This window comes from Hyla sarda, chromosome 5 (genome assembly GCF_029499605.1).
Source record: "Hyla sarda isolate aHylSar1 chromosome 5, aHylSar1.hap1, whole genome shotgun sequence".
Classification (NCBI taxonomy): domain Eukaryota; kingdom Metazoa; phylum Chordata; class Amphibia; order Anura; family Hylidae; genus Hyla; species Hyla sarda.
Genome location: NC_079193.1, coordinates 22,920,584 through 23,186,525, shown reverse-complemented (window position 1 = coordinate 23,186,525; position 265,942 = coordinate 22,920,584). Strand labels below are relative to the sequence as shown.

Here is a 265,942-nt window from a genome sequence, read left to right as displayed (position 1 = left end):
CCTGACTACAATCCTTGCTGCCTGCCCCGACCTTCTGCTACGTCCGACCTTGCTCTTGTCTACTCCCTTGTACCGCGCCTATCTTCAGCAGTCAGAGAGGTTGAGCCGTTGCTAGTGGATACGACCTGGTTACTACCGCCGCTGCAAGACCATCCCGCTTTGCGGCGGGCTCTGGTGAATACCAGTAGTAACTTAGAACCGGTCCACTAGCACGGTCCCTGCACTTGGAGATGATGTCGGACCAGTTTCCTACTGAAAGGTCTAAGGTGGCTTTCGTAGTCAGCCTTCTGTCTGGGAAAGCTCTGTCATGGGCCACACCGCTCTGGGACCGCAATGACCCCGTCACTGCCTCTGTACACTCCTTCTTCTCGGAAATTCGAAGTGTCTTTGAGGAACCTGCCCGAGCCACTTCTGCTGAGACTGCCCTGCTGAACCTGGTCCAGGGTAATTCTTCCGTTGGCGAGTACGCCATCCAATTCCGTACTCTTGCTTCCGAATTATCCTGGAATAATGAGGCCCTCTGCGCGACCTTTAAAAAAGGCCTATCCAGCAACATTAAAGATGTTCTGGCCGCACGAGAAATTCCTGCTAACCTGCATGAACTCATTCATCTAGCCACACGCATTGACATGCGTTTTTCCGAAAGGCATCAGGAGTTCCGCCAGGATATGGACTTTGTTCGCACGAGGCGTTTTTTCTCCCCGGCTCCTCTCTCCTCTGGTCCTCTGCAATCCGTTCCTGTGCCTCCCGCCGTGGAGGCTATGCAAGTTGACCGGTCTCGCTTGACACCTCAAGAGAGGACACGACGCCGCATGGAGAATCTTTGCCTGTACTGTGCCGGTACCGAACACTTCCTGAAGGATTGTCCTATCCGTCCTCCCCGCCTGGAAAGACGTACGCTGACTCCGCACAAAGGTGAGACAGTTCTTGATGTCAACTCTGCTTCTCCACGCCTTACTGTGCCTGTGCGGATATATGCCTCTACCTTCTCCTTCTCTACTATGGCCTTCTTGGATTCCGGATCTGCAGGAAATTTTATTTTGGCCTCTCTCATCAACAGGTTCAACATCCCGGTGACCAGTCTCGCCAGACCCCTCTACATCAATTGTGTTAACAATGAAAGATTGGACTGTACCGTGCGTTACCGCACGGAGCCCCTCCTAATGTGCATCAGACCTCATCACGAAAAAATTGAGTTTTTGGTCCTCTTCAATTGCACTTCCGAAATTCTCCTTGGACTACCGTGGCTTCAACGCCATTCCCCAACCCTTGATTGGTCCACAGGAGAGATCAAGAGCTGGGGTACTTCTTGTTTCAAGGACTGTCTTAAACCGGTTCCCAGTACTCCCTGCCGTGACCCTGTGGGTCCCCCTGTAACCGGTCTCCCTAAGGCTTATATGGACTATGCTGACGTATTTTGTAAAAAACAAGCTGAGACTTTACCTCCTCACAGGCCTTATGACTGTCCTATTGACCTCCTCCCGGGCACTACTCCACCCCGGGGCAGAATTTATCCTCTGTCCGCCCCAGAGACTCTTGCTATGTCTGAATACATCCAGGAAAATTTAAAAAAGGGGTTTATCCGCAAATCCTCCTCTCCTGCCGGAGCTGGATTTTTCTTTGTGTCCAAAAAAGATGGCTCCCTACGTCCTTGCATTGATTACAGCGGACTTAATAAAATCACGGTAAAGAACCGCTACCCCCTACCTCTTATCTCAGAACTCTTTGATCGCCTTCAAGGTGCCCACATCTTTACCAAACTGGACTTAAGAGGTGCTTATAATCTCATTCGCATCAGGGAGGGGGACGAATGGAAAACTGCATTTAACACCAGAGATGGACACTTTGAGTATCTAGTCATGCCCTTTGGCCTGTGCAACGCCCCTGCCGTCTTCCAAGACTTTGTTAATGAAATTTTTCGTGATCTCTTATATTCCTGTGTTGTTGTGTATCTGGACGATATTCTGATTTTTTCTGCCAACTTAGAAGAACATCGCCAGCATGTCCGCATGGTTCTGCAGAGACTTCGAGACAATCAACTTTATGCCAAAATGGAGAAATGTCTGTTTGAATGTCAATCTCTTCCTTTCCTAGGATACTTGGTCTCTGGCCAGGGACTACAAATGGACCCAGATAAACTTTCTGCCGTCTTAGATTGGCCACGCCCCTCCGGACTCCTTGCTATCCAACGTTTTTTGGGGTTCGCCAATTATTACAGACAATTTATTCCACATTTTTCCACTATTGTGGCTCCTATCGTGGCTTTAACCAAGAAGAATGCCAATCCTAAGTCCTGGTCTCCCCAAGCGGAAGACGCATTTAAACGGCTCAAGTCTGCCTTTTCTTCTGCTCCCGTGCTCTCCAGACCTGACCCATCTAAACCCTTCCTATTGGAGGTTGATGCCTCCTCAGTGGGAGCTGGAGCGGTCCTTCTACAAAAAAATTCTTCCGGGCATGCTGTTACTTGTGGTTTTTTTCTAGGACCTTCTCTCCGGCGGAGAGGAACTACTCCATCGGGGATCGTGAACTACTGGCCATTAAATTGGCACTTGAGGAATGGAGGCATCTGCTGGAGGGATCAAAATTTCCAGTTATCATTTACACCGATCACAAGAATCTCTCCTATCTCCAGTCTGCCCAACGGCTGAATCAGGCCAGGTGGTCGTTGTTCTTTGCCCGTTTTAACTTTGAAATTCATTTTCGCCCTGCCGACAAGAACATTAGGGCCGATGCTCTCTCTCGTTCCTCGGATGCCACGGAAGTAGAGGTCTCTCCGCAACACATCATTCCTCCTGACTGTCTGATCTCCACTTCTCCAGTCTCCATCAGGCAAACTCCTCCAGGGAAGACCTTCGTTTCTCCACGCCAACGTCTCGGGATTCTCAAATGGGGTCACTCCTCCCACCTCGCAGGCCATGCGGGCATCAAAAAGTCCTTGCAACTCATCTCTCGTTTCTATTGGTGGCCGACTCTGGAGACGGATGTTGTTGATTTTGTGCGGGCCTGTACTGTCTGTGCCCGGGATAAGACTCCTCGCCAGAAGCCTGCTGGTCTCCTTCATCCTCTGCCTGTCCCCGAACAGCCTTGGTCTCTGATTGGTATGGACTTTATTACAGACTTACCCCCATCCCGTGGCAACACTGTTGTTTGGGTGGTCGTTGATCGATTTTCCAAGATGGCACATTTTATTCCTCTTCCTGGTCTTCCTTCAGCGCCTCAGTTGGCAAAACAATTTTTTGTACACATTTTTCGTCTTCACGGTTTGCCCACGCAGATCGCTTCGGATAGAGGCATCCAATTCGTGTCAAAATTCTGGAGGGCTCTCTGTAAACAACTCAAGATTAAATTAAACTTCTCTTCTGCTTATCATCCTCAATCCAATGGGCAAGTAGAAAGAATTAACCAGGTCCTGGGTGACTATTTACGGCATTTTGTTTCCTCCCGCCAGGATGACTGGGCAGATCTTCTACCATGGGCCGAATTCTCGTACAACTTCAGAGTCTCTGAATCTTCTGCTAAATCCCCATTTTTCGTGGTGTACGGCCGTCACCCTCTTCCCCCCCTCCCTACTCCCTTGCCCTCTGGTTTGCCTGCTGTGGATGAAGTGACTCGTGATCTTTCCATCATATGGAAAGAGACCCAAAATTCTCTTTTACAGGCTTCATCTCGCATGAAAAAGTTTGCCGATAAGAAAAGAAGAGCTTCCCCCATTTTTGCTCCCGGAGACAAGGTATGGCTCTCCGCTAAATATGTCCGCTTCCGTGTCCCCAGTTACAAACTGGGACCACGCTATCTGGGTCCTTTCAAAATCTTGTGCCAAATGAATCCTGTCTCTTACAAACTTCTTCTTCCTCCTTCTCTTCGTATTCCCAATGCCTTTCATGTCTCTCTCCTTAAACCACTCATCATCAACCGTTTCTCTCCCAAACTTGTTTCTCCCACTCCTGTTTCCGGTTCTTCTGACATCTTCTCCGTGAAGGAGATACTGGCCTCCAAGACGGTCAGAGGGAAAAAAATTTTTTGGGTTGATTGGGAGGGCTGTGGTCCTGAAGAGAGATCCTGGGAACCTGAGGACAACATCCTAGACAAAAGTCTGGTCCTCAGGTTCTCAGGCTCCAAGAAGAGGGGGAGACCCAAGGGGGGGGGTACTGTTACGCCGAGCGCTCCGGGTCCCCGCTCCTCCCCGGAGCGCTCGCAACATCCTCGCTACTGCAGCGCCCCGGTCAGATCTACTGACCGGGTGCACTGCGATACCGCCCCCAGCCGGGATGCGATTTGCGATGCGGGTGGCGCCCACTCGCGATGCGCACCCCGGCTCCCGTACCTGACTCGCTCTCCGTCGGTCCTGTCCCGGCGCGCGCGGCCCCGCTCCCTAGGGCGCGCGCGTGCCGGGTCTCTGCGATTTAAAGGGCCACTGCGCCACTGATTGGCGCAGTTGGTCTAATTAGTGTGTTCACCTGTGCACTCCCTATGTATACCTCACTTCCCCTGCACTCCCTCGCCGGATCTTGTTGCCATTGTGCCAGTGAAAGCGTTTCCTAGTGTGTTCCTAGCCTGTGTTCCAGACCTCCTGCCGTTGCCCCTGACTACAATCCTTGCTGCCTGCCCCGACCTTCTGCTACGTCCGACCTTGCTCTTGTCTACTCCCTTGTACCGCGCCTATCTTCAGCAGTCAGAGAGGTTGAGCCGTTGCTAGTGGATACGACCTGGTTACTACCGCCGCTGCAAGACCATCCCGCTTTAAGGCGGGCTCTGGTGAATACCAGTAGTAACTTAGAACCGGTCCACTAGCATGGTCCACGCCAATCCCTCTCTGGCACAGAGGATCCACCTCCTGCCAGCCGAATCATGACAGTAACAATCCGGTAATAAAAAGAAATTCTCCAGGCTTACTCTGCTAATTCTCCCGTGTGCTTAAATCCTGGTTTTCATTCTTTCATGACTCCTAATTCCCTTGCTTATGTTGTTCACACTTGGTTATGTTGATTACATTGCATGCAGTTCACTGAGGAGGAAGAGAGGGTGCTCACATATCATGTGGGAACTTCCTCCCTCACTCCTCAGAGATGACAACTGGCTGCTCTGTGCACTGAGGCTCTATGGCATGCCCCTGGCTCACACAGCAGGCTGATTGACAAGCAGGGAGCATACATAGAGCACTGCTTGTCCTGCCCACACTTCCTGTGTTTTGTCCCAACCAAGACACATAGGCAATAGCTGCAGGGACAAAACAGTGGTGGGACAGTGGGGGGGACTCCTGGTGGTAAGAATTATGGAGCAGTTTTTGACTCAAAAATATACACATTTTTTTAAACAATGTAAATTACAGATATACATATAATGTTATTATCTACATTATATAAATTGTTTTTGCAAATGACAGTGCCCATTTAAGAATTGTATCTATTGTAAGAGGTATTTGTGCTCTTCTTGTGCACGCAGAGAATGTCTCTTCTATAAGGTTTTATCATCATGGCCCGATGCTGAACTTGGCTGGACTCCACGTTGCTGAGTCTGTTTGATGAAATATTCTGGCACGGGGTTAATGTTTACCTCTAACAAGGTGTTCTATCTATCAGAGGAAAGTTGGGAAATGAAATTCTATAATCGTCAGGAATGTGGGAGTAAATGTGCAAGTAAAGACAAGAAGTGATGTGCGGAGGGAACCCGGCCAGACCAGGGGGAAAGGAACAACTGGAAAGAACTGGATTTCTGCTCGCTGACTTAACATTTACATTATATAGCAGATCTGTCTCTATACCGCTCCATATCTGGGGAAACTTTTTCATTTTTTTTTAACACTTTCAATCACCAAGGGTCATTGATGTCTGAATGCTCCAATAAAAATGTCTGTGTAGGACATATTTTGTAAAGGGATATTTCAGATTACAAGTGTTTGCAAAAGTTTAGGATGAAATTGCGCCCACATGTATAGACCAAGGACTATACAATTTTTGGTAAAACTGTGGTAATACGAGCAAATCATGCGCTGCAAAAGGGCATGGTTTGATCATTCACCTCCCACAATGTAGGACCATACCATGGGATGGGGGGGGGGGGGCGAGGTCCAACTGCTAGGCCCTCCCCTGATCTCCAGAAAAGTACCTGTCATTAAGTAAACTTTTCTAAACAAACTCAGGCTATGTTCCCTAGCCTAAAGGACTCATAAGGGACTACATATAGGAATACATAGGGGATAATTGTACTATAAGTGATAGCTGGCATTGGTTTACTAAGGATAGAAGTTGTCGAACCAATCTAATTTGCTTTTATGAAGATGTGATTAGAATCTTTGACAGAGGAATGGCTGGGGATATAGAAGGGTGGCTGTGGATATAGTGTTTTTGGATTTTGCGAAAGTGTTTGATACTGTCCCTTATAGAAGTCTGATAGGTAGGTTAAGGTCTTTGGGTTTGGAAATTTTAGTTTGTAACTGGATTGAAAACTGGCTTAAGGATCGTACCCAGAGAGTGGTGGTCAAAAATTTGTACTCTGATTGGTTCCCAGTTATTAGTGGTGTACCCCAAGGTTCAGTACTGGGCCCGCTCTTGTTTATATATTATCTATAGAGGATGTGCATAAATTACAATATGATTTGGATAGACTAAGTGTCTGGGCATCCACTTGGCAAATGAGGGTCAATGTGGATAATTGTAAAGTTATGCATCTGGGTACTAAAAAGCTGTGGTGGCTGGGAGCGGTCACTGGGGGAGAGAGCAATAGCTGAGCTGCCTGAGTGACAGGCAGGGAGCAGCAGTCACGTGTCCTGGCTGCAGTCTGAAATTTCGGACTCATGCCAAGCGAGCATGAGTCCGAAATCAATAAGAGACTAGCACTAGGGAGACCCCTAGTGGTGGGTTTTGAAAAATGAAAATAAACATGGAAATATAATTTTTTTTTAATAACGTACATTTAGGAACATGTTAGTAATAGCTTACTTTGCAACATATAAAAACTTTTTTTTCATGACATTTACTCTTTAATCCTTAGTTAAAGGGGTTATCGGATTAATAAAAATGTATCACTTAGCCACAGGATAGGGCGTATAAGTGTCTGATCGCAGGAGAGCCATAATCTCTACAACATCCCACAATCTCTACAACAGGGCCCAGCGCAACAGGCGCTATGACCCACACTCTATTCTGAGATGTACTAGTCATTGTAGTTACAGCCGGCTCTGCCAATCCCCCTCCCAGGCAGGACATCCCTGCAGCTGGTGAGTGGCTGCAAATGTGACATGTCAGGCACCAAAAGTAGGAATAAGACCGGAGATGGAGGACAAGAGAGCGATTGCAGCAAAGCATTTCTCTTACTTTGGAAGACCTGGCGTATCAGTGCACTACATCAGTTTCAGTGAGAACTGTGTAATGTCACCTGTGGTGGCGCTGCAGAGAAATCAAACACTTGTTGCCAAATTCATTCACAGAGACTAGATTTTCAAAAAAGAAATTGTCCAAAGTGGACAACCCCTTAAAATATTGACAGACCACCATTCATATCAGGCTATAAGATTCCTGCTTCTTCCAAAGTTCTTACCTGGTATGCAAAGTTGAAAATGAGACTTGCAAAAATAATCAACCCCTGAAAAAAATTATATATAATATATTGAAAAGAAACTGACAGCTAGTTCACCCGATATATTAGGTTAAAGTATGGATGAATAGCTTTTAAAATAGGGGTTTCATACATATTTAGATAAAGTATTTCCAGATTTCTGCCTGTTACTTATTAAGTTTCCATTGTGCTCCTGTGTTCGTTGAAGTCAGGGCGCCGGATCACTTAGCTCCCCTGCCTCATCAATATTTACTCCTCCACCTTCTCTGATGTGAGAGCCTGCAGGGGGAGTGCTCTGCTCCTCACTACACCTGAATGTAGCTAGGCAGTGGCACCTGCGTGTAATGAGCAGAGCACTCAGCCCCCCCTACGCAGGCTCTTACGTCACGGAAGGGAGCGGGCCTGGGAGTGAATATTTACTTTACCGAAATATGTAAGTAACCCCTCTTTTTACAGCTATTCATTTGCACTATAAGGCAGTGTATTGGGTTTAGTGGGGTGAATTAGCTGTCAGTTTCTCTTTAAGCTTCTTACTCATATATTGGGTCATCAGTGAATTTGGGGCCCATCTTCTTATGACTAATCCTCACCAAAGGAGAACTGAATCTGTCACGTTTAACCGAAGTAGATAAAATGTTAATGTAAAATCTTGGCTACCTTTACCAAACTTCTCAAAACATTTATGCATTTTCCTCTTTTAAGTTTCTAACACACTTTTGAATTTCTGAGCTAGAAATGTCAGCGTCCTACTTCTCTATTCATTTCCGTATATCCGTTATTTATATGTAATGTACACGCTTATAACTAAGTGAATGTGAATTCAGGAGGATAATATTCACTATAGTTGCCCCTGTTATGGGACCATGTCATGTGTGTAATACTCACCTATTACGATCATGATATGGTTTGCTGACATTGTATATGCAGTACAAAAGTTCTTGGCTAACATCAAGTGTATTATCAGAGACAAGCAGATCAGAGAAGCATTAGAGATGAGCATGATCAGAGAGTCCCTGATTTTCCCCTCTCACTGGATATTTTGCGTACATGGTCCATTTAGCACCTGAAGATGGTTTAAAGGGGTACTCCGCTGCTCAGCGTTTGGAACAAACTGTTCCGAACGCTAGCGCCGGGAGCTCGTGACGTCATATCCCCACCCCTCATGACATCACGCCCTGCCCCCTCAATGCAAGTCTATGGGAAGGGGCGTGATGGATGTCACGCCCCTCTCATAGACTTGCATTGAGGGGGCAGGGCATGGCGTCATGAGGGGTGGGGCTATGACGTCAGGAGCTCCCGGCGCCGGCTCCAACGTTAGGAACAGTTTGTTCCAAATGCTGAGCAGCAGAGTACCCCTTTAATGTAATCAGTGAAGTAAAGAAATGACTTATGAAGGGGCACCGGGCTATCTGAGGAGGCTATTGTCTCAGTAATATAATTAGTTCCTTCTTAGATAACTTTGGGTATAAGTACTGTGAGATTTCCATTAAAGGTCCGTCCTGTCTTCACTCTTAGGACTGATTCCCCCTGGTTATTGAGAGAGGACAAGAGCTTTAACCTACCATTTACTCTGAAAGTCCAAAGGACAATAGAGCTGGGATGGAGGGACCAACACTGGGAAATGGGGCTTCCGTCACACCATCGGTTTAATAAGTTTTATGTATATTAATAGTCGGCCAAATAACATCACATGGTCGTAGACATGGAAACCTAGTGCCTAAAGGAGTCCACCACAACCGTGAGGTGCCTCTTGGCCAGTCAGACTGAATAACTTGTATATTGGATGAGTATGCGATCCAATGAGAAAAGGCATATGACTATAAAGGTGTAGAAGTTGCCCTATTGGGGTTCAGGTGCTTTACAGGGGGTACCCCTCTAATACTCTAGAAGTTATTTCTTTAATGTATCACCTATCCACAGGATAGTTGATATATATCTATTGGTTTGGACAATGAGTAATGGGACTCAAATTGATCACAAAAATGGGAATTCTTGTCACTGGACTGAGTGAGTAGAGGTCGAGCATGCACTCTGCTGCTTTATTCACTATTGGACTGACAAGAATAGCTAAGTACAATCCTGTGTATTGGTGATCTTGTAGTCTTGAGATAGCCCCTTTAAGTTATGCCTCTGAGTGACAGCATCATGAAGGCCGTCCTTCTTAAAGGGGCCTGTCTCATGACAGTTTATCGAAGATCCATAAGCTTTGAAAATAGTTACACTGTACCTAAAGTAGCAATTCTAAAGCCACTGGGGGCTACTATTCCAATTGTAAAGAGGACTTGTCCACACATTGTTGGACTGGCACATAAGTGAACTGGGGGATCCCCCAGTAGGCCCTGGCAATGATCAAAAAGAAGTCATACTATTCAGAATTTACTTTGAAGCCAACCAATTGTCCCTAGAGTTTATTTCTTCTTGGTTGATGAAAAAACAAATAAATCTTATTTCTAAAGTGTCTGGTGATCAATAATAACAACATTCTGCGGTGGCCCAGTACGGGATGGTGTTTCCCCGTACCTCTCCTACCCTGTCAGGCAGTGTCCCTTCATGTCCTCAGGGCCCCACTCCAGTGTTACCCACAGTGTACATATGTTATACATTGAAAGTGTAATGTTTCTTTAAATGCTATGACCATGTGATTGTTACCCAGGAGGCCTTAGTGACCAGGTCACCCCCCAAGTGACCTATATAACCAAGGGAGGGGCTGCAATCTCTATCTTAGCTCATTGCTATTCCAGTGCAATCATCTCAGTGTTTGTGTCCAGAACATTGGAGGCCTCAAGCCTAAAGTCTGCAGCCACAAATCAGCTCAAGTAATCTGAAAGTCATCTAATTGTCAAGTCAGTCAAGTCAACTCTTCTATATAGTCACTGTGGCCTACACTAAAGTGTCTCTACATACTGCAAGTCTCAGAAAGCCTGCGAGGTCCCCCTGTGTCACTGGTCACCTCCTTGGGATATTGGCTGTACTGCATAGACTGTATCACCTGTCTACCCTCAGTAAAGAGACCGTTGTCCATAACTTGGCGTCTGTGTCTTCATTGCCCCTGTGCCTAGTCCAGGAACAGCAGTATTACCTTCGAGTGGTTAAGGCTAAACCGCGCCCTGGCATCACGACAAGAAGGGGTTAGTAACATCTGCCCCTTGGGTTATAACAGCTACCCTGCATTGCATCCCATTGACACCACAATTCAATTACATGTGCACGTGACATGATGTATATAGATCAGTGGTGTACCTCGCATAGAGGCAGACCATGTAACTGCTATGGGGCCTGTGGGACAGGGGGGATCAACTGCAATTGTGTGGTCTGTCTTTATAACCCCACCTTACCCTGCACTGCTGATTGGAGTACTCATAAGCCACCCTGAGCTTGGCCATGGTGCCCGGATATGTGGTCCTCCCAATATGCAGAGAGCAGCTCCTGGCGCACACACAGGAGAGAAACTTGCCCCTTGCTGAGCGACATGCGCATCATTTCTTCCCTCAGCACAGCTAGAGCACATCCTCTACGTGACTGCACAGCGCAGTGGGCAGAACAGGGATCAGGACAAGCAAGTCTCCCAAATGGGAGGGTAACATTTTCTATAATGGCCCCATGAATTGTATGTATGCTCCTTGCATAGGTAAAGGGGGCCCATCAGGAGCCTCTCTTTTGGTGGGCCCAACACTGTGTCCATACATCCTTAGTAACAGGCCTGTCAGTGATGATGGCATCAGATCGTATAGAAAGACATCTTATTGGCAAAGGAAATGATAGCACCTGGCTGTCTATTAATGTATGTGCTTCCATGACAAAAACTACCGCAGTGGAAGATGCTCCAGTGTTTTTTGTTTTTTTTTTGTTATTTCAAAATGGTGGCTCATATTGAATATTTGAAATAGGCTCCTAAAATACTGCTATGAAAAGTAAGTAAGGGAAAATATCCAGCAGGAATTTTAAGCTGATATTAGTAAGTGATGAGTTAAGAATAATAATTTTAAACAACAGGACGTTTACTTTGACCCCCCACTAGAACTGTAGACTACCAGCGTGCATTCTCATATATATATGCATGGTTATGTTTTTCTTGTCACTTAGCAACATGCACCGCAGTAGGGAGGGGACCGCTGGCTGGATCTTTACATTCCTTCGGAAACCATTGGATTCTCTAGTTATCTTGTAGAAGTGTTGATGATGCACATGACCTCATTATTTAGGTATAACGAGGACCAGATCCTAAACACAGAGGAAACATAATTAAAGGAGATCTCCTGCGAAAATTAACAGGATAGGGGATAAGTACCTGATTGCGGGGGGAGGGATTTCAATCCTCTGGGGCCCCCTGCCATCTCTAGGATGGGACCCTGGTGCTCTCAGTGAGGAGAGCATGTAATCTACCGGGGGTCGCAGGGGGCCCAGCGGTCGGACCCCCCACGATCAGCTACTTATATACTATCCTGTGGATGTCCCATTCATGCTTGGGTATATTTTGTCCCCCATTTCCTCCCAGGGATTGGATCCCCATGGATCACCTTGTTAACCTCTAATCTCTGGATAACAACTTAAGATAGGAATACCCCTTAAATGAATTGTTTGGTTGGGAGTCTGGAAGGCTTGAGCAAGGAGGATCAATACTGATACTCATGTGGTCACCTGCTAGTCTTTACTTATTTCAATCAGTCATTGTCCACACCAATGTGCCATACACACAGTATCTCACGTCATTGCGGCTTCAACCTATAAAAATTTCAGTGTAACTTCGTCTTCTACACTGTAGTACATATTCACATTGTTAGGGTTCTCATTAGGTCGGTGTCTCTAGTTTACTAAAGACTTTCTGATCACGTCTGGCTATGTGATCTGCTGCATCATTCTTGGCTGGTTCAAAGCTTGTAACATGGAAAAACACAAATTATTAGATAAACAAGTTGTGAGATGCCCAGGAAAGGAGCCAGAATACCAAGGAAAGTCTCGTTATAGATACTTGTAATAATGCAAACAGACCTTAAAGGAGTACTCCGTAGGAAAATTTTTTTTTTAAATCAGCTGGTGCCAAAAAGTTAAACAGATTTGTAAATAACTTCTATTAAAAAATCTTTACCCTTCCAGTACTTTTTAGCAGCTGTATGCTATAGAGGAAATTATTTTCTTTTTGAATTTCATTTTTGTCTTGTCCACAGTGCTTTAAAGCTAGAAGCATGAAACTTTGTTTTTAGGCTAACCATTAGAGATAAAGAGACACATGTTTTAACGTTTTCTGAAATCCCCCCCCCCCCTGAAAGGGTGAAACAGGGGTTCAAAGTTTGTATGAATTAACCCCTTGCCGCAGAACCCTGGGTATACTCGGCGATGCAGCACGGGAGGGTTATGAAGCGAGCTAAGGAGATGAGCTTGCATCATACCCGCATGGTCCCAGCTGCTATCAGCAGCCAGGACCCGTGGCTAATGCCGGACATCGTCGTTCTGGCAGATGTCTGGCATTAACTCTTTAGACGCGGCGATCAACGTTGAAAGAATTCAAGTTGTTTGGATGCCCGTAGACTTTGCCCAGAGCGGCCTCATTCTATAGGATCGTAAAAAGTAGATCTAAGTTACCCCAAATTTAACGCGAGCGAAGCCGCGGGCAAAAGCTAGTCTTCTCATAAAAATTCTAGAATTTTTGAGATCACATATGTGTTACCAACAAGTCATGGGTCACCAAACCTCGTGGGTCTTGACAGTGGTTCATGGTGGACACAAGACGTGAAGCTATTTGTGCTACTAACAAGTCAATGGCTGGAAACATTTGAGTTCCCCAGGAAAAACAATTTATCTTCTTGCCGCAGGTTAATAATGTACAGTGTATTATCAAATGACTGATGTAATGTCCGAAGAGCCGGTGGAGGATCAGGATTGTGCGGTTTCTCCCTTATTAATCATTGTTCTCTACAATCTCTTCTGTTTACGTAATAAGCCGAGTTTTGAATGGAACCCAAGAACATGTTCATCACTGCGAAATTCCTCCTTTGGCCTTTTTTGTTCTGAATTGACCTAAAATATTATCAGTACGTAATAAATAAGTCATTGGCTGAAATGTCCTGAGATAGAGGCCGGAATTTAACCTGGATAATCAATGTAACATTCAGAGGATGCCTGGAAAATATCAATGTATATCATGTATGTAATGTGTGGAAGAAAAGTGGTGCAGTTGCTCCTAGCAACCAATCAGATTGCTTCTTTAATAAAAAAAAAAAAGGCCTCTGAAAAATGAAAGAAGCTATCTAATTGGTTGCTATGGGCAACTGCACCGCTCTTCCTCTACACAGGTTTTGATGATTCTGCCCTATAATACTCTTGATATATTCCATGTTTGACAAAATTTAAAAAGGCAAAATTGTGACATTTCAGCCCAACCTCTGGGACTGCCTGGGAATCACAGCAGATGTTATAAAGCAATTCACATCTCCTTTGTTACTGGGTGGGGACAACCCGCATGGATCTCTCCAGCACCATAATGGGGACCTATTTTGATCCTTGCTATGTAGCCCCATATATTCTATAGCCATCAGTGCGCACATGACATTAAAGGGGTACTCTGCTACTCAGCGTTCCAAATGCTGGAGCCAGGAGCTCATGATGTCATAGCCCTGCCCCCTCATGACGTGATGCTCTGCCCCCTCAATGCAAGTCTATGGGAGGGGGCATGACTGCTGTCACGCCCCCTCCCATAGACTTGCATTGAGGGGGTGGGGCGTGACATCATGAGGAGGCGGGCATGACATCATGAGGGGGCGGGGCTATGTCGTCACAAGCTCCCGGCACTGACTCCAGCATTTGGAACAGTTTGTTCCAAACGCTGAGCAGTGGTGTACCCCTTTAAACTACTGGATACCTAGGACTAGTCTAGTGGTCTCATTGGCCCTCATTTACTATTCTAAACCCGACTTGTTTTGTCGGGTTTTTTGGCGCATCTTTTTCTGCGACATGTCGCAGACATCGTGCGCCAGTCTGCGACATGATGCAACATTTTTTCCCGACGGACCCGATGTGGATTCTCCCAAACCCAAAAAAGGGGCGTAACCCGACATTTCTGAGCTTTCCCACGTATTTATAAAGGTTTCCAACCCGAATTTGTTGAATTGTTGTGGATTTTTTCCCGACAACTCAGAGGAGTTGGAAACCAAAACCAACAAATCCCACGTGCGACAAACAGGATGCGACATAATAATAAATACCAGGGGAAAAAAGCAGTCGGGTAAGAAAGCAAGATAGACTTACAACCCGATTTTCTAAGTAAATGAGGGCCATTGTGTGGGTTAGGGGCATGTTTTTTGGATTTTTGTCTTGATCCCCATTTATCCCATGGTGTAGGTAAAAGCAAAGTACTGACTGTGTTTATTGTCAATAGGGGTCATGTTGGATTGGTGTTCAGTGTCCAGTGTTTGGCTTTTAGCCATTTGCCTGCTATCCTAATGGTAGCAAATCACCTTTATGACCATATCTGCCTGCGATTTCATGAAAATATTTGTTCAAAGACTTATCATACGTAAGATAATACACAAGATCCAAGGGTATATATACCATCTGGCTGTTATGGTATCCTTTGAGAGAGGGGGCCCATCCTGGTTGGTCCCATTCCTTTTTCTATTGGTAAGAAACTGTGTGGTCCTCTTCTCTTTATGGAACTGCATTGTCAGAAAATTAATGGAGGAGGGTATTGATCAATGGGCCATGGAAAGCAAAAGGCGATAAACACCAGACCCTTCTGTCCTGGAGAGCTAAAGAAGACAACATAATAGGAGGCCCATTTTCATATTTGCTATGGGGCCCATTTTCTACTATGCAATCACTCTCAGAACCAAGTATTGACATATCTATGAAATTTTAAGGGGTACTCTGCTGCTTAGCGTTTGGAACAAACTGTTCTGAATGCCGAAGCCGGGAGCTTGTGACGTCACAGCCCCGCCCCCTCATGACGTCACGTCCCACCCCCTCAATGCAAGTCTATGGGAGGGGGCATGACAGCCATCACGCCCCCACCCATAGACTTGCATTGAGGGGGCAGGGCGTGACATCATGAGGGGGCAGGGCTATGACGTTGCAAGCTCCCGGCGCAGGCTCCGGCGTTCGGAACAGTTTGTTCCAAACGCTGAGCAGCGTAGTACCCCTTTAAGTATTGAATCTATACCATATATATATATATATATGTATATATATATATATATATATACACAAAATATATATTGTGGTGTTCCGGTACCGTATTGCATACCGTACCTTGTATGGTGGTCCCCAAAGTCAGAGATTCTACATTCAGGGAGGGTTCCCCCAAGTGGGACAGCCCCTAGTCACCTTCTCCTTCTCTAATTTCATAGTGCTATTATGTATATATTTAATAATGTGTATATTTAATAAAGTGTATATTAGTCTACTTACCTTGTTAGCATCGTAGGACCTTCGGACATGTGACCATGTTAATTCCTCTATGGTATGTTGGAGGACCTTTGGAATTCCTTGGGTTACATGTTTGCCCATGGCTCTCTGTACAGAAGATTGACAGTTGTTATGGACCAGTGAGCTTAAGTTCATCCCCTTCCAATATAAGGGAGCTGTAGCTAATGATCGCTCTTTTGGGTTGCTGCTCTTTTGGATGCTGGACTAGCAGGACGGATCTGCGCAACTTTCAAAGACGAGCAAGGCCAGAAAACCTGCCGGCCTCAGCCTAAACTAAACCATGAGTTAAAATCTCAATCCCCGCTAAAGCTAGCGTGATTACTGGACCAAATCTAAACCCCTAAATCCAGTGGATCTCCGCAACAATTATCTTCCTAAGCTCAATAGACTCACGAGATCCCAACCACTTGTCAAGCTCTAATAGACCTTGTTATATGGACTGTTCCTGTTCATTGTTGCCTAAAATCTTCAGTAAAAGTTCCGACAAGTTTCTGCAAATCTCCGGTTGTGGATAATCATTTCTTTCCTATCTCCCTATCGCTTTTGGGAAGAGTGGTGGTAGGACAAGCATACAGAGAATAGCGCTCACCCTGGCCTCACGAATAGAAAGGTTTAAGCAAGCACTCTTAGTAACCACACAGCTACACTCCCTACACCCAACTCCCCCAGGCTATCACAATATTATCCCCCGGTATGCTGGCCAGGTGAAAGTATGTGGCTTAGTTCTTGTGAAGATGTGGAAACTGTTCTGGCCAATGACTCAGAAAACAGATAAAACTAAATCTCTCAACACGTGGTCAGTAACAGGACGTCAATACTATTATAATCCGGGCTGTACAGCACAAGAGGCTAGAAAGAGCTGAAATATTGGCAAAGACAAAAAAAAAAGTAATGAGTCAGCAAATAATACAGGAAAACTATTGCACGGAGAACACACAATTGGTGAAGAAAGTATGACAAGTAATCACATATGAAATTCGGAAGAAGAGTCAGGGCCAGAGGTCAGGAGATGAATTGCTTTGATGCTACAATAGCCAGATAAGAAGCAAGTGGACATTCCTTAATCTAGGGAACACGTGTGAGCGGAAACCGGTTAGTTCAGCCAAGTTATGTGTATGGTCCATTTACACTTTACACTACTTTTACAATCCTCCTAAGGGTGCACGCACACCACCTTTTTGCCATACAGTTCCCATGTAGGGTTTCAAGTTAAAAACCGTACGGAACCATATAGAAAACCGTATGCATTGACTTAACATTGTAAACTATGTGTCAAACGCATCATCCGGTTTAGTCCGTTTTGCATCTCATACGGTTTTGTCCGTTTTTTTTACCCGTACCCAAAACCGTAGTCTATCACGTTTTTTGGTGTGTGTGAAAAACCGTATTAAACCGTATACTTTTTTTTTTTAACATGGGAGTCAATGGGAACCGTACAGAACTGTATGTGCGTACGGTTCCATCCAGTTTTCACCATACGGTTTTTGACTTTGCACAGTTTTTTTTCTTGGAACTTCAATAGAACAAGTGAAACTTTATTCGAAATGGAGTGAAAAGTAAAAAAAAGTTTTTTTCTTAAAAAACGGATGCAACCGGACATCATTTTTCAAACCATATACGGTTTTTAACTGAATACGAATTGAAATATGTACACAAGTTTTGATACAGTTTAGTCAGGTTTTGAGGAATCCGTTTTTCATCAAAAACCTGATACAGGAACTGTATTGCAAAAACGTGGTGTGAATGCAGCCTTAGAAGGACTTGGGGTGAAGCATTGAAAGAATGGCCCTATCAGTAGCTCTTCTTCAACCAATGTTGCCAATACGCTGGTTTTGGGAGCTATACATAGACAGCACTGTGTGCACTTTGGGAGTTATTTCTAACATATAGCTACAGGGGGGGAAAGTTTTTTTAAATTAATTTCTAATTAATGCATTAATTCTCTTTAAAAATCTCCAGTCTTCCAGTACTTATCAGCTGCTGTACGCCCTGGAAGAAGTCATGTAGTCTTTTCACTCAGACACTCTCAGCTCTCTGCTGCCCCTTCTGTCCATGTCAGGAACTGTCCAGACTGGAGAAAAAATCTATTTAAAAAATCTTAATCCTTCCAGTACTTATTAGCTGCTGAATACTACAGAGTAAATTATTTTCTTTTTGGAACACAGTGCTCTCTGCTGACATCCCGACCACAGTGCTCTCTGCTGACATCTCTGTGCATTTTAGCATATGTTTGCAATGGGGATTTGCTCCTATTCTGGACAGTTCCTGACATGGACAGAGGTGACAGCAGAGAGCACTGTGGTCAGACTGCACAGAACTACACAATTTTCTCTAGTGTACAGCAGCTGATAAGTACTGGAAGGATTAAGATTTTTTATAAATAAGTAATTTACAAACCAATATAACTTTCTGGCACCAGTTAATCTGAATAGAAACAACAACAACTGAGTTCCTAGTAAGGCATTATAATCCAAATAGATAGCCCACACTATAAGTCCAATGAACTCTGTAACACACACTGGTTTGTACACATATTGTAGGGCAGTACAATGCTAGCACCGCGCCGATTAAGCTTCACATGGCAAGTGAGTATACATAGAATACATGACTCACGATTTCCTTGGAATTATTCTTCCGATTTGATTGCATCGTTTCTTATTGCACAAAGGTTCGTCTCACAGGACGGAATGAAACGGCATAAAATCAGCAAAACATAGCAGCGTTTTCGGTGATTTCACCAGTCATGGCACAACGTTTCAGGGGCGGACCCCCTTATTGATGCGCATTGAGTGCTGGGAACACGAACGTGTAAGTAAAAGTACCACAGCAGCAATTAATCAGATAACCTTAGAATTTTTTTTTTTTTAAATGCACATATAACTTACAGAAATACATTAAAACTGCAACTTTCATTCATACCTTTTGGGATTAAGGTTTCAAGCTCTGTAATCCAAAATGTTTCTCTCTGAAGCAAGCGTTTTCTATTAAAGGGGTACTCCACTGCTCCAGATTTCAGAACATTTAGTTCCGAAAGTTGGGTGTGGGGTCGTGATGTCACGGCCACGCCCCCTCAATGCAAGTCTATGGGAGGGGGCGTACGCCCCCTCCCATAGACTTGCATTGAGGGGGGGTGGGGTGATGTAACAAGGGGGCGTAGCTGTGATGTCACGACCCCACAGCCCGCAGCCAGCTTTTGGAACTAAATGTTCCAAACGCTGGCGCAGTGGAGAACCCCTTTAAGATTTTCATTAGTGTGAATAGGGGCCTGTTCTAAAATCTGCCATCTAAGATCTGAAATTTGATGGCCTCGTTTCCTTAAAATGTCATGCAACGGTTGTTTCCCAATATTTTGTGAATATTATTTCTGATGTCTGTTGTTCACTTTTAAGAGCTTTCCTTATTGCCGCTTTATGTTCATTAATTCGTGTTTTTATATTTCTAGATGTTTGACCTATATACCCTCTACCACACGGGCATTTTAATAGATATATAACATTGTTGGAATTACAAGTATGAAAACCCTTAATGTGAATTTTATGTCCTTTGGTGGGATGATGTACCACCTCACCTTTAATAATGTTATTACAATAATACAAGATAAACAGGGAAATGTTTCTCTGCTTCCGAGCCGATAAAAATGTTTGTCTATCTTTCTTTTTGATGGCAATATCGCTTTTAATTAATGTATCACCCAACGACTTCTCTTTCTTATGTACATACATAGGCTAATTAGAAAACAATGTTACAAACTTTGGGTCAGCTTTTAACCCCTTCAGGACGGAGCCCATTTTGGCCTTAAGGACCGGAGCGTTTTTTGCACATCTCACCACTGTCACTTTAAACATTAATAACTCTGGAATGCTTTTATTTATCATTCTGATTCCGAGATTGTTTTTTCGTGACATATTCTACTTTAACATAGTGGTAAATTTTTGTCGATACTTGCATCCTTTCTTGGTGAAAAATCCGTAAATTTGATGAAAAATTTGAAAATTTTGCATTTTTCTAACTTTGAAGCTCTCTGCTTGTAAGGAAAATGGATATCACGAATACATTTTTTTTGGTTCACATATGCAATATGTCTACTTTATGTTTGCATCATAAAATTGACGTGTTTTTACTTTTGGAAGACACCAGAGGGCTTCAACGGTCAGCAGCAATTTTCCGATTTTTCACAAAATTTTCAAACTCAGTATTTTTCAGGGACCAGTTCAGGTTTGAAGTGGATTTGAAGGGTCTTCATATTAGAAATACCCCATAAATTACCCCATTATAAAAATTACACCCCCAAAGTATTCAAAATGACATTCAGTCAGCGTTTTAACCCTTTAGGTGTTTCACGCGAATAGCAGCAAAGTGAAGGAGAAAATTCACAATCTTCATTTTTTACACTCACATGTTCTTGTAGACCCAATTTTTGCATTTTTACAAGGGGTAAAAGGACAAAATTTTTACTTGTATTTGTAGCCCAATTTCTCTCGAGTAAGCACATACCTCATATGTCTATGTAAAGTGTTCGGCGGGCGCAGTAGAGGGCTCAGAAGGGAAGGAGCGACAAGGGGATTTTGGAGAGTACGTTTTTCTGAAATGGTTTTTGGGGGGCATGTTACCTTTAGGAAGCCCTTATGGTGCCAGAACAGCAAAAAAAAACACATGGCATACCATTTTGGAAACTAGACCCCTCGGGGAATGTAACATGGGATAAAGTGAACCTTAATACCCCACAGGTGTTTCACGACTTTTGCAAATGTAAAAAAAAAAAAAAAACATTTTACCTAAAATGCTTGTTTTCCCAAAAATGTTTTATTTTTAAAAAGGGTAATAGCAGATAATACCCCTAAAAATTTGAAGCCCAATTTCTCCCGATTCAGAAAACACCCCATATGGGGGTGAAAAGTGCTCTGCTGGCGCACTACAGGTCTCAGAAGAGAAGGAGTCACATTTGGCTTTTTGGAAGCAAATTTTGCTCTGGGGGCATGCCGCATTTAGGAAGCCCCTATGGTGCCAGGACAGCAAAAAAAAAACCCACATGGCATACCATTTTGGAAACTAGACCCCTCGGGGAACGTAACAAGGGGTTAAGTGAACCTTTATACCCCACAGGTGTTTCACGACTTTTGCATATGTAAAATAAAAAATTTTTTTTTACCTAAAATGCTTGTTTTCCCAAAAATTTTACATTTTTAAAAAGGGTAAAAGCAGAAAATACCCCCCAAAATTTGTAACACAATTTATACATACACATATACACACACACACACACACATATATATATATATATATATATATATATATATATATATAAACACACAATGATTTTTTTTCCATTTTTGCCATAGAATTTTGGGTAAATGACTGATGTCATTACAAAGTAGAATTGGTGGTGCAAAAAATAAGCTATCATATGGATTTTTAGGTGCAAAATTGAAAGGGTTATGATTTTTAAAAGGTGAGGAGGAAAAAACAAAAGTACAAAAACGGAAAAACGCTCGGACCTTAAGGCGTTAAAACTTTTGGACACTACCATCAACTTTGATAGCGGCATCTAAAGGGTTAATGTCAGACATCAGCCTGATTGGTGATGTCTGGCATTAGCCGAGGGTTCTAGCTAATGATTTATACAACACAGTGGGAGCAGGCACTATACATACACCTTGTGTCCTTAGGTCTCATTTACACGGACGGATCCCCAGCATATTTTATGCTGCGGATCCCCCGACAATGCACACATCGCGGCTGCTCTCGGCCTAGTTCAGAGAGCAGGAGGAGCGGCCATGATGTGTGCGAGTAGCGGAGGATTGCCATTATGAGCAGGCACAGATGGAGGCAGCACTGTAGGGTCCATTGTCGGCGGATCCGCAGCGTAAAATACACTGTGGATCCACCCCTGAATGAGCCCTTAGGATACGCTCACACGTACAGGATCTGCTGCATATTTTCTTCAGCTGATTTTGCTACCTATTGAAGCTAATGGGTTGGAAAATCAGCTGCACAAAATATGCAGCAAAAATATGCAGCAGATCCTGTACATGTGAATGTACCCTTGAGGGGTTAATGAGGGGTTAATGTGTTCACATGTTGTCCTTCCAGAGGGGTCACTTTCCCTCCTCCAGTGTTCACAGGTCACCAACAGGTCACATTACCAGAAAAATTTATGGAAAAATCGCGGCAAAAATTGCGCTGTTTTACCGCGATTTACGAAAAATCGCGGTAAAAGCGCGCAATTTTTGCCGCGATTTTTCCCAAAAATTGTTGTGATAATGTGACCTGTTGGTGACCTGTGAACACTGGAGGAGGGAAAGTGACCCCTCTGGACTGCTACCATACACATCACCCAGCCCCGGGATATACTGCTGATCAGGGGGAGAGAGGGAGGACACAGGACATCACTCACCTCACATGAAGGGCCGCTCTGCTGTGTGACCTGTCAGCTCTCAGCCCGTCCTCTCCTGTACTGGGGGCGGAGCCATCAATGTATCGGGACATCCCTATTTATTTTAAATTGGGGGGGCCCAAGGGGGGGCACGACATGATCTAGGGGGGGGGCCATGGCCCCCTCTGGCCCCCCCCTAGCGACGCCACTGGTTGTACCCCTTTTCTACAAATTGACTTATCATTATCCTTGTGGATAATTTTTTACAAAAGAACGTAAAAAAATTACCAAGATGCTTGCAAGATACTGCAGATTTTTTGTTACAAATTGAACATATCCCTATAATGTTACTTTTTAGTGTACACTTAACGTACAGAGTCTTTATACAAATATCCTTCAAGAGGAGGGTATTGAATTGGTATGGGAAGCCCTATCTCAAAATGCCCCTCTTGACAATAGAATGTTATCGTTCCTCATGACATTATTAGAATTTGTATTATCTAAAAAATATTTTCGCTTTGATAGTGAGTATTTTCTGCAAATTTATGACGTTTCGATGGGGTCCCAGTGGCCTCGTCGTTAGCCAATATTTTTATGGCAACTTTCGAGGAACGCTACATTTTCTTGCCGGGATTATTGAGCACATCGTCTACGTGGCTTCGCTACATAGACGACGTCTTCTTGTTATGGCATGGAAGTGAGGAGGCATTATTACAGTTTGTTGAAAAATGGAGTAATTTACACAGTACGATCAAATTTACATTTAACTGTGATACCACCACTATACATTACTTAGACGTAGAAATTACAAAAACACAAGTTGGATTTAAAACTACACTAGTCATGAAACCTACGGACAGGAATAATTTGTTACATAAACACAGTTATCATTTCTTCAGTATTTAAAGGGTATCTCTCATCAAATAAACTTTTGATATATTTTAGATTAATGAATGTTGAATAACTTTCCAATAGCATGCTAATGAAAAATATGCTTCTTTCTATTGTATCTTTCCCGATCAGTCCTGTCAGCAAGCATTTCTGACTCATGCTGGAGTCCTAAACACTCAGAGCTGCCAGCCTGCTTTGTTCACAGCCAAACAGGCTGTGAACAAAGCAGGCTGGAAGCTCTGAGTGTTCTCCTTTGTGAACAAAGCAGACTGGCAGCTCGTAGTGTTTAGGACTCCAGCATGAGTCTGAAATGCTTGCTGCCAGGACTGGTAGGGAGACCCCTAGTGGTCATTTCTTCAAAGTGGAAAATTAAATAGAAAGAAGCATATTTTTTAATAACATGCAATTGAAAAGTTATTCTGCATACATTAATCTATAATATATCAAAAGTTTTTTTTGATGAGAGGTACCCTTTAAAGGATTACCTAGAAGTCAATTCATCCGGGCACGTCGGATAACTAGTACAAACGAGGAATATGATACAGTGGGTGAAAAAATAAGTAAATTTGTAGAACAGGGGTACAACCATAATGTTATTGTAAAATAAAAGTATAAAGCAAGAGAAATGACAAGGCAGCAATTACGTACACGTACAGAAAAAAATAACAAAATTGTGTAATGTATGTGGGCAAATACGATAAGAGAAGTAATTTAGTGAAAAAAATTATTAAAAAATTTTGGGGATTATTTACAGCTGACCCAAACTATAGAACATTTTTTTCTATGTACATAAGAAAGGGAAGTCATTGGGTGATACATTAATTAAAAGCGATATTGCCATCAAAAAGAAAGATAGACAAACATTTTTATCGGCTCATAAGCAGGGTACATTTCCCTGTTTATCTTGTATTATTGTAATAACATTATTAAAGGTGAGGTGGTACATCATCCCACTAAAGGACATAGAATTCACATTAAGGGTTTTCATACTTGTAATTCCAACAATGTTATATATCTATTAAAATGCCCTTGTGGTAGAGGGTATATAGGTCAAACATCTAGAAATATAAAAACTCGCATTAACATAAAGCGGCAATAAGGAAAGCTCTTAAAAGTGAACAAGAGACATCAGAAATAATAACCACAAAATATGGTGAAACAACCGTTGCACGACATTTTAAGGAAACAAGGCCATAAATTTCAGATCTTAGATGACAGATTTTAGAACAGGTCCCTATTCATACTACTGAAGATCTTAAAGGGGTTTTCCACTGCCCCAACATTTGGAACATTTAGTTCCAAAAGCTGGGTGCGGGCTGCGGGGTCGTGACATCACGCTCCCTTGTTACATCACCCCACAACCCCCTCAATGCAAGTCTATGGGAGGGGGCGTACGCCCCCTCCCATAGACTTGCATTGAGGGGGCGTGGCCGTGACATCATGACCCCGCACCCAACTTTCGGAACTAAATGTTACGAAATCTGGGGCAGTAGAGTACCCCTTTAATAGAAAATGCTTGCTTCAGAGAGAAACGTTTTGGATTACAGAGCTTGAAACCTTAATCCCAAAAGGTATAAATGAAAGTTGCAGTTTTAATGTATTTTTGTTAGACCCATTATGCTGCATTTATAATGAAGTTATATGTGCATTTAAAAAAAAAATTCTAAGGTTATCTGATTAATTGCTGCTGTGGTACTTTTACTTATACGGTCGTGTTCCCAGCAGTCAATGCGCATGAATAAGGGGGTCCGCCCCTGAAACGTTGTGCCGTGTGTCACGGATCGGCAGGCTGGAGGTGGATCCTCTGTGTCAGAGAGGGTTTGGCGTGGACCGTGTCGGTGGACCGGTTCTAAGTAGCTACTGGTTTTCACCAGAGCCCGCCGCAAAGCGGGATGGTCTTGCAGCGGCGGTAGCAACCAGGTCGTATCCACCGGCAACGGCTCAACCTCTCTGACTGCTGAGATAGGCATGGTACAAGGGATAAGGCAAGAGCAAGGTCGGACGTAGCAGAAGGTCGGGGCAGGCAGCAAGGATCGTAGTCAGGGGCAACGGCAGGAGGTCTGGAACACAGGCTAGGAACACACAAGGAAAGGCTTTCTCTGGCACAAGGGCAACAAGATCCGGCAAGGGAGTGCAGGGGAAGTGAGGTATAAATAGGGAGTGCACAGGTGGAAGCTAATTAAGCTAATTGGGCCAGGCACCAATCATTGGTGCACTGGCCCTTTAAGTCTCAGAGAGCTGGCGCGCGCGCGCGCCCTAGAGAGCGGAGCCGCGCGCGCCAGCACATGACAGCAGGGGACCGGGACGGGTAAGTGACTTGGGATGCGATTCGCGAGCGGGCGCGTCCCGCTGTGCGAATCGCATCCCCGACGGCCATGTCAGTGCAGCGCTCCCGGTCAGCGGGACTGACCGGGGCACTGCAGGGAGAGAGACGCCGTGAGCGCTCCGGGGAGGAGCGGGGACCCGGAGCGCTCGGCGTAACACCGTGACTGGTGAAATCACTGAAAACGCTGCTATGTTCTGCTGATTTTATGCCGTTTAATTCCGTCCTGTGAGACGAACCTTTGTGCAATAAGAAACGATGCAATAAAATCGGAAGAGTAATTCCAAGGAAATCGTGAGTCATGTATTCTATGTATACTCACTTGCCATGTGAAGCTTAATCGGTGCGCTGCTAGCATTCTACTGCCCTACAATATGTGTACAAAGTTGAAGGGGTACTCCCGTGGAAAACTTTTTTTGGTGCCAGAAAGTTAAACAGATTTGTAAATTACTTCTATTAAAAAATCTTAATCCTTCCTGTACTTTTTAGGGGCTGTATACTACATAGGAAATGCTTTACTTTTTAGGTTTTTCTGATGTCATAACCACAGTGCTCTCTGCTGACCTCTGCTGTCCATTTTAGGAACTGTCCTGAGGAGTACATGTTTGCTATGGGGATTTTCTCCTGCTCTGGACAGTTCCTAAAATGGACAGCAGAGGTCAGCAGAGAGCACTGTGGTCAAGACATCAGAAAAATCTAAAAAGTAAAGCATTTCCTCTGTAGTATATAAACCCTAAAAAAGTACTGGAAGGATTAAGATTTTTTAATATAAGTAATTTACAAATCTGTTTAACTTTCTGGCACCAGTTGATCCACAGGAGTACCCCTTTAATCTAAACACATTTTTTTCTCTGGAGTACTCCTTTATTACTGATGTTAAAACTCTGACAATGTTGAGCTCCCCTCTCCTTTTATATATATATATATATATATATATATATATATATATATATATAACTTCATGGTTGGCTTAACCCCTTAAGGACGCAGGACGTAAATGTACGTCCTGGTGAGGTGGTACTTAACGCACCAGGACGTACATTTACGTCCTAAGCATAACCGCGGGCATCGGAGCGATGCCCGTGTCATGCGCGGCTGATCCCGGCTGCTGATCGCAGCCAGGGACCCGCCGGCAATGGCCGACGCCCGCGATCTCGCGGGCGTCCGCCATTAACCCCTCAGGTGCCGGGATCAATACAGATCCCGGCATCTGCGGGAGTTCGCGATTAAAATGAACGATCGGATCGCCCGCAGCGCTGCTGCGGGGATCCGATCATTCATAACGCCGCACGGAGGTCCCCTCACCTTCCTCCGTGCGGCTCCCGGCGTCTCCTGCTCTGGTCTGTGATCGAGCAGACCAGAGCAGGAGATGACCGATAATACTGATCTGTTCTATGTCCTATACATAGAACAGATCAGTATTAGCAATCATGGTATTGCTATGAATAGTCCCCTATGGGGACTATTCAAGTGTAAAAAAAAATGTAAAAAAAATGTAAAAGTAAAAGTAAAAAAAAGTGAAAAATCCCCTCCCCCAATAAAAAAGTAAAACGTCCGTTTTTTCCTATTTTACCCCCAAAAAGCGTAAAAAACATTTTTTATAGACATATTTGGTATCGCCGCGTGCGTAAATGTCCGAACTATTAAAATAAAATGTTAATGATCCCGTACGGTGAACGGCGTGAACGAAAAAAAATTTAAAAAGTCCAAAATTCCTACTTTTTTAATACATTTTATTAAAAAAAAATTATAAAAAATGTATTAAAAGTTTTTTATATACAAATGTGGTATCAAAAAAAAGTACAGATCATGGCGCAAAAAATGAGCCCCCATACCGCCGCTTATACGGAAAAATAAAAAAGTTATAGGTCATCAAAATAAAGGGATTATAAACGTACTAATTTGGTTAAAAAGTTTGTGATTTTTTTTAAGCGCAACAATAATATAAAAGTATATAATAATGGGTATCATTTTAATCGTATTGACCCTCAGAATAAAGAACACATGTCATTTCTACCAGAAATTGTACGGCGTGAAAACAAAACCTTCCAAAATTAGCAAAATTGCGTTTTTCGTTTTAATTTCCCCACAAAAATAGTGTTTTTTGGTTGCGCCATACATTTTATGATATAATGAGTGATGTCATTACAAAGGACAACTGGTCGCGCAAAAAACAAGCCCTCATACTAGTCTGTGGATGAAAATATAAAAGAGTTATGATTTTTAGAAGGCGAGGAGGAAAAAATGAAAACGTAAAAATGAAATTGTCTGAGTCCTTAAGGCCAAAATGGGCTGAGTCCTTAAGGGGTTAAAGGGGTACTTCCGTGGAAAACTTTTTTTTTTTTTTTTTAAATCAACTGGTGCCAGAAAGTTAAACAGATTTGTAAATCACTTCTATTAAAAAATATTAATCCTTCCAGTACTTTTTAGGGGCTGTATACTAAAGAGAAATAAAAAATAAAAAAAATGCATTTCCTCTGATGCCATGACCACAGTGCTCTCTGCTGACCTCTGCTATCATTTAGGAACTGTCCAGAGCAGCATATGTTTGCTATGGGGATTTTTTCCTGCTCTGGACAGTTCCTAAAATGGACAGCAGAGGTCAGCAGAGAGCACTGTGGTCATGACATCAGAGGAAATGCATTTCTTTTTTGGATTTCTCTTTAGTATACAGCCCCTAAAAAGTACTGGAAGGATTAAGATTTTTTAATAGAAGTAATTTAAAAAATCTGTTTAACTTTCTGGCACCAGTTGATTAAAAAAAAAAAGTTTTCCACGAGAGTACCCCTTTAAACCTGAGAAAGATCTGAATGCAGCAAACGTGTTTTCTTCCTCTCTCCTAAGATGTGAGTCTTGTGGAGACACGCTCCTCTGTATTTATATATTTAATATATGTATGCTTTATGATAACCATGCCCAGTCATCCATCAAACCATCAGCATATCAATGATCACCATGTAATTAATCTTCGCCACATTGTACAAAATGTAAGGGAATGTATTGCCTTAGGCTGCAGTTAGGGGGAAAACTGGCAAGGTGTCCTACAGATATAAGGGGAAACTACTACCCAAAAGGACTTGCAGGTACTGGTGGACAGTAAACTCTACTTTAGTGATCAGTGCCAGGCAGCGGCTGCAAAGGCTAATAAAGTCATGTGATGTAAAGAGAGTCATAGAGGCTCGTGACAATGACATAGTTTTGCCTCTGTATAAATAATTAGTCAGACCACATATGGAGTATTGTGTCCAATTCTGGGCCCCTGTATATAAGAAGGATATGGCTGACCTGGAGAGGGTGCAGAGGAGGGCGACAAAGATAATAATGGTACGGGGGGATTACAGGACCAAGACAGGTTATCACTTGGGGTTATTTAGTTTTGGATAAAAGACGATCTGATCACAATGTACAAATATATGAATGGACAGTACAGAGATCTTTCTAGTGATCTTTTTATACCTAGGCCGGTAACCATGACAAGGGAACATCCTCTACATCTAGTGGAAAGAAGGATTCACCATCATCACAGACAGGATTCTTTACTGTAAGAGCAGTGAGACTATGGAACTCTCTGCCGCATGAGGTTGTGATGTCTGACTCAATAAACAAGTTCAAGGGGGACCTCGATGTTTTTCTAAATAAAATTATAACATTACAGGTTATATTGATAATAGATTTATGGAGATAGGATGTTGATCCGGGGATTTATTCTGATGCCATATTGGGGTCGGGAAGGAATTTTTCCTCTGTCATGGGGCAATTGGCATTAACCTCATGTTGTTGTTTTTTTCACCTTCCTCTGGATCACCATAGTAGGGTCTTAAGTTGAACTCGAGGCACTCTTGTCTTTTTTTTCAACCTTACAAACTGTTAAATTGTTGCCATATCCACAGGATGTGGGTCCCAGCTTAAAGGGGTACTCCGCTGCTCAGCGGAACAGAATGCTGGAGCTGGTGTCGGGAGCTCGTGACATCATAGCCCCGCCCCTTCATGATGTCACGCCCCGCCCCCTCAATGCAAGTCTATGGGAGGGGGCGTGACAGCCGTCACGCCCCCTCCCATAGACTTGAATTGGGGGGCGGGGGGCGGGAGGTTATGAGGGGGTGGGGCTATGACCTCACAAGCTACCGACGCCGGCTCCAGTGTTCGGAACAGTTTGTTCCAAATGGTGAGTAGTGGAGTACCCCTTTAAGGATGAGCTCATAACTCAAGAACAAGAGACTTCAGCCCTATCTGTTCAGGTTGGGGGGGACTCTCATTATAGATATACTGTAGATGAACGTACTAAAGTTGGATATGTCATACATTTTTTTCTATCCCTGTGTCATCCTTTAATGTCTGAAAAAATGGTGATTATTATAATCATTGCTTGGTTTATCAGATATAGTGAGATTTTCTACGTGTGCACATATTTGTCAGATTTGTCAGATTTTTGAGCATAAAGCAGCCACTAGGGGGAGCATACTGAAGACCAATGTATACCCCCTTGGTGACCTGCTGTAAATGAACAGTTTATATATGATGGTCTAGGAGAGTATTTTATTTTCCCAGATAAAATTGGATTATTATAGCTGTATAGACTTTAACTTTACAGTTGACTTAACATATATCCTACCTAAAAAAAATAATCCTGTAATCGTACAGGAGCTGCTGGTAAACCAAGATGTGGTCAAGTCAAAGCACCAGAAGGAGTTCTTAGGAATAACCCTGTTTGAAGGGGTACTCCGGTGGAAAACACATTTTTTATTTTTTAAATCAACTGGTACCAAAAAGTTGAAAAGATTAGTAAATGACTTCTATTTAAAGATCTTAATCCTTCCAATAGTTATGAGCTGCTGTATACTACAGAGGAAGTTGTGTAGTTCTTTCCAGTCTGACCACAGTGCTCTCTGTTGACACCTCTGTCCGTGTCAGGAACTGTCCAGAGCAGGAGCAAATCCCCATAGCAAACCTATCCTGCTCTGTACATTTCCTGACACGGACAGAGGTGTCAGCAGAGAGCACTGTGGTCAGATTGGAAAGAACTACACAACTTCCTCTGTAGTATACAGCAGCTCATAACTATTGGAAGGATTAAGATCTTTAAATAGAAGTCATTTACAAATCTGTTTAGCCTTTTGGCACCAGTTGATTTTCAAAAATGTGTTTTTCACCGGAGTACCCCTGTAATAGTATCTGGACAGTAGCCAAAATTCTAGATAAAGACCTATGCATGTGGTTTAGCTTATAGCAGAGATTTCAGTATAAGTCATTGTGAAGATAGATTGTTCTTCTAGAATCCATCGCAGAAAACCACGAAAATTCCTTGAGTCCATGAATCATATTTAAAGGGGTACTCCGGTGGAAAACTTTTTTTTTTTTTTAAATCAACTGGTGCCAGAAAGTTAAACAGATTTGTAAATTACTTCTATAAAAAAAATTCTCAATCCTTCCAGTACTTATTAGCTGCTGAATACTACAGAGGAAATTCTTTTCTATTTGGAACACAGTGCTCTCTGCTGACATCATGACCACAGTGCTCTCTGCTGACATCTCTGTCCATTTTGGGAACTGCCCAGAGCAGCATATGTTTGCTATGGGGATTTTCTCCTACTCTGGACAGTTCTTAAAATGGACAGAGATGTCAGCGGAGAGCACTGTGGTCATGATGTCAGCAGAGAGCGCTGTGTTCCAAAAAGAAAAGAATTTCCTCTGTAATATTCAGCAGCTAATAAGTACTGGAAGGATTAAGATTTTTTTAATAGAAGTAATTTACAAATCTGTTTAACTTTCTGGCACCAGTTGATTTAAAAAAAAATAAAAGTCTCCCTTTAAAGAGACATACAACAATAAGAGTAAAAGTGGACCAAGGATGTGGCCTAGGTACTGGAAATCATACGCTATATACTGTAAATGAAATTCTATTTTATCTTAGAAGCCGATTGCCAGCGGAGGCCTCTAGGGGACGCTGTTCTCTTAATCACATTCATAAATAGCCCAAGTAATTGTCTGGCAGTAAGAAGGAACAAAAGAGCAAGCGTGTGATATAAATAGGCAACGAGGCCGATAGAGGAAATCGTCTCAGGCCAAACACACAATACTCTTGGAATTTGAAGTGAACAATAGAAGATTCGGGTTAGAGAGGGCTCCGAGGGGCCAAATAATCCTGCACCTTACAGCTCTATAAGAGGGTCACACAGGCTGAACCGGTGCGATTGATGAGTTACAGAAACGAAATAGAGAGTAAGACCTCTATCAGAGCCAAGTCATAGGCTGAGGATGGAAAAGAAGTTCTAAAACTGCTTAAAGATCATAACAAGTATAAAAAGAAAAGGTTTGATGTGTATTGAAATAATAAAACTAAAAGTTTTAAACGAAAGCTCCTAATAAATAATTTCCCACAGTCAAGGTCGACTCCATGAGTAGCAGGGCCATTGGCATATTTATCAACACTTAAAGGGGTACTCCGCCCCTAGACATCTTATCCCCTATCCAAAGGATAGAGGATAAGATGTCCGATCGCTGGGGACCCCAATGATCTCCCTGCTGCACCCGGCGTTCATTTAGAACATCAGGTGCAGCGCCAGAGGCTCATGATGTCATGGCCACGCCCCCTTAATGCAAGTCTATGGGACGGGCCGTGAAAGCCGTCACGCCCCCTGCCATAGACTTGCATTGAGGGGGCGTGGCTGTGACGTCACAAGCAAGGCATGACGAGGTGATGTCATGAGCTTCCACCCCACATCGCCATTCATCCGGCACAGAGTAAAGTTCGCTCAATGCATTGGATGTCTGGGGTGCCGTAGCCGAGATCGCGGGGGTCCCCAGTGGCGGGACTCCATGATCAGACACCTTATCCCCTATAGGAGATAAGATACTAGGGGTGGAGTACCCCTTTAAATGGTCAAAATCAAGACATTTAATACATTACATTTCACAAAACTTTTGACATGGAGACATGTTTTCATAGGTTAGGGTCTAAGTGTATAGACCCCGACCAATCACTAGAATACACTCTGACCAACAGTTTTGATTTTGTAAGGACGATTCTATGAACATAATAAAAAAAATTGAGCAAGTATACTGTAGCTAGCCAGGGAGAAAACCGGCCAGCCTCTCATTTCCCCTAACTCATTCTAACGATCGGTCAGGGTCTGAACAACCAGACTCCGACCACTCAAAATTTTTGACATGGCATAAACCCCACCCCTTTCACAGTCCTGACTGTTCAAGACTGTTGGCCAAAATGGAATGGGTTGCATTGGGCCTCTTGTCTAGGGCATGTGTAGTCAAATTGGCATCGGTGCCTTACAGTGGCGTTGCGACCCGGGTGCGGGGGGTGCGGCCCGCACCGGGTGACACCAACCTAATGGGGTGACACCAAGACGCTCCGCAGCACCCACACCCCCTCCCCAGCTACACTGACACCCCCCTATGTGCCCGACCGGCCTCCCATCCGTCAGCACCCCCCCGCCTGTGCTGTGTGTGCGGTGCATACCGTCCGTTAGCACCCCCCCACCCCTTTCAGTGCGCCCGTCCGTCATCACGCCCCCCCCCTCACCTTCACCAGCACTGTGCCCGTCCTCCGCTCCCACGTCTGCGCTGGCCTGACGTCACACCGCATGGCCGCGCAGGGGGACATTAGTTACGTCACTCGCATTGCGCCCGGTGAGAAGGATCGCTGCGCTGGATGGGTGAGTGTGTATGTCTGTCTCTATCTATGTTTGTGTGTGTGTGACTCTGTGTGTCTGTGTGTGACTGTGTGTTTGTGTGACTCTGTGTGTGTGTGTGTGTGTGTGTGACTCTGTGTGTGTGTGACTGTGTGACTCTGTGTGTCTGTGAGTGTGTCTCTCTGACTGTGTGTGTGTGTTTGTGTGTGTGTCTCTCTGTGTTGTATGTGTTTTTTTTTTTGTGTGTGTGCATGTGTGTGTGTGTGTGTGTGGGGGGGGAGACTTTGACGCATTGTGGGGACCTGCAAGGGAACCTGCGGCCTAATGTGGGGAGTCTATGCTACCTAATGTGGGGAGTCTATGCTACCTAATGTGGGGAGTCTATGCTACCTAATGTGCGGAGTCTATGCTACCTAATGTGCGGAGTCTATGCTAGCTAATGTGGGGAAACTGCTACCTAATGTGGGGAAACTGCTACCTAATGTGGGGAAATTGCTACCTAATGTGGGGTAACTGGTACCAAATGTGGGGAATCTATGCTGCCTAATGTGGGGAAAAGATGCTACCTAATGTGGGGAAACTGCAACCTACCTAATGTGGGGGAACTGCTGCCTACCTAATGCTCCCCCCTGGCAGTAGCACCCTCATCATCCGCCAGCAACTACCCCCCCCCCCCCCCAGCAGCAGCACCTCCATCAGCAGATCCTGATGGTGGATGATGGCGGTGCTCCTGCCAGGTCGACGATCCTGCCGATGGATGATGGGGTGATACTGCCAGGGGGGATGGCCAGTAGCACCCTCATCATCCTTCAGCAACACCCTCCCCTAGTAGTAGCACCCCGATCATCCACTAGCAACACCACCAATACCCCCCTCCCGTGGTAATAGCATCAGCTAACGGATGTTGAGGGGTGTTACTGCGGTTGTGGTATTATATTCAGAGGGTGCACTGTATGGCAACGTTATATTCAGAGGGCGCACTGTATGGCAACGCTATATTCAGAGGGCGCAGTTTGTGGTAGTATTATATTCAGAGGGCACAGTGGGTGGTAGTATTATATTCAGAGGGCGCAGTTTGTGGTAGTATTATTAGAGATGAGCGAACTTACAGTAAATTCGATTCGTCACAAACTTCTCGGCTCAGCAGTTGATGACTTATCCTGCGTAAATTAGTTCAGCCTTCAGGTGCTCCGGTGGGCTGGAAAAGGTGAATACATTCATAGGAAAGATTCTCCTAGGACAATATCCACCTTTTCCAGCCCACGGGAGCACCTGAAAGCTGAACTAACTTATGCAGGAAAAGCCATCAACTGCCGAAGTTTGTGACGAGTTGAATTTACTGTAGTTTGCTCATCTCTAAGTATTATATTCAGAGGGCGCAGTGGGTGGTAGTAATATATTCAGAGTGTACAGTATGTGTTGGTATTATATTCAGAGGGTACAGTATGTGATAGTATTATATTCAGGGGTACAGTATGTGGCAGATTTATATTCAGAGGGTACAGTATGTGATGGTATTATATTCAGAATGTACAGTGTGTGGTAGTATTATATTCAGAGGGTACAGTATGTGTTGGTATTATATTCAGAATGTACAGTGTGTGGTAGTATTATATTCAGTGGGTATGGTGTATGGAAGGTTTATAATCAAAGAGTATAGTGTATAGTAGTATATTTATATTTAGAGGATACAGTGTCTGGCAGGTTTGTAATAATTATTGTTTTCATATAGAGGATGAGAATGCGCTGACATAGTGAGGAGATGTCTGGGCGTCACATTCTGCAGACAGAAGTTTTAGCTGGACCAGGCGGTATGTACCATCTGAATTAGATAAGGGAAGACTTATTCTCCTCACTATAGAGAAGACGTCCCCTGTAGTCACTGATATCATTGTGTATTCTCCTCACTATAGAGAAGACGTCACCTGTAGTCACTGATATCATTGTGTATTCTCCTCACTATAGAGAAGACGTCACCTGTAGTCACTGATATCATTGTGTATTCTCCTCACTATAGAGAAGACGTCACCTGTAGTCACTGATATCATTGTGTATTCTCCTCACTATAGAGAAGACGTCACCTGTAATCACTGATATCATTGTGTATTCTCCTCACTATAGAGAAGACGTCACCTGTAGTCACTGATATCATTGTGTATTCTCCTCACTATAGAGAAGACGTCACCTGTAGTCACTGATATCATTATGTATTCTCCTCACTATAGAGAAGACATCACCTGTAGTCACTGATATCATTGTGTATTCTCCTCACTATAGAGAAGACGTCACCTGTAGTCACTGATATGATTGTGTATTCTCCTCACTATAGAGAAGACGTCACCTGTAGTCACTGATATCATTGTACATTCTCCTCACTATAGAGAAGACGTCACCTGTAGTCACTGATATCATTGTACATTCTCCTCACTATGTCCTATCAGAGCTGTAGTCGCTTGTCAGTTCTACAGTTATGATGAGTGAAACTACAACTCCCAGCATAACCTCACCACTGCTCAAAGGGGTACTCTACTGGAAAAAAAATTTTTAATCAACTGGTGCTACAAAGTTAAACAGATTTGTAAATTACTTCTATTTAAAAATCTTAATCCTTCCAGTACTTATTAGCTGCTGTATAAGCGATTCACAGGAAGTTATTTTCTTTTTTAATTTCTTTTCTGTCTGACCACAGTGCTCTGTGCTGACACCTTTGTCCATGTCAAGAACTGTCCAGAGTAAGAGCAAATCCCCATAGCAAACCTATCCTGCTCTGGACAGTTCCTGACATGGACAGAGGTGTCAGCAAATAGCACTGTGGTCAGATTGGAAAGAACTACACAACTTCCTGTGGAGCATACACCAGCTTATAAGTACTGTAAGTATTAAGATTTTAAATAGAAGTAATTTAAAAATCTGTTTAACTTTCTGGCACCAGTTGATATAAAAGTAAATGTTTTCCAGTGGAGTACCCCTTTAAGTAATTCTGGGAGCTGTATATTTAAATGGTGAAAACTTCTTTAACACTTTCCCATTCTGTGGCAACTGGTATATCTGATTATTATACTGGAATTTCTCACAATGCGCTACACCAGTGGTGTCTGTCACAACAGGCTAAAAACTTACTGGGGGGAGGGGGAGGTATGGGGGTGACACCATTTTCTACCGCACCGGGTGACACCAACCCTAGCAACGCCACTGGTGCCTTAAAGGAGTAGTCCAGTGGTGACCCACTGGATAAGTTTGAGATCGCGGGGGGTCCGACCGCTGGGGCCCCCTGCGATCTCCTGTATGGGGCCCCGACAGCCCGCGGGAAGGGGGCGTGTCGACCTCCGCACGAAGCGGCGGCCGACACGCCCCCTCAATACAACTCTATGGCAGAGCCTTCGGCAATCTCCGGCTCTGCCATAGAGATGTATTGAGGGGGCGTGTCGGCCGCCGCTTCGTGCGGAGGTCGACACCCGCTATCTGGCCGGAGAGCCTGGCCCCCGTACAGAGAGATCGCAGGGGGCCCCAGCGGTCGGACCCCCCGCGATCTCAAACTTATCCCCCATCCTTAGGATAGGGGATACGTTTTTCACCACTGGACTACCCCTTTAAGCCTCGTGGGTACTGGCATCTGTCCAGGTTTGCTTGGCGCTGACACCAGTCATGGTTTTTGGTCCTTTAGGCTCACTTATGCATGGGACTGTGTAGATCCAAACACAGTGGTCACCCGTTACATTTGTGGTGGCAACTTGGCAAGATAATGAGTGATAGAAGTCCCCAATGTTACGTGGTAGAGTGGTACTAACCCAGTGTTCCTCTGTAACCCTTAGCTTTTGCCAAGGAAGCTGTTCTTTTATACAAAGTGCAGGAATGAGACCTCATGATGCTACAATACAACTTAAAGGGGTACTCCGGTGGAAAACTTTTTTTTTTTTTTTTTAAATCAACTCGTGCCAGAAAGTTAAACAGATTTATAAATTACTTCTATTAAAATCTTAATCCTACCAGTTCTTATTAGCTGCTGAAAACTACAGAGGAAATTATTTTCTTTTTGGAACACAGAGCTCCCTGCTGACATCTCTGTCCATTTTAAGAACTGTCCAGAGTAGGAGAAAATTCCCATAGCAAACCTCTCCTGCTCTGGACAGCTCCTAAAATGGACAGAGATGTCAGCAGAGAGCACTGTGCTCGTGATGTCAGCAGAGAGCACTGTATTCCATTTCCTCTGTAGTATTCAGCAGCTAATAAGTACTGGAAGGATTAAGATTTTTTTAATAGAAGTAATTTATAAATCTGTTTAATTTTCTGGCACCAGTTGATTAAAAAAAAAAAAACTAAAATCCACCAGAATACCCCTTTAACTTAAACTTCTGGTGCAATTCCAATAAAATGTGTGTTGTTTTTTTTATAAAGCTTAAAATGCTACAGCTTCTCAGTCAGAAGAATGCACATTTGGTCACTGTTCCTTTAATTGTTGCTTTTTCAGCAGATATTTCTGAATGAAGCAGTCTCTAGGTACTTCTTAGCAATGTACTGTATGTGTTATGACTAATGCAGATGTATATGTTGTCTGGTTCTAAAGTTCCCAGTCCGATGTTACTGAAAATACTGTAAAAGATCTTTACAGGTTGGCTCGCTGTGGTGCAAGGTGCAAAATGCAGACATTGCTCAACTCACTCTACAGTGGATTCTGACACGCAACACTAAGAAAGCCGAATCCTCCATTTGACCCACTAAAGATCAATGTCCTTCAGAGGGGCCCGTGTTCAGCATTCTTCTCTCTTGCAAATATAAAGTTCTCCCTTTCAGAGACAGGAATATTGTAGAACGATGGGATGGGAACAGGAGCAGGATCAGTGATTTTATTATAGATCTTATGTAGAAGACATGTGGCCTAGATGTAGGAATGCCTAGCAATAGTAGTGCCTAAGAAAAGTATACTTTGCTGGATGACTGGAAATTACGTACAGAACTAGGAGATATTAGTCTGGCAAGAACCAGGCCTAGACTGGCTTTAAGAGGTTCAGGTTTTCCCCATATTCTAGGATAGAGAGGTTGGACTAGGGACTTGCAATGATTGGTTAGGAGTAACATGAGACCAAACACCATTCAGCTTCACACTAGGCAAGACCTTAGTGTTTGCATTAAAGGAGTACTCCGGCGCGCACTTTTTTCCTTTTATCCCGTCCGGGCTGCAAAATAAAAGAAAACACACTTTCTCTTACCTGCCAACGAGCCCCCGGAGCTCTGGTACACTCCGGTACAGGTGTTCGGTCCCCGGGATGTATTCTTCTTACTTCCTGTTAGCCCGGCATGTCACACGGAGCTTCAGCCTATCACCGGCCGCAGCGATGTCCCGCCTCGGCCAGTGATAGGCTGAAGCTCCGTGTGACGTGCCGGGCTAACAGCAAGTAAGAAGAATACAGCCCGGGGACCGAACACCTGTACCGGAGTGTACCGGAGCTCCGGGGGCTCGTTGGCAGGTAAGAGAAAGTGTGTTTTCTTTTATTTTGCAGCCCGGACGGGATAAAAGGAAAAAAGTGCGCGCCGGAGTACTCCTTTAAATGAAGTGCAATGCACATAAATACATTTTCAAAACTCTCCAGTGCCTGAGACATCATTGCAAAAAAAAAGAAAATACCCAGCAAGGAATGCAAAATGCGAACACAGCCTTAGAGCAGGAGTATTACTACTATATATCCTGATCCCATAGAGATAGCAGCAGTATACAGATAGAGATGGTAGGGGAAGTGTATAACTACTATATATCTTGATCCCATAGAGATAGCAGCAGCAGTATACAGTTAGAGATGGAGGGGAGGTGTATAACTACTATATATCCTGATCCCATAGAGTTAGCAGCAGCAGTATACAGTTAGAGTTGGAGGGGAGGTGTATAACTACTATATATCCTGATCCCATAGAGTTAGCAGCAGCAGTATACAGTTAGAGTTGGAGGGGAGGTGTATAACTACTATATATCCTGTTACCATAGAGATAGCAGCAGTATACAGGCAGAGCTGGAGGGGAGTTGTATTGCTACTATATATTTTGATCCCACAGAGATGTTAGCAGCAGTATACAGACAGAGCTGGAGAGGATATATATACCTACTATATATATATATATATATATATATATATATATATATATATACTGATTCCATAGAGTTAGCAGCAGTATACAGATAGGAGGGGAGAGGTCTGGGAGCTAGCATGAGCAATCTGATAGGTCATAATGTCATCCTGTAGTTTACAGGACCTCTTTTTTTTTGGGGGGGGGGAAGGGGGGGAATCAGGCTGGGAATCACATTACCCACTTACAGTAATTACATGTACAGATTCAGCTGTGCTGGAATCGTATGGGACCAGTGATGCTGGGTATACATGATATGGGCAAAAAAGAGTTCGTCTTTGATGAATTTCTGCCTGACCACAAGGACTTTAAGGGTGGTGGGAGTTCTAATCTTACATATACAACAGACCACTGCCTTTATAATATTTTGCATATTATGATTATTAGTAATAATTTATATAAGTGTTGCTGTGTATACCTGGTGACGCACTATAGATTATTCTGATAACTTGTACACACTTGTTGCAGCCAACAAATCTGTTATCACTCCGAGGGGCCGCTCACACCTCTTATTATGCACCTTTCCTGTTGACAAGGCCACAATCAGGGCCCGTCATGGTCTTTATGTGTATTATGAGTCGTGAGCTATGAACAATATCCTGGTAAACTAGGCTAATCCTCTGCACAGGTCATCCACATAAGCGCCCACGCTGCCCCCCTCCGGGTCCTGTCCTGTGTGCCGAATAGTAAATAATTTCCAGCCATGTAAATTGAGCAATTGCACAATGTCAAGAAATTCATAAGAACCCTCACATTCCCTACCGTGCGGCAAAGAGTTCAACACAGCACCAGCCTACGCCCAGAACACCTCAGAATGCAGCATAGAATTGTTATATAATGAAGACAAAACACAATGGAAACGACCAGTCGGGATAGTTGATCATCCTGCAGCGGTTTATTCTGGATAAAAAACATTTTACTATATAAACCTAGATTTTTTTCAGTAAAAGAGAATAAAGGGGTACTCCACTGGAAAACATTTTTTTTAATCAACTGGTGCCAGAAGTTTAAAAGATTTGTAAATTACTTTCTGTGATGCTCTGTCTGTTGGGTGGAGGGACCCAGAGCCAGGGGCTTGGTCGGGCAGTAGTGGGACTGCCAGGCCACTGTGGCGCTCCCCCCCCCCCGTTGGGCATGGGGTCTCGGGGGCAGCAGTCGCTGCCGGGGGCTATGCCAGTGTCAGGTTAGGGACCCACTCTAACGAGGTGGCCTTGACGTGGCGAGTGGGCTTGTACTTTTTGAAGAAAATGTATACTAACAACCTGTTAGTTTTTGAAATTATGCTGAGAAGCAAGTAGATCAAATTACAAATGGTGGATGTGCGGCTGTGTTTCTCTCTTTGTGTTGTACGTGTGTAGTCTCTCCCTTCTTCCATAGCCTGCTCTCCACTCCACCAATTTGGCCCAGGCATTTTTAATTAGCAGGAAACTGCATAAGGGTTTCCTCCTACCATTCTCCCAGCCCTCTGGCAGTGAACACATGGTAGGTTTCATGCTGGTGTGGATCTCTGTGGCGGCCATTGTTTCTGTGATGCTCTGTCTGTTGGGTGGAGTGACCCAGAGCCAGGGGCTTGGTCAGGCAGTAGAGGGGCTGCCTGGCCACTGTGTCGCTCCCCCCATTGGGCATGGGGTCTCGGAGGCAGCGGTCGCCGCCGGGCGCTACGTCAGTGTCAGGTTAGGGACCCACTCTAAAGAGGTGGCCTTGACGTGGCGAGTGGGCTTGTACTTTTAATCAAAATGTATAATAACAACCTGTTAGTTTTTGAAATTATGCTGAGAAGCAAGTAGATCAAATTACAAATGGTGGATTTTCGGCTGTGTTTCTCTCTTTGCGTTGTTAATTTACAAATCTGTTTAACTTTCTGGCACCAGTTGAGTTAAAAGAAAATGTTTTCCAGTGGAGTGCCCCTTTAATAACAAAAGGTGGTGTGCATCTAGTGAAGATCATCAGTAGGAAAGATACTTGTGAAGGGTATAAATGGTTGGCACCTTACCAAGGCATGCTATGCTGAGGGCACAACGTCTGTATGTGTATGTATATTATGGTCCGCAGCCTCCAGGTCCCTCCGGTCTCCAAGAGTTGATCTCCGATAGCAGATCCACGAGCAGGAAGGTCAACATAATCCAAAGAAGTGGGACATCAAACAGGGAACCGGAGGGCTTAGTGACCTGGAATAATTTTATTGATTGTTTGTGTGTATACAGTATCCCCTTAATGATGCAGGACGTAAATGTACGTCCTGGTGAGGTGGTACTTAACGTACCAGGACATACATTTACGTCCTATACATAACTGCGAGCATCGAAGCGATGATCGCGTCATGCGTGGCAGGCCCCGGCTGCTGATAGCAGCCAGGGACCTGCTGGTAATGGCCGACATCTGCCATCACGCGGATGTCCGCCATTAACCCCTCAATACAGTTCATGGCATCTGCAGCATCGCGGTCCCTAAAATTGATGATCCGATCGCCCACAGCTCTTCCGCGGCGATCCGATCATCCAGCATGGCAGCCGGAGGTCCCCTCACCGGCCTCTGCTTCCTTCCACAGGTCTTTTGCTCTGGTCTGCGATCGAGCAGACCAGAGCAGAAGATGACCGATAATACTGATCAGTGCTATGTCCTATACATAGCACTAAACAGTATTAGCAATCGAGTGATTGCTATAAATTGTCCCATTTTCCCTATTTCACCCCCAAAAAGTGTAAAAAATAATATTTTATATACATATTTGGTATCGCCACATGCGTAAATATCCCAACTATTAAAATAAAATGTTAATGATACCGTACGGTGAACGCAGTGAACGGGAAAAAAAAGTCCAAAATAGATATGATATCAATAAAAAATGAAAAAGTTATAGGTCTTCAAAATAGGGGGATATTAAACGTACTAATTTGGTTAAACAGTTTGCGATTTTTTTTTAAGCACAACAGTAATAGAAAAGTGTATAATCATGGGTATCATTTTAATCGTATTGACCCAAAGAATAAAGAACACGTCATTTTTACCGTAAATTGTACTGCATGAAAACAAAACCTTCCAAAATTAGCAAAATTTCGGTTTTCTTTTTAATTTCACCACACAAATAGTATTTTTTTTGTTGCGCCATACATTTTATGGTAAAGTGAGTGATGGCATTACAACGGACAACTGGTCGTACAAAAAACAAGCCCTCAAACTAGTCTGTAGATGAAAATATAAAAGAGTTATGATTAGGGGATAAGTTGTCTGATCGCGGGGGTCCCGCCGCTGGGGACCCCTGCAATGTTGCATGCGGCACCCACCTGTTTCTTGTCCGGAAGCGCTGGAGGGTCTCGGTCGCAACCACGGGAACGGAAGTCCACGACGTCAGGACTCCGCCCCCATGTGACGTCACGCCCTGTCCCCTCAATGCAAGTCTATGGGAGGGGGCGTGACGGCGTAAGGGGTTATATACACCGTATCTTTCTCATTTCATTTATTCCTGACAAAGATCCCGGTGCAGGCTGGCAATGCTTTTAAATGTGTTTTATAAATACTGATCCCGTTTGGATTCCATGTACTGCTGTTTTGAATAGTCAAGCGCTCCATTTGACGTCCCACTTCTTTGACATATGTTGCCCTTCCTGCTTGTAGATTTTTTCAGTCCCCATCATTCAATCCCCATCATTCCCAGACAATTTTTGGCAGTCTGGGAATTAGGTAAGTTGTAGTTTAGCAACAGCCAGCCTCCGGTTGTTGGGTAATTACAACCTCCATCATTACCAGACAGCCTTGGGCTGTCTGTTTAAAGGGGTACTCTGCTGCTCAGCGTTTGGAACAAAATGTTCCGAATGCTTAGAGCCAGCGCCGGGAGCTTGTGACGTCATAGCCCCGCCCCTAATGACGTCACACCCTGCCCCCTCAATGCAAGTCTATGCGAGGGGGCGTGACAGCTGCCCCCTCCCATAGACTAGCATTTAGGGGGGAGGAGTGTAATGTCATGAGGGGTGGGGCTATGATGTAACGAGCTCCCGGCGCCGGTTCTAAGCATTCTGTAGTAAAGAAATGGGGAGCTCGCCATATATTTACATAATACAGTGGGTGCTACTACTCAGTAAGAGAAACACCTTCAACAGCCAAGAAAGAGAATACTGTATAGAGTGCACACCGCAAAAATAATAATATACTCATATAGTATACAAATTTCTATCTTTATTGATAACATGATTTTATGAAACAGCACAAAACAAGGGCTAAAATCAATTAAAAAGCTCAACAGAGCATGACCCAACATGGGAGAGGGGCCATGAACCCCCTCTCACCAATATCCCGTCCCTGGATATGACACACTAACTGTGGTTCCAAATATACACAAATAACACATATGTGGTGATGCTGGTTTAGTATATATTGACATTATTTGGAATGTATTTAGTGCAATAGCAGTAGGCATATCTAAGGCAATAAATAAAGTGCAGAATAAGTAGCAGGCAATATCCCCAATCAACAGCAACCACAGACGTAGAATCCAGTTGATTCAGTGTAGGGATGGGACCCCAGAACCCCACACGTTCCGTCACTGGTTGTGACTTCCACTGGTTTTGTTCCAAATGCTGAGCAGTGGAGTACCCCTTTAACAATTGTTTTTATTAAGAATATTTCAATTTAACAGTAAAACATTCACAGCATGAAAAAGGCAAAGCCCAAGAAGCAATATCCATAGCATTCATATAAAGGCATAAGCATATCATGAGTCTAATAAGAGAAAAGTCCATGTTGATGCTTTGCTGGAGTCATCTACGAGTAGTTTCTTTTCTTCTTGCTTGGATAAGAGTCCATGCTGTATAATAAGCTATAACTTGTACATAAACTATGGCATATCTGCTGTCTGGAAATGATGGGGGTTATAGTTTAACAACAGCCAGCCTTCAGCTAAACTACAACTCTCTGGAGGCTCACTGTTGCTACAACTCCCACCATTCGGAAAGCTCGCTCAACTCTAGTCGACAGGTGGTTGTAGTTTAGCAAACTACTGTATACACCTTCAACGATCCTAAAGAGTTAAAGGGGTACACTCGGGTGGAAAGCTTTTTTTTTTTCTTTTTAAAGCAACTGATGCCAGAAAGTTAAATAGATTTGTCAAATGTTTTCTATTAAAAAATCTTAATTCTTCCAGTACTTATTAGCTGCTGAATACTACTGGGGAAATTATTTTCTTTTTGGAACACAGAGCTCTCTGCTGACATCACAACCACAGTGCTTTCTGCTGATATCACGAGCACAGTGCTCTCTGCTGACATCTCTGTCCATTTTAAGAACTGTCCAGAGTAGGAGAAAATCCCCATAACAAACATATGCTGCTCTGGACAGTTCCTAAAATGGACAGAGATGTCAGCAGAGAGCACTGTGCTCGTGATTCAGCAGAGAGCTCTGTGTTCCAAAAAGAAAAGATTTTTCTCTGTAGTATTCAGCAGCTAATTAGTACTGGAAGGATTAAGATGTTTTAATAGAATTAATTTACAAATCTGTTTAAAGAGGTTATCCAGGAAAAAAAACTTTTTTTTTATATATATATCAAATGGCTCCAGAAAGGTAAACAGATTTGCTAATTACTTCTATTAAAAAATCTTAATCCTTTCAGTACTTATGAGCTTCTGAAGTTAAGGTTGTTCTTTTCTGTCTAAGTGCTCTCTGATGACACGTGTCTCGGGAACCGCCCAGTTTAGAAGCAAATCCCCATAGCAAACCTCTTCTAAACTGGGCGGTTCCCAAGACACGTGTTATCAGAGACGAGATAGACAGAAAAGAACAACCTTAACTTCAGAAGCTCATAAGTACTGAAAGGATTAAGATTTTTTAATAGAAGTAATTTACAAATCTGTTTAACTTTCTGGAGCCAGTTAATATATAAAAAAAAATGTTTTTCCTGGATAATCCCTTTCACTTTCTGGCACCAGTTGATAAAAAAAAAAAAAGGTTTCCACCGGAATACCCCTTTAACTAGTGATAATTAACCCCCTTCCTTGCTGGACTGAGCTGTACCCAAGGCTGTCAGCTGCGAGCACAGCTTAGCCCCGACATTGCCAGATTCGCGCAAGAGGCATCTGTGACAAGGATAGCCTATCTGAAGGGGTAAGGTTTTTCCTTAAGAAGAGTGTAATAAAATGTGTGGTGACTTATAGGCCATTTACACAGGAACACGTGAGCTAAAAAGATTTTCTATCGGTGGAGGCCAGGAGAAGAGGCTGTGTGAGGTGCTTTACCTGCTGATCCATGCAAGACCTGGACTAGTGTCACAGAGAACACTCAATGAGAGAATATAAACTGAGGTATAATGCACTAATGTGTGAGGAAGCGTCTCGCATACATTGCTGATATACACATAGGAGAACAACCAGGGGTCAAGTTCTGGGGAAGAAAGTGTGGGAACTCACCCCTCAAGATTTCCACTCAAGTGCTGGTCCTGCAGGACTCATGATAATAGGAACAGTGGTCCTGCTGTGGAAGAAGTGCAGGAACTCCATTCCCATGTGTTCCTGCAGGACTTGAGCCCTGAGAACAACTTTAATGAAAGTACACAATAACAAGTGAAACGGAGCACTCACCCGGACAGCAGAAACTTCGGGCCCATGCGATTGTCCACTTCGGACCGATGCGGGGAGGCGGCAGGTTGGAACCCGGGGAGTTCAGACGCCTGCCACGGATCGTATCACGCCAAGTGGCGCCAACCTGCCGCCTCCCCGCATCGGTCCGAAGTGGACAATCGCATGGGTCCGAAGTTTCTGCTGTCCGGGTGAGTGCTCTGTTTCACTTGTTATTTTGTATATCCATGGACTTTACTTAATTCACATGAGCACCACCCTCCATACTCATATTCAGACCCTCAGCGACACCTCCTATATAATTCCAGTGTTTCACATCTACACATTGCATGTATGTCTACAGTGCCGGCTCCTTCTCTCACTTCTTGTTACGTATTTGATAACTCTAATGAAAGGCCTTGTGCGAGATCCAATGATTTCATGACCTGTTAGAGTGTCATGAGACCCGCACCCTGGTGAACCTACTAGACAGGGCTCAAGTCCTGCAGGAACTCATGGGAACGGAGTTCCTGCACTTTTTCCACAGCAGGAACACAGTTCCCATTAGCAGGAGTCCTGCAAGACCAGCCCTTTAAAGGGGTACTCTGCCCCTAGACATCGTCTTCCCTATCCAGAGAATAGGGGATAAGATGTCTGATCGCGGGGGTCCTGCTGCTGGGGACCCCCGCGATCTCAGTTGCAGCACCCCAGACATCCGGTGCACGGAGCGAGCTTTGCTCGATGCCGGATGACTGATGATGTGGGGCAGAGGCTCATGACGTCACAGTAATGCCTCCTCAATACAATTCTATGGAAGGGGGCCTGACGGCCATCACGCCCCCTGCCATAGACTTGGATTGAGGGGCCGTGATGTCATGAGCCTTCGGCGCTGCACCCAATGCTCTAAACGAACACTGAGTGCAGCAGGGAGAACATGGTGGTCCCCAGCAGCGGATAGGGTATAAGATGTCTAGTATCCCTTTAAGTGGAAATCTTGGGGGAGTCCCCACACTTTTTTTCCCAGGACTTGACCCCTGCTACTAGGTTACTAACAGTGTGGGTGTAAGTTATTCCCGGACGTGGAGTGCACAGGATTATCTATTTTTCTCTCTAACAGAGAGGCATGAACTTTTAGGGGGATCCCCTGGTCACTATCCTGGAATTGACACCCTAGTATGAGGACATGCTGGAGATAGAAGTATTGAGACATAGTTGTGTATAAGCCAAGGTCAGGGCTGGGGAATTCAAGCAGAATAAAAAAGCATTCACAGGGTCATGGCCGGCTGTGTACACACATGAGCACTGGCTGTGTCTTACTGGACTAATGGGACTGATAGGAATTGGGAGTATTAAAGGGGTAGTCCCACTCCCCACCCCACCATACAATACTACCATTTAGAGACCCCCCCCCCCTCCTCCATCATTTCCCCGCTGGCACCGGCCACAGAGAGCTGCCTGTACCTCTTCATTGCAGGCAGCTTCTCACAGCAATGTGTTGGCGTCAGCGGACTTTCTGGAGAGGGGGGGGCTCCTTCAGTGACGTCTGACATCCTCCTGCGCGGCCCCTAGGTGCAAGAGCACATCACTCGTCACCGCCGCAGCTCACTTTTTTAAAGTGGCCTCAGCGCAAGTTTCTAAAAGAGGTAATGTCGGGCCACAGCTGCGCTCACTTAGCACAGAAAGCGGATGGCAGCGGCAGGGGGAAGATCATTATTGCAGGTGGCTGGCCAGGGGTGGGGGCAGGTCGGCCCTCAATGTAAAATACCGGCCGTTGGCATGACCGGTATTTGTGATGAAAACTTACCGGCAGCAGGTTGAAAATACCAGCTGTGCTGGTAAAATACCGGCTGGGTGGCAACCCTATTTTCTGCGGAAGCCGGAAATTTAATTTCTGCCGCAGAAATTCAGGCATGTGCAAGGTGCAGCAGATTCCCATTGAAAACAATGTGATTCTGCTTCTGCAAAATTTCCGCTTCAAAATTTTGCTGTGTGAACATAGCCTAAGGCTCTAGATGAGTCGTCTCCTAACTGTGGACCTCCAGCTGTTAAAAAACGACAACTCCCAACATGCCCGGACAGCTGAAGGCTTTACGGGCATGCTGGGAGTTGTAGTTTTGCAACAGCTGGAGGCACCCTGGTTGGGAATCCCTGGTGTGGGGCAATGTTATTGAGGAATGAAGTCTGACGTTACTTGGGCAGTGCATAGTAGTATTATTTAGTCACTAAGGGGCAGATTTATCAAAACTTGTGTAGAGGAAGACTTTCATGGTTGCCCATAGCAACCAATCAGATTGCTGCTTTCATTTTTAAAGAGACCTGTGAAAAATTAAAGAAGCGAGCTGATTGGTTGCTATGGGCAACTGCACCACTAGGGTGACCACATTTCCTAACTGCCATTCAGGGACACTTACTTACACAAGTGCATTTCGTCAAACTTATACTTGAGACTGGCATTGGGCATTATATGTGGAGGCACAGGACAGCCCCCCCCCCCCCCCCCCCCAGGGGCGGATCCAGAGTCGAGTCTCGGGAGGGGCACTATTAGAGTATTTTGTGTTGGCGGACAGAAAATAAGATTACGGAACTTACAATATTATTAAATGTATCATACAGTCCTAACCTTGTTTAAGACTCTTAGGCCATGTTCATATGTCAGAATAATAATCAAATATACCAATTGCCGCAGAATGGGAAAGTGCTAAAGAAATTTTTACCATTTAAAACTACAGCTCTCAGTATGACCTAAGCAGTGGTAAGGGGATGCTGGGAGTTGTTGTTTCACCCATCATAACTGCAGAACTTACAAGTAACTCCAGCTCTGATGGGACATAGTGAGGAGAATACAGAATGATATCAGTGATTACAGATGACCTCTTCTCTATAGTGAGGAGAATACACAATGATATCAGTGATTACAGGTGACCTCTTCTCTATAGTGAGGAGAATACACAATGATATCAGTGACTACAGGTGATGTGTTCTCTATAGTGAGGAGAATGTACAATGATATCAGTGACTACAGGTGACGTCTAATCATTGTGTATTCTCCTCACTATAGAGAAGACGTCACCTGTAATCACTGATATCATTGTTTATTCTCCTCACTATAGAGAAAACGTCACCTGTAGTCACTGATATCATTGTGTATTCTCCTCACTATAGAGATCAGTGATTACAGGTGACATCTTCTCTATAGTGAGGAGAATATACAATGATATCAGGGATTACAGGTGACGTCTCCTCTATAGGGAGGAGAATACACAGTGATATCAGTGACTACAGGTGACGTCTTATCATTGTGTATTCTCATCACTATAGAGAAGATGTCACCTGTAATCACTGATATCATTGTTTATTCTCCTCACTATAGAGAAGACGTCACCTGTAGTCACTGATATCATTGTGTATTCTCCTCACTATAGAGATCAGTGATTACAGGTGACATCTTCTCTATAGTGAGGAGAATACACAATTATATCAGTGACTACAGGTGACGTCTTCTCTATAGTGAGGAGAATACACAATGATATCAGTGACTACAGGTGACGTCTTCTCTATAGTGAGGAGAATACACAATGATATCAGTGATAACAGGTGACGTCTTCTCTATAGTGAGGAGAATACACAATGATATCAGTGACTACAGGTGACGTCTTCTCTATAGTGAGGAGAATACACAATGATATCAGTGATTACAGGTGACGTCTTCTCTATAGTGAGGAGAATACACAATGATATCAGTGACTACAGGTGACGTCTTCTCTATAGTGAGGAGAATACACAATGATATCAGTGATTACAGGTGACGTCTTCTCTATAGTGAGGGGAATACACAATGATATCAGTGACTACAGGTGACGTCTTCTCTATAGTGAGGAGAATACACAATGATATCAGTGATTACAGGTGACGTCTTCTCTATAGTCTTTCCTTATCTAATTCAGATGGTACATACCGCCAGGATTTGTTCCAGCTAAATCTTCTCTCTGCAGAACTTGATGCCCAGACGTCTCCTCACTATGTCAGCGCATTCTGATCCTCTATATGAAAACAATAATTATTATAATACTGCCAAACACTGTATTCTTTGAATATAATACTGGCACACACCCTCTGAATATAATTCTGACACACTGTACCCCCTGAATATACAAGACACTGTACCCTCTGAATATAATACCGCCATACACTGTACCCTCTGAATATAATACTATCACACACTGCACCCTCTAAATATAATACTACCACACACTGCACTCTCTGAATATAATACTTCCACACACTGCACCCTCTGAATATAATACTACCACACACTGTGCCCTCTAAATTTAATACTACCAAACACTGCACCCTCTGAATATAATATTATCACACACTACACCCTCTAAATATAATACTATCACACACTGCACTCTCTAAATATAACTTGCTGTGCAGTGCACCCTCTGAGTAAAATACCGTAATGTATTGTGGCCCCTAAAAAACATACCACCCCAGAAATTCCTCATAATATACACTATACTTCTGAAAGGCAAAACACTCTGTGCCTTCACATATAGTAATAATGCCCCATCTTGTGCCCACACATATACTAATTATGACCCGTCCTGTTCCCCCCACATAATAATGCCCTCTGTGCTGTGCCCCTCACATATAATGCTCTTGTCATGTGCCCCACATATTTAATGCCCCCTGTGCTGTGCCCTTCACATATAATGCCCCCATTCTTTGCCCCTCACATATAATGCCTCCATCATGCGCCCCTCATATATAAAGCCCCCATCATGCGTCCCGCACATATAATGCCCCCATCATGCGTCCCGCACATATAATGCCCCCTGTGCTGGGCCCCTCACATATAATGCCCCCATCATGCGCCCCTCACATATAATGCCCCCTGTGCTGTGCCCTCAGGGGGCATTATATGTTTGGAGCACATGACAGGAACATTATATGTGAGGGGCACAGCACAGGGGGCATTATATGTGAGGGGCGCATGATGGGGGCATTATATGTGAGGGGCAAAGAAGGGGGGCATTATATGTGAGGGGCACATGACAGGAGCATTATATGTGAGGGGCACAGCACAGAGGGCATTACATGTGAGGGGCGCATGATGGGGGCATTATATATGAGGGGCGCATGATGGGGCATTATATGTGAGGGGCACAGCACATGGGGCATTATATGTGTGGGACACAGCACAGGGGGCAATATATGTGAGGGGCACAGCACAGGGGACATTATAAGTGTGGGGCACAGAACAGGGGGCATTATATCATATAATGCCCCCTGTGCTGTGCCCCACACATATAATGCCCCCTGTGCTGTGCCCCACACATATAATTTATATGTGTGGCACAGCACAGGGGGCATTATATGTGAGGGGCACAGCACAGGGGGCATTATATGTGAGGGGCACAGGACAGGGGGGCATTATATCATATAATGCCCCCCTGTGCTGTGCTCTTCACATATAATGCCCCCTGTGCTTTGCCCTGCAGACCCTCATTAAATATTCCCTTTTCTCTGACCCCCCTCCTCCAAACAGTGGCGCATATCCTGTTTCCCTAATCCCCGGACCCTGAGCATACCCTTACTCACAGTATGCAGGCCGTGGGGACGGGTCCTCCAGGCGCCGGTGCGATGATGTGACGTCATTGCGCTGGCCTTTAGTGGATCTCGTCCCCGCAGCTCACACGCTGTGTACTCACAGCGTGTGTGTAAGGTTAGTGAATGGTGGAGCCGGAGCTTACAGCTTCGGCTCCACCATGCTAGGGAGCGGGGGGGCAGCAATCCGCCACTGCCCCCCCCCTGACATATGTCCCTGACTTATAATACCCCTGTCCTTTGACCCTCACATATAATGCCCTGTGTCCTGTGCCCCTCACATATAATGCCCCCTGAGGGGGCAGGACAGGGGGCATTATATGTGAGGGGCACAGGACATGGGGCATTATATGTGGGGGGCACATGACAGGGGGGCATTATATGTGAGGGGCACATGACAGGGGGGCATTATATGTGAGGGGCACATGACAGGGGGCATTATATATGAGGGGCACATGACAGGGGAGCATTATATGTGAGGGGCACAGGACAGGGGGGCATAAGTGATGGGCACATGACTTTGGGTATTTTAAGTAAGCAGCAAATGTCAGGGGGGCATTATTTGTGCATTATATGGGCACATGACTGTCATGTGCCCCCACATATAATGCCCCCTGACATGTGCCCCTCACATATAATGCCCCCCTGACATGTGACCCTGACTTATAATGCCCCCCTGTCATGTGCCCCTCGCATATAATGCCCCATGGCCTGTGCCCCTCACATATAATGCCCCCCTGACATGTGCCCCTCACATATAATGCCCCTTGAGGGGGCAGGACAGGGGCCATTATATGTGAGGGGCACATGTCAGGGGGGCATTATGTGTGAGGGGTACAGGACATGTGGTATTATATATGAGGGGCACATGACAGTGGGGGGGTCCTGTCATGTGCCCCCACATATAATGCCCCCCTGACATGTGCCCCTTACTCATCATTTGCCCCTCTCACTTATAGTTTGCTCCCCCCCCCTCACCTTTCTCTAATATTAACCCCTCATATACCAACCTCATACCATCCCTACCATACACCCCCCAAGGGCTACCACAAAGCCTTTTTGGCGTTGCACGAACAGGATTCGGGTGTGTGCTTACCATTGCCACTAGTGAAAGTGTACCCCCCCTAAGAAGTGAACTTTATTAATGTACTGTGACTTATACTCCGGAGTAAGGGGTTGCGCGCACGGTGCTGTGTGGAGGAAGTGCGCATGTAAAGCAAGGGGGGAGGCGAACAGTACTGCAGAGTTACAAGTCAGCACGGGACATACCAGCGCACGTGATCCAGAGACCCCGCCCACCGAAGCCCTTGGTGCCGCAGCGGCCATTTTGTCGGAGCCTAAGGCCAGAAACCAGCAAAGAGAGACAGCCCAGAGCGGGAAAAGGCCCAGAGTGTGCCAACAGGCTAGAAGCTGTGAAGAACAGGAGCAGTACGGGACTCTGAGACATCAGATTACCGAATTGAAGTCCTGCATAGAATCGCTCCAGCTGCCGATCAACGCACTCAAATTCCAATTATAAGCTGTTGAGTTTCAGGTCACCGCTCTCAAGTTTGAAATCTACGCTCTCAAGTTCCAGATTAAAGAACAATTGTGTATTTCCCTGGGACCTAGGAATCCGAGGTCTATTTAAAGGGCCAGTACAACCAATACAAAAATGTTGGAACCTGCAGTCCCACAGTCCTCACCTGAACAGCAAGGGGGCGATACTCCAGCGGCCCAGCCAACAGGGTTTCTACCCTCAGCTAGAAGAATATTGCAGCCCTCACCAGCACTCTCGACCTCCCAAGGGCGGGCCCTGCCTATGATGCCGGCAAGACCTCCAACACCGGCAGAACAGGACCCAACCAGTCCACCCTTAGTCTCTCTATATGTGTTGGGAGCCCCAGTTGCTGCACCTGTCTTTTTGGGGAATCCTGTACTTCCCACCTATAATGGTGACCCTTTTACACTAAGAGACTTTAAAGAGAAATTCTACAGCCTTTGCATTTTATGCACTTCCCCCTCATCAACAGGTACAACTACTTCTGGGACAACTCCAGGGACCCGCTTTGGAAGAACTTCGCACCTGGCCAGTGGCCGATAAGGCCATAGTGGGACAGATTTTTGAAGGACTTTCTCAAGTGTTTGAATCTCACTCCCCCTCAGAGGTACGCCTCTGACTCTATGAACGACGCCAGAAGCCAGGTGAGACCCTCCGAGCATATGCAGTTGCTTTGCAGAGCGCATTAGAGGTGGTACAGAAGTTGGACGGCATCACGCCCGATCAGGGCAATCGAGTACTGATGGACCGTTTTATAGAGGTGGCGCTAAACAAATGGGATAAAGCCCAACTGAGGATGCTGGCCGTACAGAATCCCGACATGGCCTTCCCAGCCTTTAAGAGACTAGCGGTGAAAATAATAGAATCGGGGCCTCAGACAGAAGAAATTAGTGTCCCTACTACAGACTCTCAGGGTCCTTCGCCCTTCTCAATCTGCCACACCAACATCTAATCCTCACCCTTGGACAGCAGACTTACAAGACATTAAACAGGACATTGAACAGTTAGCCAAGGCTTTCAAAGAAATGGCAGTACGGCCAAACCCTTCCAGATCTGCAACACCACCACCTAAGAAGGCTGACCCTCGCCCTGTCACTCCACCTAGTGTTCCTCCTGTGAGACCTCCTGGAAGCCAAAGACCCGTTTGCAGTTATTGTAACAAGAATGGACACTGGAAGAGCCAATGCTGGGCTTTAAACGGGCATCCCCTGGGGTCGAGGACCGCACCCCAGGAGTAGAGATTGAAGGTCCAGAATCAACCAGCGACAAGAAAGGACTATCTATGTACGTAGCTGCTTGCCCCTATGTACAGGTGATGATTGAAGGTGTCCCGTTACAAGCTCTGATAGATATGGGGTCTCAGGTATCCACTATCCCACAGGGGGCTTTCTATAAGTACTGGGGCCCAGAAAGGTTGTGTGATCCTCAGGAAGCGGACTTTAGAGTAACCCAGACAGGGTTACTGGGAGCCCACGGTGCAGGTGGGAAAACATGTGTTAGGAAGGCAAGAGGTGATTGTCACAAATGTCAGAGATGAGGGAGCGGCCGATTTCATTTTAGGCATGAATATTATGAGGCACTGTTTTGATGATATTGTCTGTGCACTGCATGCATCTCTCCCTCACTTGTCACCCCCAGGCCGGCGAGCTGCCCAACACCACCTCAAAACCCTTCAAGCAGAACAGAAGTTCGTGAATCATCATGGAGAAATCTGCTGAGTAAGGACTCAAGATATCCGAGCCATTAGCCTACAGACAGAGACAGTTATTTGGTGCCGTGCCCGACCCGGGGTGAAAAATCAAGATTACCAAGCGCTCTTGGAGCCCCTTCTGCTGGAAGATTGTCCCTTGGTACGAGCTGCTCGAAGCCTTGTGACCGTACGGAATGGGAAGGTCCCAGTGAGGCTTATCAATCTCTCTCAAGTTGCTGTCCAGCTACCCAAATACACCCCAGTGGCTACGTTACACCATCTAGACATCAGAGATGTAGTCTCGAAGTCACAGGTGGTCCAATCTGGACCTGACCAGAGCCCTGCAGAACCTTGGTGGAACCAGCTGCAGATAGGGGACGAAGACACCCCCAAGGAACAGGTGGAAGGAGACATCCAGGTGGCTAAGAAACATCAAGAGGTTTTTAGCAAATTCCCCACAGACTTTGGCCGGACCGCTATGATCAAACATAGGATCCTCACCGGGGATAATCCACCCATTAAAGATGGGCATCGCCCTGTGGCTCCTGGGATGTATCAAACCATAAAGAAAATGTTGGTAGAGATGAAAAAGGCTGATGTCATTCAAGAAAGCCAGAGTCCGTGGGCTGCACCTTTGGTCTTGGTGAAAAAGAAAGATGGCACCATCCGCTTCTGCGAAGATTACCGGAAGCTAAACAACATAACTTATAAGGATGCCTATCCTCTCCCACGCACTGAAGAATCCTTGACGGCGTTGGGGTCTGCCGCCTACTTTTCCACACTGGATTTGACGAGCGGCTACTGGCAAGTGCCAATGGCAGAAGAGGACAGAGAGAAGACCGCATTTGTGACTCCCATGGGTCTCTTCGAGTTCTTTGGACTGTGCAATGCACCAGCTACTTTCCAACGCCTAATGAAGCAATGCTTAGGGCACCTTAACTTCCAGAGTGTTCTGTTGTATCTAGATGACGTCATAGTCTACTCTCGAACATATCAGGAACACCTGGATCATCTGAAAGAAGTTTTCCAAGTTCTTATCCGACATGGACTCAAGGTTAAGCCTTCTAAATGCCACTTGCTAAAGCCTCAAGTGGACTACTTAGGACATGTCGTCAGTGCCCAAGGAGTCCAGCCTGATCCAGACAAAGTGAGTGCTGTGAAAGAGTGGCCTACACCCAGGACGGTGCGAGAGGTCCGAAGTTTCCTGGGGTTTGCTGGATATTATCGGCGTTTCATCCCTCATTTTGCTCAAATTGTGGGACCCTTGACCGAATTACTGAGAGGTACTGCCCGAGATAATTATAATGGGAGGCTTCCCATCCAGTGGGCTGAAGAACAAGAGGATGCCTTTCAAGCCCTGAAGTATCTCCTCACGGAACCCCCTATATTGGCGTATCCTGACTACAGCTTGCCATTCCGTTTATACACAGATGCTAGCTTTGAAGGTCTGGGGGCGGTCTTATCTCAAGTGCAAGATGGCAAGGAGAGGGTGATTGCCTATGCCAGCCGGCATCTTCGAGGTGCTGAGAAGAATTATGCTAACTACATCTCCTTTAAGCTGGAACTCCTGGCCCTAGTTTGGGCTATTACTGAGAAGTTTAAAGACTATCTGGCTGCTACTCCCTTCACGGTCTACACTGATAACAACCCCTTGGCCCATTTGAACACTGCTAAGTTGGGAGCTCTTGAACAGCGTTGGGCCTCTCGGTTGGCCAACTATGACTTTTACATCAAGTACCGCAGCGGAAAAACCAATGTCAATCCGGATGTACTTTCTCACATGGCCCTGGGAGAAGCACCTCCTGCTGAAGATGTGTGGGAAGATGTAGAAATGCCTCCCTTCTACCGAAGGTTCGTGAGCCAGAATGCTCTAACTACCCAGGTGGGTGACGGACCTGAATCTCCCAAGGTCTCTGAAGATCTATCTACCTGGAAGACACTTCAGGATGAGAGCAGAGTTATCGGGGACCTCCTTGACTATTGCCTCCACAAAAAAGTGCCTACTCGGGTGCGCAAGGCCCATGGAGACTTCGAATTGAAGCGACTGTGGCGGCAGAGGAACCGCCTGTTCCTGCACAAGGGGTTGGTCTACCGAAATTCCCTGGACCTAGTCTCTGGAGACCACATACACCAGATTGTAGTTCCCAGGAGGGATGCAGCCATGGTTCTGAATGCTTATCATGACCAATCCGGACACTTCGGGGTCCATAAGACGGAGATCACAGTCAGAAGGAGATTCTACTGGATCGGGATGCGGGGAGACATCGAGAAATGGTGTGCCGAGTGCTCCGTTTGCAACGTGATAAAGAACCCCCGGAGGGACGCAAGAGCCCCTTTGCATCCCATCTGTACAGAAAGACCGAATCAAATTGTTGTCTTGGACCATGTGAAGCTGGCCCCCACTCGATCTGGCTATTGTCATGCTCTAACAATGGTGGATCAATACTCTAAGTGGGTGGTTGTGGTCCTCGTCAAGGATCTTACCGCCAAGACTGCTGCTCAACTCTTCTACCGGCATTGGATCCAACCGTTGGGGTGTCCCGAATCGGTCCTCACGGATTGGGGAACCGCCTTCGAAGCTCAGTTGTTCCAGGAACTTTGCCAGCTGCATGATTGCAAGAAGCACTCTGTGAGAGGATCAATCAAGTGTTCATCCAGATGCTCAGAGCTGCCTCTGTCTCGAAACACGAAGAGTGGCCTCAGCTGTTCCCCGAACTCCTGGAAATCTACAACAACACTGTTCACTGCTTTACGGGGTATACGCCCTTTTTCTTGATGATGGGCCGACACGGCCAATTGCCAAAGGATCGAACCTTTGGGCTACAGGCACCTTTCAACAATTCTCCTCAGGCTTCCCAAGGTTGGGTGTCAGAGCATCGGCGAAGAATTGAGGAAGCCAAGGATATTGTTGAGAAGAAAATGGGTGAAGTTCATGAGCGCCAGCAGAAAGACTATAATCGACATGCTTCGGCTCAGCCCTTGCAGCTTGGAGATAAAGTCTGGCTCAGAAAATTTCCTAGAACCCATAAATTGGACTCCTTGTGGGAAACGGAGCCATATACCATCACTGCAGTTCCTTACCCCGAAACTGACTTATATGAGATACAAAAAGATGGGTTTGAGCCACAGGTGGTTCACCGGAATAGGATAAAAGTGTGCCGGAAAGAAAATATTCTTGGCCCATCGCCTCCTACTCCTCCTGATCCACCTGCTATTTCTACTCCACCTGTGACAAGGCCTGTGAGAGAGTATGTGCCGGGAGAAGGAATTCATCCCACCATGGACGTTCCTTTGTTCCCATCTCAGCAGCCTACCATGTATTGGGGCACACCGTTCCCAGCTCCATCCAGTCGGCCGACCCTGGTCGCACGAACCAATCAGTAGCTGTTGTCCCATGTCAACCACCATTGGTTGCTACACCCAATCTCAGTCTTGTTCCAGTGACTGCTCCGGATATTGAAGCCACCAGTCCATCTGTCTTGAGAGAGCCCCTCAGTTCAACCGAAGAAGTTGCTCCCGTTTCAAGCCCTCCAGCTGGTCCCTCGGGGACTGAAGCCCTTGAAGAATCCTCAAATGAAGGAGCTCCTGATGACTCGGAGGTGGTGTTGCGGCGGTCTCAAAGGACTACACAGGGCAAACTACCCATCAGGTACCAGGACTTACATTTAGTACCTGCACACATGGTACCTCTGATAACACACTTCATTGCTCTGCCAATTAAAAAACAGTATCCTACATTACTCACTTAATGTACTATTTAAAAATTTCTCTAGTACATACACAAAAATAAATAAACATCTCACTTAAGAAAACACTTAAGGAATTGTAGCATATTGATACCCAATTCCTGCCACTGTTAGGTACACTTCTCTTCTTTATTCATTGCGTGTGTGAGATGCTCTGCCTGGCCAGTAGATGCTCTTGCTAGTACAAAAGTAAACACGTAATTTTCAGAATAACATGGATAAGTTGTTGAGAAAGTGCTCTAGGGGTAAGTAGCGTGTAGTCGATGGACCTAGCAGCCACCCTTACTGTGACCTAGCTTAGGGCTAGCCAGTTTACCTTTCGTGTTTTAGCTAACAGGTAACTAACTTATTGTTGGCATAAAATGTGTGAGATAACAAAATGTATAGTCAGCTTGAAGCTAACAGTATAGAGAGCTGAACTAATGTCTAGTAAGCTTTAAAAAAAATGTATAATAAGTTTTATAAAGTTATATAGGAAGCTAGAAACTAAAGTATAGATAGCTCCTTTAAGTGTCTAGATAGCATTTAAGTGTCTAGATAGCATTAAAATGTCTAGATAGTATTCAAATGTCTAAGTAGGATGTCTAGCTTAAATGTAAATCATCCTGTTCTATAGCATCCTGTTCTAATTCTCGTCCTAGTCCCTCTGTCTCAGGGGACAGACGTCGAGGCCAACTTGTGTTTAGTAAGGGGGTTTGTGATGTCCCAGTACCGCATTTCATTCGGTACTTATTTATCTATGGGTCCCCGTAGCCAGAGTCCCTAGGACTTAGTAATATATGTCAGTCCGCCCCTAGTCGCCTCTATTATAGTGTATATATTCCTAATTTATCCATAGAATAACGTAAATAGTATTATTTCTGTATATAAATGGTTAATTACTGGTTTCCATGGTGTCACAGGGCATTCGGGTCATGTGATGTGTTCCAAGCCTCGTTCTGGATGCGTTCCAGGCCTCATTTTGGTATCTCTAGCCTCATTTTGGGTTTTGCAATGTATATAGATCCTGTGATGTAAGCAATCCCATGATACCATGTAAAGTGAGTGGAAGACGTTCGAACCAATCAAAATCGCCACGCCCCCTGCCCATATAAGGGAGCGGCGGCCATCTTATCGCTCTTTTTCTCCTGGCTCTTGATGAGAGAAGACCTATATCTCAGTAATCGCAGTGAGTTAGGCCTGAGCCTTGCGGCAACGGCTGAATGATCTAAATTATAGAGTGTATCATCCCCTAAGCACTCTGCAGTATCACCGGACTCAATATTTCCCCTAAATCCGGACGAATCTCCACATCATTCCCTAAATTCAGAGACTATAAGTTTCATGCAAGGTCCGCAACTTCTGCCAGTTGCTAAGCAACCTAAGAACTGTTATATGAGACTGTTACTACGTATTGGATATTGCAAGCACTGCAGTAAAGTTATTCAAGTTCAAGTTAAATCTACTTGTGGACCTTCAGTCATTTCATGCACCTATCGCTTCTGAGAAGGGCGGCGATAGGCCGGAACATAGATTCAGCATACCAGCCCTCACCCTGGCGTCACGAGTGACTGGGTTAATATTAACCCCTTATATACCAACCTCATACCATCCCTACCATACACCCCCCAAGGGCTACCACATTTACTTTGTAGTAGTAGTATTATTGGACTCAGTGGGGGAGATTTATCAAAACCTGTCTATAAAAAAAGTTGCTGAGTTGCCCATAGTAACCAATCAGGTCGCTTCTTTCATTTTTGAAAAGGCCTCTGAAAAATGAAAGAAGCGATCTGATTGGTTGCTATGGGCAACTCAGCAACCTTTTTTATAGACAGGTTTTGATAAATCTCCCCTAGTGTGGCTGTATTACGATACTATAAAATGATACATCACACTAGTGAATTTACAGTGGGGAGCGAACTGTTCAGAGGAAACTTTGCACTAGTTACACGCAGAATAAAAAAGGGGGAAAAGGAAATATTTTATTACCAGTCAGGAAAGCTCCCAGCCCCCACGCCACATCCTCTGAGACAAAGCTGCGGTGGAGTCTGCTGAGGTCACTGTTATAACAATAAGCCAGCAAACTCTTCCTAAGAAAATATTGTCAGCTCGACAAATACGCATGAGGATTTCTTTTAAAAATATACTAGCTTTAGAAATACATAAACAACAACACAGTGGGATAGATTACAAAGAAAAAAGAAGAAGAGCAGTCACGTAAAAGTCATAAAACAGCGCAACAGTGTAACAAGTTGTATGACTAAAATTCCTGACAGTGGATAGTTAGGTCCATAAGGACGAATTGACCTCTTGAGGCAGTGTTTTCAAAACAGTTTATCTCCAGCTGTTGCAAAACTACAACTCCCAGTATGCCCCGGCATTTTTGTCCCAGCTGAAGCACAGGCAGGAACGAAGTCCAGGAAGTGAGTGCGGGACTAGCACACCTCTATGCTCACTCCTGTCCTATCAGACTTCTGTCTGAAAACAGAGAGGAGGGGTTACAGAGCAGCCTGCAGTGATTGGATGAAGAGACACAGGCCAGCACAGCAGACTCAGGGAGGAAGTGAATGCATGGTGAGTGAGGGCAAGCTCAGTGCTTGCCTTGGATAGCCCTGTTCTGAGCAGTGGATGCCACAACGAGTGAGCAGCAGAACAGAGGGATTTGTGAGCCGAATACAGAAGCTAGACACATAAAAAAAGATATGTAGCCCCTTTCCCCTCTCCTGTATGTCCTGGTAATGGAACACCTTCACGCTGGCATAAGAGCAGACTTGGACATCCATGGTGTGGGCATCGGGGACTGCACGTATAAATGCTCTGCTTTTGCAGACGACCTTTTGGTCTATATCTCTGATCCGTTGGTGTCTCTTCCTTGCCTGATGTCTCGCTTGAATGAGTTTGTTACCTGGTCAAATTTTAAAATTAACTTTTCTAAATCTGAAGCGCTGGATGTCTCATTGCCCGGACGTATACTGCCCTCCCTACATCTACTTTCCCATTCAGTTGGCCAAAGAGGGTCATCACGTACCTTGGGGCAGTGATGACGGCCGACCTCTCCCATTTGCTTACCCTCAACTTCTTCTCTCTGCTGGCGTGTTTCAAAGCGGATTTAGAATCCTGAAATCGCAAAGATTTTTTATGGTTTGGCCGAATAAGTATTCTAAAAATGACTCTGCTACCCCTCTTATTATATTTATTACAGACCATTCCCATCTACATCCCTTCTCCATTCTGGAAACAGTTGCAGACGTGCTTTGGCTCATTTGTTTGGGCTTCTGCCCAAGGTACTGCCTGCTGATGTCACCAGGTTCGGTGCTACCTGGCTTCTGTGATCGCTTTTCTGTTCATCTCCAGCTTATAGACTTTTGCACTGAGCTCATGTGAGCCTTAAATATTGTTCGCCTCTGATGCGTTCTGTCTCGCCGTATGCGTTGTCGTCTTGGGTCTTTTATATTGGCGGTCTCTGCCATGGCTGTGTTCTTTGTCCTTGTGTTTGTCCCTTTTTGACTGTGCTCCTTTTCCTTGGTTTCTCTCTATTTTGTTGAAGTCTTTTTTCCTTTTTGTGCTTGGTGTCCCCTGTCTCCCGATAATACTATCTACCTTAGACTGGATCCCTGTATCCAATCTCCTCTGCTTTACAGTACGGCCCTCCTTGTTTCTTGCTTCCCCATTCCTCTTCTCTGCTGCCATTAAATCCATGCCCAGGCAAAAGTTGTGGCCTATCACATAGGTTCTAATTATGGATGTATCATCTGGTAATTTCTGAATATGTTTGTTTCATATTATTTGACCCTTTCCCTTATGTTTTGACTTGATCAAGAATTCAGGCCTTGCAAGGCCAATGATGTTGTTGTACTGATTGCTTATTCTACTCTTTGTCATGTTTACGTTTATTCAATGAACTTTTTTTTTTATAAAAAAAAAAAGGATATGTAAAAAAAATCTGCGTAACCTAGTCAGTAACATATAGAAGCATTATGTTTTTCTCTGATAGTACGCTTTAAGTGAATCAACCTGAAACTAATTTTGGGAAATTCAGTCATCTCTAAACAATAACCTTCATTTCCTAAATAACAATTGATGAAATAGTACAGTGTGGTGGCCCAATACGGGAGGTGTTACCCCGTACCCTTGCTGTCCTGTCAGGCAGTCTCCCTACAGTGCCCCCCTGGACCCCTTGCATCTGTCCCCACATGTAAATATGTTTCTAATGTATTATATCATGTAATGTGTTCAGAAAGCGTTGTCGCTTTAAGACTGTTTACCATGTGACTTGTCATGTGATTGTTACCATGGAGGTACCAGTGACCAGGTGATCCCAGGGGTGACCTATGGGCTCCTTGCTAGTCTCCCCCATATAAGCCCTGGGTGGAGCTTGCTCTCTCTCATTCCTTACAAGTTTTTGCTGAGGTCAAGTCGAGTCCTAGAGAGTCCAGAGTCATTGGAGCCTCAAGTCCAGTCTGCAGCCACAAACAGCTACAAGTAGCCACAGTCACAGTATTGTCAGTCATCAGTCAAGTCTAGTCAGTCCCTGTCCTCTGTCAAGTCTGTGCGGCCTGCAAAAACTGTCTAGTCCTACTAAAAGTCCCAGAAAGACCTTAAAGGAGTAGTCCAGTAGTGAACAAGTGGTGAACAACTTATCCCCTATCCTAAGGATCTGATTGGTTGCTATGGGCAACTCAGCAACTTTTCTTCTGGACAGGTTTTGATAAATCTCCACCATAATGATTATACTGTATTGTGTTGTATCGTGCCTCAACCTGTTTGTATGTGATGCAGTTCATAAGGTGTAACTTGTAGCATTTACTAGTACAACTAGATGTCCCCTGTGAGAGCAAGATTAAGGAGGAGATTATATAAAGAGCTGGTGGCAGGAAATAAGTGCAGTGTGTGGTTCAAGCCACATGGGAGGTAGAAGTGCCCTGTGAATGACAAAGAGCATCAGACCTAAGGTCCAGAGTGATTCCAAAGGAAGGGCCTGACAGAAGGGCAATTTTACTAAATCTTGTTGTTATCCTTGTGAAAGGCAAAATGCCCTTGAGATTAGGAGAGTATGTAGTTAGTAGGAGTGACTGACAGTTAACTGTGTTATTGGGGTAATGAGATCTAGAGTTTAAGAGTTGGTTAATATGTATTACTACTCTGGAGATCCCATGTGTAGTGTGACTGCCGTGTGGTGCAGCCACCAAGGGAAAGATCCGTGAACCAATGAAAGTCGTTCTTCAGACAAGAGGAGGAGATGTTTTTAAATTGTGTAAGGTGCCTGGAAAAACCTGCTGTTGGTCTATATAACTGTTAGATCTGGGTCTGTACATAGGCTAGAGGCTGGAGTTATTCATTTGTGTTAAGAGACACTGGGTTGCTGGAGTCCAGGGTGAGTGATGAGGAAATTGTGGAGATGCTACATAGTGGATCACCTATAGAATCTAACAGGGTAGTAGATATTGAGCTGACTGAAAGAATCATTGTAGATTTACAGTAGAGCGCTGGGATAGTCCAGCCATGGAAAGGGAGAGCTCCGTGTGGACTTTCACTGAAGCATTGTAGAATGAAATGCAACTATTATGGGGTTGCATTCAGTACTGGGGAGTCTACTGGCACCTGTCCAAAATTTCTGCATGGAGGGGAGGTAACCCAGCAGGCAGGCTATATCTGTGTCTGAGATGGACTGTATTAGATGTCAGCCTGAGGAAGAATTTTATCATAAAGTAGGCTGCCCTGAAGCCTGAAGTGATACCTGAACTGTTCAGTCCTGTGGTCTGGTCAATTGGATGGGAGGTGTTGGAGTGGTCAGGGAAGGTGGGGCTCTCAAGAATACAGAAGGGTGCAAGGGAGACCCTCCTTCTGGTTAAAAAACACGAAAGTTGGATTGAAAAAAATGATTTTGTGATTTGATGTGAATTAATGGTGTTACAATCTAGAGTGCTGTGTGAAGGTAACATGACTCTGGGGTCTGTGTGAAGTCAACCCTGCCCTACCTGAGCTATAGTAGTAGAAGCAAGGCAGGAAAAAAAAAACTTGAAGTCGGCGCTGCTGACTCTTGTATGAAGGATAAGGCAATGCTAGAGTTAATGAAAAAGTCCTCAGCAGGACATTTTATTGAAAGAAAAAAAAAACGGCTCGTTTTTTATTTTCTTTCACTAAAAATGTCCTGCTGAGGACATTTTCACTACCTCTGGTAGCGCCGACTTCAAGGGATTTTTTCTTGCCTTGCTTCTACTACTAAACTCCAGGACGACTTTGTCTTCTCCTGCAACCCTTTGGCTCAGCAGCATCTCGCACCATCAGTACCCCGACGTGATCGCGGGTTATATGCACATTTACTACCATCACAGGGTAAGCGGCCATCTATAAGCTTTTGCGGGGTTTCCCCCCACTCACCACTCATTTTCCTCAGGGTAATACACGAGGCGTCGTCGTCCGTCGGTCCTGTCTTTTTTATCCCCACAGAATCTACCTGAGCTATAGCTTTTTATGGTTCCCACCTTCTCAGTGTGAGAAAAAAACCATGCCACTTATTCAACCCCCCCCCCCCCCCCCCCCCCTTCGCTCCACTATGTGAAAAAATACGGGGCTAATACACATTTTATTGAAATTACACTTCAGTGCACCACTCTGTATGGCTCCCCCCTCTGCCACGTTTTACAAATACTGTCCACAGCCAGTTTTGTGAGCCAGGTCTGGACAAATTCAAAAGTCGCTCATGATGAATTCATGATCACTGCATAAAACAACTTTATTTTGACATAGCTAAACAATCATGAGAAAATCATCTACTTGGAAAGTCACAAAAAAAAAAAAGGTAACTAGATACAATGGTAAATTCCCCCCAAAGCCCTTGTCACCTACTCTCCCCCCACCCCTAGTTTCCTGCCACCTATTTTCTTTCTACATAGTTCTTCTGTTTCTGAACAGTAGACATGTGCAATTAGTTTCAGAACGAATACTAAACTTAACAAATTTTCCCGTTTTCGGGTGTTCGTTACAATCCGAATGCACGAAAAAAAAAATCTAATATTTCCGAAAAAGAATACGAATACGAATATACAGTTAACAAATGCATTCTTTAAATGACGTATAACGAATAATGCATGTTAACGAATAACGAATGCATTCGTTATCAGTAAACCGAATGTAAGGAATGAATTAGATTTTTTTCATTGGGTTTACCTGTGGAAAACTTACCTTTCTACACAGAGAACACTGCAAAAAAAGGTGAAAACAACAAGAATCCTAAAGTAACACCTGCTATTTATTACAAAAGAGGATCAGCAAGTGAAACTAATGTGCATTTCGTTTAGTAACGAATGCTAAATTTAACAAATTTTTCAGATATCACGAAAGATCCGTATTAATGAATGCATCCGATGTTATTAACGAATGCATCCGAAAACGAAAAATTTTTTTAGCCTATGCATCCGAAAACCGAATATAACTAATTAACAGCATTCCGAATATTCACAGAACCAGAAATTTTTTAAAACGAAAACGAACGAAACAAAAAGAAACAACATTTTTGGTTCAGCACATGTCTACTGAACAGTGTCCATGTTCTCACACTGTAGCAGGCAGGGACACTACACGGACATCTGTTGGAGGTAGATGTTAGGATATACTTTTAATTATATACCTCCAATATACACGGCCAACCTTAGTGATACCTGACCTTCCACATAATGTATAAGAATATGTAAGTATTCAGACCAGGCCATCTTCTTCCTTTGCTCCATAGTCCAGTTCTGATGCTCACATGTCCATTGTAGAAGCTTCTGGCATGTGGCACGTCAACTTCAAGAACTGACTGTTTATTTGATGCCTAATGTATCCCATTCCTTGACAGGTGACATTGTCATCAGATACTAAATATTATCCACTTCACCTATCAGTCTTGTAAGGGTACTGTCCCATGTTGATGCTGCTGTATGTGAACTAAACTACATGTACACATGGCGGTCAAAACACAGGTTTTGCTATAAACATGTTTATTCTCTTTGTGTGTATTGGAACTAAACCAAAAAAGGGAGTAAAAAATAAGCAAATTGGACATAATGTCACACCAAACTCCAAAAATAAGCTAGACAAAATTTTTGACACCCTTTCAAAATTGAGGAAAAAAAAGATCGTTTCAAGCATGTGATGCTGCTTTAAACTCACCTGGGGCAAGTAACAGGTGTGGGCAATATTAAAAAATCACACCTGAAAGCCGATACAAAGGAGAGAAGTTCACTTAGTCTTTGCATTGTGTGTCTGTGTGTGCCACACTAAGCAGGAACAACAGAAAGAGGGGAAGAGAACGGTCTGAGGACTTGAGAACACAAATTGTGGAAAACTATCAACAATCTCAAGGTTACAAGTCCATCTCCAGAGATCTACATTTGCCTTTGTCCATAGTGCGCAACATTATCAAGAAGTTTGCAACCCATGGCACTGTAGCTAATCTTCCTGGGCGTGGACGGAAGAGAAAAATTGATGAAAGGTGTCAATGCAGGATAGTTCGGATGGTGGATAAGCAGCCCCAAACAAGTTCCAAAGATATTCAAGCTATCCTGCAGGCTCAGGGCTTATCAGTGTCAGCGCGAACTATCTGTCGACATTTAAAAGAAATGAAACACTATGGCAGGAGACCCCGAAAACAGAATGAGGCCTACAAAGAGAAGAACACAGTACACACAGTGAAATATGGGGGAGGTCAGTGATGTTTTGGGTTGTTTCGCTGCCTCTGGCACTGGGTGCCTTGAATGTGTACAAGGCATCATGAAATCTGAGGATTACCAACGGATTTTGGGTCGCACTGTACAGCCCAGTGTCAGAAAGCTGGATTTGTATCTGAGAACTTGGGTCTTCCAGCAGGACAATGACCCCAGACAAATGTCAAAAAGCCCCCAGAAATGGATGACTACAAAGCGCTGGAGAGTTCTGAAGTGGCAGCAATGAGTCCAGATCTAAATCCCATTGATTACCTGTGGAGAGATCTTATAATTGCTGTTGGGAAAAGGCGCCTTCCAATAAGAGAGACCTGGAGCAGTTTGTAAAGGAAGAGTGGTCCAACATTCCGGCTGAGAGGTGTAAGAAGCTTATTGATGGTTATAGGAAGCGACTGATTTCAGTTATTTTTTCCAAAGGGTGTGCAACCAAATATTAAGTTAAGGGTGCCAATGAATTTGTCCAGCCCATTTTTGGACTTTGGTGTGACATTATGACCAATTTGCTTTTTTTTCTCCCTTTTTTGTGTCACGATCCCGGCTGGTAGGAGGTGGATCCTCTGTGCCAGAGAGGGATTGGCGTGGACCGTGCTAGTGGACCGGTTCTAAGTCACTACTGGTGTTCACCAGAGCCCGCCGCAAAGCGGGATGGTCTTGCTGCGGCGGTAGTGACCAGGTCGTATCCACTAGCAACGGCTCAACCTCTCTGACTGCTGAAGATAGGCGCGGTACAAGGGAGTAGACAAAGCAAGGTCGGACGTAGCAGAAGGTCGGGGCAGGCAGCAAGAATCGTAGTCAATAAGGCAAGCAGGAGGTCAAGTACACGGTATGGATAATCACAGTAACGCTTTCACTAGGCTCTAAGGCAACAAGATCCGGCAGGGAAGTGCAGGGGCAGAGGTAAGATATAGTCTGGGAGCAGGTGGAAGCCAATTAAGCTAATTGGGCCAGGCACCAATCATTGGTGCACTGGCCCTTTAAGTCTCCGGGAGCTGGCGCGCGCACGCCCTAGAGAGCGTAGCCGCGCGCGCCAGCACATGACAGCAGTAGACGGGAACGGGTAAGTGACCTGGGATGCGATTCGCGAGCGGGCGCGTCCCGCTGTGCGAATCGCATCCCCGACGGCCATGACAGTGCAGCGCTCCCGGTCAGCGGGACCGACCGGGGCGCTGCGGAGAGAGAGACGCCGTAAGCGCTCCGGGGAGGAGCGGGGACCCGGAGCGCTAGGCGTAACAGTACCCCCCCCCCCTTAGGTCTCCCCTTCTCTTTGTCCGGTAACTGCCTCCCCTGGGATGAGGACACCGGGAAAGAATGGAGGGATTCCTCAACGGCAGGCAGTACAGCAGGAGTGGGAATGGGGAGGGAGGGCAGAGGGCGAGGCCTGGCACGGGGTAGTGTGACACCAGGACGGGGGCCATGAGGAGGCACCGAGGCTTGCCTGACTGGACTGGGAGGGGGGGAGAGGCACTTCTTATGGCAGGACGGCAGACCGGTTACAGGGGGAACCACAGGGTCACGGCAGGGAGTACTGGGAACCGGTTTAAGGCAGTCCTTGAAACAAGGGGAACCCCAGCTCTTGATCTCCCCTGTGGACCAATCCAGGGTTGGGGAATGGTGTTGAAGCCAGGGTAGTCCAAGGAGAATTTCGGAAGTGCAATTGGAGAGGACCAAAAACTCAATTTTTTCGTGATGAGGTCCGATGCACATTAGGAGGGGCTCCGTGCGGTAACGCACGGTGCGATCCAACCTGACTCCGTTGACCGCGGAAATGTAGAGTGGCTTGACGAGACGGGTCACCGGGATGCGGAATTTATTCACCAAGGACTCACGAATAAAACTCCCAGAGGCACCAGAGTCCAGGCAGGCCACGGCTGAGAGGGAGGAGTTGGCTGAAGGGAAAATCCGCACGGGCACCGTGAGACGTGGAGAAGCCGACTTAGACTCAAGAGACGCCACACCCACGAGAGCTGGGTGCGAGCGTGCGTTTCCCAGACGTGGAGGACGGATAGGGCAATCCACCAAAAAATGTTCGGTACTGGCACAGTACAGACAAAGATTAGCTTCCCTACGGCGATTCCTCTCCTCCTGGGTCAGGCGAGACCGATCCACTTGCATGGCCTCCTCGGCGGGAGGCCTAGGCGTAGATTGCAACGGAGACTGTGGGAGAGAGGTGCCCAGAGATCTAAGTCTTTTTCCTGGCGGAGCTCTTGATGTCTCTCAGAAAAACGCATGTCAATGCGAGTGGCTAGATGAATGAGTTCAAGTAGGTTAGCAGGAATTTCTCGTGCGGCCAGAACATCTTTAATGTTGCTGGATAGGCCTTTTTTAAAGGTCGCGCAGAGGGCCTCATTATTCCAGGATAGTTCAGAAGCAAGAGTACGGAATTGTATGGCGTACTCGCCAACGGAAGAATTACCCTGGACCAGGTTCAGCAGGGCAGTCTCAGCAGAAGAGGCTCGGGCAGGTTCCTCAAAGACACTTCGAATTTCCGAGAAGAAGGAGTGTACAGAGGCAGTGACGGGGTCATCGCGGTCCCAGAGCGGTGTGGCCCATGACAGGGCTTTTCCAGACAGAAGGCTGACTACGAAAGCCACCTTAGACCTTTCAGTAGGAAACTGGTCCGACATCATCTCCAAGTGCAGGGAACATTGCGAAAGAAAGCCACGGCAAAACTTAGAGTCCCCATCAAATTTGTCCGGCAGGGACAAGCGGAGGCTAGGAGTGGCCACTCGCTGCGGAAGGGGTGCAGGAGCTGGCGGAGGAGATGGTTGCTGCTGTAGCAGAAGTTGCGACTGAAGTTGTTGCACTATGGTGGACACTTCCGACAGCTGGTGGGTTAGATGGGCGATCTGTCGGGCTTGCTGGGCGACCACCGTGGTGAGATCAGAGATAGAAGGCAGGGGAACCTCAGCGGGATCCATGGCCGGATCTACTGTCACGATCCCGGCTGGTAGGAGGTGGATCCTCTGTGCCAGAGAGGGATTGGCGTGGACCGTGCTAGTGGACCGGTTCTAAGTCACTACTGGTGTTCACCAGAGCCCGCCGCAAAGCGGGATGGTCTTGCTGCGGCGGTAGTGACCAGGTCGTATCCACTAGCAACGGCTCAACCTCTCTGACTGCTGAAGATAGGCGCGGTACAAGGGAGTAGACAAAGCAAGGTCGGACGTAGCAGAAGGTCGGGGCAGGCAGCAAGAATCGTAGTCAATAAGGCAAGCAGGAGGTCAAGTACACGGTATGGATAATCACAGTAACGCTTTCACTAGGCTCTAAGGCAACAAGATCCGGCAGGGAAGTGCAGGGGCAGAGGTAAGATATAGTCTGGGAGCAGGTGGAAGCCAATTAAGCTAATTGGGCCAGGCACCAATCATTGGTGCACTGGCCCTTTAAGTCTCAGGGAGCTGGCGCGCGCGCGCCCTAGAGAGCGGAGCCGCGCGCGCCAGCACATGACAGCAGGAGACGGGAACGGGTAAGTGACCTGGGATGCGATTCGCGAGCGGGCGCGTCCCGCTGTGCGAATCGCATCCCCGACGGCCATGACAGTGCAGCGCTCCCGGTCAGCGGGACCGACCGGGGCGCTACGGAGAGAGAGACGCCGTAAGCGCTCCGGGGAGGAGCGGGGACCCGGAGCGCTAGGCGTAACATTTTGGTTTCGTTCCAATACACACAAAGGGAATAAACATGTGTATAGCAAAACGTGTGTTACTGCAATCTTTTTCTGTGAGAAATACTTCATTTTCTAGAAAAATTACAGGGGTGCCAACATTTACGGCCATTACTGTAGATAGATAGATAGTTATGAGACTGATAGATAGAGAGATATATATGAGATAGATAGATATGAGATAGATAGATAGATAGATATGAGATAGAGAGATATAGATAGATAGATATGAGATAGATAGATAGATATGAGATAGATAGATAGATAGATAGATAGATAGATAGATAGATATGAGATAGATAGATAGATAGATAGATATGAGACTCATAGTTTCAATTAAGGGCTCGTTAACATTACTTTCTGCCCCCTTAATAAATGGCCATTATCAATCCGTTTGATAATTTTTTAAAACAGGTTGCAAATGGCTGTAAAATAATTCCATTGATGTAAATGGCATTTTCTACAAATTTTTATCACCCGTTTGCTTCCTGTTCCGTTTTTTTTTTATTGTAAAAAGACGGTGAATGCAGTATTTTTTCTCCCGTCAAAAATAACGGAATAGAAACGGATATTATAAATTTTACATTGAAGTTTATGGGTAACAGATTGAAAACGGATGAGCCTATATTGTCTCTGTTTGCAACAGTTTTTTCCAAACCGTTTTTGATCCGTTATTACTTCTGAGCATGCTCAAAAGAGGTGTGAGGAACCAGAAAGTAGCCGGACAAAAATAAAAACCGAAAATAAACAGATTAAAAACTGATGCAACAGGATGTTACTGCCATCACGTCCCCTCCCATAGATATGAATGGAGGAGGTGTTGCGTCACGAGGGGGCATGGCCGTGACGTCATGTCTCGGTCTCAGAGGCAGCACCCGGCGCAGATTGCCGGGGCTGCTCCGAGATCGTGGGGGTTTCAGCGGCGGCACCCCTACGATCATACATCTTAACCCCTTAAGGACTCAGGGATTTTCAGTTTTTGCACTTTCGTTTTTTCCTCCTTACCTTTTAAAAATCATAACCCTTTAAATTTTCCACCTAAAAATCAATATTATGGCTTATTTTTTGCGTCACCAATTCTACTTTGCAGTGACATTAGTTTATTTACCCAAAAAAATCATTGTGCGATAAAATCGAAGAAAAAGCGCCATTTTGTATCTTTTGGGGGCTTCCGTTTCTACGCAGTGCATATTTCGGTAAAAATGACACATTATCATTATTCTGTAGGTCCATACGGTTAAAATGATACCCTACTTATATAGGTTTGATTTTGTCGCACTTCTGGAAAAAATCATAACTACATGCAGGAAAATTTATTCGTTTAAAAATGTCATTTTCTGACCACTACAACTTTTTTATTTTTCCACGTACAGGGCGATATAAGGACTCATTTTTTGCGCAGTGATCTGAAGTTTTTATCGGTATGATTTTTGTTTTGATCGGACTTTTTGATCACTTTTTATTCATTTTTTAAGGGTATAAAAAGTTACCAAAAATAAGCTTTTTTTGAATTTGGAATTTTTTGCGCGTACGCCATTGACCGTGCGGTTTAATTAATGATATATTTTTATAGTTTGGACATTTACACACGCGGCGATACCACATATGTTTTTTTTTTTTTTTCATTTACACTGTTTTATTTTTTTTATGGGAAAAGGGGGGGGGATTCAAACTTTTATTAGGGAAGGGGTTAAATGACCTTTATTAACACTTTTTTTTTTTACTTTTTTTTTGCAGTGTTATAGCTCCCATAGGGACCTATAACACTGCACACACTGATCTCTCATGCTGACCACTGGCGTGTATTAACACGCCTGTGATCAGCATTATCGGCGCTTGACTGCTCCTGCCTGGATCTCAGGCACAGAGCGGTCATTCGTCGATCGGACACCGAGGAGGCAGGTAAGGGCCCTCCCGGTGTCCTGTAAGCTGTTCGGGATGGCACGATTTCGCCGCGGCGGTCCCGAACAGCCCGACTGACTAGCCGGGATAGTTTCGCTTTCACTTTAGAAGCGGCGGTCAGCTTTGACCGCCGCTTCTAAAGGGTTAATACCGCACATTGCCGCGATCGGCGATGTGTGGTATTAGCCGCGGGTCCCGGCCGTTGATGAGCGCCGGGACCGACGCGATGTGATGCGGGGTCGTTAAGGGGTTAAGATGTATAAAGCCGGAATACTCCTTTAATGGCATCCTTTTGCATCAGTTTACATCCGTTTGTTAGTATGGTCCCTTTAACAGCAATGACGGGAGAATAGTGGGACGGGAGACAATGGCCATGTGAACCTAGCCTAATATTGAGTTTAAATCCAGGACTTTCTCCTTTATTTAACCTCTTGTTGTCTCAGAAAACACTGTAGCTTTGCATCATTTGACCTATGACAAGTATGAAGAAACTTCCAGTAAGTAAACATAAACTTATAGACAAGGAGCATGGACTATTTCCTTTCCTGACAAGGATGAGTCAAGAACTAGGACACTACTATCCAAACTTCTCCTTGTCTATAGGAGTGACAATGCGGCCTCCTCAGTCACAGAGAACGGACTTCGCGCACTGTAGCTGGAGCTTGTGGTCAGTGACAGGACAATGACTCACAATTCCTTTCTCTGGCCATACGGTTCCTTCCAGTAATCCTTCATTAATTTCAAGCATTTGTATCTCTGGACCTACAAGAGGATCCCCATTGGTCATAGCAGAAATACATGTACTATTGCTCACTTGAGGAAGGCAAGACCATTAGCAACAGTACATGTATTTCTGCTATGACCAGTGGGATCCTCACCTTGTTGCCTCCAGAAGGTTGTTGGTCCAGAGATTAGGGATCACTTTAGATTAGATTATACTTCAGATTAGGCTTCAGACTTCCATGGACCATTTCCTTCCCATGGTTCTATGGAAACCCTTTTGTGGCCTGTTGGATTCACTGTTGGCAATTTTCAGTTGCTTCTATCAAGGGATGCACATAGACAAGAGGGTCCCTATAGGAAATATAAAATGGGATTTTCTAGTGGTACCTAGATGTTAATACCAGACCGTAGGTCAGTCCCTTCTACCTGCTTAGGTAACATTGTAGAGTCTGGGAAAACTAGGCAAGGTGCAAAGTTCTTAATAGGTGTTAAAATATTAAATTAGGTAAAACAGGACCATGTGCTTCCTTTAGTAGACCGTAAGCGGCCTCTATGGGTTTTGTCCCTCCTTGAATCTGCCCTTGTTGCTGCTATAAACAACAGAATGTTTTAGGACATCACATTCTAAATCCATAGGCATAGTTATGGAACTACTTCCTTCTTTACAGTTATAATTGCTTTATCTCTTCTGGGAAGACTTTCTACAAGATATTAGAGGTCTCTGTGGAAATTTTTGCCCATTCATCCAGAAGACCATTTGTGAGATCGGATACTGATGTTGGAGGAAAGGACCTGGATCTCAATCTTTATTCTAGTTCATCCCATAGATGTTGAATGGGGTTGAGGTCTGTGCACTGTGCGGCCCGTCTTGTTCTTCCACACCAGACTCCCTTTCCATGTCTTTATGGACCTTGCTGTGTGCATTGGTCATGCTGGAAAAAAGCAAAAAGTGCAGAACCTCAGAACCTAAACTGTTCTAACAAAGTTTGGAGCAACAAATTGTCAAAAATGTCTTGGTGCTGAAGCACAAAAAAATTCCCTTCATGGAACTGAGCAGCCTTGACTGAGCAAGAAGAACACCTCCAGAGCATTATCCAGACACAAGAAAGTGGCATACACCTGACAGAGCAGGTGTGCAAGTGTATTCCGCACTGGGACACCAAATCCCTCCTCCACCAAACTTTACATCTGGCACAGAGCAGTCAGGCAGGTAATGTTCTTTTGGCATTAATCAAACCCAGGCTCGTCCAATGGGGGCACCTTTACATCTCTTCACTTGATGCCTGGCATTGTGCTTTTTGATCTAAGGCTGGCATACAGCTGCTAGGCCATGTGGTCTCTGTAACTTTACCGTAGTCTACACTTCATGGCTGAGCTGCTGTGGTTTATAAACACTTCCACTTCTCTTTAATACCGTTCACAGCTGAGGGTGGAAGATCTAGGAAGGAGCAGATTTCAGGAACTGAGTTGTAGCGGTGGCTCCTATTACGTCACAGCACTGGTATCACTGAGCTCTATGGAACGACCCTATCGTGTGATATTATTTCACTAATATTTGTAAAGGTGACTGCATCGGTCGGGGCTGAATGTTCTACATCTGTAATAATAGGACTGTATGAAACCCCAGAATTCAACGAAACTTCTCGGACTCAAGACCATTGACCATATAGTGTACGTCCATCTAACACAGTCTTTTAAAACTCTTGACTAGAAATATCATATTGAGAAAAATGGGCACTCACCCTTTAAAATATAGCTTTTATTTCTTCATATTAAAACCGCTCTCATGGCAAGGGGAACAGAACAGACACCGGCAGCACGCCGGTGTCTGTTCTGTTCCCTTTCCCATGAGAGCAGTTTTAATATGAAGAAATAAAAACTATGTTTTAAAGAGTGAGTGCCTATTTTATCTCTACGTGATATTTCTAATGGGGATTTTGCCGGAGTATGTTCACATGTGAGCACCACCTGATGCATTTTGTTGACCAATTTTCTACTTGGTTGCCTTTATAATTTTTTTCCTAATCTCTGTTATTTAGAACCGTAATGCTACCTGTATATTCTTCTGGGCCTACTATTGAAATTCTTGTCTTTTTGTTGAAACCCATGTGACCATTTCAGATTTCCAATGTCTTGACTGATGCTTACTGCTGTCCAGAACATGTTTTGGTGAAATAATTTGATGGTTTGAAGCCTGCTTCCATGTAGATCCTTTCTGCTACATCTTTATGTTTATGTGAATGTAACATACACTGCTCAAAAAAGGGAACACTAAGATAACACATCCTAGATCTGAATGAATGAACTAATTGTATGAAATACTTTCATCTTTACATAGTTGAATGTGCTGACAACAAAATCACACAAAAATGATCAATTGAAATCAAATTTATCAACCCATGGAGGTCTGGATATGGAGTCACACTCAAAATCTAAGTGGAAAACCGCACGACAGTCTGATCCAACTTTATGTAATGTCCTCAAAACAAGTAAAAATGAGGCTCAGTAGTGTGTGTGGCCTCCACGTGCCCGTATGACCTCCCTACAACACCTGGACATGCTTTTGATGAGGTGGCAGATGGTCTCCTGAGGGATGTCCTCCCAGACCTGGACTAAAGCATCCGCCAACTCCTGGACAGTCTGTGGTGGATGGAGCGAGACATGATGTCCCAGATGTGCTCATTCGGATTCAGGTCTGGGAAACGGGCGGCCAGTCCATAGCATCAATGCCTTCCTCTTGCAGGAACTGCTGACAATCTTCAGCCACATGAGGTCTAGCATTATCTTGCATTAGGAGGAACCCAGGGCCAACCGCACCAGCATATGGTCTCACAAGGGATCTGAGGATCTCATCTCGGTACCCAATGGCAGTCAGCCTACCTCTAGCAAGCACATGGAGGGCTGTGCGGCCCCCCAAAAAAATGCCACCCCACACCATTACTGACCCACTGCCAAACCGGTCATGCTGGAGGATGTTGCGAGCAGCAGAACGTTCTCCACGGCATCTCCAGATTCTGTCACGTCTGCCACATGTTGTAACATCTGCGCTCCGGCCAGACACGCTGGCTGTGAGCGCTCTCTTGTCATGTCCCGCAATGCGAATACCAGCCCCGCCGGCAGGACGGGGCTGGGATTCGTATTGCGAGTCGCGCCCAAATGCGAATCCCAGCACGTCACTCACCTCCTTGGTCTTTCTGTTCCCGCAGCCCCAGCACATGTGCCCCTGTCTCCTAGGGTGCCCGCACGCAGGAGCTCTTACATTAAGGGTACGTTCACACGAGCGGATTTTCGCAGCGTATTTCACTGCGGATCTGCTGGTGAAGGCCCGCTCTATGCTGTCTTTACATGTGCATGCTCGTAGCGGCAATATGCCACTACGAGCAGACACACTGCGATGTGTGAGTCGCAGTATACTCGCACATCGCGGGAGCTCTCTGCCTAGCTCAGAGCAGGGAGAGGCGCCGCGATGTGCGAATACGCCACGCACATCACTGCAGGGTGTCTGCTCGTCGCAGCGTATTGCCGCTACGAGCAGGCACATGTAAAGACAGCATAGAGCGGGCCTTCACCAGCGGATCCGCAGCGTAAAATACGCTGTAAATCCGCTCCTGTGAAAGTACCCTTAAAGGGCCAGTACTCATTTAATTAAGTGTATTTACCTGTGCTCTTGTTATAAGTATCAGCTCCTCCCTTTGTTCCCTGAAGGATCTTTGTTGCCTTTGTGCCCTAGAGAAAGCTTCTGTGTTCCTGACATCTGTGTTCCTGATCCTAGTTCCATTACCTGACCCTGCACCTGTGCCACCTGCCCTGACCTACTGCTACCTTGACCACGTCTTGCCAGTTTCCTTTTGTGCCGCGCCACATCCCAGCAACCTGTGTGGACGGGTCGTGCCAGCGGTAGCGACCTGGGTGCCGCCTGCCGCAGCAAGACCATCCCGCTTTGTGGCGGGCTCTGGTGAAAACCTTAGACTCTGCTCCCTGGCATTGCTCATGTCATCATCCACACAGGCCCAGAGGATCCACCACCTGCCGTGACCCGTTACACATGTGCTCATTGTGAACCTGCTTTCATCTGTGAAGAGCACAGGGTGCCAGTGGCGAATTTGCCAATCTTGGTGTTCTCTGGCAAATGGCAAACTTCCTGCATGGTGTTGGGCTGTAAGCATAACCCCCACCTGTGGATGTCGGGCCCTCATATCACCATCATGGAGTCTGTTTATGACAGTTTGAGTGGACACATGGACATTTGTGGCCTGCTGGAGGTCATTTTGCAGGGCTCTGGCAGTGCTCCTCCTGCTCCTCCTTGCACAAAGGCGGAGGTAGCAGTCCTGCTGCTGGGTTGTTGCCCTCCTATGGCCTCCTCCACGTCTCCTGATATACTGGCCTGTCCCCTGGTAGCTTCTTCCTGCTCTGGACAGTACGCTGACAGACACAGCAAACCTTCTTGCCACAGCATTAATGTGCCATTCTGGATGAGCTGCACTACCTGAGCCACTTGTGTAGGTTGTAGACTCCATCTCATGCTACCACTAGAGTGAAAGCATCGCCAAAGTGACCAAAACATCAGCCAGGAAGCATAGGAACTAAGAAGTGGTCTTTGGTCACCACCTGCAGAACCACTCCTTTATTGGGGGTGTCTTTCTAATTGCCTAAGATTTCCAGCTGTTGTCTGTTCCATTTGCACAACAGCATGTGAAATTGATTGTCAATCAGTGTTGCTTCCTGAGTGGACAGTGGGATTTTACAGAAGTGTCATTGACTTGGAGTTACATTGTGTTGTTTAACCTGTTCAGGACGTGGGGCGTATGCACACGCCCTGCATCCCGAGTCCTTAAGGACGTAGGGCGTATGCATACGCCCATGGTAATTCCGGTCCCCGCCGTTAGCCGGTTGGGGGCCGGACCGGGATGCCTGCTGGAATCATTCAGCAGGCATCCCGGCACATCGCCGAGGGGGGTCCTGAGACCCCCCCATGTCGGCGATCGCAGAAAATCGCATGTCAATTCAGATTTCTGCTATTCCATGCTGATGGGGTCTCTGGTGACCCAATCACCTGGAAAATAGGGATGATCGGAGTTGTCAGTGACACCCCCGATCATCCTGCAGGATAGGATCTCCTCCAATCCCCTGCCATTAGTCAGAACTGAGTTCTGACCAATGGCAGTGCAGGACAGGGGGTTGCCATGAAACCCCCCCTTTCTGCCCACCCCTGGATGTTGGGCAGAACAGGGGGGAGAAGATGGAGACCGATATCTTACCTGAAGATGGCGTGGGGACCGAAGATCATCGTGGAGACTGCAGAGATCCCGGCTCAGGTAGGGAAACGACAATGGTTGGGGTGGAAATGAAAGTGAAAGTAAAGTGATCTTTACTGTGGCAACCACTAGGAAGGCTGAACTGCAACTCTCAGCATGCCCAGACAGCCAAAGACTGTCTGGGCATGCTGGGAGTTGTAGTTTTGCAACATCTGGAGGGTCACAGTTTGGAGACCACTGTTACAGTGGTGCCCAAACGGTAGCCCTCCAGATGTTTCCAAACTACAACTCTCAGCATGCCTAGACTGCCCAGGCATGCTGGGAGTTGTAGTTCTGTAACATCTGTCCCTTCAGATTTAGCAATTTTCATGACATTTTTGAAAATTGCTGCTCTACTTTGAAGCCCTCTAATTTTTTCATAAAGTAAAAATATGTCCATTTTATGATGCCAACATAAAGTGGACATATTGTATTTGTGAAGAAAAATAAAATTTATTTGGAATATCCATTTTCCTTATAAGCAGAGAGCTTCAAAGTTAGAAAAATGCTAAATTTTAAAAATGTTCATGAAATTTTGGGATTTTTCACCAAAAAAGGATGCAAGTAACACTGAAAATTTACCACCAAAATAAAGTAGAATATGTCACGAAAGAACATTCTCAGAATCAGAATATTCGGTAAAAGCGTTTTAGAGTTATTAATGCGTAAAGTGACGGTGGTCAGAATTGCAAAAAAGGGATCAGTCCTTAAAGGGTTACTCCGGTGCTTAGACATCTTATCCCCTATCCAAAGGATTGGGGATAAGACGCCTGATCGAGAGAGCCCCGCCGCTGGGGACCCCCGTGATCTTGCACGTGGCATCCCGTTTGTAATCAGTCCCCGGAGCGTGTTCGCTCCGGGACTGATTACCGGCGACTACAGGGCGGGCGGCATGTGACGTCACGCCCCCGCCCCCGTGTGATGTCACACTCTGCCCCTCAATGCAAGCCTACGGGAGGGGGCGTGACAGCTATCATGCCCCCTCCCGTAGGCTTGCATTGAGGAGCGGAGCGTGACATCACACGGGGGTGTGGCGTCATACGCCGCCCGCCCTGTTGTCGAACACGCTCCGGGGACTGATTACAAACGGGGTACCACATGCAAGATCACGGGGGTCCCCAGTAGTGTTGAGCGGCATAGGCCATATTCGAATTCGCATATTCGTAATATTCTCGTTCTATTTTCGCCTATGCGGAAATTCGCGTATGCGAAAATTAACATATGCTAAAATTAGCATATACAAAGTTACCGCACGCGAAAATTCGCATATGCGAAATTTAGCATATGCTAATTTTCGCATATGCGAATTTTCGCAGTCTCACACAGTGGTATTAGAGCCTTCTTTACACCACACAAGCTGGAAAGAGAGAGGGATGATCACTGTGATGTGTACTGTGGGGAAAAAAAAAACGAATATTCGTAATTACGAATATATAGCGCTATATTCGCGAAATTCGCGAATGCGCGAATATGCGATATTCGCGAATAATATTCGAATTGCGAATATTCGCGAGCAACACTAGTCCCCAGCGGCGGGACTCCCTCGATCAGGCATCTTATCCCCTATCCTTTGGATAGGGGATAAGATGTCTAAGCACCAGAGTACCCCTTTAAGGTTTTTTTGAGCAGTGTATGTGATCCATGCAGTACATTAGCAGCATCCCTGTAGCAGATTTACCAACATGTCAGGCTATATTTGTTTCTGCATTAATCTGGATTAAACAGTCTACTTGTTAAATGGATTAGATCATGATGCCCATGTGACCTAATTTGACGTTCCTTAGAAAGGATTTAAGCAACTGATACTTCTACAGCCCTTGTCAAGCTACAAGTCTCAGTAAGCTCGGGAAGACTTCTAGTTCCTCTAAAGAACCTGGTAGAAAAAATCTAATGAAATCCCATTGGGGGAGATTTATCAAAGCCTGTCAAGAGGTAAAGTTGCCCAGTTGCCCTTAGCAACCAATCAGCTTGCTTCTTTCATTTTTAACAAGGCCTCTACAAAATGAAAGAAGCAATCTGATTGGTTGCCATGGGCAACTGGGCAACTTTTCCTTTGCAGAGGTTTTGATAAATCTCCCCCATTGTGAATTAAGGGGAAACCAATTCTAATGATATGTCTAAAATGTAAAAAAAATATAATATTCGAGTAAGGTTTAGGCAAGGTATTCATTCTTATTGAGGAGACTAGTGTTGCTCACGAATATTCGCAATTCGAATATTATTCGCGAATATCGAAAATTCGCGAATTCGCGAATTTCGCGAATATAGCGCTATATATTCGTAATTACGAATATTCGTTTTTTTTTTTATTTAATTTTTTTTTTTCACAGTACACATCACAGTGATCACCCCTCTCTGCTTCCAGCTTGTGTGGTGTAAAGAAGGCTCTAATACTACTGTGTGAGACTGGCGTGCGAAAATTCGCATATGTGAAAATTAGCATATGCGAATGTTCGCATATGCGCATTTTCGCGTATGTTAATTTTGTATATGCTAATATTCACATATGTTGATTTTCGCAAACGCGAAGTTTCGCATATGCGAAAATAAAACGAGAATATAACGAATATGCGAATATTCGCGAATATATGACGAATATTCGTCCATATATTCGCGAATATTCGCGAATTCGAATATGGCCTATGCCGCTCAACACTAGAGGAGACCCATTGGTACATTGAAACTTATTGGTATGTTATGCACCATGGGAAAGAGTATGCAAATTATATCTGTTTCGAAAGGAGAGAAAACTGTGACTTTTTTTTTAGGAGACTAGGAGAGCTAGTTTGCCTACAATATATAGGTGATCTACTCAATCTTCTTTAGCCAATTTTTTATTCTTAAAATCTATAAGGATCCAGAGTATATTAGCTGTCCTTACAGAGAAATGTCTTAAATGACTTCTAATAGATGTCCCAACCAATGGCTAGGGTTTCCACTGGTCAAAAATTACATACATTGGTATGATACACTCATTTAGATTCAGAGAACACAGACTTTTTAGGCAAAAAAAAATGGTTGAAACTTTCAATCTTTTGTAAAGGGGTTATCCTGCCAAAGAGCGGCACCCGCATTCTATGAATAGAATAGAACGTGGGTGCTGCTTTTTGGCCAGATAACCCCTTTTAAGCTTTTTTTCAACAATTGTTTTGATGTTTATCGTCCTTTTTCCTTATACAATTTGCCAACCAACCATTGTTGGGATGAAAATGGCCCCCTAAAAGAGCAAAAAAAAAGTTTTTCTGTTTTTGGTTTTTTTTGTTTCTTTTTAGCATCTCATTTAGCAGAATTTTTTAATCTTTTGAATCACCAATCTTTTTCCCACAGACCTGTAAGCCTTAAGACATATATATATATATATAAACTGTATCCTGTAAACTTTTCTCTGCACAAAACTTCTGTTTCTAGTCATTTTAAATAAATGATATTTATAATAATAATTTATTTAAAAATTTTGGGTTTCTGTTTTATTTTATTTTTTTATTTTTTAGCACAAACTTTGGTGCAAACACCATGCACCACAAAATAAGTTTGAAATACAGAAAAAAAATATGGAAAAATGTAATTTATCCTCCCCCCCCCCCCCCATAACAAAAAGAAAGTCCTCCTACACCTAATTTTTTTTACATTATTATTATTATTATTATTATAATTAAATGCAATTCTTAAACTATTCATACTGTACTATTTAAAAAACTAAACAAAACTAAAACGGTATTTATATGCTAAAAAGTATAAAATAGTAAACAAAGAATAAACAACATAAATCTGAACATTTTATTAAATTAAATTAGTAACAATATTAATATTCTCATAAAAGGTGATTATAGATCATGTTATCAATGCTAAAAACTATAAAATAGATTTAATTCCTGGTACAAAATTACATATTTGTAAACAACAAAGACATGATACAATTACAATTAATAATCCAAATGTAAACAAAGTAATACAGATCATCATTTATAGTATTTATACATTTTATTTCCTTTATTCATTTCACGTCACAATGACTTTATTCATTTTCTTACTTTATTATACTTTTTAATCATTGTTACTCTAATTATTATTTTCATTTCTTCTTTTGTATTCCACTATTGCTTTATCTTATTTTACTATTTTAGTTTTTACTTATTGTAATTTTACTTGTTAGGAGTTGTTGTTGTTGTGTTTTAAGTTGTTGTTTTTCTTTTTTTGCTTGTTGTATTTTTGTTTTTAGATGATTGTAAAATGTTTGTAGATGGTGGCATGTACTTTCTGTGGCTGTGGACATGAAGAGAAGCGAGGTGGAAGATCTGGGCCCTCGATTAGTCCAGATTAGCTGAGATTATGCAGATTACTTTAAAAAACAGCTAACTGCTATTGTTTTCAAGAGGCTTTTGGGAAGGTAGACAGAAGAGGCTGTAGCAGAGGAAGCTGCTACTTCTGGGACCTCAGCTACCAGACCACTGAAGCACAAGTAAGTCCTCATGTAGGGAGCTCTGCATACTATGACCAGTTCCAGAAAAGCTTCATCGGCCTATATTGTACCTTTTTTCCCCCATCAGAAAATGCCGGTCATCAATATAGACGATCTAACGGAAAAAGATAAAATGAAAATGGAAGTCGAACAACTCAAGAAAGAAGTGAAACTGGAGAGACAACTAGTAAGTGGAAAGATCAACCCGAGGAAAAGCTGAAAGAAACGTTGTAAACTTTGTCTACAGATGTAGCAGAGCTGAATTTATCCGTAATCTTTTCCGCTGGAATTGTAAACCCGGTTTAACTTTTTGAGTTATAAAATAAAAAATAAAATCATGTTTCCCTGCAGCCTTAAGAGGCAAAGTCAGCTCTGCTATATCTGTGTAAAATAGATCAGCTTCCACTAGGACGTACAGTTGTTTTTTTCCTGCATTGAGAGATATATGGAGGATTTTTGGTGCTTTTTGCAAGTGACGTGTGAGCCGGGGTAGATAGGGGTGGGGGGTTTACTGAGGGTCAGCGCCTAGGAAATGGCTCCATGCATGAGATTTCCTGGGATAGAATAGAGGCTGAGACAAGGGCGGTGTGTAGTGTATAGTCTCCGTACTACAATAAGTTGTGTAAACATTGTGTATTTATTATTTAGTAACTCAGTATTTGTAGGAAATGTGGGGGATATGTAGATAGAATATAAAGAAATAGATACATTTTAGATAAGATATAAAGAGGTCGATATGTGAGATAGATAGATAGATATGAGATAGATATGAGATAGATAGATATGAGCTAGATAGATATGAGATAGATAGATAGATAGATATGAGATAGATAGATATGAGATAGATAGATAGATAGATAGATAGATAGATAGATATGAGATAGATAGAAGATAGATAGATAGATATGAGATAGATATGAGATAGATAGATAGATAGATAGATATGAGATAGATAGATAGATATGAGATAGATATGAGATAGATATGAGATAGATAGATATGAGATAGATAGATAGATAGATAGATATGAGATAGATATGAGATAGATAGATAGATAGATATGAGATAGGGAGATAGATATGAGATAGATAGATATGAGATATATAGATGTGAGAGATATGAGATTTTGAGATTGATAGATATGAGATAGATATTAGATATATAGATAGATAGATATGAGGTAGGTATAAAAAATAGATATATAGGCATGAGATAGATAGATAGATATGAGATAGATAGACAGATAAATAGATATGAGATTGTAGATAGATAGATAGATAGATATGAGATAGATAGATAGATATGAGATAGATAGATAGATAGCTATGAGATAGATAGATAGATAGATATGAGATAGATACATAGCTATGAGATAGATAGATATGAGATAGATAGATAGATAGATAGATATGAGATAGATAGATAGATATGAGAGATAGATAGATATGAGATAGATATGAGATAGATAGATATGAGATAGATAGATACATATGAGATAGATAGATAGATAGATAGATAGATAGATATAGATATGAGATAGATAGATAGATACATACATAGATATGAGATAGATATGAGATAGATAGATATGAGATAGATAGATAGATAGATAGATATATATTTGGCATACACAGATATGAACTAGATAAATAGATACAGTATATAGACAGACAGATAGATAAACAGATAGATTTTGTAAATAACCTCCAGTGCATTACTAGTCACTGTGCATGCATTAGTATATACAGGTTTGTCTATAATGTGTGTGTGTGTGGGGGGGGGGGGTCAAGGTGATTTTGCTGATTTGCAGCCCAGATAATGCTAATATAATCACATGTAGTGTGGATCATGGCAGCAAAACACAAATCCTATTGCTATAAGAACTCAATCCTCATCCTGTTTGTGACATACGTTTTAGGAGTAAACCAGGTCACACAGGAAAAGTAGCAGCGAGCTCTGCTGATAGATTGTATCTCCTAGAATTGTATATCATTATTTCTCCCCATTGATAACAATGATCAGGTATGAACACTTACCCTCCATCAGCAGAGAATTTTCTTATGGCCAGAAGGTTTCTTCTAGAAAGGTCTTAGATATTTTGTTATGGTCTGAGGCTGCATTCACACCACGTTTTTGCAATACAGTTCCCGTATACGTTTTCAATTTGAAACCGCATGAAACCGTATACATTGACTCTCCATTGAAAACCGTATACATTGACTCTCCTTTGAAAACCGTATACATTGACTCTCCATTGAAAACCGTATACATTGACTCTCCATTGAAAACCATATACATTGACTCTCCATTGAAAACCGTATACATTGACTCTCCATTGAAAACCGTATATATTGACTCTCCATTGAAAACCGTATGCATTGACTCTCCATTGAAAACCGTATGCCAAACGATGCATCCGGTTGCATCTGTTTTGCATCCTGTACGGTTATGTCCGTTTTTCCCGTACCCAAAACCGTAGCCTACCACGGTTTTTGGTCCAGGTGAAAAACTGTATTGAACCCATATATGTTTTTGTTTTTTTTAACATGGGAGTCAATGGGAACCGTACAGAACTGTATGTGCGTACGGTTCCATCCGGTTTGCACCATACGGTTTTTGACTTTGCACAGTTTTTTTTCTTGGAATTTCAATCAAACAAGTGAAACTTTATTCATAATGGAGTGAAAAGTTAAAAAAACATTCTTTAAAAAAAATTCAACCGGACATAATTTTTCACACCGTATACAGGTTAAAATTTGTACACATGTTTTGAAACAGTTTAGTCCGGTTTTGAGGAATCCGTTTTTCATCAAAAACCTGATACGGGAACTATATTGCAAAAACGTGGTGTGAATGCACCCTAAGTCAGTGGTCTCAAAACTGTAGACCTCCAGATGGTGCAAATCTACAACTCCCAGCATGCCCGGACAGCCGTTGGCTGTCCGGGCATGCTGGGAGTTTTAGATTTGCACCATCTTGAAGTCCACGGTTTCGAGACCACTGGTCTAAGTGATTCTACCATGGAAAGTTTTACATCAGTTCATCTAAATTCATCTAAATTGATGGCAACATGTATTCCTTCACTTGTAATATTACCGATACTGTCTATTAGAACACAACAGATATTCTTGACTACAATAAAGCTATTATAAAGCCTAGTAAACCTTTAGGTTTCCCTACAGTTAACACCAATATGGACCATCTTGTATTTACAAACAGCCAATAAAAAACAAAAACTTCAAATGTGACTATGGCTAGTAACTCTTAAAGGGTACCTTTCATAAAAAAAAAAACTTTTGATTTATTATAGATTAATGTATGCAGAATAACTTTCCAATTGCATGTTATTAAAAAAATATGCTTCTTTCTATTTAATTGTCCACTTTGAAAAAATGACCACTAGGGGTCTCCCTACCAGTCCTGGCCGCAATCCTTTTTTATAAATTTCAGACTCGGCTGGAGTCCTAAATCTCAGACCGCAGCCGGGACACAGACAAGCTCAGCACTGCTCCCTGCCTGCGAATCAGACAAGCAGGAGCCAGCACTGTGCTCATAGCACAGCAGGGCATACTCCCGACTCTGCCTTACTGCATGCCCTCATTCATTTTACTATCTGAGCTCCGATCTTTTTTTCTCACTGCACATGCAGTTGTAAACAGAGAGGAGAAGATTCAGAGCTGTCAGCTGAGCTTGTCTGTGTCCCGGCTGCAGTCTGAGATTTGGGACTCCAGCATGAGTCTGAAATCTCTGGTAGGGAGACCTATAGTGGTCATTTTTTCTAAGTGGGAAATTAAATAGAAAGAAGCATATTTTTTAATAACATGCAATTGGAAAGTTATTCTGCATACATTAATCTATAATATATCAAAAGTTTTTTTTGATTTAAGGTACCCTTTAAAGTTTTGGTTCTCTATTTTGGTTCTTTGTGAATACGTATTAAATAGAAAACTCCTTAAAGCCATAAAACTGGTGATAAAGACAAGTTTCGAAAGGCTTTACTCCACCAACCTGATCTTGACTGTCCTTTTCCTTACTAAGGTTTCCAAAATGTGTGAAGAAATCAAGACTTATATTGAGGGAAACTCTGGGGAAGACCCCCTTGTAAAGGGAATTCCAGAGGACAAGAACCCATTCAAGGAGAAAGGGGGATGTATCATTGCCTAAGAGCCCTAGGACTGTTTTCTTCAGTCAAGCAATGGTGTAGATGTCTTTCTTGGCTCTCCTGGCGCATGTATACAACCCAGTGCTACAGACACTGTGTGGAAATTGGACCAAGAACTTTATTTAATTTCCTACTGAACAAATGCGAGAACTAGCACCGACCATGGGCTTGCCGCTCACAAAGAATGTCTTGAAACCAAAGGTCTAACTCGACCCTGAGTGTAACATGTTGCTATATGGGTTGCACTAGATTGTTATAATAAAATGTGTGTCTGTAACTCCAATTAATTACTTTTATTCTAGAATAAATAAAAAAAAACACTTAAAAAGGGTTGTATGGTTCTTACTGGAGTATAAGAGCTTAAAGGGGTACTCCACTGGCCAGCGTTCGGAAGTAAATGTTCCGAACGCTGTTTTTGTGCTCCGGGGGTTGGCCATGTCCCTTGTGACATCACGGCCATGCCCCCTCAATGCAAGTCTATGGGAGGGGGCGTGACGGCCGTCACGCCCCCTCCCATAGACTTGCATTGAGAGGGAATAGCCATGATGTTACAAGGGGCGTGGCCGACCTCCGCAGCGCAAAAACAGCGTTCTGAACATTTACTTCCGAAAGCTGGCCAGTGGAGTACCCGTTTAAGAAAGGTCCTATAACAAGAAGCTGATAACAAAGTGCCCCCCCCCCCCCCCGCTGAGACCCTGATAAATCCATTGTCAACTGTGAGGGTAGCTGGCAGTAAGTGTTCAGCTTCCCTGGAGAGCCACCACAGGGGAAACTAAGTATTACCCAGTGACTATACATATCAATGGTTTGTCTGTGACATCAGGACCGGACCTCCAGGGTGAGAGACAGTCTTTTTAGCGGCTTTACACTCTGTCTAAGAGGTAAGGATACTGAACAGAGGACCCCTAATAGAGTGTATGAAAGTGGGTATTCAAAACCAGATAACCCTTTTAATTTCCCAATGTGACCCTCATAGCAAAAAGTTCTGGCCAATGGTCTAATCTGGTGATCCAGAAGTCCATGGAGTCTGGGCTCATGGTGTCTGTCAGAGAAAGGGCACTGCTGTGGTAGGCCTCAACCTGGTAGTTCAGGTGGTGGTTTACTTCACTTTGGTGAGGATTTATGTTCACCATTGCTACTGCGCCGGCCTCTTGCAGGGGTAGTGTTGGGGGTAGAGTGTTGACTCTAGCGGAGGGTAGACCGCTGTTTGCCGGGTGTTTGCTGTTGGAAAGATATGGCTGGCTGGCTGAGTAGTTTCTACTATCACTGAAATTGCTGGAGCGTACCAGCCACTTTAGCTAGTTCCAATCCAAATCAACTCTCAAAAAATAGCTAAAATTTGACACTTAAAGAAAATTAATCTAAAAACCTTAATACAAAAATATCTAGAAAAGCAATAAAAAAAGATTGGTGCAGTTACAACAAAAAGGAACTCATATCAAGAGATCCTTTAAGGATCATTTAACCTCTTAAGGACCCGGGTTGTAGCTGTACGCCCTGAGTCCGCTCCCTTTCTATAAAGCGGGTCGGGTTTAACAACGGCCGGGACCCGTGGCTAATAGCGTGCGGCACTGGTCGTGGTGTCGCGCACTATTAACCCTTTAGACGCGGCATTGTGAAAGTAATCTACCCCCGGCTAGCTCAGTGAGCTGTTCGGGACCACCGTGGCGAGGACGCGGCGTCCCGAACAGCTGAAGGGCACAAGATGGGTCCCAACCTTCCTCCTGTGTGTCCGATCGCTGAATACCTGCTCAGTGCCTGAGATCCTGTGGCAGAATCATTGATCAATGTTATCCTATGGGATTACAATGATTTATGTAAAAGATCAGTGTGTGCAGTGTTATAGGTCCCTATGGGAGCTATAACATTGCAAACAAAAGTGAAAAAAAAGTGAATAAAGATCATTTAACCCCTTCCCTAATAAAAGTTTAAATCATCCCCTTTTCCCATTAAAAAAAAAATCGGTGTAAATAAAAATAAACATATGTGGTATCGCTGAATGTGAAAATATCCAAATTATAAAAATATGTTGTTAATTTAACCGCACAGTCAATGGCGTACGCGCAAAAAAATTCCAAATTCTAAAATAGCATATTTTTGGTCACTTTTTATATCATGAAAAAATGAATAAAAAGCGATTAAAATGTCTGATCAATACAAAAATGGTACCGCTAAATACTTCAGATCACGGCATAAAAAATGAGCCCTCATGCCGCCCTGTATACGGAAAAATAAAAAAGTTATAGGGGTTAGAAGATGACATTTTTAAACGTATAAATTTTCCTGCATGTAGTTATGATTTTTTCCAGAAGTACAACAAAATCAAACCTATATAAGTAGGGGATCATTATAATTGTATGGACCTACAGAATAAATATCAGGTGTCATTTTTACCAAAAAATTTAATGCGTAGAAACGGAAGCCCCCAAAAGTTACAAAATGGCGTTTTTTCTTCAATTGTGTCACACAATGATTTTTCTTTCTGTTTCGTTGTAGATTTTTGGGTAAAATGACTGAAGTCATCACAAAGTAGAATTGGTCGCACAAAAAATAAGCAATCATTTGGATTTCTAGTGGCATAATTGAAAGAATTATGATTTTTTTTTAAAGGTAAAGAGGAAAAAAACAAAAGTGCAAAAACGGAAAAACCCCGGGTCCTTAAGGGGTTAAGTATGTGGGATTGACCCTTAAAGGATTTCTTGATATGAGTTATTTTTTGTTGTAACTGTACCGATCTTTTGTACTGCTTTTCTAGATATATTTGCATTCGGGTTTTTAGATGAATTTTGTAAAAAAAAAAAAAAAAAACAGTTGCCCATAGCGACCGGATCAGATCACTTCTTTCCTTTTTGAAAAGGCCTCTGAAAAATGAAAGAAGCGATCTGATTGGTTTCTATGGACAACTAGCCAACTTTTCCTTAGCACAGGTCTTGATGAATCTCCCTACAAGTGTCACATTTTAGCAATTTTTTGAGAGTTGTTCTGAGTAGCTTCTTCCTATAAAAATTCAATGTATCATTCTTGGATAAAAAAAGAATGATATGGGGGTGAAAGTGTAAAACTTTTTTTACTTTTATTTTTACACTTTAATAGTGCCTGCAGGGGACTATTTATAGCAATCAATCGATTGCTAATACTGTTCAGTGCTATGCATAGGACATAGCACTGATCAGTGTTATTGGTGATCTTCAGCTCTGGTCTGCTCGATCTAAGACCAGAGAAGAAGACCCGTGGAAGGCAGAGAAGGCAGGTGAGAGGACCTCTGTCTGCAGTTCTGGATGATCAGATCGCTGCGGCAGCGCTGCGGGCGATCCGATCATCCATTTAAGTGACCGCAACGCTGCAGATGCTGTGATCTGTATTGATCACGGCATCTGAGGGGTTAATGGCAGACATCTGCGCGATCGCTACGATGCTCGCGTTTATGTATAGGACGTACATGTACATCCTGGTGCGTTAAGTATCACCTCACCAGGTCAAGGGGTTAAATAAAAATGACATAAAAAAATCTCTTCAATTGTGACGCCATATGGTCTTCCTGCTGCCACATCCAGATGCTGTGCAGCACTGATTCTAATAGCGACTCCTGTAATCTGCATGTCATACTGAATAACATTATTATTTCACTAACACAGCAAACTCTCTATGAGTGTTACGACAAGGCAAAGTGTTCTACACCCCTGTTGAGGCTCTCTGTAGCCCAGAAATAGCAGTTTTTAATAGCAATTCGCCGTGAATAAATTCGGACCGAACCAAATTTTTCCCGGAGAATTCAGCGAATCGGCCGAATCAAATCAAAGTTCTAGGTGGCAGCAGAGAGCACGCTCTTTTCATTGTGGAGGAGATAATTCCCAGTGGAGCATTGCATGGTCTATAAATCTCCATATACAAGTTTGGTACTCTCCTCTAGGAGACACATCATCTCCCTCTGTCCAGGGCAGCATACAATGGTGTTCTTCTGTACTCCTGCCCATCCTGTGTGTCAGATTCTACTTCAATGTCCGTCTTGGGCCCACACTCCTCCGGACTCTATAATATAAACTGTTATGCAATGGTTAATGTGTTAGAATTTTCTATGTACTTGTCACTTTAAACCTTAAACCTGTTGTCAAGGACCTTGTTGTTAGGGGAGTATGCAGAGGGGAACCATGTGACTTATCTGCCCAATGGGAATGCACTAAATTGCTCTTATTTATAGTGTAACCAGAGTGCAGTTTATGCTGAGGTACAGTAGAGAGAATTGTGGAGTCTGTGAGGTGATTCTGAAGGAAGCCTGAGGCCTAGTCCAGCAACCACGCATCTTCTACTACAAGTTAACCCCTGCGCCTTGCGGTAAGCACTACAGTCTGGGGGATTTCATTCAAGTCAAGTCCTGCAAGTCAGTCAAGTTAGTCAAGTCCAAGTAACAGTCTAGCGGGGGTTGCATACAAGTCAAGTCTGTCATATACAGCATAATCATAAGTCCCAAAGAGTGTACCATCTTTCTAACCTCCATAAAGACAGTTATCCGTAACCTTGCGTAGGAGTAATTATTTGCCCCGTGCCTGGCACAGGAGAAGCTGATCTACCTCGGGCGGTGTATAGGTCAACCATGTCCTGGTGTCACAAAAAAGTTAATTCACACATTACCCTCACCTGACACCACACAATTTCCTGTCCAGCTGTCTTTACATGGCAGGAATTACAGACCCCCATAATATACTGATAATTTATGTGTAAGTGTAACAATAAAACTGAGCCTCTTACCCTGTGAGTCACCTACCCACAGATCTATGTGAGAATGTTTCGTCCATCTCTCACGTCCTTCTGCTCTCCAATATCATGGGTGGTGGTGTCCTTTACTGTATTCAGGATTCATTGTTCCCAAGAGAAAAACACCAAAAATGGGTTAGTACATTTAGGGCGCTGTTCTCTGGGAACAGCACCCCTAAAGCAGTGTGTTCCCTAACAGGGAGCTTCCAGGTGTTGCATTTAGCTGCCTGGGAATTATGGGGGCTGTAGTTTAGCAATCACTGCAGCTTCCTGTTTGGGAAGGCACAGCCAGAAAGGGTCTGTTCACATTATGCAAAACACATTATGAGAACAGAGCCATACTTACCACCCTGGCTCCTGGCTGTAGCTCCATCTCTAATTACATCATTGCTAGAGGTGGGGTTATACAAGACAAGGTTGGAACAGGAGCTACGGTGGTAAGTGGATGTCTGGTTGCTGTATATAGTATATACAGCAATCTATAGATGGCTTTAAAATACTGTATAACCAATCCAACAAAGAGTTAACTCTAGCTCAGCCCAGCAGGGGGTTACAGTAAAGCAGTGAGGCATACCACATCACTGTCATTGCTGTAAATTTTTGCTGGGCAGGAGGTATACAATGTATTACATTCTTGTTATATTCTTGTACATAAAGGCGGTATTATAGTAGTTATATTCTTGTACACAGGGGGGCAGTATTATAGTAGTTATATTCTTGTATATAGGGGGCAGTATTATAGTAGTTATATTCTTGTATATAGGAGCAGTATTATAGTAGTTATATTCTTCTATATAGGAGGCAGTATTATAGTAGTTATATTCTTGTATATAGGAGCAGTATTTTAGTAGTTATATTCTTGTATATAGGAGGCAGTATTATAGTAGTTATATGCTTGTATATAGGAGCAGTATTACAGTAGTTATATTCTTGTATATAGGAGAAGTATTATAGTAGTTATATTCTTGTATATAGGAGGCAGTATTATAGTAGTTATATTCTTGTACATAGGGGAGCAATATTATAGTAGTTATATTCTTGTACATAGGAGCAGTATTATATTAGTTATATTCTTGTATATAGGAGGCGGTATAATAGTAGTTACAGAATTATAGAAAATATTTTTGTACATAGGGGGCAGTATGATAGTAGTTATATTCTTATACATAGAAGTACATAGTAGTTATATTCTTGTATATAGGAGCAGTATTACAGTAGTTATATTCTTGTACATAGGAGCAGTATTATAGTAGTTATATTCTTGTATATAGGAGCAGAATTATAGTAGTTATATTCTTGTATATAGGAGCAGTATTATAGTAGTTATATTCTTGTATATAGGAGCAGTATTATAGTAGTTATATTCTTGTATATAGGAGCAGTATTACAGTAGTTATATTCTTGTATATAGGGGCAGTATTATATAGTAGTTATATTCTTGTATATAGGAGCAGTATTATAGTAGTTATATTCTTGTATATAGGAGGCAGTATTATAGTAGTTATATTCTTGTATATAGGGGCAGTATTATAGTAGTTATATTCTTGTACATAGGAGCAGTATTATAGTAGTTATATTCTTGTATATAGGAGCAGTATTATAGTAGTTATATTCTTGTATATAAGAGCAGTATTATAGTAGTTATATTCTTGTATATAGGAGCAGTATTATAGAAGTTATATTCTTGTATATAGGAGCAGTATTATAGTAGTTATATTCTTGTATATAGGAGCAGTATTATAGTAGTTATATTCTTATATATAGGAGCAGTATTATAGTAGTTATATTCTTGTATATAGGAGCAGTATTATAGTAGTTATATTCTTGTATATAGGAGCAGTATTATAGTAGTTATATTCTTGTATATAGGAGCAGTATTATAGTAGTTATATTCTTATATATAAGAGGCAGTATTACAGAAGTTATATTCTTGTATATAGGAGCAGTGTTTCCCCAAAAATAAACCCTACCCCGAAAGTAAGCCCTAGCAGGTTTATGGGGTAGGGCTGCAATATAAGCCCTACCCCGAAAATAAGACCTAGTCCAGGGTTAATCTGCTGGCGGACCGCGGTCCAGATCCGGACCACGGCCGCCAGTAATGCCCGCAGACCCCACAGTAATGCCCGCAGACCCGACACCACGCCCAGCCACCACAGTGCGGTAATGCCCGCAGATTCCACATCCCCCCGACCACCCGCGTAATGCCCGCAGACCCCACAGCCCCCAAAGGCTGTCTGGGCATGCTAGGAGTTGTAGTTTTGCAACAGCTGGAGGACATTGGTTGGGAAACACTGCTGTAGGGTATGGTAGGAGTGTGGAGGACGACAGGGGAAGGGGAGGATGGGTGGCTGAAGGAGTATGGGGGGCTGCAGGAGTGTGGAGGATGCCCCCTATCCTCCACACTCCTGCAGCCCCCCATCCTCCACACTCCTGCAGCCCCCCATCCTCCACACTGCTGCAGCCCCCCATCCTCCACACTCCTGCAGCCCCCCATCCTCCACACTGCTGCAGCCCCCCATACCGTAAATAAATAAGCCCTACCCTGAAAATAAGCCCTAGTGTGTGTTTTGTGACTAAAATTAATATAAGACCCGGTCTTATTTTCGGAGAAACACGGTAGTAGTTATATTCTTGTACATAAGGGCCAGTATTATAGTAGTTATATTCTTTTTCATAGCAGGCATTATTTTAAAAACTATTTCCTGTACAGAGGGTTTAGAACCACAGAATTTTAGAATGCGTGTCCTGTGTTGCACCACAATCAGTGACTATAACCCTACATTTCACAGCCTTTTAAGCATCACTTGACAAAGTTCCATTAAGTACGATAATATCTTCACTGTAAAGGATGCCAATTAGATGGCAGCTGAAGAGATCGCCCACGTGTGGCCCTGATAATTCTACGGGTCATGCTGTAGCCTTGTCTGTAATTCCTGCTTTTTATAATAAGCAGCTGTTCCATCTGGAAGGACGCTCGGCCGATGTCTCCTAGGAGACTGAACAGCGCAGAATTAGTCAAGGTTTGGAGAAAAGTTTTGTGCAACTCCAGTAGAATAGTAGCTTAAAATGCTTATACTAATATGCGAGAAAGTAGTCATTTATACTTTTTAAATTAAATCTGAAAAGATAATGACAAATCGTAATCTTCCGAGGTCTCTTCATCAGGCATGGTTAAAGGGGTACTCCAGTGGAAAACATTTTTTTTTAAATCAGCTGGTGCCAGAACTTTAAACAGATTTGTAAATTACTTCTACATAACAATCTTAATCCTTCCTGTACTTACAGTATACTTGCTGTATACTACAGAGGAAGTTGTGTAGTTCTTTCCAGTCTGACCACAGTGCTCTCTGCTGACACCTCTGTCCACGTCAGGAACTGTCCGGAACTGGAGAAGTTTGCTATGGGGATTTGCTCCTGCTCTGGACAGTTCTTGAAACGGACAGAGAGGTGTGAGCAGAGAGCACTGTGGTCAGACTGGAAAGAACTACACAACTTCCTCTGGAGCATACAGTACTGGAAGGATTAAGATTTTTAAATAGGAGTAATTTACAAATCTGTTTAACGTCCTGGCACCAGTTGATTTGAAAAAAATTGTTTTCCACTGAAGTACCCCTTTAAAGACAAAATGCGAAGAGTCACATATCTAAAATATAATCAAAATGACATAGTGATAGTAGAAGAACCAACATGAGGAGGGGGCAGCAGAGGTAATAAATAGGTATTGCAGTTTTTAATTGAGGGTCAAAGTTTTACTGTCCTGTCATTGAGATCTGGTCTATGATGATGATGTTCCCACCAGATCCAAGGGCCACTATCCGTAAATGGGTACAGCATAGAGCAGAGTTTCCCAAACAGGGAGCCTCCAACGATTGCAAAACTACAACTCCCAGCATACAGCAGCCAAAGGATGTCCGGGCATGCTGGGAGTTGTAGTTTTGCAACAAGAGGTAATCAGAGAAAATGCCCCCCAAAATTTGTAACCCCATCTCTTCTGAGTATGGAAATACCCCATGTGTGGACTGTCAAGTGCTCTGCGGGCACACTACAATGCTCAGAAGAGAAGGAATCACATTTGGCTTTTGGAAAGCAAATTTTGCTGAAATGGTTTTTTGGGTGGCATGTCGCATTTAGGGAGTTCATATGGTGCCAAAACAGTAAAAAAAAAAAACACATGGCATACTATTTTGGAAACTACACCCCTCAAGGAACGTAACAAGGGGTCCAGTGAGCCATAACACCCCACAGTTGTTTGACGACTTTTCCTTAAATTCGGATGTGTAAATCAAAAAAAATTTAACTAAAATGCTGTTTTTTCCCAAAATTTTACATTTTTACAAGGGGTGATAGGAGAAAATGCCCCCTAAAATTTGTGACCCCATCTCTTCTGAGTATGGAAATACCCCATGTGTGGACATCAAGTGCTCTGCGGGCGCACTACAATGCTCAGAAGAGAGGGAGTTACATTTGGCTTTTGGAAAGCAAATTTTGCTGACATTTTGGGGAACATGTCGCATTTAGGAAGCCCCTATGGTGCCAGAAAAGCGAGGGGAAAAAAGCCCCACGTGGCACACTATTTGGGAAAAAAAATTACATTTTTCCATCTATAAGACATCTTCCACTATTAACCCCTTAAGGACGCAGGACGTAAATGTACGTCCTGGTGAGGTGGTACATAATGCACCAGGACGTACATTTACGGAGCGATGCCCGTGTCATGCGCGGCTGATCCCAGCTGCTGATCGCAGCCAGGGACCCGCCAGCAATGGCCGACACCCGCGATCTCGCGGGCGTCCGCCATTAACCCCTCAGATGCCGGGATCAATACAGATCCCGGCATCTGCGGCAGTGCGCGATTTGAATGAATGATCGGATCGCCCGCAGCGCTGCTGCGGGGATCCGATCATTCATAACGCCGCACGGAGGTCCCCTCTCCTTCCTCCGTCCGGCTCCCGGCGTCTCCTGCTCTGGTCTGTGACCGAGCAGACCAGAGCAGAAGATCGCCGATAACACTGATCTGTTCTATGTCCTATACATAGAACAGATCAGTATTATCAATCATGGTATTGCTATGAATAGTCCCCTATGGGGACTATTCAAGTGTAAAAAAAATGTAAAAAAATGTAAAAGTAAAAGTAAAAAAAAAGTGAAAAATCCCCTCCCCCAATAAAGAAGTAAAACGTCCGTTTTTTCCTATTTTACCCCCAAAAAGCGTAAAAAATTTTTTTTAGACATATTTGGTATCGCTGCATGCGTAAATGTCCGAACTATTAAAATAAAATGTTAATGATCCCGTACGGTGAACGGCGTGAACGAAAAAAAAAAAGTCCAAAATTCCTACTTTTTTAATACATTTTATTTAAAAAAAAATTAAAAAAATTAATTAAAAGTTTTTTATATGCAAATGTGGTATCAAAAAAAAGTACAGATCATGGCGCAAAAAATTATCCCCCATACCGCCGCTTATACGGAAAAATAAAAAAGTTAGAGGTCATCAAAATAAAGGGATTATAAACGTACTAATTTGGTTAAAAAGTTTGTGATTTTTTTTAAGCACAACAATAATATAAAAGTATGTAATAATGGGTATCATTTTAATCGTATTGACCCTCAGAATAAAGAACACATGTCATTTTTACCATAAATTGTATGGCGTGAAAACGAAACCTTCCAAAATTAGCAAAATTGCGTTTTTCGTTTTAATTTCCCCACAAAAATAGTGTTTTTTGGTTGCGCCATACATTTTATGATATAATGAGTGATGTCATTACAAAGGACAACTGGTCGCGCAAAAAACAAGCCCTCAAACTAGTCTGTGGATGAAAATATAAAAGAGTTATGATTTTTAGAAGGCGAGGAGGAAAAAATGAAAACGTAAAAATTTAATTGTCTGAGTCCTTAAGGCCAAAATGGGCTGAGTCCTTAAGGGGTTAAAGGGTACTCAGATGGAAAACATTTTTTTTTTAATCAACTGGTGCCAGAAAGTTAAACACATTTGTAAATTACTGCTATTAAAAAATCTTAACCCTTCCAGTAATTTAAAGCAGCTGTATGCTACAGAGGAATTTTTTTTATTTATTTATTTATTTTTTGTCTTGTCCACAGTGCTCTCTGCTGACACCTGATGCCCATATCAGGAACTGTCCAGAGCAGCATAGGTTTGCTATGCTGATATTCTCTTGCTCTGGACAGTTCCTGATACGGGCATCAGGTGTCAGCAGAGAGCACTGTGGACAAGACAAAAAATAAATTCAAAAAGAAAAGCATTTCCTCTGCTGCTGCTAAAAAGTACTGGAAGGGTAAAGATTTTTTAATAGATGTAATTTACAAATGTGTTTAACTTTCTGGCACCAGTTGATATAAATAAAAAAAAAAAAGTTTTCCACCGGAGTACCCCTTTTACCCTGTCAAGTAAATAAAAAAAAACACAACACATTTAAAAAAAAAAATTATTCCAAAAAAACACTCCCCCACAAGCCCTCGTTAACCATTTTATGAACATTAAACACAGTCCACCAAATCCAAAGTAGTCCACAGGATACACGGATCTGAAATGAGAAAAAAAAAGAAAATAGGTTAATACATTTGTCACCTGCCCGTACATCTCCCATGCCGCACGACTACAACTCCCACCATGCCCTTACAGTAAGGACATGCTGGGAGTTGTAGTCATGTGGTGCGGGAGATGTGTGGGTGAGTAACAAGCTTGTCATCTACCCCCCTGCTGCACGACTACAACTCTCAGCATGTCCTTACTGTAAGGGAATGCTTAGAGTTGTGGTCGTGCAAGCCAGAGAAGTGGGCGGTAATGCAGAAGTGGGCGATAGATCAGAAAATCCCTGTAACTTCAAATTTTAAATGACAGTAAACTCTGCCGCGCCGTGGCAAAGGGAGCCCAGCTGACATAACACTGCAGCCGCCTGGGACTCCAGCAGCCGGGCCGGGAGATGTGCAGGAGCCGTCCCTGTCATCCATCAGTGTGTACCGCAGCATTTAGGGATGGTAGGGATGGCTCCTGCTCATCTCCCAGCCCATCTGCAGGAGTCTCGGATGGCTCCAGAGTGATGCCAGCCCGGGCTCCTTTTAACAAAGAACGGAGCCACAGAGTTTTAGTCCCTAACGTAAGATCAAATTTCCCGCTGGGATCCGTGATTGGCTGCTCGGCCCCGGCCAGTCACGGGACCCAGCGGGAAATGTGAAATTACATTAGGGACTCCAAAAACCCTTCGGTGCCGAGGTATGTTAAAAGTAGCCCGGGCTCCATCTGATTCTAACCCCGCTACTCTATCTAACTTAATGAGGGGACGGGGACACTGCTTTACATCCCCCCCCCTTGTCTCCCACCCGTGCCGCACATCTCCCGCCCGCAACAAGACTACTACTCCCAGCATGCCCTCAGTGTAAGGGCATGCTGGAAGTTGTAGTCTTGCAACAGGTAGCAGAGAGATGGGAGATGTGCGGTGCGGGAGGGTGGGAGACAAGGGGGGATGTAAATCAGTGTCCCCATCATTAAGTTAGGGTAGCGGGGATAGAATCAGATGGAGCCGGGCGGCTACAGAGTGATACCAGCCTGGGCTCCTTTGTACAGTTGTAATATCATATTTCCCGCTAGAGCTGTGATCATGGCTGCCAGCGGGAAATATAAAAATTTGCTCTCCAAAGTCGTTTCGTAAGCCAGCTCCGGGCTTGCTTACATTTACGCCGTTTTGGAGGGCTTTCGCACTTGATAAATCCCTGACCACTGCAAAGTGAAAATAAGCTCTATTGTAAGCTCTATTGTAGCATTTTACTTACAGTCAAAAGTCGCACAAAAATTTGCTTAGGTGCTAATGTGACTTTTTGCGCGACTTTTGTAAGGAAAAAAACGAGCTCTAAATCCCTTGACAAATGTCCCCCATAGAGAGCAGAGACTCCTATCACTTTGAGAAGGGCCCCTGCCTAGTCCTCTACAGTATACAGTGATGTTTACTTTTTACTGTGTTTACTGTGTGGCCAATGGAGGTAAGTGGTGATGCAATGCTTAGCCAATTACCTACCTACACTCCATGTGCTTGGTGCTTTGCACCTGGCCCAGAGAGTTTAGGGCCAAATCTGAAAACTACATAGAGAGTAGGAACTATCATTATGACAAGAGTCCCTCCTCCTCTACAGCATACAGCAGTGTTTACTGTTTTTACTGTGTGGCCCACAAAGGTAAGTGGTGATGCTATGCTTATCCAATTAACTACTTGCATTTCATGCACCTGGCCCAGAGAGTGTAGGGCCAAATCTAAAAATACTACATAAAAAACAGGGGTTCCTATCATTTTGACAAGAGTCCCTGCTCCCCTACAGTATACAGCAATATTTACTGTTTACTGTGTTAACTATGTGGTCCACAGAGGTAAGTGGTGATGCTATACTTAACAAATTTCCTACTTACATTCCCTGAACTGAGTGCTTTGCACCTGGCCCATAGAGTGTAAGGCCAAATATGAAAACTACACAGATAGCAGGGACTCCTCTCATATTGACAACATTCCCTGCTCATCTACAGTATAGAGCAATGTGTACTGTGTGGCCCACAGAGGTAAGTGGTGATGCTATGCTTAGCACATTACCTACTTACATTCCATGAACTGAGTGCTCTGCACCTGGCTCATAGAGTGTGAGCCCAAATCTGAAAACTACAGAGAAAGCAGGAACTCCTATCGTATTGACAAGAGTCCCTGCTCCTCTACAGTATACAGCAATGTTAAGCTTTTTTGCTGTGCTTACTGTGTGGCCTATGGAGGTAGGTGGTGATGCTATGCTTAGCTAAATAACTACTTGCAGAGATTTTAGGTAGAGATGAGCGAACTTACAGTAAATTTGATTCGTCACAAACTTCTTGGCTCGGCAGTTGATGACTTATCCTGCATAAATTAGTTCAGCCTTCAGTTGCTCCGGTGGCTGGAAAAGGTGGATACAGTCCTAGGAAAGAGTCTCCTAGGACTGTATCCACCTTTTCCAGCCCACAGGAGCACCTGAAAGCTGAACTAATTTATGCAGGATAAGTCATCAACTGCCGAGCCGAGAAGTTCTTGACGAATCGAATTTACTGTAAGTTCGCTCATCTCTAATTCTAGGGCCAAATCTAAAAAAAAAAACGACATAAAAAACAGAGGCTCCTATCATTTTGAAAAGAGTCTCTGCTCCACTACAGTATACATCAATATTTACTGTTTACTGTGTTAACTGTGAGGCCCACAGAGGTAAGTGGTGATGCTATGCTTAACCAAATAACTACTTATGTTCCAAGGGCTGGGTGCTTTGCACCTGGCCCAGACGATGTAGGGCCAAATCTAAAAACTACATAGAGAAAAGGATCTCCTGTCATTTTTACATGGTTGATAAGTCCATCAAGTTCAACCTATAACCCTATTGAGTCCCTGCTGAGTTGATCCAGAGGAGGCAAACAACCCTCATATTAGAGGCAAAAATTCCTTCCCAACTCCAAATATGGCATCAGAATAAATCCCTGGATCAGCGTTCTGTCCCTATAAATCTATTATCCATATCTGTAATGTTATTATTCTCCAAAAATGCATCCAGACCCCTTTTGAACTCTTTTACAGAGTTCCCCATGACCACCTCCTCCGGGAGATAATTCCACAGTCTCACTGCTCTTACAGTAAAGAACCCTCATCTGTGCTAGTTAAGAAACCTTCTTTCCTCTAGATGTAGAGGATGCCCCCTTGTTATAGATACAGTCCTGGGTATAAATAGTTCATAGGAGAGATCTCTGTATTGTCCCCTGATATATTTATACATAGTCATTAGGTCGCCCCTAAGCCTTCTTTTTTCTAAACTAAATAACCCTAATTCTGATAATCTTTCTGGGTACTGTAGTCCTCCCATTCCCCGTATTACTCTGGTTGCCTGTCTTTGAACTCTCTCCAGCTCCACTATATCTTTCTTGTACACTGGTGCCCAGTACTGTACACAGTATTCTATGTGTGGTCTGACTAGTGATTTGTACAGCGGTAGAATTATTTCCTTGTCATGGGCATCTATGCCCCTATTGATGCACCCCATGATTTTATTTGCCTTGGCAGCAGCTGCCCGACACTGGTCACTACAGCTAAATTTACTGTTTACTAATCTTAATTGGTCATCAAATCTGAAACAAATTTGATGCAATCCCTCCCGAAACAAATCTTTGGTCTTTTGTCCCAGGCTATATAAATATCTATAGAAATTTGACTAGGTGGAGATACTAGCTATCGTCCCCTCCTCAACAAGTTTGGCGCATTTTGATATCACAAATATAGATGAGCGAATTTTTGAAAAATTTGATTAGGCCGAATCGCCAAATTTAACGGCAAAATTCGGTTTGGTTTGATATTATTCACGGCGAATCGCTATTAAAAATGACTATTTCTGGGCTACAGAGAGCCTCAATAGAGGTGTAGAACACTTTTGTAACACTTATAGGGAGTGTGCTGTGTTAGTGAAATAATACTGTTATTCAGTATGACATGCAGATTAGAGGCATCACTATTAGAATCACTAGAGCGGCACAATGACAGAGCCTGGAGGTGGCATCAGTATGAGGAGACCATATAGTGGCTGAATGACACAGCATGGAGATGGTGGCAGCATGAGGAGACCATATAGTGCCTGAATGACCCAGCCTGAAGGTGGCAACAGCCTAACAAGACTATGGGGCCTCACATTTGAAAATATTAAATATATTATTTAACATTTAAATTGAAGATTTCAAATAGATGAACCTAAAAAGTTTTATTTAATGTGCCAGCAGCATGAGGAGACCGCATGACGGCACAGTGACACAGCCTGGAGGTGGCAGCAGCGTGAGGAGACCATAATCTGGCAGAATGAAAAGCCTGGAGTTGGCAGCAGCAAGAGGAGACCATATAGTGCCTGAATGACACAGCCTGGAGTTGGCGGCAGCAAGAGGAGACCATATAGAGTCTGAATGACACAGCCCGGAGTTGGCGGCAGCAAGAGGAGACCATATAGTGGCTGAATGACACAGCCTGGAGGTAGCATCAGTATGAGGAGAACATATGGTGGCAGAATGAGACAGCCTGGAGGTGGCATCAGCATGAGGAGAACACATAGTGGCAGAATGAGACAGCCTGAGGAGAACCAGCATGAGGAGAACATATGGTGGCAGTATGAGACAGCCTGGAGCTGGCATCAGTATAAGGAGAACATATGGTGGAAGAATGAGACAGCCTGGAGGTGGCATCAGCAGCATCAGGAGTCCTGAAAGTGACCCAGTGACAGTGTGGGGCGGTGGGTGGCAATAGCTGGTGAGAATGGTGGGTGAAAAAAGGAGAACTTGGCATCAGATGTGTGGCATCAAGTGGGTGTCAGGATCAGAATAGTAGCTGAGGCAGGTAGGCATAAATAAAACGGTCTCTTTTGTAACAGTGTTAGTGTGCACAAGTAAGTATTGAGGATATGCATTATGTAAAACTTAACTTTTAATAATAGTCTTAGGATAAAATATATGTACCCAAAAATTTTTTGAATTCAAACCAAAGGAAAAGTGTGCAAAAAACACCAACTGCTACCTACACCACCAAGTATTGATGTGATGCAAAGACCTCTAAAAGGTGGAAGGGAACAACGTATGGTCCATTGTAAGCGTCTGCATCTGAGGAACTCACCGACTGTTAACTGGAGGTGTCAGATGTCACTTGTGATGAAGTGGAAGACCGTGTTTACCAATCAATGACGGCAGATGGGTTGCTGGTCGAGACTAGTGTTGAGCGGCATAGGCCATATTCGAATTTGCAAATATTTGCGAATATATGGACGAATATTCGTCATATATTCGCGAATATTCGCATATTCGTTATATTCTCGTTTTATTTTCGCGTATGTGAAAATTAACACGTGTGAAAATTAGCATATGCGAAAATTAGCATATGCTAATTTTCGTATATGCAAATTTTTGCACGCCAGTCTCACACAGTAGTATTAGAGCCTTCTTTACACCACACAAGCTGGAAGCAGAGAGGGATGATCACTGTGATGTGTACTGGGAAGAAAAAAAAAAAAAAAAAACGAATATTCGTAATTACGAATATATAGCGCTATATTCGCGAAATTCGCGAATTCGCAAATATGCGATATTCGCGAATAATATTCGAATTGCGAATATTCGCGAGCAACACTAGTCGAGACATGACCGCTTGCTAATAACAGGAGTTCAGGCCTCTTGCTGTGACTCCTGCTGCCATTCACCCCTAGCCTGCTGCGACCTCTGCCTGTGCCTGATGAATTTAGACCTCTGCCACTCCTCTGTGCACGTCCTGGCACTTCTCTGCCTGACATAATTAGTGCGTATATTAGAAGAGGACAATACGCTCCACTACACTTAAAACAGTATTTGGGAAAAAAAATAAAAGGTTGGGGGGCTCACACTATATAATGTATACCGAGGTACTTGTGATACACGTACCCTATGTGCCGATAGATACAATACAATAAAAAGAGGAAACAGACAGACCTCTAGGTATACATGGGTGATGAAATGGATTTCTGTGCAAATGTGGGCTAGGTAAAGTGAGTGCAAATGTGGTGTGGAAAAATGTATATAAAATATAATAAAAAATATATAATAATAAAAAAAATTATATACCGTATATACTCGAGTATAAGCCGACCCGAGTATAAGCCGAGACCCCTAATTTCAACCCAAAATCCCAGGAAAAGTTATTGACTCGAGTATAAGCCTAGGGTGGGAAATACCTCATCCCCCCCTGTCATCATCCAGACCCGTCATTAACATCCTCATCATCCCCTTGTCATCATCCCACACATCCCCCCTTCATCATCCCCTTGTCATCATCCCACACATCCCCTTATCATCCCACACATCCCCCCTTCATCATCCCTTTGTCATCATCCCACACATCCCCTTATCATCCCACACATCCCCCCTTCATCATCCCCTTGTCATCATCCCACACATCCCCCCTTCATCATCCCCTTGTCATCATCCCACACATCCCCTTATCCCACACATCCCCCCTTCATCATCCCCTTGTCATCATCCCACACATCCCCTTATCCCACACATCCCCCCTTCATCATCCCCTTGTAATCATCCCACACCCCCCCCCCCTTCATCATCCACACCCCCCTTCATCATCCCCACACCCCCCCCCCCCTTCATCATCCTCTTCTCATCATTCGCCCTCAGTGGTCTTCAACCTGCGGACCTCCAGAGGTTTCAAAACTACAACTCCCAGCAAGCCCGGGCAGCCATCGGCTGTCCGGGCTTGCTGGGAGTTGTAGTTTTGAAACCTCCGGAGGTCCGCAGGTTGAAGACCACTGCGGCCTTCAACATGCGGACCTCCAGAGGTTTCAAAACTACAACTCCCAGCAAGCCCGGGCAGCCATCGGCTGTCCGGGCTTGCTGGGAGTTGTAGTTTTGAAACCTCCGGAGGTCCGCAGGTTGAAGACCACTGCGGCCTTCAACATCATCCAGCCCCCTCTCACCCCCTTTAGTTCTGAGTACTCACCTCCGCTCGGCGCTGGTCCGGTCCTGCAGTGCTGTCCGGTAAGGAGGTGGTCCGGTGAGGAGGTGGTCCGGGCTGCTATCTTCACCGGGGGCGCCTCTTCTCCGCGCTTCCGGCCCGGAATAGAGCCGTTGCCTAGACAACGACGCATCTGCGTCGTTGTCAAGGCAACGTGACTATTCTGAGGCCGGGCCCGAAGCGCTTAGAAGAGGCCTCCCCGGTGAAGATAGCAGCCCGGACCACCTCCTCACCGGACCACCTCCTTACCGGACAGCCCTGCAGGACCGGACCAGCGCCGAGCGGAGGTGAGTACTCAGAACTAAAGGGGGTGAGAGGGGGCTGGATGATGTTGAAGGCCGCAGTGGTCTTCAACCTGCGGACCTCCGGAGGTTTCAAAACTACAACTCCCAGCAAGCCCAACAGCCGATGGCTGCCCGGGCTTGCTGGGAGTTGTAGTTTTGAAACCTCTGGAAGTCCACAGGTTGAAGACCACTGCGGGTGGGGGAGTTCACTCGAGTATAAGCCGAGGGGGGTGTTTTCAGCACGAAAAATCGTGCTGAAAAACTCGGCTTATACTCGAGTATATACGGGAGATATATATATATATATATATATATATATATATAATGTAAGGAAAAAATAAATAAATAAATATGTAGATATCAAGATATCTACAGATATCAAAATGTATAATTTAAATATATAATTAGAAAAGCTGGTTTAAACAAGTATGTTACTATCTATTAATATTAAAATATTTCATAACGTATAAGTCCAAGCAGGGCCCTTGCTGTGGGCTGTAAGCGTAAATATAACAATTAAAAATCAGGTATAAGTAGATTGGAATAATAGTACAATAAAATCATTTATAGTTAATACTGCCACCCGTAAGTTGGTTGGAAAAGCCGTTAATTGAATCCAAGGTATCAGTAGTTTTAGGCAGATAGTGGATAGTTCAATAGTTAGTAGTAAGTTTGTAACAAATGAGCACCGATATTGTAGCAAGTCTGAGACAAGTTTGTGCCAAAGGATAGGGAATAAGAAGTCTGATCTCTCTGCTGCACTCAGCGTTCGTTTAGAGCATCGGGTGCTGCGCCAGAGGCTCGTGAGATCACAGCCACACCCCCTCAGAAGAACTCTATGGGAGGGGGCAGGACAGCAACCTCGCCAACTCCCTTAGAATTGCAGTAAGGGGGCATGGCCGTGACGTCACAAGCAGGGCGTGACCATGACGTCACAAGCCTCCACCATCTCGCTGTCTAGCAGGAACCATTGTCAGCCAAGTTATTTCTCTTTGACAAAATTTTTATGTCAAATGGCCACAAAGTGAGATTTTCCTCTATTTTGGAGGATAGTTGTGGTCGAGGACTCCAGATGGTCATTTCAATAAATTGCCCGCCATCTATGCCGTTCTGACCAAGCTGTTAGAAGGCGTTGGGGCAGTGTTCATGTAAGAGCACACAGAGAACAGGCTCCGGACAGCCCAAACAGATCACCAGTAGAGAAGATCATTTGATCAGCAACAAGCATGAGGAGCTCTCACAGATTCCTTGTCGACCATCCAGACACGGGTGGGCCCTTCATTACACACCCCCATCTCTTCATTACACCCCCCCCCCCCCCCCCCCCCGTCTTTTCATTACAAACCCATTTCTCTTCATTACATACCTGTCTCTTCATTACACACCCTTGTCTTTGCATGGAATATTTCCCGTCACTAAACTGAAGGAAATTTGGTTTTACAGCACCCACTGTCCTGCCATTGACAGCGGCCATCGTCACCTTCATTTGCAGTGGTGTTATGAATGAGAAACCTGAACTGCTATGGACTGAAATCATATAGTTTTATTGATGAATCCAAGTTCTCTTTGGTTTCCAGTGATGGTCAGGTTGGAGTCTGGAGACCGGTGGTGATCAATTTAATCCTGCCTTTACTGTGGAACAACACACTGCCCCCTGCTGGTGTAGTGATCAAGGGAGCCATCACATATGACAGTCAGCCAACCAAAGTAGCAATACGAGGAACATTAAAGGGGTAATCCGGTGGAAAACATTTTTTTTTATCAACTGATGCCAGAAAGTTAAACAGATTTGTAAATTACTTCTATTTAAAATTCTTAATCCTTCCAGTATTTATCAGAAGCTGTATACTACAGAGAAAGTTCTTTTCTTTTTGATTTTTTTTTCTTTCTGACCACAGTGCTCTCTGCTGACACCTCTGTCCATGTCAGGAACTGTCCACAGCAGGAGATGTTTGCTATGGGGATTTGCTCCTGCTCTGGACAGTTTCTGACATGGACAGAGGTGTTCAAAAAGAAAAAAAAACTTCCTGTGGAACATACAGCAGCTGAGAAGTACTGGAGGGATTAAGATTTTTTAATAGAAGTAATTTATAAATCCGTCTAACTTTCTGGAACCAGTTGATTTAAAAAAAAAAAATTCCACTGGAGTACCCCTTTAACAGCTCAGCCATATGTGCAGGACATACTGCGGCCACCTGTGTCGCCTCGCTTGGCTTTCCAGCTACTCACTACCTAGGGCATAAATGGTTGAAAAGTAAAATAAAGCAAGTGTTTTAATGGTTGGTATAATATACACTTTAACTTGGGGTTAGAGCTAGTGGACAACTTCAGGTATTCTTTTGTGGTGGCCCAGTACAGAAGTGGCCCTTCTGTACACTGTTGGTCCTATCAGGGGGACTCTCTCCCAGTCCCTTGGCCTCCACACTTCTCAGAACTCTCATTCCCCTTATAGAGTTAATGTATTGCATTATGTGTTAATGTATCTTGAAATCCTGTTGTTAAGCCTTGTGTAACAAGGAAGGTGACCAGGTGACTTCTTGTTGACCCATGGACCCCTCCAAATTGCTCCCTTATATAGCAGGGAGGAGCTAGCCTAGTCAGATTAGTTCTGAATTCCATTTTTAGCTGAGGTACAGTCAAGTGAAGACCTGAGAGTGTCTGGTGTTCCTAAGGGAGACCAAGGCCTATTCACGCAGCCACTACCTGTGGAACCCCCTGCAGGTGAAAGTCAAAGCCTGGTAAGCCTAAATACAGGGGAGAAGTCTAGTCAGCATACACTGAGCATCTCCTTGGGCCTGAACTGAGCTGTAAAGACTTTAACATCTGTCTGCCTCAGTAAAGTGCCGCTGTTCCGCAACCTTGCATTGGAGTGATTATTTACCCCGTGCCTGGCCCAGGAACCAGCGGCCATACCTCAGGTGGTATAGAGGATAACCATGCCCTGGTGTCACGTACACAAAGTTTTAATACCATCTGCCCTAAGGGTAACAACATCTGCCCTTCCAACACCCTCACCACACTTTACCCTGCCCCATAGAAGTCATGTCCATAGGAATGCACTAAGGGAGTAATTGCTGGTGACTCTTGATGACTATATCAGGAGGTCATCCAAGATGTCTGCAATAAACACTCTCCAATACAAACCAGAGTGGGACCTAAAGAGGAACGTCATGTCAATCAAATTGCTGGAAGGTGTCATCCTCCGACTTATGTCCATTCCTCCTCCAGTACCAAGCATTGCAGGACAGTCAATGTAAATGACGACTAAACTGCGGCATGCATGGTCCTTGACAACTCGCTCCGTTTAGTGGGAACAATAAAAATCCTAAAGTTATTTTTGCAAGATATGACAGCTGTGGCCGGATGACCGAGGACGACGATAAACCACTATGAGACCATTGTATCTCCACAATTATAGCATAGTAAAACAGAGCATTGCCGAAAAATACGGCTTCAATGAAAAACATACAGTGGAAACTTTACAGGACGCAGCATTTAAGGAAGTGTGGATTATAACCCTCATCCTTTGCTGGTTTTTGAGGTACCATCTGGAGCCTGAAGCCTTGGGAGTGACCACCGAGATCTCCATCCTGCTGACATGCTGATCTGTGCAGAACGGCCTTTATGGCTTCCTGTGGATAGAATGACCGGGCTGTCCTTTTATCATGTGTATTCAGCCGTATAGTGATGGGGGGGGGGATTCATGCTGCGGCCTCTTCAGGTCCCTATTAAAGTCATGCGAGCTCATAAATGTTAATACCAGCCATATGTTCTATGAAGCAGGGTTAGGACCAGATGAGGAACATGTGGTAGCCTGGGGGATGTAGGGTATGGGGATGCGTAGCTGTGCGGTAACTAAAGGGTGCTTGTTAACCCTTGCTATTTGTGACGCTAGGGTGAGGGCTCCTCAGTAATGCTTGTACTACCGCCACCCTTCCCAAGAGTGATAGGGAGGTATATAATAATGGATTGTCCACAACCGGAGAGTTTACTGAAACAGGATCAACTTTTACTGAATATTTTCTGCAAGCTTCAATAACAGAATAGTCTGTTAACAACTGCTTTCCTTGGAGATTGACAAAGGTTGGGACTTTAGCATTTAGAGTCTTTAGGTATTGTGCGCTGTTACACTGGATTTAGGGGATTTAGCTGCGGTCCAGTAGTCACCCTAGCATTAGCAGGGGTTTAGATTAGAACTCACGGTTTTAGTTCAGTTGAGGCCGGTAGGTTTTCAGGCCTAGCGTGTCTTTGAAAGTTGCGCAGAACCATCCTGCTAGTCCGGCATCAACGAGAGCAGCAACCCAAGAGAGCGATAATTGGACACAGCTCCCTTATATGGGCAGGGGCTGGACTAGTGCTCATTGGTCCATACTGATGTCAATTACCATTACAAAGGCTTGTTGGTAACACGTGACCCAAGGACCTACAAAGGTCCTCCAACATACCGTAGAGATTATTAGCATGGTCACATGACTGAAGGTCCTGCGACGCCAAACAAGGTAAGCACTATACATTACTATAAAATATATACTATTATTAAATATATACACGTATTAACATTAGAGAATTAGACTTGAGGAGAGGTGACTAGGGGCTGTCCCACCTGAGGAACCCTACCTGAACGTAGTTACTCTGACTTTGGGGACCTCTACACTAGGTACGGTATGTAATACGGTATCGGGACACGACAAACATAAAGGGGTGATTGTGGTCTGCAAACTCCAGTACGGAGCTGATATGGTCAAAAAGTCACAATCGGACTTACCGGTGCAGAGGTGGAATCCGCAACTGGGCCCTCATGCCCGCGGGGGGCCTGATGCCCGCAGGGCTCAGCCACATAAGTCTAAAGCAGTGTTTCCTGACTAGGGTTCCTTCTGCTGTTGAAAAACTACAACTCACAGCCTGCCCGGACAGCCAACGGCTGTCCGGGCAAGCTGTGAGTTGTAATTTTGCAACAGATGGAGGCACCATAGTTGGGAAGCACTTCTCTATAATGATAAATTCACCATCTATCCAAGTTTTATCTATACACTAAGGTGATTTCCATTGGTGACCCGGTAAATGTCTATCTGGTCTCCCATTTCTGTCCAGGCACCGCCAGCATCTCCTTGGATATGGACTTCACTATCTCGGTGATGTGTTGTCTCAGGTAGGTCAGATCCTGTGGCTGGGGGGAAGATACATAGTGTGGGAGTTTTACCAAAACCTGTGTAAAGGAAAAGTTATCCGGTTGCCCATAACAGCCAAACAGATCGCTTCTTTCATTTTGCAGAGGCCTTGTTAAAAATGAAAGCAGCGAGCTGATTGGTTGCTATGGGCAACTGGGCAACTTTTCTTCTGGACAGGTTTTGATAAATCTCCGGACAGTAGTGTTACAGTATACAAAAAATTGTATCAGCTCACCATTCGCTCCATGCATCCGTGTCTCCAGCACAACCTCTCCTCGTGGAAGCTTGGAACAAACACTGGGGCCGAGTCCCCGGGTGGATCAATCAGTAGGAATGAAGGTAAACTTCCGGCTCCTGACAAGGATAAAATCCAAAATTTATTCCAAACATATTAAAATCCAAGTGCAACATAACAAAGAGTAAAAACACACAAACGAAAAGCACCGATGCGTTTCGACTTGTTAACAATGACTATGACTCCATCACCATGACTAAGACTTGTTAACAAGTCGAAACGCATGGGTGCGTTTCGTTTGTGTGTTTTTACTTTTTGTTATGTTGCACTTGGATTTTAATACATTTGGAATACATTTTGGATTTTATCCTTGTCGGGAGCCGGAAGTCTACCTTCATTCCTACTGTTTGATAAATCTCCCCCATTGAGCTCTTGATGTAGCCCCACCAGGGCTGGTGCAAAGATTTTTACCACCCTAGGCAAAACCTCATTTAGTCCCCCTCAAACCCTTACTGGGATCTGACCTCAGTTCTCCCCTTGTATTCGTAACGCCAGGGCGTGGTTTATCCTCAATACCACCTGAAGCTATACTGCTGGATCCTGGGCTAGGCACGGGAGCAATAAGGACTCTGACGCCAAGTTACTGACAATGGTAGCTTTACTGAGGGCAGACAGGTGGAAAAGTCTATACAGTTCAGCCAGGACCCAGGGAGGTGACCAGTGACTCAGAGACCTTACGGACTTGCTCGGACTTGTAGTAGATGGGGTCAATTTAATGCAGGCCACGTTGACTTGACAAATGATGACTGTGACTGACGTGACTGATGACTGACAATACTGAGACTGTAGCTTACTTGTAGCTTGTGGTTGTAGACTGGACTTGAGTCCTCCTATGACTCTGGACACACACCTAGACTCGACTGGACCTAAGAAGGAAGCAAGAGAGAGAGAGAGAAGCTCCACCCAGGGCTTATATGGGGGAGATGAGCAGGGAGCCCATAGGTCACCTTTTGGCCGTCTGGTCACTGATATCTCCTGGGTAACAATCACATGACAACTCACATGGTAATCTTCTTAAAGTTATAACACCTCTTTACACATTTTATAATACAACAATTGGTGAAACATATGTACAACAAGTGCAAGGGAGGCCATGGGGACACTGCAGGAGGCTGCCTGACAGGGCAGAAAGGGTACGGGGTAACACCTCCCGTACTGGGCAACAACAACTACTTTAGCTGCAGGACTTTAGTGGCAAAACCCTTCATGAATTACCTTGTATGAATGGAGCATAGTGGGGACTGTTACAGAATTTAGTCTGCCAAACCCTCGAGAGGATCATACTGGTGCCGCTGATTGGTAACAGCGGTTTTAGATGTATTGGTATACGTCCGTGATATAAATCTGAACTATGGACGCGTTCCAGATTAAAAGTCTTTAGTGTTTCTTCTGTAGTGTATCTGTATTGTTTTTTGTAAAGTAAATAGTGATGAGCGGTTGTCTAGACACAAAGGGGGACATTTATCAAAGCATTTAGTAGTTTTTTTTTTCTTAAAATTGTCGCACAAAAGTCGCCCGTGCGACTACGCTCTTTTTTCTGCGACTTTTTGGTTGTTCAGTGTCCTAAGCAAAAAATAAAAATCTTGCTTAACAAAGTAAAAAGTGATTTTTGCCTTGCAGTGGTCAGAGATTTATCAAGTGCAAAAGTCCCAAAAAAGTTGCATCGCATGAAAAAACCTATCGTATATACTCGAGTACAAGCCGACCCGAATATAAGCCGACGCCCCTAATTTCCCCCCAAAATCCCAGGAAAAGTTATTGACTCGAGTATAAGCCTAGGGTGGGAAATACATCATCCCCCCTGTCATCATCCAGACCCCCGTCATTAACACCCTCATCATCATCACCCTGTCATCATCACCGCCTGTCATCATCCCCCCTTCATCATCCCCCCCTTCATCATCACCGCCTGTCATCATCCCCTTGTCATCATCCCCTTGTCATCATCCCACAACCCCCCCTTCATCATCCCCTTGTCATCATCCCCACCCCCTTCATCATCCCCTTGTCATCATCCCCTTGTCATCATCCCCACCCCCCTTCATCATCCCCCTGTCATCATTCCACACCCCCCCCCCCTTTATCATCCCCTTGCCATAATCCCCCCCCCCCTTCATCATCCCCTTGCCATAATCCCCCCCCCCCCCCTTCATCATCACCACATGTCATCATCATGGTCTTCAACCTGCGGACCTCCAGATGTTTCAAAACTACAACTCCCAGAACGTCCCTCTGCGTCGTCATCAAGGCAACGTGACTATTCCGGGGCCGGGCTCGAAGCGCGGAGAAGAGGCCTCCCCGGTGAAGATGGCAGCCCGGAAAGACTATCACACCGGACGACCTCCTTACCGGACAGTCCTGCAGCACCGGACCAGCGCCGAGCGGAGGTGAGTACAGAACTAAAGGGGGTGAGAGGGGGCTGGATGATGTCGAAGGCCGCAGTGGTCTTCAACCTGCGGACCTCCAGAGGTTTCAAAACTACAACTCCCAGCAAGCCCGGACAGCCGATGGCTGCCCGGGCTTGCTGGGAGTTGTAGTTTTGAAACCTCTGGAGGTCCGGAAGTTGAAGACCACTGAGAGCTGAGAGTTCACTCGAGTACAAGCCGAGGGGGGTGTTTTCAGCACGAAAAATCGTGCTGAAAAACTCAACTTATACTCGAGTATATACGGTACTAAATTTACTGCAACTCAGACATGGAGCAGAAAAAGCCGCTACCAAAGCAAAAAAAAAAAAAAAGTGCTTAAGTGAAAGAAATGTATCAACAGGCTGAAAGCAGTTGATAAATAAGTTGCACATAAGCAAAAAAAATAGTAAGAAAAAAATTACAAAAAAAAGGAATACATAAGCAAACATTAATAAATGTCCCCCAAAGTTGATTTACACTTTTTATAATGCAGATGCAATGTGGATGATATCTAGAACACATACAGATAAAATATAGATTAAATCCAGAACACATACAGATGTGATATAGATGACATCCAAAAAATAGACAGGTGCAATATAGATCAAATCCAGAACACATACAGATAAAGAGTAGATTAAATCCAGAACATAGACAGATGCAATATGAATAAAAATACAGAACACATACAGATGTAATATACAGTAGATTAAATCTAGAACACATACAGTTTAACTTGTTGGACATACCGTATTTTTCGCCGTATAAGACGCACTTTTTCTTCCCCAAAAATGGGGGGGAAAAAGTCGGTGCATCTTATACGGCGAATACACCCCTATCGCGGCGGTCCCTGCGGCCATCAACGGCCGGGACCCGCGGCTAATACAGGACATCACCGATGGAGGTGATGCCCTGTATTAACCCTTCAGACGCGGCGATCAAAGCTGACCACCGCATCTGAAGGGAAAGTGACACTAACCCGGCTGTTCAGCGATTTCACCACGGTGGTCCCGAACAGCCCGACTGAATAGCCGGGTTAGTGCTTACAGGACACCGGGAGGGACCTTACCTGCCTCCTCGGTGTCTTCTCCGTTCAGGGATCCCCTGTATGGCCGGCGCTCTCCTTCCTCGTTATCACGTCGTCGCGTATGTGCGTCAGCGTGCGTAACGACGTGATGGCGGCGACGGAGAGCGAGGATACCCGGCCGGCAGCAGAGACGTTCCAGAGCAACGGGGACACGGCGACAGCGATGGTAGCGACATCCAGGGCAGCGGTGACGGGTCCGGAGCGGCGGGGACACGTGAGTATTACCTCCTATGCAGTGGTCTTCAATCTGCAGACCTCCAGATGTTGCAAAACTACAACTCCCAGCATGCCCGGACAGCCGTTGGCTGTCCGGGCATGCTGGGAGTTGTAGTTTTGCAACATCTGGTGGTCCGCAGGTTGAAGACCACTATTGGGTTCAAAATCTTTATTTTTTTAGATTTTGCACCTATAAATTGGGTGCGTCTTATACGCCGGTGCGTCCTATAGGGCGAAAAATAATCTTTTTTCAACCATACTAACTCTGCAACTATGTAATATAGATTAAATCAAGAACATAGACAGATGTAATGTAGATTGAATCCAGAACACATACAGATGTAATATAGATTAAATCCAGAACATAGACAGATGTAATATCCAGTAGATTAAATCTAGAACATAGACAGATGTAATGTAGATTGAATCCAGAACACATGCAGATGTAATATAGATTAAATCCAGAACATAGACAGATGTAATATGGATCAAATATAAAACACATATAGATGTAATATAGATTAAATCTAGAACACATACAGCTGTAATATGGATCAAATACAGTGGTCCCTCAACATACGAAGGTAATCCGTTCCCAATGGACCATCGTTTGTTGAAACCATCGTATGTTGAGGGATCCGTTCAATGTAAAGTATAGGACAGTGGTCTACAACCGTTGGCTGTCCGGGCATGCTAGGTGTTGTAGTTTTGCAGACCACTGAAGACCACTGGTATTGGAGGTTATACTCACCTGTCCCCGCTGCTCCGGACCGTCACCGCTCGTCACCGCTGCCCTGGATGTCGCCCTCCATCGCTGTCACCGCGTCCCCGAGGTGTCCCCGACGCTCCGGCAAGGCTTCTGCTTCCCCGGGACCCTCGCTCTCCGTCGCCGCCATCACGTCGCTACACACGCCGCTCCTATTGGATGACGGGACGGTGTGCGCAGCGACGTGATGACGACGATGGAGAGCGCCGACGATGCAGGGGATCCTGAAGAGGACGCGCCGGACCCCCGAGGACAGGTAAGTGATCGTCAGCGGACCACACGGGGCACCGTAAATGGCAATCCGGGGGCAGCTGAAGCAGTCTGCGCTGCCGGATAGCCGTTCATGCGATGGCCCCGACATACAAAAGCATCGTATGTTGAAATGATCGTATGTCGGGGCCATCGCAGGTCGGGGGGTCACTGTACAAAACACATACAGATGCATACACTCTCTCCATAGACTTCAATAGGCTTTTTACATCCACAAAACATGTGGTAGTAGCTCATGTTGCATTTTTAACCCCCTAACAACCAGGCCAATACAAACATGTTATTTTCCATCCATGTAGCTCTATAAGGGTTTGTTTTTTTGTAGACGGAGTTGTATTTTTCCATTTCACCATTTTTGTTACATATAATTTATCAAATAGTTTTGATTTTTTTGTTTTGTTTTTATGTTTTTCTGGAGGGAAGGCAAAGGACAGCATTGTTAATTCAGTTGATAGTTCAGTCTCCTCGTCCCTCCATACACATCGTGAACATGGCTGCCAGACATCCCTGGTGGCAACTTATCTCTCCGAGAACAAAAGGACGGGGCAGTTGAATTTCAATATGGCTAATTCTTCTCTGCCATGGCACCTCACCTGCCATCGGAGAACAACATACACCAGAGTTTCCAACCAGGGCGCCTCCAGCTGTTGCAAGACTACAACTCCCAGCATGCCGGGACAGCCAAAGACTGTCTTAACCTATTACAGTCGCTGCGCCCTGGTCATTAGCGGACAGCATTGTACATGTACATTGTGATGGATTTACTGTCTATGAAGTGAGCGCTGAAGCTGCGCTCGCTTCATAAACTGCGGGTCCAGGCCAAAGCCTGTCCGGGCATGCTGGAAGTTGTACTCCTGCAACAGCTGAAGGCACCCTGTGTTGGGAAACACTGCTTTATGCACTTTATGGGCGCTTTCCCCAGGGGAGAGCACCCAAAATGTACTTACTCTTTTTTTTTTTTTTTTTGTGTGTGTGTGTGGGGGGGGGGGGTTCTTTTCTTCTCATTTCAGATACATGTATGTTGAGCATTACCAAAGGCTGTCCAGGCAACCAAAACCTGTGCAAAAGAAAAGTGGAGCAGGTGCCCATAGCAACCAATCAGATTGCTTCTTTAAAGAGGCTATCCAGGAATCGAAAAACAGAGATAATTTCTTTCAAAGACCACTCCCTGTCTGTCTCCAGGTTGGGTCTCCAAGTTGTAATACCACACCCAAAGTGGAGACAGACAGAGAGCGGTCTTTGAAAGAAATTATCTCTGTTTTTGTTTTATTCCTGGATAACCCCTTTAATTGCTAAAAAGGCCTCTGAAAAATGAAAGAAGCGAACTGGTCCAAAGTTGCTCAGCCACATAAGTCTAAAGCAGTGTTTCCTGACTAGGGTACCTTCTGCTGTTGCAAAACTACAACTCACTGCCTGCCCGGACAGCCGTTGGCTGTCCGGGCAGGCTGTGAGTTGTAGTTTTGCAACAGCTGGAGGCACCATGGTTGGGAAGCACTTCTCTATAGTCATATAGAGGGAGATTTAGCGAAACCTGTGCAGAGGAAGAGTGGTGCAGTTGCCCATAGCAACCAATCAGATTTCTTCTTTCATTTTTAAAGAGGTCTGTAAAAAATGAAAGAAGCGATCTGATTGGTTGCTATGGGCAACTACACCACTCTCTCTCTCTCTGCACAGGTTTTGATTAATCTCCCCCATAGATTATATAACATAAATCCACCATCTATCCAAGTTTTATGTATACACTAAGGTGATTTCCATTGGTGACCCGGTAAATGTCTATGTGGTCGTCCATTTCTGTCCAGACGCCGCCAGCATCTCCTTGGATATGGACTTCACTGTCTCAGTGATGGGGGCGGGGGGGGAGAAATACATAATCGGGGAGATTTATCAAAACCTGCGCAAAGCTACCTAGTTGCCCATAGCAACCAATCAGATCGCTTCTTTCATTTTGCAGAGGCCTTGTTAAAAATGGAAGAAGCGATCTGATTGGTTGCTATGGGCAACTGGGCAACTTTTCCTCTGCACAAGTTTTGATAAATCTCCTTTAAAGGGGTATTCCGCCCCTAGACATTTTATCCCCTATCCAAAGGATCGGGGATAAGATGTCAGATCGCCGCGGTGCCGCTGCTGGGGACCCCTGGGATCCCTGCTGCGGCACCGCGCTATCATTACAGCACAGAGCGAGATCGCTCTGCATGTAATGATGGGCGGTACAGGGGCCGGAGCATCGTTACATCACGGCTCCGCCCCTCATGATGTCACGACCCGCCCCTTTCAATACAATTCTATGGGAGGGGGCGTGGCGGTTGTCACGCCCCCTCCCATAGACTTGCATTAAGGGGACGGGCCGTGATGTCACGAGGGGCAGAGCCATGACGTCACGCTGCTCCGTCCCCCGTATCGCCCGTCATTACGCACAGAGCGAACTCGCTCTGTGCTGTAATGATAGCGCGGTGCCGCCGCGGGGATCCCGGGGGTACCCAGCAGCGGGACCGCGGCGATCTGACATTTTATCCCCTATCCTTTGGATAGGGGATAAAATGTCTTGGGGCGGAATACCCCTTTAATGCTTCTGCTTTAGACCTTAGGCTTCTATCACATCACTGTCATGTTCCTGCTTTTTAACAGCCGTTTTTCTGCTGAAAGAGGTCATGAAAAAATAGACAAAATAACGGAACATAACGGGTGATAATGGATGACCAATGTCTGTTATTTTAACGGGCATTCTGTCCAAATTACAGACATGTTCCATCCGTTATCACCCGTTATTTAATTCGTTATAGTCCGTTATTTGAAGTCCATATTCTGAGCATGCTCAGTACAAATAACGGATCATAACGGACGTTAAAATAATGGGCACTAACGGATGTCAATTGGGAACATCCGCCTCCTATAGACTTCAATGTTAAAATTTTAACGGCCATTACTTAACCGTTTTTTTTTTGGGACGGGGCAAAAATTAGCACATGAATGTCTTTTGCAACGTCAAAAATAACGTCCGGGACATAACTGGTTCTTCAGGATTGTCAAAAAATCCCATTGACATGAATGGGATATTTTGAAGGCCGTATTAGGGACTTTCAGACGGGAGATCATGACGGAAGATTTTGCAGGGTGACAGTAGTGTGAAAGTGGCCTAAGTTTTCTCACTCCCTCCCCCTCCCTCCCCTGATACAATGGCTTTAGACGAAAACCCAGGGGCCCGGCCTTGTTGTGTGTAGACAGGGGGAGGTTCAGTCACTGAACACTATACAGGAAGTAATGCACGCTGCTCCAAGGAACCTTGTTTGCTGCCTACAGTGAGTGCTACATGCTCAAATTTCACTTTTACTAATACAATTTCTGCTATACTATACTATAATATACTGATATACTGGTGATAACACAACAAAGGCAAATTGCATTGGCCATGTAACCTTTCACTGCACATCTACATATACGGCACTGCTCAATGTGTGATCTACTGACACTGTGTCCTCTGTTTACAGGTCATAGTCCTGGGCACAGATCACGGCTGCAGACATGGCACTAAGACTGTGCTCCTTCCAGCTCCTAAGAAGCAGGCCCGGATCACTGTGCAGGCTCTTCTCACTCACAGGCCCTGCCAGCCAGACGGGGAACCAGGCACTCTGCACCCTGTATACCCCGGAGCACAACGCCATCAGGGAGTCACTGAGAAAGGTACGGGATTAGCCCCAGATAATGTTACCTGGTTACGTTGTTCACACCGGTCGGATTAGCTGCAGAGAAATGTTTACACAGAAAATCCCCAATTGGTAGGAAAATTCACGAACGAGATCTGCCAAAAAAACAAAAAAAAACATAACAATACATTGTAGCCAGAGCAGATTTTAACTTTAATTCAATCCGCAACAATGCTTAACAGAAATTTGGGTCAATTTCATGCAGAAAAATTTGTTAAAATCTCATCCTCTTGATCTGCATCATTTCTGGCCCATGTGAACTTATCCTAAAAACTTTTCTTACAGTTTGTAATATAGCGGTAAAGTAACCGGCTTAGGTCTGGGGTACTTATGCAATGCTAGTTATTTTTTTCTAGTAGTATGGTGATATGATATATTTTTTATAGTATATATATATATATATATATATATATATATATATATATATGACATGTTAACGTAGGTAAGATCATTTTCCATGCCCAATAATACCAAGTATACAAGGAAGAAACGTACTACCACACAATGACTGGATAATACCACCATACTGTACCAAATAAAACCACTATATACAGTCCAGTATTCCCCTATACAGTGCCCATATAGCGGTAGATACCAGCTGTACACAGGATCTGTATACCATACAAGTGATTATATACAGGATCATATAGAGATATATACCTATATTTGTTCATTTTCCCTTTTCTTATCAAACCAGCCCAGACCATCATGCTGATTTCTTTCAGCCGCCAGTTGTCTTTGCAGAATCTTCCAAACAAACATTTTAGGCTGCGCATTTTTCCTGTAGCTTCCCACCCTTTTCACAACCTACACAAATTTCCCATACATAAAGCCCCAACTGGTAATAATGTCCTTTGTGATGTCCCATACAGTATAAAAGTACCCCCTTTTGTGCTCCACACAGTGATATTGTAGAGACCACACTAGTGCCCGTTCAACCAATCACTACCTTTAATTACATTTTAATTACTTATCATCGATGCCCGGACGGGTCACCAATCTGCCAGCGCCAGTCAGAACAGGACGACCTATCCTGGAACAGGAACGTCATCCCATAAACTTGTTGGATCCTACCTGATAGGTACCCAGTGAGGTATCGCTGCTTATATCCAGACCAATTGTGCATGCCCCAGAGCCTTTTCATAATCTCATGAATATTAAGTATAAAAAAGAAGAAACAATCCGACTTGATCCCGAAAGCTTAAATGTATTCTAAAGAAAAAATGGATGCCGTTCAGTGGTAAGAGGATCCTTAGAAGAATATCAAGCATCTGTAAAAAATGAATAGAACAATATACAATTAAAAGCAAAAACTCACTCAGTGGCCCTCATTTACTAAGAGTGTTGTGTAGGTTTCTTTGTGGGTTTTAATTCCTTAAAGTTTATTTTCCACGGTATTTAATAAGGTTTCCCTACATTTTCCACTTTCCCTTCACTTTGCTTTTTTTTACGCATGCTCTGATCTGTAGGGTTTTCCTCAGCTCAAATCCACCATATTTTATGTGGAAACCTTAGTAAATATGTTGGGTTTCTGTGAAAATGTCGGGAACACGCCCCTTTTCTGAGACCACGCCCCCTTTTCCCGGCACCTCAGGACATAAATAATATAATCAGAGCTGCACGTGAGGTAATGTCTAATGCGGTATGTCTTTTTTGTAGCTGGGTGTGTAAATTCACAACCTTTGACAACATATTTACAGCTAACACAAGTACAACATGGAAAACAGCCCTTAGAATTTACTGTTAAAAATCTCTGAGTGGTCTTGGCCTTCACTGAAACATCAGTTTTCACAATACAGTTCCTAAGATTGGGAGCCCTACGATAAGACATCAACGGTGGTAATTTGAAGGCTGCGATTTGAGGGAAACCATCTCTAATAAGGTGCCAATGTTTATGAATAATTTGTGCTATTTTACATGAATGGTTGTTGTAAGTGGTCACTAGTGGAAGTCTCTCTGTTTTAGAAAAATCCTCAATCGCAGGTTTGCACTCTCTCTCTTTAATCCTATGTACATGTCTCTCAATCAATTTCCTCGGATACCCACGTTGACTAAACTGTTTGGACATTTGGTAAGGGCCCTATCCAGCTTATCCTCTGTATCAGTAATTCTTTGAGCACGAAGCATTTGGCTAAAAGGAAGTGAATCAATCATGGCACGCGAATGACAACTCTCATATCGTAAAAGTGTATTGCTATCGGTAGGTTTAGAATATAAATTTTGGGGTCAAACCGCGGTCCATGATTGTTACTGAAACATCCCGAAAATTGACTGTAGAATCTGAGTAAGTCAATGTATAATGTATGTCCGGATCAACCGTATTAAGAAATGAAGGAAATTGTTGTAACTCTGGTTCACCCCTTTCCCAGATGAGGAAGATGTCGTCAATGTATCGCCGCCACCCCAGAACATGTCTGAAGTGGTGGGATACAAAGACGACATCCTCCTCAAGGTGGGCCATAAACATATTTGCGTAGGTGGGGGCTACATTGCTCCCTATGGCCACACCATTGCACTGTATATATATTTTCCAGTACATAAATAACTACTAAAACCCACCTCCTTATATGAGGGGGGGGGGGGTTGTTTGAAGTCCCATGCAAGTCAATTGGACTTCCAGTATATCTCCTGATCCCATTACCTTTAGACTGCAGAGATTGCCCGGGAGTAGGGAGTAAGATCTCTGATCGCGGGGGTCTTGCCACTGGGGACCCCCGTGATTTCGGCTGCAGCACCTCAGACATCCGGTGCATGGAGCAAACTTTGCTCCGTGCCGGATGACTGGAGATGCGGGGCAGAGGCTCGTGATTTCAAGGGCATGCCCTGCTTGTGACGCCATGGCCACGTTCCCTCAATGCAAATCTATGGGAGGGGGCGTAATGGACGTCACGCCCCCTCCCATAGATTTGCATGGAGGGGGCGTGGCTGTGACATCATGAGCGGGGAGTGCCTGTGACGCATGAGCCTCCGGCACTGCACCCGACGCTCTAAGCAAATGCCGGGTGCAGCAGGGAGATCGTGGGGGTCCCCAGTGGCGAGATATAAAGATGGAACATGAGGACGGAATATAAGGATGGGATATGAGGACAGAACATGAGGTCAGGATGTGAGGACGGAACATAAGGGCGAGATATAAAGACAGGAGATGAGGACGGGATGTAAGCACTGGATACGAGGTTGGGATATGCGGTTGGCATATGTGGATGGGATATAAGGTACAGATATGAGGTCGGGATATGAGGACAAGAACAACTACTGTTATGGCCGAGAAGTCATATTTTTCGTACATGGGAAAACTCATTTTATTAAGTTATTTAAAGGGGTACTCCACCCCTAGACATCTTATCCCCTGAGGAAAGGGGATAAGCTGTCTGTTCATGGGACCACAGGGAACCCCCGCGATCTCCTTCACGCCATCCCGGCATTCTGAAATTTAGGATAACTAACAGATTGATGGGCGTCTGATGGGCGTCTGAGAAAAGAAGATATATGTCCGGATGAATGGACTGGCAGCACACTTCTGGGGCCAATGCTCCATTCATTCTTTATAGGGCTTTTGAACATTGGCAAGCGCTGTAATGTTACAAATAATTATTGTACTTAAAGAGTAGAAGATGTTTGGAACAGTAACTAAATAAATGTATTGTAAGCTAAAAATACAAAGGAAATAATAAGGTCAGACTAGATATGACAGGGGGGTCTTGTTCTCTCGGTAAATTTCTATGTTTCTATGAAATCAGCTTTAAAGTTATGGCTGTGTCAGGTCTAGTTAGACCTCTATGCACCCTCCGATCAGTCACATAACCACCTAGTGCATCCATTAACCCCTTAAGGACCGGAGGTTTTTCCGTTTTTGCATTTTCGTTTTTTGCTCCTTGCCTTTAAAAAATCATAACTCTTTCAAATTTACACCTAAAAACCCATATGATGGCTTATTTTTTGCGCCACCAATTCTACTTTGTAATGACGTCAGTCATTTTGCCCAAAAATCTATGGTGAAGCGGGAAAAAAAAATCATTGTGCGACAAAATTGAAAAAAAAACGCTGTTTTGTAACTTTTGGGGGCTTCCGTTTCTACGTAGTACATTTTTTGGTAAAAATGACACCTGATATGTATTCTGTAGGTCCATACGATTAAAATGATACCCTACTTATATAGGTTTGATTTTGTCGGACTTCTGGAAAAAATCATAACTACATGCAGGAAAATTAATACGTTTAAAATTGTCATCTTCTGACCCCTATAACTTTTTATTTTTCCGTGTATGGGGCGGTATGAGTGCTCATTTTTTGCGCCGTGATCTGAAGTTTTTAACGGTACCATTTTTGCATTGATAGGACTTATTGATCACTTTTTATTCATTTTTAAATGATATAAAAAGTGACCAAAAATGCACTATTTTGGACTTTGGAATTTTTTTGCGCGCACGCCATTGACCGAGCGGTTTAATTAATGATATATTTTTATAATTCGGACATTTCCGCACGCGGTGATACCACATATGTTTATTTTTATTTTTATTTACACTGTGTTTTTTTTTTATTGGAAAAGGGGGGTGATTCAAACTTTTAATAGGGGAGGAGTTAAATGATCTTTATTCACTTTTTTTTTTCACTTTTTTTTTGCAGTGTTATAGGTCCCATAGGGACCTATAACACTGCACACACTGATCTCTTACACTGATCATTGTTATCCCATAGGGACCTATAACACTGCACACACTGATCTTCTATGTTGATCACTGGTTTCTCATAAGAAACCAGTGATCAACGATTCTGCCGGATGACTGCTCATGCCTGGATCTCAGGCACTGAGCAGTCATTCGGCGATCGGACAGCGAGGAGGCAGGAAGGGGCCCTCCCGCTGTCCTGTCAGCTGTTCGGGATGCCGCGATTAGCCGCGGCTATCCCGAACAGCCCGACTGAGCTAGCCGGGAACTTTCACTTTCACTTTTAGCCGCGCGGCTCAGCTTTGAGCGCGCGGCTAAAGGGTTAATAGCGCGCGGCGCCGCGATCGGCGCTGCGCGCTATTAGAGGCGGGTCCCGGCTTCACTATGACGCCGGGCCCGCCATGATATGACGCGAGGTTACTGTGTAACCCCGCGTTATATCAGAAGAGCAGGACCAAGGACGTACCGGTACGTCCTTGGTCCTTAAGGGGTTAAAGAGTACTTCTCATGATCTTGTTAAATTGTATAATCTTCCCAGGTCACTGCCCCCATCATGATAAACCACCCCCTGCCTTTATTTTTATTATATTGTTAGTTTTCTACTTTGATATTGCTCTGTATTTCCTGCTCAGTCAGATTCACAGACTGGGAAGGGGTGTTCCCCAGCAGGCGTTACATCATCTAAAGCCATACAGGGGAGAACTTCCTCCCTCACTCTGCTACACACAGCCCAGAGCAGTTCAGTGTGAGATCAGCTATGATTGGCTAAGGCTGCACACATTCGCCCTCAGAACTCCGTGGGGGGAATGTGGCAGCTTTTTTTAAACACAAATAAACCATAGAAAACATCTAAGTACATTAGAAAGAAAGCCGTATGTAAAACCAGAGAGAACTGAAGAGGTCTTCTCTACAGGATTTTGAGCTGACGGTAGTTTGTCTCCATAACAACAGAAAGACTGAGCAGATGAAATCCAACATCGATCCCTCGTCAGTCGCTCGCCCAACATCATCTGCCATCAGAGATATGTCGGGAGGTCACCAAACACATTACATGGACAGCTGATCATGCAAGACACATATGTACTGTGTATGTTCAGCTTGAGACCCATAGAAGACATTAGGAGGGGGGGCGGGGGGGGAATACTTTCTGACTGTAGCATATGCAGCGAGCAGTCTCATGTAAACATGGGATGTTACTTGCAATGCAGGGCGGGGAGGCTTTGAAGTCTATCAGGGACATGGTGATGACATCCATCGGCATATCCTGACTTTCTCTACAGAGGAAATTGTAATCATTGCTGGAGTAATGATTTTCCCGCAGAATACACATCATGCGTTCCGATGGCCATTGTGTTTCTAAATATGAAGGTTCTCCGGTTGGGATGACCGTGGGAGATTTTTCATAGACATCGGTGTCTGAGCATAACAGGGAAAAAATGTAATTTATTTTTACCAAAAATCGTTGCATTAGGCCATAGGAGATAGATAGAGCTATGGTTTAATGCCTTCTTGCTCTTTCTTGCACTGTCTCAGTGCCGGTTCTGTCTTGAGGTAATGACCTGAGAAATCTGAGTCATTTTGGTTGCTCGGCACTTTGGAGAAGACTTTGAAAAGTCTAGTAGGTAGTGATTCCCTAGCAACCAGACTTGTCAGATAACCCGCAAGCAATCAGATCGCTTCTTTCATTTCTAACCAGGCCTCTGCAAAATGAAAAAAAAAAATGCCCATAGCATTTGGTTGCTATGGGCAACTGGGCAAAATTTCCCTATATATACATATATATAATATATATATATATATATATATATATATATATATATATATATATATATATATATATCCCATATCTATCTATTTATCTATCTCATATCTATCTATCTATTTATTTATTTATCTCTCTCATATCTATCTATGTATCTATCTATATCATATCTATCTATCTATCTATCTATTTCGTATCTATTTATATATCTATTTCATATCTATTTATCTCATGTGAATATATATATATATATATATATATCATATCTATCTCATATCTATTTATCTATCTATTTTATATCTATCTATCTTACAGTATATCTATCCTTCCCATATACAGTGGGGCAAAAAACAATTTAGTCAGCCACCAATTGTGCAAGTTCTCCCACTTAAAAAGATGAGAGGCTGTAATTTTCATCATAGGTTATAACCTCAACTATGAGAGACAGAATGAGAAAAAGAATCCATAAAATCACATTGTCTGATGTTTATAGAATTTATTTGCAAATTATGGTGGAAAATAAGTATTTGGTCAATAGCAAAAGTTCATCTCAATACTTTGTTATATACCCTTTGTTGGCAATGACAGAGGTCAAACATTTTCTGTAAGTCTTCACAAGGTTTTCACACATTGCTGATATTTTGGCTCATTCCTCCATGCAGATCTCCTCTAGAGCAGTGATGTTTTGGGGCTGTCGCTGGGCAACACGGACTTTCAACTCCCTCCAAAGGTTTTCTATGGGGTTGAAATCTGGAGACTGGCTAGGCCACTCCAGGATCTTGAAATGCTTCTTACAAAGCCACTTCTTCGTTTACCGGGCAGTGTGTTTGGGATCATTGTCATGCTGAAAGACCCAGCCATGTTTCATCTTCAATGCCCTTGCTGATGGAAGGTTTTCACTCAAAATCTCACGATACATGGGCCCCATTCATTCTTTCCTTTACACAGATCAGTCACCCTGGTCCCTTAGCAGAAAAACAGCCCCAAAGCATAATGTTTCCACCCCCATGCTTCACAGTAGGTAAGGTGTTCTTTGGATGCAACTCAGCATTCTTTCTCCTCCAAACACGACGAGTTGAGATTTTACCAAAAAGTTCTACTTTGGTTTCATCTGACCATATGGCATTCTCCCAATACTTTTCTGGATCATCCAAATGCTCTCTAGCAAACTTCAGAGGGCCCGGACATGTACTGGCTTAAGCAGGGGGACACGTCTGGCACTGCATGATTTGAGTCCCTGTCGCCAAAGTGTGTTACTGATGGTAGCCTTTGTTACTTTGGTCCCAGCTCTCTGCAGGTCATTCACTAGGTCCCCCTGTGTGGTTATGGGATTTTTGTGATCATTTTTACCCCACGGGGTGAGATCTTGCATGGAGCCCCAGATCAAGGGAGATTATCAGTGGTCTAGTATGTCTTTCCTTTTCTAATAATTTCTCCCACAGTTGAGTTCTTCACACCAAACTTCTTGCCTATTGCAGATTGTCTTCCCAGCCTGGTGCAGGTCTACAATTTTGTTTCTGGTGTCCTTTGACAGCTCTTTGGTCTTGGCCATAGTGGAGTTTGGAGTGTGACTGTTTGAGGTTGTGGACAGGCGCAAATTTTGATAGAATTCTTCATCACCTTTTCTATGGTTAATTCTACCATAGAGCATTTTCTACTGTAGAATCAAATTACTAACTGCATTGTTTGTTTTTTTTGCGGAAAAAAAATGTGCAAACGGTATTTTATTGTGCAAATATACACCACCTCGGAGGACACGTACCAAAGTGTCTATTTTGGCACAGTAAGGACTGCTACTCCCATCATGGGACAGACTCTGCCCATGATGGGAGTTGTAGTCCAGGGGCTGAGGTGCAGATCGCAGCAGGTCATTATTCAGAGACCGGCTGCGATCCGCATTTATTAACTGTAAAAGTCGGCGGTACATGCGGCTTCACTGCGCTGCCGCCGACTCCTATATACACTGTGATAATTCATAATCCCCGCTGCCGGGAGACGGGAGCTCTGATTGGTGAAAAGCTATTAACCAATCAGAGCTCCCGTCTCCTGGCGGGGATTATGAATTATAAGAACTGTATATAGGAGTCGGCATGCAGTGCAGTGTAGACTCATGTACCCGCGGCTTGTATAGTTAATAAATGCGGATCGCAGCAGATCTCTGGAGAATGATCTGCGGCACTTACCAAACAGCTGGAGGCACACGGGTTGGCGGCGGCGGTGGCGGGTAAGTGGAGGAGGTGGTGGCAGCATCTGCATCAGAAGCAGCAGTGAAGTTCTTCACTGCTGCTTCTGGTAGTTTCAAAACTACAACTCCCAGCATGCCCAGACAGCCTTTGGCTGTCTGGGCATGCTGGGAGTTGTAGTTTTGCAACATCTGGAGGGCCGCAGTTTGGAGACCACTGTACAGTGGTCTCCAATCTGTGCTCTTCCAGATGGTGCAAAACTACAACTCCCAGCATGCCCATACAGTCCAGGCATGCTGGGAGTTGTATTTCTGTAACATTGGCCCTTCAGATGTTGCCGAACTACAATTCCCAGCATGCCTTGGCAGTCTGGGCATGCTGAGAGTTGTAGTTTTGCAACATCTGGAGAGCTACGGTTTGGACACCACTATGCAGTGGTCTCCAAACTGTTCTCCTCCAGTTGTTGCAAAACTACAACTCTCAGCATGCCCTTTGGCTGTCTGGGCATGCTGGGAGTTGTAGTTTTGCAACACCTGGAGGCACACTGGTTGGGAAACATTGTCTGTTTCCTAACTCAGTGTTTCCCTACCTGTGTGCGTCCAGCTGTTGCAAAACTATAACTCCCAGCATGCACTGACAAACCGTACATGCTGGGAGTTGTAATTTTGCAACAGCTGGAGGTGCATAGGTTGGGAAACACCGAGTTAGGAAACAGACAATGTTTCCCAACCAGTAACAAACCCAGTGTTTTGCAACCAGTGGGCCTCCAGCTGTTGCTTAACTACAGCCCCCCATGATAGGAGTTGTAGTTTAGCAACAATTGGAGGCTCCCTGTTTAGGAACACACTGCATTATGTGCGCTCTTCCCAGGGGAGAGCAAAAAAAAATGTACTAACCTATATTTCTTGTTTTTCTTTTCTTCTCATTTCAGATACGTGAATGCGGAGGACTACGTCAGATTCGATGGACTGTGACGATGACCAGCGTTTTTTTTTTAATTTCAATAAAATGGTTAACGAGGGCTGTGGGGGAGTGATTTTTTTTAAATAAATTTTTTTTCAATGTGTCCGTGTTTTTATAATTGAATTTTCAGGGTTAGTAGTGGAAGCCGTCTTATAGACAGAATCCATTACTATGCCAGGGCTTAGCGTTAAGCCCCAAAAACAGCTGGCACTAACCCCCAATTATTACCCTGGTACCCACCGCCAAAGGGGTGTCGGGAAGAGCCGGTACGAACAGGCCCGGAGCGTCAAAAATGGCGCTCCTGTTTTAGGGGCTAACGCTAAGCCCTGGTGTTACGCCTAGCGCTCCGGGTCCCCGCTCCTCCCCGGAGCGCTCACGGCGTCTTTCTCCCTGCAGCTTCCCGGTCAGTCCCGTTGACCGGGAGCACTGCCCTGTCATGGCCGTTGGGGATGCGATTCGCACAGCGGGACGCGCCCGCTCGCGAATCGCATCCCAGGTCACTTACCCGTTCCCGTCTCCTGCGGTCATGTGCTGGCGCGCGCGGCTCCGCTCTCTAGGGCGCGCGCGCGCCAGCTCCCTGAGACTTAAAGGGCCAGTGCACCAATGATTGGTGCCTGGCCCAATTAGCTTAATTGGTTCCCATCTGTTTCCTGGCTATATCTAGTCTCCTCCCTTGCACTCCCTTGCCGGATCTTGTTGCCCTTGAGCCTAGTGAAAGCGTCTTTGTGTGTTTATACCCTGTGTACCAGAACTTTGCTATCTCCCCTGACTACGAACCTTGCCGCCTGCCCCCGACCTTCTGCTACGTCCGACTTTGCTTCTGCCTACTCCCTTGTACCTCGCCTATCTTCAGCAGCCAGAGAGGTGAGCCGTTGCTAGTGGATACGACCTGGTCACTACCGCCGCAGCAAGACCATCCCGCTTTGCGGCGGGCTCTGGTGAAAACCTGTAGTGTCTTAGAACCAGTCCACTAGCACGGTCCTCGCTATCCCTCTCTGGCACAGAGGATCCACTACCTGCCAGCCGGCATCGTGACAGTAGATCCGGCCATGGATCCCGCTGAAGTTCCTCTGCCTGTTGTCGCCGACCTCCCCACACTGGTCGCCCAGCAAGCCCGACAGATTGCCCAACAAGATCACCAGCTGTCGTACTTGACCACCATGACTCAGCAACTCCAGTCGCAGCTACAGCAGATTCAGTCTCAGCTACAGCAGCAGCAACCATCTCCTCCGCCAGCTCCTGCACCTCTTCCGCAGCGAGTGGCCACTCCTAGCCTCCGCCTGTCTTTGCCGGACAAATTTAATGGGGACTCTAAGTTTTGCCGTGGCTTTCTTTCCCAATGTTCCCTGCATCTGGAGATGATGTCGGATCAGTTTCCTACTGAAAGGTCTAAGGTGGCTTTCGTAGTCAGCCTTCTGTCTGGAAAAGCCCTGTCATGGGCCACACCGCTCTGGGACCGCGATGACCCCGTCACTGCCTCTGTACACTCCTTCTTCTCGGAAATTCGAAGTGTCTTTGAGGAACCTGCCCGAGCCTCTTCTGCTGAGACTGCCCTGCTGAACCTGGTCCAGGGTAATTCCTCCGTTGGCGAGTACGCCATACAATTCCGTACTCTTGCTTCTGAACTATCCTGGAATAATGAGGCTCTCTGCGCGACCTTTAAAAAAGGCCTATCCAGCAACATTAAGGATGTTCTGGCCGCACGAGAGACTCCTGCTAACCTGCATGAACTCATTCATCTAGCCACTCGCATTGACATGCGTTTTTCTGAGAGGCATCAAGAGCTCCGCCAGGAAAAGGACTTAGATCTCTGGACACCTCTCCCACAGTCTCCACTGCAATCTACGCCTAGGCCTCCCGCCGAGGAGGCCATGCAAGTGGATCGGTCTCGCCTGACCCTGGAAGAGAGGAATCGCCGTAAGGAAGAGAATCTTTGTCTGTACTGTGCCAGTACTGAACATTTTTTGGTGGATTGCCCAATCCGTCCTCCACGTCTGGGAAACGCACGCTCGCACTCAGCTCTCGTGGGTGTGGCGTCTCTTGATGCCAAGTCGGCTTCTCCACGTCTCACGGTACCTGTTCGGATTTCCACTTCAGCCAGCTCTCCCCTCTCAGCCGTGGCCTGTCTGGACTCTGGAGCTTCTGGGAATTTTATTCGGGAGTCCTTTGTGAATAAATTCCATATTCCGGTGACCCGTCTTGTCAAGCCACTCCACATTTCCGCGGTCAACGGAGCCAGGTTGGACTGTACTATACGTTTCCGCACGGAGCCCCTTCTTATGAGCATCGGATCTCATCACGAGAGGATTGAACTTTTGGTCCTCCCCAATTTCACCTCGGAAATTCTCCTTGGACTTCCCTGGCTTCAACTTCATTCCCCAACCCTGGATTGGTCCACTGGGGAGATCAAGAGTTGGGGGTCCTCTTGTGCCAAGAACTGTCTAAAACCGGTTCCCAGTAACCCTTGCCGTAACTCTGTGGTTCCTCCTGTATCCGGTCCCCCTAAGGTCATTAAGGACTCTGCCTGCCACAGGAAATGCCCCTCCCCCCCTCCCAGTTCCATCAGGCAAGCCTCTGTGTCCCCTCATGGCCCTCGTCCTGGTGTCACACTGCCCCGTTCCAGGTCTCGCCCTCTGCCCTCCCTCCCCATTCCTACTCCTGCTGTACTGCCTGCCATTGAGGAAACCATCCATTCCTTCCCGGTGTCCTCATCCCAGGGGAGGCAGTCACCGGACAAAAAAAAGGGGAGACCTAAGGGGGGGGGTACTGTTACGCCTAGCGCTCCGGGTCCCCGCTCCTCCCCGGAGCGCTCACGGCGTCTTTCTCCCTGCAGCTTCCCGGTCAGTCCCGTTGACCGGGAGCACTGCCCTGTCATGGCCGTTGGGGATGCGATTCGCACAGCGGGACGCGCCCGCTCGCGAATCGCATCCCAGGTCACTTACCCGTTCCCGTCTCCTGCGGTCATGTGCTGGCGCGCGCGGCTCCGCTCTCTAGGGCGCGCGCGCGCCAGCTCCCTGAGACTTAAAGGGCCAGTGCACCAATGATTGGTGCCTGGCCCAATTAGCTTAATTGGTTCCCATCTGTTTCCTGGCTATATCTAGTCTCCTCCCTTGCACTCCCTTGCCGGATCTTGTTGCCCTTGAGCCTAGTGAAAGCGTCTTTGTGTGTTTATACCCTGTGTACCAGAACTTTGCTATCTCCCCTGACTACGAACCTTGCCGCCTGCCCCCGACCTTCTGCTACGTCCGACTTTGCTTCTGCCTACTCCCTTGTACCTCGCCTATCTTCAGCAGCCAGAGAGGTGAGCCGTTGCTAGTGGATACGACCTGGTCACTACCGCCGCAGCAAGACCATCCCGCTTTGCGGCGGGCTCTGGTGAAAACCTGTAGTGTCTTAGAACCGGTCCACTAGCACGGTCCTCGCTATCCCTCTCTGGCACAGAGGATCCACTACCTGCCAGCCGGCATCGTGACACCTGGCTTAGTAATGGATTCTGTCTACAAGACGCCTTCCACTACTAAGCCTGAAAATTTAATTATAAAAAACACAACACATTGAAAAAAAAAATTATAAAAAAAAACACACTCCCGCAACAGCCCTCGTTAACCCTTTTATTGACATTTTAAAAAAAAATACGCTGTTCATCTTCACAATCCACCAAATCTGACATAGTCCTCCACATTCACGTATCTAAATTTCAAAGAAAAAAAAAGCGAAAAGTTTAGTAAAATTTTTTGTTTCCACACACCAGCAAAAACGCTAGTAAAAAACACAAGAAAAACTGACAAAACACAGGAAAAAGCTGGGACAGTTTTTCTGGCATTTTTGCTGATGGACAAAAAACCTCAATGGAATCCGACCTCAAAGCAATAGAACAAAATCCCTACGTCCACTTTTCCTGTGAGGTAGAGAAGGAGTGTACGGTAGAGCGAGGGGGGGGGGGGGGGCGTTTCTATATTTGCACAAGATTTATCAAAGGAGTGCACAGCCTTAGTAAATTCTGAGCAAGAGTGTACAATAGACAAATAATGATAAATTCCCCCCAATGTGTGTGTATATGTGTGTATGTTCCAGCATCACGTCCAAATGGCTAAAGATATTAACATGAAACTTAGCGCACATTTTACTTATATGTCAACAACAAACATAGGAGAGGTGATTTAACCCTTACTCACCCCATTTGCCAGGGTCTGGGTTTTTGTTTAAAGTCCCATACAAGTCTATGGGAAATATATGTTACTGCATAACTTCCAAACGGCTGGAGATATTTCGATAATACTTGGTCACATGTTACTTATATGTCCACTTAAAATATAGGATAGTTAATTTAACCCTTAATTACCCCCATTTGTGAGGGTCGGGGTTTTCATTCAAAGTCCCATGCAAATCAATGGGAATGTATGTTCCAGCATAACTTCAGTACGGCTGGAGATATTTCAATACCTGGTACACCTATTACGGGTCGGGATATGAGGACAGGATATGAGCTCGGGATAGGAGGTGGAGATAAGAGGTCGAGATAGGAGGATGGGATATGAGGTCGGAATAGGAGGACGGGATAGGAAGTCAGGATAGGAGGTCAGGATAGGAGCACGGGATAGGAGGACGGGATAGGAGGTCGGGATAGGAGGTCGGGATAGGAGGTCAGGATAGGAGGACGGGATAGGAGGACGGGATAGGAGGTCGGGATAGGAGGTCGGGATAGGAGGTAAGGATAGGAGGTCGGGGTATGAGGACGAGATATGGGGTTGGGATATGACAAAGATTAGGAAGGAAAAACCGGGCAACGCCGGATACTCAGCTAGTCAATCTATATATCCCAGGTTTTTTAAGCATTTTACAGTCATACCGTATCCACAGGATAGACCACCAATTCCTTAATGGTGAGGTACCAACAATGGGATACAAACAAGAAAACCCTCATTCGTTTACTGTTAGGATCTTTTGTAGCGATTTAAATTGTTATTGGTCGTACGTCTCCCCTATAAATGGAGAATTAGCAGCCAACAATGATTAAATTAAAGGGCCGCATGTATGATCCCGTAATCTTCCATAGTCCTGGCTACATAATCATCAAGCTGGTTGAAGGCTTTATAAACAATCGTCAATAGGCGAGATCTCTACTGGTTATCATGCAGCCATAACCCCTGAAAGGTCCTTTATACAAAGGTCTGCATAGGAGCTGAATACACTAAACAATACAACCATGGGAAGGCTGCTTTATCACTTCTAAGGACCGTGAATACGTCCAAGCTGCAATTCCAGACACAGCCTATTGACACGAAAGGCGCTGTTTTTGTTTTCTTTTCTGGACAGCAACTTTAAGATTTAAATTGTATATAGATCCTATTTAGTAAGGAAATAATATTAATTTGGTTCCTTTTAAATTCTTAATCAACAGATAATAGACACAGAAATTAACCCCTATGTAGACCAATGGGAAAAAGAAGAACAGTTTCCAGCTCATCATGTGTTCAAAATCCTTGGACAGGCCGGGATGTTGGGAGCAAACAAGCCTATAGGTAAGAAGTCCTAGGAAAACGTATTATATAGTGGTAAAAAAAGACGAATTTATAGATCAACCTTAATAATTATCAACTGGCCCCAATATTATCTATCTATTTATCTATCTATCTATACCGTCAGGCTAATAAATCCATCACTTTTTTTGCACCTTACTTTGGAGTGCTGCGGAATATTTTCTTATTTGTTATCTATCTATCTATTTTATATCTATGTATCTATCCCATACATATCTATTTTATATCTATCTATCTATCTCATATCTATCTATCTATCTGTCTCTCGTATCTATCTATCTATCTAGCTCATATCTATCTATCTCATAGCTATCTATCTATCTGTCTCTCGTATCTATCTATCTATCTAGCTCATATCTATCTATCTATCTAAAAAACCACAAGAAGGTAGCAGCGCTCCTATAAAATGAGGTGTGGCTGGTTGCACATCAGAGCGGAGATCCTTGGTTGCAGGGCTCCAAGTCAAGATACAAAAAAGAAGATCACTGCGGCACTCCAAAATGATGAATAAAGTGGGTAGTGTTTATTCCATCAAGAAACACATGGCATCGCCATGTGTTTCTTGATGGAATAAACACTACTCACTTTATTCATCATTTTGGAGTGCCGCAGTGATCTTCTTTTTTGTATCTATCTATCTCATATCTATTTTATATTTATCTGTCTATCTGTCTACCTGTCTATCTATCTATCCACAAAATGAAGACTGCAGCAGCACACAAATGAGGTGAATCAAGTGGCTGAAACGTAGCCTGGAATAAAACCACTCGATTCACCGCATCTGTGTGCTGCTGCAGTCTTCATTTTGTGGATACCTGGGAGCTCCTGACCTGAGCTATTTTGCCGCTTGCACCAACCATCTTGATTTACTATCTATCTATCTCTGTCCCTTTTTCCTTTTACTTCTTTTCCCCTCTCCATCTCGTTCTCTCTCTTTTTTTTTTCTTTCTTTCTGTCTTTTTCTCTCCATCTTTTCTTTTCCATTTTCCCTCTCTCGTTCTTATTGCAAAGTGTCAGATGTGGTATAGAAGTTGTTTTCTATAACTCTGAGTCCATTTCACTCAGAATTTAATCATCTGACATGATCAGTTTTATTTATGAAGGGTTTTTACTATTATAAACAAGTTCTAAATATATTTATGAGATCCCAGTAATATCTGAAAATCTGATCCCCACCCAGACTTAAGGAATGTTACAGTATAATGTTCTGTGTTATCAAACAGTCCACCTATATTTGAGTGGATACTATATGAGAGTACTGGGGCTGAGTCAGGCCTTGTAGCTTTCATGGAATGTGCATGAAGAAACTTCTATCTGACCGACCACAACACAATGTGCATGATCCCCGTGGGGACGTCGTCCATGTATCGTACAGCCATAAAGTACCATACAGACACAATGGACTGTGGAGAGTGTTCAGCAGAGATGATCGAGATTTTATATGATATGAACCATATGTGACGGAAGGTTTTGTAAAATACAAATCTTCCGGTGAATTTAGAGAAATGTAATTATTTCACTTTCTCTTATTTTACAACTAATAACATGAGCTGTATTCAGCTGCTGATGTAACTGCAAACATATAAACCTGACAAATTCAGGGGCGTTCTACCGCACAGCTGCTACAGGGAGGAAATGCTGAGAGTGCACAAGATTACACGACTAAGAGGATTATACTGAGCGTAATATCATCAGGAGATGACTAACCCAGTTATTACTCAGTCAGTCCAAATCTATCTATCTCATATCTATCTATCTATCTATCTCATATCTATCTATATATCTGTCTATCTACAGAGAAGGATAGAAGCAGCATCTCCAAGGTAGTAAAAATGAGGTGGGTGCACGCAGGTATAGAAACCTGGCTGATGGATTATAGCAAACTAGCAAAGGATAAGTGCAGCAAACCAGATAGTTGAATCCAAAAAATAAAGTTGTTTATTCCATGGTGCAAAAAAAAGTAGTTACAACGTTTCAGTAGCCTCCCACCACCATTTTTAAGTCTCACTGGAAAAAAACACTTTATTTTTTGGATTCAACTATCTGGTGTGCTGCACTTATCCTTTACTATCTATCTATCTATCTATCTATCTATCTCATATCTATCTCTCTATCTATCTATCTATCTCATATCTATCTATCTATCTCATATCTATCTATCTGTGGTTGCCCAGTACGGGAGATGTTACCCCGTATCCTTGCTGTCCTGTCAGGCAGCCTCCTTCAGTGTCCCCGGGGCCCCTTGCACCTGTTTCCCCCCTGTACATATGTTCTGCAGTGTATTGTATTATAAAACGTGTTGTATCTTTAAGAGTTATGTCATGTGACTGTTACCCAGGAGGTACCAGGGACAAGGTGATCCCAAGAGTGACCTATGGGCTCCCTGCTAGTCTCCCCCATAAAAGCCCTGGGTGGAGCTTCTCTCTCTTCTGCTGAGGTCCAGTGCAGTCTTGTCTAGTGTGTGTGTCCTGAGTGTTGGAGGCCTCAAAGTCCAGTCCTGCAGCCACCATCAAGTCAAGTAAGATAAAGTCACAGCTTTATGAGTCAAGTCACGTCAGTCCCTGTCATCTGTCAAGTCAATTTGGTCTGCATTCAATTGTCCAGTCCTACTACAAGTCCCAGCAAGCCCTTAAGGTCTCTTTGTCACTGGTCACCTCCTTGGGCCCTGGCTGAACTGTATAGACTTTACCAACTGTCTACCCTCAGTAAAGCTACCGTTGTCTTATATATACCTTCGGGTGGTTTTAGGCTAAACCTCGACCTGGCGTCACGAACGCAAGGGGTTAATGCCATCTGCCCCTAGGGTAATAACATGTGCCCTCATCACACCCCGCTACCACATATCTATCTATCATTACAAACCTTTAATTCAGGATATTTGATAGTCCAGAATATGGTCCGCACAATTACAATTCAATGTGAAAGTTCACAAAATCCGAGAACTAATTAAACTAAGGAAATATATTACAGTATTATTTTTAGGCTTTTAGCATATACTAGAGCAGTGTTTCCCAACCAGGGTCCTTCCAGCTGTTGCAAGACTACAACTCCCAGCATGCCCGGACAGCCTTCGGCTGTCCGGGCATGCTGGGAGTTGTTGTTTTGCAACAGCTGAAGGCACCCTTGTTTGAAAACAATGTACTAGAGACTTCCTACTTCTGCCCATTAATTTGCATTGAATTAATTAATAACATTCTCTAGATGTCTTTTTGCCTCCTGTACTTCTTCTTATCAGATGTGCCAGAGATGGAAACTACAACATATAGATTTATGTTTTTGACTCTGGATAATTCCTTAGGAATTAGTGCAGCTACATCTGCCTAATGTTAGGACCTCTGACGCCAAGAATTACTCAAGTATCTCCAGACTAAATACCCTATAAACATGAGATAAAATACTGAGCTGCACTGATCACGCGCTACGTCACCACCAGTTCTTTTGAGCCGCACACATAACAAGTATCATGTTTCCTACTTAATAGATGAAAATTGTAAAAATTAGAATCAGGCTTTGGAATTCTGTACAGCAAAAGAACAATTAAAAAAAAACTGCATCATAGGACACACAAGTTTTATAGTATACTTGATACATGACTAATATCATCCAAAGGTTTCACGGGTTGGTTCAACATACACAGACTCCTCTTGGAAATTGTCTTTACCACAGGGTCCCCCACCCGAAAGCAATTTGTCCCCTGTACGTAGAACCCCCTGCAGTTTGCCTCCTGTAGATAGGACTCCCCTGTACATAGTTTGCCCCCACCCCCGTATGCAGTTTGCCCCCTGTAAGTAGTTTCCGCCCCTGTATGCAGTTTGTTCCTGTAGATAGGACCCCCCTTGTATGCAGTTTGCCCCCTGTATGCAGTTTGCCCCCTGTTTGCCCCCTATATACAGTTTGCCCCCTATATGCACTTTGCCCCCTGTTTGCAGTTTGCCTCCTGTATGCAGTTTGCCCCCTGTTTGCCCCCTGTATGCAGTTTGCCCCCTGTATGCAGTTTGCCTCCTGTATGCAGTTGGGCCCCTGTAGGTAGGATCCCCCTGTGGGTAGTTTGTCCCCCTGTATGCAGTTTTGCCCCCCCTAGGAAGCACCCCCCTTGTAGGTAGTTTGCCTCCCATTTTCAGTCCCCCCCCCTGTATGCAGTTTGCCCCACTGTATGCAGATTTCCCCATGTAGGTAGTTTGCCCCCCTCCAGCCCCCCCCCCCCCCTATGCAGTTGGCCTCCTGTAGGTAGTTTACCCCTTGTGGATATTTTGGCCTCCTGTATGCAGTTTGCCTCCTGTAGATAGTTTTCCCCCTGTAGGTAGTTTTCCCCCATGTGGGTAGTTTGCCCCCTGTTAGTAGTGTGGTAGCCCTGTGGGTGTATGTTAGTGGTGGTATGGTATCGATATAGGAGGGGTTAATGATAACCCTATAGTTCGTGACACCAGGCTGAGGGCTAGTATGCTGAGTCAATGCTCCAGCCTATCGCCGCCCTTCCCAGTAACGATAGGTGCATGAAATGACTGAAGGTCCACAAAGAGATTGAACTTGAACTTTGACTGAAGGTCCACAAAGAGATTGAACTTGAACAACTTTACTTAAGTGCTTGCAGTATCCAAGGCACAGTAACAGTCTCATATAAACAGTCCTAATCTTGCTTAGTGACTGGCAGTTGTTTCGGACCTTGAGCTAGTCATACAGTCTCTGAATTTAGGGTAGATATTTGCAGATCCGTCCGGATTTAGGGGTACTATTAGGTCCGGTGATGCTGCAGAGTGTCTGGGGATTGATACACTCTAGACTTAGAATTGTTCAGCCGTCGCCGCAAGGCTCAGGCCTAACTCACTGCGTTAGTTGCTGCGCAGATCCTTCTCTCATGACAGCCCACGAGGTAAGAGAGATCCTTACTGCTTGGCTGCGCAGGAACAAGAGAGAGAAAAGATGGCCGCCGCTCCCTTATATGGGCAGGGGGCGGGGCGAATCCGATTGGTCCGAACATCTGCCATTCACCATTACAGAGAGTAATGGGATTTCTTATATCACAGGGCCTCCAAAGGTCCTTAAGCTTAATACCATAGAGTTCACCTAGTCACATGACCCGCAGGTCCTGCAACGCTATGGCACAGGTAATTAACCATTTATTTTCAGATATATCATTATATTTACATTAACCTTATATAGACCACTGGTCTATTAGTAGAAATAGAGGCGACAAGGGATTAAATAAGTGACAGGGATCCCTACGTCCTAGGGACTCTGGCTATGGGGACCCAAACATACATAGGTACCGTATAGGATGCGGTACTGGGACACCACAGTAGGATCCCCCCATGAATAGTTTGCCCCCTGTGCATGCTGTGAGTTGTAGTTTTATAACAGCTGGAGGCACATTGGTTGGTAGAAACTGGGATAAACATTGCTTTGTGTCCTATCTGTGATTTCTTGCATTTTTGCATTTGCTGATAGATTAAGATGCCATTCATACATTGTTTTCCATGGACCGTGCTGCACCGTGCACACAGCAGAATGCCTGCGGCGGAAATTCCAGACTCTGCAAAAATAATGCACATATCCTTTTTTCTGCAGAATCTGAAAATGCATTGCCGTCTATGGAGGTGGCGCATTGCCTAGTGGTCCTATCGCCAGCATGTTCTGGCTGGAAATTCTGCCATGGTAATGGGGCCTTGGAGTAGGGATTCCACCATTTTAGCCAAATGAAAGCAAAAATCCCATTGTAGATTCTAGGGAGTTTAAAGAGAATCTGATACCCTATTCACCCACACTAAACCCAATAAACTGAGTTATAGTGCAGGTGAACAGCTTTACAAAGAGGGTTCACTTATTTAAATCTGTTCAGTATATGCAGAGTTCAGGCACTGTAATCTTCAGCTGCATTGCGCTCTAGCGCACAATGGAGGCAGGGAGCCAGCTCACCAAGTTCCCCTGCCACCTCCATATTGTCCTTCCGCACCGCCCCCGTCAAAAATATGCTAATGAAGGTCATGGATGAGTGCACAGAGAGCATTTTAATGAAGTGGGTGGGGTGGACAGAGAATAGAGAGGAGGCAGGGGAGTTGGGTGAGCCGGCTCCCTGCCTCCAATGCTGGAGCTTAATGCAGCTGAAGATTACAGTGCCAGAACTCTGGATATACTGAACGGATTTAAGTAAGTGACCCCTCTTTGTAAAGCTGTTCACCCGCACTATTTGGTTTAGTGCGGGTGAATAAGGTGTCTGATTCTCTTCAACAAAATAAACTTTCCTCCATAAACTCCATTGTTTTTTGCTTACACAGTAATTTGTCTGGAAATGATTGATGTTCTTCGTCTCCATCCCACACAACAGCCTAGAGGTGTTCTACATAAATACTTCATCTCATCTCGGGGAACTTTTAAGAACTCCTGTAGCGTCTTCTAAAAAACTTAGTGTCAGGAAAATTGATGTACAAAAAACTAAGGCCGCCCCCACAGGCTGCACCTCATCGCATTTTTCTTGTTTTATATACAAAATGACTAGTTTTATATAAAGGGACTTTTATTTTCCTTGAGAATTCCTTTAAAGGGGATACAGTTTTCAAGAATATTTATGTATAAACAGGCCAAAGATTGGGTCAGCCGGATCTATATTGTCTGCATGTTAGATATCTCACTACCAATCTGTGGTCGCCACGTGGTGTTAGTAGATTTACCTGATCACTTTGTGACGCCAGGGCACCGTTACCCTTTACACCGTCTGAAGTTGGAGACAACTTCTCCTGGGCCAGACACGATGAGCAAATAAACACACCGGTGTCAGGTTACGGATAACTATCTTTACTGAGCAGATGCAAATGGAATTGCATAGACAGCTGGTCTTTGTTGCAGCATAACCCCTTGGGAGCCCTGTTGCTGTTATGAGACTTATAGTAGTTGAATGAATGAATTCTTGTTGCTAGGGTCCTGCCAATTTACTGTAGCTTTCACCGCAGGGGCATGAATCTCCTACACAAGTATTTTCTTGCAGGATGACCAGGGTAGAGATTATAGTAGAAGTAGGCCTCTCCTCAGAGCACACGACACGCAGCACACCTGAGCTAGCTGTTGCTCAGGAGCCACACTAGGGTGAAACTAACAGCGGACTGACTAACTCCTCCCCTGCACCTCACTATACACGGGAGACTTTGGGGTTCTCATTGGCAGGCAGGGTCACATGGGGTTCACTGCAGGGTCTCATGAGTAACACTGTTAAAGGCACAATTAATATAACAGAGGGCCCAACACCTAGTGCTTCCAAGCTACCCGAGACAGTCCAAAGCCACGGGACAGCCTCTGGTGCTGGGTCACCACATACCAGCAGAATACAGACGGGAGGGAGTGAGGTTAAAGGAATTATCTACCCTAGAAATCTTATCCCCTATCCTAGCGGCCAGACCCCTGCGATCTCTGGCTCAGCCCCCAGTCATCTGGTGACGTCACAAACACAGAAACTCCAAGCTTCCATGTTCAGAATGCTGCAGTGTCGGCCCGGAGATCATGGAGGGTCCCATCGGCCGGACTCCCACTATCAGACATCTTATCCCCTTTCCTTTGGATAGGGGATAAGATGTCTAGGGGCAGATTACTGCATTAAAAGAAGCGCCACATCATCCATATTCACCAATTCTAGTCCTACATGTCTAGTCCTGCTTTATTCCAGCAAAGCTGCATCTGTGCATTTTATAACTGTAACTGGGTCATGTGATCACCAGTCTGACCCACAGAAAATCAGTGTTTAATGTGTCAGTGTTTAGTGTTCGGAGATGTGCAGCGCCCCTTCAGGATATTTTTTTCCATTTCTTCGCATTTATAGATAGTGGCACATTTTTGTAATCTCACTGGGTTGTCTTATCTGGACTTGGCTCATCCATGAATTAGACGGTCAGCCTTTTATAAGGCTATAATATATTGTAAACAATATTCACCCTACTGGAAAATGTATCAGACGTGACAGCTGCTCTCCTTGATGCCATCTTATTGCCAGGGGTCTCTGAAGCCAAAAAGTTGGTCAGCGCGTTTCCTATGAATACTGGGCACCATGTGTAGACTTTATTGACCTATCCGTCCTCGCTCCTGTTCCCTGTCCCGACACTATTATGATGACCAGCTCTGCTCGTACCAATAGGATGTGGGGCAGATGGGCCAATCAGGAGACGGGAGCACAGGGTCAGTGGCGTCAGTGGCGATTCTCTACTCCTGAATGGTGAGACATTCAAACAGGCATCTGCTGGCCACAGATGCCTGTGATTGTGGTTCCTTACCCTTGCACAAATTCTATCCCTAGTTATATTACAGTTTCCTGACCTCTTGTTAGTTCCCTGACCTTCTGCCTGCCGATTCGGACCTGACTCAGTTTCTCCTGGTTTGACCTGTGCATGTTTTTGCTACCGATTCTGTGCTTCATAGTCCTTCTGGTTCTTACCCTCAGACGTTTCCTGGTTATCCCATTTTGTGTTATGACTCTGTCCATGTGGTATTGACCTGGCTTGTCCAACCATCCACTTGAGTGTAGGGGCCTTCAGTTTTCAGGTTAAAGTGTAACTCCAGCATTGGTCTCTACTTTCTTGCATGAGCCCATGGAACTTGCTGAGCATCATACGATTACCTCTTCTTTGCCTAGGGATTGTGGAAGTAACATTTTTCCTGCCCTAGACCACCAGGGATGAAGATCGTAACCTTTTCTGGGCCCTTGACCACTAGGGATCATGGTGGTAACCTCTTTTCTGCCCCAGGCCACCAGGGATCGTGGCAGTAACCTCTTCTGGGCCCTAGACCACCAGGGTTCATGACGGTAACGTCTTTCAGGCCCTTGACCCCCAGGGATCATAGCAGTAACATCTCATCTGCCCTAGACCACCAGGGTTAGTTTCAGTAACCTCTTTCCAACTAGTGTTGTTCGCGAATATTCGCAATTCGAATTTTATTCGTGAATCTCGCATATTTGCGAATTCACGAATATTCGCAAATATAGCACTATATATTCGCAATTACAAATATTCGTTTTTATTTATTTTTTATATATTTTTTTTCTTCACAGTACACATCACAGTGATCATCCCTCTCTGCTTCCAGCTTGTGTGGTGTAAAGAAGGCTGTAATACTACTGTGTGAGACTGGCGTGCAAATTTTCGCGTAGGCAAATTTTCGCATATGCTAATTTTCACATATGCTAATTTTCTCATATGCGAAAATTCACGCGAATATTACGAATATGCGAATTTAGCGAATATATGACGAATATTCGTCCATATATTCGGGAAATATCGCGAATTCGAATATGGCCTATGCCGCTCAACACTATTTCTAACTCTAGACCACCACGGATAATACATTGACTTCTTAACTGCATTGGGCATGTAGTATGTAGTACAGAGTTTTCCAAACAGTGTGTCTCCAGATGTTGCAGCCTTTGGCTGTCCGGGCATGCTGGGAGTTTGTTTTGCAACAGCTGGAGACACACTGTTTGGAAAAACCTGATGTAGTATGTGGGTTTTGTCCCCTCAAATACTCTCGACCACCAAGTATTCTGGTACAGACAAAATAAAACTATCTGGATGCTATTTTGCACTTTTATGGTTTGGATCCAGTTATAGATCACCCATCATATAGTAAACAGTGCTTAATTTTCTTACTGTATAACATAAGGGATACAAAAGCTTAAAGGGGTACTCAGGTGGAAAACTATTATTATTTTTTTTTTTTTTATCAACTGGTGCCAGAATGTTATTCGGATTTGTAAATGACTTCTATATAAAAATCTTAATCCTTCCAGTACTTATCAGCTGCTGTATGCTCCAGAGGAAGTTGTGTAGTTCTTTCCAGTCTGACCACAGTGCTCTCTGCTGACACCTCTGTCCATGTCAGGAACTGTCCAGAGTAGGAGCAAATCCCCATAGCAAACCTCTCCTGCTCTGGAAAGTTCCTGACATTGACAGATATGTCAGCAGAGGGAACTGTGGTCAGACTGGAAAGAAAGTAAAAAATAAAAGAACTTCCTGCGGAGCATGCAGCAGCTGATATGTACTGGAAGGATTAAGATTTTTAAATAGAAGTAATTCACAAATCTGTTTAACTTTATCTGGCACCAGTTGATTAAAAAAAAAAATTTCCACCGGAGTATCCCTTTGAGAGGAACATTACTTACCAGGGATCAATCACAGGGGAACAAAAGAGCAAAGGCTGTCCAGGCATGCTGGAAGTTGTAGTTTTGCAACAGCTGGAGATACAACGTTTGGAGAACACAGCTATAAATATTTGAAAGGTATGCCATTTTTTGCTATTCTAGCCCATACTCACTTTGTTTGAACAGAAATTTATAGGGCTAGAGGACCCCTTTAGTTCCCTGCTCATGCAATTGCAGAAAAGGGTCATTATAGCTTTAATCTGTTTATTACGAGGAAAAAAAACATTTCTTATATTACAAATCTAATCCCCATCGTAGTAACTGAATCATCTTCCCATATATAAGTCCCAGCAGCAAGTGCTTCATTTTCCTGGCAGGCCTCCGGGCTATAAACCTTCAGTGCCAAGACGTCTCCCTACTGTGAATTAAGAGAAACCGCCACAAAAATGCAGCTACTTGTTGCTTCATAGCTGGAACATACCGGGATAGAACGTAAAAGCTGAGTCAGTATCTCATGCATTGTTTGGAGGTGAGTGTCAGCGTATAGTGGCGTATAGTGTTGAGCATGAATATTCGTAATGCAAATTTTTTGCGTCAACATCAACACTTCGCGATTTTGCGAATATTTAGAATATAGTGCTATATATTCGTAATGACGAATATTCGATTTTCTTTGTTTTTTTCACATGCAAATTTTTTATGCAAATTTTCCATGCAAATTTTTGCATGGAAAAAAAGTGAACGAACATAGCGAATATGCAAATTTCGCAAACATAGGACGTCAATATATTCAAAATATTGTGAATTCGAATATGGCCCCTGCTGCTCATCCCTAGTGATTGAATGAAAGAGCTTTATTGTCCATTCAGTCATTACAAGTCATGCAATAAATTACAATCACACAAAGCATGACAGTACAATACACAGCAAAGGTTCCCTGAGCTATACACCGTACCACATGCTACTCTAACACTCCGCTCAATCCTGTAATAGAGAAGCACAAGAGATCGAACAATAAAACAATACAATCTGTGATCGGGGTAGGGGTGTGGGCGACTATGTGGGGGTGGGGAGGGGGCAGATCACAGGGCCAAACTGCTGAGCTATATCTTCAGGGAGACATGGGAGAAGGAGAGGGGTCTTCACTCCTCTTCTTCCTCATCGACGGCCGGGCTGTCCAAGATGGAATAGTCTCTGAGCAGGCTCTTGATGAACCTGCGGCAGTCCCGGACGGACATGTTCTCCCTGTTGATCACGAGGCGGTTCCTGGCAAGCCACACTGCGTCCTTAAAACAGTTCATAAGGCGCCAGGCCTCCTGGATGGCCTCCACATCGTGGGTCCCAGGGCACAGACCGTAAAGCACCGAATGGTACGATAGGCAGCTCCTGGGTACAGAGTCTCTGAGTTCATGTTCCAGGGTGTCCAACAGACCCTGTGCAAAGGGGTACTGCCAAAATACGTGAAAAGATGTTTCCTCCACGTAGGGGCACCGGGGGCAGTACCGGGTTGTGCACAGGTTGCGGGCATGCATGAATGACCTGAGAGAGAGTCCTCCCTTGACGGCCATCCGCGACAAGTCCTTGTGTCCATTGGTAAGCCGCTTTGAGGCCACATTAGTCCAAACTGTCTCTGCAGTGGCTGCGGGGAGTCCCGGAACCAGCTCGGTGATGTCCTTAGCTCGTCCTGCTCATCCCTAGTGGCATAGCTGTAGGCCGGGGACCCATTACGCTGCTTCAAGGACACTGTAACATTGTGGGATTACCAAACATACCATAACCTAGATTGTGGTGAGTAGGTTGCAGGCAAACAAGTCCCCTTATGTGCAAGTTCCCATAGCAGGAGGCCTCCACAATGGTGGCTTTAGTGGTAGATCTTTCCTTGAGTTCCAGTGTCTGCTTAGGGTAGAGTAAAGATTCTCATTAGGCTATGTTCACAAGGCGGTATTTCCATACAGAACTTTGCGGAAGAATTCTGCCGGAATTTACTTCCCATTACTTTCCGCTGTCCCATTCAGGCAGTGGAATTGCCACACTTAATGCTTACTGTCCGCACTAGGCAGAAGTAATAGATCAGTCATAAGATTCCAAAGCGTAATCCCATTGAAGTCAACGGGGCTTGAATTTAAGCCAAATTCTGAGAAAACTGAAATTCTGCCACGATTCCACTGGAATTCTGGCGGAATTCCGCTCAGCAAGCTTTGCTGAACAGAATTTTTGCAGAAACTTCGCCATGCAAACATAGCCTTAAAGGGGGTACTCCGGCCCTAATACATCTTATCCCCTATCCAAAGGATAGGGGATAAGATGTCTGATTGCGAGGGTCCTGCCGCTGGGGACCCCACAATCTGTCATTCAGCACCCACCTTTGTGAGCTCTCCGCAGGGCTGGAGGCTCCGAGTGTGCAGCATGACGACCACGGGGCCGGAGTATCGTGATGTCATGACTCCGCCCCCTGTGTGATGTCACGCCCCCTCAATGCAAGTCGTAAAGCAAGCCAGTAATGAGACACACCAATCCTGTGGCTAGGTGATAACTTTTTCATAACTGGAATACTCCTTTAATTTGAGGCAGAAATTGAAGAACAAGAATAAGAAAAGTTAAGTTCAGTTTGATTAACGTAACACAGAGAATTATCTGTGGAGAATAAAGTATAGAAAAAAAAAAGGAAGATAAAAAAGGGAAAAAAAAGGGTACAACAGAATTACAAACGTGTACAGCTGTTTCCTTGGATTTCATACATAAAAAGTCTAAAAAGTTATAAATAAAATAAAAATAAGTGTTTAGGGACCCTTTCGCAGAATTTCCAATTTGTATTTCTTAAATGTAGGAAGGTATAAAATTTGCTCTTGACCATGTGACCGGCCAGATTTGGCTTGGATGCAGTTTCATTGCTCTAATCTATTTCCCTGCCATCCTGTAATGAGAGAAATATGTTCCTACTTTGCTCTTTACTTTCCGGTTTCGTTTTATTTTTTTTGGGATGGAAGATGGGCTCATCTTTTGTTCTTCCAGCCTGTTATTTTCTTCTGTCAAGTGTCAGCGACTAGTGGTGTATGAGATTTCCTTTATGCTCCAAATATTTAAATACAATGTCAGAACATTTTCTGATGAAAGGAAACATCTGCAAACATCTGATGGAAATGCAAAGAATGCCATCCTTCCATTCAAAAAAAAAAAATAATAATAAAAAAATAAAAACACAAGATATTTTTCAAAACACAAGATATAAAAAAAAAAAAGTAAAAACACAAGTAAAAATATGAATAAAATCAAATGTAACAAAATAGTATAAAAATGAACTTAACAATAACAAGAAATGGAAAATTGAAATAAAAATTTGGGAAAAATAGACTAAAATAAATAATAATATAGGAAAAAAAATTTACAAATGTAAAAAATTTTAGCCAACAAAATTAAATAAAAATAAATAAATAAAATCAACACAAAAAAATGTAAATTTTTTTTAATAAAATGTGGGAAAAATAAACAAAATGAAAAAATGTGAGACAGCAAAAAAAAAATACAAAAATAAAAAATTAACACAAAAGTAAAAATATTAAAAAGTAAAATGTGAAAACAAAAAGTAAATATAGTAGTATAAAAATGAAGAAAAGTAAAAATCAAAAATGAAAAAAATGAACAATGAAAATAAAAATAGCAACCAAAAGATAATAGTAAACAAAATAAAAACAACACAAAAGTGAAATAGATAAATATAAAAATAAGGAACAGGAAAAAAAAAAAAAAAAAAAAAAAAAAATATATATATATATATATATATATACTTACTTTTTTATTCCATGATGCAGACAACATTTAGGCGATCTCTCACGGGCATTTTCAAGTATATATACTGGTTCTTAACCTTGTTGGAGGTACTGAACCCCACCAGTTTCATATGCGCATTCACCGAACCCCTCTTAAAGGGGTATTCCAGGCAAAACCTTTTTTTATATATATCAACTGGCTCCGGAAAGATAAACAGATTTGTAAATTACTTCTATTAAAAAATCTTAATCCTTCCAATAGTTATTAGCTTCTGAAGTTTTTTGTCTAACTGCTCAATGATGATGTCACGTCCCGGGAGCTGTGCATGATGGGAGAATATCCCCATAGGAACTGCACAGCTCCCGGGACATGAGTCATCAGAGAGCAGTTAGACAGAAAACAACAACTCAACTTCAGAAGCTAATAACTATTGGAAGTAATTTTTAATATTTTTAAGAGAAGTAATTTACAAATCTGTTTAACCTTCCGGAGCCAGTTGATATTTAAAAAAAAAGTTTTGGCCTGGAATACCCCTTTAATTGGAAAAATAAAATATGATTATTTTCAAATTCAAAACATAGGTATATATTTAAGTATATATTTATACATAGGTGCACAAAATGAACAAAACCATTAAAGAACAAAACCATGAAAACATGATTTTTACACAAAAACATAATAATGAATATTTACTGCAAATCAGTGTGACTTCTGCTGGTGCCTACCTGTTCCCTGCGGTGTCCGTGCGTCCAGGCTGTCCGCTTGTCAGAGGGACTGTCTGGCTGAGCCTGTTTGAGACGCCGCGGGACCGGAAGTGCGTCACGGGAGGCCGCGCCGGAAGTGGTGCGTTACAGCGTGGGACGCATGCAGGCGATCGCTAAGGAGCGGAGCCACAAAGGATAGGAGGCTCCCTTTACAGTAGGGTAAAACAGTACTCTGAGATCTGTTAGGTGGGACATGATCACCTGCAGCCAATGATGGACAAGCGGGACGTGTCACCACGAATCATATGCGTTGGGTGTGTGTCTTGACCTCCGCCAAACCCGCGAGACTGACTCACCGAACCCCTGTGGTTAAGAACCACTGATAAAGATATATACCGTATTTTTCGTCCTATAGGACGCACCGGCGTATAAGACGCACCCAATTTTTAGGGGCAAAATCTTAAAAAATAAAGATTTTGAACCCAATAGTGGTCTTCAACCTGCGGTCCTCCAGATGTTGCAAAACTTCAACTCCCAGCATGCCCGGACAGCCGTTGGCTGTCCGGGCATGCTGGGAGTTGTAGTTTTACAACAGCTGGAGGTCCGCAGATTGAAGACCACTGCAGGAGGAGGTAATACTCACGTGTCCCCGCCGCTCCGGACCCGTCACCGCTGCCCTGGATGTCGCTCCATCGCTGTCACCGTGTCCCCGTCGTTCCGGAACGTCTCTGCTGCTGGCCGGGTATCCTCGCTCTCCGTCGCCGCCATCACGTCGTTACGCACGCCGACGTACGTACACGACGACGTGATGACGAGGAAGGAGAGCGCCGGCCATACAGGGGATCCCGCCACGGAGCAGACACCAAGGAGGCAGGTAAGGTCCCTCCCGGTGTCCTGTAAGCACTAACCCGGCTATTCAGTCGGGCTGTTCGGGACCGCCGCGGTGAAATCGCTGAACAGCCGGGTTAGTGTCACTTTCCCTTCAGACGCGGCGGTCAGCTTTGATCGCCGCGTCTGAAGGGTTAATACAGGGCATCACCGCGATCGGTGATGTCCTGTATTAGCCGCGGGTCCCGGCCGTTGATGGCCGCAGGGACCGCCGCCATAGGGGTGTATTCGCCGTATAAGACGCACCGACTTTTTCCCCCCAGTTTTGGGGAAGAAAAAGTGCGTCTTATACGGCGAAAAATACGGTAGATATATATGAAACAGTAAGCACTTTAGGATGAAGGGTATCGTAGTAAGAAGGAGGAAAAGTGTTTTCTGATGTTGGGCTTTAGTGATGTTTTAACTTTATTATTACCTCCCCATCAAGCTGTCAGGAACATGAGCCAAAAATGTGGTTCACTCATTTCATTGAGCCCTTGGAGGTTTACATATAATAGATGACAAACCGAATAGGAACATGGGAGATTGATATCACATTCAGAAAGTAAATTCTAGAGACATTCTATGAAATGTAAACTGCGGGGATTACACTGTGGAACACCCTGAACATGCATTGATATGTTGAATTGTACATTTTTTTATATCAGTGTGAAAAATAAAGATTGCACTTTTTTTTTAATTTTATTTTATTTTTTTATTCTTTGTGGAAAAAAACCCAAAAAAAACCCAAAGAAAAACAACAAAGAAGGTAATTCATAATAGCAAGGCCTTGTTGCAGGTTAGCACAGGTAACACCAGTAAAACTGTGGTATTAAAGGGGTACTCCACCCACAGAAATCTTGTCCCCTATCCAAAGGATAGGGGAATAGATGTCTGATCACGGGGGTCCCGCCGCAGGTACCCACGGCGATCTCCATGCAGCACCTGTGCTTCACCCGCCATTCTAAACAATATGTTTAGAACGCTGGGTTTGGGAAGCCGGGGACATGGCGTCAAGCCACGCCCCCTCTTGTGGCATCATGCCATGCTCCCTCGATGCCACGCCCCTTGTGATGTCATGCAAGTCAATGCCGTCACGCCCCCTCCCATAGACTTGCACTGAAGGTGTGTGGCCGTGATGTCATGAGGGGCGTGGCCGACCTCCGCAGCGGGAAAACAGCATTCGGAAAATTTAGTTCCAAATTCTGGCCAGTGGAGTTCCCCTTTTAATGTATGCTATGTACAACTATACCCCTCTTTTTATAAGTCTGATGCATCTGAAATGATAAATGAAGCTTTGTAGTTTTTATTGGTCAATTTAAATTTTTCTGCAGATCTGTGTCTCCATGGTAACAGACAACAAACCCTGTGTAGTCCGATCCTGAACATATAATCCCTAATTCTTTTCAAAGAACATGATGGGGATATTTATCAAGGCTTATACACAGGTTTTTCTGTGTAAATTTGGTGCAACCTTGTCGCAGTTGGACAAAAAATTGTGCAACTTTTTGACTTTCAATCACTACGTGACTTTTGCAAGTCCCCCTGATGTACTCGGGTTGGCTTTTTCACTTTGCAGTGCTAAGAGATTTACAAACTGTGACTGTTCTTGCAAATTTGCAGGTTTGTCGCAATGCCCTCTATTACACTACAAACACCAGCCAGATCTGGCTTACAAAACTGTCTGTAGACAGCATAAAAATAAAAATAAATCACACAAAAGTGGCACGGGAAAAAAAGTCGCAAAAAAGTCGCAGAGGAGGAATCATACATACTGGTTCTCTGAAGACAAATTTCACAAAAAATGTGTCCTAGCCCCATTGTTATCAGATGTGCTGCACCACGTAATACATTTGGTGCTTGTACACTCCAACAGCAAGATCAAAACCTGTGTATAAAATCAATGCACCTACAAGGACTAATGTCCCCAATGTATATTAAAGGGTTCATCCAGGAATTTGTCGTCTCAGGTTTTCCCAGGGTGCAATGCGGCCCGAGACATCACTAGTCAGGTGATCAGAGGGAGCCTGTCTGCTTCAGTGGGTGGAGTGGCTGCTGGGTGAAAGGGAGATTATTCTGCAAGAACTGTAGTTTTGCAACAGCCGGAGGCACCCTGGTCAGAAAACACTGGTCTATTGCATAGAAAGGATCACAGGTGTGTTTCAATGGGTGGTGTGGCTGATGCATGGGAGGGAGAAAAGTGACCTCACACTTACAGACAAGGAATCGTGGGATTTGTAGTTTAAGGGAACAAACTCCAACAGGAAATACCCAGTTCACAAACAGATAGCCACAGTGTTGTGGTAATCTCACAACATGGCCATTAAGCCCCAAGACAAGCGCAGATCCTTCCTAAGCCTGTTCATTACTGTCTGGAAGGTAAGTACTAAAATCACCTTTAATTGAGATCTTTTTGGGAAGTTCTTTCCTTTTTAGTTGTAAATGTGTATGTAGCCTTTTATTGCCTTATTAATTGCCCCAAACAGATTATTTGTGACATTTTTCACATCACCAATTCTAGCATTCCTCATTTTTCCTTTATGCCAATATCAACCATCATATTTGATTAATATGGTTAATTCCGAAATGTAAATTTCTACGCCACCCAATGAGTGAGCAAAAAATGTGCAACGTTTTAAAAAGTTGCAAATAATAAATATGCCTAAAAACCTTACTGAAGCAAAACCATGTCCCAAAATCAGAGGCAACACCCAGACAGTTCTCACTGTTTCCCATGAACCAGTTATTAAAGGGGCAGCTGGTGTTTTGAGCCAAGGAGAAGCAGGGATCCTACACCCATGTTCTGAGCATGGGTCCTTCAGTGAGTCCCTCATGCTCTCCCCCGCTCTTTGGTCGGTATTTCTGTGAAGATTCTACTGTGACCGATGGCCCCTCACAGGAACCAGTTGTTGAGGATTTGATGCCACCCCTGCCTAAAATCCATCAGAAAGCAAAGGGCTTAAAATGCTGCAAAGTTATAGTAAATATGTTAACAAAAATGGCACAAATGACACCAAAATATTGCCGCAAGACAGTAGGCAATAAGCTCCTAAGGTCTCTCTAATGGTAGCCAGCATTTTACAGATGGAGCAGCTACCAACAGCGGCATCCCTCCCATACATCAGACAACACAACTGCTATGGGGCCCGTGGAACAAGGGGCTCCTCTGCGGCCTAATTACATAGTGTAACTTTTTCACTAAAGTACGCCAGCCCGCAGGTTCTATGTATGCCTCGGCCGACCAACACACCTGTAGAGACTCTACATTATGTTAACACAGTGGACCAGCAGCTCCGTGGTGAAAAGAGACACCTACAGTACTGTATGCATCGCTGCTCACTAGTGTATAGTTGGGTGAGCGGCGATGCTTATAGTACCGTATGCATCACCACTCAACCCTTACTGAAGTGAGAGGCAATGTATACTGTATGAATCGCCGCTCAATCACTAGAAAAGCGTTGGCCCAGCAATAAGCGCGGAACACTATGACACCACTTCACGCCACAGCATTGTTGGCGGCCACTACATCTGTAAATCCGCAGGCGATTTGGCGCTCTGTATCGGACCACTGACCGTTATAACAAAAATAGGGAAAATAGAGGAATAGAGGAAAAGTGGCTAAGTTGCCCATAGCAACCAATCAGATCGCTTCTTTCATTTTCCAAAGGCCCTCTGAAAAATGAAAGCAGTGAACTGATTGGTTGCTATGGGCAACTTAGCAAATTTTCCATTAGGCTAAGTTGCCCATAGGGGACTGCAGTTTTTGAGCCAAAGCCAGAAGTGTATTCAAAAGGAATAGGACATATAAAGGAAGGACTTACACTTCTCCTCCCTTATGGATCCACTTCTGACTTTGGCTCAAAAACTGCAGTGGTAGATATCCAAAAACTGCCAGAAAAAAAACAACAAGTGGAAACTTAGCCTAAAACAGGTTTTGATAATTCTCCCTCATACTGAATAGATCTGAGCTCAATTCTCTACCTACTGAGACGTTTACCGTAAAGCAGCCGCCACCGCCATTAAAAGTGACTTTGAGCCTTTAGCAATTAGCTAAAATTGGCTGTAAATTACAAACAATGCAAAAAAGAACAAGGTATAAAGATCACCTTCATAAGAAATATAATAACAAAATAAAGACTTGTTAATTTGACCCCTCATTCCCCCACGGTTGTCTCATAAAACTAACTAATCGACTCCTCACTCCCCGCCGTGTCGGTTTTGCGGCAGAATAATGATGGTGATTGCTGTAATTATTCTCTCTCCACAACAATGAGAAGCGAAAAGGTCAGGACTTACACATGATAGTCTGAGTCAGGAAAACAACGAGCCCATAATGCACTTTATGACAAAAACAAACTTCTGAAACTATTGAACTTTTGATATTATATTGGCTGGAACCTGGAGTGACCCTACAGATGTGTCTGCCCTCAACATTCTCAAAATTGTGTTAAAGGGGTACTCTGGCGCTTAGACATCTTATCCCCTATCCAAAGGATTGGGGATAAGATGCCTGATTGCGGGGGTCCCACCGCTGGGGACCCCTGTGATCTTGCACGCAGCACCCCGTTAAAATCGGTCCCCGGAGCACGATCGCTCCGGGTCTGATTACTGGCGATCACGGGGGCCGGAGCATTGTGACACCACGGCCCCGCCCCCATGTGATGTCACACTCCGCCCCTTCAATGCAAGCCTATACATGCCACGTTCAATTATATCCCCTTTCTTTCTCATTCTGATGCTCGGTTTGAGCTTTAGCAAGTTGTCTTGACCACGTCTACATGGCTAAATGCATTGAGTTGCTGCCATGTGATTGGCTGATTAGCCAGGTGTACCTAATAAAGTGGCCAGTGTATAGAGTATTTGCATTTTAACCCCTTCTTAGCATTTACATCATGGCCTCTAGGTGACCAAATGTAGCATAAACAACTCCTAACAGAGTATCATAAAATGATGGGGGGGGGGGGGGGGGGGTTCACAGCAGTTACAGAGAATACCAAATTTATATAATTTGCGTTGTCTTTTACGCATATTTAAAAAACAAAAAAAAAAATTTGCCTTGCATCTACCTATTCTGACCCCTATAATATCTTGCTTTAACTATGAGATCTAGGGGGTTAAACCTTTACAATGAGTCTCCTATCCCAGCTACTGACAACAGGTGGCAGCAGTTAGCAGTTGGCACTTGCCATGTAGACTTCTTGAAGCAAAATTTTACTTGCATCTACATTAACTCCTTGGGGACGGAGCCCATTATAACCCTAAGGACGGGAGCATTTTTTTGCAATTCTGACCACTGCCACTTTAAGCATTAATAACTCTGGGATGCTTTTAATTTTCATTCTGATTCCAAGATTGTTTTTTCGTGACATATTCTACTTTGTTACTGGTAAATTTCTGTCGATACTTGAATAATTTCTTGGTGAAAAATTCCAAAATTTGATGAAAAAAATTGAAAATTTTGCATTTTTCTAACTTTGAAGCTCTCTGCTTGTAAGGAAAACAGACATTCCAAATAAATTATATATTGATTCACAAATACAATATGTCTTCATTATGTTTGCATCATAAAGTTGACGTGTTTTTACTTTTGGAAGACACCAGAGGGCTTAAAAGTTCAGAAGCAATTTTCCAATTTTTTACAAAATTTTCAAAAACTGAATTTTTCAGGGACCAGTTCAAGTTTGAAGTGGATTTGAAGGGTCTTCATATTAGAAATACCCCATAAATGACCCCATTATAAAAACTGCACCCCTCAAAGTATTCAAAATGACATTCAGTAAGTGTGTTAACCCTTTAGGTGTTTCACAGGAATAGCAGCAAAGTGAAGGAGAAAATTCAAAATCTTCATTTTTTACACTCGCATGTTCTTGTAGACCCAGTTTTTTAAATTTTTCAAGGGGTAATAGGAGAAAAAGCCCCCCAAAATTTGTAACCCAATTTCTCTCGAGAAAGGAAATACCTCATATGTGTATGTCAAGTGTTCGGTGGGCGCAGTAGAGGGCTCAGAAGGGAAGGAGCGACAATGGGATTTTGGAGAGTGAATTTTGCTGAAATGGTTTTTGGGGGCATGTCACATTTAGGAACCCCCTATGGTGCCAGAACAGCAAAATAAAAAAAAACCATGGCATACTATTTTGGAAACTACACCCCTCAAGGCACGTAACTAGGGGTCCGCTGAGCCTTTACACCCCACAGGTGATTGACGACTTTTCGTTAAATTCGGATGTGTAAGGGTGCATTCCCACGTGGCGTATTTTGCTGCGTATTTGCTGCGTATTTTCCTACCCATTGACTTCAACAGGGAAAATAAAATACGCAGCAAATATGCCATGTGGGAACATACCCTAAATTTAAAAAAAAACTTTTCACTAAAGTGCCGTTTTTTCCCCAAATTTACCATTTCTACAAAGGCAAAACCGAATGACCAGGGAGTCAGGAGTTTGTCTGGCGCAGAGAGGAACCATCAGGCAGCCAAGTAAAATCAATGGATTTATTAGATGCAACGCGTTTCGCTGCGCATGAAGCTGCGCATGCGCAGCGAAACGCGTTGCATCCCTGGTCATTCGGTTTTGATTTTACTCTCACCCAGGAGGGCTGCAGTGGACCTTCTTCCATATCTCTTCTGCTCTTAACCTTGTTGTGTGTGGGCGCACAACCAACTTTGGTAAGCGGCTTGGGAATCACCGTCCCCTACCCCCACCTGCAAGATCTACTGATCCCGCACATGAGGCGCCTTCCTTTCTTTCTCTACATTTCTACAAAGGGTAATGGGAGAAAAATCCCCCCAAAATTTGTAACGCAATTTCTCCCGAATACGGAGATACCCCATATGTGGCCCAAAACTGTTGCCTTGAAATACCACAAGGCTCTGAAGTGAGAGAGCGCCATGCGCATTTGAGGCCTAAATTAGGAATTTGCAATAGGGGTGGACCTGGTTACAAGGATGGGGCTTGTCTCCACCAAAACCCTACAGCAGGGTTTCCCAAACAGGTTGCCTCCAGCTGTTGCAAGACTCCCAGCCTGCCAGGACAGCCTATGGCTGTCCGGCAACACAGGGAGTTGTGGTTTTGCAACAGCTGGAGGCGCCGTTTAAGGGGGTGTATGTGTAGTGTTTTACTTTTTATTATTTGTTAGTGTAGTGTAGTGTTTTTAGGGTACATTCACACAGGCAGGGGGTCACAGTAAGTTTCCTTGAAGGAAACCCATTGTAAACCCGCCCTTGTGAATGTACCCTGTACATTCACATGGGGGGGGGGGGCGCCCCAAGGGGGGGGGGGCACCCCAAACCTTCAGCTGTGGCAAAATGACAACTCCTAGAATGCACTGACAGACCGTACATGCTGGGAGTTGTAGTTTTACAACAGCTGTAGGCACACTGGTGGGGAACCACTGAGTTAGAAAACAGACTCTAGCTCAGTGATTCCAACCCATATGCCTCCAGCTGTTGCAAGACTATAACTCCCAGCATGTACGGTCTGTCAGTGCACTCTGGGAGTTGTAGTTTTGCAACAGCTGGAGGCGGGTTGGAATCACTGAGTTAGGAAACAGACTCTAGCTCAGTGTTTCCGAACCAGTGTGCCTACAGCTGTTGCAAAACTACAATTCCCAGCATGCCCGTACAGTCAGGGATGCTGGGCGTGTAGTTCTTCAATATCTGGCCCTTCAGATGTTGCAGAACTACAACTCCCAGCATGCCTGGACAGTCTTGGCATGCTAGGAGTTGTAGTTATGCAGCAACTGGGGAAGAACAGTGGCCTCCAAACTGTAGCCCTCCAGATGTTGCAAAACTACAACTCCAAGCATGCCCAGACTGTCTAGGCATGCTGGGAGTTGTAGTTCTGCAACATCTGAAGGGCCAGATATTGCAGAACTACACGCCCAGCATACCTGACTGTCTGGGCATGCTGGGAGTTGTAGTTTTGCAAACTCTGGAGGGCTACAGTTTGGAGACCACCATATAGTGGTCTCCAAACTGTGCCACTTCAGATGTTACAAAAATACAACTCCCAGCATGCCCAGACAGTCAGTGCATGCTGAAAGTTGTAGTTTTGCAACATCTGGAGGACCACAGTTTAGAGACCACTATACAGTGGTCTCCAAACTGTGACCCTCCAGTTGTTGCAAAACTACAACTCCCAGCATGCCCAGACAGACTGTGTGGGCATGCTGTGAGTTGTAGTTTTGCAGCTTTTAGAAGGCCACAGTGAAGATCACTTATCGCGATCTTCACTGCAGCCTTCTCCGCCGCACTTTCCGGCCGCCGCTCCTCCTGCTGCAGCCGCTGCTCCGGGATGCCGTCTCCGCCGTCTCCGAAGGTCCGGGTAAGCCGGACCATGCTCCCTCCTCGCCGCCCATGTTCCCCCGCTCTGTACCGACTTCGATCGGTGGGCAGTGCGGGAGGAAATGAACTCTAACCCCCCCCCGCCCCCCTCCTGCCATTGGTGGTCAGCCTGACCGACCAATGGCAGGGAATAGGAGGGGGTGGCAACATTGCCACCTCGCTCCTATCCTTTAGGCTGGTCGGAGCTGTCTCTGACAGCTCCGATCACGCTTATTTTCCGGGAGATCGGGTCACCAGTGACCCGCTTTGCCCTGATCGCGGCAAATCGCAGGTTTGAATTGACCTGCGATTTGCTGCGATCGCCGATATGGGGGGTCTCAGGACCCCTCTAGGCGCCACGGGATGCCTGCTGATAAATATCAGCAGTCATCCCGGTCCGATCACCACCCGGCGAGCGGCAGTGATTGGAAATACAGAGGGCGTATCAATACGCCCTCCGTCCTTAAGTGAAGTGATGCGAGGGCGTATGCATACGCCCTTCGTCCCCAAGGAGTTAAAGGGGTGCTCCGGTAGAAAGCGTAGTTTTTTTTTTTTAGTTTTTTTTTTTAAATCAACTTTTTATTTAAATCAACTGGTGCCAGAAAGTTAAACAGATTGGTAAATTACTTCTGTTAAAAAATCTTAATCCTTCCAGTACTAATTAGCTGCTGAATACTACAGAGCTTCCAGTACTAATTAGCTTCTGAATACTACAGAGAAAATTATTTTATTTTTGGAACACAGAGCTCTCTGCTGACATCACGAGCACAGTGCTCTCTCTGACATCTCTGTCCATTTTAAGAACTGTCCAGAGTAGGAGGTAATCCCCATAGCAAACATATGCTGCTCTATACAGTTCCTAAAATGGACAGAGATGTCAGCAGAGAGCACTGTGCTCGTGATGTAAACAGAGAGCTCTGTGTTCCAAAAAGAAAATAATTTCCTCTGTAGTATTCAGCAGCTAATTAGTACTGGAAGGATTAAGATTTTTTAATAGAAGTAATTTACAAATCTGTTTAACTTTCCGGTTTTCCACCTGAGTACCCCTTTAAACGCCAAGAAGGGGTTAAAATGCGAATACTCTATTTACTGGCCATTTATTAGGTACACCTGGCTAATCAGCCAATCACATGGCAGCAACTCAATGCATTTAGCCATGTAGACGTGGTCAAGACAACTTGCTAAAGCTCAAAGCGTGCATCAGAATGAGAAAGAAAGGGGATATAAGTGAACGTGGCATGGATGTTGGTGCCAGACAGGCCGGGCTGAGTGTCTTAGTAACTGCTGATCTCCTGGGATTATCACACAACCATCTCTAGGGTTCACAGAGAATGGTCCGAAAAATGGAAAATATCCAGTAAGTGGAGGAAAATGCCTTGGTGATGTCAAAGATATGGAGGAACTGTGTGATGTCATCATGTCCATATGGAGGAACTGTGTGATGTCATCATGTCTATATGGAGGAACTGTGTGATATCAAAGATATGGAAGAACTATGTGATGTCATCATGTCTATATAGAGGAACTGTGTGATGTCATCATGTCTATATAGAGGAACTGTGTGATGTCATCATGTCCATATGGAGGAACTATGTGATGTCATCATGTCTATATAGAGGAACTGTGTGATGTTATCATGTCTATATAGAGGAACAGTGTGATGTCATCATGTCCATATGGAGGAACTGTGTGATGTCATCATGTCTATATAGAGGAACTGTGTGATGTCATCATGTCCATATGGAGGAACTGTGTGATGTCATCATGTCCATATGGAGGAACTGTGTGATGTCATCATGTCCATATGGAGGAACTGTGTGATGTCATCATGTCCATATGGAGGAACTGTGTGATGTTATCATGTCTATATAGAGGAACAGTGTGATGTCATCATGTCTATATAGAGGAACAGTGTGATGTCATCATGTCCATATGGAGGAACTGTATGATGTCATCATGTCCATATGGAGGAACTGTGTGATGTCATCATGTCCATATGGAGGAACTGTGTGATGTCATCATGTCTATATGGAGGAACTGTGTGATATCAAAGATATGGAGGAACTATGTGATGTCATCATGTCTATATAGAGGAACTGTGTGATGTTATCATGTCTATATAGAGGAACAGTGTGATGTCATCATGTCCATATGGAGGAACTGTGTGATGTCATCATGTCCATATGGAGGAACTGTGTGATGTCATCATGTCCATATGGAGGAACTGTGTGATGTCATCATGTCCATATGGAGGAACTGTGTGATGTTATCATGTCTATATAGAGGAACAGTGTGATGTCATCATGTCTATATAGAGGAACAGTGTGATGTCATCATGTCCATATGGAGGAACTGTGTGATGTCATCATGTCCATATGGAGGAACTGTGTGATGTCATCATGTCCATATGGAGGAACTGTGTGATGTCATCATGTCCATATGGAGGAACTGTGTGATGTTATCATGTCTATATAGAGGAACAGTGTGATGTCATCATGTCTATATAGAGGAACAGTGTGATGTCATCATGTCCATATGGAGGAACTGTATGATGTCATCATGTCCATATGGAGGAACTGTATGATGTCATCATGTCCATATGGAGGAACTGTGTGATGTCATCATGTCCATATGGAGGAACTGTGTGATGTCATCATGTCCATATGGAGGAACTGTGTGATGTCATCATGTCTATATAGAGGAACTGTGTGATGTCATCATTGCCATATGGAGCAAAATCTCTGAGGAACGTGTCCAGCACCTTGTAAAAATTTTAAAGGGGGTCCTACCCGGGACCAGAGAAGTGTACCTAATATAGTGGCCAGTGAGTGTATATTAGGAGTCTGGGAAATACTCTATTCACCTATGCTGTGATTCTTCTCTAAAATGTTCTGTAAGTGAAGACGTGAAATAAATCTTTCCTCCGGAGTTCACATTTGCCGGAATTATTTTGCTTTATTATGTTTAGCGCAAGATTGGAAAATCTATTTGCCGTCAAGTAGCGAGTCCGGTGTTACCTGCTTTGTGTGATATACTGGGGAATGGGGTGAAAAAAGGCGCAGCGCAGCCTGTCTACCGGCCATCACTCTTCTTGTACCTTGCTGTTATCTACAGTCTGCAGAATCCCAGAAAAAAAGCCATAACATATGAAATAGCTGTAATATAAATGTATCTGTAGAGCGAGGACAAGCACACCGCAGCTTACAGGCGTACGCCAGTCCTTGGGTGACCCCATAAAGTGTCTGGTTAGGTGTCAGTGTGAAGGAGAGGACAGACCTTATGAGATTGGACTGGTGTTTCCCAAGCAGGGCACCTCCAGCTGTTGCAAAACTACAACTCCCAGCATGCCCGGACAGCCAAAGGCTGTCCGGGCATGCTGGGAGTTGTAATTTTGCAACAGCAGGAGGCACCCTGGTTGGGAAACACTGATTTAGAGAGACCTAGGGGGAGATTTATCAAACTTATCCAAAGGAAAAGTTGCTGAGTTGCCCATAGCAACCAATCAGATCGCTTCTTTCATTTTTCAGAGGCCTTTTCAAAAAAGTGAAAGTAGCGATCTGATTGGTTGCTATTGGCAACTCAGCAACTCATATAGACATATAATGGGAGATTTATCAAGGCCTGTGAAGAGGAAAAGTTGCTGTGTCGCCCATAGCAACCAATCAAATCGCTTCTTTCCTTTTTGAAAAGGCCTCTGAAAAATGAAAGAAGCGATCTGATTGGTTGCTATGGGCAACAGGTCAACGTTTCCTCAACACAGGTTTTTAAAAATCTCCCCCTAAATTATTATATAGAAAAACTGAGCTGCCAGTAATAAAGGGGTACCCCGCCCCTAGACATCTTATCTCCTTTCTGAAGGAAAGGGGATGAGATGTCTGATCGCGGGGGTCCCGCCGCTTGGAACCCCCCGCGATCTCTTGCACTTCTCAACTTATCGTGACCGTGACGCTACGCGTCAGCACGAGGGGGTGTAGCGTCACGATCACGGCCCCAAACTCAGCGTTCAGAACAAAAAAATTAGAATGCCGGTGTGGCGTGCAGGAGATCGTGGGGGTTCCAAGCGGCGGGATCCCCGCGATCAGACATCTTATCCCCTATCCTTTGGATAGGGAATAAGATGTCTAAGGAAGGAGTACCCCTTTAATTATTGAAGGATGTAGTATATACACTTGTGGTAATGGCGGCGGGGTGTGTGGTGCAGGGCTGATGTTGTTGCCCTAGGGGCAGATGGTATGAATCCCTTGTGTTCGTGAAGCCAGGGCGTGGTTTAGCCTTAACCACCCAAAGGTATACCGCTGGATCCTGGGCTAGGCACGGGGGCAATGAAGACAGCAAACGGAAGCTTTACTGAGGGTAGACAGATGACACTGTGGTGTCCCTGTACCGTACCTTGTACCGTACCTTGTGTGCTAAGTCCCCAAAGTCAGAGTTCCTGCATACCGGTAGGATCCTCCTAGGACCCCTTGTCACCTCTTCCTTCTTTAATTTTATGTTGTTTGATATATATAATTTGTATATAATTAGTATATGTTTAGTACTTCCAGGACCTAAGGTCACATGACTACTAAGCCTTCTGTTAGGTTAACCACTTAAGGACCTAGGGCGTATGGATACGCCTTGACGTCCTGGTACTTAAGGACCCAGGGCGTATCCATGGGAATTTCGGTCCCCGCCGCGCGCCGGGCGGGGACCGGGCCGGGGTGACTGCTGATATCAATCAGCAGGCACCCCGTGCAAATGCCCAGGGGGGTCATCAGACCCCACCCCCCCCCCCACCCCCGTCGGCGATCGGCACAAATCGCAAGTGAATTCACAATTGCGATTTGCGCCGATTCCGGGTCATACGGGTCTATTGTGACCCGGTGACCCGGAATAGAAGGGGGATCGCGGTTGTCTAAGACACCCACGATCCCCCTGTAGGCATAGGAAAGAGGTGGCAGGGTTGCCACCCCTCCTATCCCTGCTATTGGTCTGCTATTGATCGTCAGAGGCGACGACCAATAGCAGACCGGGGGCGGGGGGGTTAACTTTCGTTTTCACCGTCCTGCCCACCCACAATAGGCGGGGCAGAACAGGGAAACGAAGGGGATCGGGCGCCGACGTCCACTTACCCGTCCGGAGGCTGCGGCGACGTTGATCGGTGGGCGGCGTCACGTGCGTCTGAAGAGGACGGCTGCCGGGATCCTACGGAAGCCGGTAAGTAGATCTGGAGGGCTACAGTCTGAGACCGTGGTCTCTAACTGTAGCCCTCCAGATGTTGCAAAACTACAACTCCTAGCATGCCCACATAGCTGTTTGTTGTCTGGACATGCTGGGAGTTGTAGTTTTGCAACATCTGGAGGTCCACAGTTTGGAGATCACTGTGCAGTGGTCTAAAAACTGTAGCTCTCCAGATGTTGCAAAACTGCAATTCCCAGCATGCCCAGAAAGCAAACAGCTGTCTCGGCATGCTGGGAGTTGTAGTTGGGTACCTCCAGCTGTTGCATAACTACATCTCCCAGCATGCCCTTCGGTGATTAGTACATGCTGAGAGTTGTAGTTTTGCAACAGCTGGAGGCACACTGGTTGGAAAATATTGAGTTAGGTAACAGAACCTAACTGAAGGTTTTCCAACCAGTGTGCCTCCAGCTGTTGCAAAACTACAACTCCCAGCATGCACGGTCTGTCAGTACATGCTGGGAGTTGTAGTTTTGAAACAGCTGGAGGCTTGCCCCCCCATGTGAACGTACAGGGTACATTCACATAGGTGGGTTTACAGTAAATTTCCTGCTTCAAGTTTGGGCTGCGGCAAATTTTTTGCCGCAGTGCAAACTCCTAGCGGGAAATTCACCGTAACCCGCCAGTGTGAATGTACCCTAAAAACACTACACTACACTAACACATAATAAAGGGTAAAACACTACATATACACCCCTTACACTGTCCCCCCCCAATAAACAATTTAAAACGTCTTGTACGGCAGGGTTTCCAAAACGGAGCCTCCAGCTGTTGCAAAACAACAACTCCCAGCATTTCTGGACAGCCACTGACTGTCCAGGCATGCTGGGAGTTTAGCAACAGCTGGAGGCACCCTGTTTGGGAATCACTGGCGTAGAATACCCCTATGTCCACCCCTATGCAATCCCTAATTTAGTCCTCAAATGCACATGGTGCTCTCTTACTTCGGAGCCCTGTCGTATTTCAAGGAAACAGTTTAGGGCCACATATGGGGTATCGCCGTACTCGGGAGAAATTACACTACAAATTTTGGGGGGCTTTTTTTCCTTTTACCGCTTGTGAAATGGAAAAGTTGGGGGCTACACCAGCCTGTTAGTGTAAATTTTTTATTTTTTTACACTAACATGCTGGTGTTGCCCCATACTTTTTATTTCCACAAGCGGTAAAAGGAAAAAAAGGAGTCAGGAGTGAGAGTGCACCATGTACATTTGAGGCCTAAATTGGTGATTTGCACAGGGGTGGCTGATTTTACAGCGGTTCTGACAAACACAAAAAAAAAAAAATACCCACATGTGACTCCATTTTGGAAACTACACCCCTCACCGAACGTGACAAGGGGTATAGTGAGCCTGAACACCCCACAGGTGTTTGACAAATTTTCATTAAAGTTGGATGGGAAAATGAAAAAAATTATATTTTTTCACTAAAATGCTGGTGTTACCCTAAATTTTTCATTTTCACATCGGGAAATAGGAAAAAAGCCCCCCCAAATTTGTAAACCCATCTCTTCTGAGTAAGAACATACCCCATATGTGAATTTAAAGTGCTCTGCGGGCGAACTACAATGCTCAGAAGAGAAGGAGCGCCATTGGGATTTTGTAGAGAAAATTTGTCCGGAATTGAAGGCCACATGTGTTTACAAAGCCCCCATAGTGCCAGAACAATGGACCCCGACACATGTGACCCCATTATGGAAACTACACCCCTCACGGAATGTAATAAGGGGTACAGTGAGAATTTACGTCCCACAGGTGTCTGACAGATTTTTGGAACAGTGGTCCGTAAAAATGAAAAATTAAATTTTTCATTTGCACAGCCCACTGTTCCAAAGATCTGTGGGGTGTAAATACTCACTGCACCCCTTATTAAATTCTGTGAGGGGTGTAGTTTCCAAAATGGGGTCACATGTGGGGGGTTCCACTGTTCTGGCACCACGGGGGGCTTTGTAAACGCACATGGCCCCTGACTACCATTCCAAACTAATTCTCTTTCCAAAAGCTCAATGGCGCTCCTCCTCTTCTGAGCATTGTAGTTCACCAGCAGAGCATTTTACGTCCTAATATTGGGTATTTCCATACTCAGAAGAAATGGGGTTACACATTTTGGGGGTCATTTTCTCCTATTACCCCTTGTAAAAATGTAAAATTTAGGGGAAAAACTGCATTTTAGTAAAAAAAATAAAAAAATTCATTTACACATCCAACTTTAACGAAAAGTCATCAAACACCTGTGGGGTGTTAAGGCTCAGCGGACCCCTTGTTACGTTCCTTGAGGGGTGTAGTTTCCAAAATAGTATGCCATGTGGGTATTTTTTGCTGTTCTGGCACCACAGGGGCTTCCTAAATGCGACATGCCCCCAAAAAACCATTTCAGCAAAAGTTGCTTTCAAAAAGCCAAATGTGACTCCTTCTCTTCTGAGCATTGTAGTTTGCCCGCAAAGCATTTTACGTCCTAACATGGGGTATTTCCATACTCAGAAGAGATGGGGTTACAAATTTGGGGGGGCATTTTCTCCCATTACCCTTTGTAAAAATGGTAAATTTGGGGGAAAAACTGCACTTTAGTGAAATTTTTTTTTTTTTTCATTTACACATCCGACTTTAACGAAAAGTCGTCAAACACCTGTGGGGTGTTAAGGCTCACTGGACCCCTTGTTACGTGCCTTGAGGGGTCTAGTTTCCATTATGGTATGCCATGTTGGGGTTTTCTGCTGTTCTGACACCATAGGGGCTTCCTAAATGTGACATGCCCCCCAAAAACCATTTCAGCAAAATTCCCTCTCCAAAATCCTATTGTCGCTCCTTCCCTTCTGAGCCCTCTAGTGCACCCGCCGAACACTTGACATACACATATGAGGTATTTCCTTACTCGAGAGAAATTGGGTTACAAATTTTGGGGGGATTTTTCATCTATTACCCCTTGTAAAAATTCAAAAACTGGGTCTACAAGAACATGCGAGTGTAAAAAATGAAGATTTTGAATTTTCTCCTTCACTTTGCTGCTATTCCTGTGAAACACCTAAAGGGTTAACACACTTACTGAATGTCATTTTGAATACTTTGAGGGGTGCAGTTTTTATAATGGGGTCATTTGTGGGGTATTTCTAATATGAAGGCCCTTCAAATCCACTTCAAAACTGAACTGGTCCCTGAAAAATTCCGATTTTGAAAATTTTGTGAAAAAATGGAAAATTGCTGCTGAACTTTGAAGCCCTCTGGTGTCTTCCAAAAGTAAAAACTCGTCAATTTTATGATGCAAACATAAAGTAGACATATTGTATATGTAAATCAATGTATAATTTATTTGGAATATCCATTTTCCTTACAAGCAGTGAGCTTCAAAGTTAAAAAAATGCAAAATTTTCAATTTTTTCATCAAATTTTGGAATTTTTCACCAAGAAATGATGCAAGTATCGACAAAATTTTACCACTAACATAAAGTAGAATATGTCACGAAAAAACAATCTCGGAATCAGAATGAAAGGTAAAAGCATCCCAGAGTTATTAATGCTTGAAGTGACAGTGGTCAAATGTTCAAAAAATGGCCGGGTCCTTAAGGTATATTTGGGCTGGGTCCTTAAGGGGTTAAGCTTAACTCCTTAAGGACTCAGGGTTTTTCCGTTTTTGCACTTTCGTTTTTTCCTACTTACCTTTTAAAAATCATAACCCTTTAAATTTTCCACCTAAAAATCCATATTATGGCTTATTTTTTGCGTGCCAATTCTACTTTGCAGGGACATTAGTCATTTTGCCCAAAAGTGCACGGCGAAACGGAAAAAAAAATCATTGTGCGACAAAATCGGAAAAAAAACGCCATTTTGTAACTTTTGGGGGCTTCCGTTTCTACGCATGCATATTTCGGTAAAAATTACACCTTATCATTATTCTGTAGGTCCATACGGTTAAAATGATACCCTACTTATATAGGTTTGATTTTGTCGCACTTCTGGAAAAAATCATAACTACATGCAGGAAATTTTATACGTTTAAAAATGTCATCTTCTGACCCCTTTAACTTTTTTATTTTTCCACGTACAGGGAGGTATGAGGACTCATTCTTTGCGCCGTGATCTGAAGTTTTTATTGGTATGATGTTTGTTTTGATCAGACTTTTTGATCACTTTTTATTCATTTTTTAATGGTATAAAAAGTGACCAAAATGCGCTTTTTTTGACTTTGGAATTTTTTTGCGCGTACGCCATTGACCATACGGTTTAATTAATTATATATTTTTATAGTTCGGACATTTACGCACGCGGCGATACTACATATGTTTATTTATTTATTTTTTTACACTGTTTTATTTTTTTTATGGGAAAAGGGGGGTGATTCAAACTTTTATTAGGGAAGGGGTTAAATGACCTTTATTAACACTTTTTTTTTTACATATTTTTGGCAGTGTTATAGGTCCCATAGGGACCTATAACACTGCACACACTGATCTTTTACACAGATCACAGGCGTGTATTAACACGCCTGTGATCAGTGTTATCGGCGCTTGACTGCTCCTGCCTGGATCTCAGGCACGGAGCAGTCATTCGCCGATTGGACACCGAGAAGGCAGGTAAGGGCCCTCCCGGTGTCCGGTCAGCTGTTCGGGACGCCGCGATTTCACCACGGCGGTCCCGAACAGCCCGACTGAGCAGCCGGGTCACTTTCACTTTCACTTTAGAAGCGGCGGTCAGCTTTGACCGCCGCTTCTAAAGGGTTAATACCGCACATCGCCGCGATCTGCGATGTGTGGTATTAGCCGCGGGTCCCGGCCGCTGATGAGCGCCGGGACCGACGCGATATGATGCGGGATCGCGGCGCGATCCCGCTTCATATCGCGGGAGCCGGCGCAGGACGTAAATATACGTCCTGCGTCGTTAAGGGGTTAAGGACCTTCCAGGTCACGTGAGTGGGTCACATGTTGTACCACAATGCTTTGTGAAAGGACTGACAGTTGGTGGGAACCAATAAGCTTTGAGCCTGCCCCCTCGCTGTATCCAATGATCACTCTCTTTGGTTCCGGACTATCAGAGGGAGAGGAGTTCCATGTATACCTGCAAGACAAATCTAGGCCTGAAGCCTGCTAACTTCAGCCGAATACAAAACCGTGAGTTCTACTAAACTCAATCCTAAATCTATGTGATTACTGAACCTAAAACCAAACCCTAAATTCAGTGGAACAGCGTAAAGCAAGCCTCAGAGCTTATTTCCCTACAAGGTCCCAACCAACTGTGAGGAACTTAAAAACTGTAAAGACTGTTACTACTGTTAACCTGCATAAAAGCTGCAGAAAAGTTATTTCCAGTTTACTAAACCTCCAGTTGTGGACAATCCTTTATTCCTATCGTTCCTGGGACGGGTGGCGGTAGGATATATATACAGAGAGGAACCCACACCCTGGCATCACGACAGTTAAGGGTTAATTAGACACCCTTTCATCACTGCACAGCTGCACCCTACCTACCCTACACCCCCACAAGCTCACCACAACACAGCCTATACAATACAGACAATAGGGGGACATCGCAGGCTTGCTGGGACTTGCAGTAGTTAGACAGACTTTGGTGCGGGCCACGGTGACTATAAGGTAGACTTAACTTGACTGACTTGATGACTGACAATTAGATGACTTTTGGCTTACTTGCAATTGTCAGGTGGCTGCAGACTTTAGGCTTGAGGCCTCCAATGCTCCGGACACAGACACTGAGACGACTGTGCTGGTTATATAGGGGGGCTGTGCAAGGTTACTTGGGGGGGTCACCTGGTCACTAATGCCTTCTGGGTAACAATCACAATCCTATAACAATTATAGAAACAGTACATTATTAATATCACAACTTATATACACAGGGGATAATACATAAAGGGGGCTCTGGGGACATGGAGAGACTCTCCCTGACAGTGCAGGAGAAGTATGGGGACACACCATCCTGTACTGGGCCACCACATTTTCATGGGGGAAACAACTGCAGGGGGCCCTGGGGACACTGGGGGACACTGCCTGACAGGGCAGGAAAGGTACGGGGAAACACCCTCCCGTACTGGGCCACCACACACTATATACCGAACCATAAGCCATAAACCAGAGCTCAAGTTACAGTACCCCTGAAGTCAAAAAGTCTAAAAGGTTCAGAATGATGTGTCTTTTCCTAATACCTCTTTATAGCGGTCAAAACTAAATGTATTTCTGACACAGAGCTCCAAACCCTCTGCATAAACATAGATAAGCCTGATAGAATTCAAGCGACCTGCAGCGCCCTCTAGAGAAGCTTAGGAGCTGAACTCCGCATTCAATGGTGTCATAGATTTATAGCCGTGTAGGCCAAATATTAGTCCTAGCAGGGTAATAACGCTTACAGCGCAATTGTCTATAAAACTTTGATTGGCCAGACAGTGACTATAAACTAATCACATGACACTACAGCAGAGACGATAAAGAAGCACTCTAGGTTCTTTTTCCCCATATCATGCACACTCACCATCACTAGTCCTACAGGGCCATCTGTTTTATTCCAGCACAGCTGCATCCATGCATTTTATTACTGTAACTGGGTCATGTGATCACTAGTCAGATATACAGAAAATTACAGTGTTTATTGGGGCCAGGAAGTGGTCCGTCTTGAGTCAGCTGACTTCCTGTGAACTACAGGATGACATCATCACCTAAATTCCCTTCTAGTAGCTCACAGCCCCCCTCCCCCAGACACACACACACACACACACACACACACATACAGCGCTATCTGTAAACTGATGCTGCTGTCTTTACAGGATCAGGATATATAGTAGTTATACACCTCCCCCCAGCTCTATCTGTATACTGCTGCTGCTTTCATTATGGGATCCGGACCTATAGTAGTTATAAACAGGGGTCAAGTCCTGGGGAAAAAAGTGTGGGAACTCACCCAAGACTTCCACTCAAGGGCTGGTCCTGCAGGGCTCCTGCTAATGGGAACTGTGTTCCTGCATTGGAAAAAGTGCAGAAACTCAGTTCCCATGCATTCCTGCAGAACTTAAAGGGTTACCCCGGTGAAAACCTTTTTTCTTTTAAATCAACTGGTGGCAGAAAGTTAAACATATTTGTAAATTACTTCTATTAACCCCTTAAGGACCGGAGGTTTTTCCGTTTTTGCATTTTCGTTTTTTGCTCCTTGCCTTTAAAAAATCATAACTCTTTCAAATTTACACCTAAAAATCCATATGATGGCTTATTTTTTGCGCCACCAATTCTACTTTGTAATGACGTCAGTCATTTTGCCCAAAAATCTATGGTGAAGCGGGAAAAAAAATCATTGTGCGACAAAATTGAAAAAAAAAACGCTGTTTTGTAACTTTTGGGGGCTTCCGTTTCTACGTAGTACATTTTTCGGTAAAAATGACACCTGATATGTATTCTGTAGGTCCATACGATTAAAATGATACCCTACTTATATAGGTTTGATTTTGTCGGACTTCTGGAAAAAATCATAACTACATGCAGGAAAATTAATACGTTTAAAATTGTCATCTTCTGACCCCTATAACTTTTTTATTTTTCCGTGTATGGGGCGGTATGAGGGCTCATTTTTTGCGCCGTGATCTGAAGTTTTTAACGGTACCATTTTTGCATTGATAGGACTTATTGATCACTTTTTATTCATTTTTAAATGATATAAAAAGTGACCAAAAATGCACTATTTTGGACTTTGGAATTTTTTTGCGCGCACGCCATTGACCGAGCGGTTTAATTAATGATATATTTTTATAATTCGGACATTTCCGCACGCGGTGATACCACATATGTTTATTTTTATTTTTATTTACACTGTGTTTTTTTTTTTATTGGAAAAGGGGGGTGATTCAAACTTTTAATAGGGGAGGAGTTAAATGATCTTTATTGACTTTTTTTTTTCACTTTTTTTTTGCAGTGTTATAGGTCCCATAGGGACCTATAACACTGCACACACTGATCTTCTATGTTGATCACTGGTTTCTCATAAGAAACCAGTGATCAACGATTCTGCCGGATGACTGCTCATGCCTGGATCTCAGGCACTGAGCAGTCATTCGGCGATCGGACAGCGAGGAGGCAGGTAGGGGCCCTCCCGCTGTCCTGTCAGCTGTTCGGGATGCCGCGATTAGCCGCGGCTATCCCGAACAGCCCACTGAGCTAGCCGGGATGCTTTCGGTTTCACTTTAGACGCGGCGTTCAACTTTGAACGCCGCGTCTAAAGGGTTAATAGCGCGCGGCACAGCGATCAATGCCGCGCGCTATTAGCCACGGGTCCCGGCCGTTGTTAGAGGCCGGGCCCGACCCGCTATGACGCGGGGCCACGCCGTGGCCCCGCGTTATAGATCGGGAGTGGACACATGACGTTCCAGTACGTCATGTGTCCTTAAGGGGTTAAAAAATCTTAAAGGGGTATTCCAGGCCAAAACTTTTTTTTATATATCAACTGGCTCCGGAAAGTTAAACAGATTTGTAAATTACTTCTATTAAAAAATCTTATTCCTTCCAATAGTTATTAGCTTCTGAAGTTGAGTTGCTGTTTTCTGTCTAACTGCTCTCTGATGACTCACATCCCGGGAGCTGTGCAGTTCCTATGGGGATATTCTTCCATTATGCACAGCTCCCGGGACGTGACATCATCACTGAGCAGTTAGACAGAAAACTTCAGAAGTTAATAACTATTGGAAGGATTAAGATTTTTTAATAGAAGTAATTTACAAATCTGTTTAACTTTCCGGAGCCAGTTGATATATATAAAAAAAGGTTTTGCCTGGAATACCCCTTTAACCCCTTAAGGACGCAGGACGTAAATGTACGTCCTGGTGAGGTGGTACTTAACGCACCAGGACGTACATTTACGTCCTAAGCATAACCGCGGGCATCGGAGCGATGCCCGTGTCATGCGCGGCTGATCCCGGCTGCTAATCGCAGCCAGGGACCCGCCGGCAATGGCCGACGCCCGCGATCTCGCGGGCGTCCGTCATTAACCCCTCAGGTGCCGGGATCAATACAGATCCCGGCATCTGCGGGAGTTCGCGATTAAAATGAACGATCGGATCGCCCGCAGCGCTGCTGCGGGGATCCGATCATTCATAACGCCGCACGGAGGTCCCCTCACCTTCCTCCGTGCGGCTCCCGGCGTCTCCTGCTCTGGTCTGTGATCGAGCAGACCAGAGCAGGAGATGACCGATAATACTGATCTGTTCTATGTCCTATACATAGAACAGATCAGTATTAGCAATCATGGTATTGCTATGAATAGTCCCCTATGGGGACTATTCAAGTGTAAAAAAAAATGTAAAAAAATGTAAAAGTAAAAGTAAAAAAAAAGTGAAAAATCCCCTCCCCCAATAAAAAAGTAAAACGTCCGTTTTTTCCTATTTTACCCCCAAAAAGCGTAAAAAACATTTTTTATAGACATATTTGGTATCGCCGCGTGCGTAAATGTCCGAACTATTAAAATAAAATGTTAATGATCCCGTACGGTGAACGGCGTGAACGAAAAAAATTTTAAAAAGTCCAAAATTCCTACTTTTTTAATACATTTTATTAAAAAAAAATTATAAAAAATGTATTAAAAGTTTTTTATATACAAATGTGGTATCAAAAAAAAGTACAGATCATGGCGCATAAAATGAGCCCCCATACCGCCGCTTATACTGAAAAATAAAAAAGTTATAGGTCATCAAAATAAAGGGATTATAAACGTACTAATTTGGTTAAAAAGTTTGTGATTTTTTTTAAGCGCAACAATAATATAAAAGTATATAATAATGGGTATCATTTTAATCGTATTGACCCTCAGAATAAAGAACACATGTCATTTTTACCATAAATTGTACGGCGTGAAAACAAAACCTTCCAAAATTAGCAAAATTGCGTTTTTCGTTTTAATTTCCCCACAAAAATAGTGTTTTTTGGTTGCGCCATACATTTTATGATATAATGAGTGATGTCATTACAAAGGACAACTGGTCACGCAAAAAATAAGCCCTCATACTAGTCTGTGGATGAAAATATAAAAGAGTTATGATTTTTAGAAGGCGAGGAGGAAAAAACGAAAACGTAAAAATTAAATTGTCTGAGTCCTTAAGGCCAAAATGGGCTGAGTCCTTAAGGGGTTAATCCTTCCAGTACTTATTAGCTGCTGAATGCTACAGAGGAAATTCCTTTCTTTTTGGAACACTTCTGACATCACAAGCACAGTGCTCTCTGCTGACATCTCTGACCATTTTAGCAACCATGCATAGCAGATGCATAGCAGATGTATGCTAAGGGCAGCATGGTGGCTCAGTGTTAAAGGGGTACTCCGGTGAAAACCTTTTTTCTTTTAAATCAACTGGTGGCAGAAAGTTAAACATATTTGTAACTTACTTCTATTAAAAAATGTTAATCCTTCCAGTACTTATTAGCTGCTGAATGCTACAGAGGAAATTTCTTTCTTTTTGGAACACTGATGACATCACGAGCACAGTGCTCTCTGCTGACATCTCTGTCCATTTTAGCAACCATGCATAGCAGATGTATGCTAAGGGCAGCATGGTGGCTCAGTGGTTAGCACTGCTGCCTTGCAGGGCTGGGGACTTGGATTCAAACCTCACTAAGGACAACAATAAATAAAGCGTTATTATTATTATTATTATTATTATTATAACATCAGCAGAGAGAACTGTGCTCGTGATGTAATCAGAGAGCATTCCAAAAAGAAAAGAATTTCCTCTGTAGTATTCAGCAGCTAATAAGTACTGGAAGGATTAAGATTTTTTAATAGAAGTAATTTACAAATATGTTTAACTTTCTGCCACCAGTTGATTTAAAAGAAAAAAGGTTTTCACCGGAGTAACCCTTTAAGCCTTGGTTATAAACCTCCACCTTTATCTGTATACTGCTGCTGCTATCTCTGCTATAGAATCAGGATATATAGTAGTTATACACCTTTCCATCCTATCTCTATTTGTATACTGCTGCTGCTATCTCTATGGGATCGGAATGTATAATAGTACTACACCTCTCTCCCAGCTCTATCTGTATACTGCTGCTACTATCTCTATGGGACCAGAATATATAGTAATTATACACCTTCCTAGATAGATAGATAGATAGATAGATAGATAGATATGAAATATATAGATAGATAGATATGGTATAATATAGATATGAGATAGATAGATAGATAGATAGATAGATAGATAGATATGGTATAATATATATATGAGATAGATAGATATGAAATATATAGATAGATAGATAGATATGAAATATATAGATAGATATGGTATAATATAGATATGAGATAGATATGAAACATATAGATAGATAGATATGGTATAATATAGATATGAGATAGATAGATAGATAAATAGGAGTTTTACAGCCACGATCTCACATTTGTTGTGTGCTATACCGCTCTGATTTCTCCATATAATCTATCTGTATAACCACTATTAATCTATTAGATTTCGCCTGTAATTAATACCCTGCGATAGCGAGCATTATAATAAGTATAACCACTATAATGTGATGTTCTTCTGATATAAAGGTATAACCACTATAATATGATGATTCATATGTCATGTTCCCCTGAGGACGTCCCTGAGTGTGTTTGTACTACACCGAGGGATTGAAACGTACGTTGGGAATGTCTCTATACATTACTGTATTTTTTGTATTTACACCGGGAACAGCCTTGCATTTGTGTGGTGTACTGAGCAATTGGCTATAGACTTGTCTTTTCTGTATTTCTATATATGGTGTAAACAGACGGGGGTTACCTGGGATCACACGCAGGGTGGGCTTCATGTCATAGAATACAGTGTACCATTACAGTTTTTTTTTTTTTTTTGCTATTATTGGCCTATTGAGAGACCAGTGTTTTAGACTTGATGATAATCTTTATATATCTCTTTCCAGCTGGCTAAAGGGGTACTCCGCCCTTAGACATCTTATCCCCTATCCAAAGGATAGGGGATAAGATGTCTGATCGCAGGGGTTCAGCTGTTGGGGACCCCCACGATCTCCCAGCTGCACTCGGGATTCGTTTAGAGCATCAGGTGCAGCGCCAGAGGCTCCTGACATCATAGCCACGCCCCCTCAATGCAAGTCTATGGGAGGGGGCGTGACAACGTCACGCCCCCTCCCATAGACTTGCATTGAGGGGGCGTGGCGGTGATTTCATGAGCCTCCGGCGCTGCAACTTATGCTCTAAACGTTGTCACGCCCCCTCCCATAGACTTGCATTGAGGGGCGTGGCCGTGATGTCATGAGCCTTCGGAGCTGCACCTGATGCTCTAAACGTTGTCACGCCCCCTCCCATAGAATTGCATTTAGGGGGCGTGGTCATGATGTCATGAGCCTCCGGCGCTGCACCTGATGCTCTAAACGTTGCCACGCCCCCTCCCATAGACTTGCATTGAGGGGGCGTGGCCGTGACATCCCGAGCGGGGCCTAACCGTGACGTCACGAGCCTCCGCTCCACATCGCCAGTCATCCAGCACAGAGCGAAGCCGCAGCAGAAATTGCGGGGGTACCCAGCGGCGGGACCCCTGCGATCAGACATCTTATCATCATAAGACGTCTAGGGGCGGATTACCCCTTTAAGGAAATACACTTTTTCTTTTCTGTTTGTATTGAGTGGTTGTTAAAGGGGTAGTCCAGTGGTGAAAAACGTATCCCCTATCCTAAGGATAGGGGATAAGTTTGAGATCGCGGGGGGTTCGACCGCTGGGGCCCCCTGCGATCTCTCTGTACGGGGCCCCGGCTCTCGGCCCAGATAGCGGGTGTCGACCCCCGCACGAAGCGGCGGCCGACACGCCCCCTCAATACATCTCTATGGCAGAGCCGGAGATTGCCGAAGGCAGCGCTTCGGCTCTGCCATAGAGTTGTATTGAGGGGGCGTGTCGGCCGCCGCCTCGTGCGGAGGTCGACACGCCCCCTTCCCGCGGGCTGTCGGGGCTCCGTACAGGAGATTACAGGGGGCCCCAGCGGTCGGACCCCCCGCGATCTCCAACTTATCCCCTATCCTTAGGATAGGGGATAAGTTGCTCACCACTGAGTCACCACTGGACTACTCCTTTAATGTATACCAATAAACTAGTACGTTTCAATGGCACTTCCCCTTTCTATATAATTCCTGTTATTTCCAGAATCCTGGTTGTCATATCAACGTTTATTTCCCTGATTTCTGTAGCGCTCGGTGACTTGTCATTTCTTCATGTTAATGAGCGGTAATTTACATGTCAGTAGATTATTGCTGGAGCGGCGATTGATGTGGCGATGTTACAGATTGGTGAAGTGGAGATGATTTCTGCTAGTGACAGTCTGACCTTTTTACTGGCATCTTGATCTCATTTCTCATCCATGTTTCTTAAAGGGGTACTCAACTGGTGCCAGAAAGTTATACATATTTGTAAATTACTTCAATTTAAAAATCATAATCCTTCCAGTACTTATCAGCTGTAAAATGAGGGTGCATGTGTATGCTTATACCCCGATACACACCCAGAAAAGGCAGCGGGAGAGAGGCCGTCGCTGCCGGCTTCTCTCCCCCTGCCTTTCCTGGGGTCTAGAGCCCTGCTGACGGCCCTTCTCTCCCCCTGGCTATCAGCGCCACTGCCCATTCTCTCCCCCTGACTATCGGTGCCGGCGCCCCATTGCCGGCGCCGATAGCCAGGGGGAGAGAAGCGGCGCCGGCAATGGGGCAGCGGTGCCAATAGCCAGGGGGAGAGAAGGGGAAGTGGCACCCATTGCCGGCGCCGCTGCCCCATTGCCTCCCCCCATCCCTGGTTGCATAATTACCTGTTGCCGGGGTCGGGTCCGCGCTGCTTCAGGCCTCCGGTGTGCGTCCCATGCGTCGTTGCTATGCGCTGCACGGCGGGGAGCAATGACGAGTGACGGCACCGATAGTCAGTTGGAGAGAACAGGCAGCGGTGCCGATAGCCAGCGGGAGAGAAGGGCTGGCAGCAGGGCACTAGACCGCAGGACAGGCAGGGGCAGAGAAGCCGGCAGCGCTGGCGGTCTCTGCACCTGCAAAGCCGCTGCAGTTTTCCACAGGAGTACTCCTTTAAGACCACTGCCATACAGCCTACCTGACCTACCTGATTTTACATGGACAGATGGTTATATACTAATGTATATACAAAATCTTTTCCTTTATTTTAATAATAAAATTACATTTAAAAGTAAATTTCCTCTTCTGGGGCAAAGAAAAAATAAGATGTATTAAAATGTAATTACAGGCAGAAAAAAAAACAATATTAGCATGGGACGAAAGGAATATCCATAATTATTTTAATTAAAAAAAAAACAGTTTTTATTAAATACAAGTCATAAAATGTGGGGAAAAAAAATACTGTTGGAACACCTTAACCCCTTAAGGACTCAGCCCATTTTGGCCTTAAGGACTCAGCGAATTTAATTTTTACGTTTTCATTTTTTCCTCCTCGCCTTCTAAAAATCATAACTCTTTTATATTTTCATCCACAGACTAGTATGAGGGCTTGTTTTTTGCGCGACCAGTTGTCCTTTGTAATGACATCACTCATTATATCATAAAATGTATGGCGCAACCAAAAAACACAATTTTTGTGGGGAAATTAAAACGAAAAACGCAATTTTGCTAATTTTGGAAGGTTTCGTTTTCACGCCGTACAATTTATGGTAAAAATGATGTGTGTTCTTTATTCTGAGGGTCAATACGATTAAAATGATACCCATGATTATATACTTTTCTATTATTGTTGCGCTTAAAAAAAATCACAAACTTTTTAACCAAATTAGTACGTTTATAATCCCTATATTTTGATGACCTCTAACTTTTTTATTTTTCCGTATAAGTGGCGGTATGGGGGCTCATTTTTTGCGCCATGATCTGTACTTTTTTTTGATACCACATTTGCATATAAAAAACTTTTAATACATTTTTTATAATTTTTTTTTTAATAAAATGTATTAAAAAAGTAGGAATTTTGGACTTTTTTTTTTTTTTCGTTCACGCCGTTCACCGTACGGGATCATTAACATTTTATTTTAATAGTTCGGACATTTACGCACGTGGCGATACCAAATATGTCTATAAAAAAAATGTTACGCTTTTTGGGGGTAAAATAGGAAAATACGGACGTTTTACTTTTTTATTGGGGGAGGGGATTTTTCACTTTTTTTTTACTTTTACATTTTTTTACATTTTTTTTTACACTTAAATAGTCCCCATAGGGGACTATTCATAGCAATACCATGATTGCTAACACTGATCTGTTCTATGTATAGGACATAGAACAGATCAGTGTTTTCGGTCATCTCCTGCTCTGGTCTGCTCGATCACAGACCAGAGCAGGAGACGCTGGGAGCCGGACGGAGGCAGGAGAGGGGACCTCCGTGCGGCGTTCTGAATGATCGGATCCCCGCAGCAGCACTGCGGGCAATCCGATCATTCATTCAAATCGCGCACTGCCGCAGATGCCGGGATCTGTATTGATCTCGGCACCTGAGGGGTTAATGGCGGACGCCCGCGAGATCGCGGGCGTCGGCCATTGCCGGCGGGTCCCTGGCTGCGATCAGCAGCCGGCATCAGCCGCGCATGACACGGGCATCGCTCCGATGCCCGCGGTTATGCACAGGACGTAAATGTACGTCCTGGTGCGTTAAGTACCACCGCACCAGGACGTACATTTACGTCCTGCGTCCTTAAGGGGTTAAAGGGAAATTCTGGGCAAAAACATCTTATCCCCTATCCAAAGAATAGGGGAATAAGATTTCTGATCACGGGGGTCCTGCTGCTGGGACCAACCGTCAGGCCCCCTCCCATTGACATGAATGAAGGGGCGTGATGTGACCACACGAGGGGGTGTGGTGTTAAATCACGTCTCCAGTCCCGAAAATAGGAGTATAACATATTTCATATATAGCTTTATGCTTGCAGCGTGCTGCTGTCGTTCTTTGCTTGTATTTGTAGTTCAGCCGCAGCAGCGTGCACCTGTATATTTATTTCATACAATGGTTGTGTATCATAATGCGCTGACCAACTTCTACCTTTTTAGATAAAAAAAAAGAAGGAAAGAGAAATAGAATAGATATTAGATAGATAGATAGATGGATACAAAAAGGAGAAAAACGCAGCACACAAGCTTCAGTGCAAACTGAAGATAATTTATTCCATCCTCAGTAAAACAGATAATGTGCAACGATTCAGTGGTCTCACTACACCTTGAGGATGGTGATTTAGGACCACTGAAACGTTGCACCTTATCTGTCTTGCTGAGGATGGAATAGATCACCTCAATTTTGCACTGAAGCTTGTGTTTTTCGGTTTTCTGTTGGGAGTCCATAACCAAGGCCCCTATGACTGCGGGCACCTATATATTTTTATTCTTGTAATATTGGATGTGCTACTTTTTTGGATATTTAGATAGATAGATATCAGAGATACTGTAGATGGATAGATAGATATATATGAGATAGATAGATAGATATGAGATAGATAGATAGATAGATAGATAGATAGATATGAGATAGATAGATAGATATGAGATAGATAGATAGATATGAGATAGATAGATAGATAGATAGATATGAGATAGATAGATAGATAGATACAAAAACAAAATGAACAGTGGCACACCAAGTGTCAAAAAAGAAAGGTGGTTTATTCAAAAAACGTGTTGGGCAACGTTTCAGCTGGCCAAATGGCTTGAAAATGGCTGGGTGAGCCAGCTGAAACGTTGCCCAACACGTTTTTTGAATAAACCACCTTTCTTTTTTGACACTTGGTGTGCCACTGTTCATTTTGTTTTTGTATCTTGGAGGGGTCCCCAACCTGGACCTGACACAGTAGGCACCCGTGCACCTTTTTTTCCCCTGGAGTGCTGCTTTCCTGCTTTTTCTAGATAGATAGATATGAGATAGATAGATATGAGATAGATAGATAGATATGAGATAGATATGAGATAGATAGATATGAGATAGATAGATAGATATGAGATAGATAGATAGTTAGATAGATATGAGACAGATAGATATGATATAGATAGATAGATATAAGATAGATAGATGATAGATATGAGATAGATAGATATGAGATAAATAGATATGAGATAGATAGATAAATAGATATGAGATAGATAGATAGATAGATAGATAGATAGATAGATATGAGATAGATAGATAAATAGATATGAGATAGATAGAAAGATATCAGATATACTGTAGATAGATAGATAGATAGATAGATAGATAATCTTTACAACTAGTAAAATATATGTAAAACATAATTCCTGATGAGAACTATGCAAAAGAAAAGTCAGAACTGAACTTTTTGCTCCTTTGGAAGGAAAAAGAATATACAAATTAAATATTATGTGTGCTAAAAAATGATAGCAACGTCAGCAAATAAAAAAAAAAAAAAAAAAATTTATAGCATTCGAAAAAGCACGCTCCATCACAGAGGTGAAAGTGAACCGCGTCCTCAAGGGGTTATTTTTCTATATTTTTACTTTCCTCAGGGGTGTGAAGTCTTTTTTCGGTGACATTTGTAGAGCAGTTTTCCCGAGCTGCAGAATTGTGTTTGTTCGACATTATTATAAAAAAGGATCTTGTTTTCATCCTAAGTGTGCGGATTGCCGATTGTGCAGCTGTTCGGAATACGTCCAGAATACATTTCTATGGGATTAGACGGCGAGGGAAGACGTTCACCGGCATCTGAGCAGCTGCTTTATCTCCGATACAATCTCCACCAGGCTTTGGGATTGTTTTCTCACACTGTATTTTCCTGGCGATAAAAGCTTTCATAATGGAGAGAATTGTCCCGTATCGTACATCACGCTGCGTCCTCATCATGCTCAAACAGTCTATGGGGGGATGTTTATAAAAACGACATAGAAAAGATGAGACATTTCTGGTCAAAGTGGGAAACAGGCGTAATTCTCCCTGAAATGAAGATTAATGCCGATGCTAAAGTGTAAGGAATAGAATATAGTGAGATGATCACGTCTCCCATAAGCTATGTTGTCTCCATCAGTCTTTAGGGGCTCCCCGAAAAGTTTATTTTAGAATCTTTTTATTATTTATTTATCTGTATAGGAATGTGTAGCAGATTTTAGATACAAGGCGCACCTGGTAGTGGTTGAGTTTCAGCTGATTTGCTTTGACTTTGGTGTTGGGCTCTACCAGAGGTCACCAACCCAGTCCTCAAGGCCACCAACAGTCCATGATTTGTCCTACAAGAATACTGATCAGAGGTCACCAATCCAGTCCTCAAGGCCACCAACAGTCCATGATTTGTCCTACAAGAATACTGATCAGAGGTCACCAATCCAGTCCTCAAGGAGGGGGTCAATGATTTGAGTTTTTCCCAGTTCTTTTCCAATGGAGCAGCTGAAGAAGCCTGGAACGTTGGTGGGCCTTGAAAATTAGGTTGGGGACCCCTGCTCTGGGGGGGCTGATGGAGCAGCCAAGTACAACAATCAGTCCTGTACAACAGTGGTCCCTAACCCAGTCCTTAAAGGGGTACTCCGCTGCTCAGCGTTTGCAACAAACTGTTCCGAACACTGTAGCCGGTGTCGGGAGCTTGTGACATCATAGCCCTGCCCCCTCATGACATCAAACCCCGCCCCCTCAATGCAAGTCTATGGGCTGTCGGCTGTCACGCCCCCTCCCATAGACTTGCATTGAGGGGGCGGGCGTGATGTCATGAGGGAGCGGGGCTATGACGTCACGAGCTCCTGGCGCCGGCTACAGCATTTGGAACAGTTTGTTCCAAATGCTGAGCAGCGGAGTACCCCTTTAAGGCTCAACCAACAGTCCAGACTGTGTGTACTCTAACACCTCCTTATACCAACGTGCAGCTTTGCACCCATTGAGATAACCAGTGAATGACCGACACAACAACTTGGGTCGTGGGGGTCGGCCACAGCTTTATTTTAAAACAGTAAGTTTAACAACGGTGTTAATACCTCCGGTGGAAAACTTTTTTTTTTTTTTTTAAATGAACTGGTTCCAGAAACCTAGACAGATTTGTAAATGTGTGTGCAGCTCACAACCAGGTATTCGAGGTCTATGTGGTTAAAAGATTGATCCCCACCGATCCAAAATAGGTTTGAGTCTGAGGTAAAGATCAACCAAACCTCAAAAATACCACCCTACTGGGTACACAATGAATGATTGTTGGAGACAGATGATTTTGAAAAAAATGTAGGAATTTATTAAAACAATTAAAATAAAGTGGATAAAACCTATTATTAAAAATAACAGAGCAATATATCAATAATAACTTATACTGTCATTGGGCCCTAATGACAGAATTAGAGTGATATTAATAAAGCAACTACCGATTCTAAAGATATCTGCAGATTTTATGGCAGTAAATGTCAATGGTCCGGAATGGACTGTTAGTCCGGTGCATTGCCATAGAATGAAATTTGCCATAGAATGAAATGCTCCGCCTCCATCACATCCTATTGGCTCTCTCTTGTCACGTGACATATTTAACCGTCACGCATCGACGCGCACAGCAGTCTCAGTTTGGCTATCACAGGGAGAGGATCTCCTCTCCCTGTGATAGCTGAAGCTGCACGGAGCCATCCGAAGGCAAATCTCATTCTATTGCAATGCATACAGACTGCACATGGCCAGCTGGCCTCCCTATGCAAATTGCGTAGGGAAGGACAACTGAGCATGCGCAATACTAACTTTAGCCCTACGCTATTTGCATAGTGCTGCGCCTGCACAGTACTACTTTACCTGCGCCTGATGCTCTACTGTATATTCCCCACTCCCTGAGAGTTAACGGGGGACGGGGAGTAGAGCTGCGGGCGTGGGGTGTAGTAAGCGCTCGCGGGGAGGCACGCTGATGACAGCGCTATCGGGCATAGGGATCCCAATAGCGCTGTAGATCTATAAAACAGTAAATGTAATAAAAGAGTAAATGTATGAGCCGTTTGAGCTGAGTTAATGTATGAGCTTCTGTGGCCCGATTGAATCGGGCCACAGAGCCCATGTGAGCTCCTTGCAGCTTCAGCTATCACAGGGAGAGGAGATGCTCTTCCTGTGATAGCCAAACTGAGACTGCCGTGCGCGTCGATGCGTGACGGTTAAATATGTTACGTGACAAGTGTGAGCCAATAGGATGTGATGGAAGCGGAGCATTTCATTCTATGGCAAATCTCATTCTATGGCAATGCACCGGCACTAATGATGGTAAAAGCAAAGTCACTTTTTGAACTAGTGTAGATTGTGCTGCCCACAGTCTATATACAAATAGATGGTTTGATCTCACCGTAGCAGCTGGTCCCGTACTGCGACGGGCCGATGGATGTAAGTCCTGCAATAGCTGCATTTCCAGCGTGCAAGCCTATATAGGTGAAGGGCTCTTCTATGAGCGGTCCGCGGTGTCAGCGGTCCGCGGTGCAGGTGTCGGACCCTCGCTGTATTAGTTGCGGCTGGGTTCTGGAAGTGGAAGCAGCAGGTTTGTGATGTGCTCGGTAAGAAGAACTGATTAGTAGGTACAGCAGGAGCGAATAAATGGTTGTGTCCCATTGTTCCGTGCCAGCTTCAATCAAGGTAGTGAATGTAGATTACACTCTGTTCAGACTCAACATTGGCCTAGATGCGTTTCAGGGTGCTAAAAACTACCCCTTCCTCAGTAGGCAAGTGTGTCACTTGCCTTCTGAGGAAGGGGTCGTTTTTAGCACCCTGAAGATGTAGTCAGTCAAGATGAGGTCTGGGCTGGATAAGTTTTGGCAACACATGTAACAGGCAGAGGGTCAAAGCAGGCAGCAATACGGGAACAAGACAGGTTAGAACTAGAAATGTTGCAATTTGTTCGCCCTTCGAACAGTTCCCGGCGAACTTAGCATGTTCGCTGGGCGAACACATGTCATGTTCGATTTGTCCCCTATACTTTAACATTGCGGTAAACTTTGACCCTGTGAGTCAGAGTCAGCAGACACATTACAGCCAATCAGCAGCAGTCCCTCCCTTCCAGACCCTCCTACCTCCTGCACGGACACCATTTTACCTTCATTCAGCATGCTGCAGGCTTAGGAAGTGGAGGATTAGAGAAGCTGCTCCTGCTGTATAGGGAAAGCGATTGCTAGGTTGCTGCTAGGTGGTGTATTCAGGGTCCAGTTTACTCCTAAAGCACTAGTGTAACATCTGCTTTAAGGACAGCACCCAAAAAAGCCCTTTTTAGGGCTCAAATATCAGTCCGTGTGTCTTGCAACAGCTGGAGGCACCCTGGTTAGGAGGGAACCGCTGGTTAAAAGGGGTACTCCAGTGTAAAACTTAAGTTCCTTCAAGCAACTAACTACAGTATTAAAAGGGCTATAAGTTCAGCCCGTGTGTCTTGCAACTGCTGGAGGCACCCTGGTTGGGGACCTCTGCTTAAAAGGGGAACTCCGCTGGCAACCTTTTTTGCTCATTGTCACACTAGTGCAAATCACATTTGGTGTGACAGTTGTTCAAATAAAATAAAAAAAGAATACCTTTTTTGGCTGTGAAATAAAACCAGTGCTGCCTAAAGGGGGGGCTCTAACTATGTGCTGCCTAATATGGGGGAATCTATGTGCTGCCTAAAGGGGGGCTCTAACTATATGCTGCCTAAAGGGAGGCTCTAACTATGTGCTGCCTAATATGGGGGAATCTATGTGCTGCCTAAAGGGGGGCTCTAACTATATGCTGCCTAAAGGGAGGCTCTAACTATGTGCTGCCTAATATGGGGGAATCTATGTGCTGCCTAAAGGGGGGATCTATCTATGTGATGCCTAAAGGGGGGCTCTATGTGCTGCCTAAAGGGGGCTAAAGCACGTTATTCCAAACCATTTAGGAATAATAGGTGATTTATGCCCTTTATGGATTAAAACCAGACTCTGCATCAACTATGTAATTTTCCATGGGAGTTTTGCCATGGATCCCCCTCCAGCATGCCACAGTCCAGGTGTTAGTCCCCTTGAAACAACTTTTAAATCACTTTTGTGGCCAGAAAGAGTCCCTGTGGGTTTTAAAATTCGTTGAAGTCAATGGCGGTTCGCCCAGTTCGCGAACATTTGCGGAAGTTCACGTTCGCCGTTCGCAAACCTAAAATTTTATGTTCGCGACATCACTAGTTAGAACTAGGAAAGATACTGTACCTCATGGCTCAGGCAAGAAGCCCAACTGGAAGAGTCCTTTAAATACAGTATGGTGCCGAAATATCAGTAGAGGAAAGAGAACAGCAAAGTGAACTGATCCTTTACAGAGTACCAGTTCACTCCCCCCATCATGATAAACCACCCCCTGCCTTTATTTTCATTATTTTTTAGTTTTCTACCTTGATATTTCTCTGTATTTTCTGCTCATTCTCAGTCAGATTCACCAACTGGGAAGGGGCGTTCCCCAGCAGGTGTGACCTCATCTGAAGCCATACAGGGGAGAACTTCCTCCCTCACCCTGCTACACACAGCCCAGACCAGTTCAGTGTGAGATGAGCTATGATTGGCTGAGGCTGTTAGGCCAGCAGAAGTCCATAGTCTGTGCAAGAGATGGGGGGGAATGTGCTCTGGACAAGTAGGGAGACACCTAGTAGCAGCTTTTTAAACACAGATGAAACATAGAAAACTTTCTTTTTTTTAAATAAAGTACATTAGAATTTTTTTTTATTTACCATAAGGAGCGCAATAGCAAAAAAAAAAAAAAAAAATAGTTTTAATGAAAATGTCCATTTAAATATATGCTGGAGATTCAACTTGTGCCTCTGCAGGTTACCATACTGTATGTTAGATGGGCCGCATTTTGTGGTCGAAAACTTGCAATTGGATTCAGAAGGGTTAATCCCATTAGCTCCTCTGTCACTTATCTCATTTAAAACTCTATCTCTCTGATACGTCCAAAGTCTTCACTTCAAGTCTCGGGGTAATTCTACGGCCGAGTCTCATCTATGGAGGACGCCGTATTAAAGAGGACTAATTAAATCTGGTCCTTCGGGATCTGTCATGTTCGTTCACGTCCGGAGCTCAGGGCAGCAGGTGCATTGCTGATTCCAGCAGAAATAAGAAAAAAATTGCGCTCTCTGGGGGCGTCTGACCCGACCCCAATCTAATCTAAGGGACGCCTATCTCTTCACATTTTGTTTTTCCTTACTGTAAATGTTCTGCAAAAATGTCACGACCCCTTCTCTTTCCTTTCACCCATGAAGCAGTTTTTCTTCTTGTGTATTGTGGTTATTCGATACTATGCACAAGGGGGAATAAGAAGTTATTAGAACTATGATAACAATAATGGACGGTAAATGATATAGCAGCCCTGGACATCATGGGCACAGTATGAGGCGTCATGTAAAGGGGCATCTGGTCCTATACTCTATGGGGGAGATTTATCAAAAACTGACCAGAGAAAAAGTTGCTGAGTTGCCCATAGCAACCAATCAGATCGCTTCTTTCATTTTTGAAAAGGCCTCTGAAAAATGTGTAATGTCCCAGTACAGGACATGGTGCTGCACTACACATAGGTCCTGTCAGGTGAGTCTCTCAGTGACCTGGGGGCTCTCCTGCAGTGTCTCCCCTGCTGTTACTATAATGTTATTTATTGTCATAGGATTGTAGTCAGTGTATTAACCTCCCTAGCGGTACGATTCCGTCTGGAAATTTGTACCAAAAGCGGTACAATTTTTTGCATTGAAATTCCACATCTCCCCCCGTCACATTCCCCCTCCCTTGTCACATTTCCCCCCCCCATATCACATTCCCCCCCTGTCACATTCCTCCCCTTGTTGCATTCTCCCCCCCCCTGTCACATTCATCCCCCCTGTCACATTCTCCCCCCTTGTTACACTCTCCCCCCCCGTGACATTCATCCCCCCTGTCACATTCCCCCCTTGTTACATTCTCCCCCCCCCCTTGTTACCTTCTCCCCCCTCCATGTTACATTCCACTCCCCCCCCTGTCACATCCCCCCTTTGTCACATTCCTCCCCCCTGTCACATCCCCCCCTTGTCACATTCTCCCCTCTGTCACATTCCCCCCTATGTCACATCCCCCCCCCCTTATCACATTCCCCCCCCCTTGTTACATTCCCCCCTATGTCACATTCCCCCCCCCCTTGTCACATTCCCCCCCCCCCTTGTTACATTCTCCCCTGTGTCACATCCCCCCCTTGTCACATTCTCCCCTCTGTCACATTCCCCCCTATGTCACATTCCCCCCCCCCCCTTATCACATTCCCCCCCCCTTGTTACATTCCCCCCTATGTCACATTCCCCCCCCCCCCTTGTCACATTCCCCCCCCCCCCTTGTTACATTCTCCCCTGTGTCACATTCCCCCCTTGTCACCTTGTCACCTTCTTGTCCTGCAGCAGTATACAATGGGTTTGCCGGGCAGATTTCAAACCTAGTGTATTTGCTGCAGAACAAGTCCTTTCCCCTTCAGCCAATCACAGGCTTTTCACCACTGCGGCCTGTGATTGGCTGAAAAGGGAAAGGTCCTGTAAGATGAATAGAGCAGTGAACAGAGCGCACGGAGGGGAACGACATCTTCAGGGACCGGGACTAGGTGAGCAAAAGGTTTTTTTATTTTCTTCCTTCTTACTTTTACACTTAGTTCAGGGTTTTCTACCAGGGTGCCTCCAGCTGTTGTGAAACTACTGCTCCCAGCATGCCCGGACAGCCTTTGGCTGTCCGGGCATGCTGAGAGTTGTAGTTTTGCAACATCTGGAGGCCCCCTGGTTGAGAAACACTGACTTTTAGTATATGTCTTTACCTGCTCTGGCCGGCCCCCGCAACGGGAGCCGACCCGAGCAGATAATCACATATTTTCCCGGGGGCTGCATCACTATATCGCAAAAAGCAAAAATCGCGATTTGATTGCTTTTGCGATATACTGTGCAGCCCGCACAGCAACTCTGCAATTCTACCCCGAGCGTGACTCGGGGTTACCGCTTCTAGCAGCGAAAATTAACCCCGAGTCACGCTCGAGAATACCGCTAGGCTGGTTAATGTATAGCTAGACCTGTGAGATGTCTGAAGGACCTGTGAGATGTCATATGTTATGTTATCACATGATGTTACCCAGAGAGCACTAGTTTAACACATGACCCGCAGCTTGACCAATGGGCGTTGGCTCAGCCCCCCTCTATATAAGGGGGCGGCCATTACAATTTTCTCTCTTCCAACACTTTACTGAGACCAGCAAACACCAGAGATCTCAGTGCTAGTGTCCAGTACCTGGAAGGCTGCTTATCCACTGTTTATGAACACTTGTTTATTATTTTATGGCATCTGTAGTTACCCCTTGTATCAATGAAAGTGTTTTCTTTGTACTTATACACCTTTTTTTGTATGTACCCATATTCCGTATCTACAGCCAAATCTACAGCCATTCCAGCAAGTCCAGTCTATGTCTGCTGTCACTACTACCTATAGTCAAGTCCAGCCCAAAGTCAAGATTCTAAAGTCTATTACAAGTCTAAATGGTCCCAGCAAGCTGCGAGGTCCTTCTGTATTCCTGGCCACCTCTCTGGGATTCTGGCCTAGCGGTGAAGATAATAACATCTCTCTTAACTCAGTAAAGCCTCCGTTAAACCATAACTGGTTGTGGACTCTCCTTTCACTGCCTAACCATTGGAATAGCAGAGATACCGTTCGTGTGGTTCCGGTACCCAAAAAGCACTCTGGCGTCACGAACAATAGGGGTTAATAACACCTTGCCCCTTGGGTTAATACCATCTTGCCCCATCCACCTGCACCGCTATACCCCATGGTCCCGCCATCACCGTGGGTCACCACAAATGAAAGAGTCAATCTGACTGGTTGCTATGGGCAACTCAGCAGCTTTTGATAAATCGACCCCCCCCCCCCCCCCCCCAATAGAGTATAGGACTAGCTTGGAGGCCTTAGACTCTTGATTAAAAATGGATTCCAATGGATCTTGATAAGGATCTGTTGACCATCAGGTTTCCATTGGGTTTCTGTGTAGAGTTGTGTAGACTATTCTATTCTTACAACCCATCCAGACCACTGTCCCAGGAAGTCCTAGTTCTACCATCAATATGGCTAAGTATCGAGACTATTTCCATATGTGCTATATGGCCACTCCATAATGTGATATGATCTGTGCATAGTGGGATGGTACAGTATATGGCAGTGTTTCCCAACTAGGGTGCCCCCAACTGTTGCAAAACTACAACTCTCAGCATGCCCGGACAGCCGTTGGCTGTCCGGGCATGCTGGGAGTTGTAGTTTTGCAACAGCTGGAGGCACCCTGGTTTGAAAACACTGGTATATGGGACATGACGGCATATTATATACTATGATACTGTCCCTTCATTGTGCTCTCATTAAAGGGGTACTCTTTAACATCCTGTGATCACATCTGATCACGGGATCTCCAAACCGGCAGCGGTGGCGTCTGGAACACAGAAGCACGGAGCTTCCGTGTTCGTGACGTCAAGCCATGCCCCCTCCATTCATGTCTATGGGAGGGGGCATGACGGCTAGTACGTAGCCGACACGCCTCCTCCCATAGACATGAATGGAGGGCGCATGGTCGCCAGTCATCCGGCACGGAGCAGAGTTCTCTCCGTGCACCGGATGACTGGGTTGCCACCGAGGTGATCCCGGGGGTCCCCAATGGCAGTACCCCACCATTAGACATCTTATACCCTATGCTTTTGTATAGGGGATACAATGTTTTCTAGCAGAGTACCCCTTTAAGGAACTTATTCTATTTCTTTACACTGCGCCAATATTATGTGTTTGTGCATAATGGACTAGTGCACTTTATTTCTATGACTGAGAATCATCGTTCTATCGTGTCTGAAAGACAATATGGGTCATATGTTTTAGTATCTATACATCTGTATGGCTAGTTGGGATATATATATATATATATATATATATATATATATATATATATATATATGTATATAAAAGGGGTCAGTACTTTCCTCAGGGAGAGGACACCTCTTCAGGTGTAACGGAGATTCAGGTTAGGCCATTTAGCACTCCGCAGGCATTCTGGGTAGGGGAATATGCAAAGCAGCTCATTACACAACCTTTTCAGGTAGTGTTCCCTGGTATCAGCTAAGCTCCTGTTAAGGAATATAAAAAGCTGAACGGGATATATGCCAAGCCAGACTACTCCCCAAAAGGGAAGTTTCGACCCATCTGCAGACAGCTGTTTCGGGGTTTTTGCCCCTCGTCAGTACATAGTGGGATGGTACATATATATATATATATATACATATATATATATATACATATATATATATATACATATATATACTTTCCCCTGCAATCCCATGCCCCTGTTGCTGTAGTTTCTATTGAATCTCTACATATATAACATTGATTTGTAACAATAGAGGAGGAGGTTTTCACTAGTGCAGCCACGACTCACGTGTCCTCTGTTTATGAACACTTGTTTATTATTTTATGGCATCTGTGGTTACCCCTTGTATCAATGAAAGTGTTTTCTTTGTACGTATACACCTTTTTTTTGGATGTACCAATATTCCGCAGAGCAGGGAGTGAGAAAAATATACGCCATCTAGCCATCCTCTCTGTCTCTGTCTAAATGCCTCTCTGAAAGCAGCCCCCACCCCCCCAGAGAGATACAGACCATGTGGTTTCTACCCTGCACTGATGACTCATTATCCCTTTAGTGCTGATAGCTGGGAGGTGTGTGCAGCCTCAGCTAATCAGACACTGGATCTCTCTTCTGTTCAGAGCAGAAGGGTGGGGGCTGCTCTCAGAGAGTGAGCTGGTCGGCAGAGCAGAACTGCACCGATTCCTGGGAAATCTAGCATATATGAGCCAAGGGGATGGAAAGAGGGCAGAGAATATCAAGCAGCCAAAGAAGACCACAGGCGCAACATAAGCCATGCATACCAGGGGGGATCATTTATAGGGAACATATCCAGTTAGTGTGGTGGAGTACCCCTTTAAGCAACTAAAAGATAACCCATGCCATCTCTCCATGCCAACTTGGCTGGAGATGCCAAACCACAGATAACCAGAACTCAAGACGCTAGGAACATCTTTTAGTCTTTTTGTATTATTGATCAAGACAGAGCAAAGCTTTCCATGCATAGAACACAACCGGCCTTTTATGTAGCTTTCAAGATAGATTTGATATCCAATTACATCAAGATCTTAAAATGTTTGTTCCGATTTTTGTTTTTTTTAGAATATGGTGGAATGGGGTTGGACTTCTCCTATAGCATTGCAATTGCAGAAGAACTTGGGAACATTCACTGTGGTGGCATACCCATGGCCATAGGAGTTCAGTCAGATATGGCTACACCAGCTCTCACCAGGTAACGTATTACCACTAAGGACCTGTCTCCAATACATCATACGATGACAAAAAGCGTATACAAAAATATCCAGCTGTTAATCACTACACTATCCTAATAATAAGTAACCATTAAAATAAGTCAACATTTAACACCGTGTTTGCAGATTGCATGCAATACCCTCATACAATGCACCATGATCCAGACGTGAAGGACCCTGAGGGGCATTATTTAAAGTGCATCTCAGATATACTGTATTAATGGTCGACGATTGTATAATTACTCCTGTTAGAAGAGGCACTAGCAGAACTACTCATGCGGCTAAAGTGACAGCCATAGGGTCCCACTATAGGGCCCCACTGCTATCTTTTAGCGTTGTCCTCAGAGAGATGCCCCTGTAAATATATGTCTATTTGCACATAAAATGTGGTCACTCGTTGAACAAACAGAAAGGGGCGCCATCACCAGTCTATTCCATACTAGATTTCTAGCTCATAAACTACGGTACATACCACCATGATCAGTTAGTATACCATAGACCACTAAGGATCTTTAATTCTATGAACATTCATTATATCATTGGCCACCAGGGACTTCTGACCACCATGAACACTTATTATATCATAGACCACCAGGGACACCTGACACCCCCATAAACACTTATTTTACCATAGACCTCCAGGGACCTTTGACCACCATAAACACTCACTATTTTATTGGCCACCAGGAACATTTGACCACTATAAACATTCATTATATTATTGGCCACCAGGGATCTCTGACCAAGAACACTAATTGTATAATAGACCATCAGGGACCACTGACGACCACTAACACTCATCATATCACAGACCGTCAATGTTCTATTAACACCATGAAAATCATTGATGCCCAGGGACCTATGATCACAATGAACCCACGGCTAATACAGGACATCACCGATCGCGGTGATGCCCTGTATTAACCCTTCAGACGCGGCGATCAAAGCTGACCGCCGCGTCTGAAGGGAAAGTGACACTAACCCGGCTGTTCAGTCGGGCTGTTCGGGACCGCCGCGATTTCACCGCGGCGGTCCCGAACAGCCCGACTGAATAGCCGGGTTAGTGCTTACAGGACACCGGGAGGGACCTTACCTGCCTCCTCGGTGTCTTCTCCATTCAGGGATCCCCTTATGGCCGGCGCTCTCCTTCCTCGTCATCACGTCGTCGCGTACGTGCGTCGGCGTGCGTAACGACGTGATGGCGGCGACGGAGAGCGAGGATACCCGGCCGGCAGCAGAGACGTTCCGGAGCAACGGGGACACGGCGACAGCGATGGAGCGACATCCAGGGCAGCGGTGACGGGTCTGGAGCGGCGGGGACACGTGAGTATTACCTCCTCCTGCAGTGGTCTTCAATCTGTGGACCTCCAGATGTTGCAAAACTACAACTCCCAGCATGCCCGGACAGCCAACGGCTGTCCGGGCATGCTGGGAGTTGTAGTTTTGCAACATCTGGAGGTCCGCAGGTTGAAGACCACTATTGGGTTCAAAATCTTTATTTTTTTTAGATTCTGCCCCTAAAAATTGGGTGCGTCTTATACGCCGATGCGTCCTATAGGATGAAAAATACGGTACATACCACCATGATCAGTTAGTATACCATAGACCACTAAGGATCTTTAATTCTATGAACATTCATTATATCATTGGCCACCAGGGACTTCTGACCACCATGAACACTTATTATACCATAGACCACCAGGGACACCTGACACCCCCATAAACACTTATTTTACCATAGACCTCCAGGGACCTTTGACCACCATAAACACTCACTATATTATTGGCCACCAGATCTCTGACCAAGAACACTAATTGTATAATAGACCACCAGGGACCACTGATGACCACTAACACTCATCATATCACAGACCATCAATGTTCTAAGAACACCTTGAACACCATTGATGACCAGGTACCTCTGATCACCATGAACACCCTCTTTATCATTGACCACTAGGGACCTCAAACCACCAAGAACACTCATTATATAAAAGACCATTAGGGACCTTAAACTCACATTATATCATAGAATTCAAGAGACCTCTTCAAGAGACCTCTGACCACGATTGACACTGGTTATATAATAGACCATCAGGGACCACTGACGACCACTAACACTCATCATATCACAGACCATCAATGTTCTATTAACACCATGAAAATCATTGATGCCCAGGGACCTCTGATCACCATGAACACTCATCATAACATAATTCTTCAGGTACCTCTGACCACCATGAACACCCTCTTTATCATTGACCACTAGGGACCTCTGACCACCATGAACACCCTCTTTATCATTGACCACTAGGGACCTCTGACCACCATGAACACCCTCTTTATCATTGACCACGAGGGACCTCTGACCACCATGAACATCCTCTTTATCATTGACCACGAGGCACCTCTGACCACCATGAACACCCTCTTTATCATTGACCACTAGGGACCTCTGACCACCATGAACACCCTCTTTATCATTGACCACTAGGGACCTCTGACCACCATGAACACCCTCTTTATCATTGACCACGAGGGACCTCTGACCACCATGAACACCCTCTTTATCATTGACCACTAGGGACCTCTGACCACCATGAACACCCTTTATATCATTGACCACTAGGGACCTCTGACCACCATGAACCCCCTTTATATCATTGACCACTAGGGACCACACGACTATCCCTGGAAAGTAGAAATTCATTGCACATCCTGTGTGTATTGAGAAGAGGCGTTATCCTTTATGACCAAAGGACAGGACTTTTTATTTGACTCATTTATTGGATTATTAAAGCCATTGCTGCAGCTGCTCATATATCAGCGCTTGCTATTGGGTTCCCAGGAAAATCAATCAAGTCTATGGCTCTGGATTTCTGCCAGGCTGCAGGTTTTTGAAATGCCCATCTTACCAGTAATGATATTGTATAAAGCCTGCCCGCAGGAGACGGCCTAAACAGCCAACTGAGTGATGATGTCCTGTAAGTAAAGAGATTGTTTGGCTTCATTAAAGAGATTGCTCTGTTCCTCTGTTGCTGGGGCTGTGAGGACTCCGTGCAATCCGCCTTATATAAAGAAGCATTTCTACAACTATTCACTTTGAGAACCTTCATAATAAATGGGCAAATTCTATGTTATTGCAATTTGTCTTTTATTAGTAATCTAACATAATTACAAATTTGGCTGGAGCTCCCCCAAAAAGCAGTCTGGCTGTGTAGTCTGGAGCTCCCCTTATGACAGTAGTCTGGCTGTGTAGTCTGGAGCATCCCTATAACAGCAGAGTGGATGTGTAGTCTGAAGTTTCCCTATAAAACAGCAGTCTGTCTGTGTAGTTTGGAGCTCCCCCTATGACAGTAGTCTGGCTGTGTAGTCTGGAGCTCCCCCTATAACAGCAGAGTGGATGTGTAGTCTGAAGTTTCCCTCTAAAACAGCAGTCTGGCTTTTTAGTCTAGATCTTCCCCTATAAAAGCAGTCTGGTTGTGTAATCTGTAGAACCCCTATGACAGCAGTCTGGCTGTGTAGTCTGGCGCCCCCTTTAATAGCATTCTGGCTGTGTACTCTGGCGCTTTCCTTATAACAACAGTCTGGTTATGAAGTATGTAGCCCCTGTATAACAGCAGTCTGGCTGTGTAGTCTGAAACTCTCCTTATAACAGCAGTCTGGCTGTGTAGTCTGGAGCTCCCCCTATAACAGCAGGGTAGATGTGTAGTCTGGAGCTCCCCCTATAACAGCAGTCTAGCTGTGTAGTCTGGAGCTCCCCTTATAACAGCAGTCTAGCTGTGTAGTCTGGAGCTCCCCCAATAACAGCAGGGAGGATGCGTAGTCTGGAGCTTCCTTTAAAACAGCAGTCTGTATGTGTTGTCTAGAGCTCCCCCTATAACAGCAGTCTGTATGTGTAGTCGGGAGCTTCCCCTATAACAGCAGTCTGTATGTGTAGTCAGGAGCTTCCCCTATAACAGCAGCCTGTATGTGTAGTCGGGAGCTCCCCTTATAACAGCAGTCTTTATGTTTAGTCGGGAGCTCCCCCTATAACAGCAGTCTGTATGTATAGTCTGGAGCTCAGTTGATTTCATGTGTCTTTCATGACTATAATAATGTTTGCCCACCCTCCTGTGAAGTTGATATCCTATAAACTTTTTCCTTTAACTTGCACGGCTTTTATAAGAAGATCCAACACGAATATTGTTGTGGGCGACATAATAAAATTTCAGACTTGTTAATAGGCTCGGAGACGGCACAGGATAATAGTTCTGCTCTTTTCTCCGCACGGCTAGTCAATTCACGAGCCACAAAGAATTTCAAAATGTGAAAATAAATTGAAGATGTTCTGAGAAGATCCACAGAGTGACACCCCCCATCATCTCAATCTCCATAATGCAGGTCCTTGGAAGAGAGCTGATATGTCTGATCCTCTCATTTAGACGTTATCCGTCCCTTCACTTATTTTAAAGGTCAAATCTGCAATGCAATTTGCATAATATCAATGACACTGCCGAGTAAGTGAAAATTACTTTTCTCCCTGTTTTCGCTTATGCAAAAAAAATATATATATAACCCAAGGGCGCTGCTAATATGTGACAGGGCGAGCTCATTAGTTTGTATTACTTTGCTGAAGTAAACCGTAAACCGACCATGAACGCTCACGTTTTTTGGCTTCTGCTGCCATTTGTTACATTGTAACAAACAAGATCGGAAAGTATTACTCGGTGGAGCATAGTTACCCTAGGCCTAGTGCAACTCTACAACTAGTTTTACAAGCTTTACATGACACAATGCGGTTGTATTTTTTGCACAACTTTACTAATAATGTCGTACCACCAGATAGCATTTCTTCTGGCTTTCTCAAGTGTGAGACTGGTGAAATGTAGTATGTTGCACATTTTGGAATAAATCTACCACCTTGATTTACATATTTGGATTGTGAAACCGGTGGACCGAGGTTCCGGATATGCGGGAACCCCAACACATCATTTTAATATCGCTGGATAAGCTGCTTCTATTTGGAAAATATATCTATCTATCTCATATCTATCTATCTCATATCTATCATCTATCTATCTCATATCAATCTATCTATCTCATATCTATCTATCTATCTCATATCTATCTCTCTCATATCTATCTATCTATCTCATATCTATCTATCTTCTATCTATCTCATATCTATCTATCTATCTCATATCTATCTATCTATCTCATATCTATCTATCTATCTATCTATCTATCTATCTCATATCTATCTCTCTCATATCTATCTATCTATCTCATATCTATCTATCTATCTATCTCATACCTATCGATCTATCTCATATCCATCTATCTATCTCATATCTATCTATCTTCTATCTATCTCATATCTATCTATCTATCTATCTCATATCTATCTATCTTCTATCTATCTCATATCTATCATTAGTGTTGAGCGGCATAGGCCATATTCGAATTCACGATATTTTGCGAATATATGGACAATATTTGTCATATATTCGCTAAATTCGCATATTCGTAATATTCGCGTTTTATTTTCGCATATGTGAAAATTCGCGTATGCGAAAATTAACATATGCAAATGTTTCGCACATGTGAAAATTCGCACGCCAGTCTCACACAGTAGTATTAGAGCCTTCTTTACACCACACAAGCTGGAAGCAGAGAGGGGTGATCACTGTGATGTGTACTGTGAAAAAAAAAACAAAAAAAAACGAATATTCGTAATTACGAATATATAGTGCTATATTCGCGAATATTCACGAATATGCGATATTCGCGAATAAAATTTGCATTGCGAATATTCGCGAGCAACACTATCTATAATCTATCTATCTCATATCTATCTATCTCATATCTATCTATCTCATATCTATCATCTATCTATGTCATATCTATCTATCTCATATCTATCATCTATCTATGTCATATCTATCTATCTCCTATCTATCTCCTATTTATCTATCTATCTATCTCATATTTATCTCCTATCTATCTCATATCTAACTATCTATTTATCTATCTATCTCATATCTATCTATCTATCTCATATCTATCTCCTATTGATCTCATATCTATCTATCTATTTATCTATCTCATATCTATCTATCTCCTATCTTTCTCATATCTATCTATCTATCTCATATCTATCTATCTATCTCATATCTATCTATCTCATATCTATCTATGTATCTATCTCATATCTATCTATTTATCTATCTATCTCATATCTATCTTATTTTGATCTAGCTATCGATCTATCTCATATCTATTTATCTATCTCATATCTATCTATCTCATATCTATCTATCTATCTATCTCATATCTATCTATGTATCTATCTCATATCTATTTATCTATCTATCTTATTTTGATCTACCTATCGATCTATCTCATATCTATTTATCTATCTCATATCTATCTATCTCATATTTATCTGCCTATCATTCTGTGGTTGCCCAGTACAGGATGGTGTGTCCCCATATTTCTCTTGCACTGTCAGGCAGAGTCTCTCCATGTCCGCAGGGCCCCCCTGTATGTGTTATCCCCTATGTACATAAGTTGTATAATAAAATGTACTGTTTCTTTAATAGTTGTTACCATGTGATTGTTACCCAGGAGGCACTAGTGACCAGGTGGCCCCCCAAGTGACCTATGGGCTCCTTGTACAGTCCCCCTATATAACCATGGGAGGGGCTACAATCTCTCTCTTATCTCATTGCTATTCCTGCTGAGGTCCAGTGCAGTCGTCTCTGTGTGTCCGGAGCATTGGAGGCCTCAAGCCTAAAGTCTGCAGCCACAAGTCAACTCAAGTAAGCTCAAAGCCATCTTCATGTCAATTGTCAAGTCAGTCAAGTCAAGCCTTCTATATAGTCACCATAGCCTGCACTAAAGTGTCTCTACAATCTGCAAGTCCCAGCAAGCCTGCGAGGTCCCCCTGTGTCACTGGTCGCCTCCTTGGGATATTGGCTGTACTGCATAGACTGTGTCCTCTGTCTACCCTCAGTAAAGCTACCGTTTGTCTGTAACTTGGCGTCGGTGTCTTCATTGCCCCCATGCCTAGCCCAGGATCAGCGGTATTACCTTCGGGTGATTAAGGGTAAACCATGCCCTGGCGTCACGACAAGAAGGGGGTTAATAACATCTTCCCCCAGAGTTACAACATCTACCCTGCATTGCACCCCACAACTTTATCTATTTACGCACAATGGGAGCGGAGTTGCCGAAGTACAACTCTCGTGTATCTCCAGCTCTCCCATAAAGAATGTATGCAGCATGTGCTGACACGCCGCTCCATGCACAGGGAGAAACGGGGTCCTGTTCTGGAGATCTCGGGAACAGGACCCTGCGGGGACACCCATGTCATACAGTATTGTGCCCAAACAACAGTGCCATAAATTGTGCGTCCAAATACAAATACAATGCTCCCGCCACCATACATTGGAGGTCAGCATAAAGTGCCACCAAGTAAATACTGCCATACAGTGCTCCGGTATACCAACATATAGGAGGAGATTTATCAGAACCCCTGCAGAGGGAAAGTGGACCAGTTGCCCGTAGCAACCAATCAGATCGCTTCTTTCACTTTCACTTTCAGAGGCCTTTTCAAAAATGAAAGAAGCGATCTGATTGGTTGCTATGGGCAACTGGTCCACATTTCCTCTGGACAGGTTTGGATAAATCTCCCCCTATAGTGGCTAAATCACCCAATCCAATAAGTATACAAGGGTTGTCGGTGACCATCAATACCAGGACATTCGTGCCGTCTTCTATTTTTCGCAAGATGAGCAGAGGCGCCACGTGTGACCACGCAGATCGCACCACCCCTACGGCTGACCCTGTTATTACAGTATATATATTACTGACCCGCCAAGGCATTAGGCACGGTCTTTGATGATTCTGTTCCTCTTTCCTCTCATTTCAAGGTTCGGCAGCGACGAATTGAAGCGTCAGTTCTTGGCACCAACTATAGCGGGAGATTTAGTGGCCTGCTTGGGAGTCAGCGAGAGCGGAGCGGGATCTGATGTGGCAAGTAGGTAATAATGTAGTCAGATAGGGAGAATGAACTATACCGCAATAGGCGAAGGAAGCTACGGTATGATCAAAATCCAGCTGTCACAAAACGACAGCTCCCAGCATGCCCGGACAGCCGTTGGCTGTCCGGGCATGCTGGGAGTTGTCGTTTTGCAACAGCTGGAGGCACTATGCTTGGTAAACACTGTTTTATGCACTGACCAAAACAGATCCAAAAAATTCTATCCAGTCTAGACAATGCTCTGTGAGCTACACAGCCAGGAATCCAAACTGACATATTGTAACAAACTACAAATAAGGCTTATGCAGCCGATCCTGATGTGTTTAGCTCATAGAGCATTGCCTAGACTGAATACAATTGTCTTTACTACTCAGCTAAGAGCAGGACTAGCTATGTACAAAGAATTAGTCTGGAGTGCAGGTTGTTTAGCTCACAGAGCATTGTCTACACTAGATATAATTGTTTCCACTTCTCAGCTGAGAGCAGGACTAGCTATGTACAATGAACTAGTCTGGAGTGCAGGATATTTTGCTCACAGAGCATTGTCTAGACTGGATACAATTGTCTTTACTATTCAGCTAAGAGCAGGACTAGCTACAGTATGTACAATGTATCAGTCTGGAGCGCAGGATGTTTAGCTCACAGAGCATTGTCTAGACTGGATACAACTGTATCACTTCTCAGATGAGAGCAAGATTAGCTATGTACAATGTATCAGTCTGGAGTCCAGGTTGTTTAGCTCACAGAGCATTGTCTAGACTTGATACAGTTGTATCCACTTCTCAGCTAAGAGCAGGCCGAACTAGTGTGCAGCTTTTGAGGGTATGAAGATCACATGCTGAAGATGCGCTGTAGATCATTTGCACTTTTTCTGCACCAAAACAAATACATTTATTTAAAACTAGTTGCAGAAAATCTGCAGCATGTGAACAGACCCTGAATTTAAAAGAGTGTTCCTATTCACTGACAGCAAGCAAATAATTATAGAGCAGTCGAGTGATTACACTTTATCTATGTGAACACCTCTGAGTGATCCATTTCTGGCAGCCTCAAGTAGCAGTTCGCACATCGTGACCATTTGTCGGTAGTCGATGTTTAAGAAGTTAATTGCATTTTTTGTGAATTGTCGCAGTTTCGCTCTGTGAGGGCGGGGGGGGGGGGGGATGCGCATCCTAGAATAAAGAGAAATCTGGTTTTAATTAAGTCCTGTCATAGAGATGACTTGTCCTCACCAGCTGATGGTTTTTTGCATCTGTGTGAAGAGGAATCTTTGTTCTGCTGTAGACAGAGACTTTTCTGGTTACCATCGACTTAAAGGGGTACTCCTTTAAATCAACTGGTGCCAGAAAGTTAAACAGATTTGGGAATCACTTCTATTTAAAAAAAGATCTTAATCCTTCCAGTACTTTTTTGGGGCTGTATATTAAAGAGAAATCTAAAAAGAAATGCATTTCCGGTGATGTCCTGACCACAGTGCTCTCTGCTGACCTCTGCTGTCCATTTTAGGTACTGTCCAGAGAAGAAGAAAATCCCCATAGCAAACATATGCTGCTCTGGACAGTTCCTAAAATGGACAGCAGAGAGCACTGTGGTCATGACATCAGAGGAAATGCAATTTGTTTTGGATTTCTCTTTAGTATACAGCCCCTAAAAAGTACTGGAAGGATTAAGATTTTTTAATAGAAGTGATTTACAAATCTGTTTAACTTTCTAGCACCAGTTGATTTAAAAAAAATAAAAATAAAGTTTTCCACAGAAGTACCCCTTTAACAACAGCCTTAGACATGGGCTCGGAATTTGCCATCTCCAAGCAATGTGCGCATGGTGGAGAGCTAAACATTCATCTTCTATGGTCGGAGTATTTGGGTCAGTAACGGTGATCAATCCAATGTAAACATCACTTAGTGGCTAAAGCCTATTCCTATAGAGAAGCCTGTCAGCGACTACTGTGTGGATTGAGAAAGCGTAGGGGAGGAAGCTTAGTTTAAAGGGCTATTCCGGCCTTATTCATCTTATCTCCTATCCAAAGAACAGGGGATAAAATGTATGATCACAGGGGTCCTGCCGATGGGACCCCGGCAATCCCGGTGCAGCCCCTGGCATTCTGTGCCGGCCGCTGCCTCCGAGACCAAGACGTGACATCACAGCCACGCCCCCTCGTGACATCATGTCTCAGTCCATTCATGCCTATGGGAGGGGGCGTGACGGCCATCACGTCCTCTCCCATAGACATGAATGGACTGAGACTGAAGAAATTTGAGACAATGGAGTCACTTGTAAAATGTTGGCAATTCAAGTCTTCCCCTAAAATGTACTATACAGAGGAAGCAACCTCTAGGAACAAAGAAAATATATATTTTTAAGTACTCAATAAACAGTACAGTAAGCTTAAAGGGGTATTTCAGCACCTAAAAATGTATCCTCTCCTATTCACGGGATAGGTAGTCCTGCTCTCAGCTGAGAAGTGATATAATTGTATCCAGTCTAGACAATGCTCTGTGAGCTAAACATCCTGGACTCCGGACTGATACATTGTACATAGCTAGTCCTGCTCTCAGCTGAGAAGTGATACAATTGTATCCAGTCTAGACAATGCTCTGTGAGCTAAACATCCTGGACTCCGGACTGATACATTGTACATAACTAGTCCTGCTCTCAGCTGAGAAGTGATACAATTGTATCCAGTCTAGACAATGCTCTGTGAGCTAAACATCCCAGACTCCAGGCTGATACATTGTACATAACTAGTCCTGCTCTCAGCTGAGAAGTGATACAATTGTATCCAGTCTAGACAATGCTCTGTGAGCTAAACAGCCTGGACTCCAGACTGATACATTGAACATAGCTAGTCCTGCTCTCAGCTGAGAAGTGATACAATTGTATCCAGTCTAGACAATGCTCTGTGAGCTAAACATCCTGGACTCCAGACTGATACATTGTACATAGCTAGTCCTGCTCTCAGCTGAGAAGTGATACAATTGTACTCAGTCTAGACAATGCTCTGTGAGCTAAACAGCCTGGACTCAGGACTGATACATTGTAGCAATCAAAAAAATGTTTTGCAGATACTGCAGATGAATTTAGCTCACAGAGCATTGTCTAGACCATTTACGGTTTTAGAGGAGATCTCTTATTATTTGCCAGTGTTGATCAAGTAATGTTGCATCATATGTTTATGTGATAGATTGCGAGCTGCGCCGTTGTATTTCGCACATGACATCTATCAGTCATTGGGATTGTTTGATTCTACTTTGCATTTTTCTTCCTAAGGTCTAAAAACCAAGGCTGTAAGAAAGGGGGACGACTATATCATCAATGGCAGTAAGATGTGGATCACTAATGGCTGCCAGGCCGACTGGATGTGTCTTCTGACAAACACAAGCAGCGGACCCTCTCACAAAAATAAGTCACTCATATGTCTCCCCATGAAGACGCCCGGTAAGTTCATGCTTACAGCTACGTTGTCCGTGTAAATTCATACACCTTTCCTGTTGGTGAGGAATGGGTTACTGTTTGGTTTCACGCGTGTCCAATGAGTGACATATTAATCCCTCACGTCCGGAGCGGTAATAGGAGACGTCATTGGATTCCATCCCCCGTGCCGCTCACCGTCACATAAGACCTGACTTACAGGTGACTCATATATATATAACGGATTATTAATATGGCTATATGATGCTGGAGACCACATGATCATCCTGCCTATGGTTTCCCAGTATCTGCCAAATTCTCTGTTCCCACGACTTATCGGTATTTCATCAGGTTATTCCTCGATTACACATTTCCTGGTAATGTGTGTTTTTACTGTGTACTTAGTAGTAGGTTAAAATTCCCACAATTTGGCGAACATTGGATCAAATGTGGTGAACCTGTTTTGCTACAACTCCCAGCATGCGTGGACAGGCTTTAGACAAGTGGTTTCCAAACTGCGAACCTCCAGATGTTTACAAAACTACAATTTTTAGCATGCTGGGAGTTGTAATTTGTAACATTGGGTGGTTCACAGTTTGGAAACTACTGCTCTAGACCCAAGAAGGTATTAAAATCAGCACTGTGGGCCCACCTTTCTCAGGGTCATAGGGGCCACACAAAGTCCTTGATAGGCTGAAATTAACATTACAATTTCTGGGTGTCCCCCATATGGACAAGTAGCATAAACAGCTCTCAACAGAGTAAAAGTCCTCAACAGGCTGCAATTCTCATCTCACCTTCTGGGTGTCCCTATATAGACCATCACATAAACAGCTCCAGAGAGAGAGAAAGCACTTGACAGGCTGCAATTCCCATAATAACCTCTGGGTTTCCCCATATAGACATGTAGCATAAACAGCTCCAAACAGAGTTAAAGCCCTCCACAGGTTGCAATTCACATACAGTACAACCTCTGGGAATCCCCATATAGAGATGTAGCATAAACAGCTCCCGACAGGGTAAAAGCCCTTGACAGGCTGCAATCCGCATCATAACCTTTGGGTAACTCCATATAGACACATGGCATAAACAGCTCCCGACACAGTTAAAGCTTTCAATAGGCTTTAATTCACATTACAACCACTGGGTGTCCCTAAATGGACATGTAGCACAAACATCTCCCGACAGAGTAAAAGCTCTGACATGTAGCATAAATAACTCCAGACAGAGAAAAAGTCCACGACAGGCTGCAATTCACATAATCACATCTAGGCCCCCCCATATAGACACATAGCAAAAACAGCTCTCACCAGAGTAAAAGCCCCCAAGAGGCTGCAATTCACATCCCAACCCTTATAGACCCTATATAGATGCGTGTGGCCCAGTACAGAAGTGGTCCTTTTGTACACTATGTGTCCTATCAGGTGGACTCAGTCCCAGTCCCCTTGCCTCCACACTCCTCAGGACTCTCATCACACCGTCTGTTATATAAAGAGTTAATGTATTATATCTATGTTAATGTATCTTTAAATCCTGTTGTCAAGTCTATGTAACCAAGGTAGGTGCCAGTGACCAGGTTACTTGTTGGTGACCTATGGGATTCCTCTAAATTGCTCCCATATATAGCTGGGAGGAGCTAGCCAACTCGGAGAGAGTTTAGTGCATGCTGAGCTACAGTCAAGTAAAGACCTCAGAGTGTCTGGTGTTCCTGAGGGAGACTAAGGCCTAGTCACGCAGCCACTATCCGTGGAACCCCCTACCGGTGAAAGTCAAACCCTCATAAGCACAAATAAAGGGGAGAAGTCTAGTCAGCATAGTCAAGTCTGTCAAGTCTAAAGTCAGTGTGGGATTGCATAATTGAGTCCAAGTCCACTACAAGTCCCATCGAGTCCACAGGTCTCCTAAAGTCCACTGGTCACCTCCTTGAGCATAAACTGAGCTGTAAAGACTTTAACATCTGTCTGCCTCAGTAAAGCTTCCATTGGTTTGTAACCTTGCTTCGGAGTGATTATTTGCCCCATGCCTGGCCCAGGAACCAGTGGCCACACCTCAGGTGGTATAGAGGATAACCCCGCCCTGGTGTCACGAATACTAAGGGTTAATAACATCTGCCTAAGGGTAACAACATCTGCCCTTCATCACACCCCTCACCACATAGACACATCACATAAACAGCTCCAGACAGAGCTAAAGCCCTTGACAGGCTGCAATTCACATAATAACCTCTGGGTGTCCTAGTATAGACAGATAGAATAAACAACTCCTAACAGTAAAAGCCAACAACATGCCGCGATTTCATAACCACTGGGTGGCCCCATATAAATATGTAACATAAACAGCAATCTGCAGAGTAAAAGCCCTCAACTGGCTGCAATTCATATAATAACCTATGGGTGTCCCCATCATAACAGATAACAGAAACTCACAGCAGAGTAAAAACCCTCGACAGGCTGCAATCATCACCTCTATATGTCCCCATATAAACATGTTATGTAGCATAAACAACTCCCAACAGAATTAAAACCCTCGACAGGCTGCAATTCACATAACAACCTCAGGGTCTCCCAATATAGACACATGGGCTAAACAGCATTCGCCAGAGTTAAAGATCTGAACTGGCTGCAATATCATATAGAGAGATAGCATAAACAACTCCCAGCAGAGTATAAATCCTTGACAGGTTGCAATTCACATCACAACCTCTGGGTGTCTCCATTTAGACACGTAGCGTAGCATGAAGCACTACCAGCAGAGTAAAATCCGTTGAAAGGCTGCAATTCACATTACATCCTCTGGGAGTCACTATATTGCCACATGTAGCATAAACAGCTTCCGACAGAGTAAAAAAAAAAAGTGTTAAAGGTCATGCTTTTTTTTTTTTCTTCCTAGGTGTCCATGTCACAAAGAAAATTGATAAAATGGGCATGAAGTCGTCGGACACGGCTCAGATATTTTTCGAGGACGTCAGGGTACCCACTAAATATCTGATAGGAGAGGAAGGCATGGGCTTCATCTACCAGATGCTACAGTTTCAGGAGGAGAGAATGTGGGGAGTAGCTAATGGCAAGTAGCAATTCTTTTTTGATGCAGTGTTTCCCAATCCGGATGCCTACAGCTGTTGCACAACTACAACTCCCAGCATGCCCGGACAGCCTTCAGCTGTCCGGGCATGCTGGGAGTTGTAGTTTTGCAACATATGAAGGCACCCTAGTTGGGGAAACACTGATCTAATCTGATCTGGGTTGGAAAAGTACTTATTTTACGTTTTACGGTTTTATGGTTATTTTACATGCAAAAAAAAATTTTAAAAAATTAAACATTTTTGCGAATTAAAGCTATGTTCACACTGCATATTTTACATGTATTTTGAGTCTTAAAATATGCTTGTTCTACAAGCAAAATAATCCCTTTTTTAAAGCATTTTTGGCATTATTTTCGTTGTATTTTATTGGTGTTTTGTGCAAAAGTTTTTACATGTTTTGTAGCATTAAGCTATATCTAAAGAGTTTTTAGAGGCATAAAACAGCTAAAAATATATCTCCATTTCATATCCAGTTTTTTTGATGGATCAACATTGAATGGTGACTATATGCATTTTTGCATGTAAAACTGTTGTATGTTGTCCAAAATATGTACATAAATATGCATATAAATATGTATAGAAGTATATAAAATTTAAGGGCCTTGTACATATTTATATACTTATATACATATTTATATGCATATTTATGTACATATTTTGGACAACATACAGCAGTTTTACATGCAAAAATGCATATAGTCACCATCAGAGAAAAAAACTACTACTAGAGTATTTACTAAAAATAGAAAATATTTTATTCTATTAAACATGCAACACACACATTTAAAAGCAAAAAGATAGAAAGTTTAAAATAAAGGCACTGAGATAACAACTGCAGAAGAGTTGAAGTAGTGAGACTGCAGGATCACATGGATTACAGGGTAAGGGTACGTTCACACACGCAGATTTTTTTGCGTATTTGAAAGTGGGCGGGCTCTTCTCGGCTGTCCGCAGATTTTCTGCGGTGGAATTTACGCTGCAGAAAATCCGCCACAGTCCCTACTGACTTCAATGGGGCTTGCGGCGGATTTTCCGCTGTGTACATTCCGCCGCGGGAAATTGGCTGCGGACAGCCGAGAAGAGCGTATGCGCGTGTGAACGTATCCTAAGGGTGGGTTCACACTAGGCTTGTAGTGTATGGGTGCCGGATCCGGTTGGGAGGAGCGAAAACCGTCCGCTCCTGTGTCCCAGCCGGATCCAGACCAAACCCCATTCATTTCAATGAGCCGACCGGAGTCAAACGCTGACTCCGGTCGGCTTATTTTTGCCCCGTATATGGTTTTCTGACCGTATCTAAAACCATGGCATATGCTAGAAAATACAATACATCCTGCCATGTATACTGCCAAAGACCTCACCACTTCTCACCCCAGCGTATATTTCGCCGGTGCTTCATCAGGGGGCGTGTCTCTAATCAACCCCAAGGTGAGTATATATCATATCTATCCACCAATCATCATGAATGTATTAAGATGGACATATATACATGGTCACCAATATCCAGATCCATGGATCATGTGAGGCATTAGGCGTTCTGAGTGCGCATTATGCGCATAATAATGACATCTGCGTCACAAGCTTTTGGTGTCTACCACGAGGGAAACCAACACATCTATCAGGGCAAGGTCCGATTCAGCTGGGTTTACTTTATATTATTGGCTATGTATATATGTCCATCTTAATACACAAATGATGATTGGTGGATAGATATGATATATACTCACCTTGGGGTTGATTAGAGACAAAACCCCTGACGAAGCACAGGCGAAACGTACGTTGGGGTAAGAAGTGGTGAGGTCTTTGGCAGCATACATGGCAGGATATATTGTATTTTCTAGCGTTTCCTTTGTATGGTAGTCTCTGTTTCTCCACCTACCTGAGTTAGTACCCTATGCAATCTACCGCTGATGTAATTATTGGGTTTTTGGATGTACTTTAACTCTAGGAACTTATCCCTTTGATGTTGTGGATGTGTATTACCCTGTAATCCATGTGATCCTGCAGTCTCACTACTTCAACTCTTCTGCAGTTGTTATCTCAGTGCCTTTATTTTAAACTTTCTATGGTTTTGCTTTTAAATGTGTGTGTTGCACTTATGTTTAATAAAATAAAATATTTTCTAATTTGAATAAATACTCAAGTAGTTGTTTTTTTTCTGATGGGGATTATTGTTTATTTTAATTTTCAATTATCTATATCTGATAATTTTACGAAATTTTAAATATAGTTAGATCACTATATCACCGTTTTATTCAAGCCCAGGCTTGAGGAGAGTGTACCCCCTTTATTTTATACATAATTATTGTTAAGGGAAACAAGCTACGCCTTAGTCATATTGGCAATTTTTGAAGGTTTAATGCAAAAATGCATGTTCTGTTTTTTTGTTGGTTTTAGTTCTTTACACACATTTTTAGTCCTTTTTTATTTTGCATTTAAACTCTTAAAACACAATTAAAACACCTGTAAAACTTGACGAAAAATGGCAAAAGAAGTTCCAAAAATGCTCTGGGAAACAAAACAAAAATGCTTTTGAAATACAAAAAAATTGTTTTTTATTGCTTAAAACAGACAAATTATGTTCAAAATGCACAGTGCATTTTTTTTTTTACTGAATTATGAATTAGGGCTGTTAAAAAAAAGAAGTGAAATGTTCCCATTTCCATTAAAATTTATGTAATTCATAAAAACTTATGTAAAACAGACCTTAAAATACTTGCTAAAAAATGTGTGAATATTATCCAGTTTTTGCTTAGAAACCATATATATGTATATATATATATATATATATATATATATATATATATATATATATGTATATACTGAAAATATATAACTCAAGGTTTGTGTGTATGTGTATGTTCCAGCATAACTTGATGCACATGTTTTTTGTATGTCAAATAAAAATATAGTACAGTTTAGGGATGATCCGATACTAACAATCTCTGTACCCCGAAAGTATAACAGCAGAGCTTGGTTAGGTTGGTCCAGTGACAGGATGTTTAAAACTCCCGGCCAATCTCTGAGACACAATCAGATGTCCCAAAAGGTTAATGCAAGTCTTTGGGAATTATGATCCCGTTAAAGGGGTATTCCAGGCCAAAACTTTTTTTTATATATCAACTGGCTCCGGAAAGTTAAAGGACATGTCCGGTGCTCACTTTTCTTATTGTATCCGTTCCGGGCTGCAAAAAAAAAAAAAGAAAATAAGCTTTCTCTTGCCTGCCTACGCTCCCCCGGTGCTCCGGTACAGACGTTCGGTCCCCGGGCTGTATTCTTCTTACTTCCTGTTAGCCCGGCACGTCACACGGAGCTTCAGCCTATCACTGGCCGAGGCGGGACATTGCTGCGGCCAGTGATAGGCTGAAGCTCCGTGTGACGTGCCGGGCTAATAGGAAGTAAGAAGAATACAGCCCGGGGACCGAACACCGGTACTGAAGCACCGGGGGAGCCTAGGCAGGTAAGAGAAAATTTGTTTTCTTTTATTTTTCAGCCCGGAACTGATAAAATAAGAAAAGTGAGCACCGGACATGTCCTTTAAACAGATTTGTAAATTACTTCTATTAAAAAATCTTAATCCTTCCAATAGTTATTAGCTTCTGAAGTTGAGTTGTTGCTTTCTGTCTAACTGCTCAATGATGACTCACGTCCTGGGAGCTGTGCAGTTCCTATGGGGATATTCTCCCATCATGCACAGCTCCCGGGACGTGACATCATCATTGAGCAGTTAGACAGAAAACTTCAGAAGCTAATAACTATTGGAAGGATTAAGATTTTTTAACAGAAGTAATTTACAAATCTGTTTAACTTTCCAGAGCCAGTTGATATATATATAAAAAAAGTTTTTTCCTGGAATACCCCTTTAACCCCTTAAGGACGTGGGACGTAAATGTACGTCCTGGTGCGGTTGTACTTAACGCACCAGGACGTACATTTACGTCCTGTACATAACCGCGGGCATGGGGGAGGGAAGATTTTTTGCGGGCTGAGAGAAGAACAAAGGGGAGAGAAGATATCAGTGTGAGGGCAAGGTGAGGGCATGGCAGCGCTGCTGTGGTGAGGAATGCAGGGAGGGTGAGCAGCCTATCACTTATGGGGCTTCAGGAGACTGGGAAAGCTGGTTAACACACAGTATGCGTGCCACACAGCTTTCCAAGTCTCCAAAAGAGCTATAATATAGTTGCTTTAACACACAGATATTTTCTTCAGGAGACTGGGAAAGCTGGGTCACAGAGAATACAAAGTGCTTTCCCAGTCTTCTGAAGAGATCATCTTGTATTCATATAAAGGGGTAGAAAAGGGATCAGACATTTCCTAATAATTCCTAATAATAAGTAAATTGAGCCATTTCCTCATCCAGGTGGAATATAAATAGAAGTTTGGTGTTTCCAGCAGTGACGCGCGGCCGGCGCCCCTCTGAGCTGTCAGTGACCAGGGAATATCTGGCTGATTAAGTAGGAAAAATATGAAATAGTAAAGACGTCTTAAAGGGCAACACGTCACGGCGAGACAGGGCTGAGCATCCTGTGAGAACGAGGAGCTGTACGTGAAGTCTGGAGGGGACACTGATCCCGTCACTTATTCGCAGTTCACTACAGATGTGCAGACGGAGGGGCACACCCTCACCGCTCAGAGTTAACCCTTCACACTTGGCGTGAAAAAAAATTATTTGATCTCCACATCAGTTGCTTCAGATGTCAATTTAAGGGAAAGAAAAATAAATGTTTTAAGTGTAATTTGATGTAAAAAAAAAAAAAAAGAAAAAGTTGTATAAAGTTATCAGCTCAGTGGGAAAAGGTAAAAGAAAGTCTATTGAAGTGGTGTATTGTGGACAGTCATTGTTTTAACCCCTTAAAGGGGTACTCTAGTACTTAAAAACTTATGTCCTCTCCAAGTTTCTGATCTCCAGAACAGGGCCCTTGCTCTCCCTGTGCATATAGTGGTAGGTTGACACGACTCCATCCATTGTCCTTGGGAGCGCCAGAGATACATGAGCGCTGTACTCGTGTATCTCTGGTGTTCCCATAGAGAAAACATAGAGCTTGTGCTTCATGCACAGCTTATGAGATAAGTTTTGAAGCACTGGAGTACCCCTTAAATATTTCATTTTCATTTAAGGGGTACTCCACTGGCCAGCGTTTGTAAGTAAATGTTCCGAACACTGTTTTCGTGCTGCGGGGGTCGGCCACGCCCCTCAATACAAGTCAATGGGAGGGGGAGTGATGGCCGTCATGCCCCCTCCTGTTGACTTGCATTGAGGGGCGTGGTCATGACATCACGAGGGGCGTGGCCGACCGCCGAAGCACAAAAACAGCATTCGGAACATTTCCTTTCGAACGCTGGCCAGTGGAGTACCCCTTTAAAGGGATTAATCTAAGATTGAAAGTTCACCTATCCACTGTTAATCTGTGGGGGTCCAATCTCTGTTCCCTGTACAAATCGAGCAGCTATGTGCATGTTAGGCCTATGTGATTTCAAAACCCAGCTGAGTTCAGCAATTGGCTGCTGCTCCATTCTTGTGATCAGTGGGGATCCCAACAGTCAGACCGCCATCGATTAGATAGTCATCCCCTATTCTGTAGATAAGGGATAACCTTTCATTTTGGATAATGCCTTTAAGGGGGACCCTATTCTACAGTGGCACCTTTTTAGGGAGTAGGTACATATCTATCCATTGACAGCTTTATGTGCCGGAATCCGAGGAACCTCCATTCCGGGCTGTTTAACCAATTGATCGTCATGACCAGGCATGATCAGAGCTTTTCTAAGTTCCTTATATCAAGTAGCATTAAGCTCAAATAGATATATTAGCTGTAACCTTAAACCAATGTAATAAAGGAAAAACGGGCAACAAAACTACGGGGCATCTGAAGAGGCCCAGTCCAATTAGAGGTGGCAGTAAATGCCCTTTGGGCATTGCAATTCTGGTGTGCCCCATAGGAGTCGCGTGTCTCTTTTAGAGCCAGCGCATGTTCTTGATTGTCTTCCCCGCCTATATAAGCCGGCTCTACCCATCCTAGTCCTGCATAGTGAAGGTGTCTGTATCCTATCCTGCTTTACTTGTATGTTGTTTCATGCCTCTGCCTTACCGTGTTGTATTTTGCTGACCTCCTGTGCCTGACCTGGACTGTCGACCACACCTGTGTATTCTAGTACAGCTTGCGGCTACCTGGCTGTTCCTGAGCTCTTCCACATACATGCTACCATCACCTACAGCGTTCAGCTTGCCCCTCCTGCCTATATCACCGGTGCTTGGCACTGGGGCATTTTGGCCTGCTTGGCCAGCCACTATCCAACTGGGATCGCTCTTGCTGTAACGACCTGGTATCCCTCCAGCAGAAGTCCAGCTCCCGCATCCTGGAGCTAGATAAAGGGTGAGGACTAGGGGAAAACTCCCAAACTAAAACCGGTAGGGGACACAATGGGCTTACACCCATTTGGGGCATTACAATGAGGTTGGTGGGCCAAAAATCCTGGCTGCCTCTGTCCGCCATAGTGAAATGGGACGTAACCGGTATCTATTAGACATTGATGGCATATACAGTGGTCTGCAACCTGTGGACTTTCTGATGTTGGAAAACTACAACTCCCAACATGCCCGGACAGCCAACGGCTGTCCGGGCATGTTGGGAGTTGTAGTTTTGCAACTGCCGGAGGACCACAGTCTGAAAACCTCTGGCCTATTCTGTAGATATGTCATAACCTTCTGAGATGGGAACACTGTACTCCCCAACCCAACAATAGTCACCACCTCATAGATTTAGTATTGTTTAGCAGTAATGTGTGAGGGTGGAGATGTTTTTCTTATTTTTTTTGTATATATTTAATTTTATTCCAGACAATTATAGTCTAATAATGGTACAATCTATTATAACCTCGCGTTCCTCCGTCAGTCCACCGTGTACTGTGACCAGCCCGTCCCAAATCTGTCATCTCAAATGAAAGGAAAAGAGACTTTGCAAAAACTTGTTTCCCGTGTACGGATGGTGACAAATCCATACATACATCGGGATTATTTATTTTTAATTTTTTTATGCCACTATTTCCTGAGGATATATGGTATAAACACAAGGCAGCGACGACAGCCGACGAGCTCTTATCTTCTAAGATGATCTGAACACAATGTAGTTATGGGTTTTGCCAAGTGTTAAATCACTCTGACCCTAAACTCTGGCATTTGACTAGACTTTCCCTTTTTATTTACATTACAAAACTTTTTGGTTTTAAGGGACTGCTCCTTGAAATCCATTAAAAGGGGTCCCCCGGAGTGAAAAAAAAAAAAGTTTTCAAATCAACTGATAGCAGAAAGTTATACAGATTTCTAAATTACATCTATTTACATGTACTTATCAGCTGCTGCATACTACAGAGGAAGTTGTGTAGTTCTCGCCAGTCTGACCACAGTGCTCTCTGCTGACACCTCTGTCCATGTCAGGAACTGTCCAGAGCAGGAGACGTTTGCTATGGGGATTTGCTCCTGCTCTGGACAGTTCCTGACATGGACAGAGGTGTCAGCAGAGAGCACTGTGGTCAGACTGGAAAGAACTGCACAACTTGCTCTGGAGCATACAGCAGCTGATAAGTACTGAAAGGATTAAGCCTTTCAAATAGAAGTAATTCACAGATTTGTAGGATTTTCTGGCAGCAGTTGATTTGAAAACATTTCCTTCACTCCCGAGTACCCCTTTAAGTTTGCAGTATGAACCCTATGTTGTCCTCTTAGATCAGAATTAAAGATGATAGTGTGGATGGGGTGTGATGAAGGCAGATGTTATTACCCTAGGGGCAGATGGCATTAACCCCTTGTGTTCGTGACGCCAGAGCGTGGTTTTACCTCTACACCACCTGAAGGTATGGCCACTGGATCCTGGGCTAGGCACGGGGCAAATAATGACTGACGCCAAGTTACGGAACAACGGCAGCTTTACTGATGCAGACCGTTGGAAAATTCTTTAGGGTATTTTCCCATTGTGTAATCTCCACTCGCAATTTAGGTATTTAGGTGCTCGCGTCGGGGTTTGTATTTTTTAGGGAGTTAATACTTAGGTGGTAGGGTCTGCGATCTGTATTTTTAGAGCATTTATATTTAGGTAGTCGGGTCTGTGTTTTATTAGGATGTTTGTATTTAGGTGGTTGAGTCTGGGGTCTGTATTTTTTAGGAGGTTTTTATTTAGGTGGTCAGGTCTGGGGTCTGTATTTTTGGGGAGTTTGTATTTAGGTGATTGGAGTCTGGGGTCTGTATTTTAAGGGCATTTGTGTTATGGTGGTTGCATCTCATGTTAGGTCTTTATTAAAATGGTTGGTTTGGGGTCTGTATTAGTTTAGGGGATCTAGTTTGGGGTCTGAATTAGTGTTGAGCGGCATAGGCCATATTCGAATTTGCGAATATTCGCGAATATATGGACGAATATTCGTCATATTCGCGAATATTCGCATATTGGTAAAATTCTCGTTTTATTTTCGCATATGCGAATATTCGCATGTGCCAAAATTACCATATGCGAAAATTTGCATATACAAAAATTAGCATAAGTGAAAATTTGCATATGCAAATTTTCGCATATGCGAAAATTTGCACACCAGTCTCACACAGTAGTATTAGAGCCTCCTTACACCACATAAGCTGGAAGCAGAGAGGGATGATCACTGTGATGTGTACTGTGAAAAAAAAAAAAAAACGAATATTCGTAATTACGAATATATAGCGCTATATTCGCGAATATTCGCGAATATCGCATATTCACGAATAAAATTCGAATTGCGAATATTCGCGAGCAACACTAGTCTGAATTAGTTTAGGGGATCTAGTTTGGAGTCTGAATTAGTTTAGGGGATCTAGTTTGGAGTCTGTATTAGTTTAGGGGATCTAGTGTGGAGTCTGTATTAGTTTAGGGGATCTAGTTTGGGGTCTGTATTAGTTTAGGGGATCTAGTTTGGGGTCTGTATTAGTTTAGGGGATCTAGTTTGGAGTCTGTATTAGTTTAGGGGATCTAGTTTGGGGTCTGTATTAGTTTAGGGGATCTAGTTTGGGGTCTGTATTAGTTTAGGGGATCTAGTTTGGAGTCTGTATTAGTTTAGGGGATCTAGTGTGGAGTCTGTATTAGTTTAGGGGATCTAGTTTGGGGTCTGTATTAGTTTAGGGGATCTAGTTTGGGGTCTGTATTAGTTTAGGGGATCTAGTTTGGAGTCTGTATTAGTTTAGGGGATCTAGTTTGGGGTCTGTATTAGTTTAGGGGATCTAGTTTGGAGTCTGTATTAGTTTAGGGGATCTAGTTTGGGGTCTGTATTAGTTTAGGGGATCTAGTTTGGGGTCTGTATTTATCTAAGAAGTCTAGTATGCATATTTATTATTAAGGTGTTCTAAAGGGGTCATATGCATTATTTGGGATTCAGATGTTGTAGGTGTAAATGGGTGGGGTATATGTTAAAGAAAAATTACACACCATTAAATAGGGTACATTGTTTTCCAGATTCTCAAAAGTTACCATGTATGTTCTTCAGGGGTGGATAATTTGCACTTTATATATGGCATAAGAAAGGAAGACCAAGTTTTTTTTACATGTTCTTGTTCCAATCTTAGTTTTGACTCCCATGGAAAACATCATACAAGAAACCATCAAATACACGAGGGAGAGGGAAATTTTCAATCAGCCGCTGCTGGATAACCAGATCGTCCACTTTCGCCTGGCAGAGCTGACCACCGAGGTGGAGCTTCTGAGGTCTCTCCTGCACCGTACAGTTGGTGAGTCCTCCTGTGTGGTGGGATATACAGTGAAACCTCTTTGGGAAGACCACCTGAAATTGTCCACCCAGAATAGAAGAGGGGATTTGGTATTTAATTGGAAAGCATCAGTCATGGACATACATTTTAAGACCATGAGACCTAGAGTTATACCTTAAAGGGGTACTCCACTGCCCCAGCATTCGAAACATTGTTACGAATGCTGGGTGCGGGCTGTGGGGTTGTGATGTCACAGCCATGCCCCTCGTGATGTCATGTCACACCCCCTCAATGCAAGTCTATGGGAGGTGGCGTGGCTACTGCCACACCCCCTCCCATAGACTTGCACTGAGGGGGCGTGGTGTGACATCACAACCCCCGCAGCCCACACCCAGTGTTCGGAACTAAATCTTCCGAATGCTGGGGCAATGGAGTACCCCCTTAAAGGAATACTCTGTTGGAATTTTTTTTTTTTTTTAATCAACTGATGCCAGAAAGTAAAAAAGATTTGTAAATTACTTCTATTTAAAAATCTTAATCCTTCCTGTACTTATCAGCTGCTGTATGCACCACAGGAAGTTCTTTTCCTTTTGATTTCCTTTCCAGTCTTACCACAGTGCTCTCTGCTGACACCTCTGTCCATGTCAGGAACTGTACAGAGCAGGAGACGTTTGCAATGAGGATTTGCTCCTGCTCTGGACAGTTCCTGACAAGGACAGAGGTGTCAGCAGAGAGCACTGTGGTCAGAAAGAAAGGAAATTCAAAAAGAAAATAACTTCCTGTGGAGTATCCAGCAGCTGATAAGTACTGGAAGGATAAATATTTTTAATAGAATTCATTTACAAATCTGTTTAACTTTCTGGCAAAAGTTGATAAAAAAAAAAAATAATAATAAATGTTTTCCACTGGAGTACACCTTTAAGGGACCCCTCAATAAATATTTTGCAATATTTTACAATTACAGTCAAAGTGCCGGGGCCTAACCCTCTCTAGGATAAATGTTTATTGTGATGAATTCTTCCTGAGTGTTATCTGCATTTTTCCATATAGGATTATATGTCGATGGGAATGACGTCACCATGTTGGCTTCCATGGCCAAGTTGAAAGCCGGACGTTTGACCCGAGAGCTGAGTGACAGCTGCCTCCAGTTCTGGGGAGGGATGGGATTCACTAATGAAGTTCTCGTAAGCCGGTTTTATAGGTGAGTCCTGATATTATGGACACGGATAGAGCTGGTTATGAATTATTGCTATTCGATGTTCATGAAAAATATAATGATAAACAAAAAATCAACATGTGGCTTGTTTTTAGTGGGACAAGTTGTACTTTTTAATGGCACCATTTTGGGGTTAATATAACGTATTAATTAACAGCTGAAATTCTGTAAAATTGTGAGAAAAATTCATTCACTGTGTGAACACAGCCTAAAGAGTTCAAAGAGGACCACAGAAGAGCGGCCTGCTGCATCTATACATTATACAGGAGGATGACAGCGGGAGTCAGGGGTGACACCCGCTGTGATCTTTCCTTAACTGCAGGTACTACTGCTTCCAACATGGAGCACACTCTGCTCCATGCTGGGAGCTGTAGTACCTGCATTAATAGACAGATCGCAGCAGGTGTCAGAAGTTACACTCGCTGCAATCTATTAATGCAGGTACTACAGCTCCCAGCACGGATCAGAGTGTGCTCCATGTTGGGAGCAGTAGTACCTGCAGTTGAGGACAGATCACAGCGGGTGTCACTCCTGACACCCGATGCGATCATCCTATCTATTGCAGGGATGTGGAGCGGCTCTATACAGTGCTCGCATCTCTGCTCTGTACTCCGACTGGCCAGTGATATGAATAGAAATTCACCTCACTCGTTCATATTTCCCTCTGAGAGCTGTGATTGGCTGCAACCATCCGGCCAATCACCACTCTGGGCGGAAAATATGAGTGATGTGAATTTCTATTCCCATCACTGGCCGGCCGGAGTACAGAGCAGAGATGCGAGCGCTGTATGGAGCCGCTCTGCATCTCTACAATAGATAGGACGATAGCATCGGGTGTCAGGAGTGACACCAGGGGTGATCTGTCTATTAGTTCAGGTACTACTACTCCCATCATGGAACATTTTTTTCCATGCTGGGACTAGTAGTACTACCTAAAAAAAATTTTTAAAAAGAAAAAAAAGTGAAAAACACACATACACACTTTATTAAACACAATATTAAAATACATTACTAATAAAAAAATGGAAAAGATTTATTATAAAAAATATATTATTTTTACTTTTAAATGGCCCCTTTCTACATTTTTATTATTGTGGGCTACATTTTTAGTTCCCTGCCCACCCACATAAATTTATCCCTGTTTAAAAGTGTATAAAAAATTTAATTATAAAAAATATAAATTTTGTTAAATACTATTAGGTATTACTAAGGGGGTGAGGGGAGGAGGGGTTGTAATCCTCTTTTACACATTAAAGGAAAAATTCCACAATTTGATGCCCGTTGCGCAACCATCTCATGAATCATGATGCAGGTTGTGTTTTCCAGGCAGGTGATGCATTCCAGCAATAATTCCTATAAATATTGCCTGGCACTGCCTCCCCTGCTCTGTTCCGTCACCCATTCTGGAATATTTTTCGTAGCTTTTAACTGTAAATGACTTAAATTGTCTACCTATTTATTTCGACCTATTTTATGCAACCCCGGGGGTTTTGCTGCCCGTTGTGACCTTGGCATATGAGGCTTTGCAGGTCTCTTCTGCTGTCTTCTTGCTTCATACACTCCATGAGTTTCACTTTATATAAATATCAGATTCTTTTTTTGTAGCTTTTTTTTATGTGGCTCATTTGTTGAGTTTTTATCCCATGAGGTCAGGAGATTTAGAGTGTCGTCTTCTTCTTTTCCTTTCCAATAATTAAATGTTCTTTTCACATTTTGTACGTTTTCCAGAAAGCTGTGACCTCGGGCAGACCCTGCTTATATGCTGCTTGGCTTCTTGTGCCTGGTGGAGCAAAATACATGGAATGAATATTCTTCTAAATGAGAAGCGACTGGGGGCGAGCTGATAACATAGCATTTAAAGGGGTTATCCAGGAAAAAAATGTTTTTTTATATATATCAACTGGCTCCAGAAAGTTAAACAGATTTGTAAATTACTTCTATTAAAAAATCTTAATCCTTTCAGTACTTAAGAGCTGCTGAAGTTGAGTTGTTCTTTTCTGTCTAAGTGCTCTCTGATGACACGTGTCTCAGGAACTGTCCAGAGTAAAAGCAAATCCACATAGTAAACCTCTTCTACTCTGTGCAGTTCCCGAGACAAACAGAGATGTCAGCAGAGAGCACTGTTGCCAGACAGAAAAGAACAGCCCAACTTCAGCAGCTGATAATTATTGGAAGAATTAAGATTTTTTTATAGAAGTAATTTACATATCTGTTTAACTTTCTGGAGCCAGTTGATATTTAAAAAAAAAAGTTTTTTTCCTGGAATACCCCTTTAACCTGCTAAGGACCAAGGGCGTACCTGTACGCCCTGAGTCCGCTCCCTTTCTATAACGCGGGACCACGGCGGGTCAGGCCGTGGCTAATAGCGCCCCGACACTGATCGCAGTGCCACGCGCTATTAACCCTTTAGATGTGGCGTTCAAAGTTGATCGCTGCGTCTAAAGTGAAACTAAACTACCCCCGGCTAGCTCAGGGGGCTGTTCGGGATCGCCGCGGTGAAATCGTGGTGTCCCGAACAGGAGGGTCCCCTTACCTGCCTCCTTGTGTCCAATCGCTGAATGACTGCTCAGTCCTTGAGATCCAGGCATGAGCAGTCAAGCGGCAGAATCATTGATCAATGGTTTCCTATGAGAAACCATTGATCAATGTAAAAGATCAGTGTGTGCAGTGTTATAGCCCCCTATGGGATAACAATGATCAATGTAAAAGATCAGTGAGTGCAGTGTTCTAGCGCCCTATGGGATAACAATGATCAATGTAAAAGATCAGTGTGTGCAGTGTTATAGCCCCCTAAGGGATAACAATGTTCAATGTAAAAGATCAGTGTGTGCAGTGTTATAGCCCCATATGGGAGCTATAACATTGCAACAAAAAAAAGTGAATAAAGATCATTTAACCCCTTCCCTAGTAAAAGTTTGAATCTCCCCCTATTCCCATTTAAAAAAAATAAAACAGTGTAAATAAAAATAAACATGTGGTATCGTCGCGTGCGTAAATGTCCGAATTGTAAAAATATATCATTAATTAAACCGCACGGTCAATGGCGTATGCGCAAAAAAATCCAAAATTCCAAAATAGTGTATTTTTGGTCACTTTTTACAGCATGGAAAAATGAATAAAGAGCGATCGAAAAGTCCGATCATTACAAAAATGGTACCGCTAAAAACTTCAGATCACGGCACAAAAAAGGAGCCCTCATAACGCCCCATATGCGGAAAAATAAAAAGTTATAGGGGTCAGAAGATGACAATTTTAAACGTATACATTTTCCTGCATGTAGTTATGATTTTTTTCAGAAGTCTAACAAAAAGTAGGGGATCATTTTAATCGTATGGACCTACAGAATAAAGATAAGGGGTCATTTTTATCAAAAAATTTACTGCGTAGAAACGGAAGCCCCCAAAGTTTACAAAATGGCGCTTTTTCTTCAATTTTGTCGAACAATTAATTTTTTTTCTGTTTCGCCGTTGATTTTTGGGTAAAATTGATGATGTTATTATAAAGTAGAATTGGTGACGCAAAAAATAAGCCATCAGTTGGATTTTTAGGTGCAGGTAAGGAGGAAAAAATGAAAGTGCAAAAACAGAAATACCCCTGGTCCTTAAGGGGTTAATGTGCACTAGTATTGAATTTATAGCGCCCCCTGAGACTCTTAATACAGTGTTTTCCAACCTGGGTGCCTCTAGCTGTTGCAAAACTACAACTCCCAGCATGCCCGGACAGCCGTTGGCTGTCCGGGCATGCTGGGTGTTGTAGCTTTGCATCAGCTGGAGGCACCCTGGTTGGGAAATACTTCCTTAAAGTGTACACGTCTCTTTAAAAAAATAAAAACTTCTGACATACCCTAGGGACAAATTAAAAATCTTCATTGACACGATGACAGGTTGCTTTTAAGGAAAAATAAAAAAATTTTAAAAAAAAGCGCCACCCCTGTCCTCAGGTTGTGGGAGGTATTACAACTTGGTTCCATTCACTTCAATGGAATTGAGCTGCAATACCACACACAACCTGAGGGGTGGTGCTGTTTTTGTTTTTGAGATAAGCTGTTTTTTTTTATTATTATTATTCTGGATAACTCCTTTAATATTATTTGCAAAGAACCTCATGCAGAATCTATTCTGCACTTTATTTTTATTTTTTTGTGCTTAATAGAGGAGCCCATTGACTTGAATGGGGTCCGTCTGGTGTTCGGTATGTTAGGGGTATCGGAGCTCCCTATAACGCCGCACAATTAAAGAGGAAAACAAGTGGAAACAAATGTTTTCAAATCAACTGGTGCCAGAACGTTAAACATATTTGTAATTACTTCTATTAACCCCTTAACGACGCAGGACGTATATTTACGTCCTGCGCCGGCTCCCGCGATATGAAGCGGGATCGCGCCGCGATCCCGCATCATATCGCGTCGGTCCCGGCGCTAATCAACGGCCGGGACCCGCGGCTAATACCACACATCGCCGATCGCGGCGATGTGCGGTATTAACCCTTTAGAAGCGGCGGTCAAAGCTGACCGCCGCTTCTAAAGTGAAAGTGAAAGTGACCCGGCTGCTCAGTCGGGCTGTTCGGGACCGCCGCGGTGAAATCGCGGTGTCCCGAACAGCTGATCGGACACCGGGAGGGCTCTTACCTGCCTCCTCGGTGTCCGATCGACGAATGACTGCTCCGTGCCTGAGATCCAGGCAGGAGCAGTCAAGCGCCGATAATGCTGATCACAGGCGTGTTAATGCACGCCAGTGATCAGCATTAGAGATCAGTGTGTGCAGTGTTATAGGTCCCTATGGGACCTATAACACTGCAAAAAAAATGTAAAAAAAAAGTGTTAATAAAGGTCATTTAACCCCTTCCCTAATAAAAGTTTGAATCACCCCCCTTTTCCCATAAAAAAAATAAAACAGTGTAAAAAAAATAAAAAATAAACATATGTGGTATCGCCGCGTGCGTAAATGTCCGAACTATAAAAATATATCATTAATTAAGCCGTACGGTCAATGGCGTACGCGCAAAAAAATTCCAAAGTCCAAAAAAGCGTATTTTGGTCACTTTTTATATCATTAAAAAATGAATAAAAAGTGATCAAAAAGTCCGATCAAAACAAAAATCATACCGATAAAAACTTCAGATCACGGCGCAAAAAATGAGTCCTCATACCACCCCATACGTGGAAAAATAAAAAAGTTATAGAGGTCAGAAGATGACATTTTTAAACGTATAAATTTTCCTGCATGTAGTTATGATTTTTTCCAGAAGTGCGACAAAATCAAACCTATATAAGTAGGGTATCATTTTAACCGTATGGACCTACAGAATAATGATAAGGTGTAATTTTTACCGAAATATGCACTGCGTAGAAACGAAAGCCCCCAAAAGTTACAAAATGGCGTTTTTTTTTCGATTTTGTCGCACAATGATTTTTTTTTCCGTTTCGCTGTGCATTTTTGGGTAAAATGACTAATGTCACTGCAAAGTAGAATTGGCGACGCAAAAAATAAGCCATAATATGGATTTTTAGGTGGAAAATTGAAAGGGTTATGATTTTTAAAAGGTAAGGAGGAAAAAACGAAAGTGCAAAAACGGAAAAACCCTGAGTCCTTAAGGGGTTAAAAAATCTGAAGCCTTCCAGTACTTATCAGCTGTATTGGCAATACACATGATATAGAAGGGATTTATGAACAGCACCTTTTTGTAAAAAGGTGCAAAAAGGCGCAAAGCCACTGAAAATTCTCTAAAACTAAACCATCCCAGACCTGGCGTAGCTTTTTGGTGTATGTGAAGAGAGAAATTTCAGAAACTGTGACCTGCACAAAAGTTATCAAATGCTCTGTGAACATTTAATATATTTGGTTCTCCTACACCTTACCAACATACAAAAAAAAAGGGTGTAAAAAAATGCTTCACTTACACCTACAATGATAAATGTGGGCCGGAGTTTTTGGGGTATTTATTTTAAATAATGCTGAGGCTCCTCCTGGTGTGATGTCAGAGCTTTGCTATAAACCCTGACCATTCAGAGGGAGAGGAGGGGGGTGAAGCTGAAGTCTATTTCTGATGTGTTACAGTCATTCTGTAAAAGGGGCAGGAGAGCAACAGTGGGAGGCAGATGATCCCTACATATGTAACAATCAACTGCCTCCATCTGTTGCTCCTTCCTCCCCTCTCACAGCCTGACACATGAGCTAAGAAAGAGAGACTGCAGCTCCATCCCCCTCCTCCCTTCTCCTCTCCTCTGTCCCTTGGTTATATTTCCTGCCTCAGGAGGTTTCTGAACACTAAGCCCATGTTCACATGGCAGAATTACCGCGCCGGATTCCACATTGGAATAAGGCACTGAGATTCCGCTGCAGCAGAGTCCTGTAGAATTCGACGGGATTCTGCTGTACTGTGTACAAGGTGGAATTTCCGTGCCAGATGTTTCCAGCATGGAAATTCCCACTTCCGTGTTTGCACAAAGAATCAACTCATTCATTCTTTGTGCAGCAACTGCGGGAAATGCATAGCTGTCTATGAGATGGCGCATTCCTGTGCGGTCCTAACACCGGCAGATTTTGCCGACACCCCGTAGAGTCCGGATTGTCCGCATGGAGAAGATATTCCATAATCTGAACATAGCCTTACATAGATACTGAATGTAAGGAAAAGAGGAACTACGGACTACTAAAAGGGTTAAAGGCAATATAATACACTAATAATACACTTTGTGAAAAATAAAAAGGTGTGTATATTTGTTATTTATTCTATTTTTGCTCTCAATTCCTTTATAAACAACCCTTAAATAAGTCTGTATCATTTTTATGTTTTTTTCCGCAGAGACTCCAGGCTGCTCTCGATTGGAGCCGGAGCGGATGAAGTCATGCTTTCAATTATATGCAAATATATGGGAACTCTTCCAAGCAAAAAGTAGATCAATATAATACTATTAACATACACCATTAAAGAAATAAAAAAAATTGGGTCAGAATCAGAGGCTAATGGAATACCAAGCGGAGATGTTGCCGGTTGTTGCTCGCAGTATTAATAGTATTTCGGTAAAAAATAACAATATATCGTGACTCCGATAATTCAGGAAGGAATGTGACTGTATGGATTTATTGTGGAAGAAGAAATGTGACATGTTTAGCGTTCAGATTCACAAATATTCGGATTCCGATAACAATATGATGTGTGTAGGTTGTTATGTAGAGAGAAAATAAACACCCACAAAGCCTTGGAGCTGTATACTACAAATAATAATACTGTATTTTATTATACAGTAACTGGCTGCGTACACATTTACCTTCTGAAAGAAATTCGCTGCTTTCATCCTTAAAGGGGTTGTCCACTGATCAAAGCTGTAATCTCTGGGGAAATCTAGCGCTGTGTATATCATTTCCTTGCAGTGTCCCCAGAACTCCAAAAACAATAGGTTCTAACACCAGAAGCATCAGCCCCAGATATGACTTTTTTCTGTGCCTGACGCCGGTGTGCTCCCTCTGAGCCGCCATAAGTAAACACTCTTCTGTGCCTCCCTCAGGTAGACCTCATTCTGTGCCTATGCCAAGTGTGCCTCTCTTCTCTGCCTGCGCTAGGTGTGTTGCCTTCTGTGCCTACATTTGGTGTGCCCCCTTTCTGTGCCTACATTTGGTATGCCCCCTTCTGTGCCTACATTTGGTGTGCCCCCTTCTGTGCCTACATTTGGTGTGCCCCCTTCTGCGCCTACATTTGGTGTGCCCCCTTTCTTTGCCTACATTTGGTGTGCCCCCTTTCTGTGCCTACATTTGGTGTGCCCCCTTCTGTGCCTACATTTGGTGTGCCCCCTTCTGCGCCTACATTTGGTGTGCCCCCTTCTGCGCCTACATTTGGTGTGCCCCCTTTCTGTGCCTACATTTGGTGTGCCCCCTTCTGTGCCTACATTTGGTGTGCCCCCTTTCTGTGCCTACATTTGGTGAGCCCCTTTTCTGTGCCTACATTTGGTGAGCCCCCTTTCTGTGCCTACATTTGGTGTGCCCCCTTTCTGTGCCTACATTTGGTGTGCCCCCTTTCTGTGCCTACATTTGGTGTTCCCCCTTTCTGTGCCTACATTTGGTGTGCCCCCTTCTGTGCCTACATTTGGTGTGCCCCCTTTCTGTGCCTACATTTGGTGTGCCCCCTTTCTGTGCCTACATTTGGTGTGCCCCATTTATGTGCCTACATTTGGTGTGCCCCCTTTCTGTGCCTACATTTGGTGTGCCCCCTTTCTGTGCCTACATTTGATGAGCCCCCTTTCTGTGCCTACATTTGGTGAGCCCCCTTCTGTGCCTACATTTGGTGTGTCCCTTTCTGTGCCTGCCCCAGGTGTGCCCCCTTTCTGTGCCTGCCCCAGGTGTGCCCCCTTTTTCTGTGTCTCCACAAGGGGGTTTCCCTTCTGCACCTGCTCAAGGTGTGCCTTTTCTCTGTGTCTCCTCATGGGTGCCCCTTTACTTTGTATCCTCAGGTGCGCCTCCCCTCTGTGCCTGCCCCAGATGTGTCCCCTTTTCTATGATTCCACAAATGTGTTTCCCTTGTGTGCCTGCTCAAGGTATGCCCCCCGCTTCTGTGGTCATCTGTGCTGCCCTTCTGTGTATCTTAAGGAGTGCCCCATTTCTGTGCCTCCTCAGATGCATCCACTTTCTGTGTCTCCTCAGGCGTCCCCCACTATCTTTATATCCTTAGGTGTGCCCGTTTTGTGTATGTTCATGTGTGCCTCCTTTCTGTGTCTGAATCATATGTGCCCCTTTTGGTGTATCCTCATCTTTTCCTGGATCAGTTGTGCCCCCTTTTTGTGTATCCTCAGGTGTGCCCCCTTTTTGTGTATCCTCAGGTGTGCCCCCTATCTGTATATCATCAGGTCTGCCCCCTATCTATTTATTCTCGGATGTACCCTTCTGTGTGCCCTCAGGTGTGCCCCCCTATCTGTATCTCCTCAGGTGTGTCCCCTATCTGTGTCTCCTCAGGTGTGTCCCCTATCTGTGTCTCCTCAGGTGTGCCCCCCCTATCTGTATCTCCTCAGGTGTGCCCCCCTATCTGTATCTCCTCAGGTGTGTCCCCTATCTATATCTCCTCAGGTGTGCCCCCTCAGGTGTGTCCCCTATCTGTGTCTCATCAGGTGTGCCCCCTATTTGTATCTCCTCAGGTGTGCCCCCTATCTGTGTCTCCTCAGGTGTGCCCCCTATTTGTATCTCCTCAGGTGTGTCCCCTATCTGTGTCTCCTCAGGTGTGTCCCCTATCTGTGTCTCCTCAGGTGTGCCCCCCTATCTGTGTCTCATCAGGTGTGCCCCCTATTTGTATCTCCTCAGGTGTGCCCCCTCGGTGTGTCCCCTATCTGTGTCTCCTCAGGTGTGCCCCCTATTTGTGTCTCCTCAGGTGTGTCCCCTATCTGTGTCTCCTCAGGTGTGTCCCCTATCTGTGTCTCCTCAGGTGTGCCCCCCTATCTGTGTCTCCTCAGGTGTGCCCCCCTATCTGTGTCTCCTCAGGTGTGCCCCCCTATCTGTGTCTCCTCAGGTGTGCCCCCGTGTCTCCTCAGGTGTGCCCCCCTATCTGTGTCTCCTCAGGTGTGCCCCCCTATCTGTGTCTCCTCAGGTGTGCCCCCCTGTGTCTCCTCAGGTGTGCCCCCCTGTGTCTCCTCAGGTGTGCCCCCCTCTCTGTGTCTCCTCAGGTGTGCCCCCTCTCTGTATACCCTCAGGTGTGGCCCCTCTCTGTATACCCTCAGGTGTGGCCCCTCTTTGTATACCCTCACGTGTGCCCCCTCTCTGTATACCCTCACGTGTGCCCCCTCTCTGTATACCCTCACGTGTGCCCCCTCTCTGTATACCCTCACGTGTGCCCCCTCTCTGTATACCCTCCGATGTGCCCCCTTCTGTGTATTTTCTTCTGTACTTCCCACTATATTGGGTGATCACGTAGCAGATGTCTGACCCCCTTAAGGAACAATACACCGCCACGACACTAAGGTTTTACCTTCATATCAATCTCCCGCAATATTTACACAACATAAGAGGGAATATTGTCTGAGAATAAATGGGGTCCATGATTGCAGGAAGCCGCGGTGGACGGGAGAGACCGCTCCATCACAGTTATGGGCCGCGAGACTTTTCAGTAGTGTACACTGGGGTCCGCTTACCGTGACATTCAATCAGACGTAATGGCTCCGCACAAACTCCAATACAGAACAGCTGGGAAAAAAATACATTGTGGTATAACCACAGCTCTGAGGAACTGTATATTGCTTTAACCCCTTGCTGAGCCCTTATATGTGGAAAGACAACCCTGGGGTCTTTAATGGGGTTTTCTCATCTGATTACGAGCCCCCCCCCCCCCCCCTATTCCCAGGATAGGGGATAACAAGCAGATTGGTGCGGGTCAGACCCATTTATTCCCAGAACTATGAGGTCCCTATTCTCTAATTCAGAGTTTCCCAACCAGTGTGCCTCTAGCTGTTGCACAACTACAACTCCCAGCATGCCCGGACAGCCAAAGGCTGTCCGGGCATGCTGGGAGTTGTAGTTTTGCAACAGCTTCAACTGGTCATCGGTTTCAAGATGTTTGATGTCAAAGACTGTAAACTTGTACATTGCTAGTCCTGTTCTCAGCTGAGAAGTGATACAATTGTATCCAGTCTAGACAATGCTCTGTGAGCTAAACATCCTGGAATGTAGACTAATACATTGTACATAGCTAGTCCTGAGAAGTGGAGACAATTGTATCCGGTCTAGACAATGCTCTGTGAGCTAAACAAGTCAGCAGCAACTGCATAAATCTCTAATGCTACAGTATGTATGCTACAGAGGAAATTCTTTTATTTTTGAATTTCCTTTCTGTCTGACCACAGTGCTCTCTGCTGACACCTCTGTCCATGTCAGGAACTGTTCAGAGCAGGAGAGGTTTGCTATGGGGATTTTCTCCTAATCTGGACAGTTTCTAAAATGAACAGAGGTGTCAGCAGAGAGCACTGGGGTCAGACAGAAAGGAAATTCAAAAATAAAAGAACTTCCTCTGTAATATACAGCAGCTGATAAGTACTGGAAGGATTAAGATTTACAAATAGAAGTAATTTACAAATCTGTTTAACTTTCTGACACCAGTTACGGTAATAAAAATAATAAAAAAATTGTTTTCCACGGGGGTACCAGCAGCAGGGTCACATGACCTGACCACTTGGTTGCCCCCTCTTTTATAAATTGCACATGGTAGGTCAGGTGGTCCCTGTTCGGGCTCACAATGAGGCCCGGGAGCCGTACAACTATAGCAACTTGTGTATTTAACCCATTCCCGACCCATGACATACATGTACGTCATGACCGGGAAGGTTTTCCCGACCTATGACGTAAGTCATGAAGATTTCACTAATAGCCAGCCATCTTTCCTCAGCAGGCTTTGCCCCTCCCCTCCCCCTTCACCGCAATCGCTACTATCAGCTAGTCAAATCTGACTACTCGATGGTGTTTCGCAATGAAAATCCTGAAAAAAGCAGTGTGTGTGTCCAGATCACGGGCATCGGGACACACACACTGCTCTGCTAAGTGTCCCAAGTGTCCACACTGCTCTGCTAAGTGTCCCCAATTTTTTATTTATTTTTTTGTAAATGAGCCGTTTAGTTGTACAACAGCTCCCCCTAGTGTCCTCAACCTGCTACTGCATCTTGTGCTTAGCAGGGCTTAGGGGAAGCTGTTGTACAGAAGTAAAAATAAATATATATATATATGTATATATATATATATATATATACACACACGCAACATACACACACACACACATATATATATTCCGAAATGAAGTGGTCCCTAAAAAATTTGATTTTGAACTTTAGTAGAAACTTTGAAAAAATGCTAATTTTATTATAAGCCTTCTAATGTCGTAAAAAAAGTAAAAGAATGTTTAACAAATGATGCCAGCATAAAGTAGACATGTTGTGGACGTGAATTAATAACTACATTTATTTGGCATGACTATTTCTCTTAAAATTAGAGAGTTTTAAACATAGAGAAATTAAATTTTTTCCGATTTTCCAAAATTTTTTCCAAAAATCACTTCATGTATCAATAAAAATGTACCACTACTATAAAGTAGGGATCGACCGATATCGATTTTTTTTTTGGCCGATACCAATAATCTGCGACCTTTCAGGCCGATAGCCGATAACTTATAACGATATTCCGGTATAAGTTATCGGCTATTTCCCCAGAAACCCCCACCCCTGCAGATCAATGATTAAAAGGGGACGCTTTAAATCAATGAACTGCAGAGGCTTTTGCGGGGCCAGAGACCACCGCCCGCTTCTCTCCCCCTGCCTGTCTGGGGGTCCTCCCTAGTCCAACCACCACCACCGCCCTATTGCCTCCCCCATCCCCAGTTTTATAATTACCTGTTCCCGGGGTCCGCGCTACTTCTGTGCGCACTGACGGTGACGTCGCGTTGAGGACGTCACTCGTCATTGCGCAGCGCGCAGGAGCCAGAAGTAGCACGGACCCCGGGAACAGGTAATTATAAAACCGGGGATGGGGGAGGCAATGGGGCAGCCGGGGTGGTGGTGGCGGCGGCGGCGGTCTCTGGCCGGGGAGGTGGAGCGGGGGGGGGGGGGGGGGGTTTGTTGGGTGTGTGAAATTATCGGCAAGGTAATTGCAGATACCGATAATGCCCAAAATCGTGAATATTGGCCAAACAGATAATCTGTCGATCCCTAATATAAAGTACAATATGTCTCGAAAAAAACAATCTCTGAATCACTTTGCCAGGTAAAAGCAGTTCAAAGTTATTACCACTTAAAGAGACACATGTCAGATTTGAAAAAAAAAAAAAACGGACTGGGTCATAAAGGCCTAAAACTAGCTGTGTCATGAAGGAGTTAACTCCAGAGTTCCTCTCAATTTCTTTACAGAGTGTGGAGCGAAACGCGTGGTAAAGTTGGCTAATTGTGAAATACACGTCCTGCCAAGGCTGTGTGCCCACAATGTGATGTTCCCTTATTATCTGGAGACCAATTTGCTCTGTTCCTATTTATTGTTTCTGCTGAAATAAGGAGGGGGCAGCTGTTTGTTTCAGCCAACGCGGATGAGCTCAGTGTATGAGAAGAAATAGTACGATGACCGAAAAACCACCTCCCCTCCGGGCAGAAGATCTGATCCGCAGAGACCTACTGATCAAAAACAGCTGAAATGTAGACACGAGGAGCGACAGTTTTCTATTTGGTTTTAGAAAACGTTTTGCCTTCTTAAAAGGGGTACTCCGCTGCCAGACTCCTTATCCCCTATCCAAAGGATATCCCACGATCTCCAGCAGCACCCGTGTTCTGAACAAATGCCAGGTTTCTTTGGCAGTGGTCGTGATGTCACTGCGATGCCCCTCGTGATGTCACACTACACCCCCTCCATTCATGTCTATGGGAGGGGGCGTGTCGGCCGACACGCCCCCTCCCATAGACATGAATGGAGGGGGTGTGACGTGACATCACTTGCTACGGCTCCGAGCGTTCTGAGCCGTAGCAAGAGCACCGGAGTATCCCTTTAAAGGAACACTCCAGCCAAAAATAATATCCTGTGTTTAGGCTGGTGCAGGGTTGTGAGTGGGCGGAGCATAACAGAGTGAATCTTTTCATCCCTATGAGATGCCCCGCCTCCTCAGGTAAACCTTTCCTCTGTGTTCTGACCACTGACAGCTCCTTTAGCGCTACACAGTGCAGTGCATTGTGGGATCTCTCTTTTCACAAGACAGTATGAACCGTGTTGGGACCCGTAACAACCAGCACTGCTACAGTAATGTCCTGGCCGTTGGAGGAGGTGGGGTTATGCCGGAGGGGAAACCACTACTGTCTATATATGAGCTAACAACCCGTTTTAGGGTCAGTTCACACGTTTGTATTGTGCTGCAGATATTTCTACTAATGAAGTCAAGGGGCAGCAAAATCTGCTGCAGGAAAATGGCAGAAAAAAACCAAGGACGTGTGGACTGACCCTAAAGGGGTTATCCAGCCTTAAGCTGTGACAGAAGAAAAAACTAAACATACTTACCTAACCCCGATCCCCCACAGCTCCTGTTCACCTCCATCCGGTCCCTTGATCTTCTCTTCTCTTCCAAAATGAGAGCTCAGTGCAGAACCTGCCCACTTATCCAATCACTGACAAAGATGGGACACCACTGCGGCCAGTGATTGACTGAGCCGGCAGGTGCTGCTCCAAGTGCTTGTCTTGAAAGCAGAAGGAAGATTGGGGGACCGGATTAGGGGGTCTTTAGTTATTAAGGGGGTCTGGTTTGAGGTCTGGAGTTATTTATTAAGGTCATCTGGTCTACGGTCTGGAGTTATTTAGGTGATCTGGTCTACGGTCTGGAGTTATTTAGCTGATCTGGTCTATGGTCTGGAGTTATTTAGGTGGTCTGGTCTAAGGTCTGGAGTTATTTAGGTGGTCTGGTCTATGGTCTGGAGGTATTTAGGTGGTCTGGTCTATGGTCTGGAGTTATTTTGGTGGTCTGGTCTATGGTCTGGAGTTATTTAGGTGATCTGGTCTAAGGTCTAGCGTTATTTAGGTAGTGTGGTCTACTGTCTGGGAGTTATTTAGGTGGTCTGGTCTATGGTCTGGAGTTATTTAGGTGGTCTGGGCTATGGTCTGGAGTTATTTAGGTGGTATGGTCTATGGTCTGGAGGTATTTAGGTAGTCTGGTCTATGGTCTGGAGTTATTTTGGTGGTCTGGTCTACAGTCTGGAGTTATTTAGGTGATCTGGTCTAAGATCTGGAGTTATTTAGGTGGTATGGTCTATGGTCTGGAGGTATTTAGGTAGTCTGGTCTATGGTCTGGAGTTATTTTGGTGGTCTGGTCTACAGTCTGGAGTTATTTAGGTGATCTGGTCTAAGATCTGGAGTTATTTAGGTGGTCTTGTCTATGGTCTGGAGTTATTTAGGTGGTGTGGTCTACTGTCTGGAGTTATTTAGGTGGTCTGGTCTATGGTCTGGAGTTATTTAGGTGGTCTGGTCTATGGTCTGGAGTTATTTAGGTGGTCTGGCGTTATTTAAAGCAGACCTATCAGTAGGAAAACAAGGGGATATATATAAGCTCACGGCTAGATAGGGCTTCTCATCAGGATTCCGGCCACATCTTGTTTATTTAAATAAAAACAAGATATCCAGAAGCCTGATTCCTTCAGTTAAAACTTAAAATTTATTAGTAAATCTTCAAAAAGCCAATCGCTGACAAAGAAGGGACACAACCACCAAGCAATTGGCTTAGCCGGCAGGTCCTGCTCCAAGTGCTTGTCTAAGAAGATTGTGGGACCTGAAGGAGGCAAACAGGAGCTTCAGGGGAATCAGGGCTAGGTAAGTATTTTCAATTTTTTTCCCCATCCCAGCAACATTTTTTTTTTTTCACAAGGCTGGATAATCTCTTTAAGGAGAACCTGTCAAGTGCCCTTGTGCCACATACTGTCGCAAAAGGAGAACAGTGTTCTGAGGCTGATATGACTGATGGCCGGTCCTCAGGTTGCTGATCGGCGATCAGCTATGGTATACAGGTTCAGAAGCAGTTGGTTCTGTTCGCCGTCTAGTGGTGATGCCACATTATTGCATCTAAGCTCCCATTCAAGCTAAAGGGAACTGAGCTGCAGTACTGTGGCGTCACCACTATACGGTGAACTATAGGGGCCACGCTATCCTGTCCATGGGTAAGAATACAGTAGTGTTTCCCCAACCGGCATGCCTCCAGCTGTTTCAAAACTACAACTCCCAGCATGCCCGGACAGCCAACGGCTGTCCGGGCACACTGGGAGTTGTAGTTTTGCAACAACCGAAGGCACGCTGCTTGGGAAACACAATACAACGCAATACAGAATCCCTTTAATATAAAATCAATCACATATCACAAAAAAAGGCTAAAAGTGCTGTTTAATGTCCATCCAAAAAACATTAATTTACTACCAATATATAATGAATCTTATGACGATGGAATTTTTCCAGGAGGTGTAGAGGAGGGACCGAAGAATGTGCGTTTCCTTCCATGAATCCTCTGTGCGACGATCTCATAATTAGAAAATTATTAGCAATAGCGAGTTCCTCCATAACTCTTCCTGGATCTCGTCTTCTCTCCTCCATCATTGTACGATTATAGGTTTAGTGGAATGAATGTCGGGGGAGTGGAATCCGGAATACCGTAAGCCAAACCGGTCATCAAGTGTCTCGGCGAGTCATAAAGGAGAACACCGCCATTTTCCAGTAAAAGCCAGGGGGTCTACGCAGTACAGTCATGGAAAAGTATGCTCCAGAACAGTGCTCTCCAACCTGTTGTGGAACTACAACTCCCAGCATAGCCCTGAGTGACTGGAGACCACTGCTCCAAAAAAAATGATGGGTTTGTGGCACAGACAAAAAAAAACAAAAAAACATAAAAAACAAGTCCGATCACCTGAGTTTCACAAACCAGTAAATCACAAAGAAAACGAAACAGGCGAAGAGCATCATATAGAGGAGCAGCTTGGCCTGGCTGCCCCTGGAGAGCACCTTCAGTCTGCCCATCGTCGCCCCCAGGAGACCGCCCGTGGAGTCAAAATCAGAGTCCTTAAGAAAGAAATATAGAGAAAATAAAGTGTGCAGCAAAGGCTAAAATGGAAGAATGCAATATGAAACTTTTATTCCTACTATAGGCACTGGTCTGTGGTCCTTCGTTATTGGGGGGGGTCTGGTCTGTGGTCTTTAGTTATTGGGGGAGGGGTCTGGTCTGTGGTCTTTAGTTACTGAGGGGGTCTGGTCTGTGGTCTTCAGTTATTGGGGGGGGTCTGGTCTGTGGTCTTTAGTTATAGGGGGGGGGGGGGTCTGGGTCTTTAGTTACTGAGGGGGTCTGGTCTGTGGTCTTTAGTTATTGAGGGGGTCTGGTCTGTGGTCTTTAGTTACTGAGGGGGTCTGGTCTGTGGTCTTCAGTTATTGGGGGGGGGTCTGGTCTGTGGTCTTTAGTTATAGGGGGGGGTCTGTGGTTTTTAGTTACTGAGGGGGTGGTCTGGTCTGTGGTCTTTAGTTATTGAGGGGGTCTGGTCTGTGGTCTTTAGTTATTGGGGGGGTCTGGACTGTGGTCTTTAGTTATTGGGGGGGGTCTGGTCTGTGGTCTTTAGTTATTGGGGGGGTCTGGTCTGTGGTCTTTAGTTATTGGGGGGGTCTGGTCTGTGGTCTTTAGTTATTGGGGGGGGTCTGGTCTGTGGTCTTTAGTTATCGGGGGGGGGGGGGGGTCTGGTCTGTGGTCTTTAGTTATTGGGGGGGGGGTCTGGTCTGTGGTCTTTAGTTATTGGAGGGGGGTCTGGTCTGTGGTCTTTAGTTATTGGGGGGGTCTGGTCTGTGGTCTTTAGTTATTGGGGGGGGTCTGGTCTGTGGTCTTTAGTTATTGGGGGGGTCTGGTCTGTGGTCTTTAGTTATTGAGGGGGTCTGGTCTGAGGATTGTAGTTATTCAGGGTGGTCTGGTCTGAGGTTTGTAGTTATTCAGGTGGTCTGGTCTGGGGTCTATAGTTCTTTTTAGAGGTATGTAATTATTTAGGGGGTCTGGTCTGAGGATTGTAGTTATTCAGGGTGGTCTGGTGTCTATAGTTTTTTTTTAGAGGCATGTCATTATTTAGGGGGTCTGGTCTAGGGGCCTGTAGTTATTTAGGGGGTCTGGTCTGAGGTTTGTAGTTATTAATGGTGGTCTGTAATTTTTTCAGAGATCTGTCATTATTTAGGGGGTCTGGTCTGGGGTCTTTAGTTATTTAGGGGGTCTGGTCTGAGGATTGTAGTTATTCAGGGTGGTCTGGTCTGGGGTCTATAGTTATTTTTAGAGGCATGTCATTATTTAGGGGGTCTGGTCTGGGGCCTATACTTGTGTAGGGGGTCTGGTCTGAGGTTTGTAGTTATTTAGGGGGGTCTGTAGTTTTTCAGGGATCTGTAGTTATTTAGGGTGTGTGTGATTACTTCAGGGGGTTTGTAGGTATTTAGGTTGTCTAGCTTGGGATCTGTAGTTATTTAGGGGGTCTGGAGTCTGCAGTTATTTAAGGGGTGTGGTTTGGGGGGTCTGTAGTAATTTAGGGGGTGTAGTCTGAGGTCTGTAGTTATTAAGTTACTTAGAGCTGTTCTGCTGCTTTATTGATTTTTTTACTTCAAAAGTCCTGTTCACTGGGGATAATTAGCCTTTTTCTTATTAAGCAAATGAGGCTTGAGTGCCCATAAGGTGTTTCCTCAGCACGGCAAGAGTTCAGGTAAGTTCAGTCCATTTCCTCTTTATCAACGCCCCCTCTGACCCACTTCCATCCGTCTACCATGTTTGACTGGCAACCACTAGATAAAGAGGACATGAGCTGGACTTACCTAGACTCCTGGTATGTTAGGAAACGCCCCCTGGGCACTTGAGCATCATTTGCATGTTTGCAAAAAGACATATCTCAGTGCTAGAAAACACTATGGAGATAGAAAAAGTATGCATGACATTCTGATGACTAGTCTAATCTATCAATCCTAGGGTTTATTTATAACCATTTTCCTGCTGTCATCACTTTAATGCTGCCTGAACCACAAGTCAAGGGGTAGGTCCCCTGAAGCTGCCTGCCATGATTGATAGATCTCTCTCCCTATACCCAAACAGGGAAGAGATTAATCAATCAAGCCAGGGGAAGAAACTGCCAGGGACCGCCCTGATGACTCTTCGCTCAGGCACCACTCATTCCCACCATATGCTAAAAAGGAGAACAAAGAAAATCACCATATGCAAATTAGTCTTCAAAGGGGAATTAATGGAGTGGATAGAGGGAAAGGTTTACAAATGTACAGCAGGTCAGGAGTTAAATGTTTAATGCAGCGCTACATACAGTCAATGACCTGAGGGGAAACTTTTTCTATTTATTTTTTTATTTTTATACATTTTCACCTGAAGATTTAAACATCTTTCATGACGGCTTACACTGGTTGTTACATTCTCCTACCACCTCCAGGGGGCGCATACTCACCATCTCCGACAGCAACTTATTGTGGTATTTTACTTCTGTCCCGATATCGATAGAAAGCTAAAGAAAAAGAAAAGGAAAAATTATTTACAATATTTAAAAGGAGATTTACAATATTTAAAAGGAGTACTCCAAAAACTAAATCGTTTTTTCACCTGGCACCAGAAAGTTCAGCAGATTTGTAAATTACTTCTATTTAAAAATCTTAACCCTTCCAGTACTTATCAGCTGCTGTATGCTCCACAGGAAGTTGTGTAGTTCTTTCTGTCTGACCTCATTGCTCTCTACTGACACCTCTGCCTGAATCAGGAACTGTCCATAGTTATGAGGATTTTCTCCTACTCTGGACAGTTCCTGCCAAAACTACTTGAAGGCCGTTTAGCCTTCACTTTTAGGTTTGTTCACATGTTGTTCTTTTTTATATTGGTGTATTGGGGGGGAGGGGGGTCTGTGATGCTGGGACTCCCACCTATTGCCTCTATGAAGATAACTGAGTGCGGTGATGGCGCCATCACGAAAATTCATGAAGATGAAAGAAGGCTAATGCCCACAATGGAGGGTCCAAGCTTGTTCATCTGCCGACCATCTTTGCCAATCCTCCCAAGAACACTAGGCCAAGCATGCAATAGATTTTTGGAGCTGCTGCTAGACTCTTCTGAGACCAAAAGGATCTGAAATCCAACAGCCCGTTGTTTTCTATTACCTGCCATCGGGGGAGAGTCAGGAGCCCCCCATTTAGGTTTGAATAACATAACTCTATTACTCTTGATGGATGGTGACAACAAAGCTTCCGAAGAGTCTTAAAGGGGTACCCCGCTGCTGAGCGTTTGGAACTAACAGTTCAGAACGCTGGAGCCTGCGCCGGGAGCTTGATATGTCATAGCCCCACCCCCTCATTGCAAGTATATGGGAGGGGGTGTGATGGCTGTCACGCCCTCTCCCATAGAGCATCATTGAGGGGGCGGGGTGTGACATCATGAGGGGCGGAGCTATTACATCACAAGCTCCAGGCTCAAGCTTGCGGAACAGTTTGATCAAAACGCCGAGCAGCGGAGTACCCCTTTAAAGAATTGATCAATGTGAAGTCACCAGGCAGTGCGTCGCTTCCTACCTTCCCTGCATTGTTGGCGTCAACTCAGTTCATATACTCAAGGGAGGTCTCTTTCCGAACAAAATGTTAGAAATCAAGGGAAGTTCTAAGAGATTTTGACTAATACAACCCTTTCTTGGGCCATACTGGGCTAAAAGAGGTGCCTCCCCCCATTACCAAGAAACAAGAGCCTTATAAAATGAGACTCTATGATCTGGAGGACCACAAGGTGGTCAAGGTAAACAAGAGTCAACCACTGAATTCAATAGACATCTTGCAATGCACAGTGAGAGGAACCTCAGGGGAGTTTAAAGGAGACACTTGAACAAGAACATCCTAGAGGAGCAAGCTATGTGCCCATACTAAACCTGTATTATAATTTTTTTTTTTAAATCCATATGGTATTTTCCAGTGTGTGTTTCAGAGGAACAGTGGGGCAAAAAAAGTATTCAGTCAGCCACCAATTGTGCACGTTCTCTTCCATTTTCTAATAATTGCTCCCACAGTTGGTTTCTTCACACCAAGCTGATTGCCTATTGCAGATTCAGTCTTCCCAGCCTGGTGCAGGTCTACAATTTTGTTTCTGGTGTCCTTCGCCAGCTCTTTGGTCTTGGCCATAGTGGAGTTTGGAGTGTGACTGTTTGAGGTTGTGGACAGGTGTCTTTTATACTGATAAGTTCAAACAGGTGCCATTAATACAGGTAACGAGTGAAGGACAGAGGAGACTCTTAAAACACACTCATTAACCCTTTCCTTATTAAAAGTTTAAATCACCCCCCTTTTCCCAAATTCCATTTAAAAAATATATAAAACATAATAAAAATAAACATATGTGGTATCACCGTGTGCGTAAATTTCCGAACTATAAAAATATATAATAAATTAAACCGCACGATCAATGGCGTACGCGCAAAAAATACCAAAGTCCAAAAGAGCGTATTTTTGGTCACTTTTTATACCAAGGAAAAAAAGGAATAAAAAGCGATCAAAAAGTCAGATCAAAACAAAAATGTTACCGATTAAAACTTCAGATCACGGCGCAAAAAATGAGTCCTCATACCACCCCATAAGCAGAAAATTAAAAAAAAGTTATATGGGTCAGAAGATGAAAATTTTAAATGTATTAATTTTTGTGCATGTAGTTATGATTTTTTCCAAAAGTACACTAAAATCAAACCTATACAAGTAGGGTATCATTTTATTCGTATGGACCTACAGAATAAAGATAAATTGTAATGTTTACCAAAAAATGTACTGTGTAGAAACGGAAGCCCCCCAAATTTTAAAAATTGTGTTTTTTCTTCAATTTTGTCGCACAATGATTTTTTTTCCTGCTTCGCCATAGATTTTTGAGTAAAATGACTGATGTCATTACAAAGTAGAATTGGTGGCGCAAAAAATAAGCCATCATATGGATTTTCATGTGCAAAATTGAAAGGGTTATGATTTTTAAAAGGTAAGGAGGAAAAAACGAAAGTGCAAAAACAGAAAAACGCTTGGTTCTTTAGGGGTTAAAGAAGAAGTTATAGGTCTGTCAGAGCCAGAAATCTTGCTTGTTTGTAGGTGACCAAATACTTATTTTCCACCATAATTTGCAAATAAATTCTTTAACAAAATCAGACAATGTGATGTTTTCTCATTATGTCTCTCATAGTTGAGGTTATAACCTATGATGAAAATGACAGCCTCTCATCTTTTTAAGTGAAAGAACTTGCACAATTAACATAGTAACATAGTTAATAAGGTTGAAAAAAAAAGACCAGAGTCCATCAAGTTCAACCTATATCCCTAATGAGTCCCTACTGATATGCCCCTATTGATGCACCCCATTTTATTTGCCTTGGCAGCAGCTGCCCGACACTGGTCACTACAGCTAAGTTTACTATTAACTAAGACTACCAAGTCCTTTTCCACATCAGTCGTCCCAAGTGTGCTCACATTTAATACATAACCCCAGCCCGGAATTTTCCTCCCCATGTGCATTACCTTACATTTATCAGTGTTGAACCTCATCTGCCACTTCCCAGCCCAAACCTCCAACCTATCCAGATCCATTTGTAACAGTGCACTGTCCTCTATAGTGTTTACCGCTTTACAGAGTTTAGTATCATCTGCAAAGATTGCTACTTTATTGAACCCCTGATCAGGTTAGTTTGACAGGATCAATCCCTCATAAATCCATGCTGATATGGAGACATACATTTATTTTATCTGTATACTCCAAAATAACATCTCTTAAAAAAAACCTCAAACATTTTACATACAACGGAGATTAAACTAACAGGTCTACAATTCCCGGCCTCACCTTTTGACCCCTTTTTAAATATTGACACCACATTTGTCATGCGCCAGGCCTGGGGAACAGTCCCTGTTACTATAGAGTCCCTGAATATAAAAAAATAGGGGCCTGTCTATTACATTACTTAAAGGGGTATTCCAGGGAAAAACTTTTTTTTTTATATATCAACTGGCTCCAGAAAGTTAAACAGATTTGTAAATTACTTCTATAAAAAAATCTTAATCCTTCCAATAGTTATTAGCTTCTGAAGTTTTCTGTCTAACTGCTCAATGATGATGTCACGTCCCGGGAGCTGTGCACGATGGGAAAATATCCTCATAGGAGCTGCACAGCTCCTGGGACGTGAGTCATCAGAAAGCAGTTAGACAGAAAACAGCAACTCAACTTCAGAAGCTAATAACTATTGGAAGGATTAAGATTTTTAAATAGAAGTAATTTACAAATCTGTTTAACTTTCCGGAGCCAGTTGATATATAAAAAAAAAGATTTTGCCTGGAATACCCCTTTAATTCCTTTAGAACATGAGGGTGAATGCCATCTGGACCTGGTGATTTGTCTATTCTGATTTTTTGTAGGCGGCACTGTACTTCTTCCTGGGTTAGACAGGTGACCTGTACTTCTTTCTGGGTTAGACAGGTGACCTGTACTGGGGAGTTTACCTTATCACACTGTATTTCACCTGGCATTTCATTTTCCTCGGTGAATACAGTGGAGAAGAATTTGTTTAATATATTTGCTTTTTATCGTTTTTTAAAGGGCCTACACTTTCATTTTTGACCTTTTGCTATTTATATAGTTAAGAACATTTTGGGGTTAGTTTTACTCTCTTTGGCAAAGAGTCTTTCTGTCTCTATTTTTGTGGCTATTATCTGTTTTTTTTTGTTTTGTTTTTTACATTTTCTCTATAGCTTTTTAATGCGTCTTCACTGCTGTCCTGTTTTAGTAATTTAAATGCTTTATTTTTCTCATTTATTGCCCTTTAACATTTTTATTCATCCATATTGGTTTCCTTTTATTTCTGACCCTTTTGTTCCCATAAGGTATATAAATCTTACAGTGAGAATTTAAGATATTTTTCAAAGTCTCCCATTTAGTGTCAGTATTCTTGTTTTTGAGGACATTATCCCATTTTATATTGTTAAGGGCTCCTCTGAGTTGATCAAACTTTGTTTTTGTGGCCCCTCGAGAGATTCCCTTATTGAAGAACAAGTTATAATGTATTATATTATGATCACTATTTCCTAGGTGTCCTTTTACCTGCACATTAGTTACTCTGTCAGGTCTGTTGGTTAATATAAAGTCTAGTAGGGCGCCCCCTCTGGTCGGGCCCTGCACCATTTGGGACAGATAATTGTCTTTAGTTATAGTCAGAAACCTGTTTCCTTTATGAGATTCGCAGGTCTCAGTCTCCCAGTTTATATCAGGATAGTTAAAGTCCCCATTATTATCACCTCATTCTGATTTGCCTCAGTAATTGATTTTCTGGCTCTTCCATTATGTTTGTTGGCTTATAACAAACCCCTATCAGAATTTTATTATTTTTATCTCCATATATTTCTACCTATAATGATTCACATAATCGTTTCCCCCGTATATCCTCCCGCAGTGCGGCCTTCAGATTGGACTTTACATAAGGACAAACTCCTCCCCCTTTACATTTTGTCCGATCCTTCCTGAATAGACTATAACCCTGTATGTTGACCGCCCAGTCACAGCTATCGTCCGACCAAGTCTCTGTTATACCCACTATGTCATAATCCTCCTCAGACATCAACCACTCCAGTTCGTCAGTTTTATTGGACAGACTTCTGGCATTAGTCAACATGCAATTCAATGGTGTATGTTTTTTCTTCCTATGAAGCCTATCCCTATTAACTATTCTAACCCCTCCCTCTGCTCCACCCCCAGGTACATTACTAAGTCCCCCCTCTCTACTTACACTATCTTCCCCCTCTATGTTGTAGGTTCCCTCCCCCCCAGTCCGTAGTTTAGACACTCCTCCACCCTTCTAGCCATCTTCTCCCCAAGCACAGCTCCCCCTCCCCATTGAGGTGCAGCCCGTCCCTACGGTAGAGCCGGTAACCGACAGCGAAGTCAGCCCAGTTCTCCATGAACCCAAACCCCTTCTTCCTACACCAGCTTCTGAGTCACTTACTTACCTCCCTGATCTCCCGCTGCCTCTCTGGTGTGGCTCTTGGTACAGGTAATATTTCAGAAATTATAACCTTGGAGGTCCTTGCCTTAAGCTTGTGGCCTAAGTCCCTGAAATAATTTTTCAGGACACTCCACCTACGTCTTACTTTTTGTCATTGGTGCCAATGTGTACTATGACTGCTGGGTCTTCTCCAGCCCCTCTCCCTTTTACACTTACACTCCCTTTTATACTTCACACTCTTGTATACAGACACACAATCACTAGCTCAGACAATCGCTTAATATACTTTCTTTTATAATTACCAGACACTACCTCTCTCCTCCACTACCTAGAAGTGAATGCAAAATTGGTTCCCCATTGGAGGCTGACTAAATACTTTTTTGCCCCACTGTATCTTTACCTAGAAATAATGTTCTAGGCCAGTGTTCCCCAACCTTTGGCTCTTTGGGTGTTTTAAAACACACCGTACCCTGCTGTGTCTATGGCTGCGTCAGCAACATGATAAATGTTGTAGATCTGTAACAGCTGGAGAGACACAGGTTGGGGAACACAACTCCAGGCACTATACAATGATCGACAGAGTAACTACAGGTCCATACTAACAGACTAAAAGAACTGCTTGAGCCGACATACAGGCAAAACATATGGACCTCCATGATGGGTAGACAGCACATGGGCCTCCTCTATGGGTAGACAACACATGGGCCTCCACTATGGGTAGACAACACATGGGCCTCCTCTATGGGTAGACAACACATGGGCCTCCACTATGTGTAGACAACACATGGGCCTCCACTATGGGTAGACAACACATGGGCCTCCACTATGGGTAGACAACACATGGGCCTCCACTATGGGTAGACAACACATGGGCCTCCACTATGGGTAGACAACACATGGGCCTCCACTATGGGTAGAAAACACATGGGCCTCCACTATGGGTAGACAACACATGGGCCTCCACTATGGGTAGACAACACATGGGCCTCCACTATGGGTAGACAACACATGGGCCTCCACTATGGGTAGACAACACATGGGCCTCCACTATGGGTAGACAACACATGGGCCTCCACTATGGGTAGACAACACATGGGCCTCCACTATGGGTAGACAACACATGGGCCTCCACTATGGGTAGACAACACATGGGCCTCCACTATGGGTAGACAACACATGGGCCTCCACTATGGATAGACAACACATGGGCCTCCACTATGAGCCAGCATACAGGTAAAACATATGGACCTCCACTAGAGATGAGCGAACTTACAGTAAATTTGATTCATCACAAACTTCTCGGCTCGGCAGTTGATGACTTATCCTGCATAAATTAGTTCAGCTTTCAGGTGCTCCCGTGGGGTGGAAAAGGTGGATACAGTCCTAGGAGACTCTTTCCTAGGAATGTATCCACCTTTTCCAGCCCACCGGAGCACCTGAAAGCTGAACTAATTTATGCAGGATAAGTCATCAACTGCCAAGCCGAGAAGTTCGTGATGAATCGAATTTACTGTAAGTACACTCATCTCTAGCATCCACTATGGGTAGACGACACACGGGCCCCCTCCACTATGGGTAGACGACACAGGGGCCCCCTCCACTATGGGTAGACGACACAGGGGCCCCCTCCACTATGGGTAGACGACACAGGGGCCCCCTCCACTATGGGTAGACGACACAGGGGCCCCCTCCACTATGGGTAGACGACACAGGGGCCCCCTCCACTATGGGTAGACGACACAGGGGCCCCCTCCACTATGGGTAGACGACACAGGGGCCCCCTCCACTATGGGTAGACGACACAGGGGCCCCCTCCACTATGGGTAGACGACACAGGGGCCCCCTCCACTATGGGTAGACGACACAGGGGCCCCCTCCACTATGGGTAGACGACACAGGGGCCCCCTCCACTATGGGTAGACGACACAGGGGCCCCCTCCACTATGGGTAGACGACACAGGGGCCCCCTCCACTATGGGTAGACGACACAGGGGCCCCCTCCACTATGGGTAGACGACACAGGGGCCCCCTCCACTATGGGTAGACGACACAGGGGCCCCCTCCACTATGGGTAGACGACACAGGGGCCCCCTCCACTATGGGTAGACGACACAGGGGCCCCCTCCACTATGGGTAGACGACACAGGGGCCCCCTCCACTATGGGTAGACGACACAGGGGCCCCCTCCACTATGGGTAGACGACACAGGGGCCCCCTCCACTATGGGTAGACGACACAGGGGCCCCCTCCACTATGGGTAGACGACACAGGGGCCCCCTCCACTATGGGTAGACGACACAGGGGCCCCCTCCACTATGGGTAGACGACACAGGGGCCCCCTCCACTATGGGTAGACGACACAGGGGCCCCCTCCACTATGGGTAGACGACACAGGGGCCCCCTCCACTATGGGTAGACGACACAGGGGCCCCCTCCACTATGGGTAGACGACACAGGGGCCCCCTCCACTATGGGTAGACGACACAGGGGCCCCCTCCACTATGGGTAGACGACACAGGGGCCCCCTCCACTATGGGTAGACGACACAGGGGCCCCCTCCACTATGGGTAGACGACACAGGGGCCCCCTCCACTATGGGTAGACGACACAGGGGCCCCCTCCACTATGGGTAGACGACACAGGGGCCCCCTCCACTATGGGTAGACGACACAGGGGCCCCCTCCACTATGGGTAGACGACACAGGGGCCCCCTCCACTATGGGTAGACGACACAGGGGCCCCCTCCACTATGGGTAGACGACACAGGGGCCCCCTCCACTATGGGTAGACGACACAGGGGCCCCCTCCACTATGGGTAGACGACACAGGGGCCCCCTCCACTATGGGTAGACGACACACGGGCCCCCTCCACTATGGGTAGACGACACACGGGCCCCCTCCACTATGGGTAGACGACACACGGGCCCCCTCCACTATGGGTAGACGACACACGGGCCCCCTCCACTATGGGTAGACGACACACGGGCCCCCTCCACTATGGGTAGACGACACACGGGCCCCCTCCACTATGGGTAGACGACACACGGGCCCCCTCCACTATGGGTAGACGACACACGGGCCCCCTCCACTATGGGTAGACGACACAGGGGCCCCCTCCACTATGGGTAGACGACACAGGGGCCCCCTCCACTATGGGTAGACGACACAGGGGCCCCCTCCACTATGGGTAGACGACACAGGGGCCCCCTCCACTATGGGTAGACGACACAGGGGCCCCCTCCACTATGGGTAGACGACACAGGGGCCCCCTCCACTATGGGTAGACGACACAGGGGCCCCCTCCACTATGGGTAGACGACACAGGGGCCCCCTCCACTATGGGTAGACGACACAGGGGCCCCCTCCACTATGGGTAGACGACACAGGGGCCCCCTCCACTATGGGTAGACGACACAGGGGCCCCCTCCACTATGGGTAGACGACACAGGGGCCCCCTCCACTATGGGTAGACGACACAGGGGCCCCCTCCACTATGGGTAGACGACACAGGGGCCCCCTCCACTATGGGTAGACGACACAGGGGCCCCCTCCACTATGGGTAGACGACACAGGGGCCCCCTCCACTATGGGTAGACGACACAGGGGCCCCCTCCACTATGGGTAGACGACACAGGGGCCCCCTCCACTATGGGTAGACGACACACGGGCCCCCTCCACTATGGGTAGACAACACACTGCAGGACCAAGAAGTAGGGATCGACCGATTATCGGTATGGCCGATATTATCGGCCGATAATCACGATTTTGGGCATTATCGGTATCGGCAATTATCTTGCCGATAAGCCGATAATGCCCCGCCCCCCGCACCGCCACCACCACCCCCTTGACCCGCCGCACCGCACTTCCGACCCACCGCACCACGTCGCACCCCCCACCGTGATGCTAGGCGGTATACCTGTATGGATTTTTTCCCATACCGCTATACCGGTCGGGCCCCTCCCCCACCCTCCAAGTGAATAAAAAAATTAAACTTACCCGTAATGGGGGTGGTCCAGGCCATCCTTCCTTCATGTAGTGTCCGGGGGCGTTCCAGGTGGAGGTTGGTCCAGTCCGGGCTGTCCTTCTTCTCCCACGGTCTTCTTCTCCACTCCGGGCAGGCTCCGGCCTAGTACGCTGCATAGACGCCGCTACGCCGTGACGTCAGGTGCGTCGCTGCGCACGGGCGTCACTGCGCAGCGACGTCTATGCAGCGTACTAGGCCGGAGCCTGCCCGGAGTGGAGAAGAGGCCCGCCGGAGAAGAAGGACAGCCCGGACCGGACCACCCTCCACCCGGAACGTCCCCGGACACTACAGGAACGATGGATGGATGGCCCGGAGCACCCTGGCAGGTAGGGGAGAGTAGCGGGTGGTGGCGGCGGCGGCCTATGGCCCTGCAAAAGCCACTGCAGATCATTGATTTAAAGCGCCCGCTTTAAATCAATAATCTGCAGCGGTGTCGCAGGGGGTTAAATAGCCGATAATTTATACCGGAATATCGGTATAAGTTATCGGCTATCGGCCCTAACCTGCACCGATTATCGGTATCGGCCCTAAAAAAAACTATATCGGTCGATCCCTACCAAGAAGCCACTCTAACCAGCCCGCAATCCAGTCTGACTTGAAGAGTCATCGTTGTAAGAACCTCCATGGGCATCAATAGAGACACAACCCAAAATGAAGCACCAGGGGCAAATCTTCAGGCCCCAAAGCAATGTGTCTTGGGGGTTTTTATTCACTGTATTGATTTAGAAGAATAAAAAGCTGACGTGTGTAGGAAACAGAGGAGCAAACACAAGGCTTATCAATAGTGATTCAGGGCCGGAGATTTGTGCACACTGCACAGGACTATGACCGAAGTCGGGGGGGGGGGGGGGGGGGGGCGACAAGCCCCTTCCCTAATAAAAGTCTGAATCTTCCCATTTTTCAAATAAAATAAACAAAAATAAACATAAACATATGTGGTATCGCCGCATGTGTAAATGTCCAAACTAATAAAACATAACATTAATTAAACCGCACGGTCAATGGCATAAATGTAAAAATATACCAAAAATCCAGAATTGCTGATTTTTGGTCACTTCATATATCAGAAAAAAATTTTTATAAAAATTATTTAAAAAAGTCCCATCAAAACAAAAATGGTACTGATAAAAACTATAGATCACGGTGCAGAAAATGAGCCCTCATACGGAAAAATAAAATAGTTATAGGGGTCAGAAGAGGACAATTTTTAGCAAACTCATCTGTACAAAAAGTTATAATTTTTTTTTTTAAAGTAGTGAAAAAATAAAACCTATATAAATTGGGTGTCGTTATAATCGTATGAACCTACAGAATTTAGATAATGTGTCATTTTTACCAAGAAGTGCAATGCGTAAAAACAAAATGCCCAAAAGTTGCAAAATGGCTTTTTTTTTTTTTTAAATGTTGTTGCTTCACCACAGATTTTGCAGTAAAATTAATGATGTCCTTACAAAGTACGGTGGCGCTAAATAAACAAATCCTCCTCATATAGGACCGTAGGTTGGAAACTGAAAGCGTTACGGAGGAGGGGAAGAAATATATAACGCGCAAAAATGAAAATTCGCTGCATCATTAATGCCAAAACAACCCTGCGTCATTACAGGGTTAACGTCGTACGGAACTGATACCGTATATACCCAGAATGTCGCATTTGCGGTAACAAATAAAGCGTTTTAACGTTTCCATATGTTTTATTGAGCTCTCTCAAACATGGTCCTAGACCAGTGGTCTTCAACCTGCGGACCTCCAGATGTTGCAAAACTACAAATCCCAGCATGCCCGGACAGCCAACGGCTGTCCGGGCATGCTGGGAGTTGTAGTTTTGCAACACCTGGAGGTCCGCAGGTTGAAGACCACTGTCCAAGACGATGCTCCATGGGAGTTGCGAAACTACAACTCCTAGCATGGCCGGACAGTTTCGCAACAGCTGGAGCTCCAAAAGGTTGGAGATGACTGCTCAGACCAAAACTGGTGTTGTAACTAAACAAATTCCCTCTGTAAACAATTATGCAGTTCCCCTTTAAGGCCACCATGGCATTGACACTTTTACTGTGTAAAAAAAAACTAAAAATAAATAGGAAAAAACACCTAAAAGCTGTCAAAACTGTTGAAAACTACAACTCCCATGATGCTGACGCGTCCAGAACCGTTACAGCTAGCGCAAGTGCATGACGGGATTTGCAGTCCAGAGCAGAGGCTGAGGAGCGGTACGGAGGCCGCGGCGGGTCAGTTTTCTACTCACAGACTTTAACGCGCTGGTTTTCTGGCGGAGGGCCTCGGCCAGTCTTTCGTTCTCGTCTTCGTACACGCTGTAGCCGCTCATCTCCGGGCGTCCATCCCGGTGCTTCATCCCTCCCCGGTCCATGGTAGTGGCGGAGCCGACGAGTCCTCCAGTCACATCCAGCAAGCAGTGATTACGTGTACTGGGAACTGCCACGGCAAGAGAATGAAACCGGCTGAGGACGGCGCGCCGGAGGGGTCCAAACACCTCATTTGTCGTTTGTCATTGTTTATGATGATATTATTTGTGTCATGGTTCTAACATTGCAGCTTTTACGCAGGATTTTTATTTTTTTGCCCAAGATCATTTAATTTATTTATATTTGATAATAATAATAATAATAATAAAAAAATAATAATCACAATATAATAGTTATTTTTTAACCCTTTACACGGGTACTAGGCATGTTGTCCTCTAAAAGTCATGTATTTTAAAAGGAGAGGGAAAAAACGAAAAGCAAAAATTAATATTTCTTGAGTCCTTAAAGGGGTTGTCCATGGTAAAACTTATCTATCTATCTATCTATCTATCTATCTATATATATATATATATATATATATATATATCTCAACTGGATCCAGAAAGTTAAACAGATTTGTAAATTACTTCTATAAAAAAATAAAAATAAAAAAATCTTAATCCTTTCAGTACTTATGAGCTGCTGAAGTTGAGTTGTTCTTTTCTGTCTAAGTGCTCTCTGATGACACCTGTCTCGGGAACTGTCCAGAGTAGAAGCAAATCCCCATAGCAAACCTCTTCTGCTCTGTGCAGTTCCTGAGACAAGCAGAGATGTCAGCAGAGAGCGCTGTTGTCAGACAGAAAAGAACAACTCAACTTCAGCAGCTGATAATTATTGGAAGGATTAAGATTTTTTAATAGAAGTAATTTACAAATCTGCTTAACTTTCTGGAGCCAGTTGATATATGTAAAAAGATTTTTTTCCTGGAATACCCCTCCAAAGGATAGGGGATAAGATGTCTGAACGCTGGGGACCCCCGCAATCTCTGCCACAGCACCCCTGTCATCCGGTGCAAGAAGCAAACTCTGCTCTGTGCCGGTGTGAGGTGAGGTGAGATTTCCGAACCCATGCAAAAACCGAACCGCTCCTCCCCTCAGCTCTTTCGCTCCTCCCCTCAGCTCTCCGAAGTTTTCCAAAGCTAGAGCGGGGAGGAGCGAAGGCAGAGCACGAGATCGGGCGTAATTCCCCCTGCTGTGTCTTCTTGTGTAATGTAGAGCGGGGGGGTGAAATGAGATTTCCGAACCTAAGGGGCGTGGCTTAATTATCTCCTGCAGACGTGCGATCTCGTGCTCTGCCCTCGCTCCTCCCCACTCTAGCTTCGGAAAACTTTGTAGAGCTAAGAGGAGGAGCGAAAGAGCTGAGGGGGGAGGAGCGGATCGGTTTTTGCATGGGTTCGGAAATCTCACACCGGATGACTGGCGAACACAGCGGTGACGCCCCCTCCATTCATGTCTATGGGAGGAGGCGTGAATGGAGGGGCCGTGGTGTGATGTCTCGATCACGGAAGCCCCAGGCTTCCGTGACCGTAGCGCCGGCACAAAGTCAATAGGGTCTGAGGTGGATTTTGAACTGCAGAGATTCCGCTGGCAAAAATCTGCTGCGGGTAGCGCACTGAGACCCCACCCCTTTTCAAACTCGCAGTGGGAGATCCGCTACGAGTTTGAAAAGAAATCCGATCGTGTGAACAAGCACTAAGGGTATAGCACTGATCAGTATTATCCGCGATCTTCTTCTCTGGTCTGGTCGATTTCAGACCAGAGTAGAAGACTCCAGGCCCCACCGGCTGCCATTTTGGATGATCGGATCCCTGCGGCAATATAATGCCCGTTTTGCTGCAGATGCCTGTGATCTGTATTGATCACAGCATCTGAGGGGTTAATGGCGGACATCAGCGCAATCTTTGCTATCCGCCATTAGCGGTGGGGTCCCTGGCTGCTGATAGCTGCGGGACCTGCCTGATGCGAGTTCTGATCCGGTGCTCGTGTCATGTACAGGACGTAAATATACATCTTGGTGCGTTAAGTCCCATCGCATCAGGACGTATATTTACACCCATTGGGGGGTATTTATCAATTTTGCCTGTTGAAATCAGCTGTTCACGTCGCCTTTTACACAGAACTTACCGCCACAGAGGACGCATATATTACCCCTTGTGCAGCCATTTCGGAGTCCCTCCTGCAGTATATCAGCAAGTGACATGAGTTATTTTCTTTTGTGGGGTTTATAGCCACCATGTGAAATGGATTTTATTTTCAACTTGGGTAGTTTTTTTGTTGTTACTTTAGTGCAGTGGTCTTCAACCTGTGGACCTCCAGATGTTGCAAAACTACAACTCGCAGCATGCCCGGACAGCCGTTGGCTGTCCGGGCATGCTGGGAGTTGTAGGTTTGCAACATCTGGAGGTCCGCAGGTTGGAAACCACTGCTTTAGCGCTTACCTTTCCCGAACCTGTGTGGCCATGTCCAATGCTGGCTCAACGGAGGGTGAAGGTTCCTCAGAGACAACTATGTCGCAGGATAGTATTGAGCAGCCCTGGAGGTGTCGCAGCTTTCACAAAAACATTTTTTTTAATGTATTTTGACGCCTTTACATTTTCTGACATTGAAATTCCGCTGCTGTATATTTTCCGCAGAGAGCCCGCCCCCATTTAAACTCACAGCGGGAAACAGGGTGTGAGTTTGAAAATAAATCTGCCCATGTGAACGCATACAGTGGTCCCTCAACATACGATGGTAATTCATTCCAAACGAGCCATCGTTTGTCGAATCCATCGTATGTTGAGGGATTCGTGCAATGTAAAGTATAGGAAGTTATACTCACCTGTCCCCGCCGCTCGAGATGGTGTCCCCGCCGCTCCCGATGGTGACCCCGGGCCTCCGCTGGGCTCTCCGCTGTCTTCTCCGGTCCTCCGCTGTCTTCTCCGGTCCTCTGCTGTCTTCTCCGGTCCTCTGCTGTCTTCTCCGGTCCTCTGCTGTCTTCTCCGGTCCTCTTCTGTCTTCTCCGGTCCTCTGCTGTCTTCTCCGGTCCTCCGCTGTCTTCTCCGGTCCTCCGCTGTCTTCTCCGGTCCTCCGCTGTCTTCTCCGGTCCTCCGCTGTCTTCTCCGGTCCTCCGCTGTCTTCCCGGGTCCTCTGCTGCTGTCTTCTCCGGTCCTCTGCTGCTGTCTTCTCCGGTCCTCTGCTGTCTTCTCCGGTCCTCTGCTGTCTTCTCCGGTCCTCTGCTGCTGTCTTCTCCGGTCCTCTGCTGTCTTCTCCGGTCCTCTTCTGTCTTCTCCGGTCCTCTGCTGTCTTCTCCGGTCCTCTGCTGTCTTCTCCGGTCCTCTGCTGTCTTCTCCGGTCCTCTGCTGTCTTCTCCGGTCCTCTGCTGTCTTCTCCGGTCCTCCGCTGTCTTCTCCGGTCCTCTGCTGTCTTCTCCGGTCCTCTGCTGTCTTCTCCGGTCCTCTGCTGTCTTCTCTGGTCCTCTGCTGTCTTCTCCGGTCCTCTGCTGCTGTCTTCTCCGGTCCTCTGCTGCTGTCTTCTCCGGTCCTCTGCTGTCTTCTCCGGTCCTCTTCTGTCTTCTCCGGTCCTCTGCTGTCTTCTCCGGTCCTCTGCTGTCTTCTCCGGTCGTCCGCTGTCTTCTCCGGTCCTCTGCTGTCTTCTCCGGTCCTCTGCTGTCTTCTCCGGTCCTCCGCTGTCTTCTCCGGTCCTCCGCTGTCTTCTCCGGTCCTCTGCTGTCTTCTCCGGTCCTCTGCTGTCTTCTCTGGTTCTCTGCTGTCTTCTCCGGTCCTCTGCTGTCTTCTCCGGTCCTCTGCTGTCTTCTCCGGTCCTCTTCTGTCTTCTCCGGTCCTCTGCTGTCTTCTCCGGTCCTCTGCTGTCTTCTCCGGTCCTCCGCTGTCTTCTCCGGTCCTCCGCTGTCTTCTCCGGTCCTCTGCTGTCTTCTCCGGTCCTCCGCTGTCTTCTCCGGTCCTCCGCTGTCTTCTCCGGTCCTCTGCTGTCTTCTCCGGTCCTCTGCTGTCTTCTCCGGTCCTCTGCTGTCTTCTCCGGTCCTCTGCTGTCTTCTCCGGTCCTCTGCTGTCTTCTCCGGTCCTCTGCTGTCTTCTCCGGTCCTCTGCTGTCTTCTCCGGTCCTCCGCTGTCTTCTCCGGTCCTCTGCTGTCTTCTCCGGTCCTCTGCTGTCTTCTCCGGTCCTCTGCTGTCTTCTCCGGTCCTCTGCTGTCTTCTCCGGTCCTCCGCTGTCTTCTCCGGTCCTCCGCTGTCTTCTCCGGTCCTCCGCTGTCTTCCCAGGTCCTCTGCTGCTGTCTTCTCCGGTCCTCTGCTGCTGTCTTCTCCGGTCCTCTGCTGTCTTCTCCGGTCCTCTGCTGTCTTCTCCGGTCCTCTTCTGTCTTCTCCGGTCCTCTGCTGCTGTCTTCTCCGGTCCTCTGCTGTCTTCTCCGGTCCTCTTCTGTCTTCTCCGGTCCTCTGCTGTCTTCTCCGGTCCTCCGCTGTCTTCTCCGGTCCTCCGCTGTCTTCTCCGGTCCTCTGCTGTCTTCTCTGGTCCTCTGCTGTCTTCTCCGGTCCTCCGCTGTCTTCTCCGGTCCTCTGCTGTCTTCTCCGGTCCTCCGCTGTCTTCTCCGGTCCTCTGCTGTCTTCTCTGGTCCTCTGCTGTCTTCTCCGGTCCTCTGCTGTCTTCTCCGGTCCTCTGCTGTCTTCTCCGGTCCTCCGCTGTCTTCTCCGGTCCTCCGCTGTCTTCTCCGGTCCTCCGCTGTCTTCCCAGGTCCTCTGCTGCTGTCTTCTCCGGTCCTCTGCTGCTGTCTTCTCCGGTCCTCTGCTGTCTTCTCCGGTCCTCTGCTGTCTTCTCCGGTCCTCTTCTGTCTTCTCCGGTCCTCTGCTGCTGTCTTCTCCGGTCCTCTGCTGTCTTCTCCGGTCCTCTTCTGTCTTCTCCGGTCCTCTGCTGTCTTCTCCGGTCCTCCGCTGTCTTCTCCGGTCCTCCGCTGTCTTCTCCGGTCCTCTGCTGTCTTCTCTGGTCCTCTGCTGTCTTCTCCGGTCCTCTGCTGTCTTCTCCGGTCCTCTGCTGTCTTCTCCGGTCCTCTGCTGTCTTCTCCGGTCCTCTGCTGTCTTCTCTGGTCCTCTGCTGTCTTCTCCGGTCCTCTGCTGTCTTCTCCGGTCCTCTGCTGTCTTCTCCGGTCCTCCGCTGTCTTCTCCGGTCCTCTGCTGTCTTCTCCGGTCCTCTTCTGTCTTCTCCGGTCCTCCGCTGTCTTCTCCGGTCCTCTTCTGTCTTCTCTGGTCCTCTTCTGTCTTCTCCGGTCCTCTTCTGTCTTCCTCAAGGCCTTACTGGGCCTGCGTAGCGACGTCATTACGCCGCTGCGTACGCCATTCCTATTGGATGACGTGCGCAGCAGCGTATTGACGTCATCGGAGAGGGCCGAGAAGACACCAGAAGACCAGCGCTGGACCCGGAGGGCACCCCGGAGCATCGTGGAGGGGTAAGTAATACTTACCGTACCACACAGGGAACATTAAGCTGCTATCCGGCAGCAGCTTAAGCATTTGGCACTGCCGGATAGCACTTAATGCGATGGCCCCAACATAAAAAAGCATCGTATGTCGATTTGATCATATGTCGGGGCCATCGTAGGTCGGGGGGTCACTGTATTTTGCTGCCCTTTGCTGATTTTCTGCAGCTGATTTAACCACCTTTGACTTCAATGGGAATGAAAATCAGCAGCAAAACACAAAGTAAAATATGCACGTGTCAATGTACCCTTATGCAGAATGATGGCTTGTATGGTGGTATTGTTGAGTCATGGTTTATGGTAGTGTTATTGGGGTACTGGGGCACAGTTTACACTAATGACCACCAAAGGGTTTTTTGCACTAATAAGCAGCAAATATATTTATAAATCATGCTGCTGAAAATTATATAGTATTAGTTCATATATGGGGTCAGTATATAGTATAAGTTCATAAATGGGGGTCAGTATATAGTATACATTCATATATGGTGGTCAGTATATAGTATAAGTTCATATATGTGGTCAGTATGTAGTATAAGTTCATATATGGGGTCAGTATATAGTATAAATTCATATATGGTGGTCAGTATATAGTATAAATTCATATATGGGGTCAATATATAGTATAAATTCATATATAGGATCAGTATATAATATAAATTCATATATGGGGTCAGTATATAATATAAATTAATATATGGTGGTCAGTATATAGTATAAATTCAAATATAGGGGTCAGTATATAGTATCAATTCATATATGGGGTCAGTATATATTATAAATTCATATATAGAGTCAGTATATAGTATAAATTCATATATGGGGGTCAGTATATAGTATAAATTCATATATGGGGGTCAGTATATAGTAGGGCTGCACGATATGGGGAAAATGTGCGATTGCGATTTTGGGCCTAAATATTGCAATTTCGATATGCGATGCAATATAATAAGAAAAAATGTGAAATCCCCCCATTTCATGTCCAATAGCCTCCATTTCACATCTACCTACCCATTTTATGCCCACCGCCTATTTCACATCTCCCCCTTGTCACATTCTCCTCCCCCTTGTCACATTCTTCTCCCCCTTGTCACATTCCCCCCCCCTTGTCACATTCTCCTCCCCGTCACATTCTCCTCCCCCGTCACATCCCCCCTTGTCACATTCTCCCCCTTGTCACATTCCCCCCCCCCTTGTCACATTCCCCCCTTGTCACATTCTCCTCCCCGTCACATTCCCCCCCTTGTCACATTCCCCCCTTGTCACAATCCCCCCTTGTCACATTCCCCCCTTCTCACATTCCCCCCTTCTCACATCCCCCCTTGTCACATTCCCCCCCTTGTCACATTCCCCCCCTTGTCACATTCCCCCCCTTGTCACATCCCCCCCTTGTCACATTCCCCCCTTGTCCTCACATTCCCCCCTAGTCACATTCTCCTCCCCCGTCGCATTCTCCTCCCCCGTCACATTCTCCTCCCGTCACACACACCCTTGTCACATCCCCCCTTGTCACATTTCCCCCCTTGTCACATTTCCCCCCTTGTCACATCCCCCCTGTCACATTCTCCTCCCCCATCACATCCCCCCCTGTCACATTCTCCTCCCCCTTGTCACATTCTCCTCCCCCTTGTCACATTCCCCCCTTGTCACATTCTCCTTCCCTGTCACATCCCCCCTTGTCACATTCCCCCCTTGTCACATTCTCCTCCCCCTTGTCACATTCTCCTCCCCCTTGTCACATCCCCCCCCTTGTCACATTCTCCTCCCCTGTCACATCCCCCCTTGTCACATTCTCCTCCCCCTTGTCACATTCTCCTCCCCCTTGTCACATTCTCCCCCCCTTGTCACATTCTCCCCCCCCCTTGTCACATCCCCCCTTGTTACATCCCCCCCTTGTCACATTTCCCCCCTTCTCACATCCCCCCCGTCACATTCCCCCCCTTGTCACATTCCCCCCTTGTCACATTCCCCCCATGTCACATTCCACCCCCTTCTGTCACATCCCCCCTGTCACATTACCCCCCCCCCCCTTCCCTCCTGTCACATTCTTGTATTCTTGTACTGCAGCAATACACTGGGTTTCCCGGGCAGATTTCAAATCTTCCGCGGAACCCGGGAAACCTAGTGTATTGCTGCAGTACAAGACCTTTCCCCATCAGCCAATCACTGGCTTGACACGTGATACCACTGTGGCCAGTGATTGGCTGAAAAGGGACAGGTCCTACTGCCTGTACTAAGAAGAGATGAAACTCCGGAGCACATTCTCCCCATCACATCACGCCCCACCCCCTCAATGCAAGTCTATGGGAGGTGGTGTGATTTCACGAGGGGGCGGGGCCGTGACATCACAATCCTCCGGCCCCTGTATCATCAGTCATCAGGCACGGAGCAAACTTCACTCCGTGCAGCAGATGACTGGGGGGGGGGGGCTGCTGCAGGAGAGATCGCAGGGGTTCCCAGCAGCAGGAACCCCGCATCAGGGGTAAGATGTCTAGGGGCAGAGTAACCCTATAAGGTCTGCTGCGTGATGCCAGAATATACGGTTGCATCCTGTTTTAAGCAGGATGACAAAAAATACCTGTGATACAGAAAAACCAACCTAAAGGCAACTACAGTGTATAGTGAAAGTATTCGGCCCCTTTGAACTTTTCGACCTTTTGCCACATTTCAGGCTTCAAACATAAAGATATAAAACTGCAATTTTTTGTGAAGAACCAACAACAAGTGGGACACAATCATGAAGTGGAACAATCATGGAGTGAAATAAAAAACTGAAAAATTGGGCGTGCAAAATTATTCAGCCCCTTTACTTTCAGTGCAGCAAACTCTCTCCAGAAGTTCAGTGAGGAACTCTGAATGATCCAATGTTGACCTAAATGACTAATGATGATAAATAGAATCCACCTGTGTGTAAACAAGTCTCCGTATAAATGCACCTGCACTGTGATAGTCTCAGAGGTCCGTTTAAAGCGCAGAGAGCATCATGAAGAACAAGGAACACACCAGGCAGGTCAGAGATACTGTTGTGGAGAAGTTTAAAGCCGGATTTGGATAAAAAAAAGATTCCCCAAGCTTTAAACATCCCAAGGAGCACTGTGCAAGCGATAATATTGAAATGGAAGGAGTATCAGACCACTGCAAATCTACGAAGACCTGGCCGTGCCTCTAAAGTTTCAGCTCATACAAGGAGAAGACTGATCAGAGATGCAGCCAAGTGGCCCATGATCACTCTGGATGAACAGCAGAAATCTACAGCTGAGGTGGGAGACTCTGTCCATAGGACAACAATCACTCGTATACTGCACAAATCTGACCTTTATGGAAGAGAGGCAAGAAGAAAGCTATTTCTTAAAGATATCCATAAAAAGTTTTGTTTAAAGTTTGCCACAAGCCACCTGGGAGACACCAAACATGTGGAAGAAGGTGCTCTGGTGAGATGAAACCAAAATCAAACTTTTTGGCAACAATGCAAAACGTTATGTTTGGCGTAAAAGCAACACAGCTCATCACCCTGAACACACCATCCCCACTGTCAAACATGGTGGTGGCAGCATCATGGTTTGGGCTTTTCTTCAGCAGGGACAGGGAAGATGGATGGAGCCAAATACAGGACCATTCTGGAAGAAAACCTGATGGAGTCTGCAAAAGACCTGAGACTGGGACGGAGATTTGTCTTCCAACAAAACAATGATCCAAAGCATGAAGCAAAATCTACAATGGAATGGTTCATAAATAAACATATTCAGATGTTAGAATGGCCAAGTCAAAGTCCAGACCTGAATCCAATCGAGAATCTGTGGAAAGAACTGAAAACTGCTGTTCACAAACTCTCTCCATCCAACCTCACTGAGCTCCAGCTGTTCACAAACGCTCTCCATCCAACCTCACTGAGCTCCAGCTGTTCACAAACGCTCTCCATCCAACCTCACTGAGCTCCAGCTGTTCACAAACGCTCTCCATCCAACCTCACTGAGCTCCAGCTGTTCACAAACGCTCTCCATCCAACCTCACTGAGCTCGGGCTGTTCACAAACGCTCTCCATCCAACCTCACTGAGCTCGGGCTGTTCACAAACGCTCTCCATCCAACCTCACTGAGCTCCAGCTGTTCACAAACGCTCTCCATCCAACCTCACTGAGCTCCAGCTGTTCACAAACACTCTCCATCCAACCTCACTGAGCTCCAGCTGTTCACAAACGCTCTCCATCCAACCTCACTGAGCTCCAGCTGTTTTGCAAGGAGGAATGGGCAAAAATTTCAGTCTCTCGATGTGCAAAACTGATAGAGACATACCCCAAGCGACTTGCAGCTGTAATCACAGTAGTGTTGCTCGCGAATATTCGCAATTCGAATATTATTCGCGAATTCGTGAATTTCGTGAATATAGCGCTATATATTCGCAATCACGAATATTCGGTTTTTTTTCACAGTACACATCACAGTGATCACCCCACTCTGCTTCCAGCTTGTGTGGTGTAAAGAAGGCTCTAATACTACTGTGTGAGACTGGCGTGCGAATGTTCGCATATGCGAACATTTGCATTCGCGAAGTTTCGCATATGCGAATTTTCGCTTATGTAAATTTTCGCATACGTGAATTTTTCGCATTTGCAAAAATAAAACGAGAATATTACAATTATGTGAATATTCGCGAATATATGACGAATATTCGTCCATATATTCGCGAATATTCGCGAATTCGAATATGGCCTATGCCGCTCAACACTAAATCACAGCAAAAGGTGGCGCTACAAAGTATTAAAGGGGTATTCCAGGAAAAAACTTTTTTATATATATCAACTGGCTCCGGAAAGTTAAACAGATTTGTAAATTACTTCTATTAAAAAATCTTAATCCTTCCAATAGTTATTAGCTTCTGAAGTTTTCTGTCTAACTGCTCATTGATGATGTCACGTCCCGGGAGCTGTGCATGATGGGAAAATATCCACATAGGAGCTGCACAGCTCCCAGGATGTGAGTCATCAGAAAACAGTTAGACAGAAAACAGCAACTCAACTGCTATTTTTTGGAACAAAATAACATTAATGCTTATGAAGAAATATAAAATCCCATCCCTTCCCCAATATCGCGCCACACCCCTACCCTTCAATTCCCTGGTTGAACTTGATAGACATATGTCTTTTTTCGACCGTACTAACTATGTAACTTCAGAAGCTAATAACTATTGGAAGGATTAAGATTTTTTAATAGAAGTAATTTACAAATCTGTTTAACTTTCTGGAGACAGTTGATATATAAAAAAAAGTTTTGGCCTGGAATACCCCTTTAACTTAAAGGGGTTATCCAGGAAAAAACTTTTTTTTATATATCAACTGGCTCCAGAAAGTTAAACAGATTTGTAAATTACTTAAATTAAAAAATCTTAATCCTTTCAGTACTCATGAGCTTCTGAAGTTAAGGTTGTTCTTTTCTGTCTAAGTGCTCTCTGATGACACGTGTCTCAGGAACCGCCCAGTTTAGAAGCAAATCCCCATAGCAAACCTCTTCTAAACTGGGCGGTTCCCGAGACAGGTGTCATCAGAGAGCACTTAGACAGAAAAGAACAACCTTAACTTCAGAAGCCCATAAGTACTGAAAGGATTAAGAGTTTTTTAATAGAAGTCATTTACAAATCTGTACAAAAAAGAAAGTTGCAACAGCACTCTTGGTCAAAAAATGGAGGCTCTTAGCGCACTTTTTGATCAAAATGTGTCCCCCCCATCCACCACGCGGAGGTGGCCTCATATCGGATGGGACCCTAACCTGATAACTCACCTCTGCTGTGCATATAGCCTCTGACTGTGTGACATGTTGGATCAGCCATTGACTAAACCACCTCCAGTCTGAGAGGGGTGCGATGCACGGCTAAAGAGGGTGCCACACCCCCCAACTTACAAAGGAAAAACAAAAGGAAAAATAGCCAGCACAACAACCTAATACACAGGTGCCCGCTGCTGTGGCAAATACAAAATGTACAAACAAGAAAGTTGCAACAGCACTCTTGGTCAAAAAATGGAGGCTCTCAGCGCACTTTTTGATCAAAATGTGTCCCCCCATCCACCACGCGGAGGTGGCCTCATATCGGATGGGACCCTAACATGATAACTCACCTCTGCTGTGCATATAGCCTCTGACTGTGTAACATGTTGGATCAGCCATTGACTCAGCCACATTTTGTATTTGCCACAGCAGCGGGCACCTGTGTATTAGGTTGTTGTGCTGGCTATTTTTCCTTTTGTTCTTCCTTTGTTAGTTGGGGGTGTGGCACCCTCTTTAGCCGTGCACCCCACCCCTCTCAGACTGGAGGTGGTTTAGTCAATGGCTGATCCAACATGTCACACAGTCAGAGGCTATATGCACAGCAGAGGTGAGTTATCATGTTAGGATCCCATCCGATATGAGGCCACCTCCGCGTGGTGGATGGGGGGAAACATTTTGATCAAAAAGTGCGCTAAGAGCCTCCATTTTTTGACGAAGAGTGCTGTTGCAACTTTCTTTTTTGCACATTTTGTATTTGCCACAGCAGCGGGCACCTGTGTATTAGGTTGTTGTGCTGGCTATTTTTCCTTTTGTTTTTAATTTACAAATCTGTTTAACTTTCTGGAGCCAGTTGATAAAAAATTTTTTTTCCTGGATAACCCCTTTAAGGGGGCTGAATAATTTTGCATGCCCAATTTTTCTGTTTTTTATTTGTTAAAAAAGTCTCTGATGAAACCTGTACCAGGAACTGTCCAGAGTAGAAGCAAACCTCTTCTACTTTGTGCAGTTCCCGAGATAGACAGAGGTGTTAGCAGAGAGCACTGTTGTCAGACAGAAAAAAACAACTCAACTTCAGCAGCTGATAATTATTGGAAGGATTAAGATTTTTTAATAGAAGTACTTTACAAATCTGTTTAACTTTCTGGAATACCCCTTTAACCACTTAAGGACCAAGGACGTACCAGTACGTCCTGAGTCCTTTCCCTTTCTATAACGCGGGGCCACAACGTCATAAAGGGTCGTGCCTGGCATTTAACAACGGCTGGGACCCGTGGCTAATAGCGCGCAGCAATGACCGCGGTGCTGCTATTAACCCTTTAGATGCGGCGTTCAAAGTTGAATGCCACGTGTAAAGTGAAAGTAAATCACTGCCGGTTAGCTCAGGGGGCTGTTCGGGATGTCCGCGGCGAAATCTCGGCATCCTGAACAGCTGTAAGACACAAGGAGGGTCTCCTACCTTGCCTCCTGGTATCCGATCGCCGAATGACTGCTCAGTGCCAGAGATCCAGGCATGAGCAGTCAAGCGGCAGAATCATCGATCACTTGTTTCCTATGAGAAACCACTGATCAATGTAAAAGATCAGTGTGTGCAGTGTTATAAGTCCCTATGGGAGCTATAACATTGCAAAAAAAAGTGAAAAAAATAAAAGTGAAGAAAGATCATTTAACACCTCCCCTAATAAAAGTTTGAATCACCCCCCTTTTCCCATTTAAAAAACAAAAACTGTGTAAATAAAAATAAATATATGTGGTATCGCCACGTGTGGGAATGTCCGAATTATAAAAATATGTCATTAATTAAACCGCATGGTCAATGACGTAGGGGAAAAAAAATTACAAAGTCCAAAATAGTGTATTTTTGGTCACTTTTTATATCATGAAAAAATGAATAAAAAGCGATCAACAAGTCCGATCAATAAAAAAATGGTGCCGCTAAAAACTTCAGATTACGACGCAAATAATGAGCCCTCAAACTGCCCCATATGCGGAAAAATAAAAAAGTTATAGGGGTCAGAAGATGACAATTTTAAACGTACACATTTTCCTGCATGTAGTTATGATTTTTTTCAGAAGTACGACAAAATCAAACCTATATAAGTAGGGTATCATTTTAATCGTATGGACCTACAGAATAAAGAGAAGGTGTCATTTTTACTGAATAATGTACTGCGTAGAGACAGAAGCCCCAAAAGTTACAAAATGGGTTTTTTTTTTTTTTTTTTTCAATTTTGTCTCGCAATGATTTTTGGGTAAAATGACTGATGTCATTACAAAGTAGAATTGGTGGCGCAAAAAATAAGCCATCAGATGGATTTTACGGTGCAAAATTTAAAGAGTTATGATTTTTTTAAGGTAACGAGGAAAAAATGAAAGTGCAAAAACGGAAAAACCCCTTATGGGTCCTTAAGGGGTTAAATGGGCACTGTCAGATACGAAAACTTTTGATATGTTGTAAAGCATGTATAACCAATAGGTTTGGCAGTTGCTTTCATTAGAAAATTTTCAGTATTTCCTACAGAAAAAGCTAGTCAAACAACTGCCCCCCTGCCTGCTTGGACACATACTAGTCCTGCTGTGTCCATGCGTCATCACCTACGTCATGGACACACTTCCTTGATTGACAGCTGTGAGTTCAGGACTCACAACTAGAGGAAAAATCCTCCCACTGTCATCTTGTGTCCCGCCACTGTCAGTGAGGACAAGCTGGGAGTTGTAGTTTTGATAATGCTAGGGGAGATGTGAGCAGACAGCATACTGAGGGAGGGGGCGGAGACCTGCACAGTGAGGCCACACCCCCTGCCTTTGAGAGGAACTCAGACTAGTGAGCTAAATTAAAAGTGTAATAAAAAAGAAATAAAGGTGCTGGACACATAAAAATTAGATGTACATGGCCAGGATTAGGTACTGAGTGATATATATATAAAAAAAAATTTTTGTTGGATCTTACGGGTACGCTTTAAATACCTACAAACCTCAGACCAGACCCCCTAAATACCAACACACCTCAGACTAGACCCCAAAATACCTACACACCTGAGACCAACCCCCCTAAATACCTACACACCTCAGACAAGAGTCCCTACACAACTATACCCTTCGGACCAGAGCCCCTGAAAAAGGACATACACCAAACAAGACCTTAGAAATATTTGAAGACCCCTTAATAAATACAGATCTAATAAGTAACGACAGACACTGGATCAGACTCTTAAATAACTACCGACCCCATAAATGTACACACAGCAGTGGACACTCTTTCTTCAGGACTTGGGCAGATTTGTGCCTTGGATGACTTCACACCACAGTTCTGCAGGTTGTTGCGATGATTTGCAGCACATCCATCTATCTATAGCTTCAACAACTGCAGGCAAATTAATTTACAGTAATTTATCACCAGATAAAACTCCTGTACCCCGGACACATTGGGCTCCGCGAATCATTTCGCTCCCCTCGGGTCTGTACATGACAGGATTTACACATCACATATCCTTCCTACTGATTTTTTATGTAATTTCTTACAGCCGCTCGTATCTTACGGACAAATGTAGATCTGAAATTGTGGGAGCGGAGTTATCTCATTTGTGCGGCTCGAAAACCGCGTGAAATTTCACATCGCAGATCTGGGCTAGAAACAAACAGAATAAATGATTAAATACCAGAGTGATGTATGTCAATAAGGATAAATAGCGGCTGTTATGGCGACCATTGTGTGTTCTCTGTTCCGGTTTGAGAAAAAAAACAAAAAAAACGCTTGTGAGAACCTACAGCTCCTGTTTTGTGTCAGTATTCACTGACGATCTGACATTATATTCCTGAACCTGGAACCACAGAATAAATGAGGAAAATTTAATTTTACAATGAAGATTTATATCACAGCCATAACTAGAGTCAGCCTCTTAGCAGTGTCTTATTATTCGCTATGTAATTTGCCTGACAGTATATGTGCAATACAGTGTACAATAGGATGCTTTGTGTTAATAATTAAACTAATAATACTGCCTCCTATGTACAAGAATATAACTCCTATAATACTGCTCCTATATACAAGAATATAACTACTATAATACTGCGCCCTATGTACAAGAATATAACTACTATAATACTGCCCTCTATATACAAGAATATAACTACTATAATACTGCTCCTATATACAAGAATATAACTCCTATAATACTGTTCTTATATACAAGAATATAACTACTATAATACTGCTCCTATATACAAGAATATAACTACTATAATACTGCCTCCTATATACAAGAATATAACTACTATAATACTGCTCCTATATACAAGAATATAACTACTATAATACTGCCTCCTATGTACAAGAATATAACTCCTATAATACTGTTCTTATATACAAGAATATAACTACTATAATACTGCCTCCTATATACAAGAATATAACTACTATAATACTGCTCCTATATACAAGAATATAACTACTATAATACTGCTCCTATATACAGGAATATAACTACTATAATAATGCTCCTATATACAAGAACATAACTACCATAATACTGCCTCCTATATACAATAATATAACTACTATAATACTGCTCCTATATACAAGAATATAACTACTAAAATACTGCTCCTATATACAAGAATATAACTACTATAATACTGCCTCCTATATACAAGAATATAACTACTATAATACTGCTCCTATATACAAGAATATAACTACTATAATACTGCTCCTATATACAAGAATATAACTACTATAATACTGCTCCTATATACAAGAATATAACTACTATAATACTGCTCCTATATACAAGAATATAACTACTATAATACTGCTCCTATATACAAGAATATAACTACTATAATACTGCTCCTATATACAAGAATATAACTACTATAATACTGCTCCTATATACAAGAATATAACTACTATAATACTGCCCCTATATACAAGAATATAACTACTATAATACTGCTCCTATTTACAAGAATATAACTACTATAATACTGCTCCTATTTACAAGAATATAACTCCTATAATACTGCTCCTATATACAAGTATATAACTACTATAATACTGCTCCTATATACAAGAATATAACTACTATAATACTGCTCCTAAATACAAGAATATAACTACTATAATACTGCTCCTATATACAAGAATATAACTACTATAATACTGCTCCTATGTACAAGAATATAACTACTATAATACTGCTCCTATATACAAGAATATAACTACTATAATACTGCCTCCTATGTACAAGAATATAACTCCTATGATACTGTTCTTATATACAAGAATATAACTACTATAATACTGCTCCTATATACAAGAATATAACTACTATAATACTGCCTGCCTCCTATGTACAAGAATATAACTCCTATAATACTGTTCTTATATACAAGAATATAACTACTATAATACTGCCTCCTATATACAAGAATATAACTACTATAATACTGCTCCTATATACAAGAATATAACTACTATAATACTGCTCCTATATACAGGAATATAACTACTATAATAATGCTCCTATATACAAGAACATAACTACCATAATACTGCCTCCTATATACAATAATATAACTACTATAATACTGCTCCTATATACAAGAATATAACTACTAAAATACTGCTCCTATATACAAGAATATAACTACTATAATACTGCCTCCTATATACAAGAATATAACTACTATAATACTGCTCCTATATACAAGAATATAACTACTATAATACTGCTCCTATGTACAAGAATATAACTACTATAATACTGCTCCTATATACAAGAATATAACTACTATAATACTGCCTCCTATGTACAAGAATATAACTCCTATAATACTGTTCTTATATACAAGAATATAACTACTATAATACTGCTCCTATATACAAGAATATAACTACTATAATACTGCCTCCTATGTACAAGAATATAACTCCTATAATACTGTTCTTATATACAAGAATATAACTACTATAATACTGCTCCTATATACAAGAATATAACTACTATAATACTGTTCTTATATACAAGAATATAACTACTATAATACTGCTCCTATATACAAGAATATAACTACTATAATACTGCCTGCCTCCTATGTACAAGAATATAACTCCTATAATACTGCCTCCTATATACAAGAATATAACTACTATAATACTGCCTCCTAGCTGTGAGGTTGTGTGTCTGTAGTTCTCCTCATGTCTGGAGCAAGCCCAGGGCGGGGCCACCCTGGGCGGGGAAGCTCCCCAAGCAAGGCCCAGGCTTCTCGGCCAACA

The 265,942-nt window shown here is 44.3% G+C and overlaps 3 protein-coding genes across 5 annotated transcripts; 2 read left to right on the top strand and 1 right to left on the bottom strand.

Moving 5' to 3' along the window:
- Positions 1 to 82,913: 82,913 nt before the first annotated feature.
- Positions 82,914 to 87,657, top strand: GNGT1 (G protein subunit gamma transducin 1). 2 transcript variants are annotated; one of them, XM_056519006.1, is made up of 3 exons: positions 82,914 to 83,170; positions 83,259 to 83,357; positions 87,209 to 87,657. In XM_056519006.1, the coding sequence occupies exons 2-3, from the start codon at positions 83,262 to 83,264 to the stop codon at positions 87,332 to 87,334; spliced, it is 222 nt and encodes a 73-aa protein (XP_056374981.1). In that variant the 5' UTR covers positions 82,914 to 83,170; positions 83,259 to 83,261; the 3' UTR covers positions 87,335 to 87,657. The 2 variants fall into 2 exon arrangements, with proteins under 2 accessions (XP_056374981.1, XP_056374980.1); XM_056519005.1 differs by lacking the exon at positions 82,914 to 83,170 and having other exon boundaries at positions 83,202 to 83,357.
- A 30,205-nt stretch (positions 87,658 to 117,862) lies between these two features.
- On the top strand, positions 117,863 to 224,713 carry LOC130272948 (probable acyl-CoA dehydrogenase 6). Of its 2 annotated transcripts, none has more exons than XM_056519001.1 (10): positions 117,863 to 117,878; positions 119,599 to 119,791; positions 134,794 to 134,914; positions 192,049 to 192,178; positions 200,114 to 200,220; positions 203,494 to 203,661; positions 206,524 to 206,697; positions 216,294 to 216,455; positions 217,485 to 217,635; positions 224,455 to 224,713. In XM_056519001.1, the coding sequence occupies exons 2-10, from the start codon at positions 119,633 to 119,635 to the stop codon at positions 224,546 to 224,548; spliced, it is 1,266 nt and encodes a 421-aa protein (XP_056374976.1). In that variant the 5' UTR covers positions 117,863 to 117,878; positions 119,599 to 119,632; the 3' UTR covers positions 224,549 to 224,713. The 2 variants fall into 2 exon arrangements, with proteins under 2 accessions (XP_056374976.1, XP_056374975.1); XM_056519000.1 differs by lacking the exon at positions 117,863 to 117,878 and adding an exon at positions 119,255 to 119,409.
- Positions 224,714 to 233,489: 8,776 nt separating this feature from the next.
- BET1 (Bet1 golgi vesicular membrane trafficking protein) lies at positions 233,490 to 248,706 on the bottom strand. Its single transcript, XM_056518351.1, has 3 exons — positions 248,386 to 248,706; positions 236,579 to 236,635; positions 233,490 to 234,176 (listed from the first exon to the last, which is right to left on the bottom strand). Exons 1-3 carry the CDS (start codon positions 248,506 to 248,508, stop codon positions 234,021 to 234,023), a joined length of 336 nt encoding a protein of 111 aa, XP_056374326.1. The 5' UTR covers positions 248,509 to 248,706; the 3' UTR covers positions 233,490 to 234,020.
- Positions 248,707 to 265,942: the final 17,236 nt, after the last annotated feature.

What these genes read in the sequence shown, in the direction of transcription:
- GNGT1 (XM_056519005.1), top strand. Translation starts at nt 83,202, where the DNA reads ATGACCAGTTCCAGAAAAGCTTCATCGGCCTATATTGTACCTTTTTTC. An exon ending in TGAAACTGGAGAGACAACTA is followed by an intron (nt 83,358 to 87,208) that starts GTAAGTGGAAAG and finishes TTCCTTACTAAG; the next exon opens with GTTTCCAAAATGTGTGAAGA.
- LOC130272948 (XM_056519001.1), top strand. Translation starts at nt 119,633, where the DNA reads ATGGCACTAAGACTGTGCTCCTTCCAGCTCCTAAGAAGCAGGCCCGGA. An exon ending in GGGAGCAAACAAGCCTATAG is followed by an intron (nt 134,915 to 192,048) that starts GTAAGAAGTCCT and finishes TGTTTTTTTTAG; the next exon opens with AATATGGTGGAATGGGGTTG. An exon ending in GCTACACCAGCTCTCACCAG is followed by an intron (nt 192,179 to 200,113) that starts GTAACGTATTAC and finishes TCTCATTTCAAG; the next exon opens with GTTCGGCAGCGACGAATTGA.
- BET1 (XM_056518351.1), bottom strand. Translation starts at nt 248,508, where the DNA reads ATGGACCGGGGAGGGATGAAGCACCGGGATGGACGCCCGGAGATGAGC. An exon ending in AAACCAGCGCGTTAAAGTCT is followed by an intron (nt 236,636 to 248,385) that starts GTGAGTAGAAAA and finishes CTTTTTCTTTAG; the next exon opens with CTTTCTATCGATATCGGGAC. An exon ending in ATAAGTTGCTGTCGGAGATG is followed by an intron (nt 234,177 to 236,578) that starts GTGAGTATGCGC and finishes TTCTTTCTTAAG; the next exon opens with GACTCTGATTTTGACTCCAC.